Source organism: Dipodomys spectabilis, unplaced genomic scaffold (genome assembly GCF_019054845.1).
Source record: "Dipodomys spectabilis isolate Male_0828 unplaced genomic scaffold, ASM1905484v1 ptg000006l, whole genome shotgun sequence".
In the NCBI taxonomy this organism is placed as follows: Eukaryota; Metazoa; Chordata; class Mammalia; order Rodentia; family Heteromyidae; genus Dipodomys; species Dipodomys spectabilis.
In genome coordinates this window covers 15,463,877-15,727,500 of record NW_024870683.1, presented here as the reverse complement: position 1 = coordinate 15,727,500, position 263,624 = coordinate 15,463,877, and the positions used below count along the sequence as shown (strand labels likewise).

The window sequence follows — 263,624 nt, the reverse complement described above, 5'->3', positions numbered from 1 at the left end:
AAGAAAAATAAGGGATTTTACTAAAGAACAATCAAAACTTTAAAAACTAAAAAGCAAACTTACAGGGAATAACATTTATATTTTAACCTACTGAACCCTAACATTAAAAATATCAAAACTCTAATATTTTGACTTAAGGTTTGTTATAGCAATTATTGTTAAGTAGTTGTACCAAGGGGTTATAACTCTGTAAGCCAGGTTATAAGTGCAATGCTTCCTGGTCAATGTCACTCCTTCTGTTGTTCCTCCCAATTTCCCCCCTCCCATCCCTATCCTCCAGTTACACAGTTTATTTTTTTATATAATGCATATAGAATATAATGACTACATTTATTCACCCTTCCTCCTCCCTGCATTCCTACCCCCTAAAACATGTTTTTACTTCCTGGTTCTTGTTTTGATAAGCAGAACATTATTTGTTCTTACATCGTTGGATTCCTCCCTTAGGTATGTTGACTTAAGGTTTTTTTAAAAAGATAAATGTAAGAAGTTGGCTAATAGTATAGTACTATTTCAGCTGAGTAAAGCTGTCCATTTACAGAATATCCCATATTTCTTCTACCTTACAAAACTATTCCACAAGACAAGGCAAAACTTGTTTTAATATGTATTTATAATTTTTTCCAGTCCTAGAGCTTGAACTCAGGGCCTGAAGGCTGTGCCTAAGCCTCTTTATGCTCAAGACTAGTGCTCTACTACTTGAGCCACAAAGCTACTTCCAGCCTTTTCTGAGTAGTTTATTGGATAAGAGTCTCACAGACTTTCCTGCCCAGGCTGGCTTTGAACTGTAGATCTCAGCCTCCTGAGTAGCTAGGATTACAGACATGAGCCACTGTTGTCTGGTTAAAAGGTTGTTTTAAACTTCCCAACATCATTCAGCATGCCAGGCTCTAAGGCAAACCCTAAGCCATAATTTTTAAATAGTCTGAATGCAACTTTTGAATGCATCAGAATTACTAATGTAGGCCATGCACGATGTTATGTATCTGTAATCTCCACTACTCATGAGGCAGATTGGGAGAATCATGGTTTGAAGGTCAGTAAAGTTATTTAGAATTTATTTTATCAAACAAGCTGGGTAAAATGATATGACCTGTAATTTCAGTATATGGGAGACAGAAGTAGGATTGTAAGCCAAAGCAAGCTCAAGCAAAAAGCATGGGACTCTATCCATGGCTCAAGTGAGAGTGCCTATAATAAGCACAAGGCTTTGGAGTACTTGAGTTTAAACTCCAGTATCACCAAAAAATAAAAAATTTTTAAAAGGAAGAAGAAGAACAAGAGGAAGAGAAGAGAAGGAAGAGATCAGTGACAAACCATTTTAATATTACCGCCCAGATTTTAATTCAGCAACTCTGAAGAACATTCTGGACATACAGGAATCACTTTTAAAATCTTTCAGGTTCTCCACAATACTGCACTTATATAAGATAAATAGAATTTAACTCCAGTTAAGCAGCAAAATGCCAGACGTGGAGACATGGCTCAAGTGGTAAACTACCAGCCTAGAGTGAGAAAATAAACTAAGAGTGCAAGGCCTAGCACAAGAGAGAGAGAGAGCGAGAGTGAGAGAGAGAGAGAGAGAGAGACAGAGAGACAGACAGAGAAACAGAGAGGGAAGGAAGAAGGACGGGAGGGAGGGAGAGGAAGGAGGGAGGACAGCCTAATCATAAGGAGTTGGGGATTTTTTATGTTTATATTCATCAAGGGGGTAAGCCATAGTTTGCTCTACTTGTAGAATACTTGCCTGGCTTTGGCATCATTGTGATACTGGCTTTGTAAAACGAGGTTGGAAGGCCTTCCCCTTTTCCATTTTTTTTTTTTGAAAAATTTTGAAAGGTCTGATTCATATTAGTTCTCCCTTAAATATCTTATAGAATTCAGGGATGAAGAAATCAAGTTCTGGACTTTTTGGATTTTTATAACTGACCCAGTTCAATTTCTTACTAATTTCATTCATTACTAATTTCATCTCATTACTAATACATTTAGATTTTCTATTTCTTCCTGTTTCAGACTCGGTGAGGTCTGTGTTCCTAAGAGTCACTATACTGTCTTTTGAGTTCCCTTGTATAACAACAGTTGACTACTAGTAGTATGGGAATATATCCCAAATATGGGATAGCTCTCCTGTCCCTCCTAATTGAGCCTTTTTGTGTGTGTGTGTGGGTGATGGGGCTGGTCGATGTCCCTGAGCTCTTTTGCTCAAGGCTAGCACTCTATCTCTTTGATTCACAGCTTTCAGTTTTTGGTGGTTAACTAGATACACAAATCTCACAGACTTTCTAACCCAGGATGGCTTTGAACCACTATCCTCAGATCTTAGTCTCCTGAGTAGCTAGGATTACATGTGTGAGCCACTAGTACCTGGCTGTTATTTTAATTTTTGTTTTACTATCATCCTCTTTTTCAAATAGGCCTCTCATTACTTATATTTTTCTCCCACTATACAGTGAAAAGTAAGTGTTTTACTTCCAAATAATATGAAAAATACAATTGTTTCTTAATTAGAACTACTAAAGAAAAACATCAAATAGAACAGGACAAAAAGCAAGCACTAATATTCTGTAGCACTGCAGAGTTTTCTTGGCCCCTTACCACTTAATTTTCCCACAGAGAAACCTTGCTCTTACGTCCTAACTCATAATATAAAGCTGATGGACTATATTTATACTTGATATTTGACTCACCAATGCTGCATGACATATATGTACACAATTCTAATAAAAATGCATACCTGAACTCCTTTTAGTGTGTGATTTAGTGTATCAATAAAGTTTTGAATTTCATCATTTTTATTTGCCAGAGTTGAAATGATCCTTTGTAGAGCTTCCTAGGATTAAAATATTATCTTTTAATAAAAGAAAATCATAAATCTTAACAACTTTATGTAAGCATATATTATATAATGAATAGGAACAATGTAAAGATCCTTATTGCTCAAAATTTCCAAAGGCCTATAATTACAAAAGGTTTATACTTTTGTACTGTCTTAAACTGTCTTATTGCCAGTATACAACATCATCATAATTTCGGACTGAAGATGATCAATATGATTTCATACAACAATGCTTTTTAGGCCATAAGGCCATGGGAAGGAAATAGAGCCAAATTCTTAAAGGCTGCAAAAACAAATGGAAACTTCTCATGTAACATCAGAATATGAAGAATAAGGGAAGGAGACATTGACATTCAAAAATATTTTATTTATTTACAAAAATTTTAAAATACACCTTACAAATATGAAACTAGGTAATAAACATGCATCTAGGATAGTAACACTCATTTCAACCTTATATATGTTTGGAACCACAGTAAATAATCCATTTTTGTAGCCAATATCAAAGACTTTATTAATATTTTATTATTTACTTTGGTCATACTCTAGTACTGTTCAGTAAAAGTTCATTTTGTTGTTGTTGTTGTTGTTTTTTGGCCGTTCATGGGGCTTGAACTCTGGACCTGGGTGCTGTCCCTCAGCTCTTCAGCTGAGCCACAGAGCCACTTCCGGCTTTCTGAGTGGTTTATTGGAGATAAGAGTCTCACAGCCTTTCCTGCCCCGACTGGCTTTGAACCACCATCCTCAGATCTCAGCCTCCTGAGTAGCTAGGATTATAGGCATGAGCCATCAGTGCCTGGCTTGTTCAGTAAAAGTTTTTGTGCTAACAAAAATGTTCTGTTAATGTACAAGTCGTTATGTCGAAAAGGAACTTTACAACTTTGGCGGGGGAGGGGAGCTGGGAGGATTGGGTGGGTGGGGGAGGGGGAGGATGGGAAGGGATGGGAAGGGGAAACAAAGGAGACTACAATGCTTGATAAGAAATGTACTCATTATCTTGCTCATGTAATTGTAACCTGTCTGTACAGTATTTTCACAATAAAAAAAAAACGAAAAAAACAAAAACAAAAACAAAAATGTTCTGTACATACTCTATTCAAATGGGAGCCACTAGTCAGGTTAATATAGTCTTTATGTGGTAGCACAACAGAGGAACTCATGTATTAACTTTTTTCTTGAGACAAAGACTTGTTACACAATACATACCTCACTGCTAGTGAGGTAAAGATTAGGCTCAGACTCACTCCACAGACTGTGCTTTTAACCTCTTTGAAATACTGCCTCTAATTCCAAATGACTACCCAATTATATGGGATACCTAAAATTCTACAAATATTTGGTTAGCTAAGTTTTCAATGATTTTTATATAAAACTTCTGGAAATTCCATAAGTAAAGATTCACAGCTGTGTACCATGAACTATACCTAGCAAACTTCAGGGTAAAGATACCCTCACTGAGCTAGAACAGGGCAAGAGTTTATTATATTTTATTATATTCTATGAGAAAGAAGTGCCAGATCCCAATGGATTCGGGCCAACAACGAAATTACAATTGTCATGGTATATGTGAGTACAATAAAAACTCAAATGAATTTACATACACAAAATATAAATAAATACGTACATAAAAAGGTGGATTTAATTCAGAGGAAAATTAAACCTTCCAATTTTTTATTTTGTCTTTTACTAGCAAGTTTTGTATGTGAGGAACTTTGCTGAAAAAAGCTTTGAAAACAGCTGTAGCATATTGCCCCAGCAAGGTAGGCTATAAGCCCCAAAGATTTTCTAATAAGACTTCTTGTTTTTAAAGCTCCTGTTACAAAGATACCCAAATGCTCTCATATTCAAATTAAGTGTTACCTACCTTCTGAAAGTTACTAGACTCTTGTCTAATAGTGATGTTAGAGGCTGGAATACAGCATTTACCAATTGCAGTTTTCTCATTCACCTTAGCACAGCACTATCCAATCGAAATATATTATGAGCCAATAGTAGCCACATCAAAAAAGTAAAAGAGAAAAAAATCAAAGTCATTAAAGTATTTTACTTTACCCAGCAAATCCAAAATATTGTTTTTTTATGTATAATTAATACTTAGAAACTATCTAGCTACGCACAGTGGTGTACACCTATAGTCCAGCTTCTTCTGGGGCGGTGAAAGCAGGATTGCTGGGACCTAAGAGTTTGAGGCCAGCCTGTACAACACAGGAAGAGCCCAATTAAGAAAAAGTATTATCTATGAATTCCTTTCTCATTCTTTTTATTTTTGTCGGTCATGGGGCTTGAACTCTGGGCTTGAGCATTGTCCGTCCCTGGGCTCTTTAGCTCAAGGCAAGTGCTCTACCACTTGAGATACAGTGCCACTTCCATCCTTTCTCATTCTTTTTAGGAAGGGTTTACTAAATCTTCAAAACCCAGTGTATAGTTTCAATTTACAGAACATCTCTCAATTCAAACTTGCTACATGTCAAGTGCTTTAAAACCTCACATGTCGGTGGTGGAGCTTGAACTCAGGGCCTGGGTGTTACCATAGTTAAGATATGGAACCAACCCAAATGCCCCCCCCCCCCCAGTAGATGAATGGATCAAGAAAATGCGGTATATATGTGTATATGATGTCTATATATGTATATACACACACATACAATGGAATTCTATGCTCCCATCAGAAAGAATGACATTGTCCCAGTTGTAAGGAAATGGAAAGACATAGAAAAAATCATATTAAGTGAAGTAAAGAAGATCCAAAGAAACATAGATCCCATGGTTTCCCTCATTTGTAATAATTGGTATATGACTAGGATAGTCCCAGCAGATGAACATTATGGCTCAATAGCTACATACATATGACCATAAAAGATGATGCTAAGCAAAATAAACTCCAAGACATGGAAACAAGAGGTTTTTCTTTGTCGTCGTTTTTAATGTACTATGTGATTTCTTTTTTCTTCTGTGTTTTTTTTCCCCTATGGTTTATTCCCTGTTATCACTGTATTTACTTTTGGCACCCTGGGTATTGTATATACATTTATCTAAATTAGAGAAGGGAAGGGGAACAACAAAATGATGAGACAATGGACAAAGGGTGAACCAATGCAACAGCGATACTTACAGGACAATATGGTGGAAATCAACTGTACAACATGGGGAGAGTTTCAGGGGGAGCAAAAGTGGGAGAAAAATGAAGCTAACAAGGTCCACAAGAAATGTACTCACTACCTTATGGATGTAACTGTAACCCCTCTGCACATAACCTTGACAATAAAATTTTTAAAATAATTAAATTTTTTAAAAAAAAAACCCAGGTGGCTAGAAGCTGGACAATGTAATTTTAGAGGCCTTTTCCAACCAAATGTCTACAAAAGTCTTAAGGGTAGAAACAAGGAATAGGACCTACTAGTCCTATTCATTTGGAATAAAACATAAACAATCTAAAAGACTTCTGAATCTTTTTCATAAAAAAAGCAGCTTTTCTTTTTTTTTTTTTTGTCAGTCATGGTGCTTGAACTCTGGGCCTGAGTGCTGTCCCTCCGCTCTTCAGCTCAAGGCTAGCATTCTACCACTTGAGCTATAGCGCCACTCCCAGTTTTCTGGTGGCTTATTGGAAATAAGAGTTTCATGGACTTTCCTGCCGGGGCTGGCTTTGAACCATGATCCTCAGATCTCAGCCTCCTGAGTAGCTAGGATTACTGGCGTGAGCCACCAGCACCCAGCCAAGCAGAATTTCTTTATGAATTTTTGTTAAAAGAATTAATTATAATTCTTGAATTATAATTGTCATATACAGAGAGCAGTTAAAATGTTTAAACTAGCTAGATGTTTGTCAGTGGCTTACAACTACACTCCTAGCTACTCAGAAGGCTGAGATCTTAAGAATTGAGATTCTGAAGAAAGAAAGAAAGAAAAAAAAAAAACCTAGGAGATTCTATCTCCAACTGACAAGCAAAAATGCCAGAATGAAGGTGTGGCTCAAGTGGTAGAGCACTAGCCATGAGCAAAAAACGCCAAACAAGAGCTCAAGACCTTCAGTTCAAGCCCCAGTTCTTTGCACACACACACACACACACATACACACACACACACACACACACACATTCAAACTAGTTTCTTTTGCCAGTGTTTCACTAATTTCTCAGTTATTATCTACATTAATTGCCACTAAAAACTAAAAGATTGCTGGGCACCAGCAGGCTCACACCTGTAATCTTTGCTACTCAGGAGATTGAGATTTGAGGTTCATATTTTGAAGCCAACCTACACAGGAAAGTCCATGAGACTCTTATCTCCAATTAACCACTAAAAAGAAGCAAGTGAAACTGTGGCTCAGTAGAATACTAGCCTTAAGCAAAAAACCTCAAGTACAGCACCTAGGCCCTGAGTTCAAGGGACAGAACCAGCCTCACTAAAAGAAAAAGAAAAGAAATGAAAGAACCCAGAGAACCACCTCTCATTTATGTATATATAGAGAGAGGTGGGGGGAGTGTAAAGATACTGTACAGAGGGGTTGCAGTTACATGATTAAGGTAATTCGTACATTTCCTATCAAGCATTGTTACCCCCTCCTTTGTTTTTCTCCTATCATCTCTTCCGTGCCCCCCCAACCAGCTCTCATTTGAGATTCTAGGACAACTATTTTAAAAAAAGATACTGCAACAAGAGACAAATTCTTCTCACCTGTAAAGTTTAATGCTGACTAATACTTTTCATAAAGTTTTCCAAGGATCTTAAAGACTGAAAATGTCCTTGTGCCAAGGTTGGCAGCTGACAAATGCAAGACTGTACCTAAGGACAGCTGACCTGCTAATTAAACTCAAAGATCACCAAAACAGACTGTCTACTTTGAATGATACTGTCTTGTACTTCCAAAAAGTAACATCTCCTGAAAACTAATCAGATCTTTACCATTACCCTGTAATTCATTCAAAGTCTGCTACTGCCACAAGTTAAAACATGTTTCTCAATTTGTATTATCCTAAGAAGTATGGATTAGTAATTTTTTTTTATTGTGAGAATACCATACAGAGGAATTACAATTACATGGGCAAGATAACCAGTACATTTCTTATTAAGCATTGTTGCCTCCTTTTTGTTTCCCCTTCCCATCCCTTCCCATACTCCTCCCTTCCCCCCAACCATGTCTTCCCCCCCACCCCCACCCCCACCCCCACCAAAGTTGTTAAGTTCGTTTTTCGACATAAGGACTTGTACATCTCATTGTTGCAATGGGTCCACCTGTATCCCTAGTTAAACGATTTGTTTTTTTTTCCCCTTCCCCTCCACAAATTATACCAACATCAAAAAACAGTGTAAGAATGAGTTATACTATGGGGAAGGGACATACAAAGCAACATAGAAATCATCTTATAAATATGATAGAAACAATTGCATGAAAGGAAAAAAAACATTTGAATACTTATCTTGGGGTTCATTCCCCTAACATTATTTCTGAAAAGATGTCCTACTTAAAGCCTTTGGAGGATTGGTAATCTACATGAAATTTCCTAAAGCTTTAAAAATACTTCTCAGAAAATAAAGTTAGGAAAGAAAGGTCTCTAAAGGCTGATAAAATATCTCTGGAAAATATGGTCTCATATGTTGTAGAGAGAATATTCTATATTACATTTTGAACTTAACCCAGAGTTCCAGGACAGACAGCCTGAGGGTCTATCACACACATGTGTGTATGCAAGGACAAGGACACACACACACACACACACACACACACACACACACATACACACACACACACACACACCCCTAGATAAAAGGTCTATACTGCAGAAAACAGTTTTTATTGACTAATGTACAAAGACTTAGGGCCTCAATTATTTCCAGGGGATGCACTACAATTTCTAAGTAGCAAAAGCTTCCTGGCCTTAGCCAAAAACACCACTGAGACACTGTGAAAATGGACAAACCAGCTGTACAAGGCTTTAGAGCCCCTAGCATTCCCGATCACACCTATTTTCAAAGCTACAAAATATAGTATAAACTACAAAAGCAGCAAACACTAAGATCAACAACTGTAAGAAAATGATGGTGGCCTTGGTAGCTAATGCAAACAGCCTGCTGCCTCTATCAGAAGCTTTTTCAAACTGACAGGAAAGAGCAGTATCCTGAAAGCTCCCCAAGGGCCAACTGCTGAAACTGGCTCCCAGAGCTCCACTTGTCTTTCATATGAAACTGCTGTGAAAAGGATGAGAAAATGCAGAAGAGGCTATTTTATACAATAAAATAGTGCTAGTTCATCAAGAAGGATTGAAAAATAAGTTATGGAAATGAACAAGGCTTCAATCATTCTAGATCTCATAAGGATATTGACTTCTTAAACCTAAGATATAAATCATATTAAGATTAATAAGATTAATTAGAGCTCAGCAGAACTGGAAAACAAGTCACAATCATCGAGGTAGTTATTGAAAACTATCTTGTTCACTTCTATAACTTATTTGCCAAAGATGCCATTTGCATCACCTCACATTATAGACCTCTCTCTTTTAAAGTAGGCAACAAGTTAAAAAAAATCTAGAAAATTCTATCCAGCTAGACAATCAAGGTTGTTCTAGTTGACCATACCTATGGCAACATTAATAAAAGTTATTTCCAATGTGATAACAGAAGGTGAAAAAGGAAAATTGAGAAATTCAGGAATCTGATGAACATAACACAGTGAGTTAGAGGAAAGCTCTGCCTTTTCTAATAGTGAAACGGCGCTACCTGAACACAGACATAAACAAAGACTGAACTGACAATTCTGATCATCTAGCTTACCAACTGGAAGACCTAATGCTTGTGAAAGAACTGGTGGAGAATATGTACTTCCCATCCTGAGTTCAGCTGTAAGAAAATTTAAGTGGCATCAGAGGCTGAGAAAGAAACCTGAAACATATAATGACCTCTGAACTGGAATTTTATTCAGTGAAGCCAAGGAGGTAGGGTAGATCCAAGGGATCCAGCTCTCCCCTCAGAGCACTGTTAAAGACTGCTGACAATGTTAATGTTGAATTTTGTTTTAATCTTTGTTGTAATTTCTGTGATTGAGTGAAACTGACAGAGTGGTTCAGCCTTTTTGAATGACATCAATAGACAGTTCATTAATGCCTGGCATGTGGAGCTATAAAATGTCAGCAAAACAACCCTATTTCAGGTAAATGGCTTGGCTGCTCTCATTGAGCCCAGATATCGTAAGACATTATATCACTATGAGAACACTCTAGTTGCAAGGACCACTACAACTGAGGCTACTACAGTTATGAAGTCCTTATTCAAGTCACAACCATCCCGAACAACCTGCAGTGGCCTTGGAAGGCAGCACCCTAGGCAAAACTTGCCTCAGTGAATCTCAGATGACTGTAACTACTCTTGCTCAAGATGCTCAGGTGTGCACCACCCTAGTAAAGAAGCCAGTGATTGGTGGAACTGAAAGCTATGCTGTGATTGATACAAACACAACCCTTCATTGCTTGTCACATTCCAGCCGCACACATCTTACTGAATACAGATTGCTCAGTTCACGTGTGTGTGGGGTGTGTGTGTGTGTGTGTGTGTGTGTATGCCAGTGCTGGGGCTTTAACTTGGGTCCTGGGCACTGTCCCTGAGCTCTTTTGCTCAAGGCTAATGCTCTACCACTAGAGCCACGGCTCTAATTCTGGCTTTTTGTGGTTAACTGGAGCTAAGACTCTTTTCCTGCCAGGGATGGCTTCAAACTGGGATTCTCAAATCTCAGCCTCCTGAACAGCTAGATTACAGGCAAAAGCCACCAACACCAGCTCAGCTCACTTTTTACGTCAGTGAGGACACACGCTGTCATTTGGTGTTAGAACATTAGACCCAGACCCAATAAAAGGCTTCTCCTGAATGATATTTTCTTGCTTAGTTATGATTTCTGTGGTAAGGAGAATAACTTAAACTGTAACATGCTGAGGCAGAAGAGGTAGTAGCAGTGAGGCAGAAACAGACTGTAACAGTAGTAGTAGAGATGGCGGCAGACATAGAAGTAGCAATAGAGGCAAGAAGAGCAGCAAGCAGAAAAGCCTGAGTAGCCAGGGTCAGAAAACAGGAGCAAGTGGAGACTACAAGACTACATTACAGTCAATAGAGACACATACTTTGCCAGGAAAACCAGAGGTCCAACCAACTAATAAAGAAAGGCATAATGAGAGAGTGATAAGGTACTCTTAGACATTGCTGATAGCATTATAAACTGACAGTCCTTCTAAAGGGCACCTTGGCAATATACAGATCAACAGATTTTTTTAAGCCTGGTGCTGATAGCTCACACCTATAATCCTAACTATTCACGAAGCTGAGATCTGAAGATCACAGTCTGAAGCCAACCCAGACAGGGGAAGTCTTTGAATTTTTTTTTGGGGGGGGGGGTCCAGTCGTGGGGCTTCAACTCTGGGCCTGGGCGCTGTCCCTCAGCTCTTCAGCTCAAGGCTAGCGCTCTACCACTTGAGCCACAACGCCACTTCTGGCTTTTTTCTTTTTGCTTATGTGGTGCTGAGGAATCGAACCCAGGGCCTCAGGCATGCAAGGCAAGCGCTCTACCACTGAGCCACCTTCCCAGCCCCAAGACTTTGAAATTCTTATCTCCAACTAAGCACCAAAAAATCCAGAAGAATGGCTGGCTGTGGCTCAAGTGTTAAAGCACTAGCCTTGAGCAAAAAAAAAACTCAGAGACAGACATCAGAACCTGAATTCAAGCCCCAGGACTGGCACAAAAAAAAAAAAAAAAAAATATTTTTTAAAAAAGAATATGCACATTAGGTAATTCCCACTTCTACAAAAATTACATAAGCAAATGATTAAGAATGTAATCCTAGCTACTCAGGAGGCTGAGATCTGAGGATCTCGGGTCAAAGCCAGACCAGGTAGGAAACTCCATGAGATGCTTATCTCCAATAAACCACTAGGAAACTCGAAGTGGCGTTGTGGCTGGAGCGGTAGAGCATTCACCCTGAGCTGAAGAGCTGAAGGGACAGCGCCCAAGCCCAGTGTTCAAGCCCCATGATCGACTAAAAAAACAAAAAGAATGTAGGCAAGAGGGATAGCTATGTTCTTATCATCATTATTCATAACATCTAAACATACACTGAGAACAACATAAACATAACAAAATAATTATTAAAATCAAGTAATGCTTGTTGACAGTGACTCACACCTACAATCCTAAATTGGAAGGAGGAGATCAGAATAGTAACTTCCAGGCAAGCCAAGGCAAAATGTTCATAAGACCCCATCTCAACCAATAACTAGGCACAGTGATATATGCCTGTCATCTCATCTATACCAAAGACTGAGACTGATAGGACTGCAATTCTAGGCCAGCTCAGGCGAAAAAGTTCACGAGACCTCACCTCAACAGAAACAGCTGGAGCACATCTCTCATTCTGGCTGATAGGGAGGAGTATAAATAGGAGAACTGTGGTCCAGGCTGGTCAAAAAAGCAAGACCCTATCTCAAAAGTAACCAGAGTAAAATCTGCTGAAGACTTGGCTTAAGCAGTATACCACCTGCCTAGCCACTGTAAAACCCTGAGCTCAAACCTGAGAACCATAAAAAAAATCAATATATAAAAACCAAGAAATAAATCCATACTACTAAATAATAATAATAATATAAATAATGCCAGGAGCTGGTGGCTCACGCCTATAATCCTGCTACTCAGGAGGCTGAGATCTGAGGATCATGGTTCAAAGCCAGGCTGGTTGGGAATGTTGGTGAGACTCTTATCTCCAATAAACCACTCAGAAAACCAGAAGTGGTGCTGTGGCTCAAATGGTAGAATCCTAGTTTTGCGCTGAAGAGCTGAGGAACAGCACCCAGGCCCAGAGTTCAAACCCCACAACCACCACCAACAACAACTATACACACACACACACACACACACACACACACACACACACACACACACACACACACACAATATAATAAATCAAGTGCTGAACCATTAGGAGTGTTGTTGAATGATATCAACATAGGGATATTTAATGAAAAGTTTTAAAACATGATGCCATAGTACAATACCATAATTTTTGAGGTTCTATACATGTATTTAAAAAATGTTTAGTAAAAATCCTGAATGAGATTATCTTTGAGTAAGCTGGGTTGTAAGTAATTTTTATTCATTTTCTTTTATCTGTAGCTTACATTTTCCTACAATTCAGGGAAGCAAAGAGGTAATGAAAATTCTTGGATGTGAAAAAATACCTGGTTTAAACCTAGACTAGCATTTACTTTCTAGTTGTGTGACTCAACAAATCTCTTCACTTTTCTGAGCTTAATTTTTCACATTTATACAATAGGAATAAAATTGTTTTGAGAATTTAAAACAATTAAATATTATGGAAAAATACTCGAGTTTGTTTATCTCTTTTATAGGGAAACATTTTTTTCCTTCTTTCCCTTACTTCTTCCTTTCCTTCCTTCTCAGGAGTAATTTTGGAACATGGGACAGCTGGTTGGTTAAAGGGTATGGTAAGATTCTTTGAACTGCTAGAATACAATACTAAAGCAAAAGTCAGCAGGTGTCAGGGTAGTTTAAGGAAGCCAAACATAGATATGCTATTTGCTCTAGGTTGTCATGTTTTAAAACTTCTGTTTAATTCAAACTCCCCAATCTAGAGGTATTAAGCCTTACCCGTCACAACCCTCTTCCAAGTTAAAATACTATGAAGAAAAAAACAAGTAGAGAAAAGGTGACAATTGACAATGTATGCGCTTGGTGACTTCCTTCCTCTGGGATCTCTTTATTATTCCTATAGTAAATACTGTTCCTAGAAACAGAGATCCTTGAATGTGAATAACCTGTACAAAATTTAACTTAAACTATCAAATTCCAAGGACCAAGATTCTAGAACAGTGCAAAAATGTCTGGCTTCAATGTCTTCTTTGAGCAAGCACATTCATTCCATCAGGTAAAGAAACCTTTGGGATTTTATCTTAAAACCACTTAAGGACATAATCAAAAGCTTGGAGTTTCAAAGAGACTTATCCATCACACATCCTGTTCACAAAAGTGCCCCAGAAACACAATATAAACAAAATACCTCTGTTTTTTTAGGAGATAATACTGTGGTTTTCTGTACCCAACAGTATGTCTTACAAACCCAAGGCAATTACACTTCCGTCCTCTACTCAAACAGAGCATCTGTTTCGAACAAAACACTGAAGTCAAGTCATTTTCACAGACAAAACAGCAGCTGGTCAAGCTAATCCATTTGTTGACAAGGCCCCAGCAAGCTTCTGTACGTCTGTCCAGTTAACTTAGCCGCATTGTCAGACTGCATGAATCAGAACTTCCAATCCTCTTTCAGTTAGGCTTTAACAGCTTTTCTTTGGCATCACCATTCAAAATAACTTCTTACAGATGTAGAAGCAGAAAACAGACTTTAAAGGTAAAAACATCTACACTGGATTGGAAAAGGAACAAAGTTATTTTGAGAGTAAGTTTATGAAATTAACAATGCCTAGGCAGTGTTATGTGGTTGCTAAAAAATAAACACAAGCCTAACAACTACCCTTTTGAGGGAAGTAAATTATTATTTCTATTTTATTGATGAAGAAATAAGAGCTGAAGAGCAATCCACCCAAGCTCCTATGACTCAAAACTGGCTTCACACTTGTCCTCCTCATAACTTAAAGCCCAAATCCCAATGCCTTACAATGGTGTGTGTGTGTGTGTGTGTGTGTGTGTGTGCCATGTGTGTGTGTGTGCACTCTGTGTGTGTGTGTGTGTGTGTGTGTGCCATGCTCACCCTTTATCACAATTTGCAGTACTTATTTTCCTTATACTGAGGTTATCACCTCTACTACTATTTTAACATTCTAAGATAGGAAATAGTCTCTAAAATTCATGCTTGAGGCATACTATTGTCTTATTTAAAGAGAAATACACATCTACTTTAGTTCACCAAGTTTTGAGGGAAGTAACTAATTCTTGCAACACTTCATGAGAAAAGAAAGCTCAAATTCAGAGCACTGGGTTCTGTAAAGGGTTGGAAGAAATAATACCACTTACTCTTTGTAAGCTATAAAACAACAGTTTTTATTCAATAAAAGATTATTTCATATCACCAATGAAATTCAACATATTTCTAGCATTTGTTAGCTGACTCTTAAACTTACTCAATAAGAAACACCAGAACCAATTAAAAAAAAAAAATCAGCTAATTCCTCACTGTCCCTGGGGAAATAACACATGATACAGAAATAACAAATGATACAGAAATGTATCATTTGACATTCAAATAGGTTAAAATCATAGCTAATCCTATTTTACTGCCCAGGCAGTATTTTAGTAGTAATTCCTCATAAGCTTTAAAAGTTTCTTCATCACTGCTGACTAAATGAAGAAATAATATTAATCTATTAGGTGACTTGCTCTGTATTACAGAGCTGGTATATAACCAGGGAACTCAACACCATGGGATCCCAACTTTTACTCTTCCATTTGACCTCTGCTGATGTCCATTCAAATTACCATATGCTTTTTGTCTAATAAGATGTGAGACAGTTAACATATTTAGGCAGAGCTGTCAACATACACATATTCAAAACATGCACGTATTTTAAAATAGTCTTGAAAATAATACATATACACAACTGAGTTTCAAGTCAAACACCTACAATGAAATCAGGTGCACTTTTAATAGTCACTGCTGAACACATCACACTAGTCAGTCTCTCATGCCAGAACTCCAGTGGTCCTCAGGAAGGTGAATCCAGGATAAAAAAAAAAAAAAAATTGTTTCAATAAGTCTTCCAAGTGCTTTCTATCTAATAATAGAAAAGCATGGCCTCTTAGATTTGCCCTTGCTTTCTTTCCCCTGCTGCATTATTAACAACACTTGTTTTTGTTCCGATATTGTATTATATCTCAATGACACTATAATGTAACAAAGAGAACGGAGTGGTTTATTTCTATAGAAGGATTCTGACTGCCTGTTTAAAAAAAAAAAATAAACGAACTTGCAATACCTTGGCTACATTAACTAATTGGTGCTTCATCAGAAAAGGTTATTCTGTATATCCTTTTTCCAACTTGAAAGCATAGAACATTCCACCAAGACCCTCCAGGGTCCCCACCAGGGTGGGAGAGGGTGGGGCGGGCCCTGACAAGTGTCAGTCTTCCCTCCCCATTCAGAAAACCCTAATATAAACAGGTCCTGGGAAAGGCGGGGAGGGGAGGGGGCGCAGCTACCCCGAGGCCTGGGCCACCGGACCTAAAGAGCAGGTGCCGGAGCCCCAGACAGGAGACTGGCTGGGAGACACGAGCTCCAGCTCGGGCGTCCGCACGGAGAGACCCCCCACCCCACCCCGAGAAACCTAAGGCCGAGCCCGGGTTCCCGGTCCGAGGGGAAGGACACACCCTCAGGCGGCGGCTGCGGGAAGAAAAGGGGGCCTAGAGCCCGGCGGGGCGGGACGGGCGACAACAAGCGTGGGGGGCTGGGGGGCCGCTCCCCATTTCTCCTCAGGACCGAGCGCGGAGCCCAGGCCAGCCCGGGTCACTGGGCGCGGCCCCCGCATCCCTGCAGGCGCCGCCCCGCTGCGGCTCCGGCGGCCTGGCCCGCGGCGGGAGCCCGAGCCCGGGTCCCGCGCCCACCGCCCGCCGCCCGCCGAGGCCCGGGCGCCCCGTCCACCCCCCCCCCACACCCACCTGGGCCCCGGCGGCCCCGCGCCCCGCTCGCTCGCTTACTTTCTGGGAGTCCATGGCGACCGGCCGGGCCCCGACCCGCGACAGGAACCCAAGGCGGTGGAAGAGAAAGAGGAAGGTCCGACACCTCAAGACCGCTACCCGCCGCCGCTGCCTCCTCCTCGGCCCGCACCGGCCCCGCCCGGCCCCGCCCGTCCGCGCCCAGCCCTCGCGCGCGCGCGCGCGCTCCCCGTTGTCGAGCCGCGGTTGCCAGGGTGAAAGGGCCGCCCGCAGAAGGGCGGGGCAAGGAGCGCGCCGCGCCTGCGCACTGGGGCCCCCGGCCCGTACGGGCCCGCCTGGTGCCTGGGAGCCCGAGTTGGGGGCGGTCACCGGGGCGCGCGCTGGCCGCCGGCCTTCTCCTCCTTTCCCCCTCGTGGCTCAATGAGCGCGATCGCTGCAAGGCTCTGAGCCCCTGGACTCCCCACACCGTTCCTCCCATAGAAAAAGCGACATCAGATCCCTGCATTCTGCATGCACCTGGGGTGCTTCAACCCACCCTACGCTGGGAGCCTCGGCTCAGGGGTTCAGTGCGCGGGATGCATCTGAAACGTGGAAAAGAGCTTCGAGGGACATGGTGGAAATGTGTCCCCGAAACCTAGGGGTTGGGGTAGAAAGGTGGCTGGGAGACTAATAATGGGCTTCACCACCCGTGGACTTTTCCTAGCGTCTCCATCCCACCTCCAGCACCTTGCAACCTTGTCATCTTGGGAAAGCCACTCACTCTGAGCCTGTTTCATCCATAAGAAAAAAAGGATGCGGGTTTTCTAAAGGACTGTGACAACTAAATAATACACTTGAGATGCCTTGTACAAAGTGTTCACTCAGTCACAGTTGTTAGTAGTCAAGCATTAGAACCTCCTTAGACAGCTTGGGAAGGTGACAGGCTTGGAAAACTCAGGGACTTTATTTGGAAGGCTCCAAAGGTTCAACTGAAAATCACTTTTCTGAATGACTGAAAGGGAAATGACTTTTCCATGCTGGTTGTACAAACTAAGAATTCAGCAGTGACAAGGGTCCTGTTCCCCTGAAGTTACAGTGTAGGGTGGGGAGCTGACAAACAGAATGGGTGCAAGAGGAAGTTGTTGTAAGTGTAAAACAAGAAACTATGCGGAGTAAGTGGACTCAGCTACTTTTCTTCAGGAGGTCAGAGGCAGCAGCTCACAAGCCACCTAAGTGACAGAATGTCATACAAGGATCTAAGGAAGATCAGAAGAAGAAACAAGCTCTGTATTTGAGAAATATGATATCCTTTCATCTTTGGTGGTCGTGGGGTTTGAACTCAGGACTTCACACTTGCGCTGTTTGAGTTATACCTCCAGTCCTTTTGGCCTAGTTATCTTGGAGAAAGAGTCTTACTTTTTCTTAGGGTAGATATGAACCACTATTCTCCTATTTACATTTCCCGCTGTAGCTAGGATGACAGGCACATAACACCATGCCCAGCTTTTCCTCTTAAGATATGATCTCAATTTTTTTTTGGCCTGGCTGGTCTGTTACCTTAGTTTTCTTGATATTCACACTCCTGAGTACCTAGGATTACAGAAACCAGAGTACCTAGGATTACAGAAACCACTGGCATCCAGCCAAAAACAAATAAACAAAAAACTGCATTTACCCAATAATGTTTTAATGATGTCTCTACAAGACTATACCCAAGAATAATTAAGTTTCGGGAGGGTTGAGATTTCTTTTATCCATATCTGTATCCTCAGCACAGGTATGCCTCCCAGTGTGTACTCAATAAATAACAAGCTGGGCACCAGTGGCTCACCCTGTAACCCTAGCTACTCAGGAGGCTGAGCTCTGAGGTTCAAAGCCAGCCTGGTCAGGAACCTCCGTGAGACTCTTATCTCCAATATACCACCAGAAAACTGGAAGTGGCTCTGTGGCTCAAGTGGTAGAGAGTTAGCCTTGAGTTGAAGAGCTCAGGGACAGCACCCAGGCCCAGAGTTTAAGCCCCACAACTGACAAAAAAAAAAAATTTTTTTTAAATAACTGAACAGAGGTTTACAAGAAATGTGATGAAAGGTACAAAAGGGAAACAAGTTTGGTTCAGGCTTAGTGGTTAATACTTAGAAAACCTGAGTCTAGGGAGAACCTATGCACAATTTTGTTTCTGCCAGCTGCAAGACTAGAGTAGCATGTTTTTTATTAAAAAAAAAAAAAAAAGATGCTGCCTTCTCTTGGTACCAAGGAAAGGGAACCTCCTGTTCAAGTCCCTTTAATACCAGAAGTACATCCAGGCTTTCAGCCACTGCTTATCACACTGCTTTGGCCCAGATGACTGAGCTGTATACTGTAGGCCACTCAATAAAGCTGAGTCAGTTTCCCATGAGGAAGAAATGCAGCCTGGGAAATGGAGAACAGCAAGCCCACAGACAGCATGGAGCCCAGTGTTTGGTCTTTCTCTCAACTTCTCTGGTTTAGAGAACTTACCCTCACCCTTATCAGAGGGCCACTCCTGGGCACTTCATGAACTGACAGGTCACCACCACAGGAGGAACAAGAAAGGCTGTGGAGGCAGTGAGTCACATCTGAAATGTGATAACCAGACTCTGTCACTTGGCCACTCCCCAGGAGCCCGCTCCTGGCTCCTTGCCTCTAGTTCTTTCCTTGCAACCCAGCCAGAAGCCTGCGGATTTTGACACCAACTCTACCCCATTTGACTTCTGCCCTCACCAGATGGCTGGCTTTAGCCAGTCTATGTCCCCTGCCCAGTTCATCCTGGGCCTTTTGCTTTACCTTGTTCCCAAGCAGGAGCAACTTGATCCTCTGGCTGTGACTTCTGAAATTTCCAGTTTGTACAAATTTGCCCACCGCAGTCATTCACCAAGCTAGACACTAAGTCTGCCTTACTCTCTCCCAGTGCCTCTGGTCTATAGGCAAGTCTTTTACTTTTTCTTGATGCAACCTTTTCATGCCAAGTCCCCTTTATCAGATCAATTGTTCTTAAACTTGAGCCCTGGACCAGCTATGTCAGCATTGCTTGCTAATTTGGTAGCAGTGCAAATTCTCAGGCCTCATCCCTAGATCCAATGAATCAAAAACTCTGAGAACTGAAATTGGTAATCTCTTTTAACTGTTCGTTGGTTGAATCCTGGTGCATGCTAACATGTATAAACCATTGAGTGGAGAAAGCAAATTTCCTTTAAGCTATGAGGAACTAGACAGACATCATCTTAAAATTCCAGTTTCTGATTCTGAGATTGCATATTCAGTTGTGTTCATCTCATTGAAGTTTCTTCTCCTCCCTAAATATACTTCTGAAGAAAACTCAAATCAGGATTTAGAGTTGTACTGGGTACAAATCTTAGCTCTCTAAGAACTAAGTTAGTTCCCTGATCTCTCTGAGGATGCCAGGTATTTCCGTCTTCCCTGGCCTAACTCATATGTTCTGCTGTCCCTTCATCTCATGGGGGAGGAACTGTCTTCCTTTCCACATCTCAAGTAGTCTGCTTTGTAGGCGTCAGGATAGGTCTATGGGCCCAGACTCATTGGTCCTACCTTAAATTTTGACACTGCTACTTGCCAGCTCTGTAGACACCAGTGAGCCGCTTATCCTCACTACCTTTCAATTTGCTCATCTGTAACACAGAGATCCTAATTCCCTTTAGAGAGATTCTATATGTCAAATGCTTGGCTTTCTAGGCATTTAACACTAGGTAGCTGTTACCATTATTTTTCCTCTCCACATCAGGCCTTCCCAGGCACCCTTGTGTGACTCTTTTTCCCCTTTGTATTTCTGAGACTTTAGAACTATTCTCATTCCAACTTCCCTTTGTTTGTGTGTGTGTGTTTGTTTTGGAGGTACTGAGGTTTGCACTCAGGGCTGTGCACTTGGTCAGCAAGTGAGCCAGGCTTCCCCTCTTTTTTGCATTTACTTTGTTTTCAAATAAAGTCTCAAAATTGTTTGCTCTGGCTATCCTCAGAGAGCGGTCCTCCTACTTTCCGCCTCTTGTGGTGCTGGGATTACAGGTTTGAACCACCATACTGGGCCCCTCTTTTCACTGATAGGCGTGGCTTTTCTGAAACTCATCACTAGTCAGAGTGCTGCCCTTTGTTGAAGAAGATCCAAATCTTCACTCATTGCTCCTTGCTCCTACCTGACTAAAAGCCAGACTCAAACAAAAGCCATGGAACCCTTGAAAGTCTTAGGCACTCATTATAGACAGATGCTCACTATAGGAAGGAAGAATAACTCTTCCCTGGAGGGGCTGGTGCTTGATTCCATGAGATGATCTAACTCCACACTTGGAAAGCAGTGTGCTACCTAGGAAGCAGCAGTCAGGGGACACCAGCCTGACTGGAAATTGGACCAAAAAGCTCTGCTAGAAGAGACACAATTCAAGCGCCTGTGCATAGACAGCCTGAAAGGAAAAACCTAGGAAGGATGGAATCACAGGTTTCGAATCTCCCTGGGGGTTGTTTTGCCAAAGAAGGAGACAACTTATTCTCTCGCATCTCAGAAGTAGAATTAGACTCAAGCGGTAGAAGCTACAGGAAGATAGATTTCACTGGGCAAAATGTCTAACATTGTAACAAAGCCCCAGAGAACAGGAATAGATTGTATGATGGTAAGATCACATCACAGTAGGTATTTAAACAGAGGCTGGGCATTTCCTTAGCAAAGCTGCACGGAGAGATTCAGGCACTGGAAGGGGGCCAGGTGGAAATAACATCTTTTCTATAGTGGGGGTTGTACCCAAGGCCTCCTGCCTGCTAGAAAAGCTTTCTACCATTTGAAGTATACTCTTAGCCCATATGATTTTATTATATTTTTGAAACAGAGTCTTGATAACTTTACCTGGACTGACCTGGAAGTCACAGTCTTCCTCCCTCCTTACCTCCTGAGTAGGTGAGATTACAAACCTGTACCACCACATTGGGCTGGAGATACCTTTGAACAACATTCCGAAACCTCAAATTCCATCATTCCCTAAATGACAGGCTAATAATCACCCATTCCCTTTCAGACTCAACTTTGCAATTGAACTCATCATTGGAAAGCACTTTGAATTTCTCCTCCTACCCTCAATCCCATAATGATCCACTGCAAGAAACCCTGCTGCTCCCTGGGAAAGAGGACCAGTTAAATGCTAGCCATTATGATGCTGCTGTGTCACAATACCTTCTTTGGGCCAGATGACCTGTTTCATGCAGGGACTTTGGACACAGAGATGAATAAAGTCTGGAAGTCTCCAGTGTTTATAACAGCCCTGGGCATGCTTCTGTACTCTTCATGCTTTATGCTTAGAGCATGACCATGAACTGTTAAATTTATCTGCTTGCTGATCTCATGAAAGGAAATCTCTCTGGAAAGATGGCCCACAATCAAATCTCTACAACAAAGAACAAGCTCTGATTCCTGAGGGTTTTACTGTTCATGATTTTTTTAAAAAAAATTATAAACCAACAACATTGTTGTTGTCCTCTAAGCTCAGGTTGATCTTAGGAAGATAAAAATCCATAGTTAATAACTGCACTCCTTAGTTAGATACCCAGATTCTGATGCTTGATTGAATCCAAACCCCTAGTTTACCACTTACCATTGATTCTATCTATGGCTTTGGGAAATTTCTTACCTGCTTTGTAGCTCACTTTTCTCTTTTATAAAATGAATGAATGAGCAGTATCCACCTGGTGGAATGTAAATGCTTGGAACATAAATGACTTAGCATATGTAAAGTGGTTAAGATAATCCTGATAGACATAAAATACACAATGTGTGGTGGATATCTGTTACTATTTCCCCAAGTAAAACATTTGTTTAAATACAGTACTGGGAAACAACAGTGTCCGTCTGCCTTTTGACACTTTAGCATGTCCCTGTCATGCTAAGATGGTACCAGATTGACACTTGGTAGGTAAATAAGCCTCTTGAAATCCCTCCCTCATCCTGAAGGTCAGTCTGACTTTTCCAAGTCAGTTAGATGGAGAAAGTTGACAGGACAAGCTGGAGGGGTGGGATAAAGGGTATGATATTCTTTGGTTTAAAAAAAATGTAGCGCAAAAAAAAAAAAAAAAGCCGGAAGTGGCGCTGTGGCTCAAGTGGTAGAGTGCTAGCCTTGAGCTGAAGAGCTGAGGGACAGTGCCCAAGCCCCACGACCAGACCCAAAAAAAAAAAAAAATGTAGCGCATATCATTCCTTCTTGATCTAACAGCTGGCAGGAAGGGAAGACAGGATCCTTTAAGCCAAAGAAACAGCCTGAGCCAATATAGGAAATAATGAGAAGAACAATTTCAAAGACTTCAAGTAGTATATGAAATAAATGGAATGGGGAGAAAAACCATCCATGAACAAGAACAAATACTGGGAATACATTTAGAAAACTTTAGGAGATGTAGGAGATGAAAACATGAAAAATTATCTTGATGAAAAAATGCACTGGAAAGTGGGCAAAAGTTTATGGTACTCCAAGTTAAAAATAGCCAGGCACCAGTGGTTCATGCCTGTGATCCTAGCTACTCAAGAGGGTAAGCTCTGAGGATCACAGTTCAAAGTCAGCTCAAGCAGGAAAGTCCTTGAGGTTCTTCTATCTCCAGTAACTACCAAAAAAGCCAGAAGTAGAGCTGATGGAAAATGACCTTTCCCCCTGACAGCCATATCTTAGAGCTGTCCTTGCTGCCTACCCCCCCCCCCCCCCCCGCATCAGCTCCCCTCCCTTTACCCCTAAACAAAACTTGTGGTCTTGGAAGGGATCACTTACCTACCCTACCTCTGTCTCACCCTGCTTCCCTCTGCCCCACCTGACTTCACTCTTTCTGCCTAATAGTTAAAGAGACCCTAGTTTGCAAATGGGGTATGTGTGCCATTTTCCCTTCGGCCATGCTGAAGGAGACTTGGTTGTCCTTCCCAGGCTTTCTTCCCAAAGAAAGCCTGTTGGGTCTGTTGAGTTTCTCTTTCTTTCTTTCTTTCTTTTCTTTCTCTCGCTCTCTCTTTCTTTCTTTCTTTCTTTTTTGGTTGTGGGACCTGAACTCTGGGCCTGGGCACTGTCCCTTAGCTCTTCAGCTCAAGGCTAGCACGCTACCACTTGAGCCACAGTGCCACTTCCAGCTTTTTCTGTTTATGTGGTGCTGAGGAATTGAACCCAGGGCCTCATGCATGCAAGGCAAGCACTCTACTACTGAGCCACCTTCCCAGCCCTCACTCTTTCTTCTCTTTTACTTTTCTTTCTTTCTATCCTTCCTTCCTTCTTTCTTTCTTTTTTCTTTCTTTTTCCAGTCTTGGGACTTGAACTTAGGGCCTGGTCACTGTCCCTGAGCTTCTTTTGCTCAAGGCTAGCACTCTACCACTGGAGCCACAGAGCCACTTCTGGCTTTTTCTGTTTAAGTTTTACTGGGGACTTGAACCTGGGACTTCATGCATGCTAGGCAAGCACTCTACCACCAAGCCACATTCCCGGCCCTCTTTTCTTTTTCTTTTTTTTTTTTTTTAAATAAGTTTTTTTATTGTGAAAATACTGTACAGAGGGAATATAATCACATGAGCAAGGTAATGAGTACATTTCTTATCAAGCATTGTTGCCTCCTCCTTTGTTTTTCCCTTACCATCCCTTTCCTCCCAACTCCACAACTACACTCCCCCCTCCTCTCTTTTACTTTTCTTACAGAGCTATGGCTCCAGTGATAGAGCACTAGCCTTGAGCAAAAGAAGCTCAGGGACAGCACCTCAACCAGTCTTGTATTCAAACCCTAGGACTGACAAAAACACTACATTTTCTTTTTCTAAATATAACTGGATAACATTAATTTAAAAAATTAACTAAGACATTTAGAATTTTTTTCTTTTGGCTCAGATAAAGTGGTATTAAGTGTAAAGTCCTAGCTTCCTATTATCAGATCCAACACTGCTGTGGTTTGAATTATGTAATGCTCTCCACCTCCAATTACTTGAAAATCCTACCCCACAACAAGATGGTATCCTAAGCTTGGCCTTTGGGAAGTGATTAGGTCATAAGGTGTTTATAAAAGGAATGGAATAAAAAAGAATTCCAGAGGTATCCTTGCCTTTCCAACATGTAAGGATACAATGAGAAAGTGCTCTTCTTAAACCTGAGAGCAGATTCATCCTGATCACACACTGCATCTGCTCGCAGCCCCTTGAGGTTGAACTTTCCAGTATCTACCTCTGTGAGAAATAAGTCTCTGTTATTTACATGAAACATACTCTGTGGCATTTTGTTACAGCACCCCCCCCCCAAGAGACTGAGACAAACATGTACAAGTATTAAATATTTACTTTTCTGTTTTCATCAAAGTAATCCAAGACAAACAAATTGACTTTGAAATACAAATTTTAAATTGGCATGATCTCCTCATGGTTTTAAAAGAAGAAGGAAAAAGACAGAGGGAGAGAGGGGAGGGAGGAAGAGAGAAAGAGAAAGAGAGAGAGAGAGATCAGTAGAAGTGAAATTATTGTTTGAATGTCAGGCCAAGGTGCTAGTGTTTGAGCATGTTGGGTTATGGGAAGTCATCTTTATGTTTATGAAGAAAGAGTTATTTTGTGGCACAGTTTGTCAGGTAGGCTAGGGAGGAGGTAAGTGGGAGGAGAATAAGGTTAGGAGTTGACTGGGGACCCAGAATCCCTGATGGCTCTCTTCTATTGTCTAACCGACCTTGCCCTGGTTAGATTCCCCACCCCTATACTCATTCTCTAGCACCACCATTAGAATAGTGGATTATCAGAGTATTATCCAATGGAAAAATAATAAATTTGTCATCTAAATTGGATGTCAATGAACTTTTTCTGGTCAATATTTTAGGTGTGGAAGACCATGTGGTCTCTGTTACAATTATGCAACTCTACCATTATAAGAAGAAATCAGCTGTCAACAAGGTATAAAAGATTGTGTGTGGTTGTGTTCTTATAAAACTTTATTTCAAAACAAAAACAAAAAACAAAAAAAGGAGGGGGTCAAATTTGACTCACAGGCCATACAAGAACATTAAATGTTATTTTGCTTTAAAAATAATTCTGTGATTCTTCTGTGCCTCCAAAGTCTCCCTAATCCTCCCTCCCGGCCAGTGTCATGCACACCCCATGCAGTGATACCTGCCATGATATTATAGGGTATGTAATTATTTCTGCAGCAATAACGAGCAAAGCACAATGTTATCGTGAAGTGGATTTGGAGTTAGAATAACTTTAAATTCTTATTCTGTCAATCTTTATTTTGTGTGATCTTACCTATAACATACAACCTCTCTGAGTCTCTTTCCTCATGGGCAAAATAGAACTATTAGGCACAAACTTACAGGCTGTTGTGAGGATTAAATGCACATAGAGAGGCAATCCTAATGCTTGGCATGGAACAGGCCCTCAATAAATAGTAGTTATTAACCCACATCAGCTCTATAAATAGCAGAGTCAGAGAGGACAAGCCCAAGCTGAAGGAAGAGAATTCCCTTGCCAAGGCCAGTTCTAGAATTAGATAGGAAGGGAGGGGTAGTTCTGAAACATACACAAAAGAGAAGAGAAGGGCAGAGAAAGAAGAGAAAGCAGCAGGAAGTTTGAAGACATTGCTTCAAAGCAGATTATTATCAAATGCTTCGGATGGATTAATCATTTATTAGACAGTCCCAAGGAAAATCCCCTTGGCTGTTGGTAGCTGGGAAACCTTGGCGCATGCTTCCATTGTAGAAATAAGACCGGTGGGGGCTTCCTCAAAAGTTCAACAGCTGGTGAATGGGAGCCTCTTGCATGAACAGCCTCCTCTCAGTCCACTCTTCTGGGCTCAGGGGAGGACCAGTCATCTTTTCTTCAGCTGAAAAAATACACACAAGAGAATGAATGCTGCTCTCCTAATAGAGAAAACACAATGAGGAGCAATCAGTAGCCAGTAATGATGTTGGATTGCAAGGACACACACAAACACACACACACGAAGAACAGCAAATAAAAAAAAATCTGAAAGCTGCGCACTGGTGGCTCATGTCTGTAATCCTAGTTACTCGGGAGGCTGAAATGGGAGAACTGTTGTTGGAAGCCAGCTTGGGCAGGAAAATCCAGGAAACTCAACTCAAGTTAAGAACCAAAACTCCCTAAGTAGACATGAGGCTCATGTAGTAGAGGGCTAGCCTTAAAAGGAAAAAGCTAAAAGACTGTTTCTAGGTCTTGAGTTCAAGCTCCACTTTTGGCAGGGATATCTGAGTGAGCCTAGGTTCAAATCTTGATTTTACCACTTATAACTATGTGTTCTTTTATTCAATTCTTTTTAAAATACTTTTTTTATTGTAAAAATACTGTACAGAGGGGTTACAGTTACATGAGCAAGGTCATGAGTACATTTCCTATCAAGCATTGTTGCCTCCTCCTTTGTTTTTCCCCTACCATCCCTTCCCTCCCACCTCTACAACTTCACTCCCTCCTCCCCATCTCCCCGCCTCAATTGTAAAGTTCATTTTTCAACATAGTGTCTTGCACATCTCATTGTTACAATGGGTCAACCTGCATCCCTATTTAAGCATTTTGTTTTTTCCCCTTCCCCTCCCCAAGTTAGAGAAGTGTATGTACAAGATGCAGGGCACCAACATCAAAATATGGAACGTTTCACAAATTTGCATGTCATCCTTGTACAGGGACCGGGCTAATCTCTGTATCGTTCCAATTTTATGTATGTGCTGCCCAACCAAGCACTAACTATGTGTTCTTGGGCAAGGTATTTAACTTCTGTGCCTTTTTCCAAGCACAAGACAAAAACTGTCATGTGCATTCCTTTAAGATTGTATAAAATGCATTAATAAATAAAATTTAGAATGGTATCAGTAATAAATGATAGATTTCCATTTGCCATTTTTAGTATCAATATTATTTTATGACAAGCAGGTTTTTAGAGTAACTGGAATGAATCAAACTACCTTAATGAATGAGCTTCTAAGCTAATTAAGCAATCTGATTCTCAAAAGTACTGAAGGTGAGATATAAATGAACTTAAGAGTTTTCATTCTTATAATTCTATTTATTAGCTAAACAGGTCAGACCAGGATAATAGATATTCTACAGTGACTGAGTAAAATACTAAAGATATTAATATTGTCATTCAAAGGAAGTCTTTATCCTTAGGAATACACTTTGAAGTATTTAGGACCAAAGTATTATGATGTATGCATTATTCTCAAATTGTTAGAAATGGTAGATGTACCTATGTGTGTAGATCATATACAGAAATAATACAGATATGATAAATGTCTCACAGCAGGATAAAAAAATGTAACACGTGTTCAACAATTTTTTTAAAAAACCAATTATCTAGTTAAGAGTAAGAGAGAAGCATAGACCTAGTTTGACCTTCCAGCACATCTAAGGCCACTGTAGAATAAGCAGAGGTGACAAGATATTCAATCTGACCCTAAAATGCCAGGAGAACTTGGACTTGGCACAAGGGGACAGGAAGTAATTCTACAACTCAATTATTTGATAGTATCAGGCAGGGATGTCTTCTGAGCACACCTGTCTCCACATTAGTCTCCACTTAAAACAGGTCCTTAAAATAGGTTGCATATGGCACCAAAACCAACCAAACAAAACAACCACAAGACCAAAACCAAAACCAAAAACAATATTGCTTGAAATTCTTACTAGAACTTTCAGGCTAGAGTTTTAGTCTTGAGATTTTACTTGCATGTTCCAATGATTACCTCTTCTCTGGCCCTCCTGTCCCCCCTGACTTCCTCTTAACTTCAATCCATTTGGCAAGCTGCAGAGAGAATAAATCTAAGCTGCTACTTGCACACTATTGGTTCCTCATTAAGAAATTACAAAGCCTTCCTGTTTTCCACAGCATCTTATCTAAACTTCCATGTTTTATGAGTTTTACATATTTCAACTCACAGTTCCAATCTCATTATTTTTTCCCCTACCACTGAAAATAACAGACCTATAATTAGCCCGACATCTGATTCTGGCTGATGCTGCTTATGCTCATGTGGCAAGGACATCAGGCTCATGCTGAAGTTGTGATTCCTCTGAGACTGAGGTAAAAGTGCTTCACTTGTAATTTAAGCAGTGCATTTTCATGATAGAATAGTTTTAGACCTATAGAAAAATTGCAAAGCTAATATGAAGAATCCCCATCTGCTCCACTCCTACTTTTCCCTGTTATTAGCATTTTTACATCACTACTGTCCATTTGTCACAGCCAACGAACAAACATTGGCAGACAGCTATTAACTAAACTCCATTTATTCAGATCTATTAATTTTTCCCTAAGGGCCTTTTCTGTCTCAGGATTGTTTGCCATTACAAATAAATCCTTCCATGAGCATTCTGGAGCATGTCTTTTGGTGAACATGTGTGTGCATTTATATTGGGAACATGCTCAGGAGGGGACATATTCTTATTTCTATTCTGAACATATATTTATCTTCACCTTTAATCAATAAGTCCACATAGATTCCCAGTGTGCTTATATGGGGTTGCTCTACCACCTAGCTAGCTAACACTTTTAATTTTAGCCATTCTGGTGAATGGGTAGTGGTATTTGATTATGGTTTTAATTTGTATGCCTCTGATGACTGACTATATAGAGCATTAATGTATATGCTAGTTTGTGAATAGCATTTTGTGAATAGTTGGACATCTTTTTATTATTAATTTTCATAAATATTTTTTGGTGAGGTGTCTTTTATCAAATATATATTTTGCAAGTATCTTTTTTCCAGACTGTGTCTTAGCTTTTCTGTTTTTTAATGGTGTCTTCCAATAAACAGAGCTTAATTTTTTATAATCAAATGGAAGTCTTGGTCTGAAACAACTTTAAGAGGAAGCTTCCATTTAGAAGTTTAAGCTGCTTTCCTGACCTTACTTTAATATCCTATAATAGAACTTGTGCTGAGCAGAAAGTTGTCTTTGTTCTGGGGTTGAAGGTTAGGCCTCCTGTGTCAGCTGTCATCTAGATTGGACATTACTAGACATAAACTATACCATGCTATTCTAAGACCTCTGTTTCCAGTAAACAGGAAGAGAGAGATCAACCTCAGATGCTATGGCAGGCCATATTGCAGCAAAGCTTTGTTCTCTAAAGACAGAAGGATAATTTCCAGGTTATGCAATCATTGTTTTGATATCCTTCTTTTACAACGTGCTTGTTAATAATTTAGTGTCATTTGGGATATGCTTAATACAATATTGTACATGTATTCCTTCAACTAAACAGAAGGACAAAACATTATATTATACTCAAATAATAAAGTTTTAGATTTTTGGCATCAAGATTGTACTACGTAGTAAATACATGCTTCAAAGCAAAAAATAAAAAAAAATTAGTTTTATTACCTTTAACCAGGAATGGCTTGGAGAAATAGTTGGCTTACTAGCTAATTATTGACAAAACGACAACTGTAAATCAACCGGTCAGATACTAGAACTACCATTTCATTATTTATTCAACGTCTAAAAACCCAGTAATTTTGTATAGTTAACCAATTGTCTTTTATAACTTTGGTGCAAAGAGTTTACACTGGATGTATATATGCGTGAGGATAGATATCTTCAAATACAAGCTATATTATTAGACAAACAAAGAATGAGGGTTCTACAAATACTTCTCAGGTAGATTTAAGTGGGTAGAAATGAGTGTATGAAGCTACACCTGGTGTAAAAGCTATTAGGTTTTTCAATTCTTTTAGTCAAGCTATATGGACTACAATTTGGGCTTTATTTGTCCACTTGTTCCTTTGGAGGTAATCAGTGTTCTATTTTCTGTTAAAATACATACCTTTCCTATGATCCTCACATTTCAGAGGAGGATGAGGATTTCCTAAATGCCAGCTGACAGGGAAAAAGAATAGCCAGCACACAACTATACTCAGGGTACTTGTGAGAGAACAAAATGTCCTTGTGCTACCAAGGCACAACAAAAATGCAGTGAAGACAGACAAAGCAATGCAATAGAATTGTGAATCTAGAAATAAATCCATTCATCTATGGTCCATTGATTTTTGACCTTGATAAGAGTGGCAAAACCATTTAATGGGAGAAAGAATAGTCCTCTAGCTGACAGGAGTGGATCATATTTGCAATCCTAGCTACTTTGGAGACAGAGATTGTGGAATAATAGCTTGATGCCAGCCAGAGCATGAAAGTTCATGAGATTCCATCTCATGAACTCAAGCAATGGCCAGGTACAAGTGAATGCACCTGTCATCCTCTGTGACATGGGAAGGCACAAGTTGGCAAATCACAGCCCATGGCCTGGGCATAAAGCAAGACCCTACCTTGAAGATAACCAATGGAAAAATGGGCTGGTAGTATGGTTCAAGTGGTAGAGTCTGTCTATTAGCGCAGAACCTTGAGCTCAATCTCCAGTACCACAAAAGGATGATACAGCAAGTGGATATTTACATATACCCTATACACAAAATTAACTCATCTAGAGCAAAAGTTAAATGCATGGGTTAAACCAATAAACTCTCCAAAGAAAGTTTAGGTCCAAACCTTCACAGCCTTGGATTGGATTGGAGATTTCCTGGGTAAGACAATGAAAGTATGAGTAAAACATGATAGAGTGATCAAGTCCCTTCATCAAAAATATAAATGCTTATGATTCAAAGAACACTATAAAGACCAAAATGATAACCTAAAGAATGAGAGAAAATGTATGTGAATTATGTATTTGATAAGGGTCAGAGTAGCTAATGAAGACTTACAGCCAATGGGAAAAGTTTTTGAATAGACATTTTTCCAAAGAACTATACTAACATTCAGTAAACATATGACCAGGTACAGATACCATTAGTTATTAGGAAAATACAAAAAAAAAAGCCACAATGAAATACTACTTTAGAATAATAAGGTTTCTGGAGTAGAAATGATGGACAGGGAGAAATTAGAATCCTAATGCACTGCTGGTGGGAATGTAAAATAGTGTAGCTACTGTATAAAATTTGGCAGTTTTTCACAAAGTTAAAACATAGAATTACTATATGGCTTAGTAATTCTACTTCTAGATATATATATATATATATATATATATGTATGTATATATATATATACACAAGAGAACAGAATGAATGTGTCCTCACAAAAGCCTGCATGTGAATGTTCACAGCAGTATCATTCATAACAGTGAAAAGGTATAAGCCACCTAAATCCCCATCAACTAATGAAAGGATAAATAAAGCGTGGTACATCATATAATAGAATATTATTAAACCATAAAAAGGAATGAAAACACTGGTACATGCCATTTTATTAGTCTGTTTGTCTCGGCAATAAATAGATTGTGCTCACTTTAATAAGGGGTTTCTTTGTGGTCTTGGAGGCCCATGGTTGAAGGATCACATCCAGTGGTGACTTCCTGTCAAGAGTCAGGAGAGAGACAGAGTGTGCGTATACATTGTGTCTCCTTTGATGCCTCTCTCTCTTCTTGTGAGATGGCTGATATTCAATCATGGATATTGCATGCTGACAAATTTATTTAACTCTAATCACATCTCAAAGGCTTTAACCTAAACGTCTTAGTCAGACTTTCCATCTCCTTAATTCCCTCACTGTGAGGATTAAGTTTCAATACATGAATTCTTGGTGGGGACCAGCTCAAATCACACTCAAACCATGACAGCCACACCAGGGTTGAAGCTTGAAAATGTGCTAAATAGAAGTAAGACAAACATATTGTCATAATATATAATTCTATTTACATGAAATATCCAGAAGAGACAAATCCATAGAGAAATAAGGAAGACTAGGTATTGCCAGGTGCTAGGAGATGGTCATTGGCAAGAACTGGTAAGTGGCACTGGGTTTTTCTTGGGCGGTGAGGAAAATACTCAGAGTTTGTGCTCAGAGTTACTCAGACTGGTGAATACACCCAAACCCATGAACCTTCACTTCACAATGGTAGGGATTTTTTGTTGTTGTTTTTGTTTTTGTCAGTTGTGGGGCCTGAACTCTGGGCTTGGGCACTGTCCCTCAGCTCTTCAGCTCAAGGCTAGCACTCTACCACTTGAGCCACAGCGCCACTTCTGGCTTTTTCTGCTTATGTGGTACTGAAGAATAAAGCCTAGGGCCTTACACATGTGAAGGCAAGCGCTCTACCACTGAGCCACCTTCCCAGCCCCAAATTGGTATGCTTTATGATATGTGAATTATATCTCAATTTTAAAAAGAGAAAGAAAATAGGAAAAACTTTAGTAAGAAATAGTTGAGCCTCGCCAGACAAGAATTGTCTAACATGCTAGAGATACCACAATATACACAAAATGAGGAGAGTATTAGAGTTCCAAAAGAGAAGAATCATTCTCAAAATTGTTTTTCCAATTCATAAAGCTTAGTTTTCTAATTAGAATTACAATAGGTACATACCTTTTTTGATAGATAACAGATAGTCAATAGGTAATTCCATATGTCAAAGGGGAGTAATTGTTATGTAAGAAATTGAAGGCCATTCACTGGGTAAAGGAAGGAAATGGTGGAGTTGCTACTCTCTATCGGTCATTTAAGGAACAAGTGCACTTAGATCTGAAGTAAGTGAGAGTGTAAGACCGGAAGCAAGTCCAAAGGCTCTGAGATATCCTGACATGAATAAAAAACAGCAGGGTCCAGGCGCTCACCCTGCTAGCAAAGGGAACAGTGATGGTTGGATGGGTGGGAAGTAGCTTATGGAAGGACTTGGAATTTTGTTCTATGTGGGATGGAAGAGCACTGGAGAATTTTGATTAGGGGAATGGTAAGACTTGTTTTGGATTTTAAAGATCTTATTGATTCCTCTCTGGGAATAACCCAGGCAGACAAGTTGGAAAGAAGACAAATTAGGAAACAATTGCATTTTTAGACACAGGGAATAGAGGGCAGCGGCACAGGAGGGCGTGAGAAGTGATTGGCTCAGAGATTTTGGTGGGAGCAGAGTTTACAAGTCTTACTGAGGGGCTGAATGGGGAGTGAGAGAGAGAAAGAAAGAAATGATCAAACATGATGTTTTGGTTTTCATTGCCAGCAGTCGCAAATTTCAAAGAGAAAGTTCAGGGGACAACTTTGACAGATCTTAAAATGCAATCTAGGGAATTATAGCAAATAAAACGGATGCAAGAAAGGATAGGGACCAAGGAAAAGAGCTATACCTTCAACCATCCTGACAAATCCTCTTTTCCTGTGCAGACTTAAGTGCTGATTTTTAAAAATTATTTGCAATAAGCTCAGATGATGGTGAGCCTGGAAATTCATTGTGACAGGGGCTTTCTTTCCAATGGACACTTAAGGCAAAGCCCTCCAGTCTCTCTAAGCTTTGGGACCATCAGGTCTCCATTCCCTTTTAGATCTTCCCCTAAACTGGGATAAGAATTGTGTGTCCTGTATGTGGAACTGAACCATTTAATTGTGAGTGAGTCAAGCTAAAGCCCATTGTGAAGATGTGAATGTGTTGTTGTATTTTAAATTATATACTACAGATTTGAAGTTAGTGCTTTCTATATCATTCAAGATTATGAGGATTGCCAGGTGCCAGTAGCTCATGCTTCTAATCCTAGCTATTCAGAAGGCTGAGATCTGAAGATCATGGTTTGAAGGCAGCAGAGCAGGAAGTCTGTAGAATTCTTATCTCTAATTAACCACAAAAAAACAACAAACAAACCAGAAGTGGACCTGTGGCTCAATTGGTAGAGCATTATTCTTGAGGCCAAAAACTCAAAGACAGCACTCAAGCCCTGAGTTAAAGCCCTAGGACCAGCACTAAAACAATAAAAAAAAAAAAAAAAAAAGAGAGAGAATTTATGGGTTGGAGATGTGGCTCAAGTGACGGAGCTCTTACCTAGTGGAAGAGCTGAGTTAAAATACAACTTATTGCTTACCCTCTACCTGAGAAAAAATAGAATATGAGGATTTATTAAAATTGAAATCAAGCCAGGCGCCTGTGGCTCATGCCTGTAATCCTAGATACGCAGGAGGCTGAGATCTGAGGATTGCAGTTCAAAGCCAGTCCAGTCAGGAAAGTCCATGAGACTCTTATCTCCAATTAACCACCAGAAAACAAGAAGTGGCACTGTGGCTCAAGTGGTAGAGTGCTCGCCTTGAGCTAAATTTGTTAGGAAATGAAAAGGCATAGAAAAAATTATATTAAGTGAAGTAAGCCAGGCCCAAAGAAACATAAGTCCCATGGTTTCCCTTATTTGCAATATCTAGTATATGTCTGAGTCAAGCAGAAAAGGTCAGATAAGGTGATGTTAGGGAAATGAACCCTAAGATATGTATTCAAATGTTTTTTCTTTCATGTTATTGTTTCTAACACATTTATAAGATTATTTCTTTGTTGCTTTGTATGTCCCTCCCCCACAGTATAACCCCTGCTTTCACTGTATTTGATGTCAGTATAATTTGTGGAGGGGAAGGGGAAAAGCAAATCGTTTAAATAGGGATACAGGTGGACCCATTGCAACAATGAGATGTACAAGTCGTTATGTCGAAAATGAACTTTACAACTTTGGTGGGGGGGGAGGGGGGAAGGGGGGGAAGATTGGGTGGGAGAGGCAGGGGGAGGATGGGAAGGGATGGGAAGGGGAAACAAAGGAGGAGGCTACAATGCTTGATAAGAAATGTACTCATTACCTTGCCCATGTAATTGTAACCCCTCTGTACAGTATTTTCACAATAAAAAAAAGAAATGTACTCATTACCTTGCTCATGTAACTGTAACCCCTCTGTACAATATTTTCACAATAAAAACTTAATTTAAAAAAACTTAAAAAAAAGAACTCAGGGACAGTGTGCACACCTCTAGACTCTTACATTTAGTATGACTTAGAGAAAAGTAGACATATGTCACAGACAGACACAGACATACACAGACACACAGACACAGACACAGACACACACACACACACACACACACACACGAAATGTGCCAGAGATTAAAATTATTTTAGGGCTATGAGAATATGGTTATTTTTCTATATTTGTATATTTTGAGTTGTATTTTAAACTTTATTGTTGTACTTGATATTTTGTTACAAGTTAGTAAAACCATCTTTAACACACCCATTTATGTATTTATAGTCTATTTATCATCATGTTAGTTACTAATTTAAAAAATATAAATAGTTGTAGAGAGGGGTTTCAATTTAACACCTCATTTTATGAGTCCAATGCTTCTTGATCAATGTTACCCCTTTCATCATTTCCTCCCATGTCTTTGCTTATTTACTCATTGGTTTGCTTCCTTATCCATATATCTGTTTGACGGCTTGCGTAAGGAGACTGAGACTGAACTCTGGCTGTGGCAGATCTACTCGTGGGAAGTTACCAGTCTCCCCTTCCTTCTGGCTTGCTCCTCTGTACAATGTGAAGCCAGCCTGCTCTTCAAGGGCACATGGCTAACATGGATGCAGACTCAGCATTGTGACTCACTCTTCTTAGAAAAAACAAGTGTTCAAGAAATACCATCCAAGAGCAGGCAGTAACAATGAGATGTGCAAAACACTATGTTGAAAATGAACTTTACAACTTCGGTGTGGAGGTGGGGGTAGTAGTGGAGGTGGGAGGGAAGGGATGGTAGGGGTAAAGAAAGGAGGAGGCAACAATGCTCAATAGTAAATGTACTCATTACCTTGCTCATGTAACTGTAACCCCTCTGTACAGCATTTTTATTGTTTTTGGGGGGGAGGGGGTCCAGTCGTGGGGCCTCAACTCTGGGCCTGGGCGCTGTCCCTGCACTCTTCAGCTCAAGGCTAGTGCTCTACCACTTGAGCCACAGCACCACTTCCGGCTTTTTTCTTTTTGCTTATGTGGTGCTGAGGAATCGAACCCAGGGCCTCGTGCATGCAAGGCAAGCACTCTACCACTGAGCCACCTTCCCAGCCCCTGTACAGCATTTTTACAATAAAAAAGTACAAAAAATTTAAAAAAAATACCATTTGAGCCAGATGCTGGTGGCCCATGCCTGTGATCCCAGCTATTCAGGAGGCTGGGATCTGGGGATGGTGGTTCAAAGCCAGGACAGGCAGGAAAGTCCATGAGACTAATATCTCCAATTAACCACCAAAAAGCCAGAAGGGGAGCTGTGGCTCAACTGGTAAAGCACTAGCCTTAAGTAAAAATGCTCAGGCACTGTACACAGGTCCCGAGTTCAAACCCTAGTGCAAACAAACAACAAAAAATTTACTATTACTTGGTTATTGTTATTTTTAAAGGTGGAAACATATTTAGGAAGTTAAGAAGAACCAAGACTGAAAAACCTGTCAGCAGAAACCTTCCTATTGTCCCAGGCAGTGAAATTATTTAAATAAAATTTAAACAAGATCTGTAACATAACTCTATTCTTGTGACATAAAGAAAATATCAGTGATTATCAAAACCACACAAAATGCATGATATACAAATAATAAAGCAATGTATTAGTATACCTTATATAGTATCTAATAAAAGCCATACATTGGGTAACCCCTGGAAACTGCTCCATGCTACTTAATAACTCTGACACTGCCATCTTGTGGTATGAGAAATACATTACCTATCCCATGAAATTGGAGATTTCATTTTGAAGCAATTTATAAAGGGGAAATTATACAGTAACCTTAAAAAAATAACATGTGAGAAGACGTGCAAGTTTCTCAATCACAGGCCTTAAAAATAGAATTTTGTAGACAGTGACATCATAAGAAGTGTGCCAAATAACAACTACTTCCATCTTCTATAATGGCAGGGCAATCACATAGTTTCAAAATGATTTTTTTCTTTTTAGCTTTAAGTTAGTGTTATATTATTAGAAGTTTTGGGCTATTATATTCTTGGTACTGATTTTTTGTGTGTGTACCCAGGCTTGAACTTGGGGCCTGGGTGCTGTCCCTGAACTTACCTACTCAAGGTTAGAATTCTACCACTTGAGCCATGTCTCCACTTCCAGCTTTTCTGGTAGTTTAGTTATTATGTTTAGTTATTGGTTTACTTATTATGAAAAGCATCCCATTATTTCCTGAAATAATTTTGTTTGGCAAAAGTACAATTAAGGTACAATCTCCTTTCCTAGCCTATGAAGCTTGGTAAACACGTAAAATAAAAGTTGCTTTGAACATACTTTAGATCCTTTCAGTCCCAGCAGAGCAGAGCAATGTTTCAGGACCATCATTATCTCCCCTATCAGGCACCTGTAAGACCTTGCAGGTGTTGGTGGGCAGATACTTCCCTGAGAGCTATTGAGAAGAATTGAATACCTAGTACCATGTTTCTTTCCACATGTCTTTTAGACTAACACTAGAATTATTCAACATGTAACATGTGTGTGTGTGTGTGTGTGTGTGTGTGTGTGTGTGTGTGTGTGTGTGTGTGTGTGTTGGTATTGAGGCTTAAACTCAAGACCTGGAGCTTTTTCACTCAAGGCTGATGTTCTACCACTTGAGCCACAGCTCCACTTCTGGCCTTTTACTGATTAAAAACAAGAATCTCAGGGACTTTCCTGCTCAAGTTGGCCTTGAACCATGATCCTCATATCTTAGCCTCTAGAGTAGCCAGGATTACAGACGTGAGCTACTGGTGCTCAGGTAACTATTTTTTTTTTTAATGCTTGTCAAACTTTTGTGTTTCATTCTTATTTTCTTTGTCTTGCTCACTGATAGAAACTTTCCAGTCACAATTTGTCCAAAACCTTGGTATTTCCAGGATATCAAGACTAGGTAAGTGTTAACAGTAGACTATGTGCTATGGGGACTTCCCCCTCACAGGTCAAAGATTAACTTTGGACTGTTTCTTTCAGAGTAATGTCCATTGGGTTGTCAATATAGCTAATAAGTAAGAAAACACAGTCTGTTTGGTAATATCTGCATAAAGTAAGTTCTAGGACATGCTTAGGCAAGAGTGGCTAAGAGATCCTCTCCTGATTTGAGGCTGATTCAGCCAGCCACAAGCTTCCTATCTGTTCAGATGAGGCAAGCCCGGCCCATTGGCTCTGGGCCCCACATCCATGTTATGGTCCAGGTCTGTTGTACAAATATTGATGGAACTAGAGTCCTCTTGCACGTGTGTGGGGGTAGTGGGGGAGGGTAGGGACATGAGGACCAGTTAATGACTGTCAGACTCCATCCCTCAAAGAGCTAAAAATCTTTACAGAGATCAGGACAGAAGAGCTTAAGCCAAAAAAAGTGTCGTTAGTTAATTCACCTGTCCTAAAGGTACACCCCCAGGAAACACAGAACAACACAAACCACTGGCTGCTGACGGTTGCAGTGTGAAGGCTGCATGCTGACTGGTGTGTCGATGACTCATGGGTATCAAGAATAGGATGGAAAGAAGAAAGACAAGGAGCCAACATTCATAAAAGACTTGATGGCAGTTCAACACTGGTTTCAGGATTTTTTTTTGGCACATTATTTTCATGGAATCCTCACGAAAAGGTATTATTAGCTCCTTTTGTAAAGAAAGACGTGGTGGGCATCAGGGGCTCAGGCCTAGAATCCGAGCTACTCAGGAAGAGGGCAAGACACAAGACCTCGCCCATCCACATAAGGGCAGGTCTTGATCGTGTGCATGACCACAGCTGTGCACATATTACATCCTTCAGTTTCTGAAGAAGACCCAATATGGACACCTATGGGGGTTTCCTGGGGTTAGTTGGTTGGAGAATGTTGTGTAGGAGGGCGAAGGGGTCTGATAGCACAAAGATAGGAAGCAGTGCAGAAACTCTGAAGTAAGGGACATTTGGCTATCACATATCCACAGAAAGGACCCTCTGTTCCAGTACTCAGGCCAAATCTAATGATCAGAATACAAGAGACTTGCCAATTGGACTTGGAATTTTTGTGATGAATCTGCAGAAAAACTAAGAGAATCTCAGCCAGAGGTTGTGACTCAGTTGGATCTGAATGCTGTGCACTGATATTCAACGGCATAAACAAGCTGAGAAAAAAGCAAATCACAAATTTCAACTCTCCTGTGGTCACTCATAGCCTACCAGATAAAATGGCACTAGTATGGCAGATGGGTGAGGCCTGGTCTGGCTCCTGAGCCTCATCTCCCACAATTTCCAATCTACATTTTACAAGAGTAAATTATTGAGATGTCACCCCTGTGCATATACCACAGATGGTGTTTCATGGCTCTTAGCACAACTTAGCACAAAGCAGTCTCTCCACTGGAAATTCCTGAGTTGGTAGGTAATAATCTGTAAGAACAAAATTTTCTCTCCCAATAGGATGAATTGTTATTACCCCACTTCCTGTGCACATACACCATGGGCTTTTAAAGTTTTTCTCTTGTGTCAGTCAGGGGATTTGAACTCAAGACCTGGGCACTGTCTCTGAGCTCTTTTTGCTCAAGGCTAGTGCTCTACTACTTTGAGTCACAGAGCCACTTCCTGTTTTCTGGTGGCTAATTGGAGATAAGAGTCTCACAGATATGTTTCATGCCTAGGCTGGCTTTGAACTGCAATCCTTAGATCTCATCCTCTTGAATAGTTAGGATTACAGACATGAGCCACTGGTACCTGGCTGCTTTTTACCTTTGATCTTCCTTGGAATCTTCTATAAGATTAGAATTAGCTTCTTATTTACCTAAAGTAAGGATATAGAATAATCTCCCTACTTAAAAAGTTTAGTAGTCTTTCTGTGGAAATCCAAAGGTTGGTATTGTTTCACATGAATATAAAATTTGTTCTAAACAACAACAAAAGCAAACACCTAAGGTAATTGAAAGACAATATTTTTTTTACATTTCTATTGATTGTATTTGAAAGCCAATAAAAAGCAGACACAAATTTTAAATCTATAATTCCCCAGATACTGAGGATTTGGTTTTGTTAATGGTCATTATGAGTTTTTTTTTTTTTTTTTTTGTCATTTTTTATTGTGAAAATACCGTACAGAGGGGTTACAATTACATGGTCAAGATAATGAGTACATTTCTTATCAAGCATTGTTGCCTCCTCCTTTGTTTCCCCTTCCCATTCCTTCCCCTCCCACCCCTCACCGCCCCCCGCCCCCCACCTCCCCCGCCAAAGTTGTAAAGTTCATTTTTCTTTTCTTTTCCCTTTTCTTTTCTTTTCTTTTTTTTTTGGGGGGGGGGGGGGGTCTGGTCGTGGAGCCTGAACTCTGGGCCTGGGCGCTGTCCCTCAGCTCTTCAGCTCAAGGCTAGCGCTCTACCACTTGAGCCACAGTGCCACTTCCGGCTTTTTTCTTTTTGCTTATGTGGTGCTGAGGAATCGAACCCAGAGCCTCATGCATGCAAGGCAAGCGCTCTACCACTGAGCCACCTTCCCAGCCCTAAAGTTCGTTTTTCGACATAACGACTTGGGTCCACCTGTATCCCTATTTAAACGATTTGTTTTTAAATGCTAAAATTCTTCAGTAGTGTAGGCCTCATGAAAGAAAACATCTGTGTATGTTTTAGGGCAGAGTTTGTTAATTATGACTTTCAGCCAGCAGGTGTCACCAGAGACAAGCACATTTGCTAAAGCTATCATCTCAAAGATGAACACAAATTCTCCAGGTGGACATCCTGTCTCCTCCTAAGGTCCCATCCATCTGTAGAAGGTTCAGCTAGACAGCAAGGAAGTCTATACTCCTGGGAATGGGAAGGTGGCTCAGTGGTAGAGTGCTTGCCTTGCATGCACGAGGCCCTGGGTTCGATTCCTCAGCACCACATAAGCAGAAAAAGCCAGAAGTGGCTCTGTGACTCAAGTTGTAGAGCCCTAGCTTTGAGATGAAGAACTGAGGGACAGCGCCCAGGCCCAGAGTTCAGGCCCCATGACTGACAAAAAAAAAAGTCTGCTTCATTAGATCTTAGTCCCTCTTCCCCACCCCGCTCCCCTTCCTAAGCCAGTAATTTTCACTTTAAGCACTGTCCTTTGCCCTTCCCGAATTTTCTACTGTGATGTACTATCCAGGACACTGACTTTTTCCCTCAGAACACTGCACATTACCATCTCAAAGTCTGTCCTGGAGGCAATCAGGTTTCAAAGGATCTATCTGTTCATTCTTTCTTTCTTTCTTTCAGCAAACATCATCTGAGCATTTACCATTTGCCAGTTACCATTGGGTAATGTCACACAGCCGGGCAGTGGGCACTGTCCCCTCAGCCTGAAGGTTACCATCATGCAATCATCACCAAATCTAATAAAGTCTCTACCTGTCCTAGACTACCCCATCTTTGTCCACACATCAAGAATGTTTGTGTATTTACAGAAATTTTGCCAGCAAGGATTCTAAATGGTTAGTTTATAGGACAGAAATGTACCAGTAATAGAGCTGAGAATGAGTTGTATTTATAGTGGCCTTAAATATAGGGTAAAATAATAAAATTCATTAGTATTTGACAACCAAAATGCCAATGTTCCTCTCAGGCTAACTTTGTAAATTCATGACAGATTTTTGTAAAAAGAAAGTCGTTGTAAATGACATTGCTACAAATGAAACACAAACCAAAAACTAACCATACTATTGTCCCCCAGAAGTTGAAGAATGCATTTTTAGAGACTTGGATGAAATCATGCAACCTAAAGCAGACTACACATAAACACAAAAACAAAACAAGCAACAAAGACAATATGAAAATCTTATCTGTCCTGTGAACAAAACAGGCTGCTTGATCTAGCTAATACACACATAGATGCATAGCTTTCTAGTAGAAAGTTTATTGCACCGAAATTGGCTTTAAAGGTGGCAATCTTTCATTTCATGCTGAATGCTGTCATCCTGCATCTCGTGTGGACAAGCCCCTGGGTGCTCTGCAATCCTGCTCTTTCTCAGAACTAAGTTCATCTTGGGACTTGTCCAGTTTTGAAGTTCTCCTCAGATGCTGTCTGATAAGCAGGAAAAGCCAGTGATTCCATCTGAAAATCTTTGGTGCCTAACACGTCCTAACATCTGGTCTAGGACTTCAAGTCAGCTGGCACTGAGCTAAATCCCATGCTGGTGACTAGAACGAGGAAAGGATTCCGTGGCCTGTAACAAAAAGCCCGGGGGGGGGGGGGAGGCTCAGTGTGGCAAAGCCATGGAATGATACCTTCCAGGAGCCCTTCACTTCTGCCAGCTTTAGTGACTGGTTTCATGTTCATCAAATTACTGCTATTCCTCACATATCACACCTGCATTTTAGACAATCTAAAGTCAAGCTAGGAGGAAATATGGGGATAGCAATATCAGGAAGGAAAACCCTTCCTTAGAAACCCCATGATAAGGCGGTGCTGGTGACTCCCGTCTCAGGAGGCTGAGGTCTGAGGATCCCAGTTCAAAGCCAGCCTGGGCAAGAAAATCAGTGAGATTCTTGTCTCCAGTTAACTACCACTCATCTCCCATTAAGTGGCACTCTGGCTCAAAGTGGTAGAGAGCTGGACTTGAGCAAGGAGCTCAGGGACAGTGCCCAGGCCCAGAGTTCAAGCCCCATGAGTGACCAAAAAAAAAAAAGGAAAAGAAATCCCTATGATACTTCAGTTTACTTCTCATTGGCCACATGGCCAGATCAAACCTTAAGGAATAGTTGTATGTCAGCTGGATAATTTGCTAGGCAGAATGATATCTAGGTTATTTATATTCCCGAGGAAGAAGGGCAGAATCAATTTTTAGGTAGGACAATTAGTGGTTGCTGTCACAGCCTGATAGTAATAGATGATTAACACATGTTAATTGACTAATGGAATAGAAACCTATCTTTGGAACCATGAGAGGCCTTTACAGACTCATGGCAAGATTACAGAAACTTTTTCTAATATCCCTGCAGATAGTTAAATATAGTGAGTGTGTCTTCAACTTTTCACACCCTAGGATATTCCTTTTCCAAAATAGCTCTGTTTTCTGCTTTTTCTGAAGCCATTCCCATCTGTTTATATTCTAGGTATTGATGAACCTATTCAAAAAATGCATTCAGGCAGAAGAGCCCATGAGACTTTTATCTGCAATTAACTAGCAAAAAGCAGGAAATAGAAGTGAGGCTCAAGTGGTAGAGTACCAGCCTTGCAAACAAGAAGCAAGCAAGAGCACGAGGCCCTGAGTTCAAGATTCAAGACTAGTATATGCAGGGAAAGAATAATACTACAGTCATCTCTTTTCCCCTGCTGTGCACCAGGCCATTAAGACTGTCTGAACTGAAAGACCCCGCTGCCAGTCCTTACAGTGAAGGCAGGCTACCTCCTTAACAACCCTTACCCCTTAAGAAGCTCCTCAAGCCATATCAACCTCATTTAACCACTAAGCTGGTTTTATGGACCCAGAGAAGCCCTTTAACATGTTCAATGCTCAACTCCGAGCTGTTAGATGTAGTCCATTGCTTCTGAGTTCTGATTTGCTATTCAATGAATGACATGACCACCATGTATTCCTCTAAGTCACCTTGAAAATTTGTTAGACTTTTGCTACTAGTGAGTATTGCATTCAGGTATAATAGAATTTCTCCAAATCACAGTTGCTACCCTAAGACAGAAGTTCATGCAGGAAGTCTGGAAGTTAGCAGCCCATGGTGGCTGACATTGTGTACCGTAGGGTTAGAGACACACCTTTCCAGTAGATGGGAAGCTTTTAGTCTCAAGGTCACTGCACAGCATATATGAATTCCAGAGAACAAGGAAAAGGAAATCAAGGGAAGGGCAATTGCTCTTTCAGAAGACTTCTCCTGGTAGCTATATGACACCTCTATTTATATCCAGCTGGCCAGAATTAAGTCACATGGTCATAACTTAGCTGCCAATCGGGCTGGGATCATAGGCCTTGTTCTGAGTGACTGTATCCTATTAAAAGTCAGGTGACTGTTATCATCAAAAAGTGAGAGAAGGGTATTAGGAGTCAGCTTGAAGTCTTGGCCACTCCTTCCATTTCCTCATAGATATAGATACAGATATTCAAGATTGGGGCCACGGTAAGAGTATTTATTAAGTACTTAATATGACTAGGGACTGTTGTGGGGACTTTACAGGTAAAAATGTATTTAATTCTCACAAAACTCTATTTTTATTTTATTATGTAGGTGGAAAAACAGGTCAAGAGAGTCTAGAGCCCAAGTTCATACAGATATGTTAGAAGTCCAAGCTCCTAAATTGCTGGTCCGATGCACTGTCTCTGGACAATGTGAGAGACATAACCTCCTGTTTTTACCTTGGCAACTGTTACTATGGAACTTTTTGTTACTCACATCTTGAGTCTGCCTTCTTAAAGGCCTCTGTTGGGTTGAAATTCCTTGTTTATCAGTGAATGACTGGTCTACCTATATTTTTCTCAGGCCTGCTCAGGAACAGAGACTTGCCATTTAGAGTTAAGGATAAACTATCTCAGCTCTGAGTCCCAGCATCATGCTGCAGGAGAATGAGCAATGTGGCCTATAGGGAGGGAATAAAATGTGGCAGTTGTGAAGATATCACGGCTGTGGAACACTGGGGTGGGACAGATTCAAAAGCTTTGCAGCAAGTAAGACCTCAGGTTGAATTCTGAATCTAATATTTGCTACAGGACAGCCTCCTTAACCTCTCAATATCCTCCTGTAAGACTTACTTTGTGTGTTTACTTTTTTTTTATTCCCCCTTTGAAAGCACTTGGGTGTGAACTCAGGGCTAGTATAATGCTATCGAGCCATACCTCCAGGCCTTGAAGGTCTCCTTTGTAAGTTTACTGTGGGGATTCAAATGCGTAAGCACATGTACAGAGGGCAAGTATCTGTGTGTTTCACAGCATAGAATCTGGCAGCTGGTGGGCATCTGTTGTTTTGCTACTTTGATGATGACCAATGGAACCCCACTCTCCTGTTTGAGTTCTAGGTATCTGTGAAGGAGACAGAAATGTGAAGGCTTAGAGGTAGAAAAGGCAGTGAGGGAAATAAGTCAGGTTATATCCCTTTAAAAAAATCTTTCTTGACTTCTGGAAATTTATCTGAAAGAACAATCCTCAGACCTTAACCTCTCAAGAAGCTAGGATTACAGGGGTGAGCCACAGTGCCTGGCTTGGTTCATTCTTTTTATCCCTGTAAATGCTCTTCTCTAGTAAATGTGTGTGTGTGTGTGTGTGTGTGTGTGTGTGTGTGTGTGTGTGTTTGCCTGATATCCGCATAGCTCTCTTATGATTACAATTTGTACAGAATTATCTTTTTACATTTTGTCATATAACCTATTGTGTCTTCAGGTCTGAATCAAGTCTCTTGGAGATGCTATATCTCTTTACATTTTAACTAAAGAGTTTAATCCATTTACATTTAAAGTAATTAGGGGCTGGGGGTTTAGCCCAGCAGAAGGGTGCCCGCCCAACGCACGCAAGGCCCTAGGTTCGGTCCTCAGCCCTGGGAAAAAAAAAAGAAAGCTACAAAAGACCAAAAAAAAAAACAAGGCAACATTTAAAGTAATTACTTTAAATGGTAAGTAACAACTTGTTTCTGTCATTTGGTGTTTGTTTTTTATATATTGTATCTTTTTTTTCTTTTTCTTTTGGCCCTTCAGTTCTTTCAATAGTGCATTTTTTTGTGTCTGATTTTTTTTTTTCAGTGTAGTATTTCTTTTCTTGTTTTCTTTTCTGAACATATTTTATTTATTTTCTGTATGTAACCCTGGTTGTTACAAGTAATATCTCAAAATAATAACAAGTCTAATTTGAATGAACACTAATTGAACTTCCATAATAATAATTTGTTTACTATTCAGTGCCATTCTTTCTTGTCATATTCTTTTTTTAAGTTATCAGTAATATTTTAGCCATGTTTGCTTACAAGTGAAATTCAGGAAATTGCAGATTAACATTTTTGTCTTCCATATTATTCTGCTGCTCTTGGTCAAACAAATCTTTAGAAAGCAGCTGCGATTCCATTGCATATAGATTCTTCTACCCACAATATCACTTGGAAAGACCAAGTCATCAAAGATTTTATTGTGTCTGCCTTCTAGGGTGTGGCTCCTAGGAGATGTTTCCTATTTGTCATATACTTTTTTTTTTTTTTTTAGGTTATTCAGGTAGAATTCTCTTCTGAGCAACAAAGACCGTATGCTTATCAATGAGGCTTTTTTTTGTTGTTCTATTCACATACAAGCTGGCTTGGATTTTTGGATAAGATTTCTGTTGAGGCTCTGTAACAAGTATCACAAGAGCTTTCTCACCAGAATGCAACTCAATTTCTTCGGCTGCTATGATATTTCAGTTCTCTTAGCTGAGGCTGGAGGTCCAAGTTCATCTGCAGCTCCTTAAGTACCTGAGAGATGCTGAACTTGAATTCATCCAGACACTCTGGGGCTCAAGTGACACATGGCCTTCTGCTTTTTGTGCATTGGCTTAGGAAGAACAGATAGTACATCTTTATACACTGGGAGCCCATTCAGATAGGTTTATAATAATGCTCTAATGCCTTTAAAATTATATAAGAAAAAAATGGGTAAAATATACAAAAAGAGTAGTTTTTATATTTATCTACACACATCCTTACCAGGTTCTTTCTTTTGTCTGACTAGAGTGATCATCTACTATGTTTTCAATTCTGCCTGAAGGACAGCCTTTAGCATTTCTCGAAGGACACTTCCACCAGCAACCAACTTCCTCAGCTTTTGTATACTTGGCAAAGTCTTGATTTCTCCTTTAGTTTTGAAAAGTGCTTTTTGTTGGATAAAGAATTCTTGATGGACATTTTTTTCTTTCCATCCTGTAAACTTATCATCTCACTGTCTATGTCTTCTGAAAATAGATCAGGGATTGATTTTTATTAAAAAGTGCTGTATACAACATATTACTTCTGTCTGGATGCATGCAATATTCACGCTTTGTCTTTGTTAAAAATTTTAATTATCATCTGTCTTCGTGTGCGGCTCTTAAGTTTTCCTGCATAAATTTTATTGAGTTTCTTGGATATAGAGATCTGTTTTTCATCAAAGCTGAGAAGTTTTTGGCCATTATTTATTCAAGTATTCTTTTTTTTTTCCTCCTACAACCCCTTCTCTCTGGGGCTTCCATAATGTTTGCAGTGGTCTATTTTGTAGTATCCAACAAGTATCTTAAAGCTGTATGCATTTACTCCATTCTTTTTGTTCCTTCTCAAACTAAATAATAAGTGTTTTTATCTTTCAATTCAGTGATTCTTCCCCCCGCCCCCATGTTCAAATCTCCTAGTGAATTTCATTAGCGGTTTTGTTTTAGTTAGTTTGCTTTTCAACTCCAGAATTTCTATTTGTTTTTATTTCTATCTCTATTGATATTTTCTATTGGCAAGATATCATTCTCTTGTTTATTAGTTCTTTGTGCATTTAAAAAATCATTTTGGTCAGTTGATATGTGTGTGTTGGTAAGTCCAATAGCTGGGTTTCTTCAAAGATAGCCCCTTTAGATTTCCCTATTGGTAGGCTATACTTTGTTGTTTCTTTTTGTACTTTATAGATTTTTTTGGTTGTTGTTGAAAGGTGTACATTTTGAATATCATTATTGATTGGCAACTCTAGAAATCAGATTTCTCCCTCGCCCCGGGTTTGTTGTTAGTGCTTGTAGTTTTCAGTTGATTATTGAGTGAATTTGCTGAATGGTTGTTGTTTTTTTTAATGTTTTGGTAAACAGTATAGTTTACTTAAAGATTGGTGTGTATAATCATTAGTATCTCAGCCAGGAATCTGATTTCCTTACATGCTTAGAACCAAATACCATTTTCCAATCCTTGCAAATTTATGCTATGTAGGAACCCTCCCTAGTGCTTAGCAAGGCTGTTTCCAACTCTGCTTCAGCCTTCACTCCTGCTTGCATTTGCCAGAGGTGAATATTCAAGGATTTGTTACGTTTTAGTGTGTGTGTGTGCGTGTGTGTGTGCGTGTGCGTGTGTTTCTATAGTGTCCCCAGAGGATGCACGCAGCATTTTAGATTCGTTGGCATATACAGGAGTCTTTCAAAGTCTTTGTTCTCGCAGAGTATGTTCTTTCCTAGTCTCTTCCTTCCTTAGGCTTTTCCATCCATCTGCTTCTGGCCACTTGTGCTATTACTGACAACAGGTTGTTTCAGGATGTATGCCTACCTTTAAAGAAGGTTCTGAGGAATGTGAAATGAAGACAAACCTCTGAGCCAATTTTGCAGGCATCTACCACATAGTGAAAAACAAACCACCATGATTTTCAAGAACATGATGGGGTTGGGAAGGTGGCTCAGTGGTAGAGCGCTTGCCTTGCATGCATGAGGCCCTGGGTTCAATTCCTCAGCACCACATAAGCAAAAAGAAAAAAAGCCGGAAGTGGCGCTGTGGCTCAAGTGGTAGAGCGCTAGCCTTGAGCTGAAGAGCTGAGGGACAGCGCCCAGATCCAGAGTTCAGGCCCCACGACCAAACCCCCCCCCCCCCCCAAAAAAAAAGAACATGACCAACACACCACAGTAGCCCCATGAGGAACACTGGGCCATGCAAGCATCCCCACCGCTGTCACTGAGCTGTGAACGGGGATGGCAACATAGAAAGTTAAAGTGCTCCTGTATCCTATTATTGAAATTCCTCATTTAGCATTCTCTTGCTTGTCTTTGTTTTCTCTGTGTGTGTATGTGTGTGTTTGTTGCGCGCACGCACGTTTAAATTAGATTACAGGGTTTAGAAAAGTTGATCTGACAGTCTTTGCCAGCTTAATCATTCCTTTAGTGAAAAGAGGGAGTTTTCAAATTTGTTAATCTAGCATTTTATTCACAAAAACTCAACATTTAGGGGGCCGGGAAGGTGGCTCAGTGGTAGAGTGCTTGCCTTGCATGCCTGAGGCCCTGGGTTCGATTCCTCAGTACCACATAAGCAAAAAGAAAAAAGCCAGAAGTGGTGCTGTGGCTCAAGTGGTAGAGCGCTAGCCTTGAGCTGAAGAGCTGAGGGACAGCACCCAGGCCCAGAGTTCGGGCCCCACAACCGGACCCCCCCCCAAAAAAACCCCTCAACATTTAGATTTTTTTCAATATAAAATTAGAGCACAGGTTATAGTGTATTGAGGTCAATTTTATATTCTGTTTCTAAAGATAATTGATTCTCTCTTTATATATATCTATATCTATATATATCTGGTAACAATTGAGTAGATGAACTACTTATTACACTTACAAAAACTCATATAAGACACTATTATTCCCATTTTACCATCTAGGTTACACAGCTTAAACAAGTAATGGAGACAGATCCAAATCCATACCCATGACCCCAAGACCATTGCTATTTTTTTAAAAAATGCTATGCTGGTTCAGAAAATGAAGAGATAAATGACTGCATCACTCAACTGGTTTCAAAGCATATTCTTCTCCACTATATTTAAGTATCACAATAAGATTATAGCATGGGTGGAGTGTTTTCCTCATTTAGGCATTAGCAGGACAAGTAACCTGTAACGGAGAGTAACTGGAGATGAATGCAGTTATTCCAACACTTGCTTCAGCGCTTTCTCTGTTATCTCATCTTGTCTCTACTAATGTAAACAGGGTTTTTAATTGACCATGATTCTTTCTGGTTGAAAAGTAAACTATTTTTCAATGAACTGTTACATGCAAACCAGGACCTGGAGACTTACTCTTGACTCTCACTTTTGACTTGGCCCCATGTACCAATCAATCATCCAGTTCTGATTACTTTACCTCTTCAAAAGCTCTTAAGTATAGACCTTTTGTTCCATTCTGCTGCTGATGTCCTAGCTACAGAATTCATACACACTGACTTGGCTTATCATCAAAGTCTCCTCATTGATTATCCAGACTGGATGCAACCTATTCTATTCTATAATCCCTACACGGCTCCTTATACTACATTTCCCCCTGCCCTAAAAAGCAAATACTTTCAAACACTCCTTTGCTTATAGACCTCTTTCCAGTGAGTCTCCATTTTCTTTGGCCTAAAATCAAGTCCCTTGGGACAGTCCACAAGACCCTTGAGATCTGATCTCTTTGGATTTCTCCAATATCACGATCCCATTCACTCCTCAGGACCCACTCGCAGACACTATTTCTTCACACTTTTGTATCTTCTGGGAATACTCCTTGCCTGCCTCTCTTCAAAAGGCATATTAATCATTGTATCCCCACTTCTTTGCTCCTCCCACCACCTGGTGGTTCCCCCAGGACTCCTGAATTAACTCTTCAAGAACAGCTGACACACCCAATACAATTGGCTTCTGCCACTACAGTACTAGACATATACTCACACATCCAGCTACGTTATGTGTTAAATAGTTTATTGCCTAAGTATGAATATGCAGTATTTTCATTTCTTTGCAGGCTGGTAGAAAGTTCAAAGCTCAGTGCCTCCATGTACTACAACTGATCTAGAATGTAACATATTTAGTCCTTCCTATTTTTGTTTCTGCGTTTTTGTTTTTGTAGATATGCTATTTGAGGGAGAAAACATAAATATGTAAATATACATGCCCTAAAAGCAGATTGAAGGTTGTTTCTTATTAGCATAGAAAACAAAGATGGTGAAGGTGACAAGGTAGACAAGCAAATTTCATAGTTTACAGACTCCCTGGGCCATTGTGAGGTTGGGAACTCTCAGCCTAAATCTGGAACTTAGGTAGCTCTCATTCATTAGGTACAGGGGGGGAAAATCCCTGGTGTAGAGAAATATCTTAAGGTCATTTATCTTTTCTCTCATTGGCTCCTTTGTATTATTTTGAGAATTTACAAGAGATAGCATTGATTGGAAAAGGTAAACGTTTCTAGTGTTCGGTGAACTTGAGACTGAACCTGGATGAATTTGATCATCAGGTGTATGCTCTTATTTTTAAGAGATGTGATGTATCATACGGAGTGTAGGCTTCTATGGGTTTTTCTCTCCTCCCTACAAATCTAATTAGTCACCAAGCTTGTTTTCCTTTTAGATCCTGGCTCAAGCCTCTTCCTCTCCTAGACTTCTTCTACATTTCCACCTCTATTCTAGTTTCTACACACATATATTACTTCTCTTCCTTTCCAGTTCACTTTAGGTCTGAACACACATGCAAGGATTCCATCTTCTCTCCAGGCTCACCAGTAGTTATACGTGTTTTGCAGTGGCCACCCCAAGGCACTGTCCGTCCTCATACTTGGGTTGCTGCCCATGCAGGGACTCCGCAGTCTCTCCTGTCCCTTCACCATTTGGCTAATTCTTGTTATCCTTCAAGACCATCTAGGCTAGCTTTTCCTGACGACCTCAACATTGTATGCACATCTTAAACACCCTCTACTTCTTGAAGTCAGAGAGTAATTAGCACTGAGCTTCCAGGATGTAAACTGCCTGGAGAGAGGAGGAAATGCTTGTTGAATGAAGTGACCACACAGAACACATACATACAAGTGGCCATGCTTGGGAGAGTATCTGGATTGGGCCTCATTCAATCACACTCTTCACCAATGTGAGACACAGACCCCAACTCCATTCAGATCATCATTATTGCCATTCTTTTTTATGATCCTAAACTTACCAAATCTTCCTCCCCCTTTCTCTTGTGCAATGAAAAAAATCCTTAATCAACATGGATTTGACTTAGATTTGTTTTAAATTGAAAGCCAACTGCCATAAGTATCATTGATTAAAAATTCTTTCCGTCTTCATTCAAGATAGATACATTTAGCTTTTACTCAATTCTTATCAATAGTAGGACTGACTTGAGAAACTTGTCTCTTAATTGTTCCATTGATGTATTAAAACACTGCTTTAGTAGCTGTTGTTTTATTTTCTTACCTATTTTTTTTTATTTTTTGTCGGTTGTGGGGCTTGAACTCTGGGCCAGGGCGCTGTCCCTGAGCTCTTAAGCTCAAGGCCAGCATTCTACCACTTGAGCCACAGCTCCACTTCTGGGTTTTTCTGCTTATGTGGTACTGAGGAATTGAACCCAGGGCCTCATGCATGCAAGGCAAGGACTCTACCACTGAGCCACCTTCCCAGCCCTCTAGCTATTTATTTTTAATATAGTTCAGTTTTTTCATACTAAAAACCACAGAAGAATATTTAAAAACATATAGATAAGCAAAGAAGCTAACCAATTAAATTAAAATGATCCATAATCTCCCAAGACAGAGATAACTCTAATAATCATCTTGGTGTGAACAGGTGGCTTTTCTGATTTCCACATAATCGTTTTGCCAGATTAACTGACAGTGTCTAACCTGTAGAGATAGGATGTGAAAAGTGCTTTAGGGAGGGGCTATTTTCAGGATCCTGTGTTCTCAGCATTAGTGGAGCATGCTTGGTGAGAGTCAGGAATATTTTTCCAACATATGTAACAGGTATGGTGCCTCCTCTAATTGCTTAACTGTTGTAGCATATGAATTACTTAAACAATGAATATGAAAAGAGTAGTTTCTATGAAAACTAATGTTTTGAAAGATTGAATGCCTTGGAAAGATTTAATACATGTAAACACTCATCTTAAATGCCTGAGAAATATAACTGTTTGCAAGAAATTATAGAAATCCCAGTGTCTACAGGCTTCATAAACACCTCTAAATTCTTGATGTTTTTAACAATAATGAATAATTCACACTTTGCATCTTTGAGTGGTCATATTATTGGTGTTGCTCAGACAGAGAAGATAGGGGCCAAGGAATTATTAAAAATGAATATAACTATGTCAAAGATTGGCTAATGAACATTTTATATTGAAATTCATTTTCTAATGATTTTCAATCCCAGTCAGAATCTTCAACTAACCCACCAACTACTAGTGTACACAGAGAAACAGCATCTAGTATAACTTCACTGAGGTCCTGCTACAAATAATGCTTTACCTCCTTCTTTTTCATGGACTATATTCTGAATGTTATTACAAGTCATTATTACTTACATGTTAACACCATCCCTTTTTTTTAAACATGTAAAACTTTATTTTGATTTCCTCTCTGCCAGGACTGCCATATACCCAGCCATTTTCTAAACTCAATTTTTACTTTGATTTTTTTTTTTTTTTTTTTTTGCATGTGCATGTTATTTTGCTGTAATCTGCAAGAATCTTTCCTGGAAGATGGAGAGAGTAGACAAATCCCTTTCACTTTGTCTCCTAGTGAAGGGCCCAGGATCCAACAGGAGGCCCATTGAAAGCCTGTTCTGATGGAAAGGAAACTGCTCTGTGCTGTTACCTCTCTACTCAAAGACCTGGCCCAGGAGCTTGTAAGAATTTTAGATTCTTAAGGTGTCCACTGAAATTTTGGTAAGACCATGAAATAGTCTAATAACTAGCTCTATATTTTTTCCTGGACTCCTAAATTTAGCCTAGGTGAATATTCTAAAGTTATGTTTCTCAGAACCTGGGCAATAAATGAAGCATCATATCAAGTTAAAGGCACAAGTCATTTTTCACTTTTACTATTACTTGTCTAACCTAAAATAATAAAATTCACAGTTCAATCTATAGTACCATCAAAGAAAAGATTAGCTTTACATAAATCTTGATTCCCCACCCCCCCTAAACTGTAATGGGACACAGCCACTGCCTACATGATGGCATACTACAGGTATGCCTGACAATTAGCTCAGAACAGAGGGAGGCTTCAGTTCATGTGTGGCACCTGGCACCAGGCACCATGAATGCTTTCCATGGTGAATATTACCTAACAGAGGCTTTCCTACCTGACCACTGAATTCAGTTGTGACTGTAGCATTCACAGGACCACTGAGACTGGATAGTGGATAAACTTAAAAGTTTACCCTCTTGGTGCTTATAGCTCAGGCTGATACTCCTAGCTACTCAGGAGGCTGAGATCTGAGGATTGCAGTTTGAAGCCAGTCTGGGGAGGAAAGTCCATGAGTCTGTTATCTCCAATTCACCACTAAGATGCCAGAAGTGAAGGTATGGCTCAATAGGTAAAGCACTAGCCTTGTGTGAAAAACCAAGAAAGAGTAGAAGACCCCTCAGGGTCTTCTCAAGCCCTGCTACCAGCACACACACAAAAAAAGACAAAAAAAATTGGTTTTGATATGTTTATATTCCATACTCCAACGGCCCTAGAACAGGCTGAGGGGTGCTAGAAAAGAAGAGCTTGGAACTTCTCAGACACCCTGGCAGTATAACAACCTAATTAGAAACTATGATCTCTTTCCTCATTCACTACCGTGGGTATGGGCAAAGTGTGATGACACAGTAGACAATGACATTCTTTCCTATAAAATTTTATTTATTACATAAAAAATTGTATACATTTGTTAGACTAAAATACAGTTTTCGTTATAATTCTGGCAACTGAGTCAGTAACACAGAGAAAACTTAGCATAAGATCAGCACTTTTTTGTTGTTGTTTCTAGTTCATATTTCTGCACAAGAAAAACATTTCAAAGCTCCATTTCATATAAGTTCATGGTACCCTGAAACCAGATGGAATATGCCATCCAATTCAGAGCTCTTGGAAGTTAATTTCCCAGCAAGATTCGATAACTCCAGAAAGTTAATTGCTTAATATACATATTTCTTAAGTCTGCTGAGAGCAGAATGCTCCATCGGCAAAGTGTGTACTGTGTCAGCAATGACAGTACAATTACCAGGACTATGATTATGTCTGTGGAGTATGTTCAAGCACCTACATGTATGTTTCCCCACGTGCATAAGTGTAGTGACACTGCAAGAAGAAAGAACCCCAAAGAATCCTAAGGTAAATTACCCCAAACTATGGAATTCATGGAAGGCTGAACTGTGATCCTCCAGTTTGTAACAGACAAAGACAGGATGTGACACAAAGATTCTGACATGAGGATGCATAATAGCAAAAACCAAAACCAAAACCACAAAAACCCCAACAACACAAAATGACAAAAAGGCATCCAGAAATATGTGGCACAACATGTTTCTCCTGCTGGATATCAGGGCATAAAAAATTGTATACAGACTCATTGGTGTGCCATTTGATGAGTTTACCACCCAGTATGAAGGGCAAGGCTGACATTAGATGGGAAGACTGTGTGTGAGAGATTAATAGCAGGTCCTTAATTTATTGACTGGTCTTTAAAAGGGTTGATTACCTTATTCTAGGAGGCCTGTCTTCAACTCATGGTCAGAAAGGCTGTGCCAGACAGTATGTAAGGCTGGACTTTTGGTTTTCAGAAGACATGCTTTTGTCTTTGGTTGTTAGTCCAGAGCCTCTATCATGTTGTTAAGATGCCCAGCATACTTTTTCTCCCTGCTTTTTAAAACATTATTTTTATTTTTCCTTCTATAATCAAGTCAGTCCACTTGATCTTAACTTCATTAGACATAAGATCAGGAGTGCAGCTAGTGTCATGAATATGGAAACTTTTCATTTGGAATTTCTAGTACTATCACAGAGGAGGAAAGAAACCAGCCAACATGAACAAATCTAGCAGCTTAGGAAATTTTAAGAGAAAAAAATTTTCTTCCATCTGATCCTTGAAAATCCAAATTAATAAGAGTAGTAAAAAAACACAAACCTAAGTGGGACACAAAGAATGGGGAGAATGTATCTAGCAGTCCATTTCAAGACACTTCCAAAGCTGTTCTATTATTGTCACATTCCTAACACAAAAGTGTTGGAGGAGAAGAGTCTTGACCTGATTATCACATTATAAAAGAGGGTAGCCTGGTGCTTGGTGGCTCATACTTATAATGTTAGCTACTCAGGAGGCTGAGATCTGAGAATCAGGGTTTGAAGCTGGCCCAGGCAGAAAAGTTCTTGTGAGACTTTTATCTCCAATTAACCACTCAAAAACTGGAAGTGTCATTGTGGCTCAAGTGGCAGAGCACCAGCCTTGAGCATGAAGCTCAGGGGCAACACCCAGGCCCTGAGTTCAAGCGTCACAACTGACAAAAATAAATAAATAAAAATAAGAGGGTCTGCACACTCTGTAGGGGCAGGCAGTTCATGGGGCTGCTCTATCTGACCATTTACTCTTCATATCTTCTCAATGCCTACTCTTTTTTTTCCCCACATGAACTAGTATATCATGTTATTTCTCTTCCTTTTTTTTTTTTTTTTGGTCAGTTGTGGGGCTTGAACACTGGGCCTGAGCACTGTCCCTTAACTCTTCAGCTCAAGGCTAGCGTTCTACCACTTGAACTATAGCACCACTTCCTGTATTATATATTTCTCATGCAGTACCTAACTCAAATTATATTCCTAGCTGGCAGGACATATGGATAAGATTCATACACAGAAGTCAGAATATTATCTATTGTCTTTGTCACACTTTTATGCTGAAAGTATCTAGGAAATTAGACTGGATATTTGTTCTAGTAGTGGATATTTGTTCTAGTAGTGGTTTTCTTTACATTGTGAAAGGCAGAGCTTTAGGGGCAGGGGGAGGGCAGGGAAGTTCTTTTCTCATTTTTTTACATTCCTCAAGCCAGTCCTCAGATTTCAACCGCTTTCTTCAGCCTAAAAATGCAGGTAGTGGTTTGATATCTGACTATATGAAATCAGGACCCACTTGAATTCAATTTTTAAAGAATTTCAAAACTCCCTTAAGGACTTTTTTTCCCTAAGGATATAAAGAGCATTTGGGGAGAGCTGACATGCAGATGCCAGCACCCTTACCTACTCACAAGTTGTAGATATAAAGTAAATAAAGTGCTTCCCCCAAAAGGAAGATGGAGTGGGCATGGGGAAAGGCATGGCCCCAGTGGCAGAGGGGTCCAAGGCTGCTCTACCATAGTGAGTGGAAAGATGCCAAACACTTCCCTGATTTATGAAGGGAGAGACTTTTGGGATTTCAAGTCCCAGCATCTACTCCTACAGATTTCCATTATTACTTTCATCAGTTTGTTGTATTTTGTTTAACCATTTTTGGTCATGTTGACAGATATTAGAAGGGATATTTGGTAACACTATGCCACATAATGTCGTATCTCAACTACAATCAAATTATCATCTTAATTTTCTTTCAATATTAAGAAATATTGAGTAAGTGCTCTACCACTTAAGCTACATCCTCAAGCCTACACAAGTGTCATGGTAGATAGTAATTAAGGATTCTATATTTCTTCTTGGATTTTTTTGGGGGGAGGGGTCCACTGAAAAAAATTTGGTACCTTGCTAAAAACTCCTCCAAGACACATACACCCTCACACCTCAATGGAAACCTTATTCTTAAAAAGACTCAATGCCGACTTTCTGTTATCCACTCAAATTAATGGTCTCTATTTCCAAACCTAGTATTAAACTATACAAACTCTTGTTATAAAAATGATTCTAGGCCAGAGGATTGTTAGTAGAGGCACAATCACTCCTAGGAACGTTTCAAATGTTCCGAGGTTCTATTGACATTGAGGAGCAAGACAGTCCAAAGCTTTCCTAAGTTCAAAGAGACCTACAGCCCTTCAAATAAATCTACTTTTGAATATCACATATTAAGATCTCAGCAAATGAAAGTGAAAACATTTGGAATATTTGCAAGTCAGTGTTTTCATGTGCCACTAGATCATAATAACTAGACCACTGCTTTCTGGTCTAGAGGAAATTATTCAGGATGTAGTACTGAATATCAAAACTTACAAAGAGACTTAACATTTGGGTCTGTTGACAATTTCTTATCTTTCAAACCCATTCTTAATGAATTATCTTAGAAAATATCCAACTTAAATCTTGTTTAAGTACTTTATAAAAGTAGTAATAGTTCATGCAGCAGTGAAACTGACTTTGTTTATTTTTATATATATAAAAAAATCAAGATGGGGAGGAAGAAAGGACCCTGTAGTATTTCTATAGAAAATGTTTTTCCACAGAAATTCACAAATTTAAAAACTGCACTGAAATTTTCAGTACAAAAGATAGTCTCAAATCCTGGTTTATAACTGTCCTCTTAAAATGTGGATATAAGAATTGGACTCAAATTTATGAAATTTGAATGGGAAACATGTGCTAGTCTAGATTTTTATGTATATACAACATTTGGTTCATTGTAAATTTGCTAGCCTTAGATCTTTTTTTTTTTCATTCTTTTCCTTGATACACTCAAGAGTCCTGCTTTTCCACAATTTAGGCTATATATGTTCCAAAAGCAGACACTATCCATGCGAAGTGGCTACTTTTCAAAAGCGCTAACATACATTCCTTAGTACAGAGCTACACAAATACGCATTTAAAGCAAAAGGCATTCTGTGTTACGAATACACAATATTCAAAACTCTGCCTTATGCATTTGCTTATGATCCTACAATTCTCCAATATATATTCACAGACCATACCTTAACAACACTAGGCAAACACTTCTGTCAGATGGAATATATGAAAAGAATACATAAATTAACTGTGTCAGATGCACTGATAAGTCTCTCAGGTTTTTTTTTTTTTTTTCTCCCAAAGCAGCCACAGAAGAGCAGCAAAAAAATTTACTAACTGTAAGTATAAATTTAAAGACTTTTTTGAAGGAAACTTCGCAGGCTACTCGAAACTTCCATTCAAATAGGACTAGAATAGAGTAGAATAGAATAGAATATCTCAGTCACTATAACCAACAACACTGGTTTTGGAGCTGATCCCATGCCCAGAGCTGATTCCAAAATACTATTTTGCATGTGTGTAGGGTGGGAAGAGCACTTCTTGCAGCCTTTAGTAGCTAGTGATTATGCATGGTGGAAATGTTTGAAGCCTCTGAGTACTGTGTGGTCTTGCATATATTTGATTCATGCAATCCTTGTAGATGTTTTGAGCCAGAAAAGTGGAAAGTATTATTATTGTGTTTAAAGCAGCTCAAGACCAGACTAAAAGAGTCAGCTCCCCATCAGCCAGTACTGGGATGAAATCTTGAAAACTGCACTGGAAAGCCAGGGAGCTCTTAGCAGATACCAAGGTCAGTAAGATTGGAAGAGGTTATAATTAGCAGACACCTTTCACTGAAAAGTGTGTGTATGGGGGAGTGCATACGGGTTAAGTATAATTTTTTTTAAACTAGGTTCTTCCTTAAATTATGGAAAATGTTGGGAGACCAATAAAGAGTAAGTCGAAGTGACTTAGGACTTAATTATCTGTAAGACAAAATAAAAACTTTAATCTTAAACATTAACCATTGCATTAAATGGTTTAAAGACCAACCTGCTTTGAGCTCTGCTTATTCATGTATGATTTATATAATCTCAGTGCCCTTGCTAAATTGCTAATGTTTTATTATTATTGCACTGTTAAGCCTCACACTGAAGATGTGCCTTGTGGATTTACATTGAAATGTAACCTTGTGCCTTTCATATTAGATTAAAGCACAGTTTATCCTTGAGGCAGGATCTTAAGAGTCTTAATTCATGCACCAGGGCATTAATTATCTGGTGGCAGAAATGATAGCTGAACTCCAGACACTATGACCATTTACATAAGGACCCTTGCTGTAACTATAAAGACAATACTCCAAAATGCAGTTTTGAAGAACCATCACAGAAAATAATGAAAAGCATAATATATAAAACTATTCAGGCTTATAAAACTATTCAAGTATCTACATCTCACAGCTAATTTTTGTTCATATTCTCCTCACTTGGGCAGAAGACAAAAGCAGAGCGTGAACAGCAGTAAGGCAGCCCATATCTAGTTGAAGGATGACTTGCAATGAATGAGAGGCAGCAGGAAGATTAGAACAAAAACTGAAAACATTTACATGTCGCTAAAAAGCCACTGTGCGGTTTTTTTTTTCTTTATCAAGTTAAATAATAAAGCTCATGTGAGAGTGATATTCCATATATCAAATATCTCTCTGTGAGGTGGCTGGGAGATATATGTGCATATCTTCATATATCTATATGGCGGACACATTTATGTATGAAAAAGTAGCTTGGAAATTAATTTGAAACTCAAATGACATGGTTATACATAGATCATAATTTCTAAACACAATGTTAGTAAAACAGAATTTATTTGTAAAACAGGACCTGTTATATAAAATGGCACACAGTCAAGTTATACAAAAATACAAAATTTCTTTCTGATTACAGTTCTAGTTGCAAATGATGATTAGAAAGCATTCCTGGTGGCTTCCAGATAGCGGAGACTGCGAGCACATGGAACAGGAAGCAGCGAGGGTCCATGGTGTGGGGATGTTCAAGTGAGCAGAACCTAATTTCCAAGTTCAAGACTTCCATCAGGTCCTTGGAGGGACACCTCCTACAATAGCTAGCTCCTGGAGTGACTTGTCTTTTGGTACTCATCTTCTATACTTTTACCAATTCTAGTATTAGTTCCCAATGATTCTGAACACCCAAAAATCAGCGTGGCTACAAAACACATGATATATCCTGGATTTTTTCTCTCAGTTGTTAGTTACACAATTAGACGTATTCCATTTCAACTAATATTATAGGACATTGACATATATTTGGCAGTATTAGGAGTTAGATATTAACTTCTGGAGAATTATTAGTTCAAAACTGCTTAGGCAGTTTTGAAACCAACAATGTTGGTTTCCCAGATCTTGCTAAGATATGAACTCTTAAATTGTGTGTGTGGTTTTCTTTTTCTATTGTTATTTTTTTTAAATCCAGATTCTTATTGCAAATATTCTGAAAAAATCAGAAATAGTATATGAGCTTTGAAAAGAAACCAAGGCATTTAGCAATTTTTTTTTTAGCCTAGCTAGCATAAAGAACACCGATACTTAAAAAAGAATACAGTTTACCTTTTGCAGCAATTTAAAGGTCTAACCCTTTGAAAGGAAGCACAATAGCAAACAGCTACTTATGAAGCCCTAGTGACATGAATTTGAATGAGTGTCCATAATTCCAGTCTAATTCACTGTCTAATTCTGATAGGAGGCAATGCTTTCTTTCAAAAGGTTCTCCTTCCATGGAATGATAAAATGCTGAGGCTTTTTTTTTTTTGTACAGAGCCTGTATTTAGTGCAATAAGTTTAAAAAATTTGCTCTGAAATATTTACTTTACATTAACAAAAATAGCCTTTTTTTAAAAAAATTGTAACAAAAAGGAGTTATCGCATAAACAGATCATGAATTATTCTTAGCAAATTACACTTTTTTTTCTTAAAGCATTCACCATTACAATAAGCAGAACAATGGAATATTAGCCATTCATATCTGGTAAGCTTCAAGAATAATAATAACAAAAAAACCAAAAAGCCCCCAACCCACTCCCAAACATAAACAACATTCATACTTGAGGATCAAAACACTAACCAATTCTTCAGTGAAACATTGTAGAACTCTGGATACTCAATGGATTGCCAAGGAGCGGAGCACCTGCCAGTATGTGTTCAGATTTTATAGCAAGCATTTGGATAAAATGGCCAGTTTAACCCTAAGCCACTGCCATTCTTCTGAAGCAAAGAGCCCAAGCACCATGCTTTATGCTTTGCTTTCTTCCCTTTTTTATTCCTCCTAGCACTACCTAATCGGCAAATCAATACACAGAAACTTAAAGCTAAACTTGCTGGGTACCCCAGCTTCCTTTCAAATCAGGCACACAAATGTGTGAAGGATGCTACTAAAGTGAAAAGAAAGAAAAAGACAAATTATAAGAAAAAGTTTGCATAAGAAAGATTATCTACCCTTTTCTTTTTTTTTTTTCCTACTTTCTTTTTATAGAAGCATTAGGGTAAACTACAAATACCTGAGGAGTTGGTTACTTTTTAATGTTGGCTGACAAATGAGCTTTTATGAAAATTATGAGCTATTATGAAAATTCTCATAATGGGCCCACTGTATGTCTCTAAAAGTAAAATGACATGGCTTCTTTGATTGGGGGAAACTGACGGAAGTAATTCCTTTACTTAGCTGAAAGCACATGCCTAGTCTTGCGCTAGGACTTATGCATCTGTAAAATCAGATCTTGATGTTATACACACATCAGGGAAATTACCCCTGAAAACAATTTTGGACAAGAATTTGGTATAATAACTTTACCTAATCTAAGTAACTAAAGTTAAAATCTCCTCTAAGTTGTTAAAAATGTTAATCAGATATGAATCTAACATCTCCATTAAGACAATTACAATTGAAAACATTAAATGACGGAAGTTGCCTTGTAAAAGCCACCCGTATGAAAGGAGTACATGTTTGACAAAAATAAGCATAAAAAAGGTATTAAATCCCTGTTCCTTTTCTCTGATTTTGGCTGATTATGTGTGTGTGTGTATATACATATACATATATATATACACACATACATATACATATATACACATACCCACACACACAAATACATAGTTATGTGTATATATTGTTTTGGAATGTCAATGGGTTCCATAACCGCCGGCTAGGTTCAAGCAGAACTTGCTCCCGAAGCCTAGAAAACAAAGTCATACAGAGTATAATCTTAGACAATTACCATTAAAAGGAGATTGTGAACGATGTTACAAATACATATATGGTCAACAAACAGCAACACATGTCAAAATGATAGAGATTCCTTCCCTCTTAAGGAATCTGTATACATGGGGCTGAATTCCTATGAGTGTCAAAAGTCACATTCCTTCAATATCATATCTGAGGCACATAAAAAATGTAATTCTCCAGCTCATGTCTCCATAGTGCCCAAATCCTCTCCCCACCCAGACCTTTTCCTCTAAAAGATCTTCCCAATAGGACAGTGAATAAATAATTAGATTTTCCTAAACCACTCCCTCACATATGGTAATTTTTTTTCTAAAATCACTTGCAAAGAATTATAGAAAAACCTATGAGATCTCTCAAACTTTCGTTAACTTGTGAGACTCTCTTAAGAAAAAGTCCAAGACAATTGACAGTTATCTTGTTTCATTCAATGTGATTACTTGTCAAAAAGAAAATTTAAAACTTCATTTTCTGGAACACTATTTTATAGGCTAAAAATGAAGCTCAAATTATGATATTCCATTGAAGAGGAAAACAGAAAACAGCAGTGTTTCTTGACATATTGAAAAATAGAACTTTTCACTGAAGAAGATAACATACACAAACACAAATAAGCAATTTGAAATTACTAATCCCCCAATTTTAAGGAGGTATTTATCAGCTAATTCTTCTTTTGTGCAAATGTGTGTGTTGGTACTGGGACTTGAACTCTAGGCCTGGGTGCTGTCCTTTAGCTTTTTCACTCAAGGCTAGTGTTCTACTGCTCCAGCCATAGTTCCACTTCCAGCTTTTTTTAAGTGGTTAATTGGAGACCAGCTTTTCTTTTGGTAGTTAATTAAAGATAAGAATCTCATGGTTTTTCCTGCCCAGGCTGGCAAACTGCTGGCAAACCATGATCCTCAGATCTCTGCCTCCTGATGAGTTAGGATTATAGGCATGAACCACCATACCAGAGCATAGTGATAGTAGAGATCAACTGTAACCATGTACACTATGAAAGATAGAAAAGAAAGATAAGGAATAGCATATTAAAAAGTAAAGCTACTCTGTGTGCAACATTTCTTTTTTTCTTTTTGTGGTGGTACTGGGGTTTGAATACAGGGCCTTGCACCTGCCAGATGGGTGCTCTATCTCTTGAGTCACACTCCAGCACTGTGGACAACATTTCATACTTCTCTGTTGGAGGTTTTTAACCACTGAGAACATTCTTATGGACCAAGTGCTGCCATGTCCAAAGCCCCAGAAGAACAATGCACAAAATGTATTTGAGGACACAACAGACGATACTTTTTGCCATTCACAGGGAAGCAGTGAACTGATGAACAACATAAAACAAAAGCCAAAATGGAAGGAAGATTTGAATGTATTGTTTGTGGCTAGGTACACTAAAAACGAAAATACTACTTAGAAAAAATATTCTGCAAATGTAGTTTCTGGCAGAATACCAGGTAAACTGGGCAATTCTCTTAGGATTACTGCCTATAAGTTCAGCTGTGAAGATAGGAAGGCATACTCGCATTCTACTCTACCACAACTCATCTGCTGTTTCCTCAAGAATAATCTGGAAATACAGGCCGAGTACATGGCTCAAATGTAACCAACCTTTCTCCAAGTGCTAGAATCCCTGGGAAGACAAAAGGAGGATAAGACAAGTTCATAGTTTAAGATCCTTAAATGTCCTCTTTCTAATTATTTGCTGAGCAATGAGGACAATCAGGTAAGTAGAAGGAAGGAAAGCCTTCCTCACTTCTCCATGAACTTGATACTGCCGTCCCAATTAGGCCAGTACAGGCTTGAGACATGGTGGTGTTCTGCCACAACAAGAATAGCTATGTGAGAAATGACTCCGGATTCTCTTACACTAGTTATTATTTTTTTCTTCCAAATGACTAGGGAATTTATGTCTTTCACAAGTAAGCAGGAAAATGATTAGGCCGTATTAGGAAAGGATTGATGGCAACTTCTTTGCTATAGAAAAAGTTTTAAGAAACAAAGAAAGTGGAATCTAGGCATCAGAAGCTGTCAGCAAAAGAGGAAAGATGGTGATATAAAGAGAACAATGTCTTTGAAAAAGAAGAGTATAAACTTGAGCAAGTTGAAAGGAATTGCTATGATCACCTTCCAAAATGACAAAAATCAAACCGTCAAGTTCCAAGGGTATACTCAAAGGTTCGGTCAGTCAAATGGAAACTAAACACTGACAGTTACAAAGACAATCAGAGAAACAGCAGGTTCACCTTAGCAACACAAATCATCATCCCCAGGCCCCAAAGCACCAGTGAAGATGCTGTTCCTTTCAGCTTACTTTTACAGAAGATGGTCTCAGCTGTGACAAGCACTCTGCCATCCAAGTGATGGGTAAGCACACAAACAGAAAGAGCAGCACGTCCTGTGTGATACAGATAACAAATGCTTCTCCGGAAGAAGTGCAGTCGGTGAAGACAGAGACAGAGAAGAAGTGAAAGTGAAATTCTTGGAGGGCGGCTGCCTCCTCATCTCCACCTACCATCGGCTTTAGCTCTCTGGCATCAGCGACGCCTCCCTTACCAGCTTCTTTCAGGGCTTTCCTACTGTTCTCCACAAATTCCTGCAAAATATGGACCATATTCATTAATTCTGGAGTCCTCACGGATTTCAATCAGAAGAAATAAACTTACATATCTACGTGTGTTTATGACTCAACCCTGGTAGACGGATGGCCTATAAGTACAGCAGTAAATAATCAGTTAGCATCACACACAAGAGTAGCTAGATTTGTGGGGATGGATTACAGCACGTTGATGTAACCTCTCCCCATCCGTTCACTGTGACAATCTCACCAAGGCTCCGAGAAATAATGTTAGCTCTCTCTAGAAGGAAGAATACTTAACATTTTTAACAGATGATTTAATCTTAGAATATCATATTTTCATATCAAGGTCAAATAAATAATCACTTTCTGCTTTAGAAGCCTCCACTCAACAAAATTCCTGTAAGGTACAAGTATTTATACTGCAATGCATGAAATACTGAAAAAAACCCTCATATGACAGATAAACTAATTTTAAAGTGTCCATCTAGCCTTGACATTGTTTCATAAACTAGGAAGGCAGACAGTATCAATTAGTACTTGTTGTCAGAAGTAGTTAAAATGAGAATATTCCCTCCCCCACCCCTCACCCCCCAAAGGAAACATTTCTATTTGGTCAAAGTTTATGGAGCATATCTTCAATAAATATCCTCAGTTGTCATTCTTACACAGAAAAATGAAGTAAGAAGAACTCTGTATTTTTGGCTAGGCATGGTACACAATCCTGTAAATCCTGTAATCCTAGCAAAGAGGAAACTGAGGCAGCAGGATAATAAATTTGGGGGCAAAGTGTGCTACATGGTAAGATTCTGTCCCAAGAAAAAAAGAAATTCTATTTTTTTACTTTGTCTTTGATCGGTGGTTAAAGAAAAACGAACATTTCTTATAAATGCTTTAATGAACAAATATGAACACAAATATGAACACAATTAATTTAGAATTAATGTAGGCATTAGGAAAATGACCAAAATTTAGTTGATGATGTTCTCAATAAAAAAAAAAAAGTAACAAATAGAGCAACTAAAACACTTGGAATTTTTGCTACTAAAAAATATTAGATTTAACTAGATAAATTGTGCTCCTGGGCTAAGATTTATTATTTCAGTGTATTTGGTCTTCAATATTGCAGATTTTTCAAGATAGAAATGTTTCACTGTTTAATGTAAAGCACCATTATTAAAAAGCATCTTTAACTGGGCACTGGTGGCTCATACCTGTAATCCCAGCTACTCAGGAGGCTGTGATGTGAAGACTGAGGTAGGCAGAAATACTATGAGAATCTCACCTCCAATTAACCACTACCACAACAAAAAAGCTTAAAGTAAAAGCGTGGCTCAAGTGGTGGTGAAAAAGCTAAGAGACAGTGTGCCCAGGCCCTGAGTTCAAGCCCCAGGACCAGCACACATACACACATACACATACCCCCCCCCAAAAAAAAAGAAGAAAGAAGGAAGAAGAGGAGGATGAGGAAAAGAAGGAAGAGGAGGAAGAGGAGGAGGAGGGAGAGGAGGAGGAGGGAGAGGAGGAGGAGGGAGAGGAGGAGGAAGAAGAATTTGGTATTCTTTAATGTTGATGAAAAGAGTACCTAAATATGATTCTCAAACTATTTAAAACTTTAAGTGAGGTCTTAATCTAGGGAGGATACAGAGCAAGGGAGCTGTAAAATGTATGAGAATAGCATCTAGGTAAAGAGTCAGATACTCACGAATGTGAGAATCAAAACAATCTATTATGCAGAGGTCTGTTATATGTATTCACTATGGAACACCTTCAGTTTGACCTGGCACTGTTAGGAGATAAGTTTTAACAGCAAGGACAGTTGGAAAACTGAGTGCTGGAGAGAAACAGTCCCTAAGATCTAAGAATTAGCCTTTCTTTTTTTTTGTCTTTATGCCCTTTTCAAGAGTTCTTAGAATATCAGTGGCCCAATATTCCAAGTCAAGGGCTAAAAGGCACACTGAAAACTGTTTTCAAATCAATCTAGCTGCAGAGGGTGACAGTAGGGTAGAATAGGGTACACTTAGGACTATTAACCAGTGTTGGTCCCAATAGGCAATCGGAAGTGGTCTTTTCCATGCCAGGAAGACCTTCTTCCCTAATTTGCCCAAGAGGAACTTCAGCAGTGAGTGAGTATTACCAGTTTAAACTGAACCACTCCATTGCCTATCGTGAAAATGAAATGTAGAAAAATGTTTTGCAGAATAATTTTATTATTATTTCTTATCTCTCAAGCAGTAGGAGTCATTAACAGTACTTACCATCAGCACTTTATCCATATAGAACTCTCTGCCAGGGCTCCCATCATTGTATTTTGTATCAATGGCAAAACACAAGAACAATACATCCACTACCATTTCGTAAATGGACAGGAAGCAATGGGCGACTAGGAAAGCAAAGAGGCAGACGATGATCAGAGGCAGCACCCATACTGTGTAATCCTGCTGGTAGTTGAGCAGCATAATCCCAGCCAAACCTGTGCTGCAGACTATCAGCACCTGTGGCAGAGAGAGCAGAGACCACACTTATTACCTACTGCAGAAAACTGGAATTCTTCACTACCTGAGACTTAGAGTCCTCTTACTTTGGATAAATGAAGACCATTCATCTCAAATTAAAGAATCAAACATATATACCTATAAACATAGTTATACATGTGTACCACTTTATACAGGTTAGAAAAATCATATACAAATGACTCTTGCTTCCATTAATGATAACTGAGTAAGCCAGGTGCCAGAGGCTCACACTGGTTAACTACTGAGGAGGCTGAGATCTGAGGATTATGGTTCAAAGCCATCCCTGGGCAGTAAAGTCAGTGAGACTCTTCAATTAACCATCAAAAAGGCTGGAAGTGGAGCTGTGGCTCAAATTGTAGAGTGCTAGCCTTGGGCAAAAAAACCTTTGGCACAGTACTCAGAATTCAAGCCCCAAGACTACACCAAAAAAAGAAAAAAAAAAAATTGAGCTTTCTAAGTGCTGTGACGCTATATTGCTCCTGAAAACCTTACCTATCTTACAATATGGCAATTTTTAAGATAAATGTATATATATTTTAAAAAATTGCACTCAGAAAAAATTATTGATATTGGTATTGGTATGTATTTTTCTAAGCATTCATATATATGAAATTGTATTACCTAATCGAAATATTAAAAGCCCTTCATTAAAATTTATAGTATCATTATAAATGCTTCATAAATACTTGCTCAGCTGCATAAATTCATCTTATGGGTGATTTAAAGTTTGTTTAACCAGTCTCCCACTGGTAGAGATTTATATTATTTTCAGCTATAAATTATGCTGTAACAAACATTTCTATTCTTAGAATTTTTCCTGTGTTTTATATTTTATTTCATGTAGAATATATGGCCAATTTTACCTAATTTGTCATGAGGTTTAGATTTAGACTGTGAAGAAAGGACACCTTTAACATCCATGCTAAAAATAATAAAAGAAGCCAGGCACTGGTGGCTCATACCTATAACCCTAGCTATTCAGGAGGCTGAGACCTGAGGATTGTTGTTCAAAGCCAGCCGGGGCAGGAAAGTCCCTGAGGCTCTTATCTCCAATTAACCACCAGAAAACTGGAAGTGGCGCTCTGCTCAAGTGGCAGAGCACTCATTCACCTTGAGCTGAACAGCTCAGGGACAGTGCCCAGGCCCAGAGTTCAAGCCCCACAATTGACAAAAAAAAAAAAAAAAAAAAAAAAAAAACCCAAAACAAAAAACCAGTAGATGCCATCTACTTGCCATCTACTCTGTTGCTTCATAAGTTCATACACAGCATTTTAATTTTTTTTTGTTTAAAAAATATATTTTATTACATCTCTTCAACAACCCTAGGAATGGTTTATGGCAGACATTATCAACCCCATTTTGTGGTTTAGGATATACATCCAGAGCCAACCTGCTCAAGGTCACAGGGCAAAGATTAGATTCCTCTCAAATATTGGCTTCATGATGCCGACCTAGGACTCTCCCTAGGGAAAAACTCAGCAAACACTTGGAAACTGACACATAGTAATAACAGATTATATTGAATCCAAGACATACTCTTTCCCATCCTTTTTTCTTAGCCTTCTAGTACAGGTTTTAAATGCAGGAAAAGGAAATGTACTATAGAACAGCAGCAGCCTTTTCTTCTCTAATGCGGAGGACAGGGAAGACTTTTTGTCCTCACCATTTACCAACATCAAGACATCTTTCCTTCACTGTTACCTTAACCATGAATTATAATGCATTAGGCAATACAGCGGTTCATCTATAATGCTTCCATCCCCCCATTCCAGGTGATTTTATGGAGCAAATCTGAATCTATCCAGGACTTGGTAGACTATTCCCACAAACTTGTAACTATATACTTATGAATCATATTTTTTAATGGTGTACATATTGTGGTAGTTTCCACAGATGGTTATTTTCTTTCCTTCTTGAAGTTTCAATTTCAGAATGAGTTACATTTCCTTGCTAGAGAGCTGGGGTTCTTTATGTTCTTATCTTGCTACTAAACCATATTTGAAATGTTAAAGTCAATTCAAGGAAGAACAAGTATCCCAAGCCATACTTCTGGATATAAGAGTCTCAGAGATCTGAAGTGGAGATGTGGCTCAAGTGGCAGAGTCAGCCTTAAACATAAATGTTAAATAAGAGAATGAGGCCCTGAGTTCAAGCCCCAGTACTGATACAACAAACAAGCAAACAAACCATCTCACAGAACTGTCTGCCTGAGCAGGCTTTGAACCAAGATCTTTAGATTTCAGTTTCATGAGTAGCTATCATAATAGTCATGAGCTACTGACACCTGGCTCCAAAGACATTTAAAATGTTGACTGGATGGAGTAACCTCATTGCTCTTAGCAAATGTTAGTAAGAGAATAGTTTTGATGGGCCATCATTATTGTGTGTAATTAGGAAGACTCCCAAAGCAAGCAAAAGTATATGATATTATATGAAGTATAAAAGATAAGGACAACCAGGTGTGTATGCTATGACTGCTAGACTATAGAAACACAAGCCTATGAAATAACACAGGATGGAATATACAGAAATCAGGAAAGAAGGTTATAGTGTGGTATGATAAGTCTCATTCTTTCTTTCCTCATCTTTTCCAATTTTCTGACCATTTTATGGTTTGAAATACAGGTGCAATGAAATCTAAGTATACTGCAATTTATATTCTTCAGCTTTTAGTAGTATGGAATAAATTGTTTCTTCTCAGACACTTTTAAGGGAGGTAGAAGTCTCTCATAGCTCTATTTTAAAAGGGTCTATATTCAATAACAATGACAGCTGAAGAATGTGTCAAACCTCCTAAATACCCTATATTCATTCACAAATCTGGGAGATTGGCCCTACTGTATTCCAGTACCAATGAACGAGAAAACACAGGGAGGTTATGTAACCTGCCTCAGGTCACACAGCTAGTGAGTATGAGAACCAGAATTTAAATCAAGGACTTTAGGCTTTAGAAGCAGTATCACCCTTTAGCACTACAATGACAGTTTCCTAATTCATACTTTGGGGGTTTTTATTGTTGTCCTTTGTTTTTTGCTGGTCCTGGGGCTTAAAGTCAGGGCCTGGGTGCTGTCCCTGAGCTTCTTTTGCTTAAAGCTAGTGCTCTACACTTGAGCCACAGTGTCACTTCTGGCTTTTTCTGAGTAGTTTATTGGAGGTAAGTCTCCAGGATGTTTCTGTCCAGGCGGTCAGTGATCCTCAAATCTCAGCCTCTTGAGAAGCTAGGATTATAGGCGTGAGCCACAGGTGCCCAGCTTGTTTCCTTATTCTTTACCAACAAAACATGTAGAATAAACAAGAGGCAATTACTTAGCCTCAACGTGCTACTTACTGTTCTCCCATCTGAAAAATGAATTTGCCTTCTACGTTTGTTGTGAGGATTAAATGAACATAACACATATAAAGTAAATAGAAACGTATCTATTGAACATTAAAGGCTTTACAACTGATTGCTATATATTAAATTAGCTGCAGTTTTGTGTTGAGCTAAAGGGCAAATTTGTACAAAAACAAAAGTTACCAAGATAATATTCTTGTTTCAGATAACATGGTTGGTCTTACCTTGCCTAGGAACAGCATGAAGTCTCCCACGGTATTGATGGCAGCCACGCGCAGGGCATTCTCCACCAGAATGACAAAGGCATCCTTTGCTGAGGTGCAGAAGTTGGTGCTGTTGATAGCTGTGGCTGTGTATGCATTCTGGGTAACAGGAAAAAAAAATTCTCAGCAGGAAATGAAAACTTTTTTTTTTTTTGGCCGATTATAGGGCTTGAACTCTGGGCCTGGGCATTGGTCCTGAGCCCCTTTGTGTCAAGGCTAGTGCTCTACCACTTGAGCCACCGTTCCACTTCTGTTTTTTGTTTGTTTGTTGTTTTCCTGATTAGTTTGTTGGAGATAAGAGTCTCATGGACTTTCCTGCCTGGGCTGGCTTTGAATTGCCTGGGCTGGCTTTGAATCGTGATCCTCAGATCTCAGCCTTCTAAGTAGCTAGGATTACAGGCTCCAATTAGGATTACAGGCGTGAGCCACCGGTGCCCAGAGGAAACTTACTTTTAAAAGATGAACACCAGACATAATTACAACACAGTTTTTTGTTTTTGTTTTTGGTCAGTCGTGGGGGCTGAACTCTGGGCCTGGGCGCTATCCCTCAGCTCTTCAGCTCAAGGCTAGCGCTCTACCACTTCAGCCACAACACCATTTCCAGCTTTTTTCTGCTTATGTGGTGTTGAGGAATTGAACCCAGGGCCTCATGCATGCAAGGCAAGCACTCTACCACTGAGCCACCCTCCCAGCCCACAACACAATTTTTTAAATTTTGACTATTTCTGTCAAACCCATGGCGTTCATGAGGTACAAACTGAGATGGGAGCACAAAGAAGCATAAAGACAGCTGTCCAGTAGCTTAGTTTGAGTCTTTTTAAAAAACCACTTATACACACACAGACTTTTCCAACATGCATGAACTTCCTGTCTTTGTAAAGCCACAGCATCACTGCCAGTTTTCTGATGGCTAATTAGAGATAAGAGTATTGTGATCGTTACCGTGATTCTCGGATCTCAGCCTCCTGAGTAGCTAGGATAACAGGCATGAGCCACTGGTGCCTGGCTAAGCAAACATAATTTAACCTTTGGCTCAGGCTCAAGACTACAGATATAAGTGACACACTACATATTCTAGTGTTGCTTCACAAGCTGCAGAGACATGCATAGCATCAGACTGCTGGGATGCTTCGTCTGGAACACCCACCAGCTCTGCTCTGGTGACTTTTCTTCTATTTTGTCATTTCCCATAGCTACATAGTAGATAACTATTTTATTATGCAGGTTTTACCCATCCCCTCCCCCCATGGATTCAGGACCTCAGTCCTCCAGAGAAAACCTCCTTCCTCATTAGTCTAATAGTAAGTAATAAGTACTAAGTAGTAGTCTAATAAGTAGAGTTCATACTAACTCTGCCCTGAGGGTGGGTCTTCATTGACTTGAACCTAGTCTTTAGGTGTTGATACATAAACTACTTACAGCTAATGAAAGTAAAGTTATGTTCCCTGGGGCTTTGATGGAAAAGAGGTTTCTTTTCCCTCCCAAAGGTTTTCTTGAAAGACTTGCATGTGTGAATGGGCAAAGGTCTTTTGCCAACATAATAGGAAAAGCTGCTGGAAGTCACTTTGTGAAAGTAGGGGTGAAAGCCCAAGTTGAAGTCCTGCTAAATCAGTGTCAAGGGAAGGCATTACAAGTTTGGATTAGGAGTAAGCCAGCTTTCTGGGCTTTTCCGTTATAGAAATTAATGTATTGCTGATAATCAGTTCCTCTCCCTTATTTAGGACAATTGTGCTGAGAACTTTCAGTCTTTTGTAATACTGAGTCCCAGACATGGGAGGGACTTCATTTAAACCTAGGTGCCAGAAACACATCATACACTACGACCAGGTAGGCTCCATCCCAGAGATGCAGGGATGGTTTAACATACATAAATCAGTAAATGTAATCCAACACATCAACAGAGCCAAGGTCAAGGATCACATGATTATCTCCACAGATGCAGAAAAGGCCTTTAATAAAATTCACATTCATTCATGCTAAAAGCTCTGGAGAAAATAGGAATAGAAGGAACATTTCTTAAAACAATAAAAGCCATTTACGATAGACCAATAGCCAATATTATACTTAATGGGGAAAAGCTACAACCAATTCTCCTAAAATCAGGAACAAGGCAAGAATGTCCTCTGTCTCCATTCCTCTTCAATATAGTCCTGGAACCCTTAGCCAGAGCAATAAGGCAAGAAAAAGACATCAAAGGGATCCGCATTGGCAAAGAAGTTCAACTATCCCTTTTTGCAGACAACATGATACTATACCTTCACAATCCCCAAAACTCCATCCCCAAACTCACAGAAATCATAAATCACTTCAGCAAAGTAGCAGGATACAAAAATCAACCCATAAAAATCAGTTGCCTTCCTGTACACTGACAATGTACAAGCAGAGAGGGAAATAAAGGAAGCAACCCCATTCACAATAACCTCCCCAAAAATAAAATACTTAGGAATTAACCTAACTAAAGATATAAAAGAACTATTTAATGAAAACTATAAAAATTTAAAGAAAGAAATTACTGAAGACACTAGGAAATGGAAAGACCTCCATACTCTTGGATAGGCAGACTTAATATAGTGAAAATGGCAATACTGCCAAAATTAATATAAAAATTCAGTGCAATTCCTATTAAAATCCTAATGACGTACATCTCTGAAATATAGAAAACAGTCCAAAAATTCATATGGAACAACAAAAGACCTAAAATAGCCAAAACAATTCTAGGGCATAAAGACAACATGGGAGGGGTATCCATGCCGAACTTCAAACTCTACTATAGAGCCATAATAAAAAAGACAGCATGGTACTGGCACAAAAACAGACCCGAAGACCAATGGAATAGAATAGACGATCCAGAAATAAATCCACATGCCTACAGACAACTGATATTTGACAAAGGAGCCAAAGACATACAATAGAAGAAACACAGCCTCTTCAACCACTGGTGCTGGGAAAACTGGGTGGCCACATGCAGAAGACTAAAAGTGGACCCCAGCCTATCATCATGCACCAACATCAACTCAAAATGGATTAAAGACCTTAACATTAAACCTGAATCTCTGCAACTACTGCAGGACAGAGTATGAGAGACACTTGATCTTATAGGCACAGGAAGGAACTTCATGAACAGAGTCCCAGGGTCACAACAAATTGGAGAGAGACTCGACAAATGGGACTACCTTAAAATAAAAAGCTTCGGCACAACTAAAGCTATAGCAACCAAGCTAGAAAAGACAACCAACTAATTGGGAAAAAATATTTACCAGCAATGTATCAGACAAGGGGTTAACATCCAGTATATATAGGGAACTCAAGAAACTAATCCCTCCCAAACCTAACAAACCAATTACTAAATGGGCAAGGGAACTAAAGAGAGACTTCTCAGATGAAGAGATAAAAATGGCAAAGAAACACATGAGGAAATGTTCACCATCCCTGGTTGTGAAGGAAATGCAAATAAAGACAACCCTGAGATACCACCTTACCCCAGTCAGAATGTCCCACATCCTCAAGTCAGCCAACGACAAATGCTGGAGGGGATGTGGAGAAAGAGGAACCCTATTACACGGCTGGTGGGAATGTACACTTATACAACCACTTTGGAAAGCAGTCTGGAGGGGCCTCAGAAAGCTAAATATTGACTTCCCTTATGACCCAGTCATACCACTTCTAGGCATCTATCCTGAACAACAGGAACCAGTATACAAGGACACATGCACCTCCATGTTTATTGCAGCACTGTTCACAATAGCCAGGATATGGAAACAACCCAGATGCCCCACCACAGATGAATGGATCCAAAAATTGTGGTATCTATACACAATGGAATATTATGCAGCCATTAGAAAGGACAAAATAATGGCATTTGCAGGGAAATGGCTGGAGCTAGAAGGAATCATGTTGAACAAGGTAAGCCAAGAGCAAAGAGACAAACGGTACGTGGTCTCCCTGATAAGTCGATGTTAAATCCAAAATGTAAGGTGATACGACAAAATTAACAAGACTTAAGAAACAAAGGACTTCCACTCATCTGGTTGAATCACTACTAAATAACCCCATGCTGCTGATCACATGTATGGTATATATGCATACACCAGAGGGGAACTAGGAAGATGACACAGAACTAGAGGGAATCAGGGAAAAACATATAACAGCGGGACCCATCAGCTGCACTGGACATTGACCAAAATGAACTAAGCAACTCAACAACAGTGATGGGAGGGAGGGAACAAGTGGGAAAGAGGGAACAGCTGATGCTATGCAAAACAAAAGAAATGTACATACCACCCAATGTGGAAGAAATAACTATCGCAAAACTCATAGAACTCCTAAGTGTTATAGACTGTGATAGACAATTTGCTCCAGGAAAGTTAGAATGTGTGACTTTAACTGAGCATCACTATTCCACAATACTGTGAAATTTGGGGAATTATGCAACCACTTAATCACAATAAAAAATTTGAAAAAAATAAAAATAAAAAAATAAAATAAACCTAGGTGCTTCTGTTGCTGAACCACTACTTACAAACTCTTAATATATTCTTTCCATTCCTTTTTCTATAACATTGGAGAGCAGCATTACCATCTTCTGTGAAGTGTAAACACGCATTTCAACATTGATAAACCTGAGTATGAGGAAGGGAAAGTGGATAGTTGTGACTAAAACTTTTGGCCCTGAGGAATTTTAGTGCTGACTTAAGTTGTCAGTGAGCCCCAAATATTGTAATAATCAAAAAACTGTTGAATATGAAGGGCTTCCTATGAAGTTTTAAAGACTGAATTTGGGAGAGACATTCATGAATATTCTAGTTTTACATGGTTAGTTCTTAGGATTAGTATAGAGAAGTATGAGTTATCATACTTAGTTTGCAATTATCTGATGAAATTCATTAAAAATATATAACATTTCAGAGCTGAAGAATAAGAACCTTATAGAGTAGATTACTACCCAAGGTCCTTTAACCTTTTTTTGTTTTTCAGTGATGGAACAGCAGGATATGACAGGGTACTTTGAGAGATATATGATTTTGTTATGTAGAATTTCACTCTATGAGAATGTATAAGTACATTGTGTTTATATCAACAGTTAAAAATATAAAATATTTTAAAGAAATCACATATTGAGTTTTTCTGCTAGCATCCATTCATTTACTACTTGCTTTCTTATATCATCATCTGCCAGTTGATTTTTTTTAACCTGTTATAAGACAGCAGGAACTAGTTAACTATTTGACTGTAGTTCTTCACAATATTTCCCCCCATTTTCTACAAAAATTTTTTAAAAAAATATTTATTGTTATTTTAAAGGTGATGTACAGAGGGGTTGCAGTTACAAAAGTCAGGCAAAGAGTACATTTCTTTTTGAACAATGCCACCTCTTACCTTTCTCCCAGTTTTTCCCTCCTGTCTCCACTCACAAGTTGTATAGTTCATTTTCAACATAGTCTAGTGAGTATCACTGCTTGCATTTGTTTACCTTTTGTCCCACCATTTCTGTGCCCCTCATTACTCTCCCAAAGAGATAAATGAACAAACAAAAGGAAAAGAAAACAAAAACAGCAAGAAAGAAAAATTTAAAAAAACCACTTTGTTTCCATTTCCTGAGTTCACTTTGATAAATATTATTTTATATGATCAGATGCATATAGCTATTGAACCTATGTGATCTTGTCCTGAAAATATCCTCCTTTGGTCTCATTCTGTGTGAATGACTAGAGACCTGTACAATTTATCATGTCCCAGTGTATTTCTTTTTTCTTTTACCATCCAGTGCACTTACTTGTAGATTTATAGGTGCATTCTAGTTACCACAAATGAGGAAAACCACGCAACCTATGTTGCTTTGTGGTCAGGCTGGCTTCTCTGTGAAATGTTCTGCAAAATGTCTCAAGGAAGTAAAAATAAACTATACTTTTGACCTTGTTTTACAGTAACACTGCTGAGAAAGACACAGAAAAACTCCTCCAGCCAGACCCATTTTCAAAGAACAGAACGGCCCCAGTTCTCACTAGTTTGCCAAGTGCTCACAAAAATATCCATTTAAACTTTTATTCTAGAGCAGGGAGGGGTCAAAGCTCCGAGAAGGACCCTATCTGGCCTGCTGACCACTGTATAAATAAAATTTTACTGGAATGCAGCTCTGCTTATTTGGCAGAATTGAGCACTTATGACAGAGACTATATGGCCAATAAAGGCCACATTACTTGCTTTTTTATTCTTTTTGCTGATCTGTTCTATATAGTATGGCTAAAGATCAATTTTAACTTTGTTTACAGTCTATTGGACATATCTTAATTTTTTTGAAATGAAAACTTTCGTGTGCTCATTTTAAGTTTTAATAACTTTTACAACTTACACTTTCATTTTTCTTCCTTCCCTCTTCTTCCTCTCTCTCTCTCAAATTTTTTTTTGAATAGTATTGGTGATTAAACCCAGGTCCTCACACATGCTAGGCAAGTATTCTACTACTCACACCCTCAGCCCTCTCATTATAATGCCTGTGTTCAACAATTTAGCTGACAGAATTGATCACTAATTTAGTAATCTGGTATTTAACTCCCCTGAAGAGAAATCTCTTATTTCCTATATTCTAAGATATGATTAAGAGATTAATGAACCAGTTACTAGTAATAGAATTTTAAGAGAAAAATACTTTTCAATATTAGCTGTAGTGATTATGATTTATAATACTGATTTAAAAAGCATTATATTGTCTAGAGTCAATGAAATTAGACAACCCATTTCTATCAACTAAGTCTGTCTGAGGCCCCCTCCTCTCAAATGAGAAACAACTCATCTGAATGGTATTGTTCTACCCTTTCCAATTTCACCATGAGCCTCCTTGAAATGGGAGACAAAAGCAAGGGAGGTTCCACATATTCTCATTCTCTTCATGTCAGCTGACTACAGCAGAGTGCCCAAAACTTCTAATTAAACTGTGAGTGCTTTGAATTCATTTGAGAATTATTATTCTTGCTCTTAACTCTTTTGTGTCACCACACTCTGCCCCATCCATCTACTTTTATTATTTTATTATTTTTTTTTTTATTTTTTGGGTCTGGTGGTGGGGCCTGAACTCTGGGTCTGGGCGCTGTCCCTCAGCTCTTCAGCTCAAGGCTAGACGCTCTACCACTTGAGCCACAGCGCCACTTCCGGCTTTTTTCTTTTTGCTTATGTGGTGCTGAGGAATTGAACCCAGGGCATCCATCTACTTTTAGAGCAGAAGCCTATGTAAATTTTTCCTTTTCTCCACCCCATTCTAGGGTAGGATATCACCTTTCAAATACTGCCTCCTTGGCAGCATTCCTCAAGATCTTTAGAACTATTTGGTCTTCATGGTAACTGAGAAGACACAGATGGATATTCTAACTTCTTTACTCCCAGGACTGGGAAGCACACAAAGTTCAAGATGGCCTTCTCTTCAGGAAGAAAAATGTGCTGAAGATGACATCAGACCACAGAAATTTCCCTCTATGTCCACATTTCCTGGTGTGAAAGGACACATGCAGAAGTAAAGGAGGTCAGGTCTGGTGGGTGCCATATTGGCCACATGGTGGATGATAAAATCTGGCATCTTCTGTTCATGCTGAGGGGAAGGAAACACCTGGGAAGCAGGGGTGGGTACTTGGCTGATAGGTTACTGAGCCTGTCAGTCCAGGGCCCGGGACTGGGAATTTCCTGTGGACTTGCCCTCTGCTCAGACCCTAATTAGGTCCAGAGCAGCCTAATGTCATTACGCCATGCCACATGTGTCTCTATGATCGTCTCTTGTGTCCTGTCTCCTGGCTCATCTCTGGTCATCCTGGGGTCTCAATTCAGCTCTCCATTGGAGCAGAATTGGTTTCTTGGTATTGGTTTTGTTGTTTCTTTCCTCTCTGACCTATTTCCTAACCGTGTTAAGTGTATTTGGAGGTGAAGCCTTTGTAACAAGTGGCGGCCTGCAGCTTGCTAACTGTATAATAAAGACTCCAGTATCCTATCTTCCAAAATGTGGCTTCTGGGATAATTCACCTTACAACAGTGTGAAGATTATTATGAAATTTTATATTCTTGCTTTCCCTAATAACTGAGCTTTCTAATACGGACAACTAAGGTAGAGTTTTGAGTCCGGCCACCTTATCAGGCAACCTTCCTTATCTTGAACTGAACTACCCATAGAGTCCAGCACGTTTCAACATCCGGTACCTTCCCAAAAGACACATGCTTGAGACTTATCAATGCCAGAAAGCAGGACTAAGAATGACCACCATCTCAGAATCTTTAAAAAAACAATGTCTTTTAAACAAAGTGACCTGTTAGTAATTTTGTGTGATGAAACTTAGAGAACTACTAAGAATGTGTACAAAACATGTTATAGCAGATGGTCACAATGCTATGTTCTCACAGATGAGAAGCAGAGTCCTAGTTCTCATCCATGAAACAGGAAACAAGGCCTTCCTTGGGGGAACTGTGGGGAGATTATAATGTATGTCAAGTATGCTTAGTATGGTATCAGGTACTTGGCACTGAACTCAAAAGTGATTCTCTATAAACTCCTCACATTATGTAGAGAAAAGCTTTATAATTTTAAGAGCTCTTCAATCAGAAAACACGCACAATGACTGTCTCCAACTGGTGTTCAAATAAAGTAAGGAATAAGCAACCTAGTACCAGCAGAAAACATTCTCATTGCAACAATCTCTTTTCCTAAAGTGAATACTGTTAGACTGGATGTATCTTCACCTTCATGTTGTGTTTAGCACCTACAGAACAAAAAGCAGCTCTGTTTGCAAAGTTCTAACACCTCTGTTATAAATAGCAAATGGCTTTCTCAACTTCCCTGTTTATTATTGTTTCATAAATTCTCCAAAGCAGAGGCAACACACTGGTAGTCCATGTATAGCTGACACTGTCTAAACCAAGAGCTTAGATTTTTGGCTCACTCAACTTTTTAAAAAAGTGGTTGTCAATATTTACATAGCAAGAGACAAAATGTAAACATCTAGATTTCTGGCTTATCTGGAAAGCTAGAAACTGTAAATTCACACACAGCATAGACTAGAGGACCTTGAATAAAATCTACTTTCTTTAGAAGAAATCTGAGCTCTCCAATTCACCACAGTCTCCAGCATTTTCTCTTACATTAGTATCTCTGTTACCAGTTCCTTTCATTACTTCAATTGGCCCTTGCATTTGTATTGAGTTTTCCATCCCTGCTCAGGCACATGTCAGGAAAGACAGCTAAAGAACAGAAAGGGTAGGCTGGGAATGTGACTTAGTGGTAGAGTGCTTGCCTAGAATGCATGAAACCCTGAGTTTGATTCCTCAGTACCACATAAACAGAAAAAGCTGGAAGTGGCATGGTAGCTCAAGTGGTAGAGTGCGAGCCTTTAGCAAAAGAAGCCCAAGCACAGTGCCTAGGACCTGAGTGCAAGCCCCAGAACTGGCACAAAAAAAAAAAAGAAGAAGAAGAAGAGGAAGAAGAGGAAGAAGAGGAAGAAGAGGAAGAGGAGGAAAGGAGGAAGACGAAGAAGATGAAGACAAAGAAGAGGAAGACAAAGAAGACAAAGACGAAGAAGATGAAGAAGACAAGACAAAGACGAAGAAGAAGAAGAGGAGGAGGAGGAGGAGGAGGAGGAGGAAGATAATGACAACGAAGAAGAAATGGGGCAAAACACCACAATAGAACATAACTAACTCATGAGTGTTAACCACCTTCTAAAGAATACGGACAAAGCAGAATTCTAAATCGGGTTGTCTACAGGCAAAGCATGAAGCATTATGCCTGACACAGTCAATGCTCTATGTTAGACAGCAATATCATTAGTATCACTATTTCACTGTACTCTATTGTCTAAATATAACATCAGAGAGTAAACAAGTGATCTGACAAGAATCAGTGGGGGACAGTACTGGGTTTAAACTGGGTTTAAACTCAAAGCCTCACACTGCATAGGCAGTCATACCTTAGCCCTTTTTGCCACAAGCCAACCCAGATTGCTATCCCCTACCTATGCTTTCAGAATAACAGATTGTGGTGCATACTATCATGCTCAGCTTATTTGTTAAAATGAAGGTCTCATTGACTTTTTTGCCCAGGCTGGCCATGAGCTGTAATACTCCTGTATCTGCTTCTTGAGTTAGCTAGGATTACAGGGATGTGTCACCACACCTAGCCTACACAAGATTTTGTTTGTTTGCTTGTTTTGTGGCACAGTGGTATGAACACAGGGCCTTATGCCTGATAAGCAGGCATTCTACCACCTGGCCACACTCCTAGCCCAACAAAGAATTTCTGAAAAATAAGAATGAGAGGAACTGTATCATAAGATACAATCAATAATATTTAAATACTGCAGTATTTGTATAATAACAATGGTATGGAAAAGAAAGTTCAGGCACAAATTCTGGCAAGATATGTAAGAGCTTAGTACTATATAAATAAATTGGTATTTTATACAGAAAAGGGCTAGATGAATCATTACTTGATCCTAAAACAACTGAGTACATTTCTAAACAAAAAAGTTAACAGTCTCTACTCCCCTGAGAAAAAGAAAGGAATCTATAAAGGTTTGTTTTCATCTTGGCTCTCTAAATTCTGCTTTAGTATTTTGACACTATTAATTTATTAGTAGGGAATAGGAAGTTATTTCTAAAATTATATTTTGGATTATCTTTCCCATAGTTTTCTTAGATACCACTACTCTCAAGCTTGAATAGGAGTTTGCTTAAAAAAAAAAAAAAGAAAAACCTTTGGGGCTGGGAAGGTAGCTCAGTGGTAGAGTGCTTGCCTCGCATGCATGAGGCCTTGGGTTCAATCCCTTAGCACCACATAAACAGAAAAGGCCAGAAGTGGCGCTGTGGCTCAAGTGGTAGAGTGCTTAGCCTTGCGCTGAAGAGCTGAGGGTCAGCGCCCAGGCCTAGAGTTCAAGCCTCACGACCGAGAAAAAAAAAAAAAGAAAGGAATGGAGAGAATGAGAATACTTCCTAAAATTCACCTAGAGCTAGGCATTATAAACAGGCATTATAAGAAAGAGTTGATTACCTATTGCTTTTCATCCTTATCTAAGTTTTATGAGGACAGGTCCTCACTTACAGAGGAGGAACACTGACACTCAGAGGTTTCCCTGTGCCTGATTAAGAGTTGCAGTGTTGAGATGAAACACATCATCAACATCTGCACTCTCCACTACCCATTACTCCAAGAAGACTCTAAAAATGGGGCTCACTCTTACAGGGGTGGCAAAAAAAGGACCTCTATATTCAGGAGCTGGTGATTGATAATGGAAACAAAATGCAACATGAGCTGCCTCTCGTGTGGATGAATCAGCTATAGCTCAGGATGCTAAGCATAGAAATGACCAATAGGTTTGACAACACTGAGAAGAGGGCCCTCTGGGCAGCAGCCCATCTGTTCTTACTTCCTAGTATATTGGGGGATTTAAGAGAAAATGTCTTTGGAGGTGACCTACTCAGAACTGCCATGATCCCATCATGTTGAAGACTTCAAACAGATGGGTGGCTACCAAATCTGCAACATCTCACAGGAAGGAGGTTTAAATCATTCTACCACAGGTAACCTGTCCTTATGCTCAACCGTCATGGCAGGAAGTGTCCTAATACCTTCCATATGTTTATCTCATTTCAAATGAGGCATTCCTATGAGCACAGGAGACACACCACACCACACATGGGCAGTCCCACACTGCTGCACCTCGTATTCCCTAACAGAACCACTGAGTGGAAACTTAGAATCGCCTCCAAACCAAACCATTGCCACCTGTGTATTACTACCTTAATGCTTCCCTTGAACCTCAAATATCATGCTCCATAAACCGTAGGTCCAAAATGGACAACAGCAATCTCTCAGGACTGCTAGTAAACCACTTCTTAGCCTTTAATTTAGAATAAGCTTGCTGAAAACCCTACACTTTTTTCATCTGGTTACTGTGATCTTCTTTTCTTTCTTATGTCACTGTTACTGCCTATTTGCAGTAAGAGTCTTAACTGTAGTTTTATATCACCGTGTTAATTCTTTTGAATCCAAACAGTCACTGATACACAGAAGTTACTTAAACACCACATGTTGGGTAACACACATTTTCCTAGCTTCTGGAAAGGCAAATAACACTGAAGTCTCTTCTGTGAAGTAAGATAAAGACAAGACAGGAGTTTCTGTTTCTTAGTGTTTTCTTGGAGGTCTACACTGGCACATGGAAGCTCAGTGATGAGGAAAGTCTTAAGAGGTGATACTTGGACAGAATCCTTAATGCTCAGTGGGAGCAGCCAGTGTTGGAAGGAAGAAGCCAGTCCAGGCACAACTTAGAAACTGCAAAAGCAAAACCTGCCTGGGGAGGGTGCTAGGAAGCAAGGCTAGACTAGAGAGCTAGCTGTGCCTGTCTCCATGAAGATAAGCTACTTAATGCTCGGTCCAAAATTTAATCACAGTGATTTTTATTTTCTGTGTCCATCTCCTTTTGTTACAAGGATGACTTTGCCTCATACCAAATTTTAAAGAGAGTATTTTTTTCAGGTAGCTACGGGTGTTACAATTATTTTTAAATACGCTTCCAAGTACTTGTACATCCAGAGAGAATATCATGATTGGTAAGAATGCCTTTTGTTAGTGAAACATCATACCCTCTTTCTCATATTAGCCAAGAGCCTGACTGAGCAAAGTCCAGGCAAAAATCAATGACATGGGCATGGGACTCTCATCCTTGACTGTCCTGCAGTGAATGGAAAGTACAATACTTAGAGGTGAGTGGTGAGAAAGTCAATCACTTAGAGGTAAGTGGTGAGAAAGTCAATTTTGTTCTTGGCTTATTAGATGAGGGCATCAATACATTAGGATTGATTTTCAAGGAATGGAAAAGTAGCAAAAAAAGAAAGAAAAAAAAACCGGTGAGCAAAATGCTTCACAGTGAGTCCTATATGTTCAGAAAGGGAAACACAGAGGTCTAGCCCACTCCCCTATGAACTACCTCTATCGCCTATTAAATAGCAGTTCTTCCAGGCAACCTTAGAAATACCACGTCCTCTCATAGTATTTCTTAGGTCAGTATCACAGTGAGTAGCACCACACTGGTTGGAAAACTAGTGGATAGTAGCAACAGCTACTATATATACTGAACTAAAGCATTCAAAACTAGTGGATAGTAGCAACAGCTACTATATATACTGAACTAAAGCATTCAAACAACATTTAAAGTAACTCAAAAGTGACAGCTAGAGTACATTCTGGAAAGGGAAAGGATAGGATGTGATAAATGTCTTTCCAAAGAGATGAATCCCAATGAGTTGTGCCTATTAAAATTAAAAGTAACATGAATCTTAATACCATATTAATTAAAAATAACAATTGAATTGAAATAGACGTATTTGATTAAGGCTAAATATATAATACCATAAAATGAACATATTTCAAGTAAAGCTCAATAGTAATAATAACTATATGGACTTTTGTTAGTGTTCAGATAAGGGTTCATATTTTGGGGGGATCCAGGCTTGGGCCACAATCTTCCAACTTAGAACTCCCTGCCCCACCACAACCAGATTATTAGTTGGGATGGAGATCTTGTTAACTTTTGGCCTAGCCTGGCCTTAAAGTACAGTTCTCCTGATCTCTACTTCCCAGGGAGCTGGAAATAAGTGTCCATTAGCATATATTGCTCAAATTTAATTATTTCATCTTAGAATAAGAAGCAAAAGCCTGTTTTTAAAAATGACGGTTATACTTTAAAACATTTTACCTGATTTAAGTAATTTAGGCACTTTTCAAGACACCAAAGGCAACAAATGCAAGATTTCAGCACACATCGTGCACAAGCATTTTCCTGGACAAAGGGAAGAAAGTAAATAGTTAAAAAATAATCACATAGAAGACTGCATATGTTGAAATATACATAAAAATGTAAAAATCACAATGTCAAAATCTCCATATTCTCTTTTCCTTCAAAATATAATGTCTGAATTATTATTATTAGTGCCATTATTATTTTGGTACTGGTCCTTGGAGCAGCAACTGTGGCTCAAGCACTAGGGCTTGAACTCAAGACCTGGATGCTGTCCCTGAGGTCTACCACTTGAGCCACAGCTCCAATTGTGGCTTTTTGGTGGTTAAATAGAGATAAAAATCCCATAGACTTTCCTGCTCAGACAGGCTTGTAACCATAATCCTCAGATCTTAGCTACCCGAGAAGCTAGGATTACAGGTGTGAGCACCACTGCCTAGCTGTCTAAATTATTATAATTATAATAATAATAATTATTATTATTATTTTGTTGTTGTTGTCAGCCATGGGGCTTGAACTCTAGGCCTGGGCACTGTCCCTCAGCTCTTCAGCTCAAGATGAGCACTCTACCACTTGAGCCACAGCGCCAATTCTGGCTTTTTCTGCTTATGTGGTGCTGAGGAATCGAACCCAGGGCCTCATGCATGTGAGACAGGCAAGCACTCTACCACTGAGCCATCTTCCCAGCCCCCTAAATTATTTTTTATCAACCAAGTCAACATTGTTTAGTGCTATTGAATGTATGATACAGATAGACGTATAAAACCAGCAAGGATATAAAACCTCATAGGAGACAAAAAAAAAAGTACTCAGCATAGAGAAAATGATGGACAATAGCTTCTCAATATTATATAAGTGGGGGATAACAGAGAGATTAAAATGCTTGGGTGGTGGGAGGAATCAAGAAAAGCTTTCTAGGAAGAGGTGGCCTTTGAGCGAAACTATGTTGAAATCCATGTCATTTTTACAGTCAAGGGTATGAATTATTGGTGACATACTTTTTTTTTCTTTTCAATCAGTCAATTGTCCCTTTGCTATGGAGCAGTCTTTGGGGTTTACGTACATGTACATGTACCAAAACACACTGTACCCCATAAGTATGTATAATTATTAAGAGTCAATGAAAAAAACTGTTAAAAAGAAAAGGGATTGGGAAGATGTTCTAGGAGAAAGGAATATGAGTCAACCTAAGCAAAGTGTAGGTTTTTCTTTGAATAGTATATGGAGTGCAGGCAAGGGAGACAAGGAGGAAGAACTGGGTCCCACTTGGTTAAGACAGAAGAAAACAATCAAAACCTCACATTAGACAGGATGCAGAGCTTTACTACATGAAGAACTGAGGTGTGGAAGATGCTCAAAAAAAGTCCAGAAAAGCACTTATCCTTACCTTTCCTTTGAGCTGACTGTGTATGTACATAAGGATCATTCGTGGAATTTTGACTAAAGTGATAATAAAAGATCCTTTTGCCACAGTACCAAGGTGATAACGAATAAGGCGATTCACTGATGCCAAAATAGGTGTAAATGGCAAATTTCTTTTATCCCTATTTATAATGAACAAAAAAGATAATTAAAGCCTAGATCAGGATAGTATGGTTGAGTAGAGTACAGGCAAAATCAGTTTTCTATTCTATTCTATCTTAAAGACAAAATGGCTAACTAATATGTAATTACTACAATCTCTACAATCTATTAATACACCACATGAAACTTATGTTTCACTTTTCTAGATTATTTCAATTGGGGTTCTTATGCTCTTGACTGAAAAACTGTGTTACGAAAGCTTTTGTTAATGAACATATAGTCAACTATATAATCAGAATTCTAAAAGTTGCTTTATCTAGTTCTAGCACTTCATGATAATAGAAGTTATGCACTACCATAATATTTACTATAACTTAAGATATATCATAACTTACTGTTCTGGTAAATTTTTGAGACTATTATAAAAAAATACAAAGAAGAGAATAACAACCTCCCATTTCTCACCTCCCAGAATTATCAACTAAACGTTAATCTCTTTTCTTATTATTGTCAAGGTGATGTACACAAGGGTAACAGTTACATAAGTAAGGTAGTAAGTATATTTCTTGTTGAACTTGTTACCCCCTCCCTCATCTTTCTCCTACTTCTCTCCCAAGTTGTACAGATCATTTCCAACATATTGTCTTGTGAGTATCACTACTGCATTGGTTTCCCCTTTGTCCTTTGTCTCACCATTCTGTTGTTCCCCTTCCCTTCCCAATGATACCGCCCCATTTGTCAGGAAATGAAGACTTGGAAAAAAATCATATTAAATGAAGTAAGCCAGACCAAAAGAAACATAGGTCCTATGGTTTCCCTTATTTGCAATAATTAGTATATGTCTAGGATAATCCTAGCAGATGAGCAGAAAAGGTCAAGAGCTACGTATATCTGACCATGTAAGATGATGCTAAGCAAAATGAACTTCAAGACATGGACACAAGAAGTTTTTCTTTGTTGTTTTTAATATCGTATGTGATTTCTTGTTTCTTTTGTGTGTTCTTCCCTTATGGTTTATTCCTTGCTGTCAATGTATTTGATTTTGATACCTTGGGATTGTATATATGTTTATTTAAAGTTTAATCTTTTTAACAACATAAAATTTATACTAGCCTTAGCCCCCATGCTTTTCTCCTCTGTCTGCAGACCAGTCACTTAGATGAACTTGACTTTCCTGACAAAACTCTCACCTAGTAAAGTAGTAAGTGACCACAGCTCCTGCCACAGTCATCTGTTGACATGCTAGAATAAATTCGCTGATCCAAATCAGGCCAACCACATGGTACCACCACATGTACTGCAGAGGCCCAGAAATTCGAAACTCCACAAAGCCTTGGTCATTCTGAACAGCACTGCCTAGGAAAATGTCAAAGGAGGAAAGAAGCAGCACATAAAGTATAAAACAAGAAATAAAGAGATGAATTTAATTTCCAACAGTAGATATCTACTCTCAAACCACAAATTTCTTGTTGCTATTTCACTAATGGACAAAAACCACAATCACTAAAGAGCTTGTGAAATGTGCACTTATACAAGTGCACATTTGGTCTTTTCAAACTTTGAAAAGTTGCTCTACTAATATAAGCTTTATTACATTTTTTGATAATTAGGCATATATTTTTCAACATTTAAAGATTTTTAAGGGCTATTTCTTATCCATTAATCACAGATCTAAACTACTAGCTAGATACAGAAATTAACATCTTGTTTGGTGAATATGTACTAAATGGACAGAGGAACACCACATAAAGTTTACTATGCTTACATGACTCCTCACAATTAATTCTATTTAGACTTAACCTGTGACAGTGTGATAGAAAGCTGGACCAAATCATCTTCAGGAGCTCTAGCTAGGTTCAGAATATTTCCAAATTAGAAAATTCAAAGATGAAAATTGTTCCTGGTCTGTTAAATGGTCTTAGAAGCAACACTAAAGAGGCTCTGCATTTTTCAGTTCATTTCAGAATGAATCCCAATGCCTGACTCAGCAGAGAATGCAATCCATGACCATCTCAAACTAGGAAGCAGTCTTGGCCCACCTGGTCTAGACTTACATTGCTTGGGTGCTATGAAAAACAAGGAGTTCTTATTATTAAAGAGCTGGTACTACTGCTAGATTAGATAGATATTGGACCTTCAACAAATGTATGCACAATTATCTTTCTCTGGTGTTTGTGTGTGTGTGTGTGTGTGTGTGTGTGTGTGTGTGTGTGTGTGTGTGTGTTGTGGATCAAAACAAGAGGGCTATTGTATTAAGGCATACCCTCAGCTCTCTCTGAAGTTTTAAAATATTTGAGTGGGAAATTGGCTTTATCACTAAGAGAAAGAAGCAACTTATCTTCTTACCGGTAGTGCCAAGAAAAAGTAGCGTCATGATCCAGTAGGCCCAGAACAAGACAAGAGCAAAGAAGGTCCAGAAAGGCTGGAAGACGAGCAGTGGCAGGTGGATGAAGACCTTGCCGGCCACATGGAACAAGGCAATGGTGAGAGCAACACGTTTGCGCATGACCAGCATTATCAGGAACAAGATAACCTGAATGGAAAGAAGACAAGGCAAGGGTCTGGTTACTCTTCTAAGCAATAAAAGCAGACACAGCAAACGGTGAAAAACTTTAATTAGTAATTTTACTATATAATACCTAAATATTGGATATTATATCTATATATTATTGATAAATACATATTGTTAAGAGACATATTTGAGCTCTTGCCTGTATTCCTAGCTATTCAGGAGGCCAAGATCTGAGGATCACAGTTCTAAGCCAGTTCAGGCAGCAAAGTTCATGAGACATTTACTTACAATTAACCACAAAAGCCATAAAGTAAAGGCATGGCTCAAGTGGTAGAACACTAGCCTTGAGCAAAATAGCTCATCAACAGTGCCAGGACCTGGTGTTTCAGCTCTAGTAGTGGCACACATGTGTGTGCACACACATACACACAGATACATCTGGGAAAATAATTAGTGAAAGAACAAATGGAATGATTATATTTCTTACTATACTATTCTACAGTAAGGAGAATTGTTTTAAAAATTAATTATGTCATCTTTGACAAAAAGAAATATGTTTTTATTAGCAAATGAGATAATGTAACTATTCTAGCTGAACACGTCTCAAAAAGCAGAGATACAGTGGCACATGCTGATAATCCTATCTTCTTGGGAGCATGAAATCTAGAGAAATGTGGTTCAAGGCCAGTCTAGGAAAAATGGTTAGCAAGACGATATCTCAACAAACAAGCTAGATTTGGTAGTATATGCTTATATTCCTAGGTAGGCAGAGATGATCCAAGACCAGCCCCAGCTTAAAAAAAAAAAGTGAAACCCTATCCAACAATTAACTTAAAAAGGGCAGGGCTATGACTCAAGTGTAAAGCACCTTTCTGAGTTCAAAGCATTCATATCAAGTAGAGAAGCCTGCAACAGACATTTAGTGGCACTATAACACAGTAGGAGACATTTTATCTAGTGGAAATCAGGATTGGAATGCAAAGCTACAGGTGAGTTTCAGTCCATCAATCATCTGCAAAAAACCCCACAGAACCAAAAGACATCTGAGCTGTACTCACAGTGAACACTGTAGCTGAAATGGCATAGATCAGGAGAGCTCGAAGATTGTCTTCAGCTATCTGAAGCTGCTCAGGAATAATTGCTTCTTTAGGTGACCTCCTTTGCTTTGCATATAGCCACCATAGTACACCTGTGCCACCTGGAGACAAAAAAAATAAATGTTTAAGTTTTGCAAATAGTTGTACAAACAAGTACGCAGCATACATGCTCAATTTGCTAGACTCACCCTATACCACGAGGCTGAGACTGTAACAGCCCACTTCCCTGTGAGGGATGGATATTTAACTATTTTGGCAGTGTAAAGGGCATGCCAACTAGTCCACTCTCCATCATCTTTTACCAGAAGCACTTAATTTGATATACTGAAAGATTTGTTAAGTGTTTCATGGAAAAGACAATAACATATTTAACTGTATTTATCATTGGTTCTGAAGATGATAGAGAGCCAAGAAAAACAGATATGCCAGGTGCTGGTGGTTCATGCCTATAATCCTAACTGCTTAGGAGGCTGAGATTTGAGAATCATAATTAGAAACCAGCTGAGACAGGAAAGCCCATGAAGCTCTTATCTTTAATTACCCAAAAAGCTGGAAATGGAACTGTAGCTCAATGGATAGAGTGCTAGCTAGAAAATTAACAAAAGAACTCAGGGATAGTTCCTGGGGCCCAGGACAGACACAAAAAATAAAAATAAAAAAATAAATAAAAAAATAAAGATACCTCTGAAAGGAATTGGTAGCCAGTAAGAAATTCCCAATCCCCCAATTTCCCATTCTCACTAATCATGTAGTAATGGGGCGAGGGTGGTGGTGGTAGTGGTGGTGGTGGTGGAATATGTTGTATATTAAATCTAAGGACAAAAAAAATCCAGCAAGAAGCATATGGCTTAATTTTGGAAGGTATAGCCAGGCCTCATGTCAGAGAAAATATAATAAGAGAAATCTAGTGAAACTACCCAGGAAAGTGTTCAGGCAAAGGGTTGGCATCTGAGATGGGATCCCACTTAGTATGTGGGTAACAGAGATCATTTTTGTGGCTACAGCAGTGAGCAATGAGGGAAGCAGGAAATGTGTAGCTGTGGCCCAGACCACGTTGTAAAGTTTTGTAGGCTATAGTAAGGAAGAAGATTCAGAATAGATTTAGAATGTAAACTGGATAAGATAAATGCCTGGAAGATAAAAACTTGGGCTAAGATCTATGTACATCAGCCTGACTACCATGTATTCATGTAAAGAATGAATAAGTCAAAGGTCAAGTCCATATCCTATCTGTTGGAAAATACTAAGCATGAACTTATCTTCTACTGATGATGAGTTAAAGAAATTAAGAAAATGTGGTATGTGTGTGTGTGTGTGTGTGTGTGTGTGTGTGTGTGTGTGTGTGTGTGTGTGTGTGTGTGAATTCTATGCCTCCATCAGAAAGAATGACACCGTCCCATTTGTTAGGAAATGGGAAGACCTGGAAAAAATTATATTAAGTGAAGTAAGTCAGACCCAAAGAAACAGGTCCCATGGTTTCCCTTATTTGCAATAACTAGTATACGTCTAGGATAATTTTACCAGACAAGCAGAAAAGGTCAAAACCTATGTACATATGACCATATAAGATGATGTGAAGTGAAATGAACTCCAAGATATGGACACAAGAAGTTTTATCTTTGTCCCTGTTATTTTTAATGTACTATGTGATTTTTTTTCATTTCTTTTGTCTGTCCTTCCCCCATGGTATAACCCCTGTATTTGATTCTGGTGCCCTGCATCTTGTATATACATTTTTCTAATTTGGGGAGGGGAAATGAAATAACAAAATGCTGAAACAAGGATACAGGCTGACTCATTGTAACAATGAGATGTACAAAATACTATGCTGAAAACAAACTTTATAACTTGTGTGTGTGGGGGGGGGGAGCTGGGGAAGTGAGGAGGGAAGGGATGTTAGAGGAAAAACAAAGGAGGAGGTAACAATGCTCAACAGGAAATGTACTCATTACCTTACTCATGTAACTGTAACCCCTCTGTACAGTCTTTTTAAACATGTATATATATATATATTCATATATATATATATGAAATCAAAACAACCCTAGTCTATGAGAAATAGTTCTTCCTTTTTGGAATCTTAATTACAGGAATATTGTTTGGAAAACTACTTATACACTAAGAAAATATGTTCTTGACAAGCTGAATTACAAAATTATGGGACAATATAAAATTTCAAAGAAAATAAAATGAGATGATGATGACATTAAGAAGTACTCTGTTCATGTATTAAACATCTGAATCTGTGCTAAGAACAGTGATCATCCCTTTACAGTTCAACCTAATTTAATCACTACAACATGATTAAATGAGTATTATTAATTCTACAAATGATAAAAATGAAATATAGGGAAGTTAAATAATGTGTGAAAAGTCACATGTAGTAAGCAGCAGAGCTGTGATTCAAGTCTAGAGTTATTATAAAAACTATCCATCTAAACACAGCTACATAGTAGGCTATAAACTGAGATGATAAAATGGCTGAGAACCACAAGTGAATCTGTATACACTGAAGGTGAAATAACAAATGTAGATACTCATGGCATAGTCAGATAAAGAATTGATGGTGGGGAAAGTGACAATGGCGAAAATGAACTAAAGAGCTCTTTCTGAATGTAACTAAAAATGATGAATACAATACTGAAATGGTAGTTTAGAAAATTATAGTTGAAAAAATGAACATGGACCATAGAAAAAAATCCACTGGAACACAAATGATACTAGATACAGAAATAAAAAACAAACCAAAAATAGAGTTGAAAAAGGTAAACAGTAAAATATATCGTATGTGAAAACGTACATATGTGTGTATGTGTGTGTTTATATGTGTTTTGTATGTGTGCTTATATATATGTTGTGTGTGTGTGTGTGTGTGCGCGCGCGCACACGCGAGTGTGTGTGTGTGTTTGCATGCTGGTACTGGGGCTTGAACTCTAAGCTCCTGTGCTTCTTGTTTGGCTCTTTTGCTCAAGACTGGGATACTTTCCCACTTGAGCTACACCTCCACTTCTGAAAATAATATTTTGACTTTAATAACCTGAATATGTAACTTGTGATTTCTTTAACTAGGGCTGAAAAGTGAGAGTGAGGGGAAGGAAGTTAAGAGATAAAAGGAAGAAAAATTAGTACTAAGATTTAAACTAAATAATGTATATTCATTTACACATGCAAGGGGAAAAGGTCTAGACTTCACCTGCTAATAACCAGGAGGAAATGAGGAAGGGGAAATATACCTATGAAATTCGTAAGGCAAAAATAAGCACCCTTCAAGCAAAGTTAACAGCATTTGAAAAATAAAATTTCAATTTCTCTTCTTTATGTGTAACTATTTGTTATGGAATTCAGGGAGGCAGATATATACACAGGATAAGACAGGGTAATATAGGATAAGATAAACAAATGACTTACCAAGTGAACCCAGTATGACCAGAATAGTTAAGATCCACACAAGGACTCTTGATATATACCTGATTATCACCATCAAAATCATGGATAGAACTGTAGGGAAGATAAATAGAGAACAAGTAGAATTTTATTTGAAAACAGGAAAATATTATGAGCAATCCTTTCAATTGTTCTTTTTCCCAGGAAAATAATACTTTGTGGCTATTGACTAGCTTGTAAACTACATCTTAGGAAAGAAAAGTGACTGCTCTTGCAGTTGGATTTTGCCACTTGTACCACTTAAACAGCATCTTGAAACCAAAGGCATCTATCTGTGGGCTCCTACAGTACAGAAAAGAAGACATGCAAATGCACATGGTGATTGAAAAACAGACAAAACTGTTGTGGATTCACCACAGGGAAGACATCAGACATGCAAACACACACATACACATGCCAGTACACAAAGTAGAGACAATGACATGTCATGTTGGTGACAAGAAAAATCATCACATGTAGACAGCGATCAGTTTAATTAGTGCTACACTATCTTGAGTAATCTGTAGATCAATTTCTTTGATGGTTAATCAATAAACTAGATGGCATTTTATCTTTATTGGACATTTTTTTTTTCTTAAGCTAGAGAACTCCAAGGGAGTTCTGGCACTACAGGATAATATCCTGAAGCCACTGAAGCCAAAATCCCTTGAACAATTTCCTTACTGACTGAAGTCTTTCCTCAAAAATAAGCAACACTTAGTTTAAGTTACTTAACCAACCCCTTTACCAGTTCCAAACTTAGTCCTAATATGTTAGAGTCATTGAATAAAAGTCTCAAAAAAGAGGAGATTTTACCTTTGCATTGGAATTATATTTTTGACATCATAATCTACAAAATGACTCTAAAGGTCCATTTCACAAGCAAATGAACAAAAATATTTTGGGCTTAAGCTACATTCTCTTTCTTGTGGGGAAGGCAGTACTTGCAAGTGCTCTACCACTCTACCTGCTTCTATCCTGCTTTTAGATATTATTCAGATAGGGTCTTGAGGTTTTGGCCCAGCAAGCTTTGAATACTGATCTTTCTGCCTTCACCTCTCCTACAGCAGGTATACCCCACCACACTTGGCCCTATGCCAGAATCTTAAATCTCAAATGAAAATCATTCTAATGAGAATATGAAATTCCAATGAATTCACAGTATTACTACCTCATTTTATTTTATTTGCCAATACTGATTCTTGAATTCAGGGCATTGTGCTCACTTGGCATTCTTGCTCTCGGCTGGCACTCTACCAGAGCCATGCCTCTAGAGTAGCATTTTGATAGTTAATTGAAGATAGCCTCTTAGATGTTTGTCCCCCCCTGCCCAGGCTGGCTTTAACTACCATCTTCCAGGTCTCAGCCTCCTGAGTAGCCACCAGCATACAGCAATTATCACTATTTTGGAGGTTTAGTTTTTAATTTTGGCCACAGCATCCAACTATTTCAGAAACCAAGTAATTTTTATAAAAAGACTAATAATCAAATTTCTTGGGCCATTTGCAAAGCCAAATAAGTGGTTAGGATCTGTGTCTAGGAATATTATTAAAGTACTCACTTTTGGAATAAATGTACAGGAACGAAAAACAGATGGGAGCCCTTCAAATATCACAGATTTAGATTTTCATATGGACAGCTTTATTTCAATTGAGTCAAGTACTACCTAAGCAAAAAGAAAATACTCTCTAATGACAGGAAAGATGGAAATACAGCTTGTATATTCTCAATGACTATAATTTTGGTTAACAAAAATTATTACTAAATTTACTTATAGAAAAAAGTTACTAATTTCTTATTAGTTTTCTCCTCCCAACTAAGAATATTTATAAATTTGAATATGCCTTCATATAATTCTAGAATAATAACATGGAGTTTTCATCTCAAAAGGTTTGTTTGTTTGATTCTACATATTATTTATTTACTGACCAGAAAATTCAATAGCTAACAAGTGGAGATTACTTATTTTTCCAGCAAGACAGTGATATTATGAACTATGGCAATAAAAAGGAAATTACAAAATTTAAAAGTAATGTATCAGAAATCTATGTTCTTAAATAAAAATAAATAAAAGAATATGAGGTCTCTTTTATAACTATATATAACTTTTGGAATTGTATCTTAAAAAAACAAGGAGTTGTTGATTCATTGAAAGAAGACTCCTGCTAGCATATTAAAGGTAATAATTGACTTACTAACCCAAGTTCGGGAAAACACTAGTTTTCTCAATGAAAGAGAAAAGAAGGGAAATAGGTTTTGGATGTATTTACATACTTCTATGTGCATATTTTAACAATATATAATCTAAAACAATTATGTAAGCTATGGGAAATTAAACATTTTACAAGTATCCCGGTTGGCTAAAAGAACAGTCTTCTACTGCAGTACTATGCAATAGCTAATAATGAAAAAAACAATTACCTAGTGATAACAAGCAAAGTCCCAATATAATTTCTTTGCTGGTCATTACTCCACTAATCAGCCTGTGTAAGACACTATTGTCACTGACAAAGGTGATCAGGGCCTCTGCAAACTTGGCATAGCAGGAAATGTTCACAGGAGCACAGCGATGGAAGAATGGAATAGGTGCACTGGTGACACAAGAAAAAAAAAATCAGAAAAAAAATTACTCCTACTTAATATAAATGCCACATCAAACACACAAATGAAAGGTGAATATGGCCGCAATACACTCCACCCTCCAGATGTCTTTATGGGAGCTCAGAGCTGTGTGTTTAATGCTACGAAGATGACTATTTTGGGCAGTGATGCAAATCTTACCACAAGCTTTATCAGGGAGGGTGGAGTGCATTTTCCAACAGAAGACACTATACCCTCCCCTTCTGAAAAGAAATACACATGTACATGTATACACACACACACACACACACACACACGCACACACACACGCACGCACGCACGCACGCACGCACGCACGCACGCACACAAAACTACCAGAAATGAAATCAACCAAAACCCCAGCCTGCACTTCTGCAGGCAAAGAGCAGATGACAAAGTTTAAGAACATATACTTCTTTGAACTGAAAACAAATTTTTGCCATAAGCAAGTTTAAAGTGAAAAACATGCATGCTTTTCCATGAAATGTGCCACTATGAATAGAATGTTTCCTCTAACAAATCAGCATACAAAACCTTAGATTAATAAGGCTATTTAGGTACAAGCTTAATACCTCCCATATACACAGTCATGCCAAGATGGTAACAAACAGACATGTGCAGTTACTTAGGACAATGGGCCATGAGTACTAATGTATGGAAATGCTTAAAATGTAGTAATACACAGGGAAAATGATTTATAATGTGATGATGGTGATGATGAGAAGAGGAACAGGAGGAAAAGAAGGTGAAGGAGGAAGAGGAGGAGGAGATCTTTGATTAAAAATGGCTGGGGATGTGGCTAAGAGGCACAATGCTTGTCTAGCATGTATAATAAGGTCCTGGGTTCCATCCCCAGCACCACACACACACACACACACACACACACACAAAAAGAAAAGAAAAAAGAAATCACATATAAGAATGGGAACAACAACAACAGAATATTAAAAATGTTAAAAAAAAAAAAACCCGACTTGTTCTGGGCTATTTTCCTTTCTTTTATGCTACTAATAATCCAAGGTTATAAGTGCTCATAAATACAGGGAAAATAGCTAGGTGCCACAGACTCATGCTGGTAATCCTAGCTACACAGGAGGCTGAGATATGAGGATTACAGTTCAAAGCCAGCACAGACAGGAAAGTCTATGAGACTCTTATTTTCAATTAATCACCCAAAAAGCTAGAAGTGGGGCTGTGGCTTAAGTGATAGAGTGCTAGCCTTGAGCTGATAAAGCTCAGGGATAGTACATAGGCCCTGAGTTCAAATCCCAGGACTGGCACACACAAAAAAAGAGGGGAAATAACTACTATGTAATTGTTTAACATAACTCATCAGGCTTCCATGGACTATAGTTTTGATTTATGAAGGAACATCACTGTGTATGCGTTATCATATAAAAGTTGATTTGTAATTTGTAATTCTAACTTAGAATTCTGAGAGGAATGCACATCTAATCAATGAGAGAATTTTAAACCCAGGACCATGAAGAAGTTGCCTTCAGGAGTGATTTGCTATGCTTCAAGGCGAGTTCCTAAGTCGGTCCATGTGTAATTGTACATGTAGGTGAATTAAGTTAAAATCTGGCCATCTTAACATGTGCTCATAACATCAGAGCTGTGGACAGGATTAAGAGCAGCAGTTCTAACATAATATATGTCTCTGGAATGATCTTAGTGTATCCTTATTTTTGACTGATATTTTATTGAGGTCCAGTTAGTAGAAAAGATTAGTGACTGGTCACCAAATTCCAAGGTGTCTAAATCTCAGCAAAACAACTCTGTATGACTTAAAGCAAAACTGTTGTCTTGGTTGCCTTCTTCAACTATATTTTTCAAGTATGAACAGTCAACTATGTATTGACTATCCATTAAATGTTAGTAAATAAGTAGCAATGGTAACAAAAATAAACAATCTCTTCTGTGCTGCTGTACTTTATAATACAAAATAATGCCTTACCTTAGTGATGCTTCAGTAAAATGTATCCAAAAATGATGCTGTAGCAGTATGATGTGAATATTCATTAAAAATGATTCCTGGCTGTGCATTTATGTTTATCATCAAAATGTGTTAGTGAAAGCTAATGCCAAAGATCTGGCATTTTAATTAAAAACCACAGGGAGGGAGGGCATTATGAGTGGTTCTTGAATTACTCATAATTATAGGCATAAAAGTAATTTTTTTATTAAAAGTTGCATCACTAATGATGTAAAAGGATGTTAACTTTTGTTTTTGGTGTGGTGTGAGTGGTTGATACTATAGTCCTGAATTCATGGCTTGCCTCATGCTTGCTTGAGCTATGAGCCTAATTCTTTCTTGCTTTTAGTTTTGTTATTGTTGTTTGTTTTTGCTTTATTTCTGGATAGGCTTTTGTGTTTTTTACCCAGGGGGAGCTTTAGACTATAATCCTCCTCCTTATGTTCCTGCAGCTAGAATTACAGTTATGAAATTTTATTCCCAGTTTTTCAGTTGAAATGGAGACTCGCTGACATTTTTTTGGGGACTGGGCTTGCCTCAAACCACAATTATGCTGATCTCTGCCTCTGCAGTAGTTGAAATTGCAGGTGTGCAACACTATGTCTGGCTCTGCAGAACACTTTTAAGCAAAGCCTGGCTATCTTCAAAACTAAAATCCTTGTGGCTCCATAATTATGTATATATCTACATCTTCATCCTCTCTACACTTTACCCTATTGTCTCTGACATACTCATTGCTAACCTCACTTGCCTTATTTGCCTTGATAACAAAATTCCACCTTAAGGGAACTGTTTTCTTCTTTCTTATTTATATGACCAAAAGTTGTATGCCTAAATGATATAAAAGGGTGACCAAAAACTTTATCCCTAAATGATATAAGAGGGTGTTAAATTACAGAACACTTTTTCTTGCAAAGAGGGTAAGGTCAACACTAAAATCCTGAACTTAAGGTTATTTTCTTGGCCCTGTTCACTTACTGCCCTTTTCTAGCAGATATTGATAAAGGGCCCCAAATTCTCCTAATACTGTATAGCTGCCTGTCCACTGTCTAGCTCTGTTTTTCCACCTGTTAGCTTCAAGGATAAGAATGGTTCTGGGTGAGTCTGGCATCACCCACCATCCTCCAAGAGCTCACCAAAAAACCAGTGACTTCAAATTACAAAGGAACATGAAAACAAGCATTTTCAGTGTTTTCCTCTTCCAAGTCGATTTGAAAGAAAGGATTGTATTTCTATTAATTTCTAATGCTTCATTTCTATTTAGAAGAAATGACTATCTGCTTAGAATTTATTCTTTCAAGTCATTGTTTACACTGTCTAAGACACACTTGGGCAAATGGGAAGCACGGTTTCAAAAGTGTTCTTCAAAGAACCACCTTCTTACTTACAATTCAATCTATGTCCGTTTTTTTTTCCTTTTAAAGACAGTGCTACATTAAAAGGTATAAAATTAGCACAAGCCAATCAACTGCACTGTTCAACTGATATATAAATTCTGCTCTTGATTATAAAAATAACAGAAATAGAAGGCAAATAAGAGACAATATTGAGCATATTCAGAAATGAAATGAAATACTTAGCTTTGAAGTGAAGAGTGCTACATTCCCTTGTTTATAAACTATGTCTCACATAGTTTTTTTTTTGCCTGAATTACCTTTTACTTATTACTATTTTAGGGGCTGTTGGCAATTGAAACTGAGGTCCAGTCAATCTGAGCACAGAACTCTGACATGGGGCTACATTTCCCATTCCTTCAACGTATTTTCTTACACACACACACATGCACACACACAATCATGGCAATGAAATGGCTTGTACATTTCACCATTTAAATCTCATTTTGATGTAATGAATTTAAGATTAATTTGCTAATTCCATATAGCTCTGTGAACATAGGAGAACTAGTATATGAGATCATTTCTACTTTAAGCATCTAATCTTAATGACACAGTCTGTGCTTCTTAATTATGAAGACAGCATAAAATATTCTGTTTACAGTGAGCTTTTCTACCTTTCAAAGCCCACACAATAGTGAAGCTTGAATTAGTCAATATGGTTCCATTAGGAGCTAATCCTGTTTCACATTATTGAAACATTAGCCAATGAGGACAAAATGAATTCATAATGAGACTTTTAAAGATTAAAATAAAATTAGTCACTCATTGGCAAATTGTATGCTACCCTGGCAAATGTATTGCCCATTTGCCTTTAAGTCCAATTATTATTGTGAAAGAGCTCCCTACAGTATAATGACAAACAATGCCTAATATCCCTTGTCCATAAGCCTTCACAAGAGAAGGCTTCTGCCTTCTCTAGCTCATATAATTATTTTAGGACCTAAGGTCCATGTCTCATACAATTGCTTAAGGACCTAAAGTTAAGAAGAAACAGTTACTAATGATCTCTGATTAAAAGAATTAATTAAGAAAGAATATCAGCTGGGCTCCAGTGGCTCATGCCTGGAATTTTAGCTACTCAGGAGGCTGAGATCTGAAGAGAGCAGTCTGATGTCAATTCAGGCATGAAAGTCTCTTATCTACAATTTTAAAAAAAGAAAAAGCCAGAAGTAGTGTTGTGGCTCAAGTGGTAGAGTGCTTGCCTTGGGCAAAAGGAGCTCAGGGACAGCACCCAGGCCCAGAGTTCAAGCCCCAAGACTGGCAAAAAGAGATGGGGGGGGGGTGGTGGAGGCAGGGAATCAATAATGGTTTACAGCAACATCTCTGCAGCATATGAAAATCAGGAATAAATAAGTTCAGAAGACCAAAGACTAATGGAAAGCTAGAGTTGTTCCATACACTGCAATTATTTTTTACTCTTCTTTAATTTTTAAGTATTAGAGATTGACTTTGGGGCCTTAACTCACTAGGTAGGTGCACTACTATTTAAGCCATGCCTCCAGCCCCTTTTTAACACTAGTAATGTAGGGGTTTGTTTTGTGCCTGTGCTGGCCTGTGCTTCGATCCTACTTACGTTTTCTCTCATCACTGGGGAGAGCACGTATGCCACACTCAACCACTGTGTTTCCCCTGTGTTTCCACTAGATGCTACTGCATCTAGTCCTTGGTTGAAACTAAGTCTCACAAATGTTTTCCTGAGGCTGACCTCTAGTTTCTGCCTCCTCCCAACCCCCAACCCTAACTGTGATACAGAGCTGACAAGATCTTGGATTCATATTCATTTGCACAACAATTAGTTGTGTGGCCTTGGATAACTTATCCCTTCTCATCTCCTATCTCCTCATCCTTGAATTAGGGGCAATAGGTATACATGTTCTAACAAGGTTAAATGGGAGATATATATAATGTAAGAGCCTTACTGTGTTGGCTAGCATACAGAATATTATTTGTGTTAACTTACCCTTGATTCCTCTACTTATTTCCTAGCACCTAGCAAATCTGCTAGCACCCACGGGACTCCAGATAAATGATAAACTGAATTTCTGTAACCCATTTTTATGTTAGAAACAGATTCTCTAGCTATAGTACTCAGGTTAGATACTCTATATTTTGCTACCATGCTGGACCTTTCACTAAAAAACAGTTCTGAATATGGATACAGTATTCCCTTTCTGTAGATTTGCTTTTAAATGCTCTTAGGAATAGTAAGCATTTGGCTATTACATATCATTCATGTTTCACTGTAAGTTAATTTAATTGCTTCTCTAATAGGCAATGGTTTCAGCTGCAGGTCTCTGGGTAAACAGGAAGGTTGGATCAAAGGGAAAGATTCTAGAAGTTGAGAAATATGTACCTCAGCAAGAATAATAATGGATATTTAACATATATTATCTTCTTAAGTCTTGAAACAAACCTGTAAGTATGAACAACCCATTGTTTTACACATGAGGATTTCTAGATTCAAAGTACATGCTCATATTCCTCTGTCCTATTAAGATGCTTCATGGGGGAAAGAAGGTGAAAAAGATGTTGAAGAGCACATGGTTGCATCATTTTGGCCTAATGCTGAACTTTTGGTATAAAAAAAAAAGTTTAGCAAGGGCCAGATATGGGGTACCCTTGCCTCCATCAATAATCCCAGCTACTCTGGAAGGGGAGACGAGAGAGTCACAGTTCAAGATTAGCCCAGAGGAAGAAATTAGGAAACCCTATCTAGAAAGAAAGAAAGCAACCAGGGCTGGGCAGGGGGGTGGGGGAGATAGATCAAGTGATAGACCACTTGTAAAAGCCCAAGTTCAAACCTCAATACTGTAAATAGCTAGCTAGGTAGGTAGATAGATAGATAGACAGACAGACAGACAGTTAGTTTCAGGACAAGGGCCTCATCTTTAGAAAGCTAGTACCCAATATTATATGTGGAATGGGCAGTGTCAAGTTTTTAATATTAGTATTACAATTTTTTAGGCAAATTTTGTTCTCTTATCTTTTAACTTTGTTTTCCAAATACTACTCATTTTGTTCTTTACCAGATATGAATTGGTCTTCCTTTCATTAACTGTTTCTCCTCTTTCCAATAGGTTTAGTTCAGACAAAAATGGTAAAGTATTTAGACTGGGAGGTTCTAAAAAAGGTAAAACATAAGAACCTGTAGGTACTGCTTAAACACAAGAGTGGATTTGGAAAAATTCAGCATTTTATTTTAGTGAGTAGAAGATGACTTTGTCAGAAGCGATGTATGTTCATCATTAAAACTTAGGACCCTAATACTATGCTTTGTCTTTTAATGAGGAGGATGCAGGGTGAGGGTGTATATGTATGTGTATGGTGAGTACACATATGTGATATACAGGTAGTCAAGACGCATTCTGAAGAAAACCAACCAATACTACCACCCACAATAATACAGGAGTAGAGCAACCTTATCCTCACATCCGGCTTTTTAATTTATTCTTTCATAATATATTTTTAGCTTTTGAAAGAAAAACTGTACATTTGAAGTATATATCTAAAACAAACTTTAACAGTTTGGTAGATAAGCATATACAGTTTTGCTTGTTCTTGTTAGTTTTTGCAGTACTGGATTTGAACTCAGGCCTTCATGCTTGCTGGGCAGATGTTCTACCACTTGAACATTGCTTCTAGTCTTTTTTGAGACAGGGTCTCACTTTTTGCGTAGGCCAACTTCGATGGAAATTCTCCAAATTTACACTTCCTGTTATAGCTCTGGTAACAGACATCAACCTATTGCTGTGATGGGGTTTTATGAACTTTATACCTAGGCCAAACTCAAACCACAATCTTCCCAATCTCCACTTCCCAAGTAGGTATGATTGCGAATGTGAGCAATTGGCACCTACCTTTTTCTTGCTTTTCTAACAATATATTTTCTCCAATGACTATATTCAAAGGAAGGACCTCCTTTGCTTTATTGTTGTAGCCTCCCTGAAGTTCTTCTCACTCATGAATGTAGACTCCTCCACAACTGGTGGTGTAAGGCCGTAATTTTTAGGTCTATTTTTAGGTCCTTCTTACTGAGTATCTTTTAAAATCATTCTTTTATGTCTATAGACTTTAAATTTGATTTCCAGAAATGACTTGACAAGATCCAAAGAGCTGGAAATCAATTTAACTGATATATCCTTTTCTGCCTTTCTCAAAGACAATCTCCAGTTCCAAGTTAATAAAGCACAAGCTATAGCCATAAGTACTCCTAAAAAAAGCAGACATGATCTACTTTCATGTTTTCAAATCTCAAAATTTTTTACCTAGTAACTCACTATAATATATTGAGATACAATAAAACTAGCTGAGGTTCAGCTTTCCAGAAGTGTTCTCATGTAAGTTAGCAATACATACTACAGCACTTAAGATAAGCATGCTCCAAAGGTCATATGTGTGTATACACATGTATAAATACATGCATATATATACACATATATGCAATTCTTAGGATATAGTCTAAAATACTAGGGATTCATATTTTTAAAAATCTATTTATAATTGTAAAGTTAACTTTATTACTACTGTGATAGCCTTCCAAAAATATTTCTTGCTTCATCTTTCTATCTATTACATGCAGTCAATACTTAATATTTACTGAATAAGACTTTAGATATGGCATGCAGCTTAAAATAGAGAATATACCTAAAGAAATAACTTCAAACAATCTACAGAGAATAATATTTGCCATACTTTTTAAGTTTACAGAGTAAAATGTAAAACATAATCCCAGTAAGAACTACTTAGATCAACATCAAAAGAGCTTTAGGGATGAGTGCCAATGGCTCATACTGTAATTCTAGCTACTCAGGAGGCTGAATGAGATCTGAAGATATAGCAATTTGAAGCCAGCTCAGGCAGAATAATCCATGACACTCTTATCTCCAATGAACCACCAAAAAGTGGGAAGTGGAGCTGTGGCTCAAGTGGTAGAGTGCTAGCCTTGAGCAGAAAAACTAAGGGATATCTCAGACTAAGTTTGTTGCAGATTTGACAATGGTGCAGCACTATGGTGTACTTGCAAACTAAGGGATGGAAAAGCTCTTAGAAGAAATTTAAACTATCTGAATAAGAAAAAGTTGTTTGCACATGCATTTTTAAAAAGATTAAAAAGCACATATGTCCATTCCTACTTTAAATGTAAAGCAGAAGTATTGGATTTGGGCAACAGCATTCATCAAGTGACTATTTTCTCAAAATAACACGTACAGTATAATATTTGCCTACATGAACAAAAGTCACAAGTCAACAACTTTGCAATAAAATTTACCTCGCTGGAACTGGTAGTTTGGGGCAAAGAACAGAAGATTTTGAAGATGTAGTATACTCAGAAGGCTTCAGGTTGTAGCTACATAGTGCTGAGCCTGTTAAAAGGAAAGTTAAATGTTAGCAGGTAGAAGAGAGAGCAGTCTCTTAGCAGTTCTCTTCAGTTTTAGATGTTCAGGCTAACATATTCACCTTGCAAGCATTATAGAACTCATAAGAATCTGAATTTTATGTACACATATTTTATTGATAATGTTCATTACAATAAAGTACCAGAATGATTTTTATTGAGTATCTGCCATATGTCGGGTTCCATGCAAAAAGGCATGGATGTGTAAATCACTTACTATACTTTCAAAAGGCAAGCATTATTACATCTATATTGCAGGAGGAAATGGAAGCTAAAAGTTAAGGTAAACAACCTGTCTGAGAACAGAGACCTAGGAAGCTGAGCTGGGATTTGGCTCCATGTCTCTGACTACAAGGCCAATGGTCCACTGTACATTCTCTCATCCCTGTGCTTTCCATTACTAAATATTACAGCACATATATTCACATAATATATTACTTCTTATTTGAAAACAAGGAACACTCAACTACAAACCAACTAAAAATATTGATAAAACTGATCCTCACTTTTCAAAGTGTTTTTTAAAATGGGAAGATACTTTATTTTTCCTTTCATGCATTTTTATTGTTGTCATAAAGGTGATGTATAGAGTAGAGGGGTTAGTTACATAAATCAGATAAAGAGTACATTTCTTTCTGAACAATGCCATCCCTTCCCTAGCTTTCTCTCAATTTTCCTTCCCACCCCTTCCTAGAAGTTGTATAGTTCATTTTCAACAAAATGTCTAGTGAGTACCATTGCTGCGTTTGTTCACCCTTTATCCCACCATTTTTGTGCTCCCCTTACTCTCTCAAAGACAGATAAATGAATGAACAAGACAAAAAGAAAACAAAAATAGCAACAATAAATTCAGCCTTAGATTGGTCTATTTTTCTGATTATATGGCTATACAGATTTAAGTAACATTGAAAATTCAAATAGACACAATCTAGTGTGTATTATGTTGCAGACCTGTTCATTTTCTATCCTAGCTACTCAGTATTGGGGACATCACTATATAGTAGTAGCTGCAGTAAAAGCCAGGAGAACTAGACTCGGCTCTCATTTTGTAGAGTCATCTAATGCACTATCACATGAACTGTTTATACATTTAGCTGAAATTACTTCCAGATTTCTAAACTGGACAAATATTTTAGTATCACATACAAACAGAAGAGCTTTGCATTTTTTATACTGATAACAGACTTTTACAGTGTACCTCCAAGAACACAACAGGTGGCTACAGTGATAGACCATGACACTGAATTAAGTGTGGGAAAGTCACGTGATCATCAGAAAGAAAGGGAAGTGACCACAGGACAATAAAATTAGCAGTGAATTTATTTCATTTGTATCTTGCTTGATCGATCCAACTAATTTTTGGAAAGCCATAAACAACCATTTAATTCAACAATATTCTCTGAAACTAGCAAACCACTTGTGGGTGTTTAAATAATGAGGGCCATAATAACATATTTACATAAATATAGAAAGCATATATTTTAAACAGTGATACTTAAAGTGACAACAAGGCAAAAAGATTTCTAAAGACATACTGGAAAGTTTCATGGTAGCTTTCTCCAAGCTTTCGCATCTTTTGATAAATTCAATAGGAGAGTAATTTTAAAATTATTTTTGACTGCTCTTTTCCATTTGAGTGAAATGCTTTAAAAATTAAGCATGTGGGCTGGGGATGTGGCTAAGTGGCACAGCACTTGCCTAGTAGGCTTGAGGCTCTGGGGTTGATCCCCAGCACAGGAAAACAAAACAAAACAAAACAAAACCAGAAAGAAACTTAAGCATGAAGAGTATTTCTCTCTTCTAAAAGTATTATCTCTCATATTTGAAAATAATGTCACTAAGTTCTATTTATAGTAATTTTTGACAGAACCTAACAGCAACAACAAGCACACATTTGAAAGAAATTCTAAAACAGCTGGAAGACTTATTTTAGGATTGCAGATGGAAAAGTAAAGCAACTATGCCAATAACAGCAGAGCAGCCAACGTGACTGTCAACTTCTTGATCTGAATTGTCATTGGATTTCCTTCAGTGTCCAAGCTGGAATCAATTTGCACAAAAAACACTAACTAAAGCACTTTGTGTAAGTGTGGCTCAACACATGACTTCATCTGAATTCAGTGAACACAATTTCCAGCCTAGCCCTTCCTTTATTTAAAGAAAGGAGGTCAGCAGGTGCAACAGGGTGGAATTGTATACTTTCCCAGGGTAATACTCAATGGAGGGATAATAGCCTTATCTCTGATGGTCTTCTGGGACACAGGCCAGTACTAAATAGATCCTGTACTAAATAGATTAAAGGGAAAAGATCTCCACAATGCATTAGTAGCAATAATCCTAAGAAACTTTACATATACAATGCTTTCTGCTCAAAAAACTGATGGGCAGAAGAGGCTTAATAAAAAACACTAACACTGCAATGGCGATTTTTTTCATTGTTGTTTTTCTTTTCATATTTATTAGTGAATGTATTTTCAGTGGACATTTTAAAATTAGCATTTTATTGGTGTTAGAATAAACAATACTGAGCATAAGATGTTTGGACATAAAAAAGAGTAAAACTTTCAGTTTTCATTCAAATACAAAAGCAGGTAAAAAAATATATTTGAGTAATAAAAAGTCAAAAACCCAAACCAAAAGCTTATCTAAAGCACATCAGAGGCAGTCCAAGCAATTCAGCCAATGTTATTCAAAGGCTATCAAAATGAGCAATCTTAGGAACCTAAGTGGGGTATACAAACATTTATCACAGTAAATGGTTGCTACAGCACCCAGAATGTTTAACTACTACAATTTTTCAAATGTCTTATAATATTTAATTATTTATTATTTAACTCAATATCAGTTATATCAACTCCCCTAAGAGTTCATTCCATCATTACCCTCCAATAGTTATACACTGAAAAAAAATTAAGTTAGGTTTCTGAGGTCTTGCAGGGAAATCACTGGCATATTTACAAATAGAATTTTTTACTTTAAGCCACTGTACTTAAGAGTGTATTTAAGAAATAGTAAGCTTCCAGACAAAAATTACTGAGAAAGCACATGTTCTACAATGTGCTAAAACAAAAAACAAAAACAAGGGCTGGGCATCAGTGGCTCATCCTGTAATCCTAGCTACTCAGAAGGCTGAAATCTGAGGATCCTGGTTCAAAGCCAGCCCAAACAAGAAGGTCTGTGAGATTCTTATTTCCAGTTAACCAGCAAAATGTGGCTCAGATGGTGTGGTAGAGTGCTAGCCTTGAGCAACAAAGCTCAGGAACAATGTCCAGGTGCTGAGTTCCAGCTTGCTAGGACTGACAAAAGGAAAACAATAGAACAGAATATTTCAAGCAAAAGCATACAACAACATCAAAAAGCATAAAACTATTTGACATTTGGCTCTGTTATAAAACAGCATTTTTTTTTGTATCTTTATTTAATCTATCATCTCTCTTGGTGTGCTCTGAGAACCCAGTTTGTATGCTATCCTGAGTCCCCTCTAGTACATAGGTGCACCCAGAAGCTTCCTGTTGAATAAAAGACCAGTTGTTAATCTCTGATAGTTTAGTATTAACATGTTATACAATAATGTTATACAATATTCATCTACTTCTCATGAATAATGAAATACACTATTTAAAAGAGTATTTGTCAACTTTGTATCACATGACATCCTTGGTTACACAGGGCTGTACTGCTCATTGCTGAGCAGTCTAGAAGCATCCTTTGTCTCTACCTTCTAGGTTCCAGGAGTTTCTCCCTAAACCTGGGGATGGCAATCAAAAGGTCTTGAGATATTGACAAATACTCTTAGGCAAGCAAAAGCTTGCTTATAAACATAGTTGGATATCAATGGACCAAAATACAAAATAACTTAAAGATACAAAACAGTTGATAGGTTGAAAGCTATTCTCTTTTTTGCCTTAAAATTGTATTAATTTACCATCAAATAATATTTGTATGATACAGTAAAATTAAGTGAAAATAGACACCTCAAAATATAATTTTAGAAACCTGCAATGAGCAGAAAAAAATGTCTCAATGCAAAACAGTTTTCTCCATGAAAAACCAGTTCTACTTCCTTGTGTAGTATAAGGACTTTAATTTTTTTTCTCTGGTTAGGAAACTGCTGTATATTTATGTGCTGGAAGAAAGAAAGAAATTTTTCCCATCTGAATTTCTAGCAACATATGAAAAGTATGGTTGTATTTGCAATTTCCTAAAAGTACCTGTTGAAAAAAATTAGCCACCAGGGGTATGTGACATCACCTGTCAAACGTCAGTAGCATATATTAGGCACACGATTAAATTTTGTTAAGTGAATTAACTTGAACTATATGTGAGATTTGCACTAGGTAATCAACACGGAGAAATCTGACTACTGCAAGCTTCATAAAGGGAGAGCTTGTACTTTGTATCTATGGCACATACTCAATGTGCACTAATTATTTATTCAATGATTACTTTAAGTTGTATTAGCAAATGTGAGCATTTTTTCCTTTTTAAACCAAGCATCCTTGCTGGTCTCTAACTTGAGCACAATAAAATCAGTTGCTAGAGTTGATCATTTTGTTGATTTAAAATGTTATAAAGTCCAACCTTTCGATTGATTGTGACAGGACAAAATCCAGACTAATTTTTTGGTTTAAGTTACAGAGTTAGTGACTGAATTGGGAATATACTGATCATCTATTGATACTGACTCTTAACCTAACAACTAGATAATGATAATCAAAAGACAAATTAGTATTCGTGAGTAGTACTTTTTTTATCTGGAAGGATCACATAATTTGTCAAAACTTTAAATGGCAAAACAATAATCATTAAGAAAGCACAAGCTGTACAGCTTCACTCATGATGTGGCAATGATCCAAACCGTAGATCATCAACCTCTCAGAATTATGTAGGATATAGTGACTAAAGAAACGCTTTTAAATGGCAGTGCTTTTTCATATGGCATAAATGGGATGCAAGTGAGATTTCTGCCACAGTTCATCATCATATTAGGGAAGACAAAAGAATATACATGAATAATAAAGTAATTTTGTAAGAGTAATGGAAAGGAATAAAAATGATGTGAAATATCAGCCCCAGCTGAGGACATTTACCTAGCCTGTAATGCACACGTGAGGCACATTTAGAAACTGCGGGATAGAATTCAGATAACAAAATGATATGCAAAACATCTGGCACTGAGTAGGCATCAATGAAAGGTATGCTGAAGTCAAACCCTGGGCTTATGTTACCTGCTAATATTCAGATGACCATGCTCAACCCTGGGGAGTAGAATGAAATAGCATGATGGTTTTAGTTCCTGGGAAGAGAAAGGAGAACTGTCTGAGCAGGCAGTCTTCCCTTCCTTTGCCACCTGTCATGGTGAGTTTGGATTGAGATAGAAATGCCATCTTAAGTTAGCATTAGCTTCAGAAGAAGTTGGATTCATTCTCTACCTCCCTACATTGTATGCATTTCTTGTGTTTTCAAAAATAATGACAATAGAGCAGGAAAAAAATCTGTTCAAAGAAACTTAGAGAGAAAGATGGCAGGAGGAGGATGGAATTCATGTCCTGCTAAAAATAAGAACTCTTACAGATGCTCATACCGGATCAATTCAATTTTCTCTGTAGGGCATAAGGTTAGGGAAGAGAATGCACAGGAGGGCTTGGGAGAAGAAAATGTATGATTGATCACTGGGAGAAGCTGTATAAGAGAGATAAATGAACCAGATGAATTATTTAGAGATTAATAAAAGAACTGATTTCACAGCAGTTCTAGTGAGAATGAAGCTAAACAGTTTACCTGCCTGTGGAAACTCATATGGATACAGAATTGAGGTTAAAGTGTGAGGAGAGAATGAGAAATTATTAAGCGGCAATAGAGATAGATAGAGAAATCAAACCCATCGTTGGATATTTAGTACTGAGTTCCTACGTTAGGGTACAGATATTCAGAGATGAACAGAGCAGATGCCTGTCCCCAGAATATTCATACAAGACTGCAAAAAGATAAAGACTGGACAATAAGTTTGGTACTCAGTCTGTATATTTGGAAACTAATTTTTTGAATGTCATTTTAAAATTGCCTTCTTTGTTAGCCTTATGATTTTCATGTCATGTGAATTATGAACTATAAGAATAAAATGAACCTTTGTATACCTACCACCTGGTTCACATATTAGAATGTATGCTTTTTTATTCATCTAAATTCTCCTGCCTGCCTTCAAAGCTCTTTGTAAGACAGCATGTTTACAAGTTAATCTAATTTCCACGTACTTCCTCCGAACTCTCTATTCTAGTCAGACATATTTGTCAAGGACTCTCCACAAACTCTTCAAGTATCCAAGAAAAAACCTTCCCTTTTCTATCTAAAAAACAAAGATTCCAGGGAATCTTTTATTTCCCTAATAAATATAGTTCATATAAACACTGCTATAGAACCAAAGAGTTTCCCCCTATAAAACTTTAAATAATTTCTAAAATAATGAAAGTTCATGTGAATGAATGGTTGTAAGTGCTAAAAAGTATTTCAAATGTCATGCACACTTAAAATTCTTTGAAAATAATTTATATTATCTTTTCACTCTGGTAAGAAACATATTATTTTACCCTGTTCTTTAAGATTTAGAATTAGTATTTAAAAAGTTACTCCATCACTCAAGATCCTTTGCTTTACGAACACTTTAAAATATAAAACACACATAAGACTGTCGATCTTATTTGTAAGTGTACAGTTCAGTAATTACTAACTACACTCACACTGTGGTAGACTGTCACAACCTTCCATCTCCAGAATTCTTCATCTTACAAAACTGTAACTCAATATTGAACAATAATTCCCCACTTACCCTCCTAATTTCCCCTTCTTACTCCCATCCAACTTTTTGTCTCTATTAATTTAACTCCTCAATGCACTTCATATATGTGGAACTCTAGTTTTGTCTTTTTATAAACAGTTTATGTTGCTTAGTGCAATGTCCTCAAGTTCCATGCATGGTGTAGTAGGTTACTGAGATTCATTCTATTTTTTAAGCTAAATAATGTACTTTTACAGTTTGTATATATTACATTATCTTTATTTTCTTAATTTTTATTTTTTGTCAGTCATGGGGCCTCAACCCAGTGCCTGGGCACTGTCCCTGCCCTCTTTTTGCTCAAGGCTAGTACTCTACCACGTTAAGCCACAGCACCACTTCTGGTTTTTTATCAGTTAATTGAAGATAGAGTCTCACAGGCACTTTAATGTCTGGACTGGCTTCAAACCATGATCCTCAGATGTCAGCCTCCTGAGTAGCTAAAATTACAGGCTTTAACCACTGGACCGCAGGTACATTATTAATCTGCCCATATACATTTACATTGCATTTGCCTCCTGGTTGTGGTGAATAATGCTGATGTGAACATGGATGTGCAAATATTTCTTCAGATCCTGTCTTCAAATCTTTTGTATATATATTCAGAAATGGGATTGCCAGATCATATGTCAGTTTTTTCTTTTTTCTTTTTCCCTGTGTGCTGGGAACAGGGCTTAAATTAAACTCAGGGCCTTGGGCCCTCTAATGGCTTTCTTATACATGGCTGGTGCTCTACTACTTGAACCACACTTCCAGTGTGGCATTTTGTTGGTTAATTGGAGATGGACTCACATGGACTTTTCTGCCTCAACTGACTTCTGTGTTCCTGAGCCCTGAGTAGCTAAGATGACAGGTGTGAGGCACCATGCTAAGCTATTTTCAACTTTTAAAGGAACACGCTAGGTTTCCAGTTTCTCTACAGCCTCACCACCACTTTGTGATTTTCTTTTTTAATGGTGGAGTGTCCCAGGATCTGAATACTAATACCATGACAGAGAATGACTTGCATTTTTCCAAGTCCATTGCTTGACTTTTTTTTCTGCTCTGTTGATTTTGTCCTCCTTGAGTGAAGAAAAAGTTTTAATTCTGATATGATTCAAATTTTAAATGTTTTATTTTTGGTGTCATTTGATGCCACTCAAGAAATTATTATAAAACCTAATGCTATGAAGCTCTTCTGTGTTGTCCTCTGAGTTTAATGGCTTTAGCTCTGAGGCGCAGGCTCTTTTATGTCTTCTAATCATTCTGTTTTATAGATTTGAAAAATTCCCTCCCAATCCTGAATCATCTCTGCAAGAGGCTTCTCTCTGGAGAAGTCTGTATTTCACAGCAGAAATACTTTACCATTGGACATAGATGGAGTAAAGATTTATCTGTTCCTTCTAGTCAATGTGTGCTTAGGACGATAATAAGGATGTTATAAAAGCCAAAAGGTATGTGTGCTAAGTGCAAAAAGAGGACAAAAAAAAATTACGACTGGAATTACATCCAACCAAGCCCTGTTTTAAGTCACCAATCCACAGATCGTCATAGATTCTTTTAAGAAACTCAGAAATTTCAACTTATGGTTGCTTTCAAAAAGGTTGTGAAGGTTAAAATGTGTTTGCGACTTTAACCAAGTATCATTATCCCAAAATACTGTGAAATATGTGAAATTTATGCAATCACCTAATATCAATTTTTTAAAAAAAGAAGAAGAGTGAGAGAAGCAAGGGTAGGAGGGGAGGCGTGGGGGGAGGGTGAGGGAGTGCAGGGTTAGGGGGGAAAAAAGGGTATTGTTAGGTCTTTATACTAAACGCTTCCTCTCCATTTAGAATCTGACTTTTCAATTTGCTTTTTAAAGTTATTTCTTGCTCTAGTATCTGTGTATGCTTCTTTCCTCCCTCCATCCCCCAAATAGGGTCTTACTATATAGCCCACGCTAGCCTAGAACTCATCTTTCTTCTTCCGCCTTTAGAGGGCTTGGATTACAGGCTTGCACCATCACACACAGCTATTGCTGTGTTTCTTGACACTGCATTAATTTTTTTTAAAATACTTATCTTATTGACTTACTTTGTATACAGCTAACTCCAAAACCTGAGAGTGCTTTTGTAGCTGGGCACCAATTTAAGAAATCTGTTTTCTGAAATAATGTTTATTGATTAATACTTGTCAATCATATCATTTTTACAAGACATTAGGTGATATAAAAAGCTATAAAAGCCATATGCAGGGACTTGAAGCAAACCTGAGTAGATCACACCGAGTTACATTCATTTAGAAAGCTTCTGGCCTTGAAACAAAGTATGCCCAGGGGAAGGTAGCTGCAACAGAGCTGACAAGGAACTAGCTCTAAATTGGCCCTCCAGATCATATAGACCCTTTTTATTCATTACCGATTATTTCTCAGCAACAAATTAATGTTGACTAAAAACTCAGGGAACACCCATATGGCAGCTATATCCTAAAGGCGATGGAGAGAGAGATTGGAGGTAGGAAGCCAATTGTACAACACTGGTATAATAGTAGCAGCTAACGTCATTTTAAAAAATGTATCCTTTCTCAGACACCATGATAAGCATTTCTCGTATATTGCCTGTGATAACCATTTTCATGAGGAATATCAGATAAAACATTATCCCTTTATCATAGATGGGGAAAAATGAGGCATGGACAGGGCAAATAATTTGCTCAGGGTTATTAAAGAAGAAGGAACCACATTTTGTCTGAACAAGTCACTTTTTTTTTTTTTCAAACTTTTTGTGTTGGTACAGGGGCAGGGACTCAGGCCTGGAAGCCGATGTTTAGCTTTTTTACTCCAGGCTGGCGCTCATATCATTTGGATGACACCTCTACTTCTGGCTTTCTAGCAGTTATTTGGAAATACAAGTCTCATGGACTTTCCTGCCTGGGTTGGCTTTGAACTATGGTCTTCAAATCTCAGCCTCCTGTACAGCTTGGATTACAGGTGTGAGCCACCAGTGCCCAGTGTCCACAGCCTATACTCTTAACCATTCAGCAAAATCACCTACCAGGCATATCTAAGATTTTGGAAACACTTCAAAAGAACAACTCATCTCTCCTTATGGAACCTCATGAGTCTGATAACTCTAGTATAAAGCTTAGTAAGGCACACATGGCGGTATCATGTGGGAAGAGAAAACACAACATTGAGCAGTAGTCAGCACCTTTTCCTTCAATGCCAACACGTGCCCAGAATTCTTCATGCAACATCTCATTCAATCCTCATAAGCTGTGAAAAAGTATTATTTTTCCATGTACTTTTTTTTTGATGAGGAAATCTAGGTTCAGAAAAACTTTACCTTTTACCTCTTATCAAAGGACCAGTCAATGATAGAATCATAATTGAAATCCAGAGCTACATTAACCCATGCCCTCTCTACTACCTCATGCTGAGGACACGGAATGGTGCTCCCAGTTCTACTCTCAGACCAGTATCCCACCTGAAAGACTAGGGCCATGCTGGTGTGTGCAGAGACGTTCCTGGGCTGTTTCCTATACAAAGCTAGACCTTATACCTGGTAGAGATCCCTAGAAATCAGAATTAGTCTTGCATTTGGGCAGGACAGAGGCAGGCCTGGGTGTCCTAAACACAAAATATAAAACTTCAAGGAAGTTCCAAAGAATGGGCATGACATACCATCCACATTAGGACCCTCCACAAAGAATACCTCAAACAATTTCTCTGAAGAGAAGCTGAGGCAAAACATGTATTTCAGGAAAAAAGTCAGATATGAGAATCTGAAAAGATCAGAGCTAGACTTCAGGAAACTGCCTCTGCCCACTTTCTCAGCTAACTCTAATACAATGAACTTCAGAGTTTCTCAACACTACTTTTAGATAAATAGTCATGCCATAATAGTCATTTTGGAAAGCACAACCCCAAATTATAAACAACCAACACATTGAAAACGACTGATGATGGAATTTTTATTCTACTTTGGTATATTTTCCCCAAACTTTAAAAATTTCACACACACACACACACACACACACACACCCCACACAACATTTTAAGAGGCAAGAGGGGAACAACAACAACAAAAAACCCAGCACATTTCACATAGCATAGACTACTAACTCCTAAATATTCCACACCTATTCTGGATTCTATGGAAATAGTGCTGCGCATCCATAGTCTCAGCCACTCAGAAGCTGATGCAGGAGCATCACTTGACAGCCCTTGCAGCATTCCATACTGCATCTCAAAGAGAGGAAAAAAAAAAATACTGCCAGGCACCTGTGGCTCACACCTGCATTCCTAGCTACTCTGGAGGCTGAGATATGAGGACTGGGGCTCAAAGCCAACCTGGACAGGAAAGTGCAGCTAGGTGTGGTGGTACACACTTGCAATCTCAATAATGCAGGAGGCTGAGGTAAGAAAAGATAAAGAATTTAAGGCTAGCCTAAGCTCCAAAGCAAGACCTTGTCTCAAAACAAAAACAAAACAAAAATATTCAATAGGCTATATATATTATTTTTATTTTTTATTTTTTTTTTTGGTCAGTTGTGGGGCTTGAACTCTGGGCCTGGGCTCTGTCACTCAGCTCTTCAGCTCAAGGTGAGTGCTCTACCACTTGAGCCGCAGCACTACTTCCGGTTTTCTGGTGGTTAATTGGAGAGAGTCTCACAGAGTTTCCTGCCTGGGCTGGCTTTGAACCGCCATCCTCAGCTCTCAGCCTCCTGAGTAGCTAGGATTATAGTACAGGCATGAGCCACAGATATCCAGCTTTCAATAGGCTATTTTAAAATCACCTGACATATTAAGAAAAAAAAAGGTAAATTTCTAGAGCCTGGAAACCTACTCAGTCAAAACTTCTTTGGAGGGATGCAGAAATCCAGCCAGTTTATTTTGTTTTGCTCTGTGAGTAAAGGTGCGAAATACTCCTTTTTGTTGTTGTTGTTCCCATTTTAGGGGTTGCACCAAGGCCTGGGGGCTCTCCCTGAGTTTTGTTTTGTTTTGTTTTCCTGAAGGCCAGAGCTCTGTCATTTGAGACATACCTTTACTTCTTGCTTCTTGGTGATTAATTACAGATAAGAGTCTCTTGACTTTCCAGTCCAGATTGGCTTTAATCCACAATCCTCATATCTTAGCCTCCGAGTAGCTAGGAATGCAGATGTGAGCCACAGGTGCCTGTGGCAGTATTATTTTTCTTCTTTTCTTTGAGATGAAATATTGGTGTGCTGCAAAGGCTTCCCTTGAACTCATTTCAAGTGATTCTCCTGCCTCAGCTTCTGAGTGGCAGGAGAAATAGTGCTGTGCATTCTGAATGCACAGCACTATTTCTGTAAAATCCAGAGTTTAAACTAGCTCCCTAGTTTGATTCTAGTATTTTTAAATTAGGAAATATAAAATCACTTCTTTTAAAGGTTCTTTGATGACATATTCAATACTAGAACAAAATTTATGCTAGAATGCACATAGATAATATTTAACAGTGGGAATGGTTGAGTGTAGGTCTGAATGGCCTAGAATCTCACCATTTATCTCTGCAAACTTCTGGACATCACTCAAGGTTTTCAATTCTTGTCTTGGACATGCTGCTACACAGAGTGCTACAGACTTGATCTTCCGGTTTATCAAGTCCAGATTACAAGGATCCAAAAAGAACACATACCTAAAGCATAGAGAGAAAAACTGAGATATTATTTGGCAAAACACATTCTGATTCACCATATATTTGACTAAACCTAGAAGCAAAGAACATCTCCTTGGCGTGCCTTCACAATAAACACTTGATAAATCTAATCAGGTGTGAACTTGTAGAAAGTAACTACTTGTAAATATTAACAGTGGCATAATTGAAGGACTCCATGTTTTCATAATCAACTTTTCTAATATCTATATTTTTATAATTTGCACATACATTTTTTTTTTGTTTTTTATTTTTATTTTTGCCAGCCCTGGGGCTTAGACTCAGGGCCTGGTCACTGTCCCTGAGCTTCTTTTGCTCAAGGTTAGAACTCTACTGCTTGAGCCACAACACCACTTATGGCTTTTTCTGTTCATATGGTACTGAGGAGTCGAACCCAGGGCTACATACATGCTAGGCAAGCACTCTACCACTAAGCCACAATCCCAGCCCTGCACAGACATGTTTTATCATGAGAAATGATTTTTTTCTAGTTTGTTTTGCCAAATTTATACCAAAAAATTAACAAAATATCTAGCATGAATTACAGTTTTTATATAAATTATATACTCTAATTATATGAATGTATAATTACTAAATGAACACATAAATATAATGTATTGTATATTAATTAATTATATGGAAGTGAATATATAAAGTTGAATGATAAGTATAAAAAATACAACTATACTTCAGTCATTTCTGGGTGTTAAATTTATTTTCTTTCTTTTACTTTCTAGAATTCCCACTTTCTAGAAAAACATGAAGATTACTTCTGAATAATAACGAATGCAGCAAAAAACTACTTATAAAAAGATGTATAAGATAAAGTAACCCCTAAATCTTAAATTATCCCCTCTGTATCTTTATTTTTTTGAAGAGCAGAGATTAACTAGAAATCACCTGTGTAATAGAGTTTTAGCACGGTAAGCTTGAAGAGATGACAATGATTGCAGATGCTATCATGGGCTCAATAAGAAAGTGAATGCTGAACACCTTTAGATGAGATAACTAAGTGTAAAACTGCAAGTCAAAGAAGGAAGTGGGAGGAAAAAAAAAAAACCCAAACACTACATAAGTCAAGGCCCTCCAACCCTGATTCCACGTAACTTTTACAAACTCGTAAATCTGTTAACACCCTTTTCCACAATATGACCCAAATATATATCAGGAAATATAAACAAATATAAATATTTGGTGGGGGAAAGAACCTAAAAAGCAAAAGGTAAAGTCAATACATGTTCTGGAATAGACAAAAGAAAATCAAAAAGTACACAAGAGAGTGGGGAGGGTACCAGAGAGTCCTTTGCAGATGAAGTAGGGAGGAAGAATACAGTGGGACAGCAGATATAAACTAGAGTATAATCACGCCACCTCCCTCCCCCCCCCCCCCCCCCCCCCCCCCGCAAAAGGTTTACTGTCAATCCCAAACCATTAATGTTCCACACAGATAACAGGAAGAAGCCAGACAAAAAAAGCTGTGACTTAAAAGTGGGCAGTTTCCAAGGCTGATGACAAGGAGGTAATATGGACAGGGAGAACTGTTTCTGGCAATCTTTGGATGATGGAAGCAAGCATTCCCTTAATTCCCTTCCAAATGTCCTGGAACCCAATGCAATGAACTGCTCAAAACCAGATTTGGACAGGGAACAATAAGGTCCTTGAGAAGGATGTCATAAAACCTTTGGATTAATCACTACTGCATACCACTACTAACACTACTATTAATGCTGACAACGAATATAATAGTAACCAACACGTATTAGCTATTTTCTAGGTATCAGGCACTAAACTTCCACAGATATTATTCATTTAATCCTCACAATGTGGTGCATTTGTATTTGGGGTGGGAACTGGGCAGTGAACTGGGCTGGAGAAGAGGAGCTGAGAAATATGGAGAAATCACATGACAGGGGAAAAATTTTTAAAAATTAAAAAAATAAAACAGGCTTGAGGAAAAGGAAAGAAAGCCAGAGGGTTTAAGGGCTTTACAGTTGATCCTAGGCTAGATTAATGACAACCATTTGGAAGTAGGTCATTGTCCTGAAGGCTTCTGCCTTCTCTAATACCCAAAGCACCCCCCGCTGGGTTTATTTTATACCTTAAGACACATTCCTATGATTTTACTAGTTATTTGGCAGCAACTTATACCATGCTATCTCTCTTTGAGACAATATCTGATTAACCACAAACTTGAAATCTTCCTGCTTCAACCTCCTAAGCAGCTGAGATTACAGGCATGTGCCACTGATGCTGGCTTCTAGTTCTCTTTCTCAGTAGGTCTCTGATTTGGGGGAATATATGTATCATTCTTAGACTCAATTTCCTTATTCATCGAACTGCATACCACTTATTTTATATTTTGCTTTAAAGTTATTGATGAGGTACACAAAGCACTTGACATAATATATACTCAGTGATTCATATTATTAAATGATTTGTCTAAAAATTTCACATTTGATAATAAAGCACTTAACACTTTTGGATATGGGCATAAAAACATAATACTTTGACTAATACTCGGGGGCATAAAAACATAATACTTTAATTAATAGTTAGTTTTCCTTTGGAAGGAAAAATGTACATAGGAGTGTTTGCAACTGTTAGGAGATTAGTCTTGATAAAATTAAGTAGCCTCCAAAACTGGCCCATCAAAAAGAAAATAGGAGAGTGGGAAGAATTCCACCATGACTATATGCACACCAAATTAACTCCACACTTTTTAAGCTTCTGCATATGGTTTTGGGAAATCCCTAAGAAATAAAACTGAAGTATAATTTTCAATGATATTTTCAGAAATGTGTGCTCACAAACATACAAACACACGTTCATACTCCATAATTTCCCTCCACCCACAATGTAAGACACTAGATTCATTTCTCTCCACATACAGTCACAGATGTGTGCAATCTAGAGTCACATATGCAGTTCTGTTGACACTTATTAGATAATCAGGTATTGGGTCCTCTCACACTGCTAAATCCTCACAACAAATCTTAAGATAGATATCATTCCCATTGTACAGACAATAAAACTGAGGTCCCATAGAAATAACCACTGGTCCAAGAGAGCTAGTTTGTGTCAAAAAACAAATTCAAATCAGGTGTCGGGAGGGGAGGGAGTATGGGAAGGGATGGGAAGGGGAAACAAAGAGGAGGCACCAATACTTGATAAGAAATGTACTCGTTATCTTGCCCATGTAATTGTAACTCCTCTGGATGGTATTCTTACAATAAAAAAAAAAATTCAAACATAGTCTTTCTAAGTTTCACCCTCCATTTCCATTCTGCTTATTCTTAAAATATTTCCTACAAATACTATTAATAACTTTACTATTCAGTTATTAAATTTTCATTTTCTCCTTTGAGCATTCTGAAATTCATCTATGGCAACCTGAGTACATAATTATGTCATAACTGTTAAGTACACTTATAAATCACCGAAGTTGTAGTATTTGTCTCTTAATTTGAAAATTCCTTGAGACACATAAATAAATCCTTACATTAATTCCAGTTTTCATTTCATTTTCCAAAATATAATAATTTTATGCTCTGACAACAAAATAAATAACCAATTCTTAAATAAACATGACATTGGCAGACTGGATTACTGTCTTTTCTCTTATTGGTAGTTTCTATTACCTATGATAAACTGAAGCCAAAAAATATTAAATGGAAAACTCCAGACTAAAAAAATTCATACAACTAAAATACCTTACTACAGCATAGTACTGTAATTTTTTCTATTTTATAATTAGTTGCTCTTAATCTATTACTTATGTGTGTGTGTGTATGTGTGTGTGTGTGTGTGTGTGTGTGTGTGTGCGTGCGCACACACACATGCGAGCTAGTACTTGGCCATGAAATCAAGGCCTTGAGCTCTCACTTGGCTTTTTGCTCAAGGCTAGTGCTCTCCCACTTAAACAACAGCTCTGTTTTCAGCTGTAGGTTGGCTAACTGGAGATAGGAATCTCACAAACATTTTTGCCTGGGCAATTTTCAAACTGCAATCTCAGATCTCAGCCTCCTGAGTAACTAGGATTACAAGTATGAGTTACTGGTGCTATCTAACTTGCCTAATTTATAAAGCTCACCATAGGTATGTGTTCATAGGAAAATATGCGTATAGAGTTCAGAACTGTCTGTGGCTCCAGGTATGCACACAGGTCTTAGGACATACCCTGAAGAAAAGGGGGAAATGCTATATTGTAACTAACTGATTGAAGACTGGGGATGAGTGTTTTTCAACCCGAGAATGAACATTTTAGGAAGGTTTCTCAACAATCTCCCACCCCCAAGGCAAATGGTGGGGACAGAAAGGGGACACATGAATTTTGCAAAAGCTTCCCTGGCAACTTTGATTATACATTCTGGATTCTGAGTCCCATCCTTCCAAGATAGAGAACCAATGTCATAAATAATCCATATCTAACTTAGAAGCAAGTTTTGCATTGCTGTCCTCAGTGGAACTTTTCTCAGACCTATTAATAACTTGGAAACAGCTTTGTTTAAGTTTCACATCCTTTAGAAGAACTAGAATGAATAAAATACCAAAAGTGGGAATGAAAAAAGGATGAGAAGCCGTAAAAGAAAAATAGCCCAGAAATTGAACAGTTAGACACCTGCAGGCATTGGCACATACAACATGCTCACAGCATGATCACACAATACAAAGAACACATTTGCAAAAGGAATTGTAAAACACTCCGTGCAAGCTTTGAACTTAAAATTGAGATGAGAATAGGGGAAAAAATGCTTAGACCACACTGCAAAACAAGCACTACAGAGGGCAGCAAGTAGGGCATGCAAATACATCTGATAATTGAGTACTTCAGGAAAATAAAAAAGCAAAAATCAGTTGAAGTTGAAAGTTTTGAAACACAATAACAAATTATGTCCATGAGGCAGGAAAAGGAGGATGGCTAAGGAAAGTTTTCTGTTCACACAGTAAGCAAGAGGACAGCTGCACCAAAGAGGAAAACAGGGCAATGCAATAAGAGAGAGGCTCAGGTCAGGGGACAGCGGCTACAAAAAGAGGTGACTTTAAAAGCTATGCTCAGAGGAGGTGAAATTCAATTTTATAATGCCCAAGAAGGGTTAAATCTAATTTAAACATCTATTTCATCAATGATAAAAGGGGGAAAATGAATAAGATTTACCAAGAATTTACTTTAAGTTCCTAAGCATCTTGAGCTCTGTCCTCACCATCCTAGTTTGAGCAATGGGAATTAATTTAGAAGCTGGGTAGGTAACTAGCCTAACTTGACCCAATGGTGACTAACTCTCAAGTGTTACTCCTTCCAATTCAAATGGGAAAGCGAGAGATATGCAGTGGAGGGTAGTGACAGATTGATGGTCAGCTGGCTAACTCCCAGAGCAGACACAGCCCCCCTGTAGGTGAGATAGTGCCATCATCCTCTTTGTGGAATCTCACTTGAGTGAAGAGGATGTAACAAGATGATACGACAAAAAACATTTCATTCATTTAACAAAGGCTTACCCCAGGAGTAAATAATACAAATACAAAATCTACAAAACACAGTTTTGAATATAAGTCATTTACAGATTATAAAACAAGAGGCAAAAACACAAGCCATTGCAAAACGATGTGACTCAGGGTAAGGTGGAGACAGCAGGAGGAAAAGGAACTAGCAGAAGCATTAAGAGGAAGAGGCAGTATGAAATTGAGTAGGAATTTTCCAGACAGATGGGGAAGGGAGCAGCTAGGCAGGGGAAACTGCATGCCTAAAAGCACAGAGGCATGAAAGAGCATATTTAAGGGACTGCAAATAATCTGATAAGGTTGACTATAAGATCCCACATCAAAGAGCTATGCACCAAAAAGCATCTAGGATAGAAGAGGTAGCCATCCTTAGAATCGGAAGGATTGTGCACTCTACTCCATTAGACAATGTGCACGCAAAACATCCACAGCACAGTGATGCCCTGGTAATATACCCAGCCTCTTGGGTTGAAGGCCAGAGGGAATGGCTGGGGCACAGCGGCACTGCTCAAGAGTTGAGCCTTTGCCATTAAATTGCCTCCTGCTGCCATGGCAACTCTCTGCGGCAAGGCTTTTTGGAGCAAGAGGTGGCAAGCAGATACTAGGTCTGCTGGCCGCCTCCTGCCGAATTTGGCTTCTCTCCTCTCTAATCAGGATGGAAGCACTGCAGCACTAAAGCCGGAAAGCTGGCTGGAAAAAAAATCCTTCCGTTGCCTTCTGCTTTAGTGATGCCTGACACGTGTCTTCCCCAGAGGGGAATGAAAATGGACTGATCATTTTCCCAATTATTACCTTGTATCAATTTACAATTTATAGTCTCTTTCTACAGAGTTTGCTGCTGTTAGTGAATCACCAGAAGGGAAAACATGGCATAGCAGCGGCTTCTGCTATTACTAAGTATAGACAACTGAGAGTCTTGGGATGTATACCCACAGTGGAGTTCTGCTTAAAGGTGGTACTTCCGTATTTCTGGAGTATGTGGGGACCGGAGACGGGCAGGCTGTTGCCAGAAAACCAAGTCCAGTCATCTCATCTTTTTTTAATATATATTTTTATTGTAAAAATACTGTACAAAGGGGTTACAGTTATATTAGCAAGGTAATGAGTACAACAGAAAAGCTATCTTATATTACAACAAACTGTGAAGCCGGCACACCAAAGTGGATCAAACCCAAACTAACCCACTCCAACCAACTACAGCATATAATTAACTAAAACTTATTGGTGCCAACTTTCTGCACCAAAGCTAAAGATAGAGACAGAAAAACAAGTTAAGAGTGGCAATTTGTCTAAAATACTAGAACTCTAGTGGCTTAATGGAGGGTGTTGTCCCTACATTACATGGACATGGATAAGGTTTGGATGTTTCCTCAAAAACTCATGTTGAAATCTGTAGCTGTTACAACATCAGGAGGAGGGAACTTAAGGAGTTGGTAGGCATGGCCCTCACGAATAGACTAATCTATTATCAGGAGAATGGTTAGTTGCTGCAGGAGGCGGGGGGTCCTAATGGAAAGGATCCTTTTAGGCTTCTTGTATGTTCACACATGCTCATTCTCATCCTCCTCCCCACTCACCTGCCATATTGAAACATCAAGAAGGCCTTCATCACATACAGCCCTTTCATGTTGGACTGCCCATCTTCCACAACTATGAGTCACATGAAAGTTCTATTGATTATTTACCCAGTTTTAGGTACTCTATGAAAGCAGCAGAAAATCAACTACAACAAACTAGAGAACAAAAGAAAGACAAAGGTAAGCTGCAGAAAACCCGACACATGAGGATAATGACAGCAGCACCACATCCTCACTGCCTTCCCAACCTAATGACAGTAAGAAATAAAGCCCAGGGTCAAGTTGCTCCAATTCCCAAAGAAGCAACTGAATCCTGACCAGCACTGTAGCCTTGCTATGTTGGCACTTCTGTGGCCCTTGATTTAAGAAGAGAAACTTTCAAAGCCCTTCTCTGGTAATTGATAGCTCTGAATGCTGAAACAATCTTACACTGTGGAAGATGCCCATGGATCAAATTAAGGCAAGTAATACTCAGAGAATATTTTCTTCTCCCATATCTCATCTCTTAGCCTTCCTCTAGTTCCCCTCTCTATTCCTTAAACATTCTGGCATATACTTTAAGGCTTTTTCCACTATCTGCCTGGAATTCCTTCCTCTAGATATCAAGAAGGTAACTCTCTTCTTTATTTTGTCTTTATTCAAAAGTCACATCTCAGTGAAGACTTGCCTGGCTACCATGTTGAAAATCACAGCTCTCTATTTGGACACACTTTTTTCTATCTTTCCTGCTTTATTTGCCCTCAGGATTTTCCTCCACACCCTATGTATTTTCTTTATTTATCTTCTTAATATCTGTCTCTATGAGTAAAAGATTAACTCCAGGAGGGCAGAGATACGTGATGATTTAATTCATCACTATATCCTTACTGACTGGAATGAAGAAGGAGCTCCATAAATGTTTACTGATTTTATTAATTTATTAATAGATGGTAATTGCCAAGTGAGACTGACTGAGGAAGGTAGGGAAGAAGATATTTCAGGTAGACAGAAATAGGCTCATTTATTCAACAGAAATTTATTAAGCATCTCCTCTGCCAGATGCAGGGCTAAGTACTAGAGATACAACAACAATAAATAAGAAGATATAAACTATTATCTCCCTTCCTAGGATTCCCATTCCACAGGAAGAAAGATGGTTATAAACTACAAATGTTGTCGCAGGGAAAGCAAATGCTAGGGGAGGCATCAAATGGGTCTCACCAATAGAGAAATACAGTAGATATCCAGAGAAGGGATATCTAAAGTCATGAACTAAAAATGAGATAAGTAGATATGGAGGAAAGTGTGTGGCAACAGGGAAGAAATACAAGGTGCAAAGGCATAAAGGTGAGAGTGTGTGGCACAGCTGAGAAAAGAAAGACAATGACCTAGCCAATGTGGACACTGAAGAAAGACAGAGGTAGGCGGTCCAATAGACAAGCTAGGGCTAGATCAGGTAGGCCCTAGAAGCGGTACTAAAGATGTTAGCAAGTTTGGAATTCATCCTGAAGACACTAGGAAGCCAGTGGGAATTCACTAGTTGAACTTACAGAATAAATCAGAGTTGGTTAAAAGAGAAAGTAAGGAGATTGGTCAAGAGCATACAGGATTTCTACCAAGAAACAATAACTTGGACAAAGGTGATTCGAATGGGAATGAAAAGAAGTAGATTTCAAAAGTATTGATGCACAACTGTGAAAACTTGATGGTTGATTACAGACGGAGGAAAAGGGAAAAATTAAACATGATAAGATGATGCTGAGCAGCAATTCACACCAGGATGCCTAAAGCATTCTGGTTTGTAATCTTGCTAAAAAAAAAAAAAAAAAAAGACAGGAATCAGAACGATATAAATTCAAGGCCAGTTTGAGCTATACACTGTCTTAAAAAAAAAAAAAGCCGGGTGCTGGTGGCTTGTGCCTGTAATCCTAGCTACGCAGTAAGCTGAGATCTGAGGATCACAGTTCAAAGCCGGCCCTGACAGGAAAGTCCGTGAGACTCTTATCTCCAATAAAACACTCAGAAAACAGGAAATGGCACTGTAGCTCAAGTGGTAGAGCGCTAGCCTTGAGCTGAAGAGCTGAGGGACAGTGCCCAGGCCCAGAGTTCAGGCCCCACAACCAAAAAAAAAAAAAAAAGGGACAAGGATTCAAGAATATAGAGGGATAAAGAGTATGTCCAACTTACAGTTTGAGTTTGAGGCACATAATATACTAATATTGAAAAACAAAGGCTTGCAACCCGAAAAGTGAGAGGAAAACCAAGTTTCAATTTTCAGCTACACAATTCTCCTATTTAGTTACAAAATCTGTCCCTCCTTATACATATACACAGGAAAAAAAATGCTAGGAAGAATCATTGATCATAAACTATGTTTTCTTTACTAAACTGAGACAGGAACATACGTGAAATATTTTTCAAAACATTTCATAAGCCAAGCACTGGTGGCTCATGCTTGTAATCCTAGCTACTCTGGGAGGCTGAGATCTGAGGATTGCAGTTTAAAGCCAGCCTGGGCAGGAAAGTCTGTGAAACTCTTTATCTCCAATAAACCACCAGAAAACCAGAAGTGGCACTGTGGCTCAAGTTGCAGAGTACTTGCCTTGAGCTGAAGAGCTGAGGGACAGCGCCCAGGCCCAGAGTTCAAGCCCCAGGACCAACCAAAATAAAAAAAAAATTTTCCCCTGAAGAGCTACAAAAGAGATTTAATTTTTTTTCTATTCAGTCCAGTTAACTGAAGAATACTTCAAAACCAAGGATACTGTCTATAGAGTCCTCTCAAAAGTTGATTATTGATACATATTAACAATATGTGTTATAAGCCAATAGCAAGAGACCATTTTATCTCTAGCAAAAAACTAAGACTAATTGTTAATTACTCAGTTAATTACTAAGACATAATTAGCACATCACAAAGTTTACCTATATAAAATGTGAAACAGTGTGTTTTGCTTTGAAAGAGAGTTCTCATTATGTTACACAGGCTCATGTCAAACTCCTGGGCTTGAAAGGATCCTCAACCTTAGCTTGTCAAGTGCTGAGACTAGAGGTCATCAGTCGCAGGCAATTATTAATGTCTTTTTTCCCTAAATAAATGTGCCTGTTTTGGACATGCTGTTTCACATGCTGGCTTCTTCTACTTAATATATTGCTTCCAACATTTATCATGCTCTAGCATGTACCAGCATTTCCTTCCACCTTCTGGTTGGGTAATATTCCATTGTATGAATACACTGTTTTGTTTGTTCAGCCATCACTTGATGCACACGTGCTATTACTCCTTCAGAGCTACCATGGATAATACCATTGAAATTCTTGTGTCTTTGTGTGGACATATATTTTTACTTTTGGGGGTGGACACTAGGAGTGGAATTACTACGTAAAATGGTACCTGTGTGAAATATCTGAGGAAGAGCAAGACTTCTACCAGAGAAGACATATCATTCTACATTCATATCAGCAATGTACAGGGACTCCAATTTCTCCGTAATCTCATTTGAAACTGCCTTTTTATTATACTTATTTTAGGAGATGTAAGAGGTAACTCATTGCAATTTGATTTGCATTTTCTTGATAAAAAAATGATGTTGAACATCTTTTCACAGACCTATTCTTGTGTCCAGTCATTCTTGTATCTCCCAGGGATACAACAGCAATCAATGAGACAGAATATGGAAAGTACTTTATAAATGACATATATGCAAAGTTGGTTAAAATAGGCATGTTAGAAAAGAAGCTTTGATAAGCAACTTTGAAACTTACTTCAGAATTAGAGGAACATGAAGATGATTATAATAAATAATAGTTAACTTTACAAAGCCAGATGTTGTTACACAGTTTATATCATTGTCACATTTGTTCTTCTAAAACACCCTGAAAGTGGGTACCACTAAGTTTATATTACAAATGGAACTTTTCTGGCGAAATAATATTAGTCTTGTTTTCAACAGTGTAAAGTCCATCCATCCGTCTGTCTGATCCATCTATCTCCCCAAATCCCCAGTTGCCTAAGTTTTACCTATCACAGAAAAACTGCAAATGCTGTTTTCATTAGTGTTCTTATCTGTACATGAAAGAATAAAACTGTCTCATAATTAAACATGCCAACCTTGGTATTATTTAATTTCTCTATGACTCCAACAATGTATAAACTCTCATCTCTCAATAAAGATAGGTATAATATTCATTTGAAAATATTTACCTCATCTGAAATGAAGTGTGAAAAGAGAGTTAAAAAGATCTAAATGTGGCTTTCTTCATATTAACATTCAATCAAACATTTTTTGCTAAACACTGATTGCACTAAACAGGTTTCATTTTTCTTGATTTCCTATGTATTAAGACACAACTGGTTTTGCTATCTTGTTTCTATCACTGTAACTAATCAATTCAGGTAGTATGGTTAATGTACCTGGTACAACTTTTGGCCTAGAATGGAAAAAATTCTTTTGATTCCCTCTAAAGCCCATATTTACTAGTTGAATAATGACAACCACATTTATGTAATTTTTATTCACCTAGGAACTTATCACTCCCACACTCATATTTGGCCAGTACACTATCTGCCAACATTCATTATCAGAAAGTTGGGGTCTTTGCCCCTCTCCTACTCTTCTACCTACCAACAAATCTGTTGGGGTTCTCTTGAAAAATTAGCACCCAAAGGCTCCTCTACCTACATGTCAAACATCAACTAGAATCAAGAGAAAGCTATCTTTTTTATCTGGGGTACACACATACAAAGTTCAAAGTGTCCAATATTTCTTGATGCCTTACAAACAGCTCATACACATGATATACAGCATATGTCTAGATGCTTTTGGACTTACAAAAAAGCTCTAGTGAAATCCACAAGTTTTGTTTTCTTGTATGTTTCATTTTATGCCTTCAAAGCCTGAGAGTTTACAGTTTACTGATTGCTTAACATCAGTAACTTAGCCTAGATTTCTGGTCTAATCTCTTCTGCATATGTAGTGGATAACTAAATTCACCAATTCATTGTCTTACAGCATATGTTTCTAATTCTGCTCCTCTTAAATTATTTTGTGAGCAAGATTAATTCAGAAACATTTCTCTCTGAAAATTTTTTCCTGTTTCTTTGTGATTTATACTATTAATCAAGTTTACTTCAACATACTATTGAGATCCTAACTGGTTCTATAATATAGTAATTCCATAAGTTAAATTTTTTAGAATTATCATTTTTATTACATTAAGATTACCCACCAGGCACTGTGGCTCATGCCTATAATCCTAGCTACTCAAAAGGCTGAGATCTGAGGATCATGGTTCAAAGCCAGTCTAGGCAAGAAAGTCCATAAGACTCATCTCCAATTAAACCAGAAAACCAGAAGTGGTGCTGTGGCTCAAAGTGGCAGAGCACTATCCTTGAGCAAAAAAACTCAGAGACAATGCCCAGGCACTGTTCAAGTCTTATGACTGACAAAAAAAAAAAAGAAAGAAAGAAAGAAAGAAAAAAGAAAAGAAAAAAAGATTAGCCACCTGGAGTAGATCTGCATTATTTGTTTTCTTTCTATTAAAGTATTATCATTTTCTCTATTTAGCCATATATATAATTTTACTTAGAAAGCATTATCTTTTTCATTAAACTTTCTGTATAATAATAAAATAACCCAACTTACTTATACATGTGTTGTTTAATGTTTAATTTAAGTACTTATTCCAAGGTTTTTGTTGCATCTTCTTGTCCTCAGTCGTTGGTAAATAATACTATTTTTTCCTTCTCTGATGGATCACATATGTTTAGTTTATCTATTTTACATGATTAGTTACAATTACTTATTTAAAGAAATGGTAGAAAAAAAAGATGGCATCTGTGTTCATGTGATTTCAGGAAAATCATTTTCATTTCTCTGTGTTGGAAATTAGCACAGCCAGGTAACGTGCCAGTCCGCCACTGCTCCACTCTCCCCATAGCCAAGAACAGAGAAGTTCTATGTACTCCTATTCTTGGTGTGTTTTAATCTGTGTCATTTCATTGTCATTGCTTTAGCATGGATATAGTAATGTTCAGAGAGTTCTATGAGTCTTTCTGGCAAATTATTGAGCCTAAGAGTCATTGCTGAACTCTGAACTTGTGATTGGTGTCAGAGTATTTGTGTGTGGACTGTATGTATTCTAACTTCTCAAGTATCCTTAACTCACACACCCAGAAAAGTGACAAGGCTATGATTATAAAATTCATAGTTGAAGTGGTTAATAATTATCTAAAGAAGATTATAAAGGTCATTATGAGATTATGTACAATGACAAAAGCTATTTAAAATCTTTACAGATATCAGGTTAACCTGGGACCAATCCATAGTCTAGTTTGAGTGTGTGTATGAGCTAATAATCTACACTAGGCAAGTAGACATCTAGTTACACAACACAGAGAAAACCTAGTCATCCTCCATCCTTGCCTAGCTGTGTTCTTGTCATCTAATTCTGGTAAGTAGCTTATCACTTCCCTATTTAACATCTATAATGCATTTTGGTTTTCAACTCCTGCATCTTCTAAATATATAGTGGATTTCTTTTTCAAATTGTCCTAGCATTATCCATAGCTAGAACTGTCCACAGGCAGTGGTCAATTCACTAGCAGTACTGCTGTTACCTTTATACAGACATAAAAAAATCAAATGGAAGAATAGTGTGATCACAAAAATATTTTCTAAAGATGCCCCTACAAATTCACCTTCTGAGAATCTAAAAACTATAACTTTTAATACATTCAATGGGAGAACTGAAGATTTTAGGGAAAACTGCATGTGTAATACACCAAGTTTCAGTTTGAATGACATAAATGTTACTCCTTCTGAATGCTTATCAACTTGGGGAATAATAAATCTACAAATTTGAGTTCATGTGAGATTTCTATCCAGGTTGTTCATTTTCATAGCCATCTAAGCTGTGAGAGGTGCTGCATTCCCTCAAAACAAAGCCAGAATCCTCAAAGGTTAAGATTATTATATTAACTACTGAAGAATTCCTCTGTCACACTGGGTAGATTGCTACAATTCAAGTATTAACATAATGGATAGGTGTATTGCTTCTCCTCTTCTTAGCTTCTGTACTCCTCAAGGCAGAGCCACGAGCTCCTTCCTATATGGGTCAGTCTTCCCCTGGCTTTAGCTTGACCCCTGCAAAAATTGTAAGCTATGGATCCAGCCAACACTTTTCTCTACCAACAAGAATGGAACATGACCTTCCAGCAGAATCCCACCCTCATTAGATGGAATCCTGGAGTTGCCTCTCAGCCCAAAGCCCACAAAGGACTTTGCATTCTCCAGTTTCCCTCTGATGACCATTATACGTATCCTCCTTCCAGAGACCTTCTTTAGTTAACTTTCCCAGACAGAATATAAGCCCCATAACTGAACTCCCAGTCTAATATTCCCTAAGCCTTACGATTGTTGGCTGAAGCTCTTCAAACAAAAGTATAATCTACGCTGGGTGCTGGTGGCTCACACTGTAATCCTAGCTACTCAGGAGGCGGAGATCTGAGGATCATGGTTCAAAGCCAGCCCGGGCAGGAAACTCCCTAAGACTCTTATCTCCAATAAACAACCAGAAAAACTGGAAGTGGCGCTGTAGCTCAAGTGGTAGAGTGCTCGCCTTGAGCTGAAGAGTTGAGGGACAGCACTCAGGCCCAGAGTTCAAGCCCCATGACCGACCAAAATAAAAAAAAAAAAAAAAGCATAATCTAGGACAAAGAAGCTGTCCTGAAGAAAAGACAGAGATGCATAGAGATGGATTTGCTTCAGAGAAGGGTTTGCCCCAATGGCATTGGAGGAAAGGGGTCATGAACCACACACTATAGAATATTTAGGGTGACTCTAAAAGCTGAGGATGATTCTAACCTGTGAGTCAGCAAGGACAAGGGTCATTAGTCCTTTAACCATACAGAACTGAATGCTTAGTGTCTAAATGAGCTTGAGAGGAAATTCATTCCCTAAAGCCATAAAACAAAGGATTATAGCCTTATGAAAGCAGAAAACCAGCTAGGCAATGCTGTGTACAAACTTCTGATTTATAGAACTTGCATTGTTTTAATACTTTAGTTTGTAGTACTTTGTTATTACATCAATTGAAAATTAATATAATGGTGGTACCAGTCCTACCATCAGATTGTCTTATTTTTCTCCTCCCAACAGCAGTCTGTGTTCTTAGGAATCAGGGGGCTAGTATATACAGAACGTTCTACACTGCATTGTCATTATTTGTCTCAGTATTTTGTCTTCCTCACCAGAATGCAAGCTCTTCAAGGACACAGACTACAGATGACCTATTTTTCTTATTAATGCAAGTAATGCATACTGACTGTAGAAAATCTTAGGGAAAAAAAGAGATAATTACAAACATACTTGTCTCTTTACTTGAACAATCACATGACTAACATTCTGTACTTTTCTATACTTTTTCTCCGGTATATTTTTACATGCATCAGTAAAATGCTAACTACACTGCTTTATAATGTAGTCTTCCCTTAATAATGTACATAGATATGCTATGTTAAAGGTCGTATTTCCACAGCATCATTTTCACTGTTCTATAGTACCTTAGACTGGCCCTCTTACTATAACCTCCCAAGTCCTTATATGTTTCTCTTCACACCACATGCTACAACTATGACAATTTGCAACCAAAGAATCACTTCTAGTTTTGTCTTATTCTCTAGATTATAATTTCTAAGAGATAATAAACGGTGCCTAGTTTAAGACTTTCAAGTCTTTAAACCAAATCTCCAGGAAATAGAGTTTATCAGTGAAAGAAATACATTTCGTCCTTCCCATTTGTTAGCCATTTAAGTTGTTGAGTATTTTATTATTGCTAAAAGAGATCTCTAGCACACAAGTGATTTTCAGTAAATATTTGCTGCAAATGCTGAATAAAAGCATAACCATAATTTTCAAGAATAGTGACGTATAGTGCTTTGGAAACATCAGGTTGTCAAACCAGGAGAAAAAGAAGCCATAGTCTTACCAGCTTAAAAAAAATGACCCTAAAACAAGGATTCTAGCAATTTGGTGTTGGGGAGAGTGGAAGGTTAGGGTCTTATACATGTTAGGTAAGCACCTTACCCCTGAGTTTCATCTAGTTACATTTTTCTAGTCCTTTTTTTTCCTTTTTCAAACAGGCATCAGTAATACACAGTTGACAAATATAACAACTATTTTTAAAAGGCATGTTTTACATATTTACTAATCTTAGAAAAATGTTCTTCCTAAAATCAATAATTACATTAAATGATACAAGGCTCAGGAAACTTGACAATTGTTTTAAAACTGTTGAACACATACTATGAATTCTCTACCCCTAAGTAATCCTTTATATAATAAATCAGCAAAATGAGTAGTAAAAATAAGGTAGACTGGATGACAAACACTAAACCTATAAAGCTGAGCTTAAAAGTCCTAATCTACCCCCGTGAAGAGCTTATAAAAAAATTAAGTGTTTCTCCCAAATAAGACTACTGTTCATGAAACAATTATTAAAAACTATCATAGCCCTTGAAGATTGTTTAAATGCTCTGGTCTCAGAGTCTCTTCACTTATGTTACTAATTTCTAAAACCTGTCCCTTCTTCCTTCCATGTTCTCTTTAGAGTTAGTTTTTTCAATCTTTAAATGTTCGGTGGAATCCTCAAAATGAAACAGATAGACACCAGAATGAGTATATAGTTTATCAGAGACAGCGTAGAATCCAATGCACAGATCACTACACTGAGTTGGATACTAGCCTGCTGTCACAGTTGATCCTCCAGACCTACAGTCTTCTTGTTCACAGATTCAACCAACCTTGAATTGGAAATATTAGGGGGGGAAAAATCACATCTGTATAGAACATGTGCAGACCCTTTTTCTTCTTATTCCCTAAAAATATATTATAATAGCTATTTACCCTGTATTAGACATACAGTTCATCTAGAGATGATTCAAAGTACACAGGAAGATGTATATAGGTTCTACCAAATACTACATCATTTACATAAGAGACTTGGCCATCTGCAGAGTTTGGACTCTGTATATGTGTTCATATTCTAAACCTTTCCCTTGTGGATACTGAGGGATAACTGAATTTGTCTTCCTCATATATTTTAGTCCCTAGTTCCTTGACTCATATAATCAAAGATTCAATCATCCCAGGTGCCCTTTCAGCACAAACATTGTAAGCGGTGAGCTTAAAATGAGAACAATTAGGAAAAAAGGAGGAAAACTACACTCTGGTTCGGTTTTCACTTTGTACTCTGCTAAAGATTATGTAGAAAATATGAAAAAGATGTTAAATAAGATGTTCCCCTTATTAACTACTCATTCACAAATATTACTACCCCCCATAACTCCTTTAAAGTTCTTATAGATACCATTAAAACACTGTTTTTAATCCGAAATTTGAGGTGTTTGGGGGCAGAGAAGTTTTACTAATGACTGGTTCTTTAAATGGCTTCTTTAGAGGAGAGATAAAAAGATAAAGTATAAAATTAGATTTATACAAAACTGTCCCTATAATCCTAGCTACTAACAAGACTGAGATCTGGGGACTGCAGTTTGAAGCCAGCCCAGGGAAAGTAAGTCTGTGAGACACTTTATCTCCAATTAACCAACAGAAAGCTGCAAGTGAAGCTGTGGCTTAAGTGGTCAAGTGCTAGTCTTGAGCAAAAAAACAAAACAAAAAAACAACAAAAAACACTAAGGAGCAGTGTCTTTGAGTTCAGCCCTAGAGCCACCCCCCCCAAAAAAAGTCTTAAATATCTCAAGAAACCAACTTTAAAATCAATTTAAAACATTTGAAGTTGAGACTTCTTCCCCCTGTATGTCATAAATAGTCTGACATTTTTCTTTACATTGTTTACTATAGTAAATACATTAACAGGTTAAAAACTGAACCAGGAGGAAATAAAATGTTGCTATTTCTTAACTAGAGAGAAAGAATTCCTATAGTCAGTTGGTATCTTAAACATTCTGTCTAAAACAAGTCATAGATGTTTTCTCTTAATACTGTTGACTTTCTTCCTTTCTTTGCCATAATTAAATAGGACCTAATTTTTTAAAATAGGACCTAATTAAGGAATACTTGGGTATCCAAATCTGAGAGTTATAGAAAATATGGGGCTTCAGGGAGGAAGAGTAGTATAGAAAGGAAGACAGAGTCTAGGAAAGCTCCCTTCCTCCTGACTTTAAGCGATCATGTCCTTGTAATCTTTCCTTGAATTTCAATGGAATCTGCAACTTCCTTCTAGCCAGGAGAATATGGCAAAAATGATTCCACTCATAGGACTATAACATTGATCTTCCTAGTAGACTCTACTGAAAATCTCATTGTTGGCTTTGATGGGACATATTGCCATATGGAAAAGCTTACATGGAACTGAGGTGGCCTCAGTTAAACAATTCTCGAGGAAGTGAATGTTGCCAACAATTACTTGATCCTAGAAAAGGACCTTTCCTTTACTGAGCTTCAGATGAACCACTAACCCTCACTGAATTCTTGCAGCCTTGTGAGAGGCTAGCCACAGCACAGAGACTGAGATGACAAACATGTCTTGCATGAGGCCACTAAGTTTATGGTAATACTGTTACCTAGCAACCAATAATTAATACAGACAGATGAGAAACACAATATAATTAGAGAGCAAATTGAAGGCAATAGAATAATGAGTATGAGATAGAAAAGTTCAGGCAATCAAAATAAAGGAAAGCTCACCATGGGATAAGGTTAGTTTAGAAACATTTCATAAAAAGGTCAATTATGAGACCCATCTTAAGTGTTTCAAACATCAGATTGGCAGTTAGGCAGAAGAAATAGCACAGAGTCCAAATCAACTGAATGTCAGGAACAATAATAATCTCACCCTGAGGGACAGGGAGAGAGGACTGAGGAGGCGAAATGGATCCCAATCTGAAAGTGCAGAGGCTGAGTAGACTTATCTTTGACACTAAAGCAGTAACAGGAAAGCAAAGGCTCTTGAACTGGGAACTGAAAAACATAAGAGTTCAGTTTTGAAGAACTTAATCCTATCACAGCATAAAGGATGGAGCAGATTAGAGATAAGAGGACCAAGAATAGACATGCTAGCACAACAGTCTCCATGAGAGGATAACAAACTATTGGGGGGGGGGGGGGGAGATTTCACACTCATTAATAATCAAAGACATGCAAATTAAAACTATAAAGTACCATTCTTTAGCTTGTCAAAATAGTAAGGAATAAATACTAGTAATACTAGCAAAGATGAAGCAATTTCAGACACTCCTGTTGGAAATATAAATGAAAGTCTTAATGGAAAGCCATTCAGCAATATTCATTAATAATCTTCAAACTCAATAATTCACACCCTAGAAGACAATGCTGAAGACAATTTATTTACTCATCCAACACACACTAAACTGAGTGCTGACTACTGTTGCAGGCATTAAAATAGATATGACATAGGTCTCATTGCTTCTCTGTCACTTAGAAGAGAAATACATATAACCAATTATTTTTAAAAATCTAATTACACATACTACAGAACACCACGAGAGGATACTTTTATATATCTAGTGTAATTGCTGTACTGAAGATTTTCCTGGAAGTGACATTTGTGCTGAAAGCTACAGGATGAATACAAGTGAGCCACATGAAGAATGGGAGGAATTCTTTTTCTAGTAAAAGAAACCATACTCATGCAGGGCAGGAGAAAACTAGCTGCTATCCTAGGTTTCAGAGGACTTACTCACTGACTTATCTCAATGAATATGTATAGAGGTACAAGTAAGTTCCACAACAGTGCTGGAGGATAAGGGGTGGGAAAAAGAGATCAAGGTCAGGCTGAAGTAATTGGGGGGTAAAACAGATATAAAAGTATTCTTATCAAGGAAGAAAGGCTTGGAGTCCACAGTGAAGTCAAAGAAGTACAAGGAAACAAATCTAGAAGAAAGAAGCCAATGCATTAAGCAAAAGAAAGAAAAGGACAGAATAAAAATAATAAACACAAAGGCTACCACCTTCCTATCACCATCTAATTCCAAACATGATAGACTTACCTGAAAAGTTATGTTCAAAAATTTACCAGTCACTAGAAGTAATTACCACATATAGACAGAAGTACTCTAATAGATTAACATTAAAAAGCTTAAAAGGGCTGAGAATGTGTAGAGTGGTAGAGTTGCTTGCCTAGCATGCATGAAGCCCTGGGTTTGATTCCTCAGTAACAGAAAAAACTGGAAGTAGTACTGTGGCTCAAGTGGTAGAATGCTAGTCTTGAGCAAAAGAAGCTCAGGAACAGTGCCCAGGCCTTGAGTTCAAGGACTGGCCAAAAAGAAAAAAGCTTAAAATGCAGGAAAGATGAAGACAAGATCAAAAATCAATTTTAAACACATATACATAAGTCAAGGGATAGTTACGCTTAGGAAACTTTTTTCCCTAACACTGTATATCTAAATGACTCTCAACTATAGGAAGTATTGAGAGAGAGTATCCACTTTTTCAACATGACAGGTAGTTTCCTCTTTATAAGAGGCTCCTCTGGTCTGATGAACCACCAAAAGGTCAAGCTGAGGAAGAGCAGTCAAATCAACCTTAGAATAAGGATATACATGGAGTCATTAGCAAGTTATGAAGCCCATCATAAAAATAATTACGAATCCCATGCAAGCAGTAAACCTGAAGGAAGGAAGCGCTTATGTCCTCTTATCTCCTAGTGTCTAAATTAAAACATTTTGTATTTGTTATGTCAACAGCATTAAAGAGTTAATGTTTTACAGCATCAAAAGTACTTAAAACACATACACAAACACACACACATACATACACACACATGCGTGTGTGTGTACACACAAAATATATGGAACTCCCTCTATTATACTTACAACATCTATAGTCCAAATACAACAATCCTCCAAGGTGCTAAGAGCCCCTTTTCAGTTTTCTCAAGTGATACAAGAGCTCACAGCCTGCACTGGGAAGTCTACTGCTTAGCAGGCAAATCAAGCCAACTTCACCTACTTCATAGAGTAGCAATGGCTTGTCAGCTATGCATGTTTTGTAAGTATTCATTATTGTCACTTAAAGTTTGTGTACTTGAACTGCATTACCTCTTCCTCATTAAAGGGAGAAAAGCCTTGAGAAATGACCATTCTCATTTTTTCAAGTCCGTGAAATTATCAAATAACATCTTATATGGAAGGGCCAAGTTTGAACAGCAGATTTATATAATAATAAAGTTATTAAGCATTATCTTCCTGAAAAATGCTTGCTATTACTTTACTAAAAAGAAGAAAGTTTTTCTCTACATAGCCCTTGTCTATAAAGCATATTAGACTGATTAGTTGTTATCTCAAAATTACTTTTGTCAATTCTGAAGACCTGGTTTGATATATGAAATATCTCACTGTTTGATGGGTTGTACATATACAGTTTACACAATTATTCTGGAAACATAGATAAAATAAATCACATGAAATATATTCCTACCATAAACATTAAAAATGAAATAATAGTTCTTTGGGGGGAAAAAAAAGGCAATTAGGAAGTTCATGAAATCTACAGGATGAATACTGAAAACCCACAATAGACTATATAATCTGACAAGAAAAAATGTATTTTTTATAAAACTAGAAAGTAATATGTACTTATAAAGGATGTATTACAAAATGTTATTTTGTAACTTCAATGTCTTAATAGGCTTTTTTTTTTTTTTTTTTTGGTCAGTCGTGGGGCTTGAACTGTCTGGGCTTGGGTGCTATCTCTCAGCTCTTCAGCTCAAGGCAAGTGCTCTACAGCTTGAGCCATAGCACCACTTCTGGTTTTTTAGTGGCTTATTGGAGATAAGAGTCTTACGGACTTTGCTGCTCGGGCTGGCTTTGAACCGCGATCCTCAGATCTCAGCTTCCTGAGTAGCTAAGATTACAGGCATGAGCCACGGGCACCCGGCTTTCAATAACCATTTTTATCCCTCTATTTCTCATCAAGTATTATGCTAGGAGGGAAAAAAAACCTATGAGCCTTTCTAGATTAAAACTTAGTACACAACCTAAGGATTAATGAGATAACAATACAAAAATGATTCGAGTATACAATTTAAAAGCAAAAATAAAAAGCACCAAGAGAAGTCATTTAAAGATATTCAATATATATTATTTTTAAAGCAGTAAGAAAACAAAATTAAAAAAAAACCCTCCCCTGGGGCTGGGAAGTTGGCTCAGTGGTAGAGCGCTTGCCTTGCATGCCTGAGGCCCTGGGTTCGATTCCTCAGCACCACATAAGCAAAAAGAAAAAAGCCGGAAGTGGCGCTGTGGCTCAAGTGGTAGAGCACTAGCCTTGAGCTGAAGAGCTGAGGGACAGCGCTCAAGCCCAGAGTTCAGGCCCCACGACTGGACCCCCCCCCCCCCAAAAAAAAAACACCCTCCCCAAACAGAAAAATAAAAAAGCAAAGCAGGGATTCTTATCAGTGCCTCCTTCAAAGTTTCCATAGTGTTCATCATCAGCAAGTCTACTCACTTCCGGTGGGTGTGGTCCATGCCACTGTTTGGTATTGCTTCCAACTTTGCATTTCTCTGGCCACAGATATTTCCATAGCTGTCATATCCTGACACTAGTCTTGCTGCTGCACCTGTTGCTACTGAAAAGCCACAGATAAATCCCTAGGAAAGAAAAAGAAAAAAAACACATAAATAAACCATTCAAAATAATCCACATTCATTACTGGATATGATAATGAGCTTCTTTTGTCTATTGAAGGAAACAAAGAGCTATCTTTCCTTCGTACAAACACTATTCCACTATGTTCCCTGGACTTCATATAATCAGTGCAAAGAAATCCACAGGGAAATACTATTTACTACCATAACAAAACAAATCCCAAGCTTCTACAGCATAAGATTGTTTTTGTATTTTATAATAATTAATTATTATTATTATTATAACAATAATAGTTTCTTTATATTGAACACCTGCGCAGTGGCAGGCTGTATTTTGATGCTTATCATACATTATCTCTAATCCTCAGGATGAAGATACTGAGGCCCAGAGAGGTTAAGTAAACTACCTGAGGCTACAGAAGCTTGTAATAACTAGAGCATAAAATTTTTTAAAAAGCAGCTGTCTTAGTTTCATTTTGTTCTAAAAGAACTCTGTTAAGGGAACAACACCAAAGGATGAAAGGAAAAAAAAATTCAAAGAACAATAGGTAAGTAGGTTTTGAATCATTATCACTTCAGCACACACAGCACTTTTATCCTTCCTACAATAAAGCTGCATACATGCCAAATAATGACATCATAGAGTGCTGTCATGCTCTTAATACTGGAGACTAGACAAGAGCAAGTAAGGTATTGGCTTTGTGTACTGCAAAAATCACTTTACTTCATAAGAATATATTTCTTCCTGGACCATATCAGATGTGCTAAACCAAGACTGTACTAGCCAGGATAAGGCAATAAATGTCTACACTTAACCACATGTTACTAAGTATGTGAACTGGAAGATGAAGTGCTACTGATAAACTGAATGTATTGAGGAGAAGACTAGGGTTAATAAAGATTGTGTAATATGGCTATTTAAAGGGTAAGCTTCTGTAATCTTTAATAAAGCGGCTAAGAAGGCAGAGATTATTACTGTTCAACTCATCATAGTCAACTATCATAAGCAGTTCTTATCTACTGTATTGCTGCTAGATCTCAGACAATAGAATAAATACTTGAAGATATTCCAGAGAAAAGTGTGTTTCTCCTTTAAGAACACTTACCTAAAAAGCCAAATTCTTTTTCCTAAATAACTCTTCTACTTTCATTTTGCAGGTAATGAAGTGAGAGAGATGTGAGTCTAGCTCCCTACAACAGAAATTTTTTAAAACTACACTTTGTGAGAAAGTAGACTCACTGTAGAGACTATGCTTGGTTTGTTATTCTTTAATTCTGATCTCGGCAAGTGATGTCAACTTTCTGCCTCTGTTTACTCACCTGTAAAATGTAGATACAGGCCGTGTTAAAGATGAAATATCATAATACAGTATGGTAACGAATCTGCCTGGCACCAAAGTAGTTGCTGAATGAATATTAGCCACATTGTGATTAGAAGAAAGAAAATACTATAAGGGAAAAATTGTGAGCCTTGGGGTCAAACATGTTACAATGTAATGGTGATATGATGTGACCTTGGACAAATTTGCTTAGTGCTCTGTGCTTTGATGTACTTATCTATGAGTTGTGACCAGAACACCACTTAACATAAAGGCGGGTACAGTAATTATACAAGCTAATATATGCATGCCAGCTAATGCCAGCACTAGGGTCAGGCACAACACTTATTCTCACTTCCTTGTTGGGCCTCTCCCTTTCTCCTGACTGCCACAAGGACACTGTAGGACACTCCTTCCCACCTCACAACTTCAGTCCAATACTAAGACATGAGAAAAAAAACATTAAGCCACTGTACACATATACAAGTACAAATCAACATACCATCTTAAAGAGGGGTAAATATTTGGAGTTTAATGGCTAACCTTTCTACTATTGTCTGGCTCTGGACTGTCCCCCTAAAGGCTCCTATGTTAATACTTAGAGGGTATTGGGGATGGGGGTTGGGGGATAGAGGATGAAATCTGTTACAGATGATCCTGGTGGGGAAGTCTTCAGGTTACTGGGGTGAGGTGTTACTTTGAAGGAGAATGTAGGATCCTGGCCTCTTCCACCTAGGCACAAAGTAAGAGGTTTCATTTCTTCATAATGTGCCACCAGAGATCCAAAACAATGGGTCAACTAATCATGGGCTAAAATCTTCTCATCTCAGGTATTTGTCATGGGAAGTGAAGGCTGACTAATGTCACTTCCAATGTATTTCATCCACAAAAACCATCACTGAATAATAAAGAGAACAGACATAGTATTCAGAGAGACCTGGATACACACTGTCTACACTTACTATCTGTATGGTTTGGATTCAATAACCTATTTAGATTCTGCTCCCTCTTCATCTATATCACAACATAGTGAGATAACATAAATGAGATAACATGAACCAATCCCTAGCCTGTGATCCGTAGATAGTAGCTGTTAGTAGAAGATTTGAATAGAAAAGTCAGACTAAAGAGGGGAGCCACAGTAACTGGGAGACAAACAAAAAACCCTTCAGTTCTCTTGGAATAAAAATGTCTTGGGAGAGTGGGGGAGTAAGAAATAATGTTAGTAATTTTGTTACCACACAAAATTATTTGCAGACCACAATTACAATCTTCTTTCATTACTAGTCTAGAATAGCAATGCTGTTACATTCATAATTAAAGGTTACATTCTTCTTTCATTTCTTATAGGAATTTGCTTATGTTTGATAATAGGTTGTGTTACAGAGTCCCTTAAATGGTTTCTGGCTTCCTTTTCTGACTATTTTTAATAGTATCATTGGACATGTAAATTATCAAAAGCCATCTCACATCACTGTGGAATGACCAGAGTATAAATTATATTACATATATATGCTAAAATGGGACACCGACAGATTTTCACATAAACTTAGTTGCTTGCAGGAACTACTAAGTAAAGAAGGTGAGGCGCTGCTGGAGTGTGGGTGGGGAGAGAGTAAGTTAGTAAGATGGGAAGAAACCATGACTGCTCTCCTAGGGGTTTCCCACATGGTACAAGCCCTGACAACAGGAAACACAGCTAAGTCTAATTAAAATTATAATCTCCTTAAAAAGAAAAATGCTATAACCCAAATTCAAGGAGCAGTATAGTTTCAGAAGTTTACAGAATACACTCAATAATTTAATAGCCCTGCAGAGAGCAGAGGAAAAGACTATTGAACAAAAGGAAATCATAAAAATGGAACAAATGAGGGGAAAAAAAGATGAGGGAAGGTTTTATTAGCATAGAATAGAATCAGCACTAGAGAAAGAACAAGCCTATTAAGTCTTAAAATGATTGAGCTACTCTAGTGCTTTTAGGACAGCTCTTGTGAGAGACAGAAGTAGAAAAATCCACATACAAACAAATGACTCTAATCAGATCAGGCAAACAAGGACATATCAGATCAAGCATATAGGTCATAGGCAGGACTTTACAACTAATTGATATTTATTACCTAAGTGGGAGAAAGACAACATGCTACCTAATAAGCTATGTCATTTTTCCCTTTATGCCACACACAGAGTCTAGTTCTACTGTGGTAAGAACCTTCCCTTCACTTCATCCACTATTAGTACACATTTTAGAACACAATTGTATTTTTACAAGCATCTTTGAATTTCATAACTAGAACTTTTTTACTAAGCAACTGAGCAGGGCAGATGACTTTAGGTTTTTTTTGTATTTTAAATTTTTTCTTCAGGAAAGAGATGAGTCAACAAAAATTACAGTCAGGGCAAGAGGTAGTATATACATAAAATGTTTCAAAATTTAAATATAAGCAGAAATGAGTTGTGGTGACAACTGTGTCCCAGGGGCATAGTTAATTTAATTTAAAAAATAGTGTAGTGCATCATACCTATAATCCCAGCATTAGAGAGACTTGAGGCAAGGAGGATTGAGAGTTCAAAGCCAGTCTCAGCTACATAGTGAATCTGAGGCCAGCCTAAGCCACAGAGTGAGAAGCATCTCAAAACACAAACAAATGAAAACTATGTTCTGATTATTTCTTCCTCAAGTACAAGGTCATTTACCATATACTCTTTATCTCAATAAATGCTTGAAGTCAGTTCCCTAATAACTGATTTGTAAAACCAGTAACATTTAGCTTCTGTTCTTGCTCTTTCAAGAGCCATGGCAGGCTGTTGGAATCCAGCTCACAAGGTATAGCTAAAAGGCTAGTACAAAGCTCCTATGTATGCAAACAAACAAAAAGAAATTTAGAGCTGGTGGCCAAATTTCTAGATTCCTTTAAAGTTTAATTGAAAGCTCTTAGAATGAGGAAAGATGGAAAAAAGACTAATTAAAGTCTAAGAAACATGAAGTTAATAAGTATTTATTGAGCATAGACAAATGCAAGGCTTATCCCAAAAGAACTGAAATGATCTCAAAACAAGAAACAATGAGGCATGAAGGAGCAAAATCAGAATGGCTCAGATTCATGGACAGCAAACAGCAATGAAAGGAACGTGGACAGGAACGCTGAGAACTGATTCTGCTTTTGACACTAACACGCCTTACAAACTCAGTTTCTAAGCCATTTCTTTACTGGTCCCAAGGACTGGACTAGATTAATCTCTCAAGTGCTCTCTTTGCCAAAATTCCATCCTTCTAAAGGAAAGCAAATAGAAAAAAAATTAAGAGTATAATTACAAGAAGAAATCTAAAATCAGTTGGTTTAATTCAGTGACTAAGGTGTGTGGTGGGGAGAACAGTTTAAAAACAAATAGAGTTGGGCTGGGAATGAGGTTCAGTGGTAGGGTGCTCACCAAGTATCCATGAAGCCCTGGGCTCAATTCCTCAGTACCACATACACAGAAAAAGCCCGAAGAGGTGCTGTGGCTCAAGTGGTAGAGTGCTAGCCTTGAGCAAAAGAAGCTCAGAGACAGTGCCCAGGCCGCCCTGAGTTCAAGCCCCAGAACTGGTGCAAAAATAAAATAAAATAAAAATAAAACAAACAGAATTAACTGAAATATACTCAGAATGGTGGAAATGGAAAAAAGTGCATGTCATATATGTTTTACCACAATTTTCTTTTTTAATGGGAGTTAAAAAGAGTGGGTGTTCCTTGTACAAAGTAACCATCTGGAAATTTCTGGCTTGCTGTTCTTTCTATTCTATGATCCTGGCAAAGACCATGTGCTGAGGGATCAACCTCAGTGATCAACCTCAGTTACTGAGATAGAAAGGCCCTGGGACTTATGCTATAAAATGAAAATGATGCTTGAGAGTAATCTGAAAGGACACCAGGGCTCCTCCTTCTAAATCCAGTTCAAGTCTAGATCTTTCTCCAAAATCCTAACCCTGCATTTCCAGCAACATATCCTTATGCACAAATTGTACATGTCAAGAGCTTTTGTTTTCAACCTTTTCCCAAACCATTTTCTGTTCCTGCATATTCTCAATCTCAGTAATGACAGCATTATCTATTATAGAGCACACCTAAGATATTAAAACTCTTCTCTCCAGTCCCTCCCTTGAGATTCCTTACTCCACACTAGAGAAGTCCTGTAGAGATTGTTTGGTCAAAGCCAGAAACATTGATGAAATCATGTTTTACTGGGAAGTGAGGTTATTAGGTCTTACAGGCCTAATAACCTCATGTTCTAAACAAAACCTTTTACTGTTGTTCCTGATTTCAGTCAACATAATAGAATGTACTTATTGAGACCTTCTTCCTCTTCTCTCCTGGGACCGGTGGAGTTACTGTAAAATCAAACAAAATATTTGCGTCTCTGTTTCCTAATGTGTAAAGCAGACAAGGCGGTAACAAGAATGTATAATTCCAGAAGCAGTTATGAGAAAAAATATTTGAGTTTCTAAGTATGAGGTACCTAGCCTGCACTCAGAGAGTAGCAGTAACTATTTTCCAGGTTTGGCATTCCTGTTAGGGCCATCCAGCCTCCTCTCTTCCCTCCATTTTTGTGCTAAGCTGATTGGTCTAGGTAGATCCCCGTTCTCTCTTCCTGTCTTCTATTCTCACATATACTTTTTCCAGAGAAATAATGAGGTTTGATCATACTAGATGACAAGGAACTTTAATCTACATAGTGTAAGTCATTTTTATACTATAGAGGACTTTTTCATTGGGCACAAAATCAGGTGCCTTCTCATTGGTGATACCTGGTACTCTGTTTATCCATCTCAATCAGATTCCCTGATGTATACAGACTGTGGCTAGGAAACGTGAAGGCAATGAGGTAAGATTCAAACTTAGAGTTGACAGAGAGCCTCATTATTCATCCATGACTTGACTCTCACTTTACTGTACCATGGATAACCACTGGTTAGCCTATTCAAGCTCTTTCTTACTTTCCTTTACTATATCACATCATTTCAAGTTTTATTCCTCTTATCTGAACTGCCTTAAATCTCTTCCTTCCCAAGTCATCTTTAATACTGGATACTGGGGCATTCTTTCTAAATCTAGGCATGTTATTCCTATCTCCTAATTTTTCTGTGGCTCATTAGTGCCTACAGTAGGGTCTGCACCTTGCATGAACAACAGAACAACGTGGGAGACATGAGAATCGCAGAGGAGGATGGCATTTTACTTTAAATATCCCAGATGATTCTAATGTATAGCTAAGATTGAGAAACATTTGCATTCTACCTTATCTGAAAATAGAAACTTAGAAGTGCAAACATATATTAGATACTAGATGCCAATAATCCCAGCACTTGTGAAGTAGAAAGAAGACTGAAAAATTCAAGAACAACCTGGGCTACCTAGTGAGACTGTGTCTCAAAATAGCAAAAACAAACAAATACACACACATACATACACACACACACACAGAGAGAAAGGAGGGAAAAAAGAAAAAGAGAAGGGAAGGAGGGAAGTAGAGAAAGAGGAAGGAGGGAGGGAATAAATGGAGTCACATGAATTTTTCTTGAACAGGCTAGGCACATAGTTATGAAATAGTTATGAAAGTCAAACCTGTGCCAAGTATGTTAGCACACACCTGTTATCTCAGCACTTAAGGTAAGTTTAAACAAGGAAGATGATGCTCTCAAGAAGGCTGATACCCAGGGAAATGGATGGACCTGGCACAAATCATGTTAAGTGAGGTAAGCCAAGCTCAAATGGTGCATGCAGTCTCTCATATGCAAAAGCTAGATCTAAAATAAAATGAGACATGCTAACGTATACAGGACTCTAGGCATTCACACATGGTGAGACCAAAGGAGAGCACTCTTAGGGGAGGAACACAAAGGCACAATGTCCATGTGCCTCTAATCATATAAAATAATGCTTGTGGAAATGAATTCCAAGAACTGGAAACAAGAGGTTTTTGTTGTTGTTTTGTTTTCTTTTTGTCTTGTTTATTCACTCATCTATCTTTGAGAGGATGAGAGGGGGCAGAGAAATGGAGGGATAAAGGTTGAACAAATGCAGCAGTGGTACTCACAAGACACTATGTGGAATATGCACCATACAGGAGGGAAAAACTGGGAGAGCACGAGGGAAGGAGTGTGTCCAAAAAGAAATGTACTCATTACTCAACTTATGTAATTGTAACCTTTATAACAATAACAATAAAAAAGGCTGATACCTGATATTATAGGGCAAATGGGGGTACATACCCGTAAGTATGTGAGACTCATCTCCGGTTAACCAGCAAAATGTCAGAAGTGGAGATGCGGGGGCAAGAGGTAGAGCTCTAGCCTTGAACAAAAATGCTAAGAGACAATGCCTAGGTCCTGAGTCCAAACCTCAGTAACACCCCCCCCCACACACACACACAAATAATAATAGTAATTTTATATATAGACTGGGTCTCATCCCTAAGATAACTCATAATGTATATGCAGACATTCCAAATTTTTTTTTTAATCTGAAGTCAGAAACACTGTGGTCCCAAGCATTTGAGATCTGGGTTAGGCTACAGACTAAAACCAGGGAAAAGCAGGGAATGACTTCTAAAAGAAACAAGTAAAACAGGCTGTAAGAAGGCAAAAAAAAATTTTTTTAACCTCTGTTGTGTCCATGTGATAGGCAAAAGAACTTTGAGATTATTTCAACTTCCACACGGCAAAATTTGATGTTAGCTAAATTCCATGGACGTATTCTATTAAAAGACTCATTCCAAAACAAATACTGCTATGCCTGCATTTAAAAGTACACACAGTGGGTCTTAATTACCATCACATTGAAATCAACATTATATTAATTACCACTGCCTTACAAAACGTTTCAGTAAACAAATGATTCCATACTCTCAAGTCCCTTGCAAATGAGTCTATTAACATTAATGACTACACTTTTCTGAGCTATTTCAGTACAGAAAAGCAAAAGCACTTTGGGTGGCATGGTACATGTTTTTATAAACATAATTTGGGGAGGTCAGCTGCTCTGTACTCCAAGGTTATACTTGAGGGGTGGGGAAAAGGCTGTGGCCCAATCTGTTATCAGTCATTGCTGTACTTGGAGTATTTATTTGTGCATGCCACATTTAGTTGCCATTCCATTAAAAGGTCTGGCTTAAGCATTGGGTATTATGATCTTTCCTAAAAACAGTAAATTTGGCAAAAATGCATGCCTATCATTAAAACAAACATTCTTTATCTTATTGGATTTATCACAACTCATAGAAATATACTGCCTCCTTTTTGTTTCTGGGTTAGAACTGGTACCTACAATTGTACCTACTGGTCAACAATATAGTCTTGATTCAGAGAAGGTACTGGTGAGGTAAACAGAGAGACACACAATAAAACTTTCCTATAATTTTTGCTTATAAAGACATAGAGAATAAAATATTCTATAGAATATCTAAAAAAAAGTTTGTCTGTATAAGACAAGTTCTATATAGAGTTCAGCAGACTTAAGAAAGAGAGCAATACTGCAACTGCACAGCTTCCTTGATGAACAGGAAATGAGTAGTAGAAAATATCACTGGCTCAAGTAAAAAGACTGGGCTCTGTTAGCAGCTCTGCCATTAATTAGCAATGTGGACTGGGATTGGTTGATTCCGTCTCTGGGTTTGATGTTTTATCTGTAAAATGAGGGTGATGGACCAGATGAAGAGTTTTAAGTTCTTTACAGTTCTAAACATCAGCAGGCTCTAAACCAGCTATCTGTATATCTTTTTGCCAACCAACACACTGGCACTGATTCTAAAGCCGCTGAAGACTGTATCACTTAAGTTCATCAATTCGGTCTAGTAAATAAGTTCACACCTGGCACTATGCACCAGGACTCGGATTGTTGTCCTCTACATGGAATGGAAAATACTAGGTCTCTTAATCTCTGACCGACAGATGATACTTAATACAGTAGATATAGCAGGCTGTAGAGCTTAGTATGTAAGAGCTGAGGAGGGTAAAGCAATGAACAACAATATCCCATGTAGAAAGAAATAAAGTACTTCAAAACTGGAAGTAATGGTAGATATCACCTAGCGAAAGATTTTTTTTTTTTGTCAGTACTGGGGCTTGAACTCAGGCCTGGGTGCTGTTCTTGCTCCCCTTTATGCTCAGGGCTAGTATTCTACCACTTGAGCCACAGAACCACTTCTGAGTAGTTTAGTAGAGATAAGAGTCTCACAGACTTTTCTTTTCTCAAGTTGGCTTCCAACTGTAATTCTCAGATATCAGCCTCCTGAGTAGCTAGGATTATAGGAATATGCCCAGGTCATCTATCTTTTTTTTTTTTTCTGTGCATGCTGGTCCTGTGGTTGAGCCTGAGTTCAACCTCTACACTGTTTTTGAACTTCTTTTGCTCAAGGCTAGCACTCTACCACTTGAATTAGAGCTCCATTTTTGGCTTTTCTGCTGTTTCTGGGCCTGGGCGCTGTCACTGAGCCTCTTTGTGCTCAAGGCTAGCACTCTACCACTTGAGCCACAGTCCTACTTCCAGCTTTTTCTGAGTAGTTTATTGGAGTTACAAGTCTCATAAACTTTCCTGCTCCAGCTGGTTTTGAGCCATGATCCTTAGATCTCATCAGCCTCCAGCTTTAGCTTTGGCTTTTGGGGGGACTGGGGGCATAGTTTAGTGGAGATAAGAGTCTCACAGACTTTCCTGACCTCATTGGCTTCAAACAACAATCCTCAGATATCAGCTTCCTGAGTAGGTAGGACCTCAGGTGTGAGCCACCAGCATCAGGCAAAACCTATTCTTTTATACATAACAGGTATACCACATCTCTGAGAAGAGAACTCTGACTGGTCCAAAGATGACTATCAGGTTTGTATGAGTAGACTGGGTAAAATATACAGTCCATAGCCAGTGCTTTGCTCACTGTGCCTTTAAGAACATAGTTCAATAAACTCATGGCAAATGACTGGCTTCCTGAAATAAGTTATAAGTCTCTTAACTTTTTTTTTTTTTCAGGTAAGGAGTAGGTTTATTCATCGTTCCAGCTGACACCAGGCCATCTTGGTCCTCCATGTGGTAGGGAAAGGCCTGGGAAAGAGAGCTGGGAAAGAGAAGGGAAGGAAAGAGCTGAGAAAGATCTAGAAAAGAGCAGAGAGAAAGAGCTAGAAAAGAGCAGAGAGAGAGTCTGGGAATGGTGGGAAAGAGAGAGGTAGGAAAGAGAAGAGAGCTGGGAAAGAGAAGAGAAGGAAAGAGCTGAGAAAAAGCTAGAAAAGAACAGAGAGAGCTAAGTCTCTTAACTTTGAACTCAGTTTTCATGTAAAAAACAAAACAAAATCAGAGATACCAATTATCACTGAACTATATGTGGGAAAAAATAAACTGCCTCAATGGAACCTTAGACCATTGATTAAAAGCAGTAAAATATATACACAAGTATGCATATACACCCATATATACAAGTTTCCTCTTTAAAGAAGCTTCCCACTCATCATTTCCTTGGATCATGAGTTCAAATTCAGTTAAGAGTTTCCTTACCATCCCAATGCAGAAGAGGATGAAGAGCAGCAGCCATGGTATATCTGTGCAGCTACGGTCTTCCAGAGGCTTCCATTCTCGTTTGGAACTCTAATTTAAAATACAAAAATAAAGGAACATGGTAAATGTCAAGTTTAGTTAAAATTAGAAAGGCTTTCTCTTTTTTATTCCTACAAATCTAGATCCTTGATTTGCCAGATAAGTTTTATCAAACTTTTGAGAGTAGCCTTCTGAAATGATTTATAAATGAGTTAAGTCCTTTAAGAGCTAAATGCCGGTGGCTTATGCCTGTAATCCTAGCTACTCAGGAGGCTGACATCTGAGGATCATGGTTCAAAACCAGCCTGGGGGCTGGGAAGGTGGCTCAATGGTAGAGTGTTCTTGCCTTGTATGTATAAGGCCCTGGGTTCAATTCCTCAGCACCACATAAGCAGAAAAAGCCAGAAGTGGCACTGTGGCTCAAGGGGTAGAGTGCTAGCCTTGAGCTGAAGAGCTGAGGGACAGCATCCAGGCCCTGAGTGCAGGCCCCACGACCGACCAAAAAACAAACAAACAAACAACAACAACAAAAAAAACAGCCTGGGCAGTAAAGTCCATGAGACTCTTATCCCCAATTAAACATCAGAAAACTGGAAATGGCACTGTGGCTCAAGTGGTAGAGCACTCATCTTGAGCTGAAGAGCTCAGGGACAGCACCCAAGCCCAGAGTTCAAGTCCACAACGAACAACAACAAAAAAAAAGTCCTTCAAATTTGGTCACCTCTTTGATGAAGTCCACCCTAACTTCTTTGGCCAATAATTATCCAGTGGCTTCATCCCTACTTCTGGCCAGGCACAAAACTGAAATCAATGCTTTTTCTCATTGCAATCATGGGAATTATTATTGTTAGCTGAATTCCCAGCAGATAGCCTCAGAAGGGAAGAGTTCAGTTCTCATTTTCCATCATCTAAGATAATGTCTAAGCATTTCTGATATGTTCTCAGTAAGGGATTTGTTTGTTTGTTTTTTTAATGAATAAGTAAATGAACAAGCTCTTCCAACCTCCATCTTAGTGCTTTTTCTTTGTGTGACCAGATGCTAGACTTAAAAAAAAAAATTAGAATGTGCTTTCTGTATGTTCTCTTCTGGAAGGGAGCCCATCAAAATGAATTCCAATACAGGGATAAGTTCTGCTAAAGCAAATAAAATTCAAGGAGAAAAAAAAAATTCAAATTTCCTAGACAATTGTGAACAGCTCCTAAACCACCATCTATGGATTTTCATTCTGCTTCAAAAAAAATAGAAGTTTCTAGATCAAACACAAAATATTAAAAGTTAATTTACAGAGTACTGATTGGAATTACTTTCTTACTGCAATAGTCTTAGGTTCTCAGATCAGATCACAGAACCTGTAACAGTAGAAATATTCTTGAGCTTCCTAATGAGCAAACATCCTTGAGTTTCCCACTCTCTCCTACAAACAGAGCACGGGAGAGAATGAGAAAGCTCAGGGAAAATGTTTGGCAATTACTCTTGGGAAAATAGGTGAAAGAGTCTGGCAACAAAAGCCTATGCTGGCTTCCATCACAAAATCTAAGAAGCCTGTGCAAGACTTGTTCAGCAGTAAGGGAGCTTAACATAAGAAGCTCTCTACTATAACATACTTTGAGTGTAATCGGAATTAGGTCTCTTCTAAAACAACAGTTTTAAACTCTTATTGGCTTTGAAAATTCTGATGAAAGCTACAGATTATTTTCTTACCATATAAATATATAGTCACACAGTTTTCATAAAAGTTCAGGAAATTCAGACTCTAGGTTAAGGAACTCAGCTTTAAACAGGTGCTGGTGACTCAAGCTACAATCCTAGATACTCAGAAGGCTGAGATCTAAGGATGACAGTTTGAAGACAGTCTGGGTACAGAGAAGTCCATGAGACTCTTATCTCCAATTAACCACCAAAAAGCCAGAAGCAGAGATATGGCTCAAGTGGTGGCACATTACCCTTAATCAAAGAAACTCGAGGACAGTGCCCAGGCCTTGAGTTCAAGCCTCAGGACCTGTACAAGAAGAAAAAAATAAAATACTCAGCTGTAAAATAACTGCCTATCAACAAGAAAGGCAAAGAATTGTGAGCTATGACAACTTCTTGACTCCTAAAGCGTTAACTAGATAACTACCTTGTTGCTGCTTTACACTATTCTGGCTATAACAAGAATACTCTGCTTGTTCCCTGACACCCACATGGGAAAACAAAAGATCACTAGTTAGTCATGGAAAATCCCATACTCTAAGACTGAAGCTAACATTAAAACCCAGGAATGAGTAGGCAATTTTTTCCAGAGAAATACAGCAAGGTGGCATAATAGATGAGTGACTTCTCTCTCTGGCGGTGTCATTAGTTAGCTATATGACTTTAGATAAATTGCTTCATCTCTCTAGATGGCAGGAAGGAGTTACATTGGATCGCTTCAGCTCCTCCCAACTCGAAAAGATTGTGACCTGGAATGTACTTTTGTAAAAACAAGAAACAACTGCAAAATATCTTGACATTACTCCCTGTGTTATTTGAACAAGGATGCCTCTTTGCAGTCTGCAGTTTGGAAGACAGTTGTTCACTGTGACTAAAGAATGCTTCTTTGTATTGAATAATTTCAGTATTGAATGATGTCCATTCCAGTAAAATTACTCACAAACACAGAATCTGGGCACTTCCTTAAAATGCATTATATTTACTCTTTGGTAAATTTATAAGGCAAAAGCTACTTTAAATAAGTCCTCTATCTAAAGTACTTAGTCTTAACAGTATTATGGAATGGAGGAGGCCTCAGTTTGATCAAGTCAATCCTTTATCACAACTATTTTCTTAGTATTTTTACTTCAAACCACCAATCAGTTTGTTAATGCTGCAATTTACATCTGTAATTTTAAAGGTAGAAGGACCTTATTCTTGACAAGAAAAATACAGACTTAACATCTCAACAATTCAATTCAACTTGCTGTGGGCCACTGCTTTGCCAAAGAAAATCTCAACTGGGGTGAGAAGTGGGGAAAAAGGGAAGGAGGTGTGTGTGTGTAGGTGTGTGTGTGTGTGTGTGTGTGTGTGTGTGTGTGTGTGTGTGTGTGCGTGCACGCGCGCGCTAGCATGCAGGCAGAGCAGAAAAGTGAAAACTGTGGTCACAAGAACATTTCCCACAGGAAGGGTGGCTTACTTCAATGGGCTGTTCAGAAGATTTTTAAAAAATGAGCATCCATCATCACATAGGCCCTCAATTCTTTGTTATTACCACTACTCATCAATATTCACTTTTTAGTTAAACCTATCCCTATTATTAAAATGTCTTGTAACCAGGTAGCCCTTTCTATCAAAAGGGATTGTAAAAAAGTCTCCTTAAAGTCTTTTTTTTTAGACTTTTACTTGTACTTAATGGTGGTTCATTGTAGCTAACATTTTTAATGTCATCAATGACTGATTCCTATTACCCAGACACTAAACCAGTTCTATGACATGGGAATGATCCCTATTTCACAAACGAGGAAAAATTAAATAATCAGCCCAAAGTTTAACAACCATACAACCAGGATTTAAACCCATTTGTGACTTCAAAGCCCACTTCAATGAGATGCTTATTCTTTTGCACATGTCAGTAAAGAGTATCAACCTCCATTAATCTTTCCTCACACTGCAAAATTTGGAAGCCACTCTAACAACTTAAAAATTCTACAAATGCAAAGAAAGTAAATGAGATATGTTATAAGCTATGAAATTTCTCAAGTGAGTCAAGAAACTGAAAAGCAGAAAAATTTTAATGATTCTTCAACAGATTTAACCAACTGGCAACTGGATTTAATGTTGTTTCTGTCAATTAATATTCCACATACACCTTACTAAAAGTAAAAGCACCTTTAGAATATAATTTTATTCCTTTTTCAGATTTTTTCATTGGATTAAATGCACTGTCAATAAATGTTAGCCTTCTCTTCCTTCACAAAACCCTAGAATTTAGGAACTAAGTAGCAATCTTGCTATCCAAATCTTTAATGAGAGAAACTGAGGCCCAGAGAAGAAGGATAGGGCATTTTCAAGATAACACATTTATTTACCAATGACCTCTTTCGACTCTCAAAGCAATACTGTCATTATTACACATTCCCTATTACAAATTTTCCTATTTTGTAAAAGAGGAAAACAGTTTTCTAGAAAAATAAATGGAAAAATCTATGTCTAAAACTCAAATCCTAATAAAGAGACTGAAATAGAAACTGTAAGAAAGGAAATGATAAAATACAATTTAAAAACTATAAAATAAACACAGTAACAAAGATGTCTCTCAAATATGAAGACCTTTTCAGACAATTAGAACCTGAGAGACTCAGGGCATATTTGTAATCAAGCAATGTTTTAAAAAAGTTCTTCAGGGCTGGGAAGTTGGCTCAGTGGTAGAGTGCTTGCCTTGCATGCCTGAGGCCCTGGGTTCGATTCCTTAGCACGACATAAGCACGGAAGTGGTGCTGTGGCTCAAATGGTAGAGCACTAGTCTTGAGCTGAAGAGCTGAGGGACAGCGCCCAGGCCCAGAGTTCAGGCCCCACGACCGGACCTCCCAAAAAAATAAATAAATAAATAAAAAATAAAAAAGTTCTTCAGGTGAAAAGAACATGATACTACATAAACTTGTGGGCACAAAAGAGACTCCCAAAGATGAGTAAAATAAAGATTTTATATTTCCCATGTTCTTAATATTAAGAAAAAACAAGGATGAGAATATATGGATAACAGCATCTACATTTTATAGTCTTTTTTGCACACATACCAAAGTTAACATTGTAGAATTATAATGAATATGCATGTTGGATACTCCTCATTTAAAAATATATGATATGAAATGCTCAAAATCCAAAGTTTTTTGAGGCTGACATAACACTACAAGTGAAAATTCTACACCATGCAGAATTTTCTTTTCACGCACAAAATTATTTTAAAATGTATAAAACATCTTTCAGGTTATGTGTCTAAAGCATACATAAATGAATTTTAGATGTGGGTTTCATTCCCAGGAATGTGCATCATTATATACAACACACACTTCAAAATTAAGGGCTAGAGATGGGGGCTTGAATGCTTCTGGTCCCAGGTACTTTGGGTAAAGGGTACAATACTAATGGTCAGACCATATCTAGTATTGACCTCCTTGTACTGTATTCATATCCTTACTGTTAGGCAAGCACAATGCTTAACATACTTATATTTCTACATTTTACACAATGAAGATGTCTAACTTTTTAGCTCCCTCAGTAACTCTCATAGAAGTCAAAGTAAAGTACTAGTGACTACATAATAAGACTCTAGCAGGCTGCCCATGGCTCACATCGATGGCTGAGATCTGAGGATCGTGGTTCAAAACAAACAAGACCACACTAAAGCCACCTGCACAACTATGTTTATTGCAGCATTATTTACCATAGCTAAGATATGGAACCAACCCAGATACCCCTCAGTAGATGAATGGATCAAGAAAATGTGGTCTATATACACAATGGAATTCTATGCCTCCATCAGAAAGAATGACATTGCCCTATTTGTTAGGAAATGGAAAGACTTGGAAAAAATTATATATTAAGTGAAGTAAGCCAGGCCCAAAGAAACATAGGTCCCATGGTTTCCCTTATTTGCAATAACTAGTATATGTCTGAGTCAAGAAGAAAAGGTCAGATAAGTTGATGTTAGTGGAATGAACCCCAAGATAAGTAATTTTTTTTTGGGTCCGGTTGTGCCTGAACTCTGGGCCTGGGCACTGTCCCTCAGCTCTTCAGCTCAAGGCTAGTGCTCTACCACTTGAGCCACAGCACCAGTTCCGGCTTTTTTCTTTTTGCTTATGTGGTGCTAAGGAATCGAACCCAGGGCCTCAGGCATGCAAGGCAAGCGCTCTACCACTAAGCCACCTTCCCAGCCCCCAAGATAAGTATTTAAATTTTTTTTCCTTTCATGCAATTGTTTCTATCATATTTATAAGATGATTTCTATGTTGCTTTGTATGTCCCTTCCCCAAACTATAACCCATACTTCCACTGTATTTGATGTTGGTATAATTTGTGGAGGGGAAGGGAAAAAAACAAATCATTTAACTAGGGATACAGGTGGACCCATTGCAACAATGAGATGTACAAGTTGTTATGTCGACAAAGGAACTTAACAACTTTGGTGGGGGATAGGGGGAGGATCAGGTGGGGGGAGGAGAGGAGTATGAAAAGGGATGGGAAGGGGAAACAAAGAGGAGGCAACAATGCTTGATAAGAAATGTACTCGTTATCTTGCCCATGTAATTGTAACTCGTCTGTAGGGTATTCTCACAATTAAAAAAAAAAAAAAAAAAAAAAAGCCAGCCCGGGCAGCAAAGTCCATGAGACTCTTATCTCTAATAAACTAATCAGAAAAAGATGTAAGTGGCATTTTGGCTCATGTGGCAATGCCCTAGCCCTGTGCACAAAGAGGCTCAGGGACAGCACTGAGTTCAAGCCTCAAGATTGGCAAAATAATAACAATAATAATAACAACAACAATAATAATACTCTACATTCACCATAAACCTTAATTGCTAAACCAAAGGCCTTCCAGGGATTTTGATATGGTTAAATAGTATGAAATACATCTGTGAAAAAGTACACACAGTTGTTCAGTAAACTTATTTACAGATAATACACATAGATTCTGGTTCTGTGCTGCATTATAAACAGTAAGATTGAGACAATTTCCCTCGGAGGACAGCAGCACCAGAGCAGGCCATTAACAACAATCTAGATCTAAGACAAAAAGAATCAGGTAAGTCTCAAATATGGAGACATATTGGATGCAAAACCATAGAAGTCAGAATATACCCATGTAGTATATAACATCAACTAATGAAAACTCTCTGGCCTCCTTTTGTATTTTGTTCTTGCTATCTATAGACTTTATTGATCCTAATTAAAAGAGTAAGTAAGACGAAAACACAAAGCTCCTCCCCAAAATTCCTTTTTGTCTGTCTGGGTTTTGTTTCTTTTTTGAGACAGGGTCTTAGTAGGTAGTTCAGGATGGCTTTGAACTACCACTCTGCCTCCTGAGTGCACCACCATGCTCAGCTTACACTGAAGATTTTTTTTTTTTTTGTCGGTCATGGGGCTTGAACTTTGGACCTGGGCACTGTCCCTCAGCTCTTCAGCTCAAGGCTAGAGCTCTACCACTTGAGCCACAACGCCACTTCCGGTTTTCTGAATGGTTTATTGGAGATAAGTCTCATGGACTTTCCTGCCTGGGCTGGTTTGAACCATGATCCTCAGATCTCAGCCTCCTGAGATTACAGGCATGAGCCACCAGCACCCGGCTTTGAGGATTCTTACATTAATACAACACTCTTGAGTCTTTCCTTGATACACAGTGTTTTGCAGTGTGGCTTCAAATTAAATAGAAAATGTTGTATAAAGAGTACAGCCAATTATAATTAATACTAAGTTTCTTTGATTTTCAGATAATAGTCTCCAGCAGTAGCTTGCTTCTTCAAATAAGTACTGAGCACCACAAAATACTTAAGATTCAAGGACAGGTGTGACAGCTCTGAGCTTACTTAGCTCTTTGTAGGGAGAAAAACACAAACCAAGAACCATGGTATTGTAAGCAAACCAAAAGTAGAGGCATGTGGAAAGCACTGCACAAATAGAGACAGGAACCACTAAGAAAACATTTGTGAGATTTGTTGAAATTGCCTCATAAACTTCAACAGCTTATATTCTGAAACACACATTGAAATAATCCATCAGTGTCTAAAATAGAACGTGTTGTATGCCATAAAATGTATTAAAAGTTGTTGCTAGCAATCATAGGGAAACATTGAATGCCAAATAAGATTTTTTTCCATTCTGAAATGTTTCATAGTAAACAAAGAGAACACAAAGTTATATATTTTTAATCAGCCAGTTCTTACTTTGCATCAAGATTTCCTTATGCTCAGAAGTTTTATGGCTTCCATTAGGAAAAGGTCTTAAAGATGAGGGAAAATAGCTTCCTTTGTTTTCTAACACACTTAATGTAGGGCTATACTTACTAAGCCACTAGAACAGTATTTTCATGTAGTTGTCATGGTAAGCTACCGGGTAACAATAAGTTAAATACTATCTGGTCACATTTATCAAGAGTTACTCCAACTTAGAATTTCCAACATACTAAAGGGCTCTCTCATCATTTCCCTGAAACCAGGGAACTGTTTTCTTCTATATTCCAAGCAACCAGTTCTGGGATAACAGTTCAAAGGAAGAGAAGTAGTATAGAGTTAATCCTGCAAACAAATGAAGGACAATCCGATGTGTTCTAATCTCATATGGGCTGGCAGTTCATACCCACGGGACTACCATACTAAGTGGACATCCATTGGGAGGTATACACATATTTATTATTGATAATGAAGTACTGACACTTAAGAGATTTGAATGGAATCAAGACTAGCCTTGTGACAGTCACCGATACATGTGGTCATTCTCACAGACTGGCAATAAGGCATCAAATAGATAGGTAAGCCAGAAATCATGTATAACTTGAAGCCATCATAGAACACAAAGACAGGACATTGCTTGTCTTTTAGAAAAACTCTGTTAAGAACCTGGAATGCATAACTACTTATAGTTACCATAAACAATCCATTTCATTTTCCACACTCCCTGTATACATAGATCTCTGTGGCACACATCCATAGCTTGTCTTTCCTAGATTCCTATGAAACCAAGGCATGTAGAGAAGTAGCCTATGACCCAGCAGGTTTCCAAAAAAGTGTCCTGGAGGTAGTATTGGGAATTTTGCTGAATAAGCAATTTCCAACTTCATTTCCCACCCCCACTTGACCACCATAGTTTCTATTTCTATAGCAAACAGATCATTTCCAAGACAGACTCAAAGTTACGTAGCTCTACGGTATTTTACACTGTTCCTGTTATTCCTTGGTATACCCTCAAAGCTTCTATAATAGTTACTGAATGCATCTGTCTTAAAGGTCACTGATTCATGGGTACTTGTGTGATTCAAGAAATATATGGCAGGATGGTAAGGGGAAACAAAGGAGGAGGCAACAATGCTTGATAAGAAATGTACTCATTACCTTGCTCATGTAATTGTAACCCCTCTGTACAGTATTTTCACAATAAAAAATAAAAAAGAAATGTATGGCAAGCAGTGGTCTATCTGTGAGGACTTAATTTTGCTCCTGACAGTCTGTTTTACACAAAAACCTCCACTACTTAAAACGAATTGCTGCACACTTAGGACATGCAAAGCTTCCTCCAAGGACATACTGCTTCATTAAATTCCCCAATATGCTTTTAGTTGAACAGAGTAGTAACAAAAGAATAAAAGAGCTGATGTGGATCATTTTTGTTACAGTTTTCAATAGAGTGAGCAGACATGATGAAGTTGGGTAGCAATAAAACATGGAAGCTTTTAGCCTTGTGCTCATTGCACCTGCAAATAAAACCTCCTAACAGGATTTTTGAAAGACAGTGCCTGTCCTTTGGGAAAGCATTGTCAAAGACCCCAGAGTGCATAACTATTTAGGTACTACAAGTCATCCATTTCATTTGCTAAGCCTAGTGATGGCAATTTGTATTGGGAAAGTAGACATGAAAGCATGATTTTAACAGTAGTAAGATACATTAACTGGAAAGACACAGACATATTGTCCAACTGCTTTTCTTAGTTCATGAATGTTATGCTAAATTGCACATATTTACTTAGGCAAAGAAGAGAGCAGAAAGGCAACGTCAACTGCTTTAGGAGTTACATATTTACACTATGATAGGAAAATCACACGGAAATAGACTGCAATGATTTCATTCTTCCTCCAACTCCTCTAAAAAAATAATTGAAGGCTTGTCGCTCAGACATCTTAGTGACTGTACATAATAATTACTGAGCAGACACCAAGTTAATCCTGCTCTGCAACATAGTTCTCTCATCAATAAAACACAATCAAAATTACAGACAAGCCCTGCTTGTAATCCTCAAGCAGTATTTCCAGCTTATCTTTCTCCTGAATCAGTGGTAAGCTTTTAAATTTAAAATGACTGTTAGTTGTTTAAAATTATAACTTTTATGGGTTCCCTTTCTTACCATCATAACCTACCAGTGTCAAAACTTGAATGCCTGATGATACCCAGGCCACTGAGAAGACAAAAGTCTGCATTACATCTATCTCATACATTAGAGTCACTTCCAGGTTACTAATGAGTTGCCTGGCTTTTCTTGCTATTCTGTAACTATTAAAACAAACAAAAATGGTAGCTCATGCCTATAATCCTAGCTACTCAGCAGGCTGAAATTTGAGGGTCATGGTTGAAAGCAAGCCCAGGCAAAAAAGTCCATGAGACTCTTATCTCCAATAAACTACCAAGAAAAAGCAGAAGTGGTGCTGTGGCTCAAGTGGTAGAGCGCTAGCCTTGAGTACAGAGAGGCTCAGAGACAGCACCCAGGCCCTGAGTTCAAGCCCCAGGACCGGCAAAAAACAAAAAAACTTCGTAAGTACTCAGTGTTAAGATTCTTATTCCAACCTTGTTTCCTTTCCAGAATGGAACCTGGAAAAACTGACAAGGGGATTCCAATGACTTTTGAGAAGCAACATGAGAACCACAGTGGTCATAAGCTACCAGCTGGGTGACTGGAAGTAAATTATGTTTAAAATCATAACTAAATCCTGTGTCAGCCATGAAGAAATTTTCTACTGACAGAAACAAATATGCACAGAAGCATAGCTGTGGCCTAAGATTTCTAAGCTAAATTAAATCCCTTTTGTAGTAAGAAAAATAATTTAAGAACTCCCAAACATGATTAGGTTTACTTTGTATTCCTTTGTACATACTACATATATGCAACCAAGACTGCCAAAGAAAAAATTCTGTACTTTAACTGTATCCTCATTAGCTAGATTATGAGCTTCTTGAGGGAAAAGATAATGTATCTATTTTCTGTTTGCAGGGATCAGCATTATTTATATAAGCCACCTAAATATTCTTCAAATCAAAGTCTAGAAACAAAACAGTATGGACAGAATCTTCTCTTACATGGTCAAGTACATATATATTTTTCCTATCTCATGGTATAGTTAGGGCAGGGACATGCTGGTTTTGTTATATTCCCATTGTTTGAAGAATGCCTATGTTATAATTGGCTCTCAGTAATTATCTGAGAAGGGAACGGACAAAGCTAGGCCTCTTTTCACTAAGTGGGCATGATGTTAGAGAAGACATCCTTACTGCTTCCCTATTGGACATAATTTACCTAAAGAATGTTCTACTGCACTCTAGGCTGGCTCCTTTTCCCATAGATATTGTATAATAGAGCATGTCCTAGCTGTTTGTGAATGTAAGGATAGTAAATTCCACATCTAAATAAATCGTGGGAATGCTTATAAATGAAGTCCTTTGCGTATGATTTTTTTGAGCCATTACTAATAGACAATCTCCAAAACTTACTGTGGCTATACATATTAGAAGACATGGATGTGAACAATACAAACTCTCTCTCACCATGTAGTTCTAATAACTGTGGTGGAGGTTTCATGGTTAGGATATTTTGGTACTTTCATAACTCAAAGCTGGCAATACTGTTTTAGACTACATTAAAACAGAGTAAGGTAAACTGGTCAGTTACTCTTAGAAAGTGATTTGGCAATTTTCCTTTTGGTTTTGAAAGGAAATACCAGTATACCAGCATTATAATAGCTGCGTATGATATATGTTTGATGCAATTCTGTTGTGAGAAATAATTAGAAATTAATTAGACAGTAATAAATATGGTTAAATTTGAGAATGGGATATTAAGTAAACATAAAAATTATTATAAATATTGTACATAATAAAAATGAAATGGGATGAAATTATGTTTATAATCTGGTTATAGACCTAAGTAGAATATACAAATGTAAAAGCAGTGAAAGGTTGGTACACAATTTTTAAATAGTTTGACTCATATACATTTTTCCTATTCTAATTTCTGTTCATCTGGGGTTTTTTTGAAGTACTGGGAATTAAAATCAAGGCCTTGCACTTGCTTTGTTTGTTATGTTTTTAGATAAGTTCTTGTGCATTTATTCACCAAGGGCTGATCTCAATCCATACTCCTTCTGCCTTTGCCTTTCACATAACTGAAATTAGAGGCAGAAAGTACCTGGACTGCTTATTTACTGAGATAGAGTCTCACTAACTTTTGCCTGGGCCAGCTTCAAACCCAAATCCTATTCTTACCTAGGTAGCTTGGATTATACACCCGTGCCACATGGCTATTTAGCAACTAAAGAAAGTACAACAGAAAATACTGGCTCTCATTTCTCCTGATTCTTTCTCTGCTTTCTTGGTATAAGTATCATGCATGAAGAGATATATTATGAAAATTACAAGAAATGTTTACGTCATTCTACCTGGCACTAATTAACAGGTCAGAATACTTCATGCTTCATTAGGAAGCTATATGCTGAAAATCACCCTGTAGAAGATCTGTGGAAGGATACAGGAGGATATGTGAAAAAGTGCAGCCAGGAAACGATACCCACTAATGGTATGACTCTCAGCTTTTCTCTTCACATGAGTATAGAGTCTGCCGACCTGACTACCCTATTCATAAGCTAAGCATGACTATTCCTTTGAAAAAAATCTTAAGTGTCTAGATAGGAATAGACCCTAAATTATTGTTAATACCCTTTTTCAATGGGCCATGGGGAAAATCTGTCCTACGGGACATCCGAAGAAGCGAATTTGCACAAATATTCATCTCGAGTATGTTTCAGGTGAGCCTACACTGTAATATAGCCTAAAATATGAGCCAAAAGTGAAGAAATGAATGAGCACACAGTTGCACATACAACTGTGGTGAGGAAGAAGATTAATAGCAATTTTTAAATGATAACAAAGATAGCTGAACTCCCCTTCTCAGATCCCCCAGCTTCATTAAGGAAAAATGGAGTAATGAAAACTAAATAACACTGCTGTAATCCTAGCTACTCAGGAGGCTGAGATCTGAAGATGGTGGTTCAAAGCCAGCCCAGGCAGGAAACACTGTGAGACTCTTATCTCCAATTAATCACCAGAAAACCAGAAGTTGCACTGTGGCTCAAATGGTTTAACACTAGCCTTGAGCAAAAATGCACAAACAGCAACAACAACTAAAAAGAGCTCAGGGACAGCACCCAGGTCCTGAGTGCAAACCCCAGGACCGACAGAAAAAAAATTAAAAAAACTAAATAAATTAAGGTATGTAATATGTATACGCATGTATACATTGTGAAGTTTAAAATGCTAAGTAAAAGTTAAAGGAAAATCCAATTTTGAAACTCATAATTAACAAATGATGTAAAAATCCATTTGCACCATAAATGGCTAATACTGCTACATGGAAGGAACAAGGTTGGCACTGCAGAAATTCAGTCACTTGTCACTTTTCAGTTGTTCCCTCCCTCCTCCCCCTCCTTCTTTTTTTCAGTCTTGGGGCCTAACTCTGGGCCTGGGCGCTGTCCCTCAGCTCTTCAGCTCAAGGCTAGTGTTCTACCACTTGAGCCATAGCGCCACTTCTGGCTTTTTCTCCTTATGTGATGCTGAGGAATCGAACCCAGGACCTCATGCATGCAAGGCAAGCACTCTACCCCTGAGCCAAGGTTCCCAGCCCTTGTTTTCTTCTTGATAATTTTACCTTCCCCATCACTGCATTCTACTTTTCCTTTCCTCCCTTCTATAACACAATCCACTTGAGTTTGCACATGTGAGTGGGCGAAATGGTAGGCAAACCGAGTCACACTTACTAGGGGTAGAAAAAGTCATAGGTCAAACATAATTAAGGATGTTACAAAAATATTTATTATATATATTATATATATATGGGGGGGTTGATACTGGATATTAAATCCAGAGCCTTGTATACTTACGCTAGCCAAGTACTCTACCACTTCCAGATCTACAAAACAATTCTGTTTTAACAAAGTATTTTAAGTGCCTATGCACCACCTTAGCAAAATACAGATTTTATCACAAATGTCCATATGCCAGGTACTTTGCTTACATTAAGCCATTTAATTCAAACTAAATCTATAAGGTGGACGTTATTAGTCCATATTACTAATTAGGAAACTGTGTCCATCAGGGATTACGAATGTGCACCACATACAACTGTGGCAAAGAAGAAAATCAATCGCAACTGCCACATTTACTATGGTCAACATATCCTCCATGGACACAGAGAAAGAATCTGTGGGGAAATGAGGAGGGAAAGTAAGAAAACTAGAGGCATAAGAACTGTAGGAAGGAAGTGACGTTGTGGCTCAAGTGGTAGAGTGCTCGCCTTGAGCTGAAGAGCGCAAGGACAGCGCCCAGGACCAGAGTTCAAGCCCCACAACCAACCAAAAAAAAAAAAAAAAAAAAAAAAAACAACTGTAGGGAAAAAAAAATTACAGCATATTCAGTGGCTTAACTGATTTAAATTTTTTATATAGGAAAACTAAATTTTTTTATATAGGAAGGCTAAATTTTTTATATAGGAAAACTATAGGCAACCAAGAATAAGCTATCCTTAACATATTTTGGATTTTTATTTCATAGATAACTTCCAAATGTCCAAATATTATGCTTGATATTTGAAGAAAACACTTGCAGTGATTTATTTATTTTTATTGTAAATTTACTTATTGTAAAATACAGAGGGGTTATAGTTACTTACCTCAGGTAATCAGTACATTTCTTTTTGAACAGTGTTACCTCCTCCCTCATTTTCTCCCAGTTTTTCCCTCCAACCTCCCTCTCCCATAAGTTGTTCATTTAGCATAGTATCTAATGAGTATCACTGCTACATTTGTTCACCCTTTGTCCCACCATTTCTGTGTTCCCCCTTTCCCTCCCTAAAACAGATAAACGTACATATAAGACAAAAGGTGCAGAAATCAAAAACAGCAACAAAGAAGGAAAAAAAAAAAGCTCTTGTTTTCACTTCTTGGAGTTCAATTCAACAAACATTATTTTATATGATCATATATATGTATATATCTATTGAGCCTTTATGATACTCTCCTAAGAATATCCTCCTGTAGTCTCATTGTGTGAATATTTAAACTCCTGTTTATCATGTCCAAGCAGTGATATTTAACAGGTAGGGAAAAAAACTAGTTTTCTCCTCACCATCTGTAACTTCTCTCTGTATTTTGTAAAATGTTTGTATTTCAAAAGAGCAATAATATGTAATGTACCACTTTGCTACTAAGAAATTACATAATATCTATTAATGGACAAATGATCAAATACTATGTGAAGTGATTAAATACGTGATCATCCATATTTGGGATATAATTGTGTAACAAATGAAGTAGTGATACATGCTACAGCACAGGTGAACCCTGAAAAATAAGAATCCAGGCACAAGTCCACATATCATATATTTTGTCCAGATAAAATGGCCAGAATAGGGGCTGGAAGATGGCTCAGTAGTAGAGTGCTTGCCTTGCATGCCTGAGGCCCTGGGTTCGATTCCTCAGCACCACATAAGCAAAAAGAAAAAAGCCAGAAGTGGTGCTGTGGCTCAAGTGGTAGAGTGCTAGCCTTGAGCTGAAGAGCTGAGGGACAGCGCCCAGGCCCAGAGTTCAGGCCCTACAACCAAACCCAAAAATAAATAAATAAAATAAAATAAAATAAAATGGCCAGAATAGGTACATATACATTGAAGAAAGTGGGGTGGGATGGTATTTGCCTAAGGGTAGGTAAGTGTTAGGAGGGAAGGGAGAGCGGCAGCTAATGGGTACAGATTAAATGATTACAGTGATGGTTAGTGAAGCTACGTGAGCATACTACAAACCACTAAACAGCACATATTAGGTGAGTGAATTGTATGGCCTATAAATTATATTTAAATAAAGTTGTCCTATGTACAAAGAAATAGCATAAAAACCCTTAACAAGGGATACACCAGCACTTTACATGTGGAGGTCTCCTAATTTCATGATAGCTCCAACTGAACATTTTTCATACAGCTACCAATCAGAACAACTAAGGACTGGGATAACAAAATCCAACTAAGTCATGTATCTTTCTCATGAAGTCCACCTAATAATAATCTCATCTTCTATTAGAATAAGATCATAAAGGACCATCCATTCTAAGATGACACAAACAAGACAGGGCTGCCAAACAACCTGCTTGTAGTTACCTATTTTTGTTAAAAAGTAGTAGAAGCTTTGTGTCAACAAACACAACAGAGGATTTCCTCCTGAAAATATTGTGAGTGCTTGGCCACAGTGAAACACGTCCTTTGCTACTGGTTATCATCTGGGTTACTTCATCACTGTCTGGAGTTTTTCTCCAAAGAGGAAGTTCCCAAGGTCCTAGCCACCCAGGGCTTCCTGAAGAGAGAGATGAAGTTCTAGCTCCCTGTCAAAGTGCTCTCCATATAAAACATAGTTAGGTTTTATTCTCAATTGTCTCTCCTTTATGCTTCCTGGAGATGGCAGCTTCAAGCAGGTATGTGTTGCATTCTAGAAGTCATAGTTCACTCTTGGGGGAAAGGTGACTCTGAGGTAGTTTCCTAGCATGCTCTGTCATGCTACAGTAGTTGGTGCTGCAGCCAGCCCAAGACACCCAGCTCTCACTGAGGGACTTTAAGTGGGGGCTTAAAAGTCAGTTGCTATGGAATCAGGAAACCTGGATCCCCCCACCTTCCTTGGAGCACTGTTTACAAAACACCATTTGCCAGTACTTTACTGTGAAGCCTTGGTTTGTCATCCAATTTTTTTCTTTTATGTAGAAATATAGTTTTGTACATACAGCCAAATCAATGACTTTAGACCTTTTTTCACTGTTTTTTAAGCTCTTTAGTATCTGATATTGCTCTCACTTATTTACAGTTTCATAGAATTAATGGGTATGGGTTATCCAAAAACTCTTAACTAAATATATCTAGCCAATGACTATTGATCCAGAATGGCTCCTTCACTAAAAAGCAATTTTTTATTTATACCACAGTCTATATGTAAACCATTGTCATCCATGGATACAGTGATTTTTTTAGCTGATTTTCTTGCTTTTTCTCATTTATATCCTTTCCAAACATAATAGTTCTTACTTTGGATGTATAGTTGATTGCACTAATCAGATCTTCTAGAACAATTATTGATGGTGACAGAAGGCTTGGGAATATGTTCCTGATGTATTAATTGGAAAATCCTCTACTTGTCATTGTCAAGGATGATGTTAGCTTAACAAGTGGGTCTTGTCAAAGATGTAATTCTGTTTCTGGTTTTTAAGTGCTTGTTGAAGGATTTCTACCTGACTTTGTACTGGTATTTGAGACAATGTCATATTATGTAACCTAAGCTAGCCAGGAACTCACTGTGTGGCCCAGGCTGGTCCACATGCCTCAGCTGCCCAAATGTTGGGATTATAGGAAGGCACCACAAGACATCTCTTTCTTTCTTCCTTTTTTGCATACTATTAAACTAAATTAGAGTGTTTCTTACTGAATATTTATCCTGTCTATTCTATTTTTGAGGAGCTGGAGATAGACGTTAGTTCCCTGTGCTTGCCAAATACCCTTCCTCTGACCTCCATCTGCAGCTTCTGAATATCTATAACAATGCCTATAAGGAGGTAGTTCTAGGTCAGGTCTAAGAAGGCCAAGTTGGACAGCACTACAGTATGATTTGCCACAGTGTTTCCTGGCATGCATTACCTATACATAACTGGCAGAGACGAATGGCATCAGCATACTGGAGAGGTCACAATGGCTCGTATATAACACTTCCTGGCAGAGGCAAATTTTGTCATGATTATTAAAGAGCATGTTCACAATATAAAACATCCTTTGGGGGACTGGGAAGGTGGCTCAGTGGTAGAGTGCTTGCCTTGCATGCATGAGGCCCTGGGTTCAATTCCTCAGCACCACATAAGTAGAAAAAGCCGGAAGTAGTGCTGTGGCTCAAGTGATAGAGCATGAGCCTTGAGCTGAAGAGCTGAGGGACAGAGCCCAGGCCCAGAGTTCAGGCCCCAGGATCAGCAAAAAACAAAACAAAACAAAATCCTTCGGGAAGGCAGGCATCAAAACCCTATAGAAGTGATGGCTAATTCACAGGTTTTATGAACAAGGGGTTTTATTTTTAAACTACTGTTGAGGCTTTAGTTACTTCCTGGTTTTCACTTGCTTGTGTTTTCCATGCATCTACCATGGTGTGCCAACAGAAACATCTGCCTTCCTCACAGAATCACTATGTCTAATGCCACCTCATATTCACCAGAACGCAGCTAGCCTGTTTAAGATCTGATATTTATTTTTCTAACCCTGTTAGCTAGACATGAGTACCTACCCACAAAACCTCAAGATAATTCAACATTAAAAAGGGCTGGGCACGGTGGCTCATACCTGTAATCCTAGCTACTCAGGAGGCTGAGATTTGAGGACCATGGCTTGAAGCCAGCCCAAGCAGAAAAGTCCATGAGACTCTTCTCTATAATTAACAACCAAAAAGGCAGAACTGGAACTGTCTCAAGCAGCAGAGCGTCAGCACTGAGCAAAAAAGAAAAAGGACAGCTACTAGGGTCTAAGTTCAAGCTTTACTACCGGCATACATGCACATACATGTGCATACCTATACATACATAACACACACCACTCAAAAGTTTATAAAAATTGCACATAGCATAGTTGTAGTGAAAAGAGAAACGAGGCTTGTACATTTCTGAAGTCTATTCAAGAATGAAGGCTGACCAAAGCTTCCAGTCTTGTTCCTAGTGTGCGGCTACCACCAAACCCCTGATTCTCTACATAGCTGGTTCCCTGAATAGTCTTCACCATCAGGTGATTATTAATTTACAAATTTTATGCATTCAGAGTGAACACTTTACTGCCACTCTCTCATAGCATATATCCAGCTTGTCAGGAAAAGCCAATAGTTGCATCTCCCAAATACACTGCAATGTGAACACATCCCCACTGTTAACACCCTGGTTCAAGCCACTACTTTTTCTCAGGAAGATCTGTATGAGGCCTTCTCTCTGCTTCTACCCTTGACCCTCCCAACACTGGCTTCAGTATAGTAACAGGATCAGGATCAGAACTCCATACCTTGCTGTTTTCCTATTCAGTATCTTCCTCTCTCAACTCACAGCAAAAGCCAGTATTTTTATAATAATTATCATCTAAGCACATCTAGTAGAGTCCTTCCACTCTGCCACCCAACCACTCTGGCTGGTGTGCTGCCCTTTCAACCTTCTGAATTTTCCATTTGTTCACTCTGCTCAAAATATTCATATCCTAGATATATCAGGAGGGAATTTCCCGAATGCTTTACTGTAAAATGCAAAAGTACACACACTTTCCATCCCCCTTCTCTTTCTTTTCTCCATAGCAGAACACAGTACCTGCTAATCTGTTCATTGTCCTTGGGTGTATATTTTTCTTGTCTACTACAGAGTAAGCTTGGTGTCCTGTGCTATACCTAGAATTGTTCCTGGCACACACACACAAATGCTCAATTTCTATTTCCTGAACGAAGGCACCAGGTGAGGGAGTGGCAGATTGAGATTGTGACTCTTGAGGCTATCACCGTAATCTTCACCAAGTCAAGAAACATTTGGAAGAAGATGAAGTGGTGCGAAGAAGCTGACTTTATTTTAATGCAGTCATGTGGGCAAGTTGTGAAAACTTGCTCAGGAGATTTACTGAGCTGCTTCCTCAGATCAAGGACACTTGGAATTAAAGGGCTTTGAGTGGCTCAACTTGTCGGACCCCCTGGCGACTCACAAGATTGTTCTTCCGTGATGTGACAAGACATGTGAAAACACCAACACTGAAGCGAGCAGTGGGGGTAGGGAGCCAGAAGCACTGGGGACAGGATCAAGGAAACTGCAGGACCAATTCACACAAGAACCCAAGAACCGTAAACAGAGCAATCAACAGGCTGTTTGTGTTCCACAGCTAACCAGCACCAACCACACTCGCCCATCCCCCACCCTCACGTGCACCCCCTAACTCAATGCGGTTACTGAATTTAAAATTAGAGAAATCAATTGAAAAGGTCACTCATCTTTATAAGATGTGTTTAACTGAGGAATGTCCCTCAGGGACAGGACTGAATTATCATGCACTATCCCATTCCCATAGCTCACATTTTCATGAACAAAACACAAGAGCCGAGAGCAAAATCTGACCAACAGAAAGTCAATATTCAGGGCAGCTGGAAGATGAATTAACAGAGCTCAGAGCTGCCCTAAAACTTCCATCTGTGTTCAACTTTAGAATGCATTTACAGTCCTTGATACTGTAAAACATTCTTTTTTTTTTTTTCATGAAAGAGCTAAAATGAAAGTAGGCTGGATGCTGGCAGCTCATGCCTGTAATCCTAGCTACTCAGGAGCCTGATATCTGGGGATCACAGTTCAAAGCCAGCTGAAGCAAACATATCCAAGAGATTCTGATCTCAAATTAACAAACAAAAAGCCAACGTAGAGCTGTAACTCAAGTGGCAGAGTGCCAGCTTTAAGTGAAAAAGAAATAAGAGCATGAGGCCCTGAGTTCAAGCCCCAATAAAAAAAAAAGTAGGCCTGGCACTGGTGGCTCATGCCTATAATCCTAGCTACTCAGGAAGCTGAGACCTGAGGATCATGGTTCAAAGCCATCCCAGCCAGGAAAGTCTGTGAGACTTTTATCTCCAATAAACCACCAGAAAACTGGAAGTAGCGCTGTGGCTCAAGTGGTAGAGCGCTAGCCTTGAGCGGAAGAGCTGAGGGACAGTGCTCAGGCCCAGAGTTCAAGCCCCACAACTGACCCCCCCCCCCCAAAAAAAAAGTAGGAGCTGAATTGAAACATCCATTGTAAACTGCTGAAAGATAATTTAAAAAACAAAAGGAGGAAGTAGCACTGTGGCTCAAATGGCAGAGCACTCACATTGTGCTGAAGAGCTGAGGGACAGTGCCCAGGCTCAGAGTTCAAGCCCCATGTCCGACAAAAAAAATAAAATAAATAAACCATAAAGAATGAGAAGGTGAGAGTTGTCATCTGTAATGTGCTATGTATAATGCTGAAGGATTTGTATGTAACTTTTTTTCTATTCTCTTCCCTAAAACTCTTAGTTGGGCATGCTACTAAGTGAGGAAAGTTTAGAGACAATAGTTAATTCTCCAGTGGTAATGTGAGAACTTGAACCCTAATTTCCAAAATTTAAACTCTAAACATGGTCAACTTTCTAAAATCAATCCTTCCAAGTCTTAGAACAAGTATTAACTTCTGGTAACATCCTTAATTTCTTCCACTGGAAATGTCCTGTGAAGCCACAGGACTATTTAATTTCCTCTGGTAGTCTTCTTTCCCTTACTTTGCATTTAGGTGCTTTGAGGACAAAAACAGCTAAATTTATTATTATGCAACCTTGATTCAGGATGGAAGGCACCTTCTGGATTATTACTGTAGTTTCAGGTTGATAGGTAGCGGTACTAATGAATATCTGTCAAGGAAGGCCATCATTTTACAGAAAACCAGACAGCAACCTCATTTTCCCAATTGTTAAAAACAAAAAAAGCAGTTTGCGTTAGACCAAGAGCTTCAGCATGTATAAAGAACACTGTAAGTTTTAAAGGTTGGCAAACCTGTACTAAAAAGAAGCTACTGCAAAATCTTAGGGCAATTCATTTGACCTTACAATTAAAAAAAATTTTTTTTGGTTGGTTGTGGGGCTTGAACTCTGGGCCTAGGCACTGTCCCTGAACTCTTCAGCTCAAGGCTAGCACTCTACCCCTGAGCCACAGCGCCACTTCTGGTTTTCTGATGTTTCATTGGAGATAAGTCTCACTTTCCTGCCTGGCTTGGTTTTGAAGTGAGATCCTCAGATCTCAGCCTACTGAGTAACTAGGATTACAGGTATGAACCATGGGCACCCACTCTTAAACTTAACTTTTAACATTACATTCAACAAAGTAAATACTTGTTATAGTTGTTCAGCTCAACTGTATGTATGTTACTAAATTCTAAGCAGGAGAACCTGTTTCCAGATCAGTGGGCTACAGAGGACAACATCCTGAAAGGTGGTAGTATGGGCTGGCTCATGAGTGAAAGGAATTCTTCACATCCATCCCAGGGACCACGCATGCAGAGGCAGGCAGGCACAGGAGAAAGATTATTATAAGGTTTATTAGAGGAGCCCCTATTTCCCCCAAGAGGGAGCACATGGCACCCTTCACTACCCAGGTAGCAGGAGGGTCTGGGGGCAGGAAGTGAGGTAGATGGGTGCTCAGATGGGTCTGGACAGAGAGAGAGAGAGAGAGAGAGAGAGAGAGAGAGAGAGAGAGAGCCAGCTGTAGGATGGGAATTCCACAGCAGGAAAAAGCTCAGGAATGGGTGGAGCTGAGGACCAAAGGTGGGCATAATGCTAACGATGAGAATATCATTTGGATAGAAGGGAGAAAAATTCCAAATCAAGACAACATAATTAAAGGCAATGACTCAGTACTATAGATGTTTATTCAAAATGGCCAGTTTGCTCCCAGGACAATTCTTATTCAGTAATAAAGGTCAGATAAATAAATTGAGCTCTGAGGAATTTTGAATACAATGCTGCTCTAAGTAATGTATGGCTAAACCAAATAAAACTGGAAGAGGAGGGTGATTCATATTGCTTAAGAGAAATAGCTAGTAAAATAGGAATCAGTAGCTTCTCTAAGCACAAGGATAGGGAACAACCAGCCTGCAAACCATATAAGGCCCGTGAAGTCATCTGGCAAATGATGGGACATACTCCTCCTAGCCATCTGCTTGTTATTCATAATACTATGGGGACCTTAAATGATGTCATAAATATCCAAATGGACCTTGGCAGAAAATTAAAAAAGCTTCCCCACCCATAATTAATAAGAGCTTGTTACAATGAACATATACAAATCTTACTGATGGACATCTTTACTGTTTTTATTAGCTTTATCCACTGTTTTTATTTTTAACATCAATGTCAGTCTTCCTGCCCTGCCTTGTCTTTAAGCACCATGAAGCGTATTTGCATGCATAGAGAAATAACAAGTTAGAGAATATCACAGTCATTAATATGACTGTGTGGGTGTGGGTAGAAAACAGAAGACAAGAGGTCTGAGGGTTCCTTACCACTTAAAAATGCCATTTGATCTCTAAAGAGCTTCAGGCCAAGAAAACTAGCTTATTATTAATATTACCAAGAACAAAAAAAAAATCAGATACATACTTTTGAAGAATAAAAGCAGCATTTGTGTGTATATATGTGTGTGTATTCCAGTCCTGAGGCCTGATCTCAGGGCCTGTACTGTCTCTGTGCTTTTCTTGCTCAAGACTAGCTCTCTATCACTTGAGCCACAACTCTACTTCTGGCTTTTTTTGGTGGTTAATTGCAAGTAAGAGTTCCATGGACTTTCTTACCTAGGCTGTTTTGAACCATGATCCTCAGATCTCAGCCTCCTAAATAGCTAGGATTCCAGGTATAACACACTAGCACCAAGCCAAAAGCAGAAATAGTATGTCAGTTAGCCAAACAAGTTAATAAATTATGAGGATAGATACATATACATACATATGTCATCATATAAATGTATATATACATATGTATATATATACATGAGGATGTATGTACATCATTTATATGATAAAATTGAAAAACGGGGGGGGGGGGGAGAGGGGAGAAGGTAAACATAGCTCACAAGCATTAGTAAAAGCAAAATGTAGCCACACTGATCATCATAGCCCAGGTTGAAAGTAAAGAGCAACAACTACCCCTAACAACCCTCATTTATCAACAACATATATGCAAGAAATAAATTTTGATGATTCTTACTTAAATCAAAATTAATTCTTACCCAGATCACAATAATCAGTCAACAGTTTCTGCCAAACAGAAAAGTTCTTTGAGAAGTGCAATGTTGTTATTGAAAATATATGTAAGAAAATTAAATCATTGTCAAATTATTCTAACAAAATATTTAATATAGCATGACATTTCTTTTTTTTTTTTAACTATCTACTTTCTCGCATGTAAGAGTCTAGAGGCTTTGAATTTGCTTTCATCCCTCTGAAAATGGGGAAACAGGAAAGGTCCACTTCCTCTATTTTCATAAATTACACTTTTTTTTCAATTGGCTATTTTTTTTCAAGCAGGCTATTTATCAACTTTAAGTGGGCACTTAAAAAAAAAATAAAGCAAGGTATGGTATCACATAACTATCCTAGATACTTGGGAGACAGAGATAGAAGAACCATGGCTAGAGACCAGAACCAGTAAGAAGTGAGCAAAGAATGGTACATGCTTGTAATCAGTAGGCAAATGCAGAAGGATTGTGGTCTAAATCTGGCTTTGAGCAAAAGACTGAGATTCTATCTAAAGGCAAACTAGCACAAAACAGATTGGGGCACAACTCAAGATGATTGAGTTTCTGAGTTTAAACTTCAGTGTTGCCAGTGACTACATGAATAATGAATAGTGACAAAGTTATCTGCTTATTAGCTAATCTATCTTAGCCCTTTAATCTCTTGAGTTGATTTTTGTCACACGGGTAAAGAGGACATTATACCCAATGTACACTGTTGTTCCTCATGGTAGTTCCAAGTTTTCTATGTTGAGGGACACAGGTTGTTCTGATTGCAAGGTTTTTCTGAAGACAGCCTCTGCATAGCACTCCACTGAAGATTCTGTTCTATCAAAATATGATGGCATGGGCAGACTGAGGAGCTCTCAAATCTTACGTAGATCCCACTGGCGCTTACTGTACTGATGACACTGTCAACAGGAAAAGCGATGTGGGAGATGCCAAGACAAAAAAATGAATACTATCTCCTACACAGACTCATACAGAGTACACAAAGAAATTACGTAGATACTTCTTTGGATTAATTTGATAGGGAATACTTTTTAGATTCTTAGGAAAATCAAACCTTGTCAGAATTCAACATCGTAACACCTATTATGTATAATCTATGCTAGAAGGTGCTGTTGAAGTCTGGTAGGGGTGAAGGGAGATAAAAAAAAATAAACCCTCACCTTCACTTACTAATAATGTAAAACAGAAAAAAATAATTCGTATACAAGAAATACAAATATATAAATTATGAGACCAGAGTACAGACTCCCATGATCCTAAACCTCACATTTCAGTCATAGTCTTCCTTTTGGCCACACCTTACACTACGAACACACATGCTGGCCACCCAAACCAGTTTTGTCAACCAGATAATATATTTCGCCTTTCTATGCTTGGCTCACACAATTCTTGCAGGCAAGTTCTTTTACATGTGTCCTGGTGAAGCTAGTAGTCATCCTTCAAGATCTAATTGCACACATTTTCAAAGCCTTTCCTAAGTCCAGTTGGAATTAAGGCAGTTGCTCTAAAAAGGAGGATGAAAAAGAAGACAGAAAGAGGGAGAGAAAAACAGAGGGGAAGGGAAGGAAAGAGGAAGGAAAGAAGAAAGAAAGGAAAGAATTCAAAAGGGGAACTAACTATAAGATAAATATGAGACAAAGGGTTTGCAGAACTTTCTAGAAAACCACCATTCTATGTTATACAGAAAATTAGCAAGCCTAATAAGGTCCAACAAGAGGAATCAAAAGCTGAAAGAAAGCCTGTCAAAATTATGGAGATAACAAGAAAATCAGCAGCTGAAATCTGAAAAGACTTTGAGCCACAGTTGGTCTTTTCATCTATTATTCCAACAGAAATAAAAACGCATGTGAAAAGTTAACCACTGGTTACACAGGTACCAAAAAAGGTGAGCACCAGTGGCCTGTAAGGCTAGCCACTCAGGAGGCTGTGATCTGGGGATCAAGGTTCAAAGCTAGCCCGGGCAGGGAAAGTCCCTAAGAGTCGTTAACTCCAATTAACCACCGTAAAACCAGAAGTGGAGCTCCAGAGTTAGCCTTGAGTGAAAAAGCTCAAGCTCAAGGGACACCCCCCACTCTCCCCGCTGAGGCCCTGAGTTCAAGTCTCATAACAAAAAAAAAAAAAAAAAAGAAGCCAGGCACTGGTGCCTAATACCTATAATCCTAGCTCTCAAGTGTCTGAGACCTGAGGATCGCAGTTTGCAATGAGCCTGGGCAGGACTCATCCAATTAACCACCAAAAATGGTTGAAGTGAAGCTGTGGCACATGTGGTAGAGCCCTCCAAATCTCAAGGACAACACCCGGGCCTGGTACCAAAAAAAGAAAATAATTTAGTTTCTAGTTTTATGACATTCCAAAGACTAAGCACTCAATTCTAGTAGAGGATACCTAATTAAAATCGTCTGAGAATCTTGTCTTTCCCAATGGAAGGGCTATGAAGTGAAAAGCGAAGGAAAAACAAAGTAAACTGATACTACACTGTACTCTGGTGCCAGGCACCTTCTAAGCTGCCCATAGAAAACAGAGAAATCTCTGAGTTTCTGAAACATTTGGAAGGGGAAAGCCAATAAAAATAGGTAAATGATTTCATGTGATGATCATCTTTAAAACAAATATGACCAAGTACACACAAAGAAAATAATAGGGCAGGGGTAAAGTGCTCTTAAAGAACTGGAGGACCAAGTCTGAAAGCTCTGAGAGTCACGGTGAAGAGAAACACATGAAACATGTTTAAAGACTGTTTGAGCCAGATGTAATAAATTAAAAAAGAGGTAGGGAGATGAAGAGGAAGGGAGAGCCAGGTTATAGTAGAAAGGAAGTAGACAGAAGCTATTCAAGGGGAGAGGAAGGAGGGTCTGAGTTACCATCTTGGTTTTTCAGTGGCTCCATGAAGAAAGGACTATAAGCTCCTAAACAAAGAGGATGGAGGAGCTGGATTATGCTAGTGGAACCAAAGTTGACCCATGTCAGATATATGATGCACACACTAGTCTTAGAATAAAAGTTTTTTTTTAAAAAAAAACCCATATCTATTAGAAAAAATAAGTGCAAAGAATGCTTATGCTTAAAACTCTCAATTAGTATGTCTTTTATCCTCTCCTCCCTATTGAGTAGAGAACTATATATGTCTTCTTTGTCACTGTATAGTCAAAGACAACCTCAAAGCCTGGAATATTAGCAGGCACTCTGAAAGGATTGTTTTCAATAAATTGTGACTTTTAAAAATTTATTTTATTGTAAAGATGCTGTCCAGAGGGGTTACAGCTACATGAGTAAGGCAATGAGTACATTTCTTGTCCAGCACTGTTACCCCTTCCTTTGTTGTTCTCCTACTATCCCTTCCTTCCCCCTACCTCCCTCACTCTTTTCCCCTACCCACCCCCCCAAGGTTGTAAAGTTCATTTCTAATATAGTATCTTGTGGGTATTATTGTTGCAATGGGTCATCCTGTGTCCTTGTTTCAGTGTTTTGTTATTCCCCTTCCCCCTCCTAAATTAGACAAATGTATATATAAGATGCAGGGTAAAAGAGGTCTTTCTTTGTTGTTGTTTTTAATGTACTATGTGATTTTTTTTGTTTCCTTTGTATGTTCTTCACCTTGCTGTCACTGTGCTTAAATTGTGACATTTTAATACAAGTAAGAAAGTACAATTTATAACGGCTATCACTAAAATTTAGTGGCCTGAGATGAGACTTAGCATTGCCCCACACGCACTGAAGCTGTAAGGGATGAATGGACAAGCTTATTGGATTTCTTCTATATGCTACCAGGGCAGTGCACCGATAACACAGAGAGGTAAGGCACTACCTTTTCTGTCTCCCAGGAAGAGGTTACCTGCAACAAGTCAAAAGCCCAAGTGCCCAAAGAACTTGTGCAAAGGATGCTGCCGAGTGGCTGTCAGCCACCTTCAAGCAACAGCAAAGAACCAGAGCAACACAACCCTGAGAAACATAGCAACATCCCTATTTTCAAAAATGAGAAAAAGTGAACTAACTGTACACATACTTTGCAATTGAGCATAATTTTACCTCTGGATTAAGGTCTACAAAGAGAATACCAAAGGAAGGGTTTGGGGGCCCTTGTATAAGACACAGGCCCTTGTATAAGACACTGTGTTGAGAACGAACTTTACAACTTGTGGGGTGGGGGAGAAGTTGGGGAAGTGGGGAGGGAAGGGATGGTAGGGGAAAAACAAAGGACGTAACAATGCTCGATAGGAAATGTACTCATTACCTTACTTGTGTAACTGTAACCCCTCTGTACAGTATTTTTAAAATAAAAAACATTTAAAAGAAAGAAAGAAAGAAGGAAGGAAGGAAAAAGAAAAAGGATACTGGGTGCTGGTGGCTCATACCTATAATTCTAGCTACCCAGGAGGCTGAGCTCTGAGGATCACAGTTCAAAGCTAGCTCCAGCAGGAAAGTCTCTGAGACTCTTATCTCCAATAAACTACTCAGAAAAAGCTAGAAATGACACTGAGGCTCAAGTGGTTAAGTGCTAATAAGCAAAAGAAGCCCAGGGACAGTGCCCAGACCTGGAGTTCAAGCCCCAGGACTGGCACAAAATTTTTTTGAAAAGGAAAAGGAAAAGGTGTGACCTATGTTCACACTTGTATCTGAGCAAACCACTCCTGCTAACATCAAACCTGTTCTTCTGCTGGTTGGAAAAAGTGGACAGTGGGAAATAGCCAAGAAGTCTGAGTTTTATTAAAATTTGTTAGTCCCTCTTAATGTCTCTCAAAATGTAATGGAAGAAAAAGGAGTAAAAATAAGGGTCAACAGCATACAGAGCAGCTAGAATAGTCTTGAAGAAAAAGCTAAGAAATGAATTTCTTTATTTTGACTAAGTTAAAAAAATTAAGTCAAAAACACCTTTTAATCAAGAAGTGAATTTCTAAGCAGAGGTACTGAAAAGAAGTAAAATACGCTTTTAGCAATAAATAAAATAAAATGATAAGGACTGGGAAGGTGGCTCAGTGGTAAGAATGCTTGCCTTGTATGCATGAGGCCCTGGGTTCGATTCCTCAGCACGACATAAGCAGAAAAAGCTGGAAGTGGCACTATGTCTCAAGTGGTAGAGCACTAATTTTGAGCTGAAGAGCTCAGGGATGGCGCCCAGACCCAGAGTTCAGGTCCCACGACCGACAAAAAAATAAATAAATAAAATAAAAAAAAAAATAAAATGATAAATGTCAAGATCCAAAATACCCCAGGAATCAAAACTAGCCAGAGAATACCATAATCAACAAGCCTTTCCTCCAATAAACAGGAAGACATACATGGCTTATTGACCAAATTGTCAGACAATAAAAAGTTGAAAAATACACTGGGTAATGAAGTCAGAGACCTAAAAGCCCATTACAGTTGGCAAAACTTCCAAGGGCAAACTCAGGTTTTATACATGTGTTTTAAATATTTGACATTTATTATAAGAAATACCAAGAGGAGGAAAAAGTTGGCTTAGGGATTTTAGAGGAATGCTAACTAGTATAAGTAAAGTTGTAAGAAAAACGTAAGTGAAGGTGTTGAAAAAAGTAATTCAACCTTTAGACAACATTAAGAATGTAGAAGCAGTCAGGGGCCATTGATAGCCCAGGCCTATAATCCTAGCTATTCACAAGCCTGAGATCTGACGACCATGGTTGGAAGTCTATCTCTAACCACCAAAACACCAGTAGAGCTGTGACTCAAGTGGTAGAATGCCAGCCTTAGGTACAAAAGCTCAGGGACAGCACCCAGGCCCTGAGTTCAAGCCCCAAGAAGCATTGTCTACTCTAGTTTACTGAGCAGCTTTTTGTGTACTAACCAGAACTCATGTATGTGAAAACACTGACTTGGACAGTATTTACAAAAAAAAATGTTCCTAACAGAACACATGGATTGAACTTTCTTCTCTTCTAAGGTGCCACTGAAATGATAATAAAATGATTTAAAGTATTTGCTACTAGAAAGCAGGTAGAAGGGAATTAATTGGCTACTAGATTCCAGAATGCTAGATTTGTAAGTTAATAATAGAAAAAGAAGTAAGTTATTCCAGAAACACCTCCCAAACTCATGCATTAGTATAATGTATCTTGGGAACTAGAAATAGAGAACTCATTGAAAGGTTGCTCAAGCGCAGTTAGATCCTATGAACAGCTGGTGATGAACTGCCCCTCTCTTGTCCAGAGAACTCTACCCAGGGAAACCACAGAGAAACAAGATTATTAAGTACAAACTATGTACTAAATATTGAGACCAATTCCCAGCATACCCTCTTTCCCTGTCTCAGAATTCTGACAACCAGATTATCATCCTATTGAAGGCCACAGGAAGACTTATTTGTAGAAATCTGAGCAATATAAAAAAAAACAAAAAGGCGAAATGATACTGACAATTAGGGTTTCCCAAGGACCAGGGAAGCTAGATCAGCTCATTATCAATCTCATCTAACAATCCAATTCTAAAATAATACAAAACTTACAAATAGCCATTTAGAGCTGTCTTTAAATAATGGTCAGATGATTAAGGACTAATAGGCATTTGAAGAATCGTTCACGTCATTGGCACAGACTAAGAGAAGAGGGTTAAAAAAAAAAAAAATACCAAAACTTAAATACAAACATCTATGTATATAGAGTAGAACAAATGATATAAAAAGAAACAAAGGGAGTACAGAGGAAGCAAATATAAAGTCTAGAAAAAATTGTAATAGAAATATTGAGACATAAGTTGAGAAAATCTATTTTGATATGGAGTAAAAAAATGAAAGTCAAAATTGCAAGAAAATGAAGCAATGGGCAACAGATGGGGTAAAAAAATCACATAAATACAGAAAAAAAATTTCTCCAACTACGAATATACACATTTCCAAATTGAAAAGATAACTGTTCAAAATAATAGATGAAAATAGATCCACACAAGGTACATCACTAAAAAATGTAAGCATAGGTTGTAAAAAATATATGTATATATTAAAGGGCTGGGAAGGTGGCTCAGTGGTAGAGCGCTTGCCTTGCATGCATGAGGCCCTGGGTTCGATTCCTCAGCACCACATAAGCAAAAAAAAAAAAAAAAAAAAGGTGGAAGTGGCACTGTGGCTCAAATGGTAGAGCACTAGCCTTGAGCTGAAGAGCTGAGGGACAGCGCCCAGGCCCAGAGTTTAGGCCCCATGACCGGACCCCCCCCAAAAAAAAACTGCTAGAGAACAAAACAAGTGGAATATGAATAAAGGATCAGAATGGAAGACCTAGTCAAAATACAAAAAACAACAACAACAACAAGCCAACAAAAACACATGTAAAATTTAATAGAGGGCTATGTAACTCATGATAGAGTGCTTGCCTATCACGAAAGAGGCCCTGATTCTATCTTTTGTAACACAAAATCAAAAATGGAAAATCTGAGGGAAATACTTCCATACTAGAATTCTACATCCACTCAAATACATACAGGTATGAGTATAAGATAGAAATTAAAACATGCAAGGTGTCCAAAATTTTGCTTCATATGAATAAATCTCATCAGAATCACAGAAAAAACAAATGAGAATTAGAAAAAAAAATTTATCTAAGTACCAAAGCTGTAAGATAAATAGGGGACAAATTGGTACACAGCTTTCAATAATGACCCTAAATATAAATGATCTTCAATCTCCGGCTTAAAATTCAGACTGGCTAAATATATTGACCATTAAGATCCAACTGTTTCTTCAAGAAATTCATCTCACTGGCAAACATACACAGAGATGAAAGAATGCAAAAAGATAGTCTCAACAAGTGGAATCTATTAGCAAGCAATAGTACTATACTTATTTTGACAAACCATACTTTAAGATAAAATTAGCAAAAGGGATAAAGGCCAGTACATATTAATAAATGGAAAGATTCATCAAGAAGACATAACACTAAATGTTAAAGCATCCAATTTTCTTTAAAAAAAAAAAAAACTATTGGACAGAAAGGGACACACTGGTGTAATTAGCAATACATGATAACTTGAACATCATACTCCCAACACCAGACAGATCATCAGAAAAAAAATTTTAATTAACAAAAGCATTCATGGCTACTCTGTACCCAGTATCATAGAGCATGGAACAGATCAATGGTACTATGGAATTAATAGACATTTACAGAATATTCCATTCAAGAGGTGTAGATTACACATTGTTCTAAGAAGCCCATGGGATATTCTCCAAAATAGATCACACTTTAGGCATATAGCAAAGTCTTGACAAATACATCACATTAAAATAATTTCTTGTACATTAGTAGACCATAATGCAAAAAGCTAGAAATCCATAGCAAAAGTAACTATTGAACATTACACTTTCTAATGGTCAATACAATGATCAAGAAAAATTCAGTCTGAACAAATCAAAGGAAAAACTTAAAAGTTCCTAGACTCAAATGAAAATGAAAATACAACTTACCAGAACCTTTGAGATACAGTGAAGGTAGTTTTAGGAAGAAGTTCATAGTTCATAGTGCTTAAACAACAAAACAGAAACAACAACAAAAATGGCAATCACCAGGTGCCAGTGGTTCATGTCTGTAATCCCAGCTACTCAGGAGGCTAAGATCTAAGGACCATGGTTCAAATCAAACCCAGGCAAAAAAGTCCATGATATTCTTATCTCCAATATACAACTCAGAAACAGGCAGAAGTAGCACTATGGCTAAAATGGTAGAACACTAGCCTTGAGCACAAGAGGCACAGGGACAGCACTCAGGCCTTGAGTTCAAGCCCTAGGACCAGGAAACAAAACAAAACAAAAATCAGCAATGAAAAATAAATAACATACCAATATACTTCAAGAACTTAGAAACCGAACAAGACAAATCCAGAATCAATTGGTGGAAAGCAATAATAAGGATCAGGGCAGAAAATAATGAAATGAAAGTCAAAAAAATAATACAATAGATCAATTAAATTTTTTTCTCTTTTGAAACAATGAAGAATGCTAAAGCCCTAGCTAAACTAATCAAAACAATACTGAAATTAACAGAATTAGAAATTAAAAGGGGATATATCACAAAAGATACTACTGAAATATAGACAACTGGTAGGAAATATTATTTAAAAAAACATATATCCCCTTAAACTGGGAAATCTGGAATGAGTAAAATTTTAGTCACATAATACCTATCAAAAGTGAGACAAGAGGGGCTGGGAAGTTGGCTCAGTGGTAGAGCGCTTGCCTTGCATGCCTGAGGCCCTGGGTTCGATCCCTCAGCACCACATAAGCAAAAAGAAAAAACCCAGAAGTGGCGCTGTGACTCAAGTGGTAGAGCACTAGCCTTGAGCTGAAGAACTGGGGGACAGCGCCCAGGCCCAGAGTTCAGGTCCCACGACCGGACCCAAAAAAAGGGACAAGATGATAACAACAACCTAAACAGCAATAAAAGTGACATTACAACGGTAATAAAAAGCTTCTCGATAAAGAAAAGACGGGAATCAGATAGATTTATTGATAAATTCTACTAGACCTTTAAAGAAGAACACCAATGCTCCTCAAGTGACTTCATAAAATAGCAACTGAATAATGCTTTAAAACATGATTTTTGAAGTCAGTATTACCCAGATGCCAAAATTATATCAAGGCACACCAGTAAAATAACTTACTTACAAGTCAAATTCAACAACATATGAAAATGATCATACCAAGATCAAATTGGTTTCATACTAGGAATGCAAGGATGGTTCAATATACACAAAGCAATTATCATAATAGAATACTGAATAATAGACTTAAATCACTTGATCATTTCAATGGATGTAAAAAAAAAAAAAAAAAACCTTTGACAAAATGAAACACCTCTTGATGAAAATACTAGTAAAAATGAGCAAAAATTTGAAAGACACTTCACAAAGCAAGATAGATGTTAAATAAGCTAAAGAAAGGATTCTCCACAACACTGGTAACTAGGAAAATGCAAATTAAAACCACAATGAGATACTATCAACACATATCTATGGCAAAGGTTTTTATTTAAAATTTTTAATTTAAAGCTGAAAACAGCAAGGTATTGCCCGAGAAATGGAGCAACTAGACATTGCTCATGAGAATACAAAGTTGATGCAGCCACTCTGGAAAACAGTTTTGCAGATTCCTATAAACATTCACTTACCTATTGTTACAGTTTGGCTCCAAAAGTCCTGTTTTCTCAGAGTTTGAGTGCTGAAAAAAAATATTGTTATCTTCAAATAATTATACAAAACCTTTTTGGCCTATGTCAATTGTCCAATTCTGTAGATGGATCCTGTATAATGTCATCCTTTGAATCACTATCATTCCAAACAGGACTAGAAACTGATAGATGAAGCAGCTTAGGCATTCAGTACATTCGTGCTTCATCTTTCATATACCTACTCTTTTTAGCTTTTGATTTTTTAATTCAAAAAATTTAAATATATTTACACTTGATTATAAATTACCTAAAATACTTTTGGAAGCAGATGAAGTCTAAATACAGAAGAGAAGAGAAAATGCATGACTGAGTGGGGAAAGATGGAAGACAAGGTTGTCTGACATGATGCTGAGAAATGAGTTGAAGCATTGGGCAAATTGAAGGACTACATATGCCCGTGGTTTTATGGCCATGGAACCTTAAAGAGGCCACTTTACCAGGTAAATATGAGACTTTGAGATCATGACAAGAAAACTGAGGGCTCCTACTAGCATATCAGGACAGAGATCTGACTCCGTTAAATAGGCATGAGCATCTACAGCCAGAGAAGATAGGTCAACAGCAAAATAACTTTTGATGTGTTCTGGTAAAATATCTAGAGTCTTGATTCATCAAAGAACAAAAATCCCCTCTTAAATGGTAGTCATTTCAACATTAAAATTAAAATATTAAACACATGCTACCATCTCTCCTACAAGACTCCCTTAAGAGTCAATTTGTGCACAGGAATCTAATGCCTTATTTTTTTTATTTCAAGGACAATAGTTTTTCTTTCATTTTGTATTATTAGACATAATAAACATTTCCTAGGTTTACTGAGCACTATCTATGCTGATCAGTTAAGCATTGATATAAATCATAACTCGAGTAGTATCTCAGTTCCTTAAAGAGTACTTCTGCTTTCTTAGCTTTTAGTTTCATTTTTTAAAAGAATTTATCAAGATCTTCATACTTTACAAATCAGAATATTTGTAAGATTCATCTTTGCTCCAACAGCCTGACCACAACAACTCTCTTCCATAGTATTTGCCTTAACGGCATTATGAATAGTTTTAAATACTAAGGACTTTTAAGTTCAAAACACTCCCACACTCAAACTTGGCACCTATTAAAGACTGATTTCAGCCATTTCATTATGTTTGCCTGATAGGCACAAAATTAGGACCAAGGATAAAATTACAATGAACACAGAGCTTCACAGTTCAGAGGGGAACCCGATTCTTTTGTTGAACTAGGAAGTGAGTAGCCCAACAATACATAAATGTTGAACACAACTAACTCTTGTAGTCAGCTTGTGATTCTCTTGTCTTTTTTTCCTACTGATGTTCTTGGTTCTTTTCTTTCCAGGAACTTCCCTGCCCCGGGAGATTCCCTGAGTCCTGAGCCTATCAGAAGCAAGGTTCATTTTGCAGCGCTGCCACCGTGGTACTTAGAACAAATAGGACCAACCTATAGTTGTCCCAACTGTGCTCTTTTGGGCTCATTTCAGACAGGCATCAAGATAGGCCAGAAAATTTTTCACCATGCCCTTTTGCACAGTGAGCCCCGTGACAAGGGAGTGTTTAAGATGGGGTGAAGAAGGTACAGATGAGAAGGGAAACTTTTACTCATTCTTATAAATCTACTGATCTGTGTCAACCTGGTCTACTTAGGTGTTGATCAGGCTCAGAGTTTCACATTATGATGCTTTGTTTGATCTTTTTCCTGAAATAATATGACTGTTCACCAAGACTTCATTATAACATAGAAAATCCAAACCATGCCACCAAGATTAGGTTAAAAAGGGCACTAAAACCACCTTAACCATTTTGAATGGTGGACTGTTGCAATTTTCAAGTCCATTTCCTTTTCCCTTCATTGAGAGTTTATATTTAATAGTAGCCTTGACAAATATCAGCATCATAAACAATTTTTAGTCTCTGAATGTCTCACATTTCTCTTTCACATATGTTCAATAAACATTGAGAATCTACTATTTGTCTATGGCTGTATAATATCAACCCTGTGCACTGTTCCTTCTCCAACATAAGATAGTCAGAATTTGATCAGTAGGTCCCATCTCTGTCTGGATGGTCATTTGGAGTATTATTTGATCACTGTAACTTCCCCCAGAGTCTCTACAACCTACCTGAAAGAAAGGAGAAAAATATCAACTATAGATAGCCGGATCCCCTCTTGCTCTGATTGTTGTGGCCCCATGGCAGTTCTGATACTAACGTTTCAAGCCTGAAGCTTTCTTTTGTGAACAACTTACCCTTCTGTAATTTCTTGAGAGGACTCAAACCACTCTGATGTACATGAAAGGCTTTTAAGTTAAATACTTCAGTGACCTGAAATTTATTTACACTATCTGCCATACTTGGAAGAACACACTTAAGTCTGTGGTGTGCTCACTCACTCTCAAATCCACAGAGTGGTAAGAGTTACCTGAACCAACAACCTTCTTCCATCACACTTAACTCTCACTGCCACTCAGAATGGAATTGAGAACCATCAGCTCAAAAGAATTTCACAAAGTGTGTTCAGCAGGACATACTAGTAGTTCAAGATGTCCTGGGCAAGATATTAGGAAGGGTAAGGAATCATCTTCCTGCAAAAGGCCCTTTGGATAATATAACATCATTCGTGGACCAGAATTATTTTCCAAGGGTGACAGTGAGGACATGACCCTTCAGGTGAGAAGCATGTCTGTCCTATTACACTGAATGTTCATCACGCATTAAATATGGGGCAAGATGTCCCCATCCCCGAGTTTTAAAGGATGATTTAAGTCCAATGAAGACCAGGTAAACAAAGTTAAAGTGTTTTCCAAGGGTGGCAATGAGGACATGACCTTTTCGTATTACCATGCTCTGTGACTTTTCAAATGGGAGGAGCGGCTGGAAGAGGTGGTACTGAGTGTGAAAGAAGTCTCCTGACTTCAGAACTCTTGCCATAGTGCTTCAGAGGCAGATCCTGGGGGATAGGCTGATTAAGGTATTCTTGCTGAACAAACATTTGTATCTTTAAATGGTATAAATGAGGAGCAACTCCTACCAGGGCAGAGTGCTGGTTAAACAGCAGGTCCTTCCTGGCAAGGAAGACTCCCTTTTGTGTGTTTATAACCTCAAAAATAACACATTTCCACTTGGGTCTGGCCTTGCTTTCTCAGGTTAAACCAGAAATAAAAGTGTTACCTAAAATAGAATTGTATTTACTTATAAAATGAAGTCTTATTGAAGTATTATTTTCAAACTGCAATCTGTTTTTAAACACCAGTGTATAGCCTGAAATTTTTTTTAGGTTTTTTGTTTTTTTGTCAGTCTTGGGGCTTGAACTCAAGGCCCCTGGGAACTGCCCCTGAGCTTCTTTTGCTCAAGGCTAGCACTCTACCACTTGAGCCACAGTGCCACTTGCAGCTTTTTCTGTTTATGTGGTACTGAGGAATCAAACCCAGGGCTTCATGCATGTTAAGCAAGCACTCTACCACTAAGCCACATTCCCAACCTGAAATGTTTTCTTGGTGAAAGAATACTTAATGTGCTACACTTTAAAACCTGATGTCTTGAAATTACTTTCCAATACTTAGTACTTTCAGAATTTTAAAATATAGAATCACATGCAAAAATAGAGCCTAGCAAGCAGGGTTTTTAAAAACTCTGCTAAATATGCTAAGCTTTTAAAGTGAAGTTTAAAGAAGCAAACAAACAAAACCCTTGCAATTCTCACCCTGCTTGTGAGGATCCCTGCTTTTGTAATTTCATCTTAATGTACATGTTAATAATTCGTCCTACAGTCAACTTCATTATGGGACATTTTCCTCACCCTTTTCTTTCTTACTGCTCTCCAGCCCCTTGTTGAAGCTCAGTATTAAATAATATAAGCATCCATTACATTAACCCCTCGGAGGCATGCCTGTAATACCAGGATAGGAGGTTGAGGTATGAAGGTCATCAGACTGAAGCCAACTAGGCTACACAGTGAGACAAAAACACAGTAACAATTACATTAAGTAAGCTTACTGCCATGATAAATTTGATCAGATTAAGTTTTTTAAAGAGAAACTGAGGAGAGGCCAGGTACAGATACACACATGGAAGCATGTGAGCCCCTGGAATCTGAGGTTTTAGAAAAAAAAAAAAAAACTACACAGACTCTTTTCCAAACTATTATATCCTGACCATTATTTTGAGGCATGCTCACTTGAAACCTACCTACCCACACACAATCTCTAAACTGCAGTGACAAAAATTACATATCTAAGGTACACTGACACATCATCTAAGTGTAGTAGTTCTAAACACAGTAGAGGAATGTCCTCCCTTACTTTAGGCAAGCTACCTAAACTTTCTCAGCCCATTTTCCTCTCCTGTAAAAATACAGCCAACACAAGTATCTCATCTCAGAATTGTTAAAGTAAAATGGGAAATGTAGCTAAGTACCTGGCCCAGACTCTCCCAATAGCAAATCCCCAAGTACTGGTCATCAGTCTTCGTTGCCTGCTGTTGATTCTTGCATTTCATGCCTTCTTGCTCTCCAACAGCACCCATCCTTAAAGCACCTTTTCCATGCTTGTGGAGAAGAAAGTTTACTCCCTAACTATTGCACACTACCTCTTGATTTCACCTACCTTTATTCTTGTTGTTTGTTTCATTTTTATCATTCACCTCTCCCTGGCACAATCAAACATTTTCAGACGTCAGGCATTCTATTCCACAACTCAAAAGATAGTTTTTAGAGGGGATGACGAGTGGCTGTGAAAATACCTGAGATTTTGTTGACATTAATATGATAATTCATATTTTTATCATTTATATACTTTACTATAAGCCTATTAAGGCGGGTATCATTAGTCTTTCTACTTCCCTGCAGTTGAAACTGAGACACTGAAGACTTTGTCCAAATCACCTAGCTAATGGCAGATCCAAATCGATAGAGAATAGCTGGGGCCCACACTCCTGCCAATACATAATGGTGTTCAAGTCTCTGGATTCAAATAGCCCTTTAAGAAAGCTAGGAAGAACTGTCTCAGAAGGCAAAGGCCACTTATCCAGTAAGGATCATTCATTCAGTTGGGGATGGGCTAGTCGATTCAATTCAAACAGACTGTATATATTTTTTAAAAAGACAGAGGTTCACATCAGAAATAAAATATTTAAAAATAATAATGTACAATGAAAGGAATCTTGCTCTAGCATACTCTTTTGGGTTACAAAGTAAAGGGTGTCAACTTCTTGAATAGCTTTTAATGTATGTTGTCAAACAGGATCCCAAGAGGGTCATTATAATTTATTAAGCAAATCAATAAAGCATATTTGAGTCAAAACCACAAAGGAAAGTAATACTGCTCTGTTATCTTTCTGCAAAGTTACAGGTGTAAGTAAAAGGTACCTTTGTGCTTGATTCTGAGAAGTAACAAGACTGAACGTATTTACACATTGTTTATTTCTCTTTCTCTAAATTATCTATTGCAGAGGTGTACTTGGCATATAAAAGAATTCTGCTCAGTGTCAATGAGGTGGATCTTCAGTTCTGCTTATAAGGAAAAATTAAATGTAAATTGAAAATAGAGGCATTCTTTTTACCTCCATAGTGTATGTGAACATATTCTACTCTGTGATATAGCTCTTAAGTCTAGCGGGTAGCAATGGGCAAAAAAGGAAGGAAATTGAAATTTTTAGGGAAAAGGTAAAAAGAAAAAAGTGAATATCAACCAGACAAAGCTAATCAAAGACAAGAGAATTTAGAAGAGGCAGAAAAGGAAATTAGGAGCTAGAAACAGAAGTTGTTCTTATAAACCTGAAGACTTGGAACCAGTGCTCTCAAGAATACTCAGTAACTACTTAACCATTACTCTTAACCTCAGATGATCATCTGAAGCTGTATTTGGGTCAGACAGGGAAAGAGGCAATGGGAGTAGATAAAGGAGAAAGGTGTGCTACAGCAGTCTCCTGGAAGGGTAATAGGATATGAAGATCCTTTTAAGTTTCAAATAACTTTGAAAGGTTTATCTTGGAGCTATAAGCAAAATGTTAGAAAATACCATAGGAGTATGATTTCATAGGCAGAAGAATGTAGTAGATATGATTTGGCTGCCTCACCCAGCCACCATTCTCCCAACTTCTGCCTTGCCAGCAAAAGCTAACTTCGGCCCCAGTAACTGCTCCACCCACTACGTGAGTCACTGGGAAATTAATGGATCCTTACCTTACTGCATTGTTGGTGGGAGTGTAAACTTGTTCAACCACTTCGGAAAGTAGTATGAAGGTTCCTCAAAAGACTCCACATAGAGCTCCCCTATGACCCAGCAATCCCACTTTTGGGCATTTACCCAAATGTTCACAAACAAGACTACACTAAAGCTACCTGCAGCCTTATTTACCATAGCTAAGATATGGAACCAACCCAGATGTCCCTCAGTAGATGAATGGATCAAGAAAATGTGGTACATATACACAATGGAATTCTATGCCTCCATCAGAAAGAATGACATTGCACCATTTGTTAGGAAATGGAAAGACTTGGAAAAAATTATATTAAGTGAAGTAAGCCAGCCCCAAAGAAACATAGGTCCCATGGTTTCCCTTATTTGCAATAATTAGTATATGTCTGAGTCAAGCAGAAAAGGTCAGTTAAGTTGATGTTAGGGAAATGAACCCTAAGATATGTATTCAAATGTTTTATTCTTTCATGCGATTGTTTCAAACACATTTATAAGATTATTTCTTTGTTGCTATGTATGTCCCTCCCCCACGGTATAACCCCTGCTTTCACTGTATTTGATGTTGTTATAATTTGTGGAGGGGAAGGGAAAAGACAAATCATTTAAATAGGGATACAGGTGGACCCATTGCAACAATGAGATGTACAAGTCGTTATGTCAAAAAACGAACTTTACAACTTTGGGGGGAGGGAGGGTTGGATGGGGGGGGTGGGGGGTGGGAGGGAGGAGGGGATGGGAAGGGGAAACAAAGGAGGAGGCTACAATGCTTGATAAGAAATGTACTCATTATTTCGTCCATGTAATTGTAACCCCTCTGTACAGTATTTTCACAATAAAAAAAAAATTAATGGATCCTTTGCCTTCCTCTTCCTAGATATTTTTAGGGAAGAGTATGCAGCCCTTCCTAATTCTTATTAAAGAATTAGCTTTGCCAAAGTCTATCAGAAAAGCTACAGTCACCTTGGGATCAGAAGGGAGCTAAGTGAAGAAAAGCTTCCCTCCTTACTATAACAGAACAGAAATAAGAAGAACCTAAGTGTTTGCTAACATCACTGAACTGACTGCAGAAGCCACTGAACTAAGCACTTGATGCCACCCCTCCTCCAGGATTATAGAAAATAAAACATTTTCCTTAATGTTTGCAGTATTTAGATTTAAGAGGAAGGGAGATGTGCTGTTATGGTTGTTTATTTCCTAAACTGGGGCATTCTAAATGGCTTCTAATAATGAATCTTACAAAAAATCTTGATCATCATTATATATCACAGAGCTACAAAATAAACTTCAAAACTGTCACCACTACTTAAACATCTTGAACTACATTTATACTGTTTCTTGCTTGATGTTATTCAAATGTATCCAGAAGTAAAACACTTGGGTTTAAAATGTTTTAGCACATCTAGCAACCTTAAAAATTGGAATTATATTCACTTTATGAATTTCTCTACTAAGCAAAAGTTTAAATATTTGGTTGTGGTTTGTCAAAATAGAGGATACCTAAGGTAAATAATGATGTTATTTCTGGAAAAAAGAAAAATTCAACAGTTTATTAAACAAATGTTTATTAAGTCTTGTTATATAACACAGATACACAATGAAATCAGAGCGGAATCTAGCAAAGAAATAAAACTAACCCTTTTCCCCACAATGAATATATAAGAACGTACTGGAAAATGCTAATCATTTTTAATACTAAATTTGTTACAAAGCATATAAATGTAAATTTAGAACATTTGCTAAGCTACATTTTAAACAACAAAGCAAAAAGTACCAATAAATATCACGACGTAAAAAACAAATATCACGACGTAAAAAACTTTAACCATAAGCTAAATGCTAATCAAATCTTTGTAGAGAATCTTGTAAAGAATTTTGCCTTTAAAATAACTTGCCAGGAACTGGTGGCTCATGCCTATAATCTCAGGAGGCTTAGATCTGAGGATCACAGCTTGAAGACAGCCCAGGCTACAAAGTCCTTGAGACTTTTATCTCCAATTAAATATCAAAAAAAAAAAGCTGAAAATGGAGCTGTGGCTCAAGTGGTAGAGCACTAGTCTTGAGCACAAAAGCTCAGAGACATCATCCAAGACCTAAACTCAAGTATTAGGATGGGAACATGAATGCACACACATGTACACATACACATATACACATACACACACACACACACACACACACACACACACACACACACACACACACACACACACACACACTTAGAAAGAAAAAAAACAGGGCTTGGAATATGTCTTAGTAGTAGCAGAGTGCTTGACTAGCATTCATGAAGCCCTGGGTTCAATTCCTCAGTACCACATAAACAGAAAATGCGGCACTGTGGATCATGTGGTAGAGTGCTAGCCTTGAGCAAAAGAAGCTCAGGGACAGTGCCCAGGCCCTGAATTCAAACCTTAGGATTACCAAAAAAAAAAAAACCTTGCACATTAAAGGTTATTCATAGTCATTGGCAGAAGAAAAGAATATTTGTTAATGTATTCAAGCATTTCATAAGAATCTACTACGTACTGGTACTAATTCAATACAGAAGAGCAGCAATAAACAAACTAGACACAATCTTCCTTCACCAACACAATCTAGAGCAAAGGAAGGCAAATATTCTTAGAAAAAGGCCACAGAGAATATTTATGCACATATACCACAAAGTCTATCACAACAACTCAGCTCTGCCAGCTATAGATAGTAAGTTAAGTATAGCTATGGCCTACTAAAACTTTACTGTGGAGAGTGAAATTCAATTTTCATATGATTTTCATAAAATAATACTCTTAATGATTTGTATCAATCATTTAAAAATACAAGCACTATTCTTAGCTTGTAAGCCACAGAAAACCAAGGCTAGCAAGTCAGCTTTGGTGCAAGGCCTATAGTTTGCCAAATCCTGGTCTATACATTAAGAGTAACTGGATAATTACGTGGTTTATTGCTATTAGATAGTGTTCGAAGAGTGTTTAATGAGGAGACATAGCCTGATTTGAAGAAAGCCTTTTCCCACAGAAATGATTTTTAAGCTGCAACTTAAAGTAACAAGCCAAAGGCTTGAGAGAAAAAGAAAAGAGCCTTCTAAACAAGTGAACAGTATATGCACCAGCTCTGAAAAGAGTAGGGAAGAGCCTGGAAAGATGATGCTGCAGTAAAGGGGACCAGTACAGACCACGCTAAGAGATTTCTGGTCTCTGTCCCAAAAGTAATTGGAAACCACTGAGCGGTTTTAAGCAGAAGAGAACAATCAATCAGCTCCCATGTTTTCAACAATCATTAAGACTGCAGTATGAGAAAGATGAGAAGGAAGCATGAACAGATACACAAAGACAGATCTGTAACCAAGGTGCTTGCTGGAAATAAGAGAGGCTTGGACTAGGGTACTGACAGTGAGTTTGGGAGAAAAGGCAAGATGTGCTGACTAACTGGGAAGAGTGGAAGGCAGGCTTCCTCCACGATTCAAGTTTCCTCCAAGACATTGGTACCATTCAGTAAACCAGACATACTGAAAAAGACGTGGACACAATTGGAGTTCAGTTTAAGTTTTAGGCATGCTGTGTTGAGTTGACTATTCAACACTCTAATGTCAGCTGGGAAAAGGTTTGGTTCAGTTCAATGATTCAGTGTGGCAACTGTCAGCACACAAACTGTAACTGACACCACTGAAGGAGATGAATAGTCACTGGAGAAGGAGAAGGAACTGTGGTTCTTGGTCTTTGTGGCATGAGAATCACCAGTGAACTTTAAGAAATTCAGAAACTCAGGTAGCAGCTCTGGATCAATTAAATCAGAACCTCAGAATGAGAATCTCAGAATGAACCCCAAACATTTGTGTTTTGTAAAGTTCTCTGTGTGATTCCAACTTGAAGCCAGGTTGAAAGTAAGAATTAAGACAGTAAGAACACACAAGAAGAGTCTAAAAAGGTTTCTAGACCCAGCTACCTCATAGCTTCACTCTTTGACCTCAACCACTTTGTATTTCTAAATTCTAGTTTGGATCAACAGAAAAGTGAAATGGTAATACTGGCTTATCTCTAACGTATACTAAAGTCTCCAAATTAAATTCAAGCTTATAAAACTGAACTATTTCATTCATTCTTGATAGTTCTGGATGGGAGGATAGCACAAAAGAACAGCTATCAACAAATAACTGGTAACCAAATAAACTTTTATGATTTCCTTCCCAGTGGATAATACATCAAATAGTATCTCTCAAGCCTTCTAACTGGGCAACTTTGTTTTATTATATGATGATATACGCTATATATTCTATGATATTATTATATGCTAACTACAGTTGGTTCAAAAATGGTGGCATAAAATTTAACTTGGAAGGCTGAGAGAGTAGTTCAAATGGTAAAACTAGCAAACTTAAGCCCTGAGGAGTTCAAATCCCAGTCCCATTATAAACAACCAATTTTTAGGTGAGATCCTGTAACTCAAAATTGACCTTTTCTAAAGACTAAAAGAGAGCCAGGCAACAGTGGCCTGTAATCCTAGCTACTCAGGAGGCTGAGATCTGAGGATCACAGCTCAAAGCTAGTCTGGGCAGGAAAGTCCCTGAGACTCTTATTTCCAATAGAACACCAAAAATCTAGAAGTGGAGTTGTGGTTCAAGCAGCAGAGCACTAGCCTTAAGACAGCACCCAGGCCATGAGATCAAGTCCTAAGACTGGCACAAAAAAAGAAAAGAATATAAGGATTTATGGGTTGGAAATGTGGCTTACATGATACACCTCTGCCTACCACCCCACAAGATGAGATTGGGAGCAGTACAAGCTAAGACTTAGGAACCGTGAACGTAAAAAACAAAAGTGGCATAAAGCTCAGACTTACTAGTCCTGAAATTGGGCCCTATTACTTAGTATGTCTGTGACTTCAGGTTTCCTAACTTCGAATTTCAATTTCTTCAGCTGTAGAATGGAATTAAAATCAATTTGGAGTACTGGTAACATTAAAATGACTATTTAAAAAAATCCTAGAGCTGGGTGCCAGTTGCTCATGCCTATAATCCCGGGTACTCAGGAGGTTGAGATATGAGGATACCCTGCCTGGGCAAGAAAGTCCATGAAATTCTTATCCCCAATTAACTACCAAAAAAGCTGTTGCTCAAGTTGTAGAGTGCTAGCCTTGAGCATAAAAAAGCTCCAGGACAGCACTAAGGCCCCAGGACAAGCACCAACCCCCCCCCCCGCCAAGAAAAAATCCTATACAAAGTATTACCACTTCTACATTCTTTCCCAACAATTTTGACATTAACTTTTGATTTACAGATCTTGAAGAATGAATTCTCTTTAACAACAGCACAATATTTACAAAGAGAAAAAAAATGCCATGCCTTATATGCAGCTAGGGCAAGTTTTCTTTATAGGTCCTATTTTAATGGAACAATGTAGTCTCTATTGGTAATTCTCACTATGTTCTTCAAATTTCATTTATACCATCTACCTTTACCTTCCACAAGCTGGCATAAGTTCTGTTATGGCACAGTTAAACACATAAATACTAACCAGTACCTGTAAACCACTTCTGATTGTGTTTCACCACTGCCAAAACAAGATAGGCAAGCTAGCAAAAGGCAGGTAAATATATAGAGCCCTTATTTTGAAGACAATACGCAAAAGTCAGACAAAGGGCAATTTGTTCAACCTGAAAGATTCTCTATCTCTCTTTCAATGTCTAGAGCTAGAACGGAAGGACACAGAACTTCAGAGCACTTGCAAAAATCTCTTGGCCTCCAAAGCACTGCTGTGACAAATAATGATCTAGCCATTAACAAGAAAGACTTGGAGCAATTTGCTAAGTAATCTTTCAAAAGTCTCCTTCACTTAAACTGGTTTGTCAATGGGAAAGAACATTTAATAAATCTCAAGATTTACAAGTGAACTTTGAAGTTTAACATTACAAGAATAGAAATTATGTCAGGTTATAAGAGAAGAAACGAATTATGGAGAGATGAGAATAAATTTTAAGAGTCTTAGGGAGGATTAGTGCTGTAAAAAGAACTCAGACTATCTTGCTTTTATGTGCCTTCCCTTCAAAGACACATTTAGGCAAAGGCTATCTTGTACTGACTTGTGAGCAATCATTAAACATGTAATGTTAGTCACTAATTCAAAAGAAAAAAAAAAAGAACGTGAAAAATCTGAGTTCTTTAAGAATCCTGACTCACCAGATAAGATCCTTATATTTACATAGCTGATACAATTCAAATTATTTTGCCAATAATCTAACTTTAGCAATGAAATACTAGTATACATTGTGACACATATGACATTTTTTAAATTTAAAATCCTGAAAAAGGGTAAGTATTGTGATGGCAAATTATGATACTGAGACACTGTCAAGAACATACAAGGACAGATACAAAGATGAAAATTTGAAGAGCAATAAAGTCTACCAAATTACAAGAGACTATGAAGGGAAATAAATTATATTTCAAAGGTGAATCCTTACTGCAAAAAGAAATGTATTTTATTTACACTGATAAAGTCTACCAGGGCTTAGAAGGTGCTGATGGTACTGCTGAGAAAAGCTAAGCTGGACTGCAGATTACTTCAAAACATGTTGTTTTGATGTGTTATTCAGGTTATCATTTGGTTTTGCAGACAAGCTCTTTTAAGATGTTACAGCCACTGCTCCAACTAAAATATATTAAGAAAGCTATTGGAGGGGGAAGGGGAACTGTTTGAAGCTAGTGGAATCACTGATAGGACAGGAATTAATATGAGAAAGGCAAGTGAATTTTAGCTTACACAGTTCAGGTTTGAGTTCAGAAGAAGAGAGCCGGGTAGAATTAATCAACCAGACCATGGAAGTGAAACAGAGGTCAGGGCTGGATTCATAAGCAATATCGTTTGCCAGCCAGATGTTAGCAAATCTGAGTGTATATAATCTTCCCAATGACTGTTGCTGAGCAACTATTATGCACAAGGTAAGATGAAGTACTGCAGTAAATACAAGGATAGAAAAAAAAAACTGGGGCTGGGAAGGTGGCTCAGTGGTAGAGTGCTTGCCTTGCATGCATGAGGCCTTGGGTTCGATTCCTCAGCACCAAATAAGCAAAAAGAAAAAAGCTGGAGGTGGTGCTGTGGCTCAAGTGGTAGAGGGCTAGCCTTGAGCTGAAGAGCTGAGGGACAGCGCCCAGGCCCAGAGTTCAAGCCCCACAACCAGACCCAAAAAAAAAAAAAAAAAAAAAACTGATCCTATACTATAGTAACTTAAAATCCAGTAGAAAGGATGAAGCCAACACCTTCTGCTTCAAAATACATCAAAGGTCCCTAAGAGAGGCTAGGTAATATGGAGTTACATCTGGAAAAGATTAAAAGTTGGATCTCTATTTTATTTGAACACAGCACACAGTTAGTATTCTAATTTCTGATGCTTTTGAGAAACGAACACTTTATAAATGACAAAAGCCACCAAAAATCTCAAGAAAAAAAAAAATGACCAGCTTCTTGGCACAAATTCTGCCTCCTCAATATTCCACTGATCATTACAAGTCCCTAAAGCTGAACTCAAAGGCAAGTGACAGCTACTGATTGGTTATAACAATCCATAGGGGAAACATGATTGGTTATAGCAATCCACAAGGAAAAACATGCCATGAAGGAAACAGAATGTGACAATGTTCTGAAATGTATGATGTGGGGCTAGACAAATGCAAGACTTGCTACATATTTAAAGCAAAGTTCTGGTGCAGAATCTATTCCTCCCATGGGCTGAACAAGCCATCCATAAACTATCAATACTTTTCCATCTCCCAGGCATTTCACCACCAGAAGACAATGCAAAGTAACCCAATTCTGAAAATAAAGGCAATTCAATAAACACCTCACTTTAATGAAAACCAAGTAAATAAATATCAATGTCCAACTAGATGCTACCCTCCTCAAAATTCCCTAACCAGCCAAATGGGATATATAATTCTACATCTTTACATGTTAATATGCAAACCCTGATAGAGCTTCCTTAACACCAAGTAACAGTTCTTTGCCATTCCAACCATTGCCATAGGAAGGTTTTGCTAACTAAACCAATCAGCTTAAGAACTGGACAAACAGAATGGATACCCAGTAAAGCATAAATGTCCTCCACTCATTCGCAATTCTAGTCATTTTCTCTGCAACAGATCTCAGATTTTTGGAACAAGTATGCAGGGTTATTTAAAACTGAGTTATATATAGTCATTTAGCAGTAGCAAAACACTTCTGGTATTATCACAAATGCTAGATCTCTGGAGGATTTTTCCCCCCCTAAACTAGCATTTTTTTCTTCACCAAGAACCGACTACCTTTTATTTCTATAAACAAGAGCCTCCTTCTCCCCCCACCACCCCCCCTACCACCCAAAACAAACAAATCAGGGCCACTGTTAAATTCTACCGCTAATGAAACTGAGGAGATCACATTTCAGGCGTTGTCAGAACCTATTTTTCATAAACCACCACCAGACAGTTTGATGCAGTATTCCCGATTGCTTTTTTATCGTATTTGTAAATATACTCACTAATCCACTAAATTAGGTAATTTACAAACAGGTCCTCTCAGTTATTAGTGATCAGCCGTCAAGTTCTATTACATTGGATCCTTACACAGTTGTCTAAACATTTCCACCCTAGGTTAAAGGCTCGGATCGGGCAAGAGAGCCGGAGGAGGTGAGCAAAATTTGGATGGGGGCAGGGTGGAAACCGGGAGAAATCTCTGCATCTCAGCCCTCAGCGACAACATTCAGCCAGTGCCCACAGAAAAACTAAATTCGGCACCTCTTCCTCCTGTTACAGTGGCAACAAAGAAGGAGTTTCCGCAAGGCTCCCGTCACCCAGCAGGTGCCCAATCTCCTTCCTAGCCCAGGGTGGGCGCTCCCGCAGGGGCCTCGGGGCGCGGGGAGGCCGCGGGTGCCCGGGGTCAACGTACCAAGGGGGGAGGAGGAGGGGATGACACTGGAAGCGAGCGGGTAGGATCTGAGAAATGGGCCGTGGAAGGGCTCCGGGACTCGCTCCAGCACTAGAACTCCGGCCTGGGTGGGCAGGGGGTGGGGGGGGGGGGTGGTAGGGCGACGGGCCCGAGAAAAGGGTCGGCATAGCTGATGGAGTAAAAACTGGCAATCAGGTGGGACAGGGGAGAAGCAGCCCAAGCTGGGAGTACAGCTTCCGGGAATCCAGAAAATAGTCGGCGGGGCGGCAGGGCAGACTCCCTGGAGGTGGCCAGGCCCGGAAGACAAGCGGAGCGGATGCCATCAGGGGGTACGGGGCGGGGGGGGGGGGGGGGACGCCGAGCCAGCCTCTACCTGCGGGCAGGTGGGACCGGGCGCTCAGGTGTGACCGCGGGCCGGGGCCCGAGTCGGGAAGGGCCCCGAGCGTACTGAGGGCGCACGGTGGGGCGGGGGGGGGGGGCCGCGGGGACGCCTGCGGACCGGGAGCCGGCGCCAGGGCATCCGCGGGACGCATGGGAAGGCGAGGTGCCAGAGGGGAGCTCGGGGGGCGCACGGCGGGCGAAGGGCAGCCGGGGGGGCTGCGAGAAGCGGCGGGCGCCGGCCAGGCGGCGCGGCGCGGCGCGCGGGGGAGGCATCCGGGCGGACGGCCCGGAGGCGGGAGCCCCTCACCTGCGCGGCGGAGGCGGAGCTGCAGCAGCCCATGGCGGGGCCGGGGGAGCCCGGAGGCGGCGCCGGGCGCGCAGCTACGCCCCGGAGCCCTTCGGCATGCGAGCCGGCGGGCGCCCCGGGGAGGGCGCGGCCTGGCCCCGCACGACTCGGCGGCGACGGCGGCGGCTGTGGCGACGGCGGCGATTAGCACTCAGGAGACAGCGCGGCTCGGGGCTGGCGCCCGCCACATCCCCCAGCGACAGCGGCGGCGGCGGCGGCTGCGCGGCTCCCGCTCGGCTCCCGCTGCTGCAGCTGCTTCCCAGCGGAAAGGGGCGGGCGGCGACGGCGGCGCCTCCCCTCGTCCCCCGCCTCCCACCGCCCGCGCCCAGTCCCGCGCCCGCTCCCTCTCCCTCTCCCGGGCCGCCGCCGCCGCCTCCTCCGCGCGGCGCGCGTCTCCCATCAGACTCCCCGCCCCCAGTGCTGCGCCGCGCGAACGGCAGGGCGGCGGCAACCAGAACGAGGCCGGGCCCTAGGGCGCGCGTCGGAGCCTGCGCGGTGCCGGGCCCATTTGATGGTGGCACCGAGACAGGCAGCCTGCTTGCCGTGCCTGCCTGGCTGCCTGGCTGCTGTCGGCCTGGGGCGAGGGAGGGCGTCCGGGGCTGCGGCGGCGCCCCGGCGGCGGGCAGGCTCGCAGTCGAAATAGAGCCGGGTTGTTTCCGGACCCGAGAGGCACTGGGCAGTCAGCGGGATCCCTCTCCCTCTCTGGTCTTGGCGGAGCCACCCGAGGTCCCTGATGGATGCTCACTGCTCATTGCCTTTTTTAATGTTTATCCTGAAGAATACGTACGTAATAAGTCGTCCAAAAAAGAAGTGATGGAAAACGAGGAGGAGAAACAAAATGAGCCGCTGCCACTGTCCCCATTTTGTGGATGTAGAAACTAAGCCTTCAGTGGCACCAAGCATGTGAGCAAAGCGCACGCGAGTTGAAGTTGTAATAAAGGGCCAGGACCGGGGAAAAGGCAAAAAAAAAAAAAAAAAAGTACTTTGTGCTCTCAGGTCAAAGCCATGTTTGGTCCAAACTAAACTTTTATTTATGTAGGATAGCCCCCCTCCCCTCTCCATACACACACAGAAAAGGTGAGCGGGTATCAGTTCATAGGTGAAATACTTACGAAGAAGATTCCAAGTTCCAGTAACTTGGAGGCACTGGAAATAAAGAGCTGAATGAAAGGGACAATGTTCCTGCTCACTTACAGGTCCTTAATGTTGAATTAATACATTCTGGGGGTAGCAACAAGTCAGGGTAGACATGGTCACGACTTTCACAAAAATTTCCCACCCCAAGGCTTATACGAGGGGGAAACAGTTAAAAGATGACAAGAAAAATAAAATAACTAAAGATCACAGTTAATAGTAACAGAACCGTAGATCAGGTCCTACTATAAGTCATCTTCATATCTCAATGCTTCCTATCAAAGAGTGTCTCAGATGGAATCAGTTATAAAAAGAAAATAAAACATTTATTTGCAGATACAAGGGAGCGAAACTACAATAGAATTGACCTTCCAAAGGGAAGATAGCCAAGTTTCACGATCAAGTCTGACAGGTAGGAAAAGCGTACAGAAGCTGATTTTACTGTATACTGAAAAGAAAAAAAAAAAAACAATCTTTGAGGAGTTGGAATGGAGCTTGGGACAAAGAACTGGCCAGGGAAGTAGAAGAACTCTCCTAGTTGCTGTGTTCCATTTCCTGTGTCTATGAGTATGGATGAATTGCTTCTCTGAACCTCATTCTCCTTGGTGAAATGTGGATAACAGTAATGACTTGCAAAGGACTGTTAATAACATGAGAATGCAGCTTGCAAATGAGTAAGCACTCACCAAGTACTGCTTGAGATGGCCAGTTCTGCATTCTCTCTCTGTTTCTAGTTGATTAGAACCTCCACCATACCACAGGGCTGGTGAATCCTGAGTGTATCACTGGTAACCATTAGGCTGTTAAATGAAAGTGCAGAAATAAAACTTTAATGACTTCGGTCCCAGTTCTGATTGTAAAGCCCACAATTAGATTGTAAACTCCCTGAGAACATGGGAAGTATTTTCTCCTTTGTATCTCTCTTTCAGCTCTCAGGAATGTTTGTTGAATTATTCAATACAGCCAGGAATAAAAAAAAACCTTCCCTTGAGATTTTCACTCAAAGCCAGAAAAGGACATCTTGTTTTTAACCGAGGGAGGAGGCTGGAAGTAAAATTACAGTCTTAAACAAGAAGCCATCTGTCTTCCTTCTTTATAATCAAGGAAAGAGGAGTGTTTCTCTTAGCAGAGTCAATATGGGAGCATTGCTCTCAGATTATAAAAATCTTCTTAGCTAGTACAGTTGTCCCATGTAGTAGCTAGTGCTTATTTTGTAATTAGAAGTGTAGAAGCAGTTAAATATGTAACCGGCTGTGACAGTGCTTCATGAAACTATTCCATACTTTTTTGAACATCTTTTTCCTAGACATGAGTCAATTGAATTGAAAGGAAGCACATCTCTTGCTATGTCCTAATTCTAGTTCTCCCTTTAAGGGTTAATGAAACTGTGAGTTCTAAGATTCTTCAAGGTGCTTTGTAAACATACTAATTATATATGTATGCACCATAAATGCATATGAATGTCATGTTTTAAAATTATACCTTGTCATTAGCATGAGGGAAACTAAAGGCTCCTGCACTGATACTCTGTACCATCTAAGAACAAGTCTCTTTCCTACTCCCCATAATGCACAAAGAAGCTTCTTAAAAAGAGTGATTTGGGAGAGAGCTCTGTTCAGAAACAGAGCATGTGCTGGGTTCTGTCCCTAGCACACATTCTCACTCACACACACACAAATATACCAGCATTCAATGAAATTTTAACTGCAGCAAATCCAAAAATCAGGAGAGAATTGTTTGTTGTTTGTTCCTTACCCCCCTTTTCTCCCCAGCAGTGGTCAAAATACTGATCTCAACACCTTGAGAGTGCTATCAGGGTAAATCCCTCAGGAAGGGTTTAGCTTTGTTTTTTCTTTTGTTTTGTGAAGAAGGGGTTTGAAAAGAAATTATGTAAGAACAGCATCTGCAACTAACCAGATAAAATTGTAAGGTCTATCAATCTTGGTGCTGCAGGGTAAAATCGGATCACCAGCTGAGCCAGCCAGAAATGCTTCCCAGTGGTCTAGTATTGCATAATTGGCCATGAATTCCAGGATTTCCAGCTTCTGACCGAGGGTTTGGTGCCGGTCCTTCTCTGAGGCAAAACACCACACTGTCTCTCCAGACTCCTTATTCATAAGATTCAAGTTTGAGGGCAACGGAAATATAAATGCATCCCTCTATATACACATAAGTGTATCTGTAACTGCTCAGAGTAACTCCCAAATTTAAACCCCGGGGCACTTTTTGTGCTTTAGGCTGTGTTATTTACGTTTTAACTCATATGGTGTTCACAGCCACATCCCACAAGAACACATTCTTCTCTGTAGAGCCCTAGCTTCCAAGAGTACTTCACAATCTCCTCCTGGGAGCATTCACAGATTTCCCCTGGAAGATGGTCTGATGGCAAAATTTAAGTGTAACCAGGAGCAGTAACTGTTCATTCATTACCTGAGCTGCAAGGGCAAATTTCTTTGTCAGACTTCAGTAATGTATCTCAGTCTCCAGTGAAGCTTACAAGTTAGAGACCCCCCTGCAAAGATCTTTCCTGAACTCAGGCATGTTAACAGAAAGAGACAACATTGTTTCCAGCAATTCTCTGGAGAGATTCATAAATCCTTAGTTGGTGTGTTTCTCCAATGTTAATTAATAATTTTGACTTCATTTATGATTTCAGTTGATTTTTTTGTTGCAAGAGCAAATCATTTATACATTCTCTTAAAAGAGCTTGCTGTGAACTTGTGTTTAAAGAGGTTTAAATTTCCTCTGTACTTCTCTAAATGACTTTTAAAAATGTGTAGTCATTCAATTCCTTCTATAATCGTTTTAAATTGATTCCATCCTATGAACTAAGTGTGATTGATTTTAATTATCACATGCTCAAACATTGGTCCTCAGAGATTTGAGATATTTCAAACATAAGACTAGTGTAGGTTTTTATTTTAGAGTTGGTGGGGAAATGGAGGCAGAGTCATGAATATTGAACTGAGAAGAAAGGAAGTAATTTGGGAAGTAGGGAAATCCATTTATTTAGCCTAAATAGTGAGCTAAATACTTAGCTAGTTTCCAGGGATTCAAAGACAAATGAAACAAATTTAAATCAAGAATTAGCATGTTGTTCAGCTGTAATGAGAAGAATGAGTCTACTTGCTGTATAAGCTTAAAGATGGTCCACAGATACTGATTTATTTTTTCATATATGAAAAAAAAATTACTAGTTTTTTTTCCCTGCTTACCCTTATATTCTTACCTGTACTAGTAAAGTTTCCATTCTGTACTAAATGCCAAGGAAAGAGCTTGGTATCCAAAAATATCTGATAATTTCTTTTTATCATGCTGATACTTGGGTGCTTTTTCACTCAAGGTTGGTACTCTACCACTTGGGCCACACCTCCACTTCCAGTTTTTGGCTGGTTAATTGGAGATATGAGTCTGGCTCTGAACAGAGATTCTCAGATCTCTATCTTCTGAGTAGCTAGGATTACAAACATGAGCAACTAACACTCAGCTTCATAAATAGTTTTTATATACATAAAGAAATTGTCAATGAGTCTCTAGGAATTTGGATTTATAGAGTCCTTCAATGTCTCAAAGGAAGTTATTATGAGGTAACTGTAAAACAAAATATGTTTTTCACCTTATAAAAATCTCTAAAATAATGTATTTTTTTTAGGTAGAAGATTTTATTCTTTGTATGGCAGTACAGCCTAATATTTTAGCAAAGACAGATGAAGGATTAACTGTATAAACACTTAAAAACTAAATGAAAAAATACTAGGACTAAAAACAAATGACAAACATAAATAATATTTGCCAACATGTATTGCATGAAGTTCCTATTTTTAAAATAAAAGCACTCCACAGTGAAAGAAATACAAGGACTCATAAAACGTGGAGTGCTGCTCAGACTCAGTAATAATAAAACTGTAAGTTAAAAAAAATTGGAAATCATTTCTCACCTAATAAATTGGCAAAGATTTAAAAGCCTAATAATAACCAATGTCAGGGAAGATCACAGTGCTCTCTGCACTATTGAAGAGGCTGTACATAATTACTCTCTATTACTGTCTATCTGGAGAGGAATCTACAAATCTGTATATAAATTTTTTTTTAGCCAAACAAATTTCCTGGAAATGTCCAGTAGCAGTACAGTATTATTTTATATAAGGAAAAAATTGGGAAAACCTAAATTATCATATATAATAGATTGTGTAAGTAATTGGTTAAATAATAGGAAATAGGGCATAAATAATAAGAATGAGAAATAGGAAATAGGAGGTAATGTGTATTCACTGACATGGACTGGGCAAAGCAACAGTGCAAATAAACCATCAGAACCAAAAAACAATTTGTAAAGCAGCATTGAGATAGAATCATGATCATGTAAATTGAGTGAGTTTGCCCATATACATGTAAAAGAGGATGTAAGAGGGGTTTCTGTTTGCCTGTTTTGTGCTGCTTTAACAAAATGCCCGAAAAAGAACAGAAATTGTTTTGCACAGTCTCAGAGGCCCAGAAGTCCAAAAATCAAAGCACTGAAGCTGCACCCTTGCACCATGGTGGAAAGCAAAAGGGCAAAGAGGATGACCATTGTTTTCGAGCAAAAGAGCAAGCCCACTCCTACAGAACCCTCTTTATGATAGCATTCATTTATTTATGTGAGAAGAGCCCTCATGACATAAGCACCTTCCCAAAGACTCTACTTCCCAATGCTGTTATATCAGGGGTTAAGCTTCTAACACAGGAATTGGGGAAATGTTCCAGTTAAAAATCACTGTAACACAAACCAAGATGAATAACAATCATTTATCATTCATGCTCACGGTTCTGAGGGCTGAGTCTGCTCCACCTTTTACCTCAGAAGCACAGAGTATCACGTTTGCTATCATTGTAAGGCTGTTCAAGAGAAGGAGCATCAATGCTTCCCCAGACCTCACCGATAGTGTGGGAAGAGCATATGGGTTGGGAGGGTATTGCATAGGTACTTTTGCAGGTCATAGTTACTGACACTCTCCAAAGTGTTTTTGAACATAGGACAATTTCGTCTATCTCTATTACACTTTGTCATCCCTGTAAGCCTTGAAGTTTGTGCTTCCTACCAACAGTATGACCTAGAAGATCATGAGCAAAGTAGTAATGGAGTGATCTTTTTGCTTTAAAAAAAATCACTATGATGATATCTTACAGGGAAGACTAGAGGGAAGAGAGATTAAATAATAAAAACAGTAGGTGCTAAAGCTAAATTCCTACTCATCAACTCTCCTGCTCAATATAGCAAAATGATGCTTAAGAATGATTGATGGATACCTCCATATTCTCTGCCCAAGCATTCAGTCTTCAGAATGCTCTCAATGGGACTCAGTTCTTGTAGAACCAGATGCTCCTGTGCCTGGCAGGAAATTACTGGGCCATGGGAAGTAATTGAACTTTTTGAGAACGTATACCAAGGTACCACTTGAGTGATACTTACTGATAATTCTCCCACTGAGCAAAGGACATAGACTCCCTAGGAATCAAGCCTGACTTGACCACCAACATGCTCACTTCCCAAGTGAGAAAGCTTGTCTCTGGTGTGGTACTGCAGAACAGAATGGAAGAAGGAGGAGGGAGCAGCTGTGAGATCTGACTGGACTAGCAATTTGAAGCTGAGCTGCAGTCATTCCTAGCTTCCCTCAGGTCCCACAAGAGATTTGTGTCAGACAATGAGAATTACAGCATGAGCCTGGTTTTAAAAGTTTCTTTCCCTAACTATTATTATTTTATTGGACAAACTGTCAAAATCTACCTATTCTTTCTCTCAGAGCTCCTTTCTTCCTTTCTCATTGGTGTTAGACAGAGTCATTTCCCCTAATGCTATGTAATTTAGAAGAGACTGTGTCAATTGCATAAAATATTTCTAATCTCCATAATTAAGATGCTGCTGGTCTGACAGCTTTGCTCTCTTACTCCCCCTCAGCTAGTTGCAGGGATGTAGAAAGACATTTAAAAAGTACTAAAGCGAAAATGACATGCTGTTCCCCTCCCAAAGGGCCTGCTCATGACTGTCACCAGCCTTCCTTAGCTCCTTCCTAGAGAATTTCAACTTACAATTTTTTCAAAAGTGGAAAAAAGAGACTATGTCAATGTTCTCCAGACCATCTTCTTCTTTCCATTCTCCATCCCCCAAATGTATACCTATTTATAGTTTCTATTTAGAGAAAACTCAGATTACATCTATTGATGGCCTACCTTTGAGACCAATGCTCAGCAAAGCATTTGACACACAATGGTCACCAATAAATCAGAGTTGAGCAACTGAATGGTTAGATTTTGAGATTAGAGAAAAATCTAGACTAGGTGAGAAGTAGCAGATGAGTGTAGCAGGTGGCATAGTCTATTTGCCTTGTCTTTTTGGAAAGAGAAAACAGAGAAGAGGACCATATAGTCAATTCCTGCCTCTTGCGAATTTGATGATCTGCTCAGATATGACACGTGAAATCTCATTTTATCTTCATGGTAATTCTAATAAGTAGAAATTAGTATCACTATTTTAGAGATTAGGAAAATGGATTATAAAATAATAGTCGAGATAGACTGGCTTATGCTGCTGCAATCAGGTCACTCTCAAAGCTCAGCAGTTCAATCAAATGGGGGTTTATTTCTCTCTCCCAGTGTGTGAAATAGCACTTGCCCCCAGGGAATACGTAGGGTTAGGAATGTCTATTCCACGGGGCGTTTAGGTACTTAGACTTCTCCATGCTTGAGATATTTTATGTGCACTTTGTATAACGTAATGTCTTTCAACCTCTTTTTTTTTTTTTTATTTTATTTGAGAACATACTGTACAGAGGAGTTACAGTTACATGGGCAGGATAATGCGTACATTTCTTACCAAGCATTGCAGCCTCCTCCTTTGTTTACCCTTCACATCCCTTCCCAGCCTCCCCCCTCCCCCCCTAATCCCAATCCTTCTCCTTCCCCCCCCCCCCCCCCCCCCCCCCGCACCAATGTTGTAAAGCTCGTTTTGGACATGACAACTTGTACTTCTCATTGTGGCAACAGGTCCACCTGTATCCTTAAACAACTGGTTTTTCCCCATCTCCTCCACAAGTTATACTGACATCAAATATAGTGAAAGCAGGGGTTATACTGTGGGGGAGGAACATACAAAGCAACAAAGAGATAATCTTATAAATGTGTTAGAAACACATGCATGAAAGAAAAAAACATTAAAATACACATCTAAGGGTTCATTTTCCTGACATCACATTATCTGACCTTTTCCGCTTGACTCATACATATACTAGATATTACAAATAAGGGAAACCATGGGACCTACGTTTCTTTGGGCCTGGCTTACTTCACTTAATATAATTTTTTCCAAGTTTTTCCATTTCCTAACAAATGGGGCAATGTCATTCTTTCTGATGGAGGCATAGAATTCCATTGTGTATATATACCACATTTTCTTGATCCATTCATCTACTGAGGGGCATCTGGGTTGGTTCCATATCTTAGCTATGGTAAATAATGCTGCAATAAACATAGTTGTGCTGGTAGCTTTAGTGTGGTCTTGTTTATAAACATTAGGGTAAATGCCCAAAAGTGGGATTGCTGGGTCATAGGGGAGCTCTATGTGAAGTCTTTTGAGGAACCTCCATACTGCTTTCCAAAGTGGTTGAACAAGTTTACATTCCCACCAACAATGAAGTAAGGTTCCTTTCTGTCCACATCCCCTCCAGCATCTGTTGTTGTTAGAGTTCTTGATTTTTGCCATTCTAACTGGAGTGAGGTGATATCTCAATGTTGTTTTGATTTGCATTTCTTTTATGGCTAGGGATGTTGAACATTTCTTCATGTGTCTATTGGCCATCCTTCTTTCTTCTTCAGAGAAGTTTCTCTTTAAGTCTTTCGCCTACTTATTTATTGGGCAGTTGTTTCTTTGAGGATTTGTTGTTGGGGGGTTTAATTTTTTGAGTTCCAAGTATATTTTAGATATGAGACCCTTGTCCGTTGTATGGCTAGTAAAGATCTTCTCCCAATCCGTGGGCTTTCTATTGATCTTGCTAGCTATGTCATTTGCCCTGCAGAAGCTCTGCAACCTTATGCAATTCCATTTGTCCAACCTTTCTTTGATTTGTTGTGTTTCCGGGTCTCTATTCAGAAAATTTCGGCCTGAGCCAAGGAGACCTAGGGTTTCTCCTATTCCATCCTGTAATGTTTTCAGAGTGTCTGCTTTGAGTTCAAGGTCTTTGATCCATTTGGAGTTGATTCTGGTGCAGGGTGATATATACAGATCTAGCTTAAGTTTTCTACATGTAGTTAACCAATTTTGCCAGCACCATTTACTGAAGAGGTTGTCTTTCTTCCATTCTATTGTTTTAGCTCCCTTATCGAAGATTAGATGGCTATAGGTCTGTAGGTTCATTTCTGGGTTTTCAATTCTATTCCATTGGTCCTGAGGTCTGTTCTTATGCCAATACCAAGCTGTTTTGATTACTATGGCTTTATAGTAGAGTTTGAAATTTGGTATTGATATTCCTCCAGCAGGGTTCTTTCCGTTGAGGAGCGTTTTTGCTATTCGGGGTCTTTAATTGTTCCATATGAATTTTTGGATTGCCTCTTCTATTTCCTTGAAGAATGAGGTTGGAATTTGGATAGGTATTGCGTTGAATTTGTAGATAGCCTTGGGAAGTATTGCCATTTTCACGATGTTAATCTTTCCAATCCAGGAGCATGGGAGGTTTTGCCATTTTTTAAGTTCTGTGTTGATTTCCTTTTTCAAGATTTTAAAGTTTCTTTCAACCTCTTATAGGTAAGACAGTATTTTTATTTTTCCCACTCCTTTAGCCCCAAAGTGGCACACATTAATTTTGGTTGGACTTTATTACATTAGTCACATGTCTTTGCATAAATTAAAGGGGAAGAAATAAAAGAACAATATATTATTTGGTAAGCTTATTGTCACTGTTCCAATAGATAATTATTTTCTCACTGTGCAACAAGTATTACCTGTCATGATTGGCATTCAAATCCAAACTGTCCAACTCCAGAGCCTATGCCCTTAACCACCACAGTTCCTCTTCATAACTACTGTTTGGGAGGACAGAAAGAGGCATGGTGGAAAGATTTTTGGCCTTAACACAGGTGAGTCTGCATATCTTTTTTTTGTGGGGCGGGGTGGGGGGGGCACTATTAGTTGTGAGACCTTGGGCAAGTCCCTAAGCTCAGCCAACAGCTGATACTATAAAGACTAAGAGAACTCTCATTAGGTGGTTGTGAAGATAAAAGAATGCGAAACTTCAAGACCTGAAAACACCCTTAGGAATCTTAATTCTGATGTCTTATCTTTCTACTTCCTACCTTTCTTTCTGTCCCACCCACTATCCTGCCTGAAAATTCTGGTTGAAAATTTTGCCTGAGGAAAGACTTTAGAAACCCGATTCCCAACACTCCCTGCATTCAGGTCTGATTCTATTACCAGTCACCTTTTTCCCCCCACAATATCAACAATTTTCTTCACGTGTTGCCAAATACAACTCATTCATGATTTCAGGGAAAAGGAGAATATAATGGAAAGTATAATGTCACAGTGGAATTAAAAGTTGTGACTTTAGAGCCATCTCACATTTAAAAAAACTGTAAATGTTGGAGCTTCTCTAGCAAGTAAATGTCAAGCCATATGTAATATGGAGTGAGCACCAATGCCTTTGGGTATCAATCTGTTGAGCAAGCCCATTTGGTTCTTTGCCGAATCTCTTCTAAACTCTCAAGACAAGTCCTCTTAACATTATTTAGAAAAAGTTAAATGTTTGTTAAAATTACAAAGTGATAGGAGAAAAATTTCTTATTTAGAATGCCAATCAGATTTTTATTCTCTTCTTCTCTTGAGAAAAAAAGTAGATAATCTTCCTAGGGAAGAATGCATAAACTCCTTCAAGCCACGGAGAGTATTAGTACAGATCATTTACAATATAGGACCCCAGGTTCATAGTAAAAAGTTCAGCAAACTTCCCCAAGCAAAGTTCCTTTTGGAAAAGGAACCTAAAGCTCAACAACCTTTATTCCTCCCTTTGCCTTCCTTGTTAGCAACACTAGCATCCAGACACACTGGCTACAGTTTTGGGCCCTGGAGTCAAACAAGTGAATTTGATTACCAGCTCTGCAAATCACTCCCTGTAGAACCTTGTGTAAGTAGCAGGAGTTCTCAAGATAAGGGAGAGAGCCAGTCACAAGATTACAATCATGTACCTGGCTTAATTGACACCTGAAACAGATCACTTTTAATTCCTTATTCTAGTTGTCAAAATCATTAATAATATTTTCTTAATTTTTTACTTTCAAGGTAATTAACAATAGAAAAAAATACATTTCAGGTGGAGATGTATCTTACAGGAACAACATTTATACCCAAAGCCTGGGGTTCTGTCCCTAGGACTAAAAATAAATACAAATAGACCAAAAAAAAAGGCTTTTCAGTTTTTTAAAAATTAAAATGTACATATCATATAAACTATAATTTATATGTTCTTTGTGGAGGGTAAGGTCAAGGGGATGGAGGAAGAGGAGGATGGGAGAATGCATTCATAATATTCAATATACACATATGTGAAAACTAGAGATTAGGAAAATTGAGGGGATTGGTGGAGTTGGGAGAAATGGGGGAGAATGATGAAAGGGGTAACATTGATCAAGATGTATTGAACCCATAAACTGACAGATTGAATCAAAACCCCTTTGTACAACTACTTGAAGATAATAAAAAGAAAGTTGTTATACCTCCTAGTTTTAAGTTTGAAATAAAAAAATTAAAAGCATGACATTAAGCCAGCTTTGCTTCTGCACCTTTAGACCTACTGTGCTATTATCTTTTATTTATATCTACTGTTTAGATGAAGGAACCTGCCATGCTAGAGAGAGGGAATATCTGAACAAGAGCCCTCACTGAGTTCAAATAGTGTCTCATCATTAATAGAATCACTTCTGAAGCAAACCCATGCAGTTATGCCCACACTGGCTGTGACTTTTGGCCAACTAGACTAACTTCCATGTGAAATACAGTGTTGTTTTTCTGTTTTTTGTTTTTTGTTTTTTTGTTGGTCGTGGGTCTTGAACTCTGGGCCTGCGCACTGTCCCTCAGCTCTTCAGCTCAAGGCTAGCCTTCTATCACTTGAGCTACAACACCACTTCCAGTTTTCTAGTGGTTAATTGGAGATAAGAGTCTCAAGGACTTTCTTGCCTGGGCTGGCTTTGATCCATGATCCTCAGATCTCAGCCTCCTGAGTAGCTAGGATTACAGGTGTGAGCCACCGGCACCTAGCTTGTAAAATACAATGTTAAGTGATAGATAATAAATGTTTACTAATATTAAACACCTTTACTTATAATGTAATAGTCATTATAGGTTAATATTATCCAATACATTTATGTATTTATAAATATATGCATATAGTAACCTCCAAAGCTTCAAAGATAAACCAAGCAAAGGATCTTTTACAGAAAGAGCATTTTGCCTAATATTGTTTAAAATTGTGGGCACATGATGATAATGCAAAAGAAGGCAGGTGAAGGTTCATTGCTTCTTGTCATATTCTCCGCAGACCATTTACCCTGGCTGCACCAGGCCAGCCTTTGCCACTGCCCTATCGTTGTCATGACACTGTGTAGTTTCTGTGGTGGGTAATACACATTTGATGCATATGAACAGTCACAATTTCTCTGCAGGTCTTTAAAACCAGAGAAGTCTTTGTAATGGTATTTTTTTTTGTTTTGTTTTGGTCAGTTGTGGGGCTTGAACTCTGGCCCTGAGCACTGTCCCTGAGCTCTTCAGCTCAAGGCAAGCACTCTACTACTTGAGCCACAGCACCACTTCCGGTTTTCTGGAGAAAATTGGAAATAAGAGTGTCACAGACTTTCCTGCCTGGGCTGGCTTTGAACTGAGATCCTCAGATCTCAGCCTCCTGAGTAGCTAAGATTACAGGTGTGAACCACCGACCCCCTCCCCAGTTTACTTTACTTTTTTTTTTTTTGATCGGTCGTGAGGCCTAAACTCTGGGCCTGGGTTGTCCCTCAGCTCTTCAGCTCAAGGCTAGCACTCTACCACTTGAGCCACAGCACCACTTCAGGTTTTCTGGTGGTTTATTGGGGACAAGGGTCTCACAGACTTTTTTTTACTCGGGCTGGCTTTGAAGGCGTGAGCCATTGGCGCCTAGCTTTACTTTACTTTTTGAAGAGAGAAATGAAGATGTTTGTGTCAGTCAGCTTGCCATTGCTGGGATGGAATCCTTATGATTTCAGAAGTTTCAGTCCATGATCACTTTGGTGCCATTGATTCTAGGCCTGTGTTTTTTTGTCTTTTTTTTTTTTTTGGGGGGGGGGGGTCCGGTCGTGGGGCCTGAACTCTGGGCCTGGGCGCTGTCCCTCAGCTCTTCAGCTCAAGGCTAGCGCTCTACCACCATGGCGCCACTTCCGGCTTTTTTCTTTTTACTTATGTGGTGCTGAGGAATCGAACCCAGGGCCTCAGGCTTGCAAGGCAAGCGCTCTACCACTGAGCCAACTTCCCAGCCCTTTAGGCCTGTGTTGAGAGAGAACATTATGGTAGAGAGCATGTGGTCCAGCAAAGCATCTTATCATCTCATGGTAGAGAGAAGGAAAAGGAAGAAAGAGAAGGAGAGAGAAAGGGAGAAGGAAATAGAGGGGGAAAGAGAGAAATATATTCCAAAGATACATTCCTTCAATCCTGCCTTTTACAGTTTTTATGACCTCCCCATAGATCAATAGTCAATGGGTTAAGCCATTGATTAATCAGAGGCTAGAGATTTAAGCACTTTCCCTCAAGCCCCACTTTGAACAAAGCATTGGGGAACAAAGCCCAGAACACATGAGCCTTTTCTGGAATACTTCATATCTAAACCATAACCATGTGAAAATATGGAGAAAATGAATTCTTTTATCAAAACAGCATTTTTGCTATGATAACAGCAATAGATTTTTTACATTTAAAAACATACCAAATATTTTAAATGTATGCAACGCAATGAATAATGATTACTTACTAATCACTTACTGTATTGCAGTATATTTATTACATTATTTTAGCCCTTACTATCCATCAATCCGGTAGTTTCAGCTCTCATATTTCTCAGTTTTTCATATTTGTTTTCCTTCTTCTGTATTCCTTCCTTCCCTTCCTTTCCCCATCCCTCCTTCCATCTTCCCTTTTTCCTCCCTCCCTCCCTCCCTCCCTCCCTCCCTCCCTCCCTCCCTTCCTTCCTTCCTTCCTTCCTTCCTTCCTTCCTTCCTTCCTTCTTTCCTTCCTCTCCCTCGTTCCCTTCATCACTCTCCCTCCCTCTCTTTCTTTCTTTTCTTCCCTTCACTTCCCTTTCCTCTCCTGTCTTCCTTCCTGCCTTCTTTCCTTCCTTCCTTTTTTTCTTCAAAGATAACTGACTCCTAGAGAAGACACAAATGTCACCCAAGGTTGTAACCCTGAGCTGGTATATGGAAAAGCTGGATTCAAACACAGCTCTGTTTGATTAAAAGCCCAATGTCTTAACAACTCTGCTGTTTTGTGACACCTGTATGTTACCTGCTGACCATTACTGATACTTTGATCTTTTTCCTTTTGGTTTCTCATCTATATGTGTATATCTGTTTTCTAGATATACATGTGGTATTTTGAACAACACGGGGATCATGTTGTGTATGATGTTTTGTATTCTGCTTTTAAACTTTATGTTTCATGGTGAGCATTTCCTGATCCATCACATAGGTTTCCAAATATGATTTTCAATGACCACATAAAAGTCTCTCATGTGCTATCCTATAGCTAACTGAAAAAAAACTCCCATAGTGTTGGAAATATAGATTGTTGCAACTTTTTAGAATTTCAATTTGGCAGTATATCCTGAACCTTACAAATGTCTTATCTTTATTACCTTACTTCTGGAAACTTTTTCAAAAGGAATGAGCAGAATTGTGTTCAATGATTTATGAATCAGAATGTTTATTACTGTAGTTATAAAACCTTACTTTATGTGCAAGGAAGACAAGAAGGAACCGATAATATTTTAACAATAGCTTACTCATAGTTACTGAGTAGTTGATAGTTTTTATTGCATTCTCTTTTTTTGGTGTTTTCTGAAAATTTTATAAAAGCATGTATATTCTGAAAATTTGTAGATTGTTTGAAAAGTTACGGAAATTTTTTGGTGAACCCTTAATTCATTTGTTGTTTTAGCCTTATCTTTCATACAAAGTTTGATTAAAATATTTTATATGCTCACATTTTTCAGCAATGTCTGGTATCTAGTGGAATTAAGTGTTGCATATTATCTTTTCATAGTTCTTTTAATCTTTTACCAATTCTATGACGGTTCTTAAACTTAACAGTGAAAAAATTTGTTTACTTCTCTGACTGCTCATTTTAGGGACATGCCATTTATATCTCTCATTAGAACATTAAAGGGGGAAGGTAGCTTAGTGGTAGAGTGCTTGCCTAGCATGGAGGAAACTCTGGGTTCAGTTCCTCAGCACCACATAAACAGAAAAAGCAAGAAGTGGTGCTGTGGCTCAAGTGATAGCAAGTCTCTTCATTTAGGACACAGTTTTATCATCAGTAAAAAATGAAGATTCAAAGTTGGTGAGCTGTAAAGTCCCCTGACTCATCTTAATCTTTAGATAAAAATAAGTCAGTAAATGGCCAGGTGTTAGTTTTTTTCTGGTCCCAGTTCTGAAGGAAAATGTGAAGACAGAAATTCCTTGTTGTGGGCTGGGAAGGTGGCTCAGTAGTAGAGTGCTTGTCTTGCATGCATGAGGCCTGGGTTGGATTCCTCAGCACCACATAAGCAAAAAGAAAAAAAGCCAGAAGTGGCACTGTGGCTCAAGTGGTAGAGCGCTAGCCTTGAGCTGAAGAGCTGAGGGACAACGCCCAGGCCCAGAGTTCAGGCCCCATGACCAGACCTCCCGCCCCCCCCCCCCCAAAAAAGAAATTCCTTGTGGTATCTAAGTCAAGGGCTTAAACTATAAAGGCGTACTATAGTATTGTTAAAAGCAAAGATGCTGAACTTAGAACTAAATGACCCTGAAAGGACACCCAACTGTCATTTATTAGTAATCTACCCTTGAGCAAGTTAGTTGACCCCTGGCTGCTTTTCAGTTTCTAAGTCTCAGAATTCTGATGTTCTTATACAGAGCATCTAGATGCATTTATTTTTGCTTGTCCTCATTGGAATGGTCATGAGTTCTTAATGTATACGAATAGTATTTTGTATTCATTTTAGAAAAGTTCCAGCAATATTCAAACATTGCCTCTAACGTCAACTTTATCTGACCTCTGAGAATGGCTTTAGACTACAGCTATAAAGAAAGAAAGAAAAAGAAAATGAATGTGGCAGTCTTTATAACTTTGGTATTTGAGGGATGGACATGGGAGTTTCATAGCAGTATTATCTGGTGGGTTTTTTTTTTTTTTGCTTTCATGTATGCTTAAATAATTTTATAGTAAAATCAAGAGACGCAAGAGAAATAGCAGCCATCCCGTCTTCTTATGGAGTGTCAATGGAGTATACACCAGACCTTCTATCTCTATCCTCATGCCTCTTCCTACTCATATTTCCTGTACTTTTATCTCTCATGTAACATTCTGGGTAATTTTGTCTAGCCTATTTTTAGCTCAACTATTCTGTCTTCAGTTATATTTAATATACTATTGAGTATTCAATTTTGGTTATTATAATTTTTATTTATGGATATTCATTTTCACTCTTTAAAAATGCCACATACTTTTTATACCTTTCTACTCCTTATTTTTTCTCTAGTCATAGTGAAATTTTTTCCAGGAAATTTTTTATGTGTTCCTGTTACCAACTATTAAAAAAAAAAACTAAACTAGTAGGCACAGTTGTTTCATAGCCTGGGTCTTATAATTCCAACCTCAGAAATCTGTTAAATCTTTGGTTATGTTATTTACTTACTCTGTAAGGTTGTGTATGTGTGTTTGCAGTAATAGGATCTGAACTCAGGGCCTGGTATTAGTTAGGTAAGAGCTCCTACCATTAAGCTATACCTTCAGCCCTTATTCTGTGGTTTCTTAAGGTTCTTGTTCCTGATTGTGTGCTTTATTATTTTTGATTGTGTGCTACTCATTTATTTGTGGGAAGACATTTTTCTTTAGAAAGGTTATATGTATGCGTGTATATACATAAATACATATATACATATATGATTATGGCAGGTGTTCGGGGGCATCGACAATTCAGGATTTAAAAGAAAATAAACTCAAGAGTTGCAGTTTAGAGATAAGAACACACTGCAAATTTGAGCAGGGGTTCACTTGCAACAAAGCTCTGTCGTCATAGCTTCTGGCACTGGGAAGTAGCAGATCACATTGCCACTTTATGGACATTGGAGTAAGCAAGACTCTCTTTAGGAAAAAAAAAATCTTAGGGATGACATTGGTTATCAACAACTTAAGTGGGGCTGGGAAGGAACCTCAGGTCTTTCTCTTGCTTTCCTGTGAGAAACAGGTTAATATCTCTGAGCTCCAATTTCATCTAGTGTAAGATGAGACTGATATTATTTTACTCTCAGTGTTATAAATGTTAAACAAGATATAAAAATGCCCTTTGTAAATTGTCAGTCACAACCTTGGGCTTAAGAGATTAAGGAACCTCCTCAGGTTGCATGAGTTATTTCTGAATTAGTGCATTTTTCTATGCACATAGAAGAAGGGGACCAAATATGTCACATGATTTTCAAATGATTCGCTGACAGCCAATATATTTTTAAGAGTAATTGAAAACTGAAATTACTATTAGAAATCAAACAAGTATAGGAAGGGGGCAAAAGATGGGGTTTAGTGTGCATCTATTTAAGTGTTTTTGAACTTTTAAATCTGAGCCAGTGACCAATCTAATAATTATTTGCTCAGTATGACTGTTTTATCTGTATTGGCTTCTAGACATAGTTTCATGAATGTAAGTAAAGTTCAAGGGTAAGAAAGAAAAGAAACACATAATGTAAATTAAAGGTATTGATCCTTGTTCAAGTTTGGCATCTGGTAGGAAGAGCATTTTGTCTATTTATAATTTCTTCTTTGCAGATTTCCATTCATGGGTGCACAGACTTTTAGAACCTTAGTGCTATCTACATCTATTGAGTTTAGCTCACTCAACCCTCTTAATTTATATTTAAGGAAACTAAGGAAAAGACAATGATAAATTTATTAGTATTACAAGTACAGCAGATATTTCAGAGACTTTGTGCTAATTGAAGTATTACTTTATTTTTAAAAATAGTAGTTATCAGATCTGTCAAGGTCTGAGCATATGTTTTCTTGTCTGTGTAGCTTCTTGACTCACATGTGGTGATCCATCTAAGCAAAGGCTGCCTGATATAATAGAATTCTTTCTATAACTTTTCAACCCTTTCTACAAAACAGGTCTTGCCATAATGCAGGATCAGAGCAAAAGAGAAATAATGATAACAAGCTTGATGTGTAGGTTGAATTCCAAAAGTCTCAGTCACTGTTCATTATTTGATTTATCAATATTTATTGAATGCCTACCATGTACTAAATTCTGGGATTATAATAATATACAAAAGATGTGGTCCCTGTCCATTTCACCATTTTCATACCACACTACAGCTAACATTATAACAGACCTCTGTGCTGTCCCTAAGCTATTTTTACTCAAGGTTAGCTTTCTACCACTTAAGCTACAGCTCCACTCCTGTTTTGTTCTTTTGTTTTGTGTTTTTATTTTGTTGTTGTTGTTGTTTTGGTGCTTAATTGGAGGTAAGAGTCTCATGGACTTATTACCCAGGCTGGCTTTGAACTGCAATCATTAGGTCTCAGCCTCCTGAGTAGCTAAGATTACACTGAGTAGCTAGGATTACATGTGTGAGCCACCAGTGTCCAGCTCCACTTATCTTTATGCATTCCTGCATACATCCTGACCTTTTGTTGACATTCTCGGTCCAACAGCCATAGGAATCTCTTGATCATGCTTGGTACAACTTCCTAAATCTCTTAGAATTTCCACTTCTGGAACTGTGTTATGAGAGGTTTCATGAAATGAACCATCCCTTAGACAACAGCTATAAGGACTAAACTGTATATAGAAACACACCAACTAGTTGTCCAACTAAGGACATATAGCAAATGAGGAAACATTTATTAAGGAAAATCTAGATCTTGGTGAGAAAAATAAGTATCTTTGGCAAAACCTACTCTTTCTCTCCTCTCTTTCCATTTCATTTAGATGACATGAAGCTCTATTGTGGTCAAATGCCAGAATAAAGTGGAGCTTTCTTCTCCTCTGTTCCCAACCAAGGGATATTGTACCACCTAGTTGGGTCATCACCCAACTCTGTATTGCAGAGGCTATATTTTTTTCTTGGTACTGGGATTTGAACTCAGGGCTTTGAGGTTTCTGTAGATACTCTAGGTAGCTATTCTACTACATAAGCCATTCCTGGAGCCCTCTTTTCCTTTAGACATTGTTATTTTTGTGTTTTTGCCTGCTGGCCTTGGACCAGGATTCGTCCTCCTTCGCCTCACACCCAGTAAAGCTGAGATTACAGCCGTATGTCACCAGCACCCTTGACATACAAAATTTCTTAGAGCTCCCACTTTCAGGTAGAGGGTCTATCATGGACATAGCAGGCCAAGAATACAGTGGTTCCAGGAGTCCTTGGTACAACTCACATGCAGGGCGAGATTGCATACCAGGAGAAGCAAAGCAAGAAACTACTGTCCCTATCTTGCACATGGTAGAGTGTCACTCTAAAGGAAGCACCTACTGTCCTGAATCCATCTGCAGTGACTCAGGAATTTTGCTCTGAGAAAGAGGTTCCCTAGGAACCAAGAACTCTGAAGTTCTCCCCCAAAAGTGACTTTACTCTAAGCAAAGTAGGGGAGGGGAGAAGGAATTTAAATCTAAAGACTCTCTCAAAAGCAATGGGAATGTTGCAGGCAAGCACTTTAGAGGAGGTTGGTAGTTGCATAGAGCAAGAAGCTAAACTATTGGCCAACTACTTTACCTGAGAGAACCAGAAAAAGAGGCAGCTAAGAAAAGCCCCACTGGGATCAGAACAAACTTCATACACTTGGCTTAGAAACTGCCCCTGGGGGTGGAATTTAATTGGTTCAGATTGTGGAGCAATTTATATTCCAGGGAACTGTCAAAAACAATAAAGCAATCTGCTGGCAATTAGTGGAGTCTAACAAAGGCAGGCAGTTTAACAGAGAGATCAGGATAAGAGACAAAAAATTGTTCTGCTAAGAATACTGTCATCCATGGTCACAACAAATGTCCAAGGCTCTGTCCTCTGAGGGCAACGTTAGGGGGTCCATAGTGTGAATGGAACAAATCTCATTAAAAGTAATACAGTGAGTCACAAAGTCAACTAAAAAATAAAGGAAACAGTAACAAAACAAGACCTGAGTGGAGGGGTGAGGGAAATAACCTGAATTTTATATTTTTATATTGCCTAAAATGTCCATATGAAGAGATAGGAAAGTATGGTTCATACATAAACAACTAGGCAATAAAAACTGCCTTGAGAAGGCTAGTCCAGATGATAAATTTGACAAAGTGTTCAAGTCTGACATAAATATGTCCAAAGAATTAAAGGAAATCATCCTTAATGAAGTAAAAAACAAAAGTATGATGACAACGTGTCATCAAATGCAGAATAAAAATATAGAGCTAGAAATTATTTTTAAAAATGGAAAATTGAAGCGGTGCATTCGTGGCTCATGCCTGTAGTCCTAGCTACTCAGGATGCTGAGATCTAAGGATCGTGGTTCAAAGCCAGCCTGGGCAGGAGAGACTGTGAGACTCCTATCTCCAATAAACCACCAGAAAACCTGAAGTGGTGCTGTAGCTCAAGTAGTAGAGCGCTCGCCTTGAGCTGAAGAGCTGAGTGACAGCGCCCAGGCCCAGAGTTCAAGCCCCACGACCGACAAAAAAAAAGGAAAACTAGAGTTCTACATTTGGAAAATTAACTAAATTAGAAGTCCACTAGAGGCCTTCAGTACTCACTATAGGGGTAGGTTGGAACTGGAAGAAGAAATAATTAACAAACTTGAAGATGGGTTAAATTATTACATGACTAAAGAACAGCTGGGGGAGAAAAAAAGAATGAGAAACAGCAGACATGCTTAAAGAAACCCACAGTTGAAGGGAGTACCACGTTCTACGTAGGACAGAAACAAAAATACTATATCCAGACTCATCATAGCAAAAATGCTGGAAAGAATTTTCAAAGATGAAGATATGAAGCCAGCAAGAGGTAACTTACTATGATATAGAAGAGGATCTTAGTAAGACTGAAAGCTGATTTTTCAAACAATGGAGAAGGCAATAGGGTAAAATAGTCTAAGTGCTGAAAGAATAAAAGTTGCCAACTTTTCAGTATCTTCCAAACACTTTAGGATAACGTCAACATTGTTTATCATGGTCTATATGACTTTCTTCCTTCTTTATCTTCTTGAGCCATATTTTCCTTGTGATCTTGTTCATACTGGCATTCTGTATGCCTATTCCCTCCTGCCACAGAGCCCTTTAGTCTCTCTGAGATATTCTCTCAACTTGAGTTATTATAGTACTATTCACAATAGCCAACCAGCAGAATTAGCTGAAGTGCCCAATACTAGATTAATATATAAAGGATATGATATTATACACACACACCATGGAATATTATACAGTCATAAAGAAAAAAATTAAATGATGTTATTTACAGGAAAATGGCTGGCAGACATTGGAAGACATCATCTTGAATGAGGTAAACCAAGCTCAAAAAGCCAAATATAATATGCGTTTGCTCATATGTAGAAGCTAGACCTAAAAGACATACATATTCATGGACATTACTATAGATAGACATATAACACAAGTCTAACTATGGGACTAGTTAAGAAGATAAGGGGAAGAGGAAAAGAAAGATACAGGGTACCTAAGTTTGAAATACATTGACACAAAATGTGAGGATGCCATAAAGAATCTCAAGGAAAGCTCTTGATCAGTAAAGGATTGGGAGGTAGGGACAGAGAAACAAGCTGTGTTGGAGAGTAGATACTAGTAAGAGGAGTAGGGCTAACAAGGAAGGTGAATTGAGATGAATTGGTTGAAGTAATTTGTGTGTATGAAAACAGAACCATGAAAACTGTTGGAATTGTTTTTAGGAAGAGGAGCAGGTAGAGGATACTGACCGATGGGATAAGATTGATTGGAAGTACATTGTACGTGTGTGGAAATGTAACAAACCTACCTATTAAGAGAGAGAGAGGGCACTAGAGGCATAATAACACTGTTCAAAGTGGGGATGGGGCTAGATCATGAGTTCAATCGCAACCATTGCTTTTATTAGCATGTATTAATTGTCCAATAAAAACTTTTAGATAAGCGGGGGCTGGGAAGGTGGCTCAGTGGTAGAGTGCTTGCCTTGTATTCATGAGGCCCTGGGTTCGATTCCTCAGCACTACATAAGCAGAAAAAAAAAAGCCGGAAGTGGTGCTGTGGCTCAGGGGTAGAGTGCTAGCCTTGATCTGAAGAGCTGAGGGACAGTGCCCAGGCCCAGAGTTCAGGCCCCACGACTGTTCCCCCACCCTACCCCCCCAAAAAAAACTTTTAGATAAGCAATTGGACATATAAGATTCTGGAGATCAGAACTGTTGAGTCTTCTTCAGATCTGCAAATGCCAATGCAGTTATCTTTGGGGACCTACTCCTTCACAGACACAGATGTGCTATCATGTATTGGCCACGCAGCTGCAGGTCTGTTTTGCCCAAGCCTATCAAAGGCCCAGATATTCTGCCCCAAATGTCTCCAGCTACTAAATTCCCATTCCATCCTTTCTCGGAACCACTGCTCTAGGGTACCAGTGTTTTCAGGATCCCGGGTATTCTGGGTTGGTCCCCAGAAGAAAAATTACTTCTAAAAGTTATTGATGGGCTCCTTTTATGTCTCTTACTTTAATTTGATCCACTCAACCTAATTCCCAGAGGAAGTTTGTGTGCTGAATTCTGAGGGTAAAGATGTATTTTTCTGCTTGCTGGTTAGTTCTCAAAGGTCAGGTAGCAGGCCCTAGTCATATTAATGGGCTCTAACCTTTCATGGAATCAGAATTTTTCCAGCTTAAGGAATTTTCTTTTTTTAGAAATCTTTCAAATGAAGATTTTGTTTCAGAATCACAATGGTGATTATTGACAAAGTCAGAACTTGAATTCAGGTCTGACAGAAAGCCCATAGCTATTTCTGCCCACAGCAATTCTGCATAGTATCTAGCTAGCTGGCTTGTTTGCTTGCTTTCATCCTCCCTCCCTCCCTCCCTCCCTTCCTCCCTCCCTCCCTCCCTCCCTCCATCCATCCTTCCCTCATTCCCTTCCTTCCTTCCTTCCCTCCCTCCTTCCCTTCAGTGCCTGGGCACTATCCCTGAGCCTCTTTGTGCTCAAGGCTTATACTCTATCACTTTGAACCACAGCACCACTTCTGGTTTTCTGGGAGTTTATTGGAGATAAGTGTCTCACAGGCTTTCTTGCCTGAGCTGGGTTTGAACCACAATCCTCATATCTCAGTAGCTAGGAATACAGGCATAAGCCATCAATGCATGACTATCTGGCTTTCTTTTTCTTTTATTTATTTATTATTTTTTTATTGTGAAAATACCGGACAGAGAGGTTACAATTACATGGGCATCTGGCTTTCTTGATAGATTCTTCCCCACCAAACACCATTCCTATTATATTGTTGTATTATAATTGTTATTAAACAAATACACAACTAGCACCTACTCTATTGCTCAGCAATTCCTTTCCCTGTAGAATCAGAGTGGTAAGGAAACCCAATGGGCAGGATGTGTTTGGGGTTTCCAGTGAGTATTAACAGCATGAGTAAATGATCTATGCAACCTACGTTATTCAAGTCATTTAACCAAGAGGAAACTGAATTGCTAAAGGATACAAATATCTGGATCTACCCAAACCACCTAGTAGAAAGTACTATCTCTAGACTGTTGCATAAGAAATACTTTGTGTTTGAAGGTATCAATTCCAAACTTATCTTTTTTTTTGATCCTATGTATTTTTTTTATCCAAACTTATCTTTTCATGGCTATCAGAAACATCTAGTTAGAAAAAGATGGCCCTAGGGTGTGTTAGTTGAAATTGATTGGAGTTAGTAAATATGCGGGCCTACACAGCTAGCTAGTAGCAGAATAAGTTAATAAACCCAAACCTTCCAGAAAAGAAAAGGGGTGCAGGGAGACTACAAAATAATGAGGAAATAAAAGGAACAAAACAATGAGGAAACAAGTACACAATAGTAAATCGTTAGTGTCACAACCTTACAAGAAACAGAAAGGAGACCCACCAATCAGAAAGTTGTTCAGTTCTCACTGTTTAACCCAAGGCCAAGCTCAGTACTGAGGAAGACAGTGGAAGTGGCTCAAGATGCTGGAGATAGGCTGAACTGCTTTCTTCCCAGGGGCATGGCAGTGCTCCCTTTCTCTGCCATTAAAAAAAATGTCCTATCACCTTTACTATGTTTACCTCTTGCCTGAATTCTTCTCTTGCCAGATGCAAGGACATTAGTTGTTTAGCTACACTATACTTTTTAGTAACTTATTTAGTGTATTGGCCAAGAAATTGGGGTTTAAGTATGTGTGTTTCTCACCTGGATTCATCAAATGGCTACAAAGTGAGTTGAACTGAATTGGATCCATTAAGGATTAAGGATGAAGGCTTTTGTCTTTCAAAGTGGGAAGCAAGATGCTAGAGGATTTCTGTGAGGTTTTACTGCAGTGCTTCAGTTCACCCTGCTAAAAGTACTCAGCATTACCTCTTGGAAACTTTCCCTTCTCATTCTTAGTCCCTATGTCACTAGGCAATCAGCGGGAACCTTGGGCTTCCTCTTTGCTAGTTCTAGTCAGTGGAGGATCTTTATAAAATTCAGAGTTAGAGACTCTTGGCTTTTTCCTCTTGGCCTGCTGCTGTCATGTTCTATCATTTGGAGCCCATGATTGAAACCAGAATGTAAGAAAGGCAGACCAAAAAGATTTGTGAAAAGTCAAGTGAGATGTCTTTGATTGAGGTTTGAATCCACTTGCCTAAAGCAAACATATACTGAGTTTTCTAATTAAGAGTTGAGACCATAATATCCCTCTAAGTTGGGTTTTCTGTTGATTGTTGTCACGAGGATCCTAATTTGGGAAAGAGCATTTGCCTTCTTACTTCCTTGGTGTTTACCCTTGCACAGTTTTCTGGCGTACAGTGAACAGCCTTCTAGGCAGCAGGAGAACAGCGTTTCACTCCCCGATTTCCCCTCCAGTCTTCATGCTACCGCCAGTGTGACCTCTTTTAATGCCTTTTAATGTTTGTTGGGCTAAGGGAGAAGTGTTTTTACCCAAGATTATATAGATAATCGTTGATGGGCCAAGACTCTGGACCATGACTTTGGATCCAAATACCTGCTTGTATTTTCCCCTAGTACTAGGGATTGAACCCAGGATCTTGCATCTACTAGGCAAGCTTCCTACCACTTGAGTTGTGCTACCTAGCCCTTTTTTTATTTTGTGTTTGACATATGTCTTGATAACTTTGCCCAGGCTGGCCTCAAATTCATTATCCTCTTGTGTCTACTTTTCTGAAGTTTTAATCTGTTTGTTGCACTTTTAAATCACTGTTGGCCCCCTTTTCTGGAGGCAGTCATAGATTTTAGAGCTGCATATATTTTAGAGCTGAATTATACAATGGTAATCACTAGCCTCATAAATACATTTAAATTAATGTAATCAAACAAAAAATTCAGCTCCTCAGCATACCTGTCCCATTCCAAGCACACACTGACCACGTGACTAATAACTAATGTCTAAAACATCCTAGATGTAGATGTAGAGACAGTCTTGTCTCTACTTTCACTGTAAATTCTTCTGGACAGCATTCCTCTAGAGACAGATTTTCTTTTTGTCCAAGGTTAAGGTTAGAATGTCTTTCTTTTCTACCAACGACAACTGAGGCCAACAGAAAATGAGTTTGCTAACTATTTAGTCACCTGTGCTAGTCAGCTTTGCATCACTAAGCTGAATAAACACTTTGAAGAAGAGAATTATTTCTTTTGGCTCATGGTTTCAGAGATTTCAGTCTAAGGTTGCATCTGGGGAGGGCGGGGGAAGAAGGAAGGAAGGGAGAAAGAGGGAAACAGAGACAGAGTCTGGATCCCAATATACCATTCAAGGGCACGCCCTCACCGCTGCCCTACTTCATCTAACTAGGCTCCACTAGTTCCTGTTGTGGTAAACAAACCCATTCTCGAGAAACAGAGACGCCACCACTTAAAAGGCCAAATTATGAGTCTTTATTGGAGAGCCTGAAGACTGCTGGTGGATTCTTGTCTCAAAGACCAGCAGCCTGAATGCAGCTAGCATGAAGCTAGCCAGGACTACATAGGGTGTGTGGAACTAAAACTAACAAAAGTGTTGTATATGAGCAAAGCAAAGCAGAAGAGGACACTTAAACCTAATAGAAAGCAAACCATCTAGGGAAACAATCGGGGGAAATCAAGGACCAATTATCTAGAGGAAGCATAGACCCAGTCTTCTATACTTTACTATCCCCTCAGAATAGTAACATCAGCTAGAGTCAAGCCTTCAACATATGAATTGTGTAAATGCGGGGGGGGGGGCAGGGGGGAGGGAGTGAAGAGCCAAACAGTAATATCATCTATCTGTTCCATAGTTTGTAAACTCTCAAATGGAATTGGTAGCTAGCTACTTATGTCTGAAATGAGTAAATTTGAAACATGTCTTTTTTAGTAAAGGATGATTAACTGGTTGTTACAGGAAAGCCCTTGAACAGCTAATCTAAATAAATATAAAATATGCATCTGTCTACCCTACTTTGAGCTGCTATGTGAATATATATTTCTTGGAATTTAGAAGAACACGATGTTTCATTCTCAGGCTGGTGATTCATTAACAATACATTTCTCAATGATATTTCCATAAATCATCATACACCAAGAAGGAAATATTTTCTTGGGTCTCAGTATCCATTTCTTTCCCAGATTAAAACCCTCTGGGAAAAAGATCTAAACATTCAATTCTATGAGGAAGGAAACCTCTCCAGTCAAAAATTTGTAGCATATATTCAAATTGGGAAATGATAACTGTGGAGTGAAATAAACCTTCTTTATTGGACAGAATATACAAATGAAAGAATATATTGTCACCTAGATACCACAAGTGAGATATTCTCCCAGCAAAAAAAAAAAATAGTCTTGCATAGCTTTGTTGTATGTCAAATGACAAAAGAAACAAAATAAAATGATAAACAGATAGCACACAGGCCCCAGGGTGACAATTTCTTTCCAGTTTGACATAAATAGTTTCTATTTGCAAACATACCCCATTCATATGTGTGAAATAATTTGGGGGGTGGAAATCACACCATTTTCACAAGATTGGAGAAGGAAAGGGGAGTGGGTCAGATTCAGCTCTAGTGCTCCCTTGTTGGGTGGGTAATCTTGTATCAGGAGGTAGCCATGGCGACCGTGAAAGTTACTCATGCGGCTAATGATGCAACTAATGATGCCCACAATTACTTAATTGCAGGCACGTTTAACAGCTTTTGCCATTTTCGGAGGGTGCTTATGGCTAATTGTGACTGCAAGTGGGTAACTACAGGTGCAATCAGATGTGTTCCTAATTTTTACATTTGTGCTGACAGCAGGAGAATAAACTCCCCTCTCTAAAATGGGGAAGTTATAAAAGGATCTCAGAAACTAGTTTTTGCAAGTCCAGTGATGATGGAACAGTTACTAACGGTCTAAAACAAATAAAAACCATTTTTAAAGCAGAGCAACATACTGAATTATCAGTTAACTTGCTGGACCCCAACATCCCCTGTGCATTATCTCCTTTGCCCCCAAGGTTCCCCCACTTAGATTCCTGCTACTGCCACTACCAGAGGAGGCTGTTCCTTATTATGTTATGCCTCTACAACTTCTGTTCCACATATATTCCATGAGATTTTTTTTTTATATATTTTTTTTATTCCATTTTTTTTTGTATATTCCATTGCCTGTATTGTAAGGAGTGTGATGTATATGTGTGGTATATACCAGGGGACAGATAGCCTAGTTCACTCATAAGAAAATAATATACCAGGCACTGGTGGCTCATACCTGCAATCCTAGCTACTCAGGGTCAAGATTCATAGCCAGCCTAAGCAAATGAATCTGAGACTCTTATCTCCAATTAACCAGAAAAAAAGACAAAAGTGGAGGTGTGCCTTAAATAGTAGAGTACCAGCCTTAAGTGAAAAAGCCAAGTCCCAGTCTGGTACAAAGATAAAAAGAGAGAAAAAGAAAAAAGGAAAATGCCTCTATCAGAATACTTCACACGAGCATTTTCCATTGGTATAAGAACTGCAAAAGAAATGTTTTGAGTATTGGTAAGATTGGTCAAGACATATGGGTGGGTAGGAAGATTAAAGCTCCACTTCTCTCTCTTACATGCCTGAGGTATAATGTTCGAAGTTCAGTAGTATTTTGGTACTTGAGTTCTATGCTCCCTTTGTCCAGTGAGACTATGACTTGATCTTCCACTCTTCTGCTTTATCATGCTTGCTTTACATAGTGCCTAAGGCAAAGAATGATCTTTCTCTAGACCTCAGGTAAACTTTTATAGATTTGATGGAATTTGGTCTAAGAACTATGCTATATGGAAGTTTAAGGTACAGAGAGTATGCTACCACCCACCTTTAACCATCAGATGCTACCAACATTCACCCAGACGCTGAATGGCCACATGAGCATCATTCAACATCTTGATTTCCCATGAAAGGAAAAAATAGAATGTTTGGACCACTATAATAAAACCCTTTAGATCGAGTGATTTATATACATCTAATTTTTTTTTTGCAGTGCTGAGGAAACAAATGAAATTTATCACTTACAAGTTCTGAAGGATGACAAGGCTGAGATCAAGCCATCGGCAGTTGAGTGTCTGGCAGTGTGGCCTCTGCTTCATGCGTGGTGCCTTCTTGCTGTACCCATATGAGAGATAGGGACAGTCAAATTCCCTCAAGCCTCCTTGATAATGACATTATTCACATTCATGAGGGCAAAGCCCTCATTACCTAGTCACCTCCTAAATTCTCCATTTCTTATTTCACCACACTGGGGATGAAATTCACCTATTAACCTGGGTAGACATAAAAATTCAGATCATAGTACTTGGATTCAGAAAAAAATTATGTTATCACCAGAAGCACTTAGTGATGAGAAATAGATACGTTTCCTAGGAATAGTAAACTACCTGTACTCAAAGGGCAGGTCTCACTTAAAGCCTTCAATGTCTTGCCTGGCCTCTGACCTACCTAGGTTTTGTCTGTCTCCAAGTGTTGTACATCGTCTTTTCCCTGTCTCCTAGAGAGATTGATTAACTCTTCAAATGATTCTATATTCCACAGATAGTATCTTAATATCCATTATGTGAACTGACCATTCTTCTTGGCACTGTGGTGAGTCAATAGGATGAATAGGATGAGACCTTCATGAGATCTTCCTGGGAAGCCATGTGCTCTACTAATTATCAATACTTGTTGTTTAGCTGCAATCCACAGAACTATGAGAATTTGTAAATAATGAGGTAGGGAAACTATAGCCAGAACTCTCTGAGGAAGAGCATTTTCCTTTTGATGAGATAAAATACTTTGAAATAACTTTTGGGGTAGATGAAGGGCTTTCTCCATCTAGACAGCATACCTGCTAAAATGACACAGGAGAGGAATCAGTTGGTCCCCGGAGAGAAGTAGGGGGAGGGCAGGAAGATGGAGGAGAGGAAGAGCAACTTTATGCCACAGCAGAAAGGTATTATTGCTTTGTGTAATACTTCACAGCAAGGAATACATCTTTGGTAGAGTGAGAAGTTTATATTACATTATTATCTTGTGGATATTAGTGAACAGGTTGAGTTTGGTATCTGAACTGGGAAGCAGGATACATCAGTCTGGTTGTCTGTTCTCTCTCTCTCTCTCTCTCTCTCTCTCTCACACACACACACACACACACACTCCTTCCTCTACTCACCTACATCCTGCACTGTGATAAAGAAGGAGACCTGGGTATGGGAAGATACTTGACTGGACAGACAGGCTGAGAATACCAGTAGACTTGGAGAAATGGGGTGTGGTGCCCAGGGCTCCAGCATCCATGAGTCAGAGAATGGATGATTAGATAATAAAAACCATTAACTTATAAAGATTTGAGTGATTTGTGCAAAGTCCAGGCAAACAATTACCATTCAGGGTGTTTGTTGGTGCCGTCTTGAATGAGGTAGAAGAGTAAATGTTTGAACAATTCCTCAACTCTGTGACATGGCAGGATCCGTGTCTGAGAATCCAAAGGGATTAAGATGCTACTTCTCTTCTAGTTGTTGCAGCACACGCACGTTATCAGTACTTGGAAAGCTGAGACAGAAGGATCATGAATCTGATGCTGGCCTGGGGTATATAGCAAGGGCCTGTCTCAAAACCAGAAACAAAAATGGAACAAAACAGAGACTGTTCCTCTTTCTAGGAAAGACGCTACTAGAATATGGTAGTGAAATGAAGGCTGAGGGAAGCTGGAAGGCTTCTATAATGATGTGGTTCTTGCTGTGAGCTTAGAAGGTAAAGAGGAGCTTGGACAATAAGTGAGGAAAAGGCTTCTGGGCAGAAATATTGGAAGGAGCAAAGGCACAAGAGCAGCAAGAGGAGAGGCTCTCAGAGATCAAAATGGCTTTGCGTATTATTTCAGGAGTCTGACTTTTATGTGAAGGTATGGGGGAGCCACAGAAGAATTTTAAGATAGTGAAGTGTATGACTGAGTTTGTATTTTATAAAGATCTAGCTGGTTTATGTGCCCTCTTTTGAGCTCTCAAGTATTCACTTATCTGTGTCACAATTGTTTACTTCTCCATTCACTGCATGATGAGAGCCCTATAGTTCATTTCTACATGACAAGCCCATAGTACACTGTCTAGCAAGCTTGTTAGCTAGTCAATGGATTCTTTTTCCTTACACCCAAGTTAGTTAGCATTTATTATTTGCCAGTCCTTATTTACAGACATTATTATCTCCTGGGACTCTTGAGGACAACTATCCTAGGGAGATGAAAACTTGTCTCACAAGTTGGCCAAATGGCCAGGTTGGGGCTGGGAGATGAGTGGTATTATGTTAGGAAACTGAGTCATGAGTGTTAGCAGATTCCCATCAGTGTGACCCCAGGCGAAGCCACAAGTAAATGTTTTAGGATTCCACTTGCTGAGAGTTGCACTGTCCCAACTACAAGGCAGAGATCATGGCCCATCCTGAAGCCCTCTGGGAGCTGGAAATGAGAGAGAGAGAGAAAAGCTGGATTGGTTCCATGATCTCCCCATCCGCAGGACCCTACTGAGCTCCTGTAGGGAGAGGAAGAAAGGGGGGCAGGTTGCAGGGGATGTTGTGGAAGGGGATTGGTTGTGGAAGGGGATACTTAAAGGGGGTGTAGTTTGGAAGGGCCCCTCCTTCACCACCTACTCCCTCACTCTCCACCCCCATCCTTGCACAGACCAGGCCTTTCCCCTCCTGCGTGTCAGACTCCCAACTTATTTAGAAACTATGTTCCTGAAACCAGAAGGGCAGAGGGCTGAGAAGCACAGAGCGTCATGGTCTGACTTCCCTTCCAATCCCCCTGTGTAATTTCATTTCATAAGGTGAGAAGTGCAAGAAGGTCAGCTGGTCAAGGTGCCTCCCCAGTCTAGGCCCCCCTCCCCCACTCCTGCCCCCCCCCCCCCCCCCCCCGCCCCCACACTCACTGCTGGAGAGTAAGCTGCTCTAGGGTGCAGGCTGCACTGGATCTGGGCCTGGAGATGGGGTCGGGCTCCCACAGTGGGCTGAGAGGGAAGGTAGCTACAGACTCTCCTCTCCTTGTTTGGATTTTAAAAACATCTTAAGGAATAAACAACTGTCAGGTGCTAACAAGAAGACAGATTAGTGAAGAAGTTAATATAGAAGTCAAGATGGAACAAAATGAAAGTCTGGAGAAGACTGTAGTGATGATGAGAATTGAATGGCGGGAGCCTCCCTAGAGATATCCATAAAGTAGTAACTATTGGACTTGGTGGTTGATTGAGTTGTTGAAGGAATAGTTTCTGACTTTGTTGATTACTTGGATTCAGAGAAGAAATCCAATGGGCTGAATAGGATCATTTTGACCAGGAAGAGGGAATTATTGGTTCCATAAGTTTTAGTAGTCTATGCAACATCTGGAAGGTATACTTGGCAAGCTACTTTGGATCGAGTATGAACATTATAAATCTAGCTCTGTGATGTGGAGAGTATGGATTAGGAGTAGTAAGTCTACGTATAGCTGGTCTTTGGAGGTCTGAATGTGATCTCACAGGGAGAGCATGGAGATGCAGAAGACAAGAGACACTGATAATATTGTCTTTAATAAGGAAGTTAATAGGTTTTTGAGGGGAAGAGAGAATGAAAGGAAAATTTGGAGATATAGGATAGAAGGATGTAATTGATACATTAAGGTCCCAGAGGTCTTCAGGACCATGAGATACGTGCAGAAGAGCCTTCTTGTGCATCTAGCACCTAATCAAGGATTTTTTATTGGTGGTGGTGGTGGTGGTCGTGGGGCCTGAACTCTGGGCTTGGGCGCTGTCCCTCAGCTCTTCAGCTCAAGGCTAGCACTCTACCACTTGAGCCACAGCGCCACTTCTGGCTTTTTTTGCTTATGTGGTGCTGAGGAATCTAACTCAGGCATTGGGCATGCAAGGCAAGCACTCTACCACTGAGCCACCTTCCCAGCCCTCAAGGATTTCTTTCTTCTCATTCTGACCACTCCCTTAGTTGTAAGGCATTGACTTGTCATACTCTCATGACACAAAATTGTGAGTTTAGTACAGCTGTTCATTTACCCAGGCCAATGTCCATTTGGTGGTAGGCAGCTTAGAGAAGATAATGAGTAGTGTGGGTTCTGGAATGATGTTATAAAAGTATTGTAGACTAAAGTATGGTCTCTCAAAATTGGTATGTTGAAGTCCTAACTCCTAGTACCTCAGAATGTAACCATATTTGGTATTTTTGAAAGAGATAATTAAATTGGAATGAGGCCACTCAAATGAACTCGAATCCATTATGACTGGTGTTTTTTTTTTGTTTGTTGTTTTTTTTTGGTCAGTCATGGGGCCTGAACTCTGGGCCTGCGCGCTGTCCTTCAGCTCTTCATCTCTCTACCACTTGAGCCACATCGCCACTTCCAGCTTTTTCTGTGTATGTGGTGCTGAGGAATCGAGCCCAGGGCTTCATGCGTGCAAGGGAAGCACTCTACCACTGAGCCACCTTCCCCATCCCAACTGGTGTCTTTTTTAAGAAGGGGAAAACTGGACACAGATGCAGAGAGGGAGAAGGCTAAGAGAGAAGATGGCCATCTACAAGTCAAGAGGGGAGACAAGATTCTTTTCTCAGCTCTCAGGAAGAACTAGCCATGCTAACACCATAATCTTAGATATCTAGCCTCCAGGAAATAGCTGTGGGGAAATACCTGATGTTCAGGTCTGCTGTACTTGATTATGTCAGGACTAGAAAACTAAACTAGTAAGTGTGAATTCCAGCTTGGCCACACTTTAGCTCTGCTCCCTTGGCTTAGTTGTGCAACCTTTCTCGCTCACTTTCCTTTATCTGTAAAAGAGGGATAATTAACCAAGCTATCTTGTGACAATTATAGTACATGTATACATTGTTTAGTGTAGTGCCTAAAGTCAGGTCTCAGTAAATGTTAGCTGCAAAATTATACTAGTATTAATGCGTTGGTAATTTTTTTAGCTTAATGGTGCAGTTTTAGTATAATGAAACTTAAATGAATCTAAATTCTTTCACCAATTTCATTCCTCCCCAATCATAATAATGAATGGTTCTGCACCTGCAAGAGTAACTCACAGCATTCTCATACATTTCATACATCTGGGGTAGAAAACTTGTTTTAATTACAACAACAACAACAACAACCCCACAGGTAGTTCCCTTGGCATAGAGTAGGACTGCAGGGCAGTGGACTGGGTCTGCAAGATCAAGTGTCAGTTTGAAAGAGGCCTTTGCTTCCTCATCTTTGGCCCTTCCCCTGGTCCTTGCTAGAGCTGGTGACCTAGGGCTTCCTCAAAGCATATCATGGGCTTAGATGCAAAATACACTTCCTGCTGAAATAGACTTTGCGTGCCTTCTGACCTTTGGAGGCAATTGACTTCTCTATTAGATTAGTTGTTTGATTTTTGTATTTTTTTTTATCTTTTTATGCTAGAAACTGCTAATATGACCCCAAAAAGTAGATAAAGTAATTTGAGAACTTCAAGAATTCATCATCAACCAATGACCAAGCTTGCCCATATTCTTGTTGAATAGCCAGTTGAATGGTTTCACTGTTAAATACTTCAGTGTGTATGTTTAAAAGATATGGACTACTTTGTTTTAAAATCATTTTATTATTCTGTGACTCAGATAATTAATACTATTCATACTATCATAACCAACCAGTCTTCAAATCTCCTGTCACAAACTCATAATTTAAAAACTAGTGTTTGTGTATGAGGATTGAAATAATCCTGATTATTTCAATAAGCTGTACACATTGCAATCTTTTCATTTTCTTTTAATCTGTAGGTTTTCCTTATTTGTTGAAGAAATTTTATTTTTTCCCATATAATTTCCCAGTCTGGATTTATCATGCATTCCTGTAGCATTTAACATATTTACTGTGTTCTCTACATTTCCTGTATATTAACAGTTAAAGCTACAGTCTTAGCCAGGTGCAGTGGCTCATGCCTATAATCCAGGTAGAGAGTGGAAGAATTGCTGTTTGAGACCAGCCAGAATAAAGTTAGTGAGATCTCATGTCAACAAAAAAGTTAGGTGTGATGCCAATTGCCTGTGATTTCAGCTACAAAGAAGCTCTTAAGTAGAAGGAGCATGGTTTGAGGTCAGTCCTGGACACAAATTCAAAACCCTACCTTAAAAATAAGTAATACAGAAAAAGAGCAAGGGACATGGCTTGAATGGTGAGTACCTGCCTAGCAATTGAGAGGTCCTGAGTTCAAACCCTAGCACAACTTAAATAAAGAAATGAATAAATAGAAAACTAGCGTATCTAGTTTACAACTAGCTGCTTTTAAATTGTGGGTTCTTATGGGGGGGGGGGAGGAGGACATGTCTGGTTCTTTCTTTTGCTTGTTTTTCATTCATCCCTTTTCAGACTTTTAGATCTCAGTTTATGACTCCTGAACGGGTAGCTAAGAGACTCCCCAGTCTCTGGGAAGGGAGGAATTGCCAGTTTTAGTTCCTCATCTTGGGGTATTTTCCCACCTTTTCTCCTTGTTTCCTATCAATGCCAGTAATAGGGCTTTTCATTTCTGTGTGGCATCGTGGTTATGCTAAAACCCTTCCAGGGGCTGATTGAGGAGGAGACATGCTCAGAAAAATTTTAGTGGATAACATTTATCTGCTTTTGCTCTTCCCCATCAGAGTGCCAAGTTTGAGCCTGGCCTGGTTTGCTAGTGATCCATATGGCAACCATCTGTAGGGCGGAGGAGGGATTACTAGGAAGAGAAGTAGCCGAAGTATTTCCTTCCTAACCCACACATAGCAGGAATACGATTTCCAAACACAAATTTTTGGTTACTAAAATTTAATACTTGTAGCCTGATGTCTAGCCATAATCGAACCCCATAAAATGTTGCTGATCCTCTAGATTTTAGGTAGCAGCAGACTTCCATATATAAAGGATCTCCTCGGCTATAGTTGCACATACAATTATGGAATCCTTGACCAAATTGCATGCTGTTTTACTGGTTGTAATTCTAGAATAAGGGGAAAGAAGTTACCACTCATCATAGCCAACGTTTCTACAGAAAAACCTTTCAACTTTTCTTCCTTCCTCCTCTCCCTCTTTCTGTCCTTCCTACTTTTTTTTTCTTTCCCTTCCTACTTTCCCTCACTTTAGTTTAGCTTTCTATTTGACTTCAACTTCTTCATGGACTAATCTTACCTTGTTCAATCCCAAATGTAGTGGGTTCTGTTGGTGGATATCTTACCCCACATCCTTCCAGTCCATTTTGAAGTTCACATGCAGTTGTGTTGGGACAGAGCTGTTTCTACCTTGTGTTGCCTGTTTTTCTGTCTGAAGGTTTTCTTTCATTTCACTAGAAATTACTGTCCAGAAACTGTGGATGTCAGATGCTCAGTGGCAATCCTCAAATAGTGTTGGCTACATTTACATCTTCATTGTTTCCAGTAACACGACTAAGCTATTGACATCAACATTTTTCAAGAAGGGAAAACTGAATATAGTTGATGCTTCACATCTGTAATCCTAACTACAAAAATAATGAGTAGGCTGGGTACTGGTGGTTCACACCTATAATCCTAGCTCCTCAGGAGGCTGAGATCTGAGGATCGCGGTTCAAAGCCAGCCCGGGCAGGAAAGGCCGTGAGACTCTTATCTCCAATTAACCACTAGAAAACCCGAAGTAGCACTGTGGCTCAAGTGGTAGAGAGCTGGCCTTGAGCTGAAGAGCTGAGGGACAGCGCCCAGGCCAGAGTTCAAGCCCCATGACTGACCCCCCCAAAAAAAAAAAATCAGTAAAAGGAAGGACTGGAGTCATGGCTATCAGGGAAGAGAAAAAGGGGCAATTTTTCTCTAAAAAGGAGAAATGCCATGATATCTCAGGCCAACCCACTATTCTGTGGCTACCGTCTAGGGGAAGGTCTTGCCTGTTTTACGTAAGCCAGCCACACTCTTAACAGATTGCCTAAGTGGAAGAGAAAGAGAAGGCGGAGGAGGCAGGGATAACATAAAGCAACAGCCCAGAGACCTCAAGATGAGCAATTGGTTTTTGAGTGCTGCTGCTCACTCTCCTGCTTGGCCTTTACTTTCTCTTTGTTAAATAAACTCTTTACTACCTTACTATAACTACATTCATCATTCTTGGTTTTATTTCTATACTGCTGGAGAACAAGAACCATCACACAGGCGCCTCAGGCTCCAGTGGTAGATCACCAGCTAAATAAGTATGTGGCCCCGAGTTCAGTCCCTAGAACTGCCAGAAAGAGAGGGATAGGGGAAGGAATAAAAGACACATAAAGAATTTTCCAAGGTCATATGACTTATAAAAACTAAATGCAAATCCCAAACTGCCATCAACATTTCTTGCCTCTTGTTCTCCATTTTGTTTGGGGTGGAAAATTTCTATTTCCTCTTAGTTTTTCACTTTTTCTTTTCTTTTCTTTCTTTCTTTCTTTTTTTTTTTCGGTTGGTCATGAGGCTTGAACTCTGGGCCTGAGTGCTGTCCCTCAGCTCTTCAGCTGAAGGCAAGCGCTCTACCACTTGAGCCACAGTGCCACTTCCAGTTTTCTGGTGGCTTATTGGCCTTTCCTGCCTGGGCTGGCTTTGAACCACGATCCTCAGATCTCAGCCTCCTGAGTAGTTAGGATTACAGGCATGAGCCACCGGTGCCTGGCTTCACTTTTTCTTTAGTTGGTTCTTTTGCTTATCTGTATTTGAATGAGAGAATTTCCTGCCAGTTGAACTTCAAGTTGTAAGTTAAAAAAAAAAAATGCCCAGCTTGGTGTGGTCTCCTAGCAACAACTTAAACACTTTAAAGCAATTATTCTTTTCAAGCACATTTCCAAATGTTGAAGCATGTTCATTCACTTCAATCATTAAAATCCTCAAGAACATTCATTGTGTAGCACACAGGTCTGGCAATTACAAGCTCATCAACAGGTTGCTTAGTGAGCTGAGAGCAAGGACAGACCACATTTTCCCCAGAAGCCAAGCATTTTGTTTCAAGCCTAGCAGGACAGAGCAGATCCACTCTTCTCCAAAGAGGTCTTAATTGACTTTATGCGAAGGATGGAGGGAGAAGAATATTTAAACCCTGAACAGCAATCTGTAAAATGTGGAGCCCTTGAGAATGTACACAGAACTAGGAAGATTTGAACATAAACAAGAAGCTTAATTTCTTTTTTTTTTTGTTTTGTGACCATTCTAGGGCTTGAACTCAGGGCCTGGGAGCTATCCCTCAGCTTCTTTTGCTCAAAGCTAGTGCTCTACCACTCAAGCCACAGCTCTACTTTTAGATGTTTTGGTAGTGTACTGAAAATAAGAGTCTCCTAGGCTTTCCTGCCTGGTCTGGCTTTGAATTGTGATCTTCAGCGCTCAGCCTCCTGAGTAACTAGGATTATAAGTGAGTCACCAGTGCCAAGCAGACGCTTTTTACTCTTCCTCTCGTGGTCACCCACCCCATTTAGGCTTTCCTAGATTTGGAAAATCAAAGTTAGGCACAGGATCCATCTCCCTTTCCTTTGAAAGTACAGTTCTGTCCTAAACTGCCCTTCAGTTTGTTCTTTATCTTCTTGTAAATATTCTAGAGTGCACATCTGAAAGGGGATGTGGATTGCAGGCAATCATACTAGAGGTTGAGCAAATAGGAATGCCAGTTTGGCAAGTTAGAGTTGCTCATCTGTTCTGTGGTTGTGGAATCATCAGGCCTGACTCCAACTCTCCTGGTGAGTCAGTGTGGTATCTTGGGACACCAAGAGATTTAGACACAAGGAGGAGGTAAAGATGTACTTGGCAGGGTTTTTTTATTAATATATTTTTATTTTTAATTGGCATACAGTAATTGAATGTCTCTACGAAATGCAATGTGACATTTCAATACATATATTCAATGTATAATGATCAGGTCAGGGTAATTGGTATATTTATCATCTCAGGCATATTTTCATTTCTTTGTATTGGGAACATTAAACATCTTCTGTACTAGTTATGTTGAAATAAACAATTAATTGTTGTCACCTCTGATTATCCTTTGGAACATTAGCAGTTTTCCTCCTGTCTAACTGCATCCCTGTTCCCATTAGCCATTCTCTCTCCATCTCTGGTGATCATTATTCTCGACTTCATTGAGACCAACTCTTTCTTGCTGCCACATATAACTGAGACAGCAGTATTTTTCTTTCTTTCCGAGCTTATTTCATTTAGCATCATCTCCTTCATTTCCACAAATATTTCTGAAAATGACAGAAATTCATTATTTTATAGCTTAAAAACATTCCCTTATGTATGTATAGACTACATATTTTAACATTTATTTTCATTTATTTTTATTGTTGGGCATGGGGCTTGAACTCAGAGCCTGGGAGCTGTTTCTGAGCTCTTTTTGCCAAGGTTAGTGCTCTATCACTTTGAGCCACAGCACCGCTTCTGATTTTTCTGGTGGTTAATTGGAGATAACTTTCTTGCCTGGGCTGGCCTTGAATCGTGATCCTCAGATCTGAGCCTCCTGAGTATCTTGGATTACAGGCATGAGCCTGCAGTTCCCAGCAACTACATATTTTTTAATCCATCAATCTTTGAAATATTATAGGTTTACAGAAGAGTTCTTTTATGCCCTTTACCTCATATCCCTTAGTGCTAGACTCTTCCGTAATTATAGCATATTCAGGAAAGCTAAGCATCAGTTGTATTTTACTTATCTTTATGAAGGGAAATTGCATGAATCTCAGACTAGTGAAGATGGATGGATACATAGGTGTGTATATAAATACACACATGACAAACATAGTTTAAACATAAACATACACATATATACAACATAATACAGTATACACAAGTGGCAGAGAAACCAACACAGCATAAATGTATCTAACACATAGGTATCTACACATGTATGGAGCACATACAGATAGACAAATAGGTACACAAACATATACAGATATACATACTATATATATATATTCATAGAGACACAAAGCACAGCATACTTATAGGTAGACATAGTCACCATTCATACTATTTTTAGAATTATGAAGTCATGCTAGAACTACTGAGGGTTGTATACTTTTGTTTATTTTATTGGTATAGTAGAGTTTGAATTCAGGGTCTCACACTTGGTAGACATGCAATCTACCAACTGGGCTGAGCCCACAGCCCTGCATGCTTTAGTTATTTGGGGGGATATTATCTCATGTTTTTGCCTGGGCTAGTCTGGATTGTGATCCTCCTATTTATACTTCCCATGGTGCTGGGTTGAGAAGTACATGCCATTATATCCAGCTATGGATTAGATGAGGCCTTGCTAATTTTGATTTTTCCCCAGATTGGCCTCAAAGCACAGTCTTCCTCATCTTTGCTTCCTGAGTAGGTATGGTGACAGACATGAACCACTATGCATTGCCTGAGAATGTTTCTTGATGGAATTCAAGCTGGTTGATGGAGACATCAAACAGATGAGAGAGGGCACATGGGCAAGCCTAGTCTTTGCTACCTGGATATTGTGTGGGGTGGTGGTGGTGGTGGTGGGAACATGGGGTTGTTGTCTGTCATAGAAATAGACTGGGTTGCAAAATCTAAACCAACAAGAAGACTCACTCAGATAAACTTCCAATGCAAGCAATTCATTCCCCTTTCCTTGTCGCAGACAGGGGAGAATATTTAAAGAAATTGGAAATACATGTATTAAAAAGAGCCTACCACACCAGGCATTGGTGGCTCACGCCTGTAATCCTAGCTACTCAGGAGGCTGAGATCTGAGGATCACGGTTCAAAGCCAGCCCGGGCAGGAAAAGTCTGTGAGATTCTTATCGCCAATAAACTACTCAGAAAACAGGAAGTGGTGCTGTGGCTCAAGTGGTGGAGCGCTAGCCTTGAGCTGAAGAGCTGAGGGACTGTGCCCAGGCCCAGAGTTCAAGCCCTACGACCTACCAAAAAAAAAAAAAAAAAAAAGAGCCTACCAGTTAACTTCGTGGTAATTTCTGAAACTTAGCAGCTTAAACAATTTGTTTTTCAGAATTCTACTAAATGTATGATTTGGGAAGATTTTAGCTGAGCACTTCTGCCTCAGGGCCACTCATAAAATTCCAGGCAAAGTGTTGGCCAAGATCACAATCATATGAGGTCTCGCACAGCACTGATAATTGGTTGCCAGGTGGCTTCCACATATGCATAACACATTGATGCTGCCTATTGACAAGAGACCTCAGTTCTTAACCACATGGGTCTTCCGTAGGCATCCTTAACTCTTGGTTTGGAGTGGTGGTTGGCTTCCCCCAGAGCAAGTATGCTAAGAGAACAGGGCAGCAATATCAATGTTTTTATGATTTGCTCTTGGAAGCCATACTGTCATTCTGCTGGAACCAATTCTTTACTGTCAGTCTTACTCTGTGTAGAAGGGAACTATCTAAGGAAATGAATTCAACTTAAAAAATCTTTTATAACTTTTATTTACTAAAGCATTTGAATGGTACCTTGCAACCAAGATACCATGGCAGAGCTAGTGACAGTCAAAGTGGTGTCTCTGATGAGATTTGGGGGGGGGGGTTCCTGAAATATGAGTGATGGAGAGAGTGTTTGCAGACAAGATTAGACTGTTTGGGGTGGGTCAAGTATCATATATGTCTTGTAGGTGATTGTAAGGACTTGGGTATTTTATCTTTTCTATAATATAAAATCTGTGATTTTGTAGTTTGGACAAATCACTTAATTTCTTTGAGGTGCCATCTCCTTGTATGTAAAAAGGGGTTACATGTGCTTAATAAATGCTAGCACTCTTCCTCTAGTCTGCAAGTTCCTTTGGATTTCATGAAGCACTACCAGGTCAAATATCTGAAGCACATTTGAAGAGCTCAAGTTGCCCTAAGTAAGACAGCAGCAGTGAGAATGCCATCATTTCTGTGGAGACAGTATCATCATAATGCAATATTAGCTACTATGATCTTCTATCATTTCCTTCCCGGAGAGTTATGACTGTGGTATTGAGGATTTAAGACCTACAGCCTGAACACTACTTACTACAAATCTCTCACAAAGCTGCTGCAATAAATCTCCTAGAGGAAAGTCATTGCATAAAAAAATCCCCAACTCTGGGGAGCTGGCCATTTATTTTCTTAGAAAAGGGGCTGTGATGAGAGGCACTCTGTGCTCCTTTAACTCAGGGAAATGGGCCCAGTAAGACCAGCAGGGCAAGACTGAAAGGGAAGTACCACCCCTCCATCCCTGTAAGGCCTCTTCCACCTTAAGTCCAGGGGATTTTCTTTGCTTGACAATTATATTTGCATAGAATTAGCCCTGGGGAGGATAGTATGGTTTCTGAAGACAACTTTACTGGTAAAAGTGTTAAGCTAGGGGGTCTATAATATAATGAGGATTACTGAGATTACTGATCTACTCTATAGATATTTAGTCTACACAGATTTTTTTTTAATGTTTTTGTTAGTTCACAGTATCAACAAAGGAAAAATCCACAAAGATAAAAATCCAGATTGTTGGTTTTGGTAAACAGATCAGAATACCTGACAACAGTGAGTCATCTCCCACATTCCTACCTCTTTTAGAGAATGTGTGCGTGGCTCTGAGTTGTCACATGAGATCCCCTTCTTCTTAACTGCCTTTTAGAGAATGGAATTGGTAATCTCCACACTAATGGAGGGCCCTCTCCATGTGGGCCCTTGCTTTAGAAGTGTACACACTGAATGGCAAAGACAACTGATTGGTCCCATCTAACCCAGAACCCTCTCTCTATATAGAAGCATTTTTTTTTTTAACATAGTAGGGAAGCTACCCTCTAAAGGAAAACTTGGGTGATATCTAAGGGCAGACCTAGGCTGGAATCCCATTTCTCTCATACACTGAAATATTCGACAATTTCCCCAGTCTCTTGAAATCTAGTTTAGCCACAGCAAAGTAGGCATAATAGGAACTACCACTGTGACTTTTGTGAAGACATGTGGCAAAGCATGCAAAGTTCATGACACCTTGGATGTGCTGTCTTCTCTTGCTCTCCGTTCACTTTATTTCATGGCCTTTTACTGCACCTTTTCTGTCTTCTTTGAAGACAGAAAATTCCTACTTGGAATCCTTCATAAATGTCAGTGTTCATGAGGGCTCTACCTTGACCTGACTCTCCTGCTCTTCTGTGTCTAGTTCTTTGATACATGTGTGGTTTACACACACACACACACACACACACACACACACACACACATACACACACACACACACACACACAAGTTTGGGATATTTAGTTAGTTCTATTTTTGAACTGCGAGAATGCCATGAATATTTTCTTGCACATGGCATTTTCCTGCTTTGAGATTGTGTCTCAAAAATGAAAAAGACAAAGTCCTATCTAGTAGGGAAATAGAGAGCACCTATAATCGTCTGGAAAGGCTGCCAGGAAGGCAGCCGTGGGCAATCAGCTGTTTGTGACAATTTGACACAATTCAGTAAGTGGTGAAGTGGCTGTCCTGGGACTCTCTCTTACTTCTGGAGTAAGTCTCATGTGTGGCCACAAGGGTAAATGAATGAAGGCAAACACCAATTTTATACTAAGTGTGTTTGGAGAGTTTATTGTCCATGTGAAGCCAGCTGGCACCATAGAATTAGGCAATCAAATGTTTCAAAGCCAACTCAAAGTAGTAAGTCTTTCCCTACAAAGTAGATTTTATTAGTTAAGTTCTTTTTTTTTCTTATTGAACTATTTTCATTCTCCACTAGAGAATCCCATTTTTTGTGGAAGATTAACATTAAGTGGGACTATTACAAACAGAGGCAGAAAGAGAATCATTTGCTACTACCCTCTGCAAAGCAAGCTCACAGATCGCTTCCTCATTGACTGTTTGGTATTTTGATACAGAGGTAGGAGGCCTCTGCTGACATCCTAGAACCAAGCGTATTATTTAAATCCACGCAATCTGTTATCAAATCTGAGGATTAAATACCAAGTAAGAAAGAAGTAAGCCAAATTGGTTTTCAAGAGAGAGTACACGTCTGCCTTTAGTGGCCTCTAGTCGTCAAAACTGAGAATATAGAATGTTAGACAATGTAAGAAGAGAAAGATAGGCACCATCCAACTCAGTCCAAGTCTGCTTAGGCAAACTGCTTTTAGGCCTAATCAAACTCTAAGTCTGTTGCAACAGCAATGGAAAACAGAGGATTTTAGTTGCTTTTGATTCAGAAGATTGGATTCATTCATGTTCTTCAAGAGTACCTTGGAAAAGAGTAAAAAAACAGCCTAAAAGAGTTTATCTAGACCACAGAAGAAAAGTTCTAAAGCTGACGTGTTTTCTTAGACAAAAATTCCAGTGTGTTAATGAATTCAACACAAACTCAACTATCTTGCCATAGGAAATCTTCCTCCTTTCCTCCCTCCCTCCCTCCCTCCCTCCCTCCCTCCCTCCCTCCCTTCCTTCCTTCCATCCTTCTTCCCTTCCTTATTTTTTTCCCCATGATGGAGATTGGAAACAGTGTCTCACATGTGCTACGGTTGCCCTAAGTTGTACCCCTAACCTTTAGAAATTAAATTTTCATCCGAAGTCAGACCTCAGGAGAATTTGTGGGGGGTTTTGTACATTTTTTATTGTAAAAATACTGTATAGAGGGGTTACAGTTACATGAGCAAGGTAATGAGTACATTTCCTATTGAGCATTGTTGCCGCCTCCTCTTTTGTTTTTCCCCTACCATCCCTTTCCTCCCACCTTCACAACTACCCGCACCCCGCCCCCACTGAAGTTGTAAAGTTCGTTTTCAACATAGTGTCTTGTACATGTCATTGTTACAATGAGTCAACCTGTATCCTTATTTAAACATTTTATTTTTTTCCTTCCCCATCCTGAATTAGAAAAAAAAAAAATATATATATATATAAGATGCAGGGCACTGACATAAAATACAGTGAAAACAGGGGTATACCATAGGGGAGGAACATACAAAGAAACAAAAAAATCACATGGTACAATATAAATATGTTAGAAACAATTGCAAGAAAAAAAGATACTTGTGTCCCTATCTTGGGGTTCATTTCGCTTAACATCATCTTATATAGTCATATGTACATAGCTTTTGACCTTTTCTGCTTGTCCTGCACAACGTACTAGATATTGCAAATAAGGGAAACCATGGGACCTATGTTTCTTTGGGCCTGGCTTACTTCACTTAATATAATTTTTCCAAGTCTTTCCATTTCCTAACAAACGGGGCAATGTCATTCTTTCTGATGGAGGCATAGAATTCCATTGTGTATATATATCACATTTTCTTGATCCATTCATCTACTGAGGAGCATCTGGGTTGGTTCCATATCTTAGCTATGGTAAATAATGCTGCAATAAACATAGTTGTGCTGGTAGCTTTAGTATGGTCTTGTTTGTGATCATTTGGGTAAATGCTCAAAAGTGGGATTGCTGGGTCATAGGGGAGCTCTATGTGGAGTCTTTTGAGGAACCTCCATACTGCTTTCCAAAGTGGTTGAACAACTTTACACTCCCACCAACAATGCAGTAGGGTTCCCTTCTCTCAGGAGAATTTGTAAACACAGAAAATTCTAATTTAGCCATTCTCTTATTCACTTCAACAGCTCCCAAACTTTCCCTCAGTGGCCACCTTCTATTGTTTCACCACTTTTCTACTGTCCATTCAAATAAGCCCTTCATTAGATGAGAGCCTTCATGAGGGTCTCATTGTCTCTGAAGATGCCTTTACCAACACACCCAGAGGATTTATAGATCTAGGTGCTCTCAGTCCAACCAAGTTTGCAAACAAAACTATCACACATACCATAGTTCATAGTGACATATAACGCTAACAATCATAGACAATAAAATGACTCAGAATATTTGAAGAAGGGGTAGAGTTCAACATGAAACTTGTCAGTGTTCTACTGGGCAATAAAACCACAACCTTTGCACTCATCTATTGGTCAGAAATCATTTTCTTTTCTACCAGTCACACATCTTCAAGTTAACATACTTTTGTTTTGACCTTTAGTTACTAGTAAATAGCAAAGTCATAGATGATACATTCTCATTGAAGTCTCCTGAACTCATTTTGTTTTAGATGTCTTTTCTTACCATCTGACTCCAATGCCATTTCTGGCAAAACTGCAAGAAAGTGTTTTGCTAGCCTACATAGGCCTAGTAACCACCCTCAGATTTGTCTCTGGTTCTACCCTAAAAACAGAAAGGCCTTCCTGGGGATAGGCTGCCCCTAGCATCTTTTATGCTACTAGTCAGGGAGAAAAAGAAGAATGTGAAGAAACTATAGCAAAGGAAGACTCAGAAAAAGGCCATGAAGAGCTCTGGGGATCCTTAGAATTTTGGATTTTTCTTTTCACACTCCAAACACCACTTCCTGTTATTGTGGTCCAGGCAAAAATTAAACCTGACCAGTTGGTAACAATACCCTTTTCCTTGAGGATAGAGTAGAATGAACCTTGGCCGAGTTGATAGGACCATGGTTTCCCACCAGAGAGCAAACCACCCTATATGAGTTTCAAGTTTTAAACTCAAGCAGCATTACTAATTTTTATTTAATGTTCTAAAGACTGAATGTGGAGGGCTAAGCTGTGCCTTAGAAAGCAGTCCATTCTCCATTGCATCTGGCAGCAGTCTGGGCATAGTCTAGGATCTTTGTGAATGGCAGCTGTATGATTATAAGGGGGTATGGTGAGTTAGGGGTTTTGTTAGAAATGGGATCATGATAGGGAAAGTGTTTTGAGAGTCATGGATGACTCACTATTTGTGAGGCTACACTTTGAGGTGGTGTCTTGAGGACACAGTATCCTGGAAGAAGTTGCTTCCAAAAGCATAAGAAAAGCCTTGTATGTTTTAAAATATAACCAAGATGGCAACAACAAATAGTAACAATTATGCTGATACATTGAAAAAGAAGAGTTACGGACTGACAGTGTCTGGATCTAGATTATAAATTGGGTCATTACCAGGAAAAAATATTTATCGAAACACAGCAGTGATCAATAGGCTCATTATCTTAGAATGGCAGCCAAGAAGCCCTAAGATATAAGCCTGTTGTAAAAATCAGGCAGTTATTTGTACAAGTGGAATCGGTGCATAGCTTCTCAACAGGGACATTTTTATTCCAAAATAAGGACCAGGGACAGGAATCAGACTTCAGGGTCCTGGTCTGATCATCTGGAAAATAGGGCTAATTGGGAAACTCTCTTGGAGGTTTGCTTCATTAATGTGCGGTTGAAAGATCAGAAAGCCTTGAGTCAGATTCCTCAGTACTGTGCATGGCCTTATACTACTTAAAACCTTATACTACTTAAATCTGTTTTGCTTCTTTTTCTTTTATGGTCAGTCATGAGGCTTGAACTCAGGGCCTGGATCCTTTCCCTGAGCTCTTTTTGCTCAAGCCTTGCACTCTACCCCTTTAAGCCACAACCCCACTTCTAGTTTTCTGATGGTTAATTGGAGATTAAGAGTCTCATGGACCTTCCTGCCCTGGCTAGCTTTGAACCGTCATCCTCAGATCTCAGCCTCCTGAGTAGCTAAGATTCCAGATGTGAGCCACTAGAGCCCAGCTGTTTTGCTTCTTTTTTAATCCTCTCTGTTATGCTTTTTAAGATATTTGCCTAGATTCAGCCCATCACTCTCTGCTTCCTCCTTCAGAAGCTTCTTCTTTATTTAGAGCATTTTAAATGTTATTTAGCACAGAATATATGGACTCAGATATCCCCAAAGTCATAAATAATAAAAGAGAATTTACCAGAAGACCAGCTGGAGCAGTGCTGGAAAGAACACAGGCGTTAACATCAGATGGTCCTGAAATGGTATCAGAAGCCAACATGCACTAGAGGTGTATCTTAACACACTTTATTAGTGTTGCTGGGTTTCTATTTCTACATCAGGAGCCTATATATACTAAGCGTGTATCTTAAACACATCATCTGGTATTATTAGATCTCTGCTTCCTCATCAAAATGAATGGTAATAATATTTTCTTTGTAGTGAGGCCTTAAGAATTACGAATAGTATTTGTATACCTGTTAGAGTATAAAAGATACTTAATAAATTATTGCAATTATTATCACCTCTCAAAGTACCAAAAGTAGATCTGATTGGAAGTAGAGGTTTGGGAATTCTTTCCTTCAGAGTGCCTGAGCTGGGAATATACTTAGTAGGCGTAGTGGGGGTTTCTGGTCATAAACTCAGTGGGAATATCCTTAGGCAGCTGGAAGTGCCCTGGTTCCCTTGAGCTTAATTAGCAGTGAGACAATCATCATGTCCGACATATTCAGAGCTGAGAAGAAAGCAGGTAGTGGAATAAGGGAGAAGGAGATGGATGGGACTAACATGCACAAAGCACCCACTGACTTTAACTAGGGTGCAGGTCGCTTCAAAAATGAGGAATGGAGACAGAAATAATATCAAGCAGTGATTAGCTACCTGGACTTTCAAGTCAGAGACACCATAAATCTGCTGGTATCCTTACGTGAAAGACTAGTCAGGATAGGCGAGGTTATGCGGCAGTTACCATTTAAAAATATCTCAATATTTTAGCAACAAATATTTATTTCATGTTCATGCTTCTTGTCCTTTACAAGTCATCATAGCTTCTTCATCCTCATATAGGGAGGGAAAGGAACCATTGTCTGGGACATAGCCAGCAATCTTTGCACAGTGGAAAGAGAACATTGCTTATGTTAGTCACAGTGATAAAATACCTAATCAAATCACCTTAAGGAGAGAAGAGTTATTTTGACTCAGGGTCTTACAGGTATCATGGCCAGTTGGCCCTTTGGGTTTAGTGGAAAGGCAGAATATCATGTCACGAAGTACATATTAGACTTGTCTTATGGTGACCGGGAAGCCAAGAGAAGAAGAAGAGAGGTCAGAGTCCAAATATTCCCTTTAAGGGCATGTCTCAGAGTCCTACCCTCGTTCTACCAGCCTCACTTCTATAAAGAGTTGTGCAAACTCAGTAACACCATCAGCTGTTGAACAAGCCTTTAGCTCATAAAACTTAGGTAGAGGATGCTTAAGATCCAAATCATGACAATAGCAAAGCCACCTAGATTCTTAAAGCTTCTTCCCAGAACTGCCTCGTGACACTTTCTCGCCTTTATTGGCCTCCAAAGTCATATGAGTTCTCTTTAGTTCAGGGTGGGAAATGTTTAACTTCCTACAAGTATGAGTACTGGAAGCGAGAACCCAAATTATTTGATGAATTATAATATAATTTGCCACAGACGATGACAATGATACTTCATGGGTTGCCCCAACAAGTTAACTTTATACATGCATCACTTAAAAGAGTGAGTAATGCACAAAAATATTACATGTATTCACTCTTACGGGTGACCATCACAGAGTGATGGTCAGTGATGGTTAGTGATGGAGATAGTTAAGAAATAGATACCAGGTATCTATTGTGTGTTCTGAGATTGATGGATTGACTGACAACCAAGGGCCATATATGTGTAAAAAGAGATGGAAGTAGATAGTGGATAGAGGGAAGGAGGAGGAGGAGGAGGCTAAATGAGACCCAGAAGGAAAGACAGGGAAGAGAGAAGACAGAATCTGTGAAAATGAAGGGCCAGAAAACTTTGAGGAGGCTGCAGGGTCTAGAAGCTTTTGAAGTACTCTGCTGTGGAGCTAGCTATACTTAGATTCCTCCTTCATCTGGAGCCAGTCTTTCAAGTAGGTCTGTCCATAAAGATGTTGATTTTCTTCAACTACTTATTTCATTTGCCTTCAGTCAGTGCTGGAGGGGATAGCCAGAACCCTCACTGAGAAAGGAAATCTCCTTCTGCCTTTCAGCCTTGGGTAACCAGAGCAATCTTAAGAAGTACTACTGGTTGATCTGAGATCAAGATGAAAGGTAACATCAGGTAGTGAGTGAGCTGGACCTCCCATGTCCATCTATGAGGCAGAATTTCCTCTTGAGGCCATTGAATGGGGCCAATTACATTTACAAGAACCTTCAAATGTCACTGTGTGCCCAGATGGTGCTTTATCTCATCACCTACATGACTCTGGGCTGTACTATCACCTGAATATTCTAGATCGGAAAACCAAGGACACTTGAGTTAAGGAACTTGCTGGAGCTCACACAGTAGTAAGCAGAATCCAGATGGCATCCATGCTCTTGATGATTCCAGAACAGTAGCTGTCTTCTGTAGTGCCTGCATGCGGGACTGCTTGATTCTTTCGCAGCTTCATAAAGCAGGTGAGTTTTAATTTTCAAGTTTTGGACCTATAAAACTTAGAACTTAGTTTGAGGGTGTTGTCTTCCCACACCAACATAAGAACGGCTCTTTGCTCATGAAATAGCAATTGATTTTTTAATATAAATGTCTCCTGATTACTATGACATTGACTTTGTCTGCAGAAACACAGACAACGTAAATATTAACTTTTCGATGTCGCCTCCCAGGGGAGTGTGGATGGGTCTTAGAAAAGAATTTCCTTTTGGGAGGTGGCTCCCTACTCTCTGGTCCACTCAACCGTCCATCTCCGCACTAATTGCCTGTTCCTCTCCCTCTTGACTATCGTTAGCTGTGGCAGTCTACTTTTACCGCTGAGTCAGACGAACAGTGCTAATTACTGTGTCTACTTACAGCTGTGCCTCTTCCTTCTGTGAGGGAAAGCCTCTCAGGGCTTGGTGCATAGCCCACCTGGATCAGATAGATGCTCAGGATGGCTTTGTAGACCACCTGCGGGTCTTCCTGTAACTTCTGAGCTCACTGACTCCCCCATATTCCTGTGCCTGGAGGAAGATGAGGTTTTTATACATGTGCTGAGATTCTTTTATCAGCCGGCCAGGCTGTCTTCACTTTGTCTGGTACTAGTAGTTGGCCAATGCTGTGTCCCTGTTCTTTTTTTTTTTTTTTTTTTGGTCTTTTGTCACTCTATACTCAATCTCATTGTTCCCCACATTGCTACTTTCTTCATCAAAGGGTTCCTTTGTGTTCTGTCTGGGTCAACAAGTGAGCTTCCTAGGCAGAGACCTGAGAGACCTGACATTCTTCCTATGGCATCTCATCAGATTTTTTCAGATGGAAGGTCCAGAGTTTCTCTCAAAACACCCTCTCCTTGTGACTCTGAATTCTGCTGGTTTCTGGTTCCTTTCTTCTAGACTGTGCTATAGATTGATTTGTTGACCTTTCTAGTATCCATGTTCTCCACTTGGATATGACCTTCCAGTTACGTAAATGGAGAGAAATGCACTACTCTTTGGACTTGGACTTGGCTCTATGACTTGCTTTGGCCAAAGAAGTATGAGCAGTTTTAAGCTCAAGCCTTAAGAAGCCTCAAAAAACCTTTCACGCTTCTGAGTGCCGCTGCCATCTGTATGAGGAAAGCCTTCCCTTGACAAAATGGTGCCTTTTCAGTTGGGGATCCAGAAACAACACACATGGAACAGACCACAGCTCTATCTGCAAAGAGTAGCCAAGCCCAACTGGATGCTGGACTTGAAGCAGGGATCCCACTGAGATGAACTGATGTCCGGTCCACACACACACATCCATGAGAAATAGATACTTATGCTGTACTCTACCAAGAGCATGTTAAAAAGGGTAGTAATGTCCCACCATTGCTAGGACCAGCAATACTGCAGTCTGTATTCTTAATTTCTGTATTCTGCTCCCACACTGTAAATACTTTCTTTATTGGATCCTTGAGGTACCATTGTAATTTGAGAGCCATTTATTTTCTGTAATGACACTGAATGACTGATACAATCACTAGGTAAGCTCCTCTATCCGATTAACATTGCAAAGCAAAGTTAAAAAATATGGAACTTGGGGCTGGAAGGTTGGCTCAGTGGTAGAGTACTTGCCCCAAGTGCATGAGGCCCTGGGTTTGATTCCTCAGCACCACATAAGCAGAAAAAAGCTGGAAGTAGCACTGTGGCTCAAGTGGTAGGGCACTAGTTTTGAGCTAAAGAGCTGAGGGACAAGGCCCAGGCCCAGAGTTCAGCCCCCATGACCAAAAAAAAAAAAAAAGCCACTTGATGCCTGCAGCCTCTTTTGTTTCTCACTTGTTACTCAGTGTTCAACTGAAACTATGATCTTAGAAGTGCTCATAGGATCTTATTTCAACCCTTTAGTGTGTTAATTTGTTTTTAGAATTTCCAGTTTTTATTTGGAAAAGCATTTGAACATATATACAGGTAGAGATGACATTATGATGAATAATGAGTAATTGTGTATCCATGACAATGGTTGAGGTTTTGCCAATCTTATTTCATCTATTCCCTCTCCTATTGTTTTCTTTTAGATCTAATGGCCTTTCAATTTCTAGAGGAATCCAAAGGTTCCATTGTGATTTGAATGTGTGATCTCTCAGCAAACTGTTTTGTTTTCTGTTTTAAACCATTGCCCATTCTTCCCTCTCTGCTATTGCTGCTTCCTGATTCTCTAGATGTGGGAGTTGAACTCTGGGCCTGGGCATTGTCGCTGAGCGCTTCAGCTCAAGACAAGCACTCTACCACTTGAGCCACAGTACTACATCTGGTTTTCTGGTGGTTAATTGATCATAAGAGTCTCATGGACTTTCCTGCCGGGGCAGCTTTGAACCATGATCCTCAGATCTCAGTCTCCTGAGTAGCTAGGATTATAAGCATGAGCCACAAGCTCCTGGCCTTATTCTCTTTTTTTTTGTTATTGTAAAGGTGATGTACAGAGAAGTTATGGTTACATAAATTAGATAAAGAGTACTTTTCTTTTTTGCCAGTCCTGGAGCTTGAACTCAGGGCTTGGGCACTGTCCCTGAGCCTCTTTGTGATCAAGGCTAGCACTATGCCACTTGACCAATAGTGCTTTTTCTAAGTAGTTTATTAGAGGTAAGAGTCTCACAGACTTTTCTGTCTGGCTGGCTTCAAACCGTAATCCTCAGATCTCAGCCTCCTGAGTAGCTAGGATTATAGGTGTAAGCCACTGGTGTCTGGCTTAGTACATTTCTTTTTGAACAATGTCACCCCTTCCTTTGCTCTCTCCCAATTGTTCTCTCCTGTCCCCACCCACAAGTTGTATAGTTCATTTTCAACATAGGTTCTAGTGTCCTAGTTACACTGCTTCATTCGTTCACTCTTTGTCTCTTCGTTTCTGTGTTCCCTACTTACCTCTCAAAGACAGACAAATGAACAAACAAGACAAAAGTAAATAAAAAAGAAAAATGGTATCATGCCATTCATAAAGAAATGGTAAGACTTAAAAAAATTATATTAGGCTAAGTAAGCCAGACCCAAAGAAACATAGGTTGCGTGATTTTCCTCATTTGTGGTAACTAGAATGGGCCTATAAATTTAAAAATAAACCTACTGGATGGTAAAAGGAAAAAAATACACTGGGGCATGATAATTATACAAGTCTCTAGGCATTCACACAGAGTGAGACCAAAGGAGGATATTCTTAGGAGAGGATCACAGAGACACAATAACTATGCATCTGACCATATAAAATAATATTTATGGACATGAACTTCAGGAAGTGGAAACAAGAGATTTTTTTCTTTTCTTTGTTACTAATTCTCTTCTTATCTCTTGTTACTTGTGTTTCCTGTTTTCAGTTCCAAACATGGCACTTAAATGTCCATGTTTCTGAGGGCCTTGTCTTTCTCTGCTTCCCTTCGCTCTATGCTGTGTCTTGTACTTCCATGGCTTCATCCCTGAGCCTCTCCACTCTCCACAGGACTATTCTTTGTGCTCATCCAGTAAATGTCTGTCTGTACTTTTCATTGAACATGTCAACCCAAACAAAAACCCAGTGACTCTTTGAACTCCCCCTTTTCCTCTTTTATATTCCCTGAGTTCTCTCAGTATAACTTTCCTTACTATCCAGTCAGATAGCTAGGGATTTTATACTTTTTCTTGATCTAGATTTGGTTATTTCACACCACCGTCATCTTTCCAGTCCTTCCTTGTGTTTCCACTTCCTGATTCAGGCATCTCTTACTTCAGACCTTCCAGTATTCTTTCTAGCCAATTAGTGTTGTTTTCTTTAACTACTGATGTCATTTCTAAATTACACCTTTAATAATGTTAACCCCAGCTAACCCCAAGTTAGAAATCTTCCATGGCATCATTCAGAAAATAGGCTAAACATTTTGGTGTAATATTCAAATGTCTACCAACTTTCCTTCTGCTCTCATCTATTGACAGTTCAGTCTGTGTGCCCTGTTCTCCAAATCTATGTCCCTGCTTCTTGATCCCCTAGGACACCACATGCTCTGTAATGGCTTTGACAGACCAATCCCTGTCTTGTGAATTTGTTTTTAGATAACAAATGAGAGTCTGGTTCTTAAATACAAGTTGAAAGTGCCCCTTCCACAGCTCTTGACCCCTTTTCCCCCTAAGATTTTTGTAGGCATTTGAATTTGTTTTGCCTGCCAAGGAAAACAATGGGCATGTCATTTAATGTTCCGAGCAGTCTTAGAGTTTCTCTGTGCAAAAGGGACCCATATTCCATGGCAATGGGTAGAAAGTCTCCGTGGAAATATTGGCAGTATAAAGTTTCTAACTCTTCTGTTGGACTTTGAGTGCTCCCAAGGCGGGAATGGGATGTTACTCATCTTTTTATATGTCCCCTGTGCCTGGTGCACAGGAAATAGTGTTCGTTTAAATTGCATCTAAATTAGCCCTGGGACTAGAGAATAAGATTCAGACAGGGCATACATGTTGCCAGCCAATTGCAGTGAAAGCTGCTGAACATATCATCTATGAGCTAAGAAGCTGAGGGTCACTTCTTTGCCTCTAAACCTGTCAGATGTCAGTTACATCTGCAAAGCTTGGAGTTTAGATAGGAAGTTGGATTTTTTTCTTCATTAAACTTGTCATTCCCCAAGGTGGGGCTCTGACAGGAACCCAGTGAGATGTCAAACTGAGACAGATGTTGCCAAACCTGGTAAAGACATTTCAGACAGCTGGGGACACAGCTGCTGCCCCAGACTTCCTGTGTTACAGTCTTTTATGTTTTAAGGAGGTCAAAATGCTTGACAAACACATTGCAATAGCAAAGCAGCCATGGTATCAATAGAGAGAGAACTGGATCTAAGTTAGGTCAAATGGACTTGGGTCTTAATTCTGCTTCTTATGAGTTGTGTGACTTTGAACAAGCTCTCTCCTCTAAGCCTTATATTCCGCATTCATGATACTTATTGTGATGACTGACTGAGATAATGTACCTGAAAGTGTTTTATACACTGTAGAGCACTGTTCAAATACTAGGTATCATTAGAATATATTAAAAACCTCATTTAATCATCTCCTACTATTTGTTTTTGTGAAGTCTATCTGAGATAATGTACATAAATATTTTCTACACAGTGATCTGCAGATCATTGCTCAAACATTAGGTATAACTAGAGTATATTAAGACTGTACTTAGTAATGATTGTGGTTTGGGTATGAAGTGTCCCCCAGACAGTTAGATGTTGAGAATTTGGTCCCCAGGTGGTGGATACAATTATTGAGAACTAATTGGACCATGAAAATTCTCATGGAAGCTCTCTATAATCATAGCAAGACTATGGATTCAGAATTTGATGACGTTATTGAGAGGTGGTGAAAGCTAGAAAGTGTGCTTGGCTCAAGAGCTCTGGAGGTATGACTTTAAAGAGTGTATCTTGCCCTGACCTTTTCCATCTCTTTGCTCCCTGGTCACCATGAGGTGGGCAGCTCACTTAAGTGCTGTCCACCATGATGTTTGGCCTCTTCCTGTCAGGCTCAAAGCAAAGGGGCCAAGAAAGCTCAATCTGGAACTGTGAGCCCATATAAGTCTTCTCTCCCTTAATTTTTTTCTTAGATACCTGTTCTGTGATAAAAATCATCAGTCTTCATAACACACAAGCATGTACTTTACACATGCACATTCAACATATAGGATGGTATGATGGTTATAGTTTTATGTGCTAAGTTGACTGTACTTAGACATTTGATCAAATGTTATTTCAGATATGTCTGTGAAGTTGTTTCTGAGTAAGAAAAAGTAGTATATTGAAGCAGATTGCCCTCCCTAAAATGTAGGTGGGCCTCATCCAACTAATCAAAGACCTGAATAGAGAAAAAAAACTAGGAAGAAGTCTTTATCTGGCTGTCTGTGCTAGGATATAGGTTCTTCCCTACTGTTATACTTAAACAATTGGTTCTTTTATGAGTATTGAGCTTGGAGCTTACTTATACCATTGGCTCTTCCTGGGTCTCAGTCCTTCAGACTTAGTCTGAAATGCCACCATTGGCATTCCTGTAGCTGCAGCTTGCCAGCTGAAGCTCTTAGGGCTTCTCAGCCTTCATAACTATGTGAGCCAATTTCTTATAATAATTCTCTAACCATCGAATCTATTTTTCTGCTATTGGTTCTGTTTCTCTGGAGATCCCCTTATTAATACAAATGGTCTAATTGGAGCATATTGGCTCACTATTATATGCCAGTTTCCTGCTTGGGACTGTGATAGATGCAAAATATTATATAAGAAATTTACAAGCTACTGAGAGATTACATCAATTGATTCCTCATTCTCCTTCATATTTCCATGATGAAGAGAAATTTCTAGCCCATAACCAAGATAGAATTTCTGTTTCTTTTCTCATTCCTTCTCAGAGAGGAGGAGAAACATGATTGATGAACTTGGGACAGAGAAAGATGACTCACGCTCTTTAGCTCCTTTCTTCCTGAGCCATAGGCCATGAGGGGAATGCATGCTTTCTCTATCGTTTGCCTCAAAGTGGCATGTGGATGGGATGGAAGCGTAGGTGAGAAGTAGTTGTCCAGTTCCCTGTGTGACTGCATGGGTAGAGTCTGCAGAAGTGTACTTTAGATTATCCGGATCAGTTCCAGGTCTTAACCCTGTCCTAAATAAGTTTACCTTTTAAAAATCTTCACTGTTTAAAGTTCTTTGCATTTCTTGAGAAGCACTTAACACTTTACTTTGAGGTAGCAAAAGGAAACATTTTCCACAAAATGGACTTACGTCTGGGTCCAAGTCTCGATTATTTAAACTGAACAAATGCCTTAGGCTTTCTTCAAGGCTCTCTAAACCCTATATAACAGTTTAGCATGCTCTCTACATGGGCTTCTTTCCTATCCCTCTCCGTCATTGTGAATTGTGGCGGTGTTTTCTAATTTTGGGTTTGAATCACTGTTATAGTGTTCTTTATGCATTTCCTATATTGGGTTATTCAGGATCTTGAATCTGTAAAATAGTATTATTCAAATTTGGGAGGTTTTGGCTATTCAAGTAGTTTTCTCTTTCTTGTATCCAGGGAAAAGAAACAGACCCAGAAGGATATAGTATTGTTGTATGTATACATGTAAACAATATTGATTGTGAGGATTTAATTTCCTTGAATATGGCAGCTAGAGAGTCTGAAATCCACAACTCAGACCATTGGGAAGGACAGGCTAGAAACTCTCGGGTAGGATCTGATGCTGTAGTCCACAGATGAGACACCTGTTTTCTGAGGGAAAGGGAAGCCTATTCTGAAACACTTTCTATGAATTGAAAAAGATCTTCTAGATTATCCAAAATAATATTTGCTACCTAATGCCAAGAAGCCAATTACATTTATCAGATTCCTACCTAGCAACATGTAGATTGAACACTTGGGTACTATTCCTAGTTATTGATGCAGGAAACTGACCATCACGTGTCTCTTTCTATCTTTCTCCACTTTCTGTGACTTCATTTATACATGTACTGGAACATTTGACACAATTGCACCACAATTTTCAGAGGTTTGATCAATCTTTCTTCATTTTTCTTCCTGTCCTTCAGACTAGATAATTTTTATCTTTGTATAGTGTGCCACACACACGCACACGCACACACATAGTTGTGGGGCTTGCACTTAGGACCTAAGTGCTGTTCCTGAGCTTTTGTGCTTAAGGCTAACACTCTACCACTTGAGCCAAAGGTCCACTTCTCCTTTTTGTTGGAGATAAGTGTCTCATGGACTTTCCTCAGATCTCAGCCTCCTGAGTAGCTAGGAGTACAGGAGTGAGCCACTGGCACCCCTTCCAATAACATTTACCTTAGTTTAGGATGCTATGACAAAATACCACCAGTTGGGTGGCTCATAAAAACAGATGTTTATTTCTCATAGTTCTAGAAGTCGGCAGTAACAACAGATTTGGTGTCTGGTGACAGCCTACTTCATCATAGGGAGCCATGTTCGAATTCGAATTTCACATGACAGAAGTGGTAATCAGGTGAAGATTTCATCATGGGAATTTTGCAATGATATGTGTTTCGCTGATGGCAACTTCTACTGATACTTCCCTAAGTTCTTAATTCTGTCATCTCAGATCTGCTACTGATCTTTTCTACTGAATGTTCAGTTACAGTTATTATAGTTGTCAGCTTTAGATTTTACAATTTGTCTTTTCATAATTTTCTTTTTATCTATTGAAGTTCTCTATTGGTTTACTCATGATTAGCATATTCAAGCATATTTTCCTTTAATACTTTACACATGTTTATAATAGCTGCTTTGAAGTCTTTGTCTGTTAAATCTGGGTTCACTGTCAGTCAATTTCTTTTTACTTTTTTGCCTGCATGTGAGTCACCTTTTTTACTTTCTTTGAAGGTCTAGACACTGTTGTTGAAGACTGGACACTACAGATAGTGCATTGTAGATAATTCATTGCAAACTCCTATTCTGTCTTGTTTTTCTGAGTGTATTTTTGGCTTTTGTATGGTAGGCAGTTAATTTGCCTAGACTCAACTTGTGAAATATATCTTCCATGTAGTATGTACCCACTACTGTCACTGTTCATTCTTTGTGTAGTTTAGTAGTTTCAGCCAATTAGTTGAGCAAACTTTTCTTATTCATTGATTGACAAGTATCTATGCTGATTCTATAATCTGGCTATTGTGAATAGTGCTGTCTTAAAAATGGGTATGGAAATATCTCTACTGTAAGCAGACTTACATTCCTTTGGATATATGCCCAGGAGTGGTACAGCAGGGTCATATAGTAGCTCTGATTTTTGTTTCTTGAAGGACCTCCATACTGGTTCCCATATTATTTTTTAAAGATGCTGTCAAGCAAATGAGCCCAAATATTAAGATCTGACCAGATGCTTGGTGTGTTATTCTCAGAAGGCATAAAGGCCAATCCTGGGGTTTGAAATCAGAACCCTAAGCTTTTTTGCTCAAGACTAGTGCTCTACCACTTGAGCCACAGCTCTACTTTTGACTTTTTTGTGGTTAATTGGCGCTAAGAGTCTTATGGACTTTCTTGCCTGAGCTGGGTTTGAACTGCAATCCTCAGATCTCAGCTTCCTGAGTAGCCATGTGTAGTGGTGTGAGCCACCTATGTTCAGTGAATGACTATATCAATTATAACTGGAGAAATCATGATACCTCAGTCTTTCTCCTATAAAATGATGGTCATATAATAATACTTTATGTAACTGTTGTGAAGAAGATATTGATTTGGACTGGATTGGAGCAATATTGGTATTTAAAATGCACTTGAAAGCATTATTACTGGTTGTAGTAAAATGTTATGCATTTCATAAACTAAGCTTAATCAACTACAACCTTCCTAAAGATTCTAAAGTATAGATTCACCATCATTTATTTGAAACCCTTGGTGTTAGTTCATATTTCAGAATTTTTTTCTACATATTACAGAACTATATATTACTAGTGCCTGGAGCACTGCCCCAACCATACATAGATATTATAATTATTTGTGTGCCAGTCTGCTCTGCCATTTGAGCCACAGCTCCACTTCCGGCTTTTTGTGATTAATTGGAGATAAGAGTCTCACGGACTTTCCTAGCTTCAAATCGTGATCCTCAGATCTCAGCCTCCCGAGTAGCTAGGATTACAGGCATGAATCATTGGTGCCTGTCTACACACTATAATTTTTGCATTGAAAATTAGCTATATTAATGAAGTAGCAAAAATAAAATCACTAAAAAGTTTCATAACTGTTCAGGCCAGGTTTTACCATCAAACAAATATGAGACGAACTTTGTAGATTTCAGTTTTCAAAACATTAGGATTCTAAAATAGCATATAAAGGATTGCAAACCTTTGCTATATTGTATACTTTACAAGTATTGTATTATTACAAATATAAAAATTTAAATTTATTGAATTGAAAGTAGACCGGAAAGGTTCCTTTCTGGAGAAAGGAATGGGGCGGGCTAAAGGGAGTTGCCCCTTTTGCTGTGAATAATTCTGAAGTGGAGTCTTTTATAGAAAGGTATTTATACATATCTGGTAATGAAAATGAAAATAATGCTTGGGCTAACTAGAAAAGTCAATCAAAGCAGGATTGTGGAAATTTTAACTTTACCTAAGATCAGTGTAAAATTTCAGCTAGAATTACAGCTTCAAGACCAGATTAAAACTGTCTGGATTATTATTACTCTTCAGTGTTTGTAGTTTGTGAGGTACACAAGAAATGGTCTCTGGAAGCAATAAAAATGAACCTAACAGATTTCTTAGCTTCTCTAGACACCTGTAATGTTTCTGTGTCACAGAAGGCAGGGTGGAGGGGTTTTCATTAAGGAACTGACCAACAGGGCCAAGTAAAGATTCCACTTGTACTTCTCTTGATTTTCCAATAGCAGCCAGAGGAATCTTTTAGACGTAAAAACCTACAATCTGAGGTGTATCTCAGTGATAGAGTCTATGTTAAAATATGTATGAGACACTGGGTTTGGTCCCTAGCACCACAAAAGAAAAAAAAAAGAAATAAATACACAAACCTTCTGGTGTTACTATTTCAGCAATTTCTTTTAGGGACTTCATAAGCAGAGCTAGTGAAGGAGGCTCTTGATTCCTCTGGGGTTGAAACCCTGTTTCCTTTCTTTTTCCCTTCAGGAAGAAGCTGGCTTGGGAAAGAGATGCTGACAAAGCAGAGAGCAATAGAAATGAACAACAAAGAGAAGGGGGGAAAAAACCTGAAAAAAAGGCTAACTATGTGCGTCCTATGTCCAATTTCACTTTGACTAGATTCCTTGACTATGGCCTGGTTGGCAACACTTCGTTCTGAATTTAGTCCCAAGGTTTCTGTGACTTTGAGTTAGGGTTCTTTCACTGAGAATCACAAGAATCCCAAATAATAACCTACCCTTCAGTGTTAGATTCCCTAGGATGTATACTGGGGCTCGCCTTTTATCTGTGTTGGCAGTATACTTGAATTGTTGTACTGGTGAAGTTTATGTGGTTTTATGGGATCTAAAGTGTCTAGTCTCTTACTAGTCTCTAGGCTGCCTTCCACGAATAATGCTCCACAGTGAATGAGGAGGGGAAAGAACACCATCACTTCATTTTCACAGCAGTAGTCACTGGAGCCGCTTCCCATTACCTGAGTTTTTCCTTCAGTTGTATTTCTCTATGACACTGGAGAGTAGTCATGTGATTTTCTTTGCCAAACAGAATGCAAGTGGAAGAAATATTTGAGGACTAGTATGAAATTGCAATGTTCTCTTCTTACTGCTTCAGAGATGGTGGAAGCATAGCTCAAGATGAAAACTCCATCACTTGAGTGATTATGTTCAGTCTCTGAGACTCCCTGGCAATCCACTTCCATTTGACGGAGGAGAAATAAACATTTGTGGAGTCACTGAAATTTGAGGGTTGCTTGTAATAGTCACAAAGCCTTGTCATAACCTGACTGATGCAACTACTAGAAAAAAAATTAAGTATGGTAAGTTCTGGAAGGCTTTGAGTTTGGACTTTAGACTCTATAATGAACTCTGGGGAACAGGGAAGTAAAGATTTCAACTATGTGTAAAAGAACCATTCTAGTTACCTCAGATTCTGTAGACCCTATATTCCTTTATTGCCAATGCCTGGTAATTACTCCTTTTAAACTTAAAGCACAGTATGTAAATGCTATTATCTCACTTTGTTTTTCCAAAGCCAACTGTTGTTCATGCCCTTTGATTCTTATTTCATTAATTAGTTTCTTTTTCATTATTCATATCTCAAGTATAATTCAATCTGGATATTCTTAAAATATGGTCACTGAGGTTTTATAAAGGGAAACATTGTAGTGCTCAAAATGGCACTTTTATTTAAGATGATTTGCTGTATTCTCTTCAAATCTTTGTCCTAGTCTCATTTTTAAGAAACTACTTGTCTGGAGTTTAGGTCAGAAACTTACTTATAAAGAAAATGGGCTTTAAGCATATTTACTATGTTAATTCTTGGAGGTCAGCTATACAAATAAAATTTCCAGTGGATTTTGGAGTGAATTATACTCACCTAACTGAGAGGACAGAGATGTGCAATTATATCCTAATCCACAGTGTATTTACTTCTTTTATATTTTAGTATACATAACATCATCTTAAAATAATTAGAAATTCCATATTTTTAGAAGTCTTCAACCTGGATTCTTCAATTTCCCCAAACTTAACAAATAGATTTTAGTATTTATTTTATTTTTTAATGTTCCTTAGGGGAGAGGACTTGCTGTGTATGTGTATGTGTTTGATTGAGTCCAAGTGTTTAGATTGTGTTCTAGTAAATACCCAGCCTTCGCATATTTAAATCTCTCTCCCTCCCCCTCTCTTTCTCCCTCTCTCCTCCCCCCTTCTTTCTCCAGTCCCCCCCTCTTTCTCCAGTCCTGGGGCTTCAGCTCAGGGCCTGGGCACTGTTCCTGAGCTTTTTTTGCTCAAGTCTAGCACTCTACCACTAGAGCCACACTGCCATTTCCAGCTTTTTTCTGTTTATGTGGTACTGAGGAATCAAACCCAGGGCTTTGTGCATGCTAAGCAAACACCCTACCACTAAGCCATATTCCAAGCCCCCTTAAATATATCTTGATGCCAGCATGTTTGGAACAGCTCTGTGTACCTGGCCACTTTTGAAGTGCTTCTGAATGGTTGTTAAAATGTGTCATAATGCTGGGCACCAGTGGCTCACATCTGTAAGCAT

General features: G+C 38.8%; 2 protein-coding genes and 1 non-coding gene across 5 annotated transcripts in view; all 3 read right to left on the bottom strand.

Moving 5' to 3' along the window:
• Fsd1l (fibronectin type III and SPRY domain containing 1 like) overlaps positions 1 to 16,660 on the bottom strand; it is a 69,206-nt gene extending 52,546 nt beyond the window's left edge. The window contains exons 1-2 of the mRNA XM_042698387.1: positions 16,539 to 16,660; positions 2,738 to 2,833 (exon numbers count right to left, since the gene is read on the bottom strand). Coding sequence (XP_042554321.1) covers positions 2,738 to 2,833; positions 16,539 to 16,553 — 111 coding nt within the window. The 5' untranslated portion in view covers positions 16,554 to 16,660. The remainder of the gene's footprint in view (positions 1 to 2,737; positions 2,834 to 16,538) is intronic.
• Positions 16,661 to 25,434: 8,774 nt separating this feature from the next.
• On the bottom strand, positions 25,435 to 201,066 carry Slc44a1 (solute carrier family 44 member 1). 3 transcript variants are annotated; one of them, XM_042695035.1, is made up of 16 exons: positions 200,761 to 201,063; positions 150,951 to 151,040; positions 139,977 to 140,119; positions 117,285 to 117,421; positions 104,843 to 104,936; positions 96,004 to 96,173; positions 93,568 to 93,657; positions 90,121 to 90,260; positions 88,897 to 89,083; positions 87,741 to 87,906; positions 86,414 to 86,570; positions 84,985 to 85,068; positions 71,222 to 71,359; positions 67,406 to 67,642; positions 65,085 to 65,165; positions 25,435 to 26,299 (listed from the first exon to the last, which is right to left on the bottom strand). In XM_042695035.1, exons 1-16 carry the CDS (start codon positions 200,791 to 200,793, stop codon positions 26,285 to 26,287), a joined length of 1,962 nt encoding a protein of 653 aa, XP_042550969.1. In that variant the 5' UTR covers positions 200,794 to 201,063; the 3' UTR covers positions 25,435 to 26,284. The 3 variants fall into 3 exon arrangements, with proteins under 3 accessions (XP_042550969.1, XP_042550963.1, XP_042550960.1); XM_042695029.1 differs by lacking the exon at positions 25,435 to 26,299 and adding an exon at positions 60,134 to 62,531 and having other exon boundaries at positions 200,761 to 201,066; XM_042695026.1 differs by lacking the exon at positions 25,435 to 26,299 and having other exon boundaries at positions 64,875 to 65,165.
• On the bottom strand, positions 27,069 to 27,171 carry LOC122124342. The gene has a single exon (XR_006150522.1). It is a non-coding gene; the product is annotated as a U6 spliceosomal RNA (small nuclear RNA).
• Positions 201,067 to 263,624: the final 62,558 nt, after the last annotated feature.

Coding starts and splice junctions, on each gene's coding strand:
- Slc44a1 (XM_042695026.1), bottom strand. CDS start 200,793: ATGGGCTGCTGCAGCTCCGCCTCCGCCGCGCAG. Junction 67,643..71,221: donor TCATGCTGTTCCTAGGCAAG/GTAAGACCAACC, acceptor TCTCTGCCACAG/GTGCTGATAGTCTGCAGCAC. Junction 65,166..67,405: donor ATATGGATAAAGTGCTGATG/GTAAGTACTGTT, acceptor CATATTTTGCAG/GAATTTGTGGAGAACAGTAG.